Source organism: Atractosteus spatula, chromosome 10, assembly GCF_055471065.1.
Source record: "Atractosteus spatula isolate fAtrSpa1 chromosome 10, fAtrSpa1.hap1, whole genome shotgun sequence".
Lineage (NCBI taxonomy): Eukaryota > Metazoa > Chordata > Actinopteri > Semionotiformes > Lepisosteidae > Atractosteus > Atractosteus spatula.
In genome coordinates, this window is record NC_142715.1 from 22,200,433 (window position 1) to 22,430,950 (window position 230,518).

At 40.8% G+C, this 230,518-nt stretch overlaps 5 protein-coding genes and 2 non-coding genes across 9 annotated transcripts; 4 read left to right on the forward strand and 3 right to left on the reverse strand.

Annotated features, from left to right (window-relative positions):
- The first annotated feature begins 17,924 nt into the window (after nt 1-17,924).
- Nucleotides 17,925-19,831, forward strand: LOC148825841 (zona pellucida sperm-binding protein 3-like). The gene is made up of 7 exons (XM_088926274.1): nt 17,925-18,482; nt 18,584-18,699; nt 18,775-18,881; nt 18,965-19,139; nt 19,217-19,334; nt 19,512-19,612; nt 19,690-19,831. Exons 1-7 carry the CDS (start codon nt 17,925-17,927, stop codon nt 19,829-19,831), a joined length of 1,317 nt encoding a protein of 438 aa, XP_088782400.1.
- Nucleotides 19,832-27,251: 7,420 nt separating this feature from the next.
- On the forward strand, nt 27,252-27,362 carry trnal-caa (transfer RNA leucine (anticodon CAA)). Its single transcript has 2 exons — nt 27,252-27,289; nt 27,317-27,362. It is a non-coding gene; the product is annotated as a tRNA-Leu (tRNA).
- A 10,367-nt stretch (nt 27,363-37,729) lies between these two features.
- Nucleotides 37,730-37,811, reverse strand: trnas-gcu (transfer RNA serine (anticodon GCU)). Its single transcript has one exon. It is a non-coding gene; the product is annotated as a tRNA-Ser (tRNA).
- Nucleotides 37,812-48,551: 10,740 nt separating this feature from the next.
- Nucleotides 48,552-163,675, reverse strand: LOC148825844 (scavenger receptor cysteine-rich type 1 protein M130-like). The gene is given in 28 exon segments (XM_088926348.1): nt 48,552-48,685; nt 50,748-50,819; nt 50,994-51,080; nt 51,593-51,679; nt 52,001-52,072; nt 52,380-52,478; nt 52,861-53,004; nt 53,748-54,059; nt 54,260-54,328; nt 54,463-54,765; nt 56,198-56,506; nt 57,916-58,014; nt 58,239-58,418; nt 58,421-58,462; nt 60,673-60,987; nt 61,314-61,619; nt 64,508-64,822; nt 154,132-154,431; nt 154,606-154,659; nt 155,357-155,659; nt 156,710-156,890; nt 156,942-157,024; nt 157,842-157,940; nt 159,488-159,802; nt 160,217-160,531; nt 161,036-161,266; nt 162,600-162,974; nt 163,639-163,675. Coding segments are annotated over 28 exon segments (5,238 nt in total).
- LOC148825845 (uncharacterized) lies at nt 76,747-80,234 on the forward strand. Its single transcript, XM_088926285.1, has 6 exons — nt 76,747-76,788; nt 77,111-77,197; nt 77,437-77,499; nt 78,119-78,215; nt 79,233-79,600; nt 80,049-80,234. The coding sequence occupies exons 1-6, from the start codon at nt 76,747-76,749 to the stop codon at nt 80,232-80,234; spliced, it is 843 nt and encodes a 280-aa protein (XP_088782411.1).
- On the forward strand, nt 107,301-119,379 carry LOC148825846 (protein FAM78A-like). Its single transcript, XM_088926281.1, has 2 exons — nt 107,301-107,670; nt 118,851-119,379. Exons 1-2 carry the CDS (start codon nt 107,366-107,368, stop codon nt 119,374-119,376), a joined length of 831 nt encoding a protein of 276 aa, XP_088782407.1. The 5' UTR covers nt 107,301-107,365; the 3' UTR covers nt 119,377-119,379.
- A 37,094-nt stretch (nt 163,676-200,769) lies between the features above and the next one.
- LOC148825847 (E3 ubiquitin-protein ligase TRIM16-like) lies at nt 200,770-208,683 on the reverse strand. Of its 3 annotated transcripts, none has more exons than XM_088926267.1 (6): nt 208,069-208,683; nt 205,751-205,834; nt 204,617-204,850; nt 204,307-204,466; nt 203,852-203,911; nt 200,770-202,269 (listed from the first exon to the last, which is right to left on the reverse strand). In XM_088926267.1, the coding sequence occupies exons 1-6, from the start codon at nt 208,657-208,659 to the stop codon at nt 201,746-201,748; spliced, it is 1,653 nt and encodes a 550-aa protein (XP_088782393.1). In that variant the 5' UTR covers nt 208,660-208,683; the 3' UTR covers nt 200,770-201,745. The 3 variants fall into 3 exon arrangements, with proteins under 3 accessions (XP_088782393.1, XP_088782394.1, XP_088782392.1); XM_088926268.1 differs by having other exon boundaries at nt 204,695-204,850; nt 205,751-205,837; XM_088926266.1 differs by having other exon boundaries at nt 205,751-205,837.
- Nucleotides 208,684-230,518: the final 21,835 nt, after the last annotated feature.

Sequence of the window (230,518 nt, forward strand, 5' to 3'; positions counted from 1 at the left end):
AGGGGTTGAGCTTGTTATATAATAATAATAATAATAATAATAATAATAATAATAAATAACTTTATTTTATATAGCACCTTTAAATGTGGCTTCTCAAAGCGCTTTACATGATGACAACAACAATAAATAAGAAGAATACACAAGATAAAACACAATTAGAATATATAGAGGAGACAGTGGATGGTGGTACTAAGAAAAGCAGAGGGGTGAAGAATGGAACCAGTTAAGTAAAGGCTTTTCTGAAGAAGAGGGTTTTAAGTCTGGATTTGAAGGAGTTTAGAGAAGATGACTCACTGATATCCTTTGGGAGAGAGTTTCAGAGCTTGGGGACATAACAGGAGAAGGCCCTTTCACCCATACAATGTAGACGTGGTTGGGGGACAGTAAGGAGAGCAGAATTAGAAGAGCGAAGGTTGTGAGGTGGGAGTAGGGTGATAAATGTTCAGACAGGTACTAAGGTGCCAAGCCATGCAGAGCCTTATAGGTGAGCATGAGGATTTTAAAGTCTACACGGAATTTGACCGGTAGCCAGTGCAAGGACTCCAGGATAGGAGTAATGTGAACACTTGCACTAGACCTGGTCAGGACCACTCAGACATCCTGACAAGTGAAAACAAATGGTGTGCTGAATGCACCAGTAGTTCACGAAACTAAGTTTCTTCCCAGAACTGCTTTGCTTGTGAAGCGCCAAGCTGCCTTGAACGGATTGCAGAAATCAAATATATGGATGGATTCGGAGTGTGCTTTCCAACTTTTGTGCAACATTTTCCTTTGATAGGGCACAGTTGTCTTCACAATGTGGATTAAAGTGAAAGGAGTAACGTCAGTATAAAACAGCTTTCCTTCTCGATGCACCATGGTTGTTTTCCATATTTCTAATGATTTTGGTTTCAAGATCTCAATTTAGTGTGAAACATACAAGCCAGCTGGATAAATCTCTTACACATCATTTATAATGGCCTTTCAACTAATAGGCCGTGCAGGGATCAAACCCCAGCTGTTATTATGAGCTGCGTTACGCTCTGCAACATTCAGATGAGAAATTTACCTCTGCTTCTTCATTATATACATTATATACACAGTGAGCAATATTTGCAAACCTATTGCCCCCCGTGGACTCTGTATTTGATTGTGGTACAGGACCGGTCTTGGAGAAATGAAGTGAGGAGGGTGTGTTCATTAAAAGGCTCACAGAGTCCCTGGGAGGATTCAAACCACCACCCCTTCAGTTAACAGCTGAGCCACAAAGACTCAAGTAGAGCTTTACACTTCTCGGTCTCAGTGAAATTGATACACTCGATTAATTTCTGGAGATTCAAGGAAAAGAACCAAGAGTGGCTGAGATTTGCAGGTTTATTTCATTCCATTCTGTGATTTCCAAAGGGAACCCTGTGAAAACAAAAGTTTTGACAAGAAGGGATGGACATATAAGGTCCGCAGGCTTGGACAGTATGGTGAGGGCTGCAGGTTGCGGGTTCGACAGCAGCAGCATCAGAACCTGATCAGTATCACTTACCTCCGATGTCCTCCATACATCCATACACCAAACATTGAAAATGATAAACTTGGTGAATTTCCACCTATTTTCATCAAGTTGAAAAGAAGAACAAACAGAGTCCCTGGATCTGTTATCAAAAACACCACCTTAACTTCTTGGTTCATGCCATGTAAACTGACATAATCAATGGAGTCATGCCGAGGTTGTGAGTTTAAGCCTCACCTGGAGCAGCTTAGTTTTCTGTCTTGACAGGTAAACAGTGTTTTGTGTTATTTGCTTAATGGAGAGATGATTCTCTGTTAATTGTGCTCCTCCTGGAAGAGGTAAAGATGTGAATTTCATAAGGACATTAGTGGAGATGGTGTATCTACTCTCTGTGTGAGTGCTGTGCAGGAAGTGCAGTCTGTGGTCTGGGAAGAAGGGACTCTCTTTGGAAGAGCGGCACTATTCACAGGAGAGAATATACATTAAAAAAACTTTTTCCGGATGCTGATTTTTCTTCTTTGGGGAATTAAAAGGAGTGCAGTTTGTGACCTTGTGGTGCAACGGTACCACGTCTGACTCCCAGTCAGAAGGTTTTGTGTTCAAATCATGTCGAGGTCAGGCAATAATCTTTCAGTTAAATTAGTTAAAATCATGTGATAGATAACAAAGCTTAATAGTGAAACAGCCAGCACAAATGGTTGCGTTTGTGATTATGTCACTTCTCTACTACAGCAGTGTTGATAAAAGAAACTCTGAAACCACTAAAGCACTGCACAACTGAATTCGGGAGAATAATATTAGGGATTCTGAGCGATGTCTGCAAACAAGCAATCCAATACAGATGCTGAAGTCTTTAAATATTGACTCTCCCTGTTGTGCTGCCTTTTCCTTGAAGGAAAACTATTCAACTGGAAGAATGTTTATCGCAGGTTTAAAACTTGCCGTTGCTATTTGGAGAAATCACACAAACTCGTGTTTTTCATGTGTTTTAAAAGACAGCCATACCCACTGACAAAATAACGACACTGCTGCTGATTTTTTCCGGACCTGAATCACAGTTGACCTGTGAGCCAATTGATGAAGCCGACCCAGTGAATACTATAGCAGACGGTGGAAGAGCGTTCAACTTTATAACTACCGCAACCACAGGAACAACAGCAAGAAGCAGAATCAATTTCCCATTGAATGGTGTTGTTGTTTGAGGTATGCGTTGTGAACGCATGCAGAGAATCCCACAATTTCTTCTAAACTTGGACAAAGTATTTCTGATGGAGAGCTGTGTGCAAAGATTTCAGAAACTGTACTCCTGCTGACAATTCGGTGTGAAAAAGCAGAGCATTCAAGTTTCACTGACAAAAGCTGAATGCAAGCCAAAAGCAATATTAAATGGAATAGACAGCACACTACGATTCGCACTGACTGAAAAGTTATCTTGGCAGCTGTTGTTACCCGCATGAAGCTGAAAGGGTCAATGAGCATTTCTGTTGAGATGACAAATTTGTCACGCCCCACATTCTCTTACTCAGAAAAGCTGTTCTGTCCCTGTCACATTCCACACTCTCCCTCGCAAACGACGTTACATTCCCGGAACCTCAGCTTCCCAATCTCATCCCTGATTGAACCCAGCACATTCTCACATGCAGCAGATTCCTCAAATTCTCACTCCCTAACCAATCATCCAATCACACCGCTTTCCTTTCAGTATTTAAACCCCCTTCGCACACCTTCCCATGCTCACTATTGAGAAGCCTTTCATAGTATTCTCCAGTGTGCGTTTCCAAACCTTTCGACTGATCTCCCGTTACGAATCTTCTGCTTCCGCCTCTTGACCTCGCCTTCTGGATTTTGTCTTTTGAATTGTTTTTGAATATTACCGGACTCTCTGCCTCCCTTATCGACCCAGCCTTTGGATTTTGTCTTTTGGATTGTCCCTTTGCTACTCTGCGTCCTGTGGGATTCCGGTCACGCATAAGGATCCTCCTATTCCACGTATAGGTTCCGTGACAAAATTAAAGCTTTTTTCTGCCTTGATGTTGAGCTGACAAAGACTATCTTGAAAGATATCGCAATCTCTCGACAGACTGTCGAATAAATTCTTAAGTGATTAAATTCTCATCGGAAGCAAGGTCTTAACATAGAAGAACCTGGCAGCAGCGGAATTTGAACCCATGCCTCCGAAAAGACTGGAGCCTAAAATCCAGCATCTTAGACCACTCAGCCACAATACCTTCTGCAGCATGTTCCTTCCTCACATTACTCGATCAACGAACACTGGGCTTTAGCTCTTGTCCGACATGGAAACAACTGTACCTTCGTTTTATGAGATATTTCCTGTCACTTGGTGAAATCTCAACTTCTTTGGCAGCTCTGAATATAGTTCTTCTTTGGAGCAGACTTCAGACCTTTTATTTAATTTATAAAGGAGGGTGCATTCCGAAATGTGTAATTCCTGTTTTAGAAATGCTCTGGGCGGTGTGTCTTCTTTTAACGCACAAACAGTGTTCTAACTGTATACTGTAGATCAGTGCAGCTATCGTACTGGATTTAGCTGGGATTCTCACATTTTTCTTGAGAAGGTATTCAGGGTTGCTTGAAACTTGAATAAAAAAGTGATCTGAAACTACCTACTGTACCTTTCAATCTCTGATGTTGCTGTAACTAAACTCGGATGTGGTCTTTTGCAGATGTGCAGTGTGCCTTTACTCTTGTCGTATTAAACACTAGCTCTGTTGTTGGGCAGAGTTGAAGGGGAACAAACTGCACAGAAAATTACGGAACGATAAAATGTTTCTACACTTCAAAATGTCCCTTTAAAACCCTCCTCACACATGTCAGTGTGGGGAGTTTGCAGGTAGAGAGGTTTTACAGATGCTCATGATATTTCTCACGGGGTGTTACCTGTTGTAGTATCTCTCTCTGCACCTTTGGAAATAAAAGAGCAGCTGAAGTGTGAGGTAACGTTTTGAACAGCCTCTTTGTCTTACAAAACAAGACATGAAAATCAACTGGAAATTGAACAGTGCAGTAATCAGCGCAGTATACAGTAGGAAGCAATTAAACAAAATGATTAGCAAAAACTTAAGTTGAGTAGATTGGAGTAAGAAATTAATTCTATTTGTAAGCAAACAAGAGCCTGTTCTGTGCATGAGACACACCAATCTTTCAGCATTTCTGAAACGTTTGATTGAATTGACAAAGAAATCCTCTCCCGATCTTCATCTTTGAAAAGGTTAACCTTTTGAGCCAGCAGGTGTAACACTGCAAAGCTGCCTGTTTCTCATAGATGTTTGAAGCTGTAGATAACATTTTGCATGTTTGGTGCCATGGCTTAGCTGGTTAGTGTGCCTGACTAAAAAACAAGAGATCCTGGGTGTGAATCCCCGTGGTATCTATTCATAAACACCAGGCCAATCACTGCCAATATTTATGGAGCTCAATTTAAGGATGAAAGGATATGCATGTGTTACAGCTTTCTGCAGGTGTTTTATGTTTTAGCACAAGTGTTGGCTCTGTGGTGCAATGGAGGGCGTGTTGGACTTCTAGATGTTAATAGAATGAAGTCATTCAAAGGTTGTGGGTTGGAGTCCCCCCAGAGTCACATGTTATTTTGATTCAGCCTTTCGAAATCCTCTAGGGATTGGTGTTGATCAAGTCAAATAGAGGACTTCTTCTGAGTCGACAGTCGAAAATGAACCAGCGGCCACAAGGGAGAAATTAGCACTGGACCTGGTCGGTGATCGCATTATTCCTATCCTGTAGTCCTTGCACTGGTTTCCTGTCAAGTTTCATGTTGACTTCAAAATCCTCATGCTCACCTATGAGCCTCTCCATGGCTTGACACCTCAGTAACTGTCTGAGCTCTTATTGCCCTGCTCCCCTAATCGCAACCTTGGCTCTTCTAATTCTGGTCTCCTATCTGTCCCCCAAGCCCGTCTACACTCTACGGGTGACAGGGCCTTCTCCGGTTATTCCCCCAACCTCTGGATCTCTATCCCTAAGGATATCAGAGAGTCACCTTGTCTAAATTCCTTCAAATCCAGACTCAGAGCCTCCTTCTTTAGAAGAGCCTTTAATGAACTATTCTTTACCCCTTTGCTCCTACTGTATTTAGTACCACCATCTACTGTCTCCTTTAACTGTGTATTCTCATCCTGCTTATCTTGTGTATTTTTTCATTGTATTGTTCTCATTCTGCAAAGTGCTTTGAGAAGCCACCTTTAAAGGTGCTATATAAAGTAAAGTTTATTATTATTATTAATAATGAACAGTGCATTTAACACTGAGCACACTTGGTCCTTCTTTGAGAAGGATTGCAGGGGTAGGGAACAAGCTTTTCACTCATGTTGTTGGAGACCGTATTGTGGCTTTGTTGCAGGAAATGTCTAAATGCCATCATCGGAGCAAGGAGAGAATCATGGTTTTGGGGAAGTCTTTTTGATGCCTGAAACTGTCTGGTTCCTGGTTGTAACGGCTGGCACTCTACACCTAAACAACAGAGAACACCGTTGACATCGCTGAACTGCCTAGCGGACATTTTGTCGCCTTCTTCTGACCTGTATTTAAAGCAATTCTCTGAAAACGTGGCACATTATATCTGTGGTACCTTTATGGAGGGTGAGCGCACTCATAAGGATCATAGATTCGATCACAAGCATCTTAAAATGAGCGTGAGAAAATGACATCACGCTTGAATGGCACGAGTTCTCCTTTTCCCTCCGTAGAAAATGTGTGTTTTAAAGGAGGTGTCATGTTATTTTTTTGCCAGGCAAAGCAATGCCGTAAGAACAGTGTGGTTATTTAAATGTATTGGTATGAAATTGGTTTAAATCAAGGGATGTAACAACAAAAAATTAAGTGCTTCTTAACACAGAGATAGTTGGAGATATTTGGCAGTAGTGGGATTCCAACTTACGTCACCAAAGAGTCTGGAGCTTTAATCCAGCTCTTTAGAGTGCTCTTGACTGCCTCATACCTCACACTGGCTCAGAGAAAACTGGGTGGCTTGCAAAGACTGGTAGGAGAGGAAAGGAATAAATACTTATTTTCTATCTGCTAAAAGAAGAAAGGAAATATTTGATAATTGTCTAGCAGTTGTTTTGATCAAATGATTGTAATGCAGTGGCAGGTACAATTAAGGTATAATATGTACATGAACTTGTCACGGACGTCCAAAGGGACTAACCGTGGGGAGCAGGAGAGCGGAAAAAGACCCATATGCAAAGCGGCGAGACGGGAAAAAGGCCCGGGCTCATAGTGCAAAGAGTTCAGGAATGCCGTATAGAAACCTATGCCCTCAGGGAGCGGACGTGGGGCGCCCTGGTGCTAGGTGGGTCTCAGGACATCCGAACGTCAATGCTGAGCCAGGACAGAGTGCAAGACCCGGAAATATATAGCCCAAGGGAAAGAGAGGGACAGGAAGGACAGCAGACCGGAAACTAGGGACAGGACAGAGAAGGAGCGCCCTCTGGCTGCAGAGGGCGTGACAGTACCCCCCCCCCCCTTCATGGGCGGCTCCCGACGCCCATACAAATAAATGAGCTGCCCAGCACTGGGGGGAGGAAAAACCTCATTTAACTGAAAGGAAACCTCCGGGAATCCACGGCTGAGAGCTACCCCTTCCTCCGGGGTAAAAACCTTTATTGGGTGGAGGAAGGGGGGGTAGAGAAGAGCTCCGGAGACTAAAAACAAAAAAGAACACAAGCACAAACACAACAGACAAAAACCTGGGAAAGACCAGGGAGACAAACCACACAAAACAGATAGGAACCAAAAACAGGTAGGAACCAAAGTTCCGAGACACAGGGGGGAACAAAAAGGAGGGGAAACCAGGAAGAAGAAAAAAAAATCAAAACAAAAGGCAAAAAACAAGAAAAAACAGCAAAAAACCCCGGGGAAAAATACCGCAGACAAGGCAATAGGCACGTTCACATTCTAACGCTGATATCGGAGTGGACAACCTGAGGAAAGCCAGACCGAAGTCCGCTCACAGACACAGATGCCCGGAGTGATATCCAGCGAAAAGAATGGAGGAACGGCAGAAAGCTTACCATTCTATCACTGATATCGGAGAGAGCAAGACCAGGAAGAGCCAGGCACGAAAACCCGCTCCAGACACAGAAGCTCGGAGTGATATCCAGTAATAAGAATAGGAAAGCCAGCTCAACATTCAATCACTGATATCGGAGTGATCTACCCGAGGAAAGCCAGGTGCAGGACCCACTCACAGGCACGGAAGATCGGAGTGATATCCAGTGATTAGAATAGAGGAACTGAAAAAAAAAAAACAGCCCAGAGAACAAGAAAAAAAAAACTGCGGCAAGACAAAAAAAAAACGCCGCTCGCGGGGTCAGTAGGTGGCTCAGCATTCTGTCACGGACGTCCAAAGGGACTAACCGTGGGGAGCAGGAGAGCGGAAAAAGACCCATATGCGAAGCGGCGAGACGGGAAAAAGGCCCGTATAGAAACCTATGCCCTCAAGGAGCGGACGTGGGGCGCCCTGGTGCTAGGCGGGTCTCAGGACATCCGAACGTCAATGCTGAGCCAGGACAGAGTGCAAGACCCGGAAATATATAGCCCAAGGGAAAGAGAGGGACAGGAAGGACAGCAGACCGGAAACTAGGGACAGGACAGAGAAGGAGCGCCCTCTGGCTGCAGAGGGCGTGACAGAACTGAGTCTGAAACCTGAGTCGGTGATGGCAGCTGACTATCACTGGAGGACAGTTCATCATGAGTGGGTAAGCCTGCATAATGAGGGAGAAGAGATCGGCCTCTGTGACGCAGTGTCCAGTGACACTATCTGTCCTACTGTTCTCTGCTAACGTAGAGGGTGAATGTTGTTTAAGGTGAATCTAAGGTTTCTTTCTTGTAAAATATTTTCGAGCGCATTTTTGTTGCTGAAACTTTATCTTGTGCATTTGAATTAATTCCGATATTGTCACCTAATTCTATGCATTGTTTCACCAGACTAGAACATTTAGAGGAGCTAAATTGCATTAATGAATTACATAGTGATAGTATTTCTTGTCGTTTAAATATTTCAGTCAAAAATGTAGAGAAGGTGCTCCTGTTTTCACCATTATAAAAACTGTGTTTCACCAGTAATATTTACTCTCATAAAAGTATTGTAATTGTATTGTTCTGTTCTGTGACAGTCTTGAGTGACACAAACCTTCTCTTTTACTGCACTACACTTCTCCAGAGGCCAGTTCAGCACACAAGGATCCTCAGTCAAACAAACACTGCAATAGCCTGATAAAAGACACTTCTCATCCTTTCTCTTAGTGTTGGTGCTACTATTCTATGCAAAGGAGGCACCTTGACAATTAAAGGAGTCTTCATGAAGGTGTGCATGGCAAGCTCTCCACTGGCAATTGACCGGGCTTTTGAAGAAACCAATCTCATTCAACAGCCATACAAATTGCACAGCTTAAGGCACATGAAGCGAAATTCGTGAGCAGATAGACACAAAACAATGTCGCTTCACATTATTTGCAAAGCTGTTTTGCTTGTCTAACCACCTCTTCCTACTTTGCAGTGAGCACATATATTTCATTTTCTTCTCTTATATTTTCCTTGATATTTTACTATCCCTTTCCCCCATGTGGAGATGTATCCACATCCAAAACCCCATGTTTCACCCTGCATTTGTGCCAGTTTTACAATCTGTGTAAAAGCCTGCCTTGCACAGGTCTAGTGGTACAATCAGTCAGTCTGTGTTACTTATATAGCTGTGCACAGTGGAGTCATGCTGAGGTTATAAGTTCAAGCCTCCCCTGGAGCCATTAAGTCTTCTGAATGTTTTCCACTCATAAAAAGTTCATTCGCCATAGCAGTTTCACTGTGACTTTGCAGGTAAAATATTCTTAATGAGAATAATATTTTGTATGCGATAAATAACCGCACCAGAAAATATTGGAGAGAAATGGCTTGTCGCACTATTTGCAGTAGACACTCAGACACAGAAATGTCCTGTCATTAAAGAAAATTTATGAAGGAGAGGTGTGACATCATTGCAAAGGCGATATTTTCTGATGTCTGTCTTGGTTAATAATCATTTGCGTGGGAATTACTTCTGTCGTTATTACTAATACTGATAAAAACAGTGAACTCACAGCTCTCTGGATGTTGGTCATGACTCTAGAAAGTGTTTTTATTTGCAAGCGGCTCTGGAACTCAACACCTGTTGATGGGTCACTTCTGTCAGACACATCAGTGGAACCCAAGCCCACCTACACACACATTCACACACACTGATAGATATACTGTACACCTACACTCTCACACACATTTACAATCACAGACACATCACACACTTATACACACAATCAGACACTTACACACTCACATATATACACTCACACATGCTATCATCATTAATACTCACATAGACGCAGGCACTACACACACTAACAGACATACCAACACATACACTTACAAATATAAAACTACACACTGACAGACATCACACACTCACAGACACACACCATACACACACATTCACAGGCATGCATTCACAGAAACAGACACTACGCATACTCACAGACACACACTTATAGACACCAAACACTCAGAGACCTCACACGCTCACACACTAACAGCCCACACATGCACAGACACCACACACTTCCAGACATGCACCCACACACGCACAGATACCACAAACACACTTATCCACAGATACACAATAACTAACACAAATATAAATACTACTAATACTACAACAGTAACGCTATCACTAACACTGACACAAACTACTAATAATAACAGTAATGCTGTTACTAAAACTAACATTACTACTAGTGTTAATACTCTAACAGTAACACTATAATTATAATTAATATTAACATGAATATGAACATTAAAACTAAAACAATAAGTAGTGCCACTGTCATTAATACTCACATGAACACTAGCATTAAAACTACCAGTTGTACTCTCACTAATATTAACATGAAGACACTGATATTAGTATTAGTTGCTGCCCGTGATGTCACACAACTCTCTGTGACAAATGCGAGACACTTAAACGCGTGCAGTGACGGAGCGCCTGTCGCCTTGGTTACCATTCTTATGATTTATAAACACTGGAAAAATGCATTTAAACTGTTACATACATTTATGAACTTGAAATATCATTTTCTAGCTCTAGGATACAGTTACCTAAATAATAATATGAATAATCATTGTTTAATTTCGGATTGAACATTATTAACCCTATCTATCTATGAATTGGCTTCATTACTCTGCTCTCCTCCTCACTGATAGCTGATGTGTGGTGAGCGCTCTGGCGCACCATGGCTGCCGTTGCATCATCCAGGTGGATGCTGCACATTGGTGGTGGTGGAGGGGAGTCCCCATTACTGTAAAGCGCTTTGAGTGGAGTATCCAGAAAAGCGCTATATAAGTGTAAGCAATTATTATTATTATTAACCCTAAATGCACTATGGTAATTGGTCGATACAGTCATTATCATCCTGGCCAAATTTCCCATTGGCCCTTACCAATCATGGCCTCCTAATAATCCCACGTCTATGAACGGGCTACATTACTCTGCTCTCCTCCCCACTGATAGCTGATGTGTGGTGAGTGTTCTGGCGCACTATGGCTGCCATCGCATCATCCAGGTGGATGCTGCACATTGGTGGTGGTGGAGGGGAGTCCTCATTACCTGTAAAGCGCTTTGAGTGGAGTGTCCAGAAAAGCGCTATATAAGTGTAAGCAATTATTGTTATTATTATTATTATTATTATTATATATTATTATTAACTGTTTTTTAGATATTTAAACAGGATCAAGAAAAGAATCAGTACTCACCAATCGGTGAAGTTAATCGATTTTTCTACAGTTCTTCAGTTGAAATAATTGGTTGTCGATAGATAAGTGATCAATAACTCTTCTCTGTGCGCTCTGTGCGCCTCCCGCGCTCTTTCTCTCTCTGATCCTGGCTCTCTGGCTGGTGTCTGTGGTGTCACAGCGCTTATTCTGACAGAACATAGCGCGTCTCTGCTGCTTTTGTGTGTCTTTTTCAGGAATGCCAGAGGTACTCGAAATGTTGCAAAAAGAAAAGCGTCTTTTTCGTTTTGTAAAAAAGTGAGTGCTGATTTTTATTTTATACAGGAAATGCATGCATGTTGAAACACTAAATTCTATAAATAATTGAGAAATAATAAAGCCAGGAAAACATATATGTAAAAATACAATTTGATCACATAATTTACTTCATTACCTCTGGTGGTTAAATGTTTTTTTTCTGTTGTGTTTTTTTCTCTTGTACCTGTTTCTGATCCTCTGGTTGTAGTTATATTTGTAAATTCTATACGTTTAATTAAAAAAAAGAGCGCGTCTCTGCTGGAGGAGACTCCTGTCCGGAGCCCGGAGGGCTTTTCATACAAATATAACATCTCCCCCCAAAAAACGGGCTGTGAAGAGAGACGATTTATAACAGTTGGAGGAGGAGAGCGACAAACCGAGGAATTAAATTCATTAAACAGAAAAAAAAAAGTTTACTTCACAGATTAATGCGTTACAAAGCGTACCCATGTGGAGCAGTAGAGAACGAGCACGAGTCCCTGAAATAAGCGCTTTTAAGGGTTTTACATGAATCATCAGAGTATAGAAGCCAGGAGGATCAGACTCATGTTCCTGGAGGTTAAAATGTGTATCCTGGTTTCATTTCCACCCAGCTCTCAGCTCTATAGGTAGTCTGATGATTTAAATTAACTGTATAACTGTTACAAGACTTCATCTAATTGTACATTTATAAGACTGTCTGTGAGACACTTGTGAGAGCAGCTGAATCCCAGGGCTGGTGTAGAGTCACCAGAGCACTGCTCAGAGATACAGACTGGTCAACTGGTCACTATTGTAGTCATGACCATCGGCCCATTGGCTACTAATAATCAATATACTGATCAGAGTGTAAATACTGGTGTTTATTACATAAATACTAATATAATTCCACACTCACTTGTGTTATAAAACACTTAAAAAACATGTTTGGAGGCTGATATACAGTAAAGAAAGTAATACTGAAGGGCTGGAAGTCCTGGAAAGGGTTAATAGAAGCTTCTTGCTTCTGCCCTGGAACAGAGCCCACAGCTGCCAGATCAGTGACCCCTGAGCCCAGTTCACAGAGAGGAGAACCAGGAGCTCTTTTATGTCTCTAAGAGGACTGGGAGAAATGAGAAAAGGGGGAGATGTGACTTGAGTCCAGGCTGTTCTGTCTGATATTGTTCATGTAGCAGCACTGATTGTCTGAATATCTTCTGGTTCTGGATTGTGAGGATAGAGAGCAGTACGGAGTTGAGCTTCTGTCTGAGTGTGAGTCTAAGCTGTGAATCTGACTGAGAAGAGAATAATGTTTTTTTTTATTCTGCCTCAGACTTTTTCTTCTTTGCCAAGATTCAGATACTTCAGATACTCTGCACAGACTGCCAGAGAGAAGAGGAGAGAGAGATGGACAGATAAGAGCACACGCAGCGAGAGAGACATACGTCTTGATTTACTTTGAAGCAAGTGTTCATTTCTTTTCTGGAGCAAGTTGTTTCTGAACTTCAAGAAATTCAAACAACTTCTGAAAGATAAAATACAAGTCTTGCTTATCAGGACAGAAGAAATACCGCAGGAAAATGCCAGTGATTTTTCTCCTTTTAACGAAAAGTGGAGAAAAACAATGGCAGTGCATTTCCGTCGGCATGATTTAGCTTAATACAAGTATTCACTTCCTTTTCTGTAGATTACAGCCTGCGAAAGATGAAATAAAGTTATTGGTTATTCATGGTCAGTGCAGGAGAAATACTACTGGCTGGCAGGAAAATGTCAGTATTTTATTTTAACTACAAATGTATGAATGGCAAAAAAACAACGGGAGTGTGTTTCTGTGCAGCTGTTAAACAAAGGGCTGGTGGTTCAAACCCACTCAGGGATGCGCTTCAGATTGTTCCGCTATAACCATAATCTCTGTTTAAACTTGATGGGATTTCTTTGCAAACCCTCTTGATCTTTGCAGGAAATGTGCATTTTACTTGTGTGGAACTACATGTAAACAATTAAGTACCTAAGTCAATGTTCAAGAGAACCATTTTCACGTGTGGAATTTTATCTTCAACTGGCTATTTTAAAATTAGATCACAGATTTGTTGGAGAACTTGACAATCCTTGACAATCATTAAATGAGCATTATACAAATGTGCGTTGATATTTTTAATATGTACCTTAATTGTAATATATATATATACATAATTGCTTTGATATGGATGTTCATTTGAAGGAATTGAGGAAACTATGAAGGATCGCAGAACAACCAAAGATACATTTGGGCTTCTGCTATTGGTAAAGATGAAAGAGTACCTTAAGTGTGAAGCTTTCATACATACGAGAGAAAAAAACAGTTTTAATGCACTTCATTAAACTGATGGTATGCTTATCAATCGTGCATAAAGTGTACATAGCAGAGGATGGTTTCGACCCATCGACCTCTGGGTTATGGGCCCAGCACGCTTCCGCTGCGCCACTCTGCTGACAGCTGTCGTAATGTGATTCAACGCAACTGCTCTATCTTTGCTTTCTAAAAGTGCGCCCGAGATGAAAGTTTAAACGGTAAATGCAGACGTCACTTTGAGCACTTGGTCTTTTATAGTACAAATCATCACACGCTGCTCTACATGGGCGTGTCTTCAAGATCGTTGTGAACCAAAGCTTCTGCTTTCCGAGGCAACTGATTCTTTCGTCGTTAATTCCCAAATCTTCAATGAGAATCAGTGAAACGAAAACCAAACACATGTACACACTCGCGTCGTAGCGTGAAAGAAAAATTATGGAAGCATTTGAGAAATAACAAGAGTAGTCTTAACAGCTCCAACCTATCAATTGTTCTACAGTGATCGCTCCCTCTACACCCACTTTATAACACTGAAAATGATGCAGGAAGCACAGCAAAGTTCTAAAACCAGCGGTTGAAAAGCATCTAGATACATAAAATGACAATTTCTCAAAAGTAAAATCTTAATCTTTTAAATATTGTCATCCATATATTTTCGTTTTTCTCTTTTTTACATAACACGCTTTCGAGAAATAGACTGTCTTGTAATGAAAGCTGCATTAGAAAATGTGTATCTAAATTAAAATCGGGAATATGTATTTTGCGTTATTCAGCTTTCTTAGCGCTTGGGTCTCGATTCAGATATTGCAATGAAAGCAACAGGGGAGTACGTTTTCCTTTTCTAAATCAAAGGTGATCTGCTCACAAGGAAGTATAAAAACTTCAGCGTTTACTTTTTGAAGACCGCAAATGGTCGAAACACTGTTGCTTCATAAGCTAATAAGTAACGTTTCTGAGCACGCATTGTATTACTAATGCTATTATTAATTAAAAAAAGCTTAAATTCACATAATGGAATTTGGATGGCTCAAAGTAGTCTATTCCTTGTACAACTTTACTTGCCCGCTGAGTAGAGTTTTAACCAAGGGCAGCAGATGTAGCAGTAATAGCAACAGCGTGGAGTGTCACAATACACTCTGTGAAAGAATTGCGGCTTCAGATCGTTCTGTTCTGTTGAAGCTACCTACAGGCTCCGAATTGCTGACATTGGCTGTGATCTTTTTTCAGGTTTCATGAAATTCTTCACATATTTGAAATATTTCATTCGGGTTCGCCCAATACACGGTGCAAACCGTACCTGCAGCAGAATGCTGTGGCACATGAAGCCGTTTTGTTTATCGGTTGTAAGGATTGAGGAGCGTACTACAAATCGAGCAAGCGAAAATAAAATAAAACGGGAGTCACTTTTTGGATTGCTAATCCAGTGTGCTCTGCTCGTCTAGGTTCAAATCCCATCCTTGTCATGGTTAAGGCCTGAGACGTGTGTGTGTTTTCTAAACGGTGTTTGCATTTGTTTCCTCTTTTACTACTGTACTAGAGCAGTAATATTTCTAGCGGTGGAAGAACATGGTATCACAGGCTGACAGCAGGAACACGTGGCCACAAGCTGCAGTACATTGGTTTGGGAACAGCAATAACTTTCCTGTGGAGTCAGGTGCGCCGGTATTAATATAGCGCTTTCGAGCGGAAAGAGTTACAAGAACTGACTTAAACTTACCAGTTATGTTCAATAGCTAAAAACACAAAACCAACCTCTTCAGTGGTTGAATCTAAATAACAGAAGCCAATGCTGCCATCAAGGAAAAAAAAATCCTGAGTTATGTAGTTTTGAGACTAAATATCTGACTTTCAGTTTGAAGCGGTACAATGGATTCTAGGTCACATTCGTTATTGATTCAGGATATTGTAACGCTTACGGCCGACAGGTACTGTGTAAGAGCCGGCGTACCAGAGCAGGTGACGTCACCGCCCTTCCCTGTGATAGCAGGACTACAGCTACTGGGCTGTGGAGAGATCTCTCTTTAGCTCACGGTGCTGGGTCGCTGCAGAGAGACGCGGAAGTCCCGGGTTCGAGCCACCTATACTTTGGGCCGACCAGATGCGGCAAGGGCGCCCGCCTGAGCCCCCGTTGCGTTACAATATATATGAGTGTGCTAATGGTTAAAACTGTGTTTACATGAGCTACAAACGGTAACATTTTCATTGCGAGAAGAAAGTCAGTCCGTGCGCATTTCTCAGCATGCACATTGTCAGGAAAACTAAATCCACAGTGCCAGCAAACCTTTCGATAGCCTGTAGGTACTGCCATTACAAATGTAACAGGTTGTTAATACACACATATGATATCGTTGCTATCTCGTAATTAGGCGATAATTTGGTATTTATTAATTAAGATTTTTTTCCTGGGTGGCAACAATGCGCTTCCGTAATAAATCATAGACTCTGCTTTCAAAATAGCTGCACCAGGCACTTGGACACAGATAAACATAGGGATTTAAAACTCAGGAATATGAATGGTCAATTGCTTACAGTTGGGTTTTTACGTTTTCTTATTTAGCGATTTGTGTATCAATCTTTTAACAATTCATTAAAATGCTAACAATATGTAAAATAAAAACAACAGCACCGTTAAATGAAGGGGAGACAGGTAGTTTTTTTTTTTACAATCAGATTCCAATCTCTAATGCTGTGTGTGAGAGCTTAGGTAACTTTCCTTTTCTCACATTTTCTGACGACTATTCCAAAGGGGCACCCTGTCAACTCCTAATACTTTTCAAAAGTCTGCCTGCATGTTTGATTATTGTCGTTTTATGTAGACAAAGTTCAATATTGATCATAACTTAAGAAAATTATGATCACGAATAAAAAAAAAGGGGCTAAAGATGTGAGTTGCTCTTGAATCAGAGCTGGGTGACACGGGCTTCTGTTCTGATATGGTTGTACGAGAAGCAGGAGGAATCGCTTCACTCCTATGGAGCATGAGCTGAATCAAGAGGGAGACATTTCGTATGCTCGTGCATATGTTAACGCATGACCTACATCGTAAAACTAAATTAAAAACTAACATTAAGTTGTCAAAGACATTCATTTATATACAAACAAGAGACAGACATAGCAATGGTTCTACATTAACTTGTTCTACACTGATGAGACTAATTGAAATGTATGAAAGCCCGTTTCTGCCAGGGAGTTAAAAAAACGCGCTATGGTATCGCAGAATTCCGACTAAGTAACTCAAAATTGCGACTTGGTACTCAGAACTCCGACAATGAAATATGGGCTATTTCGAAGTCGCAAATGTGAGATCAAAAGTCAAAATTCTGAGTTTTTAGGTCGCAATTCTGAGATTCTAAGTCACAATTCTGAGATACCATAGTGCGTTTTTTTTTACTCCCTGGCGGAAACGGGCTTCCATTGGTTCTCAGTGCTGCGAAGCAAAAGCAATCTCTGGAAAATCAGACAAATTATTATCAGATCATGTCAAAAGCTGATCAGTATTTCTTTACTGGGAAGCAAAGAAATGCTTGTATTACACATTTTAATGTGACATGCAATTACACATGAAAAATAGTAAAATTATTTTCATTGCGGTACATGTTGATAGAATAGCCCCCTCGATAAAAGAAAGTGTGGACGGACGTGTCGCATGTTCCGAACTCTGTCTGACAGCGAGTTTAACACACTGTCCTTGGAAATTAGAAACTAATTGAACAATAAATTAATCTGAGCAAATTTTACACGTGTGGGTGATTTAATTCTGTCGAAATTGCGTGGAACTCCTCCGCTGAGCTCAGATACACACGGGAAAGTGTTCAGGCGGCTTCACGGAGTCCCGCCTCAGACTGGAAGCAGGTTCTAATTAGACGCTGAGAACAATCCGGGTCTCTGTATGTAATTGATTGTGTTGATTGAGCGGTAGTGTGACCATGTGTGTGGTAGCATAGTCCTGCTAGTATAAAAACCTAGTCACCGCGTTCACACTTTATGCTCTCTTGCTTTAACACAGTTTGGTGGTTTACTTGTCTTACTTCTGTAGCAGTTTAGCGGGACGTCGATTTGGCAATGCGCTCGTTTCTCTTTGTGCTGTGCCTGTGCGCAGGGGCCGGGCTCCCCGCACTGATCTCTGCCGGGCCGGCTGGCTGGGACTCTCGGGAATTAGCGCTCCAGGCCGACCTCCCGGCTCCTGAAGACGCAGCCCAGTCGGAGGACTTGAGCCTGGCAGATGCGCCCTCCGAAGACCTGTCTGCAAGTGAGAACGACTCGCAGTCCTTGGCTCCCGACTTTCGCCGCCTTCCCGTGTCCAGAGACGCGTACTCGCCCTACTTCGACAAGGAGAAGATGAAGCCCGAAGCCGGCAGCCGCCCCTTACCCGCCTACATCAAGAGCGTCCTGTTTCCTCCCCAGCGAGGGCGGCAGCCGGCTCGCCCGGCCATCGGGGGCACCCAAGGAGTGGCTGTGTGGTGCGACTCCAGCAGGATGTACGTGAGGGTCAGTCGGCTCCTGTTCGGCTTCAGCTGTCGGCCATCGGAGGTGACCTTGGGCAACTGCAGCGTCAGCCGAACCACACGCAGTTACTTCTACTTCATCTACGGGCTTCACGAGTGCGGCACCGAGCGATCGGTAAGCGGGTCTTCATCTACATGCAGTGTATCGATGTGAGCTGTAGGGCTAGTGTCGGGGTTGCCTTTCCTGGGAATATCCCTTCCTCTGTGACCCTGCAGGTTGTCCAGGGCCGCCTGGTGTACTCCAACACTCTCCGCTATGCCCCACCCTCCTCCAGTGCACCTGTGCATCGCTTCATTCCCTTCTCTGTGCCGGTCAAGTGCTCCTACAACAGGTAGGCAGGGCTCTGCTGCTGCTGAGAAGCTGCTGGGAAAGTGACCAGAAGCCCCTCATCCCCTCTGTCCTGCAGGTTCCACTACTCCTACAAGGTTGGCTATGTCCCCACGTGGGCCAGGAGAAGGACCTTCTTCAAGGACCTGAAGAACAAGCACAGCTTTGTGCTGCTTACCACCAACTGTAAGCTCCTTGAGTGAGTGGCTCCTCCTGCCTGCAGGGGGTGCTGTGTGCAGGTGTAATGCTGCCTCTCTCTCTCTCTCCAGCCCACTGGGTCCGGCTCTCTCCTAAGGATGAGTACTTCCTGGGTCAGCCCATGTACTTCCAGGCCACTGCCTACTTTGCCACAGTGGAGCAGAGGCTGTACATCCACTCATGTTACGTAACGGAGAAACCGGACCAGCACTCCCAGCCCCGTTTCCCTGTGATCGACAACTTGGGGTACGGCCCCTTCTGGGAGGAGAGGTGGGTAGGAGCCCCGAGAACCTGCAGGGGTTCATCCTTGTCCTTGTCCCCAGGTGCATGGTGGACAGCAAGGCAGATGGATGCCTGTCCAGGTTTGTCCCCTCCAAGCAGAAGGATGTGCTTCGCTTCACAATTGATGCCTTCCTCTTCCAGAAGAAGCTGTCCAGGAAGGTACTACTCTCAAAGGCTGCTCAGCCTTCTTGCTCTACTGATCCATGGTCTGCTTTCATGTCCATGATCTAGATGTGAACCAGACTGTGGCAGCTGTAGTGCCTAGAGCTGCCAGCTTGACTTCTCTGTCCCTCTATTGGCCTTGATCCCTTAATGCTGTGACTTTCCCTCTTGCAGCATGAAGTGACTGAGCTGTACATGCACTGTGTCATGGCTGTGGCTCCTGCTAAAGCAACACCAGGGACCAAGTCCTGCACCTACAACAGGGAGGCTAAGAGGTACTTCTGCAAGGAGCCTGCTGAGGGTGCTCTGGGACATGCCAGGTGGAGGCCTCACCTGTCCTCCTCTCCTCCAGGTGGGAGGAGCTGTATGGTGACCATGAGGTCTGTGCCTGCTGCGAGTCCCGGTGTGCTGGCAGCTGGAATGAAGGTGGGTCTGGTTCTCTATCCCTTGTGGATGCATCTCTGCCCAAGAGACAACCATGCTTGGACAACTGAGGAATGATCCCATGCTGGACAAAGGGACTGTTTAGATGAGTAGCATCACTGTGGGACTCTGGGTATAGCGGATCCCTCACTCCTGGGTGCTGCTTGTCCATAGGTACCAGGAGCCTGGTGACCAGCAGTCGGGTGGCTGTGGCACCAGTAGAAGCTCCTCTGGATGTGGGAGCTGACTGGACTGAGGATGAGGAGGGAGACCCTCAGAGCTCCAGTGAAGATGCTGAGAGCACCAGTGAGGATGTGGAGGGAGCAGAGGACTTTGGAGATGTTGGCCAGTGAACAGGTAGGGTCTGGCAGGAGGAGCTCCTGTAGGGGTGGGTGTCCTGCAGTTCAGCTGGATTGTTCTCCTTCTTCCTCCCCAGGTGCCTGAATGAAGGCTCCAGCCTGGCCCTTGTGACTCTCCTGCCTCCACTCGGCTTGTAATGGCAACATTTCAATAAAGCTGTGAAAGACCCTTCTGCCTGCCCTTGTTTCTTTATGGTTTATAGGTTTGAATGGGGTGGAGGATTGCAAGGGAAGTGAGACCCATTAATAAATGGAAGTATTTGTGGGGGTTCCCCTTTCAAGAATGCTTCCCGTATTGCTGCCAATGAGGACTGAAAATGGCTGGAGTAATAAAGCGTTGTACTGGGGGAAGATGGCCACACTATTCCTTGGGCAGGGCAGTGTGACTTTTTTTTACTGGGGGAGAGACAGAGGTGTTCAATATACTGGAAATCCTCCTGTTTCTGAGAGGGGTAGTGCTTATGGAGTGTGAGTTGCTATTGTAGTGCCCAGTAAGAGTGAGATCTGGTGTCCTATTCTAGGCTGCACAAACTTCCTAAAAGAAACACAAGGAAGGAATTGTCAAGAGGGGCTTAGTATAAAGTAGCCCTTCCCTTCCTTAGTAGAGGAACAATACTGGTGCACAAACATCAGTGAATAATGGTGCAGTTAGAATCTTGGAGGTCTTATCTTATGGGTGTTGGTTTCACAGTAGTGGTATTGGACAGTCATGGGAAGTATTAGGATTGAGACTGGAGATCCCAGTACTAGACTGGGAAGACAGGTGTTCACAACCACCTCTACCAGCAGCACAGACTGTGTAGGTTGGGACTGAACGCTTATTACACAAAGCCTCTCCCCTGTTTCAGTGTCCCATGTCATGAATTTCAAGTGAATCCTAGTCTTCTTTTGTGACTACCTATAATTTGCACAAATCCTGCTGGCCCACTAACACTGTTAATTCTTAGCCCTACTGCAACGCCCTATTAAAGCTTCAAGGATTTAGGATAAACTATTTTATATAATGGTTCTGAAGGTGGCTTCTCAAAGCACTTGACATAATTACAATAAGAATACACAGGATTAAACAATTCCAATAGACAGAGGAGACCATGGATGGCGGTACTAAGAAAAGTAGAAGCAGAGGGGTAAAGAATGGAACCAGTTCAGTAAAGGCTCTTCTCCAGAACAAGGTGTTGAGTCTGAATTTGAAGGAGTTTAGGGAAGGTGACTCTGGTATCCTTGGGGAGAGAGTTCCAGAGCTTGGGGGCGTAACAGCAGAAGGCCCTGTCCCCCATACAGTGTAGACGGGCTTGGGGGACAGTTAGGAGACCAGAATTAGAAGACTGAAGGTTATGAAGTGGGGAGTAGGGTGATAATAGATTAAACTGCAACTGAAATGTGAAGGCAGGTTCTACAGTTTATGCAAGAAAGGGTAATGTTAGGATTTTATGGGACTGGGAAAGTGGCAGCACTTTTGAGGACCGTTGGTACAACAGCAGTGCTCAAGGATTCATTTCTAAGATTGAGGACAATGGGTTATATACCCATCGTTCTTACCAAAGGATCAGAGACCTTTTGCTATATAAAAAGACTCCTTTCCACCACTAATTTATACAGGTTTGGTTCATTTGGGTTTTATCAGTTAAACATTTAATATTGTATGTCAGTTTGTTGATGCCTGTATATCACAGTGATCTGCACACACACCTTTGACTGAATATGGGCTGCCAAACCTCTCCACCAAACTTATGTATCACGGTAGGTACACAAGAAGTTTATTTTTAATAACAGGGTTGTTGGTGCCAGTAGTCAGATTGGGTCAATTGCAAGGTAAGAACAGCATCACATTAACTGGAGATGATCCAGAGATTAGCATGCAGCTCTGTACGCCAGATTAATACCGATTTGCAACTCGCTCGTCTGCTGACTTTAGTCCCCTGCTCAGTAATCACAATGTTCCCAATTGCAATGAGCCCAAGGAAACAGCTGCTGCTCTCTAGAGGACACTACAGGACAGGACTAAGTACAATTCCTGCAATAGACTAAGCAGTTTAGTGCCAAACTAATAGAACACTGAATCCTATGGGACAGTTCCGAATGTAGTAACATCTTAATACTGAAATAATATCGTAAACACCTCGTGATCTTAAGAATCTGTCGCTGTTAAAAAGTATTCTAATAATAAGCTAAAATTGTACTGGAGCCACAACACAGTGGACTTGCAGCTCCTGTCCTGATCATACAGAAAGATGTCATCACTATAACACCTGTTAACAAACATAGCTCCTGCAGTCTGTGAAAGAGAGCTCTGAGGTAAATATTCCTTGCAGGGAAGGGAACTGAAAAACAGGCAAATACATCACTCAGATGAAGAGCAACGACTGTCGCTAAAGAAAGTGAGCGAGGGTACACCTATAGTAGTTCATCCACAGAAATTCAAATATAAATTTGTGACGCACCAGAGTACCACAAAGCTAGAAGCGTGCCTTCAACTGGAGTATTGTAGTACGACTATTTATAAGTAATATTAACTTATTCCAGGCGTTCATCTGGTTTAAGAATACGAATCGATGCCTTCAGATAGACCTTTAACAGTCCTTTGATGTAGAATTAAGAAAATGGGGAATTATTTGATCCCATTCTCAATCCAGTAGTTTATGGACAGGCGCTCTCAGCAGACTGTGTGCAGGAGTGAGGGGTGATGTGGAATTCTATGGGCTCAGTGGGACTCTGGGAGTCAACTCAGGGCTCTGCTATAGATTCCTGTAGAACCGGTGTGAAATGATAATGTATCGTTGGCTGGTATTGTTAATGTAAAGTTTACTGGTACGTTTCGGCCAAAACATATTTTCTTTCTTCTTTTTTTCAGCATGGAATAAACCTATTACATGTTCCTTTGCAGCCTACGCATGCTGACGCAGCTACCCACCTGAACTAAAAATTGTATGTTGGCCGTTCCGTTACACTATATTGATGAATCGTACAAGATCATAGGATCAATAAGCCTGAAGACTTGTCATGTACAGTGCCCTGATAAAAATCAAATTAATTACACTAATTTTTATGGAATCCCATTTCCGGTAGTGAGGTTTCCATAGTACACAGATGGAATACTGGACGGTGGGCTTTTAATTTTTTTTTTATTTAAACACCAGAAATACAAAAACGAAGACAGAAGATGAAATAAGATACAGAAATAGACACTTCACATCCAGAAGAATTCACAATTATAAAAGCTGAAACTTATACTTTTTAAATATTTCCATTGTATGTCCTTTTTCACTTTAAAAAGAAACTCTCCTTTAGCTCAGCTGGCAAGGCCTGGGTTCGAGCCAATGCAGTGAGGCACGAACTAGGGTGGGAGCGGCGAGGTCACAAGCCCTGGAACCCGAATCCGTTACAATAACAAAAGGACAGACAATGAAATATGGGTTATTTCGAAGTCCCAAATGTGAGATATATAGTCGGAATTCTGAGTTTTTAAGTCGCAATTCTCAGTTACTAAGTTGGAATTCTGAGATACCATAGCGCGTTTTTATTTTTACTCCCTGGCGGAAACGGGCTTCCATAGAAATGGTCAGATTCAGAGCCATTGCAGTTCGTGCTAATTAGAACAACGCCAGTACTGAACCCTCAGCACTGTACTGACTACTGAGCACAAGTTCAGCTGCTCGCCAGCTTTGTTACGCACAGTTTTGCATTGCTATTGAGCTCAGACCAGGAGCTGATCTTCAGACAGTACCGTGTTAAAAAAGCAACATGAGCCAGGCAGGAGTCAAACCTACAATCTTCTGTTCCGAAGTCAGATGCGTTATACATTACGTCACTGGCCCTAATCTTACGGTGCTCAACTGCACCATAGTGACCTCAGCGCCACTACTAGTAATACATCGCCCCCGGCCAAAATTGCTTAGTAAAAAAAAAACGTTTTCTATACTTGTCTGTTTAAAAATATTATATCTTTAAAAAAGACAAAGGGTTTGTGTGTCGCGCTAAAGTTTCGATTCATTTCGAATGCAAAGAAAAAACATTTTATTCCAAGAAATCATAAATGTGTCTCATCCTCCATACTGTAATTCTCTCTTGTAGTAGTAAAGCATTTTGAGTCAAACCGAACAATATATTAAAGGAACAAGTAATAGGTTTATTCCATGCTGAAAAGAGAAGAGAGAAAACACAACGTTTCAGCTGTGAAACCTTCTTCAGGGTTGTTTTCTCTCTTCTCTTTTCAGCATGGAATAAACCTACAATATTACTTGTTCCTTTGCAGATACGCATGCTGACGTAGCTACCCACCTGAATATATTAAACGTTTCATCTATACGATTAACATAATGTTCTCCTGAATAACTACAGTAAATGACAAAGCCATAATAAAAAAAAATATATTTACGAATTTTAACTTTTTATACAGTAAAGTTTTGTTGTGAACATGAGCCCTGTTTATCGATATCACCAACACAGTTCTGGATTTTATTCTGCCTTCCTATGGACATATGAATTTTCTTTCACACAACAGCTTGCATGTGTGGTAGCTTATTAGCGCCAGGGAGAAAAAGAATATTGTTGGCTTTTAAATGAGAAACCATTTGCGTTTACACAAAATCACAATGCGTTGTCCCAGACATTGGGACATCCTCTGTTTAAACACCTGTCGTTTTCTCTAATATTGGCTCCTGTGCTTCGGTCCATTTGAGAGAGAAGACACTGAAAAAGTCGTGTGAAAGTGGATTTTGCACCTGCGCCAGTGCTGTAGTGGTATCATACAGACACCCATACAAATCCATCACACGTTGGAAGCTCTGGAAGGCAACGTAAAATATTGCTCTGTCCGTTGGTGGATTAGGTACTGTATGCATGCTACATTTCAACGTAAAATGCAATGTAAAAAGATCAAATTTGATTCAAAATCGATTAATGTAAAAACCGATAAAGCTCATATTTTTTATCTAGTTTTATCTATATCTATATCTAGTTTTTCAAAGGTCTTAAAAAAATGTTTATCGCGATTGTGAAAGTTAGAGAAGGTGTACCAGTGCGTGCCTTTATATCGCCAGCTTCAGTCTCGCCTGTAGCTGCGAGAAGGTTAAAAGCGTACAAGTGATCTGTCTTTCGTCAAAATAATTGCTGGAGCAGCAGGACGTAGAGTACAATCCAGCAGCTGTAGATGGTGCTCAGGTAAGAGCTAATTCTGTTTTCAGCACAGGGAGCAAGAATGAGCTCAGTCCGGCTCCCAGCAGAATCCATTCTGGTTTGGTTGCTGTCAGACTGTGCATCTGAGGCTTTTTGGATCGCAACGTGAAAAAAAAAAGAACAAAAAACAATTACTCACATCGTGTTACTTCTACCAGAGGAAGGGAAGATATCACTTAAAAAAAATCAGAACTGAATATTTGGATCCGGGGCCTCATACTTATCAAATTATTTAAATAATAATTATTTAACTATCAGATTGTGTTTCTGCAACATTTCGTGCACAGTATGCCGTATTCAACAATAAAACAACAGTCACAACGAGGCCTTTACACCCAGTCTGGGGTATTTTCCCCTTTTATATTTTTGCCACTTTATATCGAACCTGTTATACTCCCAGAAGTGCGCAGTAGCTTCTACTTAATACAAATATACAATTCACCGCTGGTATAAAGAGATGTGTGCCATGTCTGCCTTTGTAAGCATTTGTTTCAAAAATAAGTTCACAATATGTTAAAAACACCAAAAGCACAAACTTAATAATACAACGATACAAAATCAAAACCAAATCATAAAGCCAATTAAGTACCTATCCTTTGAAAACAGAACACCTTTATATCTACAATAAAAATGTGACATTTGTATCTACTTTTGAATTACTGTACAAAGCAGACAGAGTAGTCCCTGAATTCAAAGATCAGATCTTGGCCAAAACAAGACAATCAGACGTGAGCTGAATTCGGAACAAGAGCCTCTGCTTCGTCGTTTATTGAGCTTTTGATCAAAGTCTGAGTAAAAAAAGATCGGCTCTTTTAACTGTTTGAATGAAATACACAGAGGACACCTTCCTTCGAGCCGGAGTCAAACCAGCGACCTAAGAATTCCCTCTTGTTTCCGCTACAGTCCTCCGCTCTACCAACTGAGCTATCAACAGATGTCAGGTGCTGCTCTCTGGCACATACTGTCCAATGTAGTGAAATGTTCCGGATGATTTAAATCCCAGATCGACATCGTTTCCAACTTGTTTCCTTAGTCTTGTTTACCTTGAATTTAAGCCACAAACCAGGATTCTACTGTATAAACTTCCGGAGATATTACGAAATGTTTGATGGAGCATCAATCATTCCAGGCGGAAATTAACTCCTTTTCTTTCTCGAGGGATCATATTAAACATTTCATTTGGATCGAGAAGAGGATCACCATGAGACACAAAACAAACTGTTTCATTCTGTCTTTATTAGAATCTGTATCACAGCTAATGCATGTAAAGCCTTTAGTATGCGAGAGTGAGAGTTCAGTTATGCCAGGGAGTGTGAGAAAAGAGAACTGAAATTTAGTAAATTAATATTTAAATAGAGTGTAAATCTTCAAAGTGTCACTGCAAAATTATTACAGGGGTCTACCAGCTACCGGACGTACTTGTTTTGGGACTATTTCCAATAAGTACCGCATTAGTAGTTGTGTGTCCTTACTGGTATCTTTTAAACATTCGGTTATATACAAACGGGACAGAGACACAGTAATAATCCGATTTTAACGTGTCCTGCATTTTAACTTACTGAACAGATAAATTGAAATGTTCTGATTCAGAGCCCCTGCAGTTTGTGCTTAATTAGAACCACAACAATACTCCTGAGTCCTGAGCACCACACTGAGCAAAGGTTCAGCTGAACTCTGACTTTGTTCAGCAGGACTTGTTGTTGCAGTTGAGCTCAGAGCTGGAGATGATCTCCATATTCTACCACACTAACTAGTCCTAAACGTAGTACACAGTACACACTTTTTTAAAACAATTTAAAATATTACACAAAGGCTGTAAAGCACACTCTAAATCGATCCGAATATTTGATTTCCGCGATCCGTTTAGGCAACAACAGGCAACGTGGTGCTTCTCCAGCAAAGCATTTCTCAGTTTTGTGAACTACTGGTCCTTTTAGCACACCAACCTACCTACCTAGTCAGGATGGCCGAGTGGTCTAAGGCGCCAGACTCAAGGACTCCTGTCTTTCCATTGCTTGGGTGTTCTGGTCTCTGAATAGAGGCGTGGGTTCAAATCCCACTCCTGACAGCTTTTCCCTCTCTTGCATTTTTCCTGTCTTGTGATCGCTGACAACGACAGAAAGAAGAAAACGGAGAAACCGGCTTGCGGGCACATGATGGGCAGGGAAATGCTTCGTGAACACTTCAATGTGATTAGCAGAAAGTCAAATAGGCTTCGATTTCTCCCTTAAGAACTGTTTGGGGTGCCTGTAATCGAGTAAAGATTTACGGTCAAGGTATGCATTCAAAGGTGAAAGACCGAAATATAAATCCAGAAGAAGATGTATTAAAACATTTATTTCCTTGCGGTTTCTCCTGTATTTAATTAAATGTGGCATTGTGAACTCAGCCTGTAGCCCTACGGAATGCAGCCACTCTCCCGGTGACAGCGGCAGGAGCCAAGAGGATTAAATCAGAGCTCGAACAGAGAGTTAAAAAAAATATGGGCAACTAGAACATAGATCATAGAACATTTTTATTAAATTTTCCTATCTGCTCGGCCTTACTGAAGTATTTTAGCTGCATTTTAGCTTCTATTTATATACTTTACAGTAGATAGTGTTTAGTAAGAGAAGAGAGATACAAGCGCTTAACCCCCACAATAACCAAACCTTAACTAAAGCAGGAAGATCAGTTTCTGCTCGAGACAGCCGTTTTCTGAACTGTAAACCTTCAACACTGGCTGGAGACGCTGTGTGTCCGGACTCAGAGGTTGTATAAGAAAAGACTCGGAGAGCTGCATTCGCAGCTCATTGCTCTGCGCTCCCCGTGCGGAATGCGCGTGTCCTCCCTCCTTCATTACCTTCATACACTCATCTCAAACCACAGCAAACTCCTGGAATATTTCAGTGAACAGATACTGGGTCTTTCTTTCCGAGATCATAGGCAGAAACAATAAACACGGTGAAAACAGGAAGGTATTCTGATCGTATAGAGAAATGCGCAAAAATACATTTCCTAAAATCCAATAAAATCTAGTTACATTCTGATGCTATTCTGATGTATCTGAATAGTTTTGGCACAGTTGTTACAGCAAAGAGACAAATAAACTTTTTTTAAATTTCATTCGAGCTGTAGTTTTGAAAATGTTTTTTCAATTCTCTAAATAATACAAACACAAACACCCGTTGTAACCGTCTGACCATTGATATTCTTGAATTATAAGCCCGTACACACGCTGGCAGGCAGTTCAGCGAATATGATGCCCCTGCAGGGGCCGAATATTAGACAGACGTATACATACAGTCATTGTGTGGAGTTTATTCCTCCTCTACCGCAGTCTTTGCCTCTTGTCACATTTTCGCTTAATTGTCGATTTTTTGTATAGAACACCGAATATCTTGAGGAAGCCTGTCAAGCGAAGACTGATGGATTATTGAGGTGCAAACACTGGTTCAAAATCAACGCCCTCTGCTATTGCCGTTGTTTCTTTGATACTTTCTTCAAATTCCTCATCTGACCTTCAAAAATCGAGGGATATTAAGCATAATACCATACAAATTGTTACTTTCTTTTGATTGCCAGTTTTATTAAAATGCCATCCTCTTTTACTGTTATTTTAGATGGTTGGCAAGGCGTAATATCCCCCCTCTCACCCTCAGCTAAAATATTTTAAAAGTACAACAACATTACATTATATTGAACAGCACTTCGGTTAACATTTATATTCAAATTAAGGTAAATTTACGAAAATATTAAAATAGAACTCCGTCGATCTGTTGTTTTTGCTTGTCAAGTTCTCAAACAATTTTGCATTGTTTTTTTAAATTACTTTAGCTGAAGATGCAACGGGAGTAGAAGTGAATTCTCCCGCCACCCATTGGAACATAATTGAACATGGGTGAATACTATCTGCTTGGAAGTTGCCAATGTCGGGAATTATTGGAAGTTCCCGGTAATGTTGACTCTTTTCTCAATTGTTTACTACTGCAAATATCAAAATAGTTCAGGTTTTGCGGAAAAATAAAATTTTTGCGGTGATGATGTTTACTACAGGAAGAAGTGCGTCCCTGGGTGGGTTCAAAACACCCACCTTTGGGTTAATAGCCGAACACGCGAACCGATTGCACCACGAAAATGCTTGCACCTTGCTTTTTTTCATTTACATGCTTTTGGTGAACAAAAAATTCGCTTGCATTTCATCTTTCGTAAGCTATATGGTTAATAAAAAGCAAGATGGGTTTCGCAAAGGAAATTAATACACGCATTAAACCAAATCAAGACCTCTGTGAGTGTCCCAAATTACATGTTCTGTAAAACAAGACATGAAGAAAGGTACCACTGGAATTCGGATCCAGTATCTCCTCTTTATTAAACAGGTGTTTTAATCAACTTTGTCATGGCGCCGGCAGAGCGCTCTTCTTTTATAGCAGCTTGGACACACCGCCATGAGACATCTGCGGTCGGTGTGCGTTGAGCCTACTCACTGAGCAAGTTGCCTCCTTTAATGCACTAGCAGCCCCGATACTAAGAGACAGGATGAGAAATGGCTTTTATCTGGCACTTTTCATGTCCAAGGAGATCAATGTGCTTTCCGTGTACAACAGGGTGTCCTCTACACCCGCCACCGAAGCATAGCACAGGCTTGGTGGCTTGACATCTCCCAAGGAAAATAGTGAAATTACAGGTGGAAGAGGAAAATGACCCTCAAGAATGCAGAAAAATGGTCATCTTAAGGGCGCCAAATCATGTCTGAAGGGAATGGGTTTCTAGGTGAGGTGGCCAAGTGGTTAAGGTGATTGACTGATAATATATTGTGCTCTGCATGTGTGGGTTTGAATCCCATCCTCATCAGTGACAATAATTTTTTTTTCTTTAACGTAACCTTACATTTGCCCGTAAAGTTCATATATTTTTCTGTAGCTGCAAATCCCCAATATTTCTGCTGTCTCCTGAGAAACACAAGCGTGGAGTCAAATCATATTAAATAACACAACACATCTATTAATTTAACACCCAGATGTGACAGAACACATGAAAGACTTACACACAGCCTTTAATATGCGATAGTGAATTTGCAGGTATCCTGGGGATGGAAGATAACTGATATTAGGAAATACATATTTAAAGGGGGTGTAAGTCTTACATGTGTTCTGTCACATCTGGGTGTTAGCTGAATAGATTTATAGTATTATTTATTGTGTTTTGACTCTACACTTGTGTTTCTCAGGAGACAGCAGAAATATTGATGTTTACTTGAACTTGAACTTTATTGCCATATGTAACCGGTACATGTACTGGTACAATGGAATTCTTACTTACAGAAAGTCTCACGATTGTAAAACAAGTGTAAAAACACAGTGCAAACAGTGCTTAAAGACAATATACAGACAAACAGTAGATAATGTACACATAGACATGTAGACATTTATATCTACATTCCCGGTGATCTTGGCTTAGGTACTCAACTATTTACTTGTAGTTTGACTTGTGTCAAAAGTTTAAAATCTCTGCAAACATCAGGATGGCTAAGGATGTGTAAAGAAACTCAATCACATTTAGAGAAGGTCATGTTTAGATCGGTTTAATTCAAAGTGTGTTTCTGGGTGCATTTGATCTACCAACGTTGTGTTTAACTGAAGCACACCCTGACTGAGTGTGCCATAGAAACTGACACATGTTGTATTTTTTCTACATTCACAGATTTTTGACTAAAGCAAAAAAAAATGCATTGTCATTTTCTTGCCAGCTGACAGTAATTCTTCTGCACTGATAAGAAAGTTTAGCATTTTATCTTTCACAATGTGTGGATTTTTTTAAAAACAAGTTGTGCCAAAAACTAAATGAACACCTCCATTAAACTTAATGCAGAAGCATGTTGTCTGTAATGATAAATGGTGCAAAAAGACAGGAAGAAAGGCATCACTTGGATTTGATCCCAGGATGTCCTGTTTATTAGGCAAGTACTTTTACCAACTTAACCACAGCAAAGCACTACCCTTTTTTAAGTGGTTGTGTTTTCATTTCATTTTTCGCTCTTGTACTAGAGTAGTAATGTTTCTAGATGTGCATGAACGTGGTATAGTAGGCTGACAGCAGGAACACGTGGCCCACAAGCAGTGACGGTATTAGAGGTGCCTGCAGTATGTTGGTTTGTGAGAAGCGATAAAGTAACTTGCCGAGGAAGCAGGTGTGCCTGATTTAATAGAGGCCATCGAGCAGAAAAAGTAACAGAAGAACCAACATAAATTCAACAGCGATCTTCTGCAGCTGAAAACACAGGCGAGACTTCTCCAAGAAACTCACAACCTGGGCATGACTTCACTGCACACTGCTGTTGAGAACGATTGGTGCAGTGGTGCACTGGAGCTGTGCAAGTATTTCTCTCTACACTGACTGACACTGCAGAAATGCAGGGTTTTGGCTGTGGATCCATTTCCTCGTGGAAGAAAGAAACAGTAAAATAGCAAGGAAAATACAAGAGAAGAAACTGAAAGAATTGTGCCCACTGCAAAGTAGGAAGGACAGAGGTGGCCGGACACTTAAAACAGCTCAGCAGATAATTTGTGACAATCAGCAGATGGATTCAGGTTCTGTTGTGCAGTTTGAACGTTTGTTCTCTGAAATCTGGTTCGTTATATGAGATGAACTGATATTAAATAGGAATAATCATTGATATAATAATTGATGTCTGGCGAAGGCAAATAACCTTTGTTCATGATTTGGGATGTGACTGGTTACATTTCAACAGCTACAACCCCCTATATAAAGGGTTTGCACTCTTATGCAATCAAGGGATTGAAAGATTTTTATTATTATTATTGTTGTTCCAAAAATGTTCTATTTGTTATTTCTGATGGAGCTGTGTGCAAAGATTTAACAAGCTCAACTCCCGCCAACGATTCGCCGTGAAGAAGCAAAACATTGAAGTTTCACAGACAGAAGCAGTACGCCAGCACAACCAACATTAAAACACTACGATTTGCACTGACTCGAAAGTGATCTCAGCAGACGTTGTTCCCTGCATAACGCTAAAGGTGGCAAAGCGCATTTGGGTTGAGAGGACGCAGTAAAGCTTTTGTTTTCTGCCTTGATACAAAGTACAAAGTTGAGACAAAGTATCTCTAAAAACTTAGCTTAGGTTCTCAAGAGACTGTCAAAACACAATTCCACTGATTGCTTTCCAAGTCACTTTTTGCCAGCCGGTAATATTTCTTCTGCACTGATAACCAAGAATTGAATTTCATTTTTTTGCAAGCTGTGTGAATTTCTTGAAAAACAAGTTTTCCAGAAAGGAAATGAACACATGCATTTAACGAAATCAAGCCCTTTGTGATTGCCCGAAATGGTACGTTCTGTACCACAAGATAAGAAGAAAGACACAGCTGGGATTTGAATCTAAATTCTTTTGTTTAATAGACAGGTGCTTTAACTAAGTAAGGCACGGTGACAGGACAACCATCACCTTTTACAGCCACTTGGACACACCGCTCTGAGACATCTGCGTTCAGTAAGCACTGGACCTGCTCTCAGAGCAAACTGCCTCTTTTATATAGCAGCCCCGACACTGAGAAACGAAGAGAACTGGCTTTAATCTGGCATTTTTCATGTCCAATGCGTTTGACATCTCCCAAGGGCGACAGAGTTCTTTTGTGACACTATTTCTTCTTCTTTTTTCTGTCTGTGCGCTTTGATAAAAAAAAAAAACAAGAAATCGCGCAAGGGAAAAATATCATTTTTTTTCATAGAGAAAACATGCACCGGGAAATGTGTTGAGAAGAAATGATTTAACATGATACGTGACCTAACTTACCGGAGCAAATGCTCACCCGTCGAGGTCTGCTTTACTACAAGAGTGAAAGATTTGATCATTTCTCGGCATTGTGGAAGAAAACAGTCTTTTTTTAATTCTAAATCAGTCGGAATTTCAGCGCGACATAAACCCTTTGTCTGATTTAAAGAGATTATATTTTAAAACTCACAAAAATGTAGAAAACACCTGTTTCTCAATTTGAAATTTTAGACAGGGCGGTGTATTACTAGTAGCAGCGCTGAGCATACTATGGTGCAATTCAGGTTATGTGATATACCAGAGTTTTAATAAATAACGAGTCTGATTTCGAATCATAAGATTGTAGGTTCGACTTCTACCTGGCTCGTGTAAACTTTATTCAGGCTCCGCAGTAATAGATGTCTATTATGTAATAAACTGCACCTGAAAGCAAACGTTGGGTCTGTTTCCTTTTTTTTTCCAGCATGAAATAGCAAATCGTTACAAAAAGCCCCAGCTAATGCGCAATAGCGTTTTTTTTAAATTACATTTACTTCAGGCTTCAGACACTTTTTAATAAAACAAAAGTGTCCTGAAACTCCCTAGCAGGTTTGCTTGAACCTGTATTAAAAAAAGTTACCTGAAACTTCCAGGATTCCATTTCATTTTCTGATGTAGCTGTCTCTGAAGTTGGACGTGATGTTTAGCAGATGTGAACTGTGCCTTTTCTCTTTTGTTCAAGTGTATTCGCTGTGCGAGCTCTATTTTGTTTAGATTATCTATGTGGTGTACACACAGAGCTCAACTGCATGGTGTGAATTCCATGTTCAGGACCAGCAGAACCTGAAAAACTATGAGCTGACCCCAACGTGATTTGAACACACAGCCTTCTGATCGGGAGTCAGACATGCTACCGTTGCACCACAAGGTCACAGCTGTCTATGGACTTGAATTCCCCAAAGGAGAAAAATCAGTTTCACAAAAAAAGATTTTTTTTTCCTCCTGTGAGGAGCACCGCTCTTCTGAAGAGAGTCTCTTCTTCCCAGACCACATTTTATTTTTCCTGCGCAGCTCTTGTGCAGGTGTTGTTCTCGATAACAGATCCAGGAACACTGATTGTTTTTCTATTTTTTTAATTAAGTACCCCATGGTGCAACTGTAACACGTCTGACTCTAAATCCCGAAGTTAATTTTCAAAGTATATCGGAGTCAACTGATACTGATCAGGTTCTGATGCTGCTGAACCCACAGCTTTAATCATAAGGTCCAATTCCCCAAGCCTGCTGACCTTATATGTCCATCCCTTCTCGTCAAAACTCGTATTTTCACAGGGTACCCTTCAGAAATTGCAGCATAGAATGAAAAACTCCAGTAGATGTTGGTGATTTTCCTTTAAAAACAATTGAATCTCTGGAAATTTTACGGGGTGTATCACTTTTACTGAGACCGAGGAGTGTTAAGCTGTATATGAGTCTTTGTGGGTCGGTTGTTAACCCAAAGGGTGGTGGTTTGAGCCTTTCCAAGAACGCTATGAGCCTTTTAATGTACACACCCTTCTCACTTCTTTTCTCCATGGCCGGTCTTGTTCCGCAATCAAATACAGAGCCCGTAGGGAGCAGCAGGCTCGCAAATATAGCTCACTGTGTATATAATGAAGAAGCAGAGGTTAGTTTCTCATCTGCATGTTGCAGAGCCTTACGCAACTCGTACCAACAGCTGGGCTTTGAGCCCTGCACAGGCTATTAGTTGAAAGGCCATTGTAAATGACGTGTAACAGATTTATCCAGCTGGCTTCTATGTTTAACACTAAATTGCGATCTTGAAACCAAAATAATTAGAAATTTTTAACACAACCGTTGTTCTCCAAGAAGGAAAGCTGTTTTACACTGATGTCACTCCTTTTTATTTAACCCAGATTGTGAAGACAACTTTGCCCTATCAAAGGAAAATGTTACACAAAAGTTGGAAAGCACACTCTGAACCCATCTGTGTATTTGATTCCCGCAATCCATTCAAAGCTGCTTAATGCTTTGCAAGCAAATCATTTCAGGGAAGAAACTCAGTTTAGTGAACTACTTGTGTATTTTAACTCATTGAATTTGATCTCAAAATTACAGTTCAGATTTATTAGAAAACTTCACAAGCATTGTTAGGTTAGGACTGTAAAATTGTATTTTAATATCTTGGTATATTTACCTTCATTTTAATATAGATATAACCATGAATGTTGTTAAGCATATTGTACTTTTGTCGTACTTTTTAAAACATTTTAGCTGAGGACGCACTGGGACTATTATACCTTGTGATACATGCAAGACATCTGTAAAAAAAGATGTAATTACAATAAAATTGGCAATTAACAGAAAACCACAATTTGTATAATATTATTCCTCGATATCGATGATCAATTGAAGGATTTGAAGAAACTATCAAAGAAAAAGCAGCAATAGCAGATGATTTTGGTTTTGAACCCATCTTTACACCTCAATAATCCACTTGTCCTTGAAAAAAGAAAAGATGGGCATATTTTGAGTCTCATAATTATCCTAGATTATTCTAGATCCAAAAGAAACATATACATTTGATTGCTTCTGTAGTATTTTGTTTTTTCTTACAAAGATCTCACGAAGTATTGCCAGGATCTATATTTAGCGTTCGGTAGCGATAACACTGCTATTGATTGAGTAAAAATCTATGATGTATTGACAGCTTTATCTGAAGCGAGAAGTCCTCGAACCCCGCTTATGAAGTGTTGGGATTCATACCAAGAAATACTTTTTGTTTTCCCACCCAAAATGCTGCTATTGCATTACACATTATATGAACATTACCAGTTTTGGTAGCTTCTGGGTGCAATTTTCCAAAATTGAAACTAATTACAAAATTATTTAAGATGAACCATGTCCAAAAGTTGTAAATCATGACTAATATTAATATCAACTGAAATTACTACAGAAAAAAAAGATTTAACCGAAATATTCATAAGGCTATGCAAGCTAAAAAGTAGAACAATTAATTTCATATAACTTTTATTTTTTATTTTTTTAGAGATGGGCTCACACACCTGAAGACACTAACATTTCTCTCCGTTAGAGTGTGTGAATAACAGTTTAACCCAAACTGTTTGTAATTGTGTTAAAATGCAATAAATCGTCTATCAGCAGTAAGAAATTATTAAGAAAGTAAGAAATTGTTTTATTTCATAAACTATAAGACGTGAAGAGAGTTTACAGTTTGCATCCTTTGCTTTGTCTTTTAACTTAAGCATTAAAAAAACGCTTAATTTAAAACGCTTCGAGAAATCGAAGCCTATTTGACTTTCTGCTAATCACATTGAAGTGTTCACGAAGCATTTCCCTGCCCATCATGTGCCCTCCGTTTCTCCGGTTTCTCCGTTTTCCTCTTTCTGTCGTTGTCAGCGAGCACAAGAAGACCGGAAAAATGCAGGAAAGGGAAAAGGGAGCAGCTGTTAGAAGGGGGATTTGAAACCAAATCTCTATTCAGAGAGCAGAACACCCAAGCAATAGAAAGAGAGAAATCCTTGAATCTGGCACCTTAGACCACTCAGCCAACCTGATGATATACAAAGATTGCTGTGTTAAAAGCACCAGTAGTTCACAAAACTGAGAAATGCTTTGCTGGAGAAGCATCATGTTGCCTGTTGTTGCCTAAACGGATCGCGGAAATCAAATATTCGGATCGATTCAGAGTGTGCTTTACAGCCTTTGTGTAATATTTTTAATTGTTTTTAAAAAAGTGTGTACTGTGTACTACGTTTAGGACTAGTTAGTGTGGTAGAATATGGAGATCATCTCCAGCTCTGAGCTCAACTGCAACAAGACGTCGTGTTGAACAAAGTCAGAGCCCAGCTGAACGTGTGCACAGTGTGGTGCTCAGGACTCAGGAGTATTGTTGTGGTTCTAATTAGCACGAACTGCAGGGGCTCTGAATCAGAACATTTCAATTTATCTGTTCAGTAAGTTAAAATGCAGGACACATTAAAATAGGATTGTTACTTTGTCTCTGTCCCGTTTGTTTGTAACTGAACGTCCCTTACATTTTTAAGGACACAAACCTACTAATGCGATACTCATTGCGTATAGCCCAAAAACAAGCACGTCCGGCAGCTGCGGGGTTGAAGGTGAACATGTATCGTATTCTAATGGCTTCTGTTTCCATTGATGAATGAGACAGATTCACAAGGAGATCCTTCACACGATTAAGTGAACACATTTATTTAGAGCTACATTTAGTGCTAGCTAAAGATAACATTGCTAATATTGATGGAGTAGAAATGTAAAATGAATTTATGAGCTTAAAGTCCTAAAACGCCTCCTGTAACAGCTAAGGACTCATAGCAAGATTTTTTTCAAATCCAAACGTTGCTATTGCATTGCGCATTATGTAAACACGACCAGTTCCGGTTTCTGGTGTGTGCATTTTTTCCAAACTGAAATTAACAAGAACATTTTTCAAGATGCGCCATGTCCCAAAACCGTTCATCAGGACTACTATTAATATCAGTTGAAAGCAGTACAAAACATAAATATAACCTAAATATTAAGAGACTATTGTCTGTCAGCTACTGCTGTAAGCCATGTTCAGCCAACGCTAGAAATATTACTGCTCTACACAAATGTGCACAAACCCACCTTAGAAACAGATCACCAGTAAGAAGCTCAAGACGACAAGGATGGGATTCGAACCCACGCGTGCTGAGCACAATGGATTAGCAGTCCATCGCCTTAACCACTCGGCCACCTCGTCGAGAAAGACAGCCCCTTCAGACATGAGTTGGCGCGCTCAAAATCATCTTCATTCTTGATGGTCATTTTCCTCTTCCACCTGCCATTTCACTATTTTGTTTCAGTGATGTCAATCCACCAGGCGTGTCCTGTGCTTCAGTGGCGAGTATAGAGGACACCCTGTTGTACACGGAAAGCACATTGATCTCCTTGGATATGAAAAGTGCCAGATAAAAGCCATTTCTCATCCTGTCTCTTAGTATCGGGGCTGCTAGTGCATGAAAAGGAGGCAACTTGCTCGGCGAGCAGGCTCAGTGCATACTGAACGCAGATGTCTCAGAGCGGTGTGTCCAAGCGGTTGTAAGAATAGCGCTCTGCCGGCGCCGTGGTTTAGCTGGTTAAAGCACCTGTTAAATAAAGAGGAAATCCTGGGTTTAAATTTTAGCTGTACCTTTCTTCCTGTCTTGTTTTACAGAACAGATCATTTGGGACACTCACAGAGGGCTTGATTTGGTTTAATGCATGTATTCATTTCATTTGTGGAACTTTTTTAAATCATATATCTTATGAAAGATGAAATGTGAAATGTTTACCCAAAGAAAACATCATCACCGCAGAAATTTAATTTATCTGCAAAACCTTAACTATTTTGATATTTGCAGTAGTAAACAATTGAGTACCAGAGTCAACATTACCGGGAATTTCCAATAATTACCGACATCGGCAACTTCCAAGCAGATAGTTTTCACCCATGGAAATTTATGTTCTAATGGGTGGCGGGAGAATTCATTTATACTCCCGTTGCATCCTCAGCTAAAGTAATTTAAAATACAACGCAAAATTGTTTGAGAACTTGACAAGCAAAAACGACAGATCGCCGGAGTTGTATTTCAATATTTTCGGATATTTACCTTAATTTGAATATATATGTTAACCTAAGAGCTGTTCAATATAATGTAATTTTGTTGTACTTTTAAAATATTTTAGCTGAGGATGCGAGAGGGGCTATTACACCTTGCCAAACATCTAAAATAACTGTAAAAAAGGCTGGAATTTTAAGAAAACTGGCGATCTAAAGAAAGCTACAATTTGCATTGTACAGTATGCAAAGGAACGAGTAGGTTTATTCCATGCTGAAAAGAGAAGAAATAAGCACAACATTTCATGCATTGGGCCTTCTTCAAGGGTGGAGAAGGTGTTCTTAGCAGACCTGAAGGCTCCACGGCCGAAACTTTGTTTTCTTTTTGTAATAAATATATGACTCGTTCCCTTGCAGCTTACGCATGCTGACGCAGACCCACCTGAATTTGTATGGTTTTATGCTCAATATCCCTCAATATTGAAGGTCAGATCAGGAATTTGAAGAAACTATCAAAGGAGCAACGGCAATAGCAGAGGATGTTGATTTTGAACCAATGTTTGCACATCAATAATCCAGCAGTCTTCGCTTGCCAGACTTCCTCAAGACATTCGGTGTTTTATACAGAAAATCGAAAATACAGCGCAAATGTGCCAAGAGGGGTGGTCCGAGGCAAAGACTGCGGCAGAGGAGGAATAAACTCCGAACGATGACTCTGTCTAGTATCCGGCCCCTGAAAGGAATCATATTCGCTGAACTGCCCGCCAGCGTGTGACTCTTGCATGAATTTCACGACGCCTGTGTACTGGTTTACAATTCCGGAATAACAATGGTCAGACGCTTACAATGAGTGATAGTGTTCTGTATTATTTAGAGAATTAAAAAAAACAGTTTTAAAACTACAGCTTGAATGAAATAAAAAAAAAAGATTATTTGTTTCTTTGTTGTAACAACTGTGCCAAAGCTATTCAGATACAGTACATCAGAATCGTACCTAAACGTGACTGGACTTTATTGGATTTTAGGAAATATATTTTTGCCCATCTTCGCCTACGATTAAGAATAACTTTCTGTTTTCAGCGTGTTTATTGTTTCTGCCTGTGATCTCGGAAAGAAAGACCCAGTAGCTGTTCATCGAAATATTCCGGGAGTTTTCTGTGGTTTAAGAGGAGTGTACGAAGGTAATAAAGGAGGGAGGACACGCGCACTCAGTACGGGGAGCGCAGAGCAATGAGCCGCGCCCGCAGCTCTCTGAGTCTTTTCTTATATAACCTCTAAGCCCGGACACACAGCGTCTCCAGTCAGAAAACAGCTGACTCGAGCAGAAACTGATCTTCCTGCTTTAGTTAAGGTTATTGGAATCGGTGGTTAATATTAATTGTCTCAGCGGTTGCCTCGGTGAATGATGGATCTTCTCCCTTGCAGGGTGACGGCAAACTTCTTCAGAGAGGGAGTCTCCCAGGTACGATTTTCTTCATCAAGAGCCGAGACAACAGAAACAGACTTCAAACTGAAATTAATTACTTCATGAGCGTTTATGACCGTTTTTAAAAAACTGAGAGCAGGCGAAAACGTCATTGGAAATGATGAAATGTCTGCTGACAGTAAACAGAGCTCATGCTCAGCTGCGGAAGCTGTTGCGCGGAAGACCGGGGTACGTTTCTGTGACAGGGCACTGGTTTAATTTTTTTAACAACCAGACTTCACTTAAAACGTGTTTACTGTGTACTACGTTTCGGAGTAGTTATTGCGGTAGAATATGGAGATCATCTCCAGCTCTGAGCTCAACTGCAACAAGAAATCGTGCTGAACAAAGTCAGAGCCCAGCTGAACGTGTGCTCAAGACTCAGGAATATTGTTGTGGTTCTAATTAGCACGAACTGCAGGGGCTTTGAATCAGAAAATTTCGATTTATCTGATCAGTAAATTAAAATGCTGGACACGGTAAAATAGGATTATTACTGTGTCTCTGTCCGGTTTGTATATTACCGAATGCCCCGCACAGTTTAAAAGATACCAGTAAGGACACACAAATACTAATACGATACTTATTGCAAATAGTCCCAAAACAAGCACGTCCGGCAGATGCGGGGTTGAAGGTGAACATGTATCGTATTCTAATGGCTTCTATTTCCATTGATGAAGGAGACAGATTCACGAGGAGATCCTTCACACGATTAAGCGAAGACATCGCTATTTCGGCCTGATGTAGAGGCTACATTTGTGTCAGCAGTACTATGAATGTAAGTCTTGTACACTTTCAGGGGCTGCATCTGTAGCGCTTCATCTAAGAGGATTTTCTTTACTTTAGCGCACGGTTACATTCACCCACACAACTTATTCTCTGAATGCCCAATGGCTCAATAACCCTGTTTTCTTCTTGGATCTAGCAATGTACAGTCCCATCCCCTTCAAAAATATAAGAAATATATTCAGTAAACAAATATATTTAATGAACTGTGTAACACAGAGCTGGAAAGGTGAACCCAGGATGGCTGAGCAATTGATAAGTTGGAGTTGTCTTTTTATACGTGAATAATTACAAATGTCTGAATCCGATTCATATTCAAATGTTAAACAAGCGAAAAACGCATCACTATAGACCAGGATGACCAAGTGGTTAAGGCGTCCACGTGGGTTCACCCCCCCTCCTGTAAGAATTTTGAAGTGACAGAACACTTTGAAGATTTACATTCTATTTAAATATGAATTTACTAAATATCAGTTCTCTTCACTCTGGGATAACTGAACTCTCACTATTGCATACTGAAGGCTTTACATGCATTAGTTCAGGTGGGTAGTTGTGTCAGCATGCGTAGTCTGCAAAAGAACAAGTAATAGGTTTATTCCATGCTGAAAAGAGAAGAGAGAAAAGATAATGTTTCAGCTGTGAAGCCTTCTTCAGAAACGTTGTGTTTCTCTCTTCTCTATTCAGCATGGAATAAATCTATTACTTGTGCCTTCAATGCCACCTGTCTGATCAAGAAAGCACAACAGCACCTGTACTGCCTAAGACGGTTGAAGAAGGCTAAGATATGTCCCCAGATCCTTACTAACTTTTACAGATGCACCACAGAAACCACAGTGACAGGTTGCATCACAGTGTGGTATGGCAACTGCAGTATTGCTGACCACAAAGCCCTACAGTGGGTGGTGAAAACTGCCCAGTCCATCACTGGGGTTGCCCTCCCATCTATACAGGACATTTATGACAGACGGTGCTTGAGGAAAGCTCTAAGCATCATCAAAGACCCCACACAGCCCAGCTACAGACTGTATGACCCTCTACCATCTGGAAAACGGTACCAGAGCATTCGGGCCCGGACTACCAGACTCAGAGACAGTTTTTACCCCCGCACTATCAAACTGTTAAACTCCCAGCCTCTCTCACTCTCACCTCACCTCTCACCTATGATCTGAACCTCACAGTGCCTTCTTTCTTACCAAAAACTCAAACGCACATTGAAATCTACCTCTACCTCACATGTCAAAAGGCTCACTCCCCATAATTTCTATCCCTTTATTTCATTCTGTTGATGCATGTTTTTGCACATCTGATGTTGTTTTTGCACATTATCTGTTACCTTTTTGTTGTTTTGCACACTGCCTGTTGTCTCTGTCTTTCTTTTGTTATACAATTGTATTGTTGTTGTTTTATCTTTGTACTACTTATCGTCTGAGAGCATTTTGTTATACCATATAACTGTGTATGAGTATAATGACAATAAACTTGAACTTGAACATGCATTAGCTGTGATACATAATCTAATAAATCTGTATGTTAGAATGAAACTGTTTGTTATGTGTCTCATGGTGATCCTCTTCTCGATCCAAATGAAATGTTTAATATGATCCCTCAAGAAAAAAAAAGGAGTCAATTTCCTCCTGGAATGATTGATACCCCATCAAACATTTTGTAATATCCCCGGAAGTTTATACAGAAGAATCCTGGTTCGTGGCTTAATTTCAAGGTTAACAGGACTAAGGAAACGAGCTGGAATCTTGATGTCGAACTGGGTTTTAAATCATCCGGAACATTTCACTACATTCGGCAGTATGTGCCAGAGAGCAGCTCATGTCATCCCTTTGATAGCTCAGTTGGTAGTGCAGAGGACTGTAGTGAGAACAGTGGGGAATCCTTAGGTTGCTTGTTTGACTCAGGCTTGAAGGAAGGTGCTTTTTATGTACTTTAATCAAAGAGTTAAAATAGTGAATCTTTTTCACTCAGACGTTGATCAAAATCTCAGTAAACAACAAAGCAGAGGCTCTTGTTCCGAATTCAGTTCCCGTCTGATTTTCTTGTTTTGGCCAAGATCTGATCTTTGAATTCAGGGACTACTCTGTCTTCTTTGTAATTCAAAGTGTATACAAATGTCACGTTTTTTTTGTATATATAAAGGTGTTCTCTGTTTTCAAAGGATAGGTACTTAATTGGCTTTATGATCTGGTATTGATTTTGTATTGTTATATTTTTAAGTTTGTGCTTTCTGTGTTTTTATTGCATTGTGAAATTATTTTTGAAACAAATGCTTACAAAAGCAGACACGGCACACATCTGTTTAAACCAGCGGTGAATTATACATTTTTATTAATTACAATCTACTTCGCACTTTTAGGAGTATAACAGGTTCAATATAAAGTGGCAGAAATATAAAAGGGGAAAATACCCCAGACTGCGTGTAAAGCCCTTGCTGTGGCTGTTGTTTTATTGTTAGATAAAAATGGTGTACTGTGCACGAAATGTTGCAGAAACACAATCCTTATTTCTTCATTCCCATGAATTAACTCTGTAGTAAAGGAAACACAGGAGCGGGAATCTGCGGCCATTCTTCGATTGTGGTGGATTGCTTGTGTGCAGAGAGTTTCTGCACATCCCTAAGTCGGTTCCACAGTCATGCTTTGGCTTTTATCTGGCACTTTTTATGTCCAAGGAGCGCAATGTGCTTGACATCTCCCGAAGGGTGACAGACCTCTGGGTTATTTGCGAAACTGCTTTATTCCCCATTCTTTCTACACTTGTTGATAAGTAAACGAGAAATCCTGTAAGAGAAAAAAAAGTATTTTAGTTAATCGCGGAAACTAGCACCAGCAAATGTTGTGTTAAAAAGAACTGATTTAAAATGGTTCGTGATCTAATTTACTGGAACAAATGCTTTTTTTCTATTGGCATTGTAATGTCTTCTGAATGTGTGCGTAGATACTGTTACTGGTCTCAGCATACGACTATAAAACGTCTTCTTTCTATTATTCTTTATTTATTTGTGAAAAGACGATAAAGTTCTTAACAAATTCCATATCTTATATTTTCGCAATCCGTTTAGGCTTTAACAGACAACTGTGCACTTTCACAGAAAGAGTAACAAGAAGAGACGTTTCCATGTTACTTGCAGACCTTGATAAAGGTGAATGAAAAAGGGATGGGGTTCAGACCCACGATCTTTGGTTTACAAGGCCAACGCTTTGCCACTTGGACACCGTTCCTTCAGAGGGAAGGTGCTAGCCTACTATACTATGTTGAATCAACGCTACTAATATTGCCTATTTTGCACACACCTAACTATATATTTATTTTGTATTACTCTACGTATTTTCATTTTTCGTCTATTCTGTTTTTGCTTGTCTTGGGTTGGACTGCTATAACAACTCAATTTCCCGTCCATATCAATACAGTTGTATCTATTTCGAGCGCTTTACTGCAATTTTTTTTGATTGATCAACATTTTCCATGGGAGATGTGAAGCCATCGAGCCTGTACTGCGCTTCACATTGAATACGTTGAACATGAGACGTGCTAGATAATTTCTCAACCTTTCGCTTAGTGTCCGGGCTGCTATGCGTGTAAAGGAGGCGAATTGAAAATGAAACATGTAATCGACTTAAAGTGTTCACAAAGGCGTCAGTTAGCTCTCCATTATTGTCAGTTTTGTGGATTTTTTAAACGAAAATACAAACTGCAAAGTTTCGGACACGTGAAGAGAAATCCGTGTGCTGATTGACTCATAAATATCGTTACAAATTACAAATTTGTAGTGTAAATCCGCTGGGCTGATTTACTGTCTGACCACCTGAGCACTATTTTTTCATGTTCTTCCCTTGTAGTTTCCTTGCTCTTTTACTGTCCCTTTCTCCCACGCGGAGACGGAAATCATTCCGAAACCGTTTCACCCTGTGTTTGTGCAACGTCAGTGTGTGAAGGGAAAGCAAATTATGTAGCTCCAGTAGCGCAATCGGTCAGTACGCGGTACTTATACAGCAGTACACGACAGAGTTATGCCGAGGTTGTGAGTTCGAGCCTCACCTGGAGTAGTGTCTTTAGCTACTGAAATCAAAGTGACGAGTTAAGGTGCTCTTCGGTATTTGCAGGTCTAAATTAACATGAAAAAAACAAGAAGGCTCCACTGTCGAAACGTTGTTCAGCATGGAATAAACCTTCACTCGTTCCTTTGCATGCATGCTGACACAGCTACTTACTTACATTACCATCAGCTGTGGACCTCCAACTGATCTTCTTAGACGAGAGGAGCACGATGGAGTATCAAAAATTTGAAAAAGCTCTCGCAGTTAGATTCTGTTTTTTTACGTGTCTGACCACCTGAGCACTATTTTTTCATGTTCTTCCCTTGTAGTTTCCTTGCTCTGTTACTGTCCCTTCCCCCCCCCCAGGCGGAGACGGAAAACATGCCGAAACCCTGTTTCACCCTGTGTTTGTGCAACGTCAGTCTGCGCAGGTCTTTAGCTACTGAAAGCAACTGTCCAGTTTAGATGCTGCTACGTATAGGTCGTCCTAAACACCTTATCTAGTGGGATTGTAGTCTGTTAGGTATTTGCTGGAGTTCCGGTCTAAATAAACATCAAAGGAACAGGTAAAGGTTTATTCCACGTCACACCCGAAGAAGGGTCCACGTCGTGTTTCCTTCTCTTTTTAGCATGGAATAAACCTATACTTTTTCCTTTGCAGCTGACGCAGCTCCCTACTTAATTTCCCATCAGTTGTGGACCCCCTGCTGATCTGTACACAGATAGATGAGAGATGTCTTCTTAGACGAGAGGTCTACTGGGACTAAGGGAGCACGATGGGGTACCGAAGACTTGAGAAAGCTCTCGCATTAGATTCTGTGTTTTTGTTGTTCCCCAGATTTGTTTTTAATGTTCTTTTTGTTTTGAAGTTGTTCCGTTAAGTAATTTTTTAAAATTTTATTTTCTGTAGTAGTTAGACTACTACAGTGATTTACCTAGGTTCCCGGAAGACTTCTGGCTTTGTGGTTGTTGTGTTTTCGTGTTACAAGTATTTTTTTTCTGTTGATAGGACCCCACGCATTACTGTGGGACTAGTTAACTTAAGTTCTTACATTGTACCTTAAAATTACCACAAAAACTGCTACTCTGTTTTTCTTTTTTTTAAATAAAGGCACAAATTATGTTTTTTTTTTCTTGCGGCTGATTGGCAATGTCCCTACAACAGGTCATTGCAACGAACGTGGCTGCTGAAATTTGTCAGCAGCTCTGTACTAAACCTGTTCTCAATTGCAACAAACCTAAAATAACATCTGCTGCCTATTAGATGTTACTGATGTATGAGACTAACTTAAACCGCCTCTTCACAGGGTTTAAGTAGCTCAGTAGAGGAATAGTCGATCGCATTTGAACTGTTCTGAATGTAGTGGAAATAATATAGTCACCAAGTAACGAACATACAGACCATTCACTTGAAATATTTAGCTAAAACTGTTTTCTAGGTACCACAACTATTCACAATGAATTTTATCAATACATGTCTTATTAATAAAAGTGTAATGTATTAATAATTAAGATTAATGTATATCTTTATTAGTAGCTGTATTACAGGTAATGCATGTACAGACTTTAATATTAAAATAGTGAATTTTCAGGTATCCTGGGGAGGGAAGAAAACTGAAATGAAGGAAATACATATTTAAAGGGGGTCTTAAATGTGTTCAGTCACGTCTGGGTGTTAACTGAATAGATTGTATTACTTATTGTGATTTGACACATTTCTCAGGAGACAGCAGAAAAATGGTGGAATTTGCGCGTACAGAAAATAACTTGAACTGAACAGGCAAATGTAAGGTGTTGTTAAAGAAAAATAAAACTTTGTCACCTTTTTCAACGTGATTATTTGAGACAGTTTATCGGAACCGTATATCGTCTCGATTCTGTGGCTGTAGTCCAACAATATCGGCGGTGAAACAAGCAGAATGTGCGGAAAGAAATGGAGATGTAACGGGAGACTCATCCAGTCGATTGAAAGGTTGCGTAAACGACGCTGAGAAGTGTGGTTTAAAAACTTTACGAGCTAGGTACGAGTCGAACCTACAATCTTCCAATCCGAAATCAGACGCTTCATACATTGCGCCACTGGCCCTGATACCCTAACCCCACCACTGTGAGCTTTGTGCCGCTATTAGTAATTCTGTACATCGCTCCAGTCCAAATTTTCTCAGATTCACGTGTTTTCTACTTGTATTTAGCTACTAGGTCTTTCATTTGGTCTGTTTTAAAAATAGCATCTCTTTAAAACAGACAAACGGTTTTATGTGTCGCACTGAAACTCACACACGGGGGAAGTCACACGAAAGATAATCACAGATAAGATATCACGTTTAAAAAGAAAACCAGAGTGGCGATAGAAAACAAAGCCTTATACACGCGATGCAAGTGCTGGGACCTCTTTCAGAAAGAGTAGAGGCCAAAGTAGAGTATATTACTGAGGACTAACTGTCCCTCTGTTCTACATAGATGTGTCAAATTTCCCATTGGCCTTAACCAATCATGGCCTCCTAATAATCCCCATCTATGATTTGGCTTCATTACTCTGCTCTCCTTCTCACTGAGAGCTGGTGTGGGGTGAGCGTTCTTGTGCACTATGGCTGTGGTCCCATCTTCCAGGTGGGGCTCCACATTGGTGGTGGTGGATTGGAGTCCCCATTACCTGTAAAGTGCTTTGAGTGGAGTGTCCAGAAAAGTGCTATATAAGTACAAGCAATTATTAATTATATTTTTTTACCACAGTCCAAAAACATTCTGATATTATTTTAGCAAGTTAGTTTAAAAAGGCCTGACCCTTTATGATCATGAGTTTTCCAATGTACGTCATTCCTATTTATAGTTTTAACTTTCCTGTGTTCCAGTTATTTAAATCCAGATGCTTTTGTAACTCACTGTAGCTATACAATTTCTGTAGGTTTTGGATTAGTGATGCTGTACAGTGTCTTCTTGCAGGACCCATGATTTCTCTTGATTTGTAGGGAAATTTAAATAACATTTAGGTTGTATCATGTTGTGTCTATCTTTGTGTACTTTGTTTTTTTGTCCTTTGTGTGGATCTACTGATACTTATGATTTGAAACAAACAAGTAACTTTCTTCTTTCTTTTGATTTTATCATTGCGAGTGACCAAGGGCTCATTAATTTTTAATGATACCTTTAATGTCATAGATTAGAAATGAGCATATCAAAACCAAAGATTATTGCAAAGCAAAACTTTAATAAAACGTATTAAAAATATTCCCATCAAAAGTGGTACATTCAGAACTGTACATCAATCAACAATTTTATTTCCTATATCTGGAACATCAAAAGGTATTAAAAGAAAGGCTGAGCAGAAATGGAATGTTCACGTCTCAATTTTGCAAAACACAAGCTGCAGAACAGTGTGGAAACAGTGGAGTGAAGTGGACTCAGGTCACAGACAGTGTCAGTGTGGAAACATTGGAGTGAAGTAGACTCAGGTCACAAACAGTGTCAGTGTGGAAACAGTGGAGTGACGTGGACTCAGGTCACAGACAGTCTCAGTGCTCAGAGTTGTTCTAAGACTGTGTGACTCTGTTGGTGAAGCTCTTCTGTGTCTAGACCTACAGGAGGAGCTTCTCCCAGACAGCCCTGTCAGTCTCTTTCATCCTCTCCCTGAGACTCGTCCCCAACATCATCGTAGTCAGTCCTGTAAGGGGCAGGGGCTCCTTCTTCAGAGGGCAGTGTGGGCAGGACCCTGTCCAATCCAGGGCCAGCGTGGGGGACACCTGACAGAGAGACACAGACTCATATTTTTAAAAATGACTCAGTTATTAACATAATATTGATACAAATAAGTATTATGAAAATGGTGAATATCAGAAATGACTGAGTAGATAAATTAATAATGAAATCATAATTCATAATCATAAGCCTCCAACTTGTAAAGATTTTGCCAAATATATTCCCAATAGTTAAATATTTGTCATTAACGACACAACACACTCAAAATTACACACAACAAGCATACAGCACACAATTACAAATTTGCTGACAAGGAATTTCAGACACCTACATCCTAACCACCCAGAAAATCCTCAAACTGCTTGTTACGATCCCTGCCTCTCGGCAACGAAAGAGGCAGAAGAAGGCGTAGCCTTAATTCATCAGTCCACCTATCAGTGTACGCTTTCACCACCACACCTCCGTCTCATCTGGTATTTAAGCATTAGTCTTTCCCTACCCTCTCGCTCAGTATTGGTTTTCCTTTCGAGCTACTTAGTTGCGCTACGCCTTTTACCTCCTCGTACTGTTCTGGTTCCGACTTTGGTTTATCCCCTTTTACTACGTCTTTTGGATTACGGCTCGGCTTCGGTTGCTTCCTCCTAGTTTGGTTCTCTGGCTTCCCCTGGACTCTCGGCTCTCTCCTTCGGCTACGGTATTTGGATCACGACTTGTCTCTATCGGCTCCCGCAAGTGGGTTCACTACTTGGTTTCGGTTTAACTGGTCGAATCCGTAACACTGCTACCAAGTTTTTCAGCTTTTACAGATCACCTACATAAAAGAAAGAGAAACCAAACCTTCTAAACCAAAGACACTACAACCTACAGTTAAATCTGTTTGTGAACCCAATTGCTACAACATGAATGGGAGCCTATCTCCCTGTTCTAAAGATGCTCCCACTAGCCAGGAGAGGCACTTTTTTAACCAAGGGATTCTCTAAACAAGAAATTAAAGTTTCTAAAAACAACAGAAAGGCAAGCTCTCTTTATGAGGGTCAAAGACTAAACTCCAATCTGGTCTTTCCAGTTGATCTGGACAAGTAGTAGAAGCAAGAAATAGCTCTGTCATTCCTGGATGGTTGATTGACAATCATTTACCCAGAACTTAACTAAACTTTATGGTTGCTTTGATCACTGACTCTCACACCTCAACATCTCAGCAAACATATCCTTGCTTTGCAGCCCCTAGCCATGTAATGTAATTTGAATTGGAATTGGAAGTGATGACATTAGCCAGGTGTACCTAGATTTTTTAAAACACTTACGTAGTCACAATAGTTTAAGGGGATTTTAGTTTTCTGTAACAATCAGAAATTATAGCAGTATATTTTGAGAGTACCTGTAGACTTTTAGGAACTAATCAAACATCATAATCTATAGTCTCACACGTATTCTAACCAAACAATATACAATTTATTAATATAATCATAATTTGCATAACAAAAAATAAGCATAACAGAACATATCTGAGAAGTAATCTGCTTTGATATCAATTAGTGGACTAACAGTTATAGTATACAGAATAATGTTACAATATTGTAGTCAAAAGTGTTTAATAGGATTTTTTAAAAATTAAATGGTATCTTTTTGGAAGACTTGATGATTCAGTGTAGAATTCACTTATACTTATGAAGTATCAATGCTCTTAAACCACAGTGAGGAAGACCTAGTAATTTCTGAGCCTAGTAATTCTCTCTGCAGTCAGAGAACAGAATTCCTGGTCTTGGGGAATCTAAAGCTTTGTTCTGCCCAGACCTCATTCCCTCACAATTAATCAGCTGCTGATCAGTTTAAATCAATTTGGCTATCTGATTGGCTAGGTGTGTCAGGGTTTCAATGACACTCTGATCTTTGTGATCTAACTTTGTACAATTCAGGTCTCTCAGCCTTTATTAGCTGTTATTGATCCTTGTAGGACATGACAGAGTGAAGCTACCGCTACTACAAAATGCCTGATTCCCCCCTGTCTTGGATGACAGTGCAACAGAGATGGATTACTGGAGGTTATCTCTCTCATCCCTGAACTACCTAACCCACACTGAGCCCCCTGGCTGTAGCCCCCTTTACCTGAAGTGGGGTCTCCCTCACCGTCGCCCACATCACTGTATCCAGAGGGTGTCTCATCAGAGAGGAGTCTCCCTGTGAACAGAAGAGCAGGTCAGTAATGTCTCTGTCATTCTGACACAAACTGGCCTCTTCATTTCCAGTTAGTGTTTATTTGCAGATATGAAATTAGGTTGAGGTTTATTTCTGACAAAGGCTACTGTGGGCTGGTACAGGGGGTACTCCTTAGTCTTATTTAATTTAACTCACCTGACACAGTGTCTGGACTCTGGAGCACAGTGATGGCATCATCATAGTACTCAGGGGCCTCTTCTTTCACAGAGGACATCATCTCTCCTAAAGCACACAGAGCACAGCTTCACTGTCACTCATCAGAACACTGAATGACATCTAGAGCACAGGACTGCTGGAGCTCATCAGAACACATTGATTAACTCAACATCACACAGGAACTAAAACTCCAGGCTCTAAGTACAGGAGATCAGGGGGATCCTGATTTCCAGTCCTATTCACAACTGTAATAAATGTAAAACAATTCCTAGATTTTCAAATAAGATGTTGAAGGACAACAGGGCAGAGAAAGTTTGGCTGTATTTGGACAGAGAGGGTGGTGATGTGAACCCTATGAGATACTGAAGAGGAGCAGGACACTGGCAGCAGTGACCCAGACTGAGTGTGCATGGCTGAGATCACAGAGAAAGAGTCAGATTCATGTAACTGGTGCAGAATAGTACAGACTCCGTATTCAGAGGCTGAGAGAGAAAAGTGAGAGAAGAGAGAGTAGAGAGATTCAGACTCAGTGGGATTGGTGCGGAGATTCCCCATGTGACTGGACTGAAATAACCCACCTGACAAGGCATCTGGACTCTGAGGTACAGTTACTGCATCATCATAGTACTCTGGGATCTCTTCTTTCACAGAGGCTATTGAGTCTCCTGAACCACACAGAGAGACAGAGAATGTACACTTCAGGACTCAGACTTAGTTTGACCATAGAGCTGCAAAGTAATTGTAAAGTGTGATCTTAAATGTTTTGTGGTGTATAGTTAAACAAAAACTCTAGGGTCGCTGATTAATCTGATCTGAAAGGCAGTTTTTACAGCATGCTCTTCCGCAGTCTCCTTTTCTATCAAAACCAATTCAAGAAGCACCCTGTTTACCACCCCAGTATTGACCAGATCTAGTTTTGCTCAACATCTGTGATTTGCTGAGATAAGGCTAGTGTGAGGCAACACTGAAGAGCAGACTCCCCTCACCTGGTATTGGGTCTCCCTCACTGTCCTCCACATCATCGTATCCAGAGGGCAGCTCGTCAGAGAGGAATCTCCCTGTGAACAGGAGGACAGATCAGTCATACCCACAGTCAGACAGCAGCCTCACTGTCCTCTACTAGAAGAGAAGCCAGGGTGTGAGTTTGTGGTTATAAGGCAGATCCAGAATCGTGCTGTGTTGATTTTCTTCACTTAGTTTGACACCAGTTGAGAAAGAAAACTCTACTGGTTTAAAACTAAAAAATACTTTTTTTATAAGGTAGCCCAGGGACAGTGATGTGATCGTTTTCTTTACCTACCTTAACACACCTCTTGAGAAAGAAAATTTCTTTCAGAAACTAGTATGGTGAGATTCTCCACTCACCTCTCCTGGGGGCGCTGTAGGTTCCCTCTCTGGCCAGTTTGTACACTATTTCCTCATAGACAGCATCATGATAGGGGGCGAGTGCTCCCTTAGATAGGGCTGTGTGAGGAAACAGACACTCAGGGTTAACATGCAGGGAGAGGAGTACAAGATAAAAAATTCACTGCTAAACCTACTTTGGACATTTGAGCACATAAATGTTATGATTCTGGATTTGCAAATTTCCTGATATCTCCATCTGTAATTGTTGCTAATCTTTTTCAAATAATCTTTCTTAAACTTCAAATGGATTTCTCTACCCTATTAAAATTGCTCAAATCCAGCACACCTTTAAATTAGACAGGTTTTACCTCAATTGTTTTACCTCAGGCAATTGTGATTTTAAAGCAGGTATATTCCTCATGTTAATTATAGGAATATTAGTTCCATGTGAGTGACATTATGTAGAGGTCATTATGTGGATGGTGAGTTCCCTCCCTACCTTTCCTCAGATTCCTGTTCTGGATCAGCTGCCCCACTAACAGGGCTAGCACCACGAAGAGCAGAGCCCCCAGCAGCAGGAGGACCAGGGGCGAGGCGGACAGGCCTCCCAGCGGCTGCGTCTGGGGTGTTGTCCTGGTTCTGCCTGAGAGAGGGGGAGACAATGGATGAACAGGGATCAGGAGAGGTGCTCTTCGACACATGTCCTGTTCTCCTCCTGTTCCCATATGTTGCTCTCATGGCTTCAGGGTGAAGATCAACGCAGAATAGTTAAGGATTCCCAAACTAACCTATCAGGACTGTCAGTAAATCAATGAGGAAAGAGAGTACACTAGCACTAGATCTACACTGGGAAACTGAAAACACTGATCTTCACCCTGAGGGAGGAGAGGAGACACTACAGCAACACTGGGAATCTAAAGAGACATTGATCTTCACAATGAGGGAGGAGAGGAGAAGCTACAGTTACACTGGGAATCTGAAGAGACAGAAAGACAGGAGTTATCAATGACAAGGAGGATTTCTGTTCACCTGTAGCTGTTGCTGGACTGGCTGTTGTCTTTGACAAACCTGTAAAAGAGATAGGAGAACTGTTATTATTTTGCCTTTGGTTTTATAGCAAGTTGAATCCAGAGTGGTCTTAATAAAAAGAAAATCTTTACATTTGTTCCTTGAGGTCAAATGTAGGATTGCAAGATGAAAGGTGTCTTGTTCTGAATTAAAGACTTGTGTTGTTCACATACACAGGGCTACAAAACATCCCAATCTTGTGACTGATGATCTTAGCTGGTTCAGTTAGATATTAAGCACTGATAAAATATGTGTAACAGTGTATCTTCTCCATTGATCTGCTACCTTGTTTATCTACAGTTCTAAGACTCTCCTCACCTGTACAGGTAACCCCTGCATCCTCCTTGTGTCGACAGTCACTCTGATTCAGTCCAGAGTGACAGCAGTCCCACAGGTGAAGCTCACTGCCTGTGCAGTTCACCTCGTCCAGCCAGATGGCGCCATTTCCTGGTCCGAATGAGGCCTCTATCTCTGCTCTCACTGCGTCTCCAAAGCCCAGCTGTCTGCAGACCACCTGGGCATCCTGCAGATCCCAGGAGTCGTCACAGACTGTCCCCCAGGAGCCCTCATACCGCAGCTCCACCCGGCCAGAGCAGTTAGTGCCTCCAACCAGGCGCAGAGCCAGTGGGACTGAAAGACAACAGAAAGGTTACCGAGTGTCATTAGATCTGTGACTGTAGACGAGAGCAGAGAGGTTACTGAGTGTCTTCAGCTCAGTGACTGTAGTAGAGGTTAGTGAGGTATTGAGTGGCTCTAGAAGAGAGCTGTATGGTTAGTGTTCCTCAGCTCACGACAGCAGTGTCTCTGACTGTTTTACACACTGAACTCACCTGGGCAGTACAGCTGAGGCTGCTCTTCCTGAGGGGCTGGAGTGCTTCTGTCAGCTTCTTTCCTAGGACCTTCAAAGATTAATAATAATTATTTCATTTTATACATGTTTGGATATAAATTAATAAGAATTCAGTTTAAAGCTTTTGTCTGTTCTAAATATGGCAAAACACTAATTCACAGAGCATTACTCTTCCCTCTGTACCTGAGCAGGTGATCTCAGCCACTTCCCGATCTGTGCAGTCATTCTGACCCCAGGGGGAGGAGGGACACTGCCACAGGGTGGAGTCGTGTTTGCGACAGGAGACAAAGTCCAGCCATTTGGGATCAGGGCTCAGCCTGGAGTTTGTCTCTCTGACGGTGCCCTTGTCTCCACAGCCCAGCTGTTTACAGATCACTGCAACTGTGATGTCTGTCATGCTGTTGGCACAGATGCTGCCCCAGGTGCCATTGTAGTAAACCTCTGCCTGTCCTGAACAGCCTGCAGACAGTCTCAGGAGAGTGTGATCTGTCAAGACAGCAGGGAAAGTCAAAGGCAACAAACCCTGACAAGACAGCCCAACGTTTCATTCTGAACTGATAAGAAAAAAAACAACAAACAATGAAAACAGCAATCAGTCTCATTTCCTGTACTCATCCAGTTATAACTGACTCACATAATGAAACAAGGACAGCTGTACAATAACACAGCTGACATGAAGGTGACAGAAGTGTGTGGTTCTGTTCATTCAGAATCTGGACAGTGCATCACACAGAGCTTTAAAATCCCATTAGAAGATCAGGTTCTGATCCAAAACGTCATTCTGATCAGCTTGGCTATTCAGCAGCAGCACAACTAAGGAACTGAGTATGAAAGTAGAACGCGTGGCTCAGGGTGAGTGGTGCTGCGCTGTGAGAGGAGAATGTGCTGCTTGGGGTGACATTTAACACCGTGTGGTTCATCAGGATCTGGCCAGAAGCCATTCTTGGAAGAAATCAAAATGAAACATTTGAGGCAGAAAATCACTTAAGGCAATTGATGTGAGAAGTTTGAAGATTGGATTCTAGATCTTGCTGGAGCACTGAGATGAATATATCCCCATTCACTAGTGGAGGGGAATTCACGTTCAGTGCCAGAGTTTCTTTCTTTGTTTATTTTTATTTTTGCTGGGATGTGAATATGTGCATTCCCAGCTGTATCATAACTATATCTTAGTCTCTTTTTACAAAGCTTTGCGGGATCTTGGCCCAAAACATTTGAGTGATCTTTTAGTCCCTTATAATCCCTCTCGTACACTTCGATCACAAGGAGCAGGTTACCTAGTTGTTCCTGGAATTAAAAAAGTCACAGCTGGCAACAGAGCATTTTCTTATAGAGCTCCCCAATGATGGAATAGCCTCCCCGTAGATGTGTGGAATTAAGACGCACTCCCAGTGTTCAAATCTGGGTTAAAAACATATTTGTTCAGTCTAGCCTTTGGATAAATATTTAGGAAAAGCAAGCCACGCAACCTACCAATTTCTGTTTTCGTTGTCATTCACTAATACTTTATTTCTTGTCTATTCTGAGGTGGACTGTTAGGAAGCCCAGGCCCAGAATCCAGCTCCTTCTACCTGTCGAACTCAACTTCCCAGAGAAATTTCAACCAAAGGAAACTACTGAACATTCCAGACACTGCTGGACCTCACTACACATTACTGAAATAAAAATACTATCTTTTTCACCATGTCTGTTCATTTTAATTAACAGAGGAGGATAGGCTCTCCCTTTCGAGCCTTGGTTCAGGCCTGGAAATCTGTAAAGCTGCTTTGTGACAATGTCCATTGAAAAAATACAACTAAAACTAAATTGTATTGAATTGAATTTTCCTCAATAGGATATATTTAAGCACTCCAAATGCAAACCATATCCACGTTGTGGAATTCGAGAATATGGATGATTTTTTTTTTCGTTCGCTTACCTGAACACAGGATTCTCACATCCTCCTTGTGTCCACAGTCATACTGTCCCCACCCTGCTGAAGGACACTCCCACAGAGACGACTCGTTCCCCAGACAGTCCACCTCGTCCAGCCAGATGGGTCCCTGGCTGAAGGAGGCTGGTACTGGGGCACTGAGGGCCGTCCCACACTGGAGCTGCCTGCACACCACCTGAGAGTCTGCCAGGTCCCAGGAGTCATCGCAGACTGTCCCCCAGGAGCCATTGTGATAAACCTCCAGCCTCCCAGCACAGTCACTACCTGCCCCAACCAGCCTGAGGGAGCGCTGGGCTAGGAGAGACAATACCCAGTGATATAGAGACATATATCATTATAGGTGGTGTGGTAATTCTCTGGTTAGCCTGTTTACGCATCATAGAGGATTTCAGATTATAGAGTTATAAGGGAAAAAAGTTTTATATAACAAGGGGTAAACTATGGATTTTTAGCCTGTCTTCAAACTAACTGTCTGTAGAAAATCCGAATAGAAATAGCTGTTAGTCAGTGAATTCTGACCATTCGGAGGCTTAGAGAGATATCATTGCTGCTTGGGGCAATGCTGAGCAAAAACCAAGTTTTTGTTTAATCTTCATTGTCTGCATGTCAATTTCATCAGATTCTTATTTGCTAGCAATCAGTTAGTAAGACATCTTCTTTTTTACTGCTTAAATCCTATATATAGCCTCTTTAGCACTGCCTAGTTCAGTGCTTTTGATATTTTTTTATTTATTGGTGAAGATGAAAAAACATTCCATATTTCTTTTGAGTGAGTGCACACAGTAAGACATACGAGAAATTTGATGATTCAGGTTGAATATCCAAGGATTTAGCTTCAATTCAAGCCCTGGTCCAGGCCTCTTCTGTCTATACTTCACAAGATATTGCACCCCAAAATGTTTAAGGGCACATCCTTCCAGGCGGAAATTTCCCCTGGATTCTGTGACAACCTGAGACTCCATCTCCAATGGATTTGTTAAGATTCTGAATGTTTTAATGTTTATTTTCTTGTTATATCAATGGAAATCCAGCTCATTCATTATAAAACATATATATCATATATATATATAATTATATATCATATTACATATCATTATATATTATATATAATTAATACAACTAAAAAGATTATTTTTATGGACCTAATAAGCCAGTACTTTCAATGCTTATGATGTAGTAAGTGCATCTACATCCATACTTTCCGGTAATGCCCACCAATCATTCTTTTCAAAAAAGAAATAGATAAAATGTTTCTTTCCTTAGGCTGTAGGCTTTCATCGTTCCCAGCTGTCTTAATTAATCTATTGACTTATCATGCAAATATTCTCATTTTTTTATCTCTGTTGCTTACAACTGCAACAAAGGAGATCTTCATTAATTAGAAGCACAGGCCTCACATCTGTGATCTGCAGTGGATTAACCTGATGACTAAACACTGCATCTCTACAGAATGGGATGACTGGATTGAACAATATATGGAATCTCTTCTACAATCATACTCAAATTTCAAACATTTATCCCTGGTTTATTGCCAGTCCATATTAATGGACTTAAAATAAAAACAAATATCACTTCACACAATATATTAACTGCTGCTGACAGATCCAGTTGTTATATTTTGTGACAAATATTTTTGGGTTTGTGTTTTATGTCCTACATATCAATGTGCATATAAATAAAAAAATACTTTGAATGGCTCCTACCTGAGCAGAGCAGGGCAGCATCCTGTCCAGTGTTGCAGCTAACTGTCTGTGGAGAACTGCAGTTCACCAGGTGAGACTCATCCCCGGAGCACTGAATACCTGTCAGACACACAGCACTGTCACTGTCCCATACAGAGAGGAGTTATAGACTTGTACTGCAGAGCACTGAATACCTGTCAGACACACAGCACTGTCGCCTGTCTCATACACAGAGGAGTTATAGACTTGTACTGCAGAGCCCTGAATACCTGTCAGACACACAGCACTGTCGCCTGTCTCATACACAGAGGAGTTATAGACTTGTACTGCAGAGCCCTGAATACCTGTCAGACACACAGCACTGTCGCCTGTCTCATACACAGAGGAGTTGGATATTTGCACTAGAGATCCACAGCCCAGCTGTCTGCAGACCACAGAGGCCTCTCTGTAGCCCCAGGAGTGCTGGAGGAGTCTCCCCCAGGTGCTGTTGTAGTGAACCTCTACTTGGCCATCACAGTGACTCCTCCTGACAGCCGGACTCCACCGTCTAGAGCTGACAGGGAGGAACCTGTAAAAATCAATAATCATCAGGTTTCATCATCACACATCAACTCTGTAATCCAAGCTCACAGAGGCATTGCCTCCTGACCTGCATTTAGAATGGGAGGCTTCATCCTCTCCAGGTTACAGTAACATCTGACTGATTTCACTTGTTTTATTTGTCTGTCAAATGCACAATCACAACCTTTGGGTAAATTTAACATGAACTGTCCCTGTTTTCTCTATCAGAAACTATTGTTTTTAAATATCCATTATCTCATGTACAACCAAATGTTGTTGGTACATCATGTTATTATTTAGGTGTGTGTTTATTACATTGATTGACTACTGTTACGTCCCAGTGTGTGTTCTGTGTGTGTTTTTTTCTGTTATGTCCACACTGCTGACCCTTGATTGTTCTCCCTTCCCCATTGGCCCACCATGACACCACAATTTCCGTATGATGTCATGATGATGAATTAGCTCTCAGCCAATCAGAACTCATTTTATTCACTATATAACATGGAGGCTTTCAGGAAGAAAAGGCCTTTCGTTTGACTTCGGTCCTGTTTGGTTTTGATTATCGCTTCGTTTCGCTTCGCTTCTGGTTATTGCTTCGGCTTCGTTTGTTGGTTTGTTTTGCTTTGTGTGTGTGTGTATTTTCAAATAGCTTCGGCTTTGTTGTTTTGTTGGTTTTACGTTAGTTTCTTTGTACTTTCGTTTGTTTGTGTGTTCATCCTTGTTTTGCCATTACCTTGCCCCAGTGTTACATGTTCAACTTTTGTGTTCTTTTGTACCCTGCTCCTGTTGATTACTCTTGTTTTCCCTTATTTGTATTCCTGGTTCACTTGTGTTTTTGTGTGAACTTTTGTATATAAGGTTAGTTTAGGTTGTTGGGTACACTTACACACTTAGTTGATTTTGTATTAGTACACTAGTTAGTACGGGTGAGTGCCATTTGTCTTGTATGGTTTTGGGTAGTCAGTGGAGGTTAGCTAGGGTGTTGAAGACACCGAAGACCGTGTGTTTCGGGTTTTCTTTTGTAGTCAGATTAGCTTTCCCTCACTGTCCTAGCCAGCTCCATTTTGTTTGTTATTTTCTTTCCTTTGGCACCACTCTAGTTCCTTACCCTTGTTATCACGCTTCCTAGTCCCTCACCAAACCCACCTGCTTCCAAAAGAATTATCCTAAATGCTACACCCCTTTACCCCTAGACACTTGGGGTCGTAACAACTACCTTCATGGAAAACTGTGTGTTACCCATCATCACAGACTCGTTTTCAATGATAGTCCTGCACACTTGAACATCATGGGTCAACTGAAGGAAAAATGGATACAGCTAGTTACTCCAATCAATGTATTTTACTCATGAAAAGTCTGGGTGAAGCCAGCGAATAAGACCAGTCAACCATGTGTGAATGGTTTTAAACATTTTTTTTATAACCCCTTCCAAATTTCATTTAATTCAAAAATACAAATTCATAATTTGAAGGATTTCCCTTCAACCAGCAGATATATTGCCCTGCAACTCACAACTGGTAACCCATTACAGCTAGCAGGTGTGAGCCTGGTCAGTACCTGGATGGGAGACCTCCTGGGAAAAACTAAGCTTGCTGCTGGAAGAGGTGTTAGAGGTGCCAGCAGGGGATGCACACCCTTCGGCCTGTATGGGTTCTTATGTGCCAGTATAGCAATGGGGACACGATACTGTAAAACGGCGCTGTCGTTCGGATGAGATATAAAACTGAGGTCCTGACTCTCTGGGGTCATTAAATATCCCAGGGTGTTTCTTGAAAAGAGTAGAGGTGTCACCCTAGTGTCCTGGCCAAATTTCCCTCCCTGGCCAATCATGGCCTCCGAATAATCCCCATCTATGAATTGTTCTCCTCTCCACTGAGAGCTTTTGTATGGTGAGTGATTTGGGGCACTCTAGCTGCCGTCACATCATCCAAGTGGAGCTGCACATTGGTGGAAGTGGAAGGGAGTCACCACTACCTGTAAAGCACTTTCAGATGAGTGTCCAGAAAAGTGCTATATAAGTGTAAGAAGTTAATTCATGAGTTAGGAGACAACCGACTGACTCAAGGTGATTGCACATAAAACATCTAAAGTGTGTCAAGATTGTCTCTCATTTTGCACGTAATGAAGGCATGCAAAACTATCTCATGTCTGCCAATCATTGCTTCATCATAATTACAATGTTTAATATTCAAGATGTAAATGTGTGTTGGTTCTCACCAGAGCAGATGACTCCTGCGTCCTGTCCATGAGAGCACCCTGCTCTGCCCCATGAAGAGACAGTGCAGTGTGAGAGACGGCTCTCATTGCCCCGGCACTCAAACACATCAGCCCATACTGGTCCACTGCCCCGTCCAAACCAGGCCTGTCCTGGCACTGCTACAGCCTCCCCGCAGCCCAGCTGCTGGCAGAGAACACTGGCATCTCTCGGGTCCCAGTACTGGTCACATACTGTCCCCCATTTACTGTCGTACTGCAGCTCCACTCGTCCAGAGCAGGAGTCCGAGCCGTTCGCCAGCCTGAACCCTGTGTATCCTGCACACAGGACAGGGATTATAGTTAGGAATTGTGCAGTACTTACACACACTCTTCACACTTACACAAACCAATACTGTCCTACAAGTACCTGAACGTGTTACTGTTCAGTCCAATTGAATTTGAATGCTTTATTCATCAGCAAAGGTGGCAATTTAAAGTTTATTTAATTTACTGTTAATAAGAAGATTTGTGTAGTGAATCTTCATGGTTAAACACCAATCCCCAGTGCTGACACAGTTATTGTAGCAATCATCAGTTTCTCTTTTAAACTTCAGTTTTGAGCTCCATTAAAGAAAAAATGAAATGAATTATCCCCCTCTTACCAAAACACTCCAGTCCCACATCGTTCTCATGGGTGCAGCTCTGTGTCTTTGTGGAGGACTTTGGACAGAAGAACAGGTGGGATTCACTTCCCTGGCACTGGAGCTCCTCTGTCCAGACCTGTCCCTCCCCCTTCCCGAAATGAGCCCCCTTCAGCACCTGTGAGGGAACCCCACAGTCCAGCTCTCGACAGACAACTTCTGCATCCTGCCAGTCAAAGTCAGAGTCACACACTGAGCCCCAGGTCTCTCCGTGCTGCACTTCCAGTCTCCCAGAGCAGAGATCACTGCCTCCAACCACTCTGACCCCTCGATGAGCTGGAATTTCAGAACAATAACAGAGATCACTGTCCCTGACCTTTCTGACAACTCGATGAGGTGGAATATCAGAATAATAACAGAGATGATTGCCCCTGACCAGTCTGACCCTTTGATGAGCTGGAATATCAGAACAATAACAGAGATCACTGTCCCAGACCACTCGATATGCTTGAATATAAGAAAAGATAGGAAGAGAGAGCAGTAATAGAGAGTGAGTATTCATTATTTGAACAAAATTGTGAGGAATTCTAAAGAATACTAAAACTATACACTGTTTTGGAATTTTGGGAAATTGCTCAGCCAAAAATTAATCTGTAAATTATCAAGCACACATTCACTGCAGATCAAGTCACTGTCACAGAAACACTGAGAGATCAATGAAAAATAATTAAAATGACCAGAACCTCTGGACACCCCACTGTGTCATAGGAGCTGACATCCTAGAACTCTGGGCTTCAAAGTGGGAATCTGGTTGTGAAACACAAGTAATTGACCTGCAGATATCTGAAACCCTGAACCAAGATGAAGAACACATTCTACCCCAAAGCTTCCTGATAAACCTGGAGAAAACCTGGGAACTAAACAATGTCCTTCAATATAAAGCAGAAATGAACACTTACATATAAAAAATAAAGGGAATTGGATTCAAAAATTGTAAATTATTTTTAATAAAGTTGTTTTAGACATCACGTCCAAAGTGGTGCAGAGGTTATAGAAAACCAAGCCTAACATACCCAGTCCAGCTACTGTTGCAGCTGGACTGCCTGACCTGCCCCCTGACAAAAACTGTGAACAGGACTGTCACAGCCTGGCACTGCTGGAGCAGGACTGTCTGACCTGGGCACTGACACACACACTGGACAAGACCAGGACTGTCACAGTCTGGCACTGCTGGAGCAGGACTGTCTGACCAGGGCACTGACACACACTCTGGACAAGACCAGGACTGTCACAGCCTGGCACTGCAGGAGCAGGTCTGTCTGACCTGGGCACTGACAGATACTCTGAACAATATGACAGCGCACACCAGCTGAGGGTAAGACACAGTAAAGAGAAACAGACCCTGAGGAAGTATAGGCTCAATTACCGAAGCTCACTTCTATTAAGATTAATAGAAACAGTATTATTCTTCATGTATTTACAGCATATATTGGCTATGGAGGTGTGCATATGTAAACTTATTTCAGGTACAGTGCCTATCTATTATTTTCTAATTTGTAAAGGGATGAGCATGTGGAGACAAGACAAGATTGTGATTTCTGTCAAACCCATGAAGATTGATCTGCCATCCTCAGTCACCTGTAAGCTGACATTTAAAAGCAGGAAGCAGTTCACCCTGATGAGATGGGAGCAGAAGGAAGGGACTGATCACTTTTGAGAAAGATATTAAAGAGCTGGTAAGCAGCTTAACTGCCTGTTGTATTCCTTCATGTGAAGATGCTCATTCAAATGTTTAGCTTTAGTTTTTTGTTCTTGGGTTGTTTTTATTGTTCTGTAAATAATGAAACACTACTTTGGAAATGAAGGCTTTATTTGTGTTCATCCAAATAGCTGCCTGTATACAGCAGCTGGCTTCTGGGTTTGACACTAACTTACAAAGCGTTTTTATTTTCTGAAACCTCAACCCTGGAAAACATAAAACAGAGGGAGAGGGACATTTTTCCCTAGAGAAACAGAGATGTTATATCAGATTGTTTAGTTATTTTTTAAGAATGTGAATGTATTCATGATGTATTTAAAACATTCCATACTGTATGTACACTGAGAACTGAGGGCAACTTTGCTAAAGGATTGTAGGAATATGGAACAGGTTACCAGATATCCCAGCTTTCTTGAAGAAACAGTGGATGAGATCCTTGGATCAATACTGACTACCAAATGGACCAGGAAGCTGAGAGATCTCCTCTACTTTGTAATAGATTAAATTTTGAGAATACATATCAGTCATATTGTTTTTATTCTATAGTTTTTATTTCTATAGTTTTTAGATATTGTTGTAACTAATTTGTTTCACTCAATCTCACAGAATGAGGTCGTTGTTGTAATGTTTGTAAATATGTCAGAGAAATGCAACTGATGTTCAATGTCATTGCTGTAATTCTTTGATCAATACAGCTCTTTGAATCTGAATTAAATAGAGAAAAGGGAGAAAAAAGAGAGACACAGCAGAACTGTAAGTGAAAATGATGCTGGTGAATTACAAGGAGGACAAACAGTAGTTTTCAAATCAAGACCAAGAATAAATTTGTTTATACGGATCTATCGGTCACATACTGTAAATTTATTTGTAGATTTACAGCCTTATGATCAAACACTGTCCTTTGGCTTCTTTATAGGTCAATTGTAAAACCTAACAGGAATCATACAGGTGGGGTTGGGGGTTTCAGACAGTTTTCAATATCTTTTCTACACACTGCAGGAAATACAATCCTGAAGGAGAAAAGACACACAGTGACAGGGAGGAGTGCTGTCACAGCTCTCAGCAGGACAGGAGCAGCAGCAATGGGAGGATGGACAAATGATGAAGGACTCTAGATTGGTGCAGGAGTTTTAATTCTCCTCAGTGCTGGAGACTGGAGACTGAAAAATTCAATTTGTTCAACTCAGATCCATTGGTGACATAGTTATATTACCTTATATATTAATGTATATTATACATAACTGGAAGGTCGAGTGTAAAACTGACAGACAGCAGACAGGAGGGGTTTGTCCTGCAGTTGCTCTCAGACAGTGTCTCCTGTCTGTGTTTCTACCTCTGGTCTCCACACAGTTAGAAAGACATAGTGACAGTAAGGAGTGTTGACGGGGCTCTCGATCAATGGAGGAGTTTCAATTCTCCTCAGTGCTGGAGACTGGAGAGAGTCTGTTTCTCTTACCTGAACACCTCACTCCAGCATCAGAGTCATGAGGAATGCTATACTGTTTTACTTCAGTTTCACCACAGTCCCTCAGCGCAGACTCTGAACCTCTGCAGGAGACCAAGCCCAGCAGGACTGATCCAGACCCTGGTCCGAAGTGAGCTCCTCCTGGAGCTGAAACAGCAGATCCACAGCCCAGCTGTCTGCACACCACTGCAGCATCATCCAGATCCCAGCCATCTTGAATTACTGTCCCCCACTCTCCACCATGATATACCTCCACTGTCCCCTCACAGGGACTGGCTCCATTCACCAGCCTCACATCAGCACTGCCTACAGAGAGAGAGAAACAATACCTATCACCACGTCTACAGGATATTTTTATATTAAGATTTTAGAAATAAACCTGGAATTTTTATTTGGTTTTACCTGTTTGATTGGATTGCTAGTCTCTCCCATGGGGAACAAGAGACAGTGGAGTGACAGAAAGTCCACCAGCAGCCATCTTACCTCTCCCTCCACACACCTGTGTCCAGATCCTGTTATATATCTCTCTGTCCATATCACTGTGTGACTGCAGAGGGCTGTTCTGCTGTGGTTACTACAGTGGACAGTGGCTGTAAAGACTGTGCTCATGTGTTTCTAAAAGCTGTGGTCAGTATAGTGGACAGTGGCTATAATGACTGTGCTCCTGTGTTTCTGGGAGCTGTGGTCAGTATAGTGGACAGTGGCTATAATGACTGTGCTCCTGTGTTTCTGGGAGCTGTGGTCAGTATAGTGGACAGTGGCTATAATGACTGTGCTCATGTGTTTCTAAAAGCTGTGGTTAGTACAGTGGTCAGTGGCTGTAAAGACTATGTTCCTCAGTTTCTGGAAGCTGTGGTCAGTAAAGTGGTCAGTGGGTGTAATGACTGTGCTCCTGTGTTTCTGGAAGCTGTGGTCAGTATAGTGGTCAGTGGCTGTAATGACTGTGTTCCTGTGTTTCTGGGAGCTGTGGTCAGTACAGTGGTCAGTGGCTGTAATAACGGTCTTCCTGAATTTCTAGAAGCTGTGGTCAGGACAGTGGACAGTGCCTGTAATGAGTGTGTTCCTGTGTTTCTAGAAGCTGTGGTCAGTACAGTGGACAGTGGCTGTAATGACTGCATTCCTGTGTTTCTGGAAGCTGTGGTCAGTACAGTGGCTGTAATGATTGTGCTCCTGTGTTTCTGGAAGTGGTCAGTTGGCTGTAATGATGGTCTTCCTGTGTTTCAGGAAGCTGTGGTCAGTAGAGTGGACAATGGCTGTAAAGACTATGTTCCTCAGTTTCTAGAAGCTGTGGTCAGTATAGTGGTCAGTAGCTGTAATGACTGTGCTCCTGTGTTTCTAGAAGCTGTGGTCAGTATATTGGTCAGTTGCTGTAATGACTGTGTTCCTGTGTTTCTGGGAGCTGTGGTCAGTACAGTGGTCAGTGGCTGTAATAACGGTCTTCCTGAATTTCTAGAAGCTGTGGTCAGTACAGTGGACAGGGGGTGTAATGAGTGTGTGCCTGTGTTTCTGGGAGCTGTGTTCAGTAAAGTGGTCAGTGACTGTAATGACGGTGTTCTGGGTTTCTGGAAGCTGTGGTCAGTACAGTGGTCAGTGGCTGTAATGACTGTGTTCCTGTGTTTCTGGAAGCTGTGGTCAGTATAGTGGTCAGTAGCTGTAATGACTGTGTTCCTGGGTTTCTAGAAGCTGTGGTCAGTACAGTGGACAGTGGCTGTAATGACGGTGTTCTGGGTTTCTGGAAGCTGTGGTCAGTAAAGTGGTCAGTGGGTGTAATGACTGTGCTCATACATGGATGCTTCACAACTTGTGCTGAAATATGTGAAGTGTAATGCTGCAGAAAGATGGAAAATCTGCAGCAGGAGATATAATTGAAACCCAGGCGCAGGACTTTGAGCTCTTTCAGAGTTTGAATGATCAGGGAGTAACAGATTGAATGCAGGCTGCTGGGCTGAATGAAAAAGGTGAGCAGAAAGAAAAAATAAAGAGGGACACCCGTCTCCCAGCTGAAATAAAGAAAAGAAAGGCTGGAGAGTCAGCGAGGAAAAGGAAAGAATTAAAACAGAGAAAATATTTCAGGATCGAAGAGCAGGAGAAATTAAAATAACTTGACTATGAGAGGAATGCGATCGCTAGGTTCACAAGGTTTAGCTCTAATGATGGAGATTCGGTGCTCTGAACAATTTCAAATAAAGAGGTGATTAGTGTGACTGGGAGCCTGAATGAAAGACTGAAGGTTTAATTGAAAGACGTCCTGACCCAGTCTGAATGACAGGGTGAGCGCTCGAGGGAATGTTGCTGTTGATGCGAGTCAGTCCCAGCCCAGACTGTACGTGAAGTGTGTATACTTACTGTCCAGGGCACATTTACAGTAACTAGATTTGTTCTTTTTGATTAAATTTTCAATCACCTTCAGTTTGGAGTGTGAATTTTTTTTTTCCATTACACACTATATGCTACAATTCATTTAAGTACTACTTTTTATTCATATATTTTTTTGCTATGCTTACATGATAAATATGTGAACAATGTGTTTTAGCTTTTACCTCTCAAGATCTTAGTACATAATTCACAGATTGAATTATAGTTGCACTTAATAATATATTCTAGAATCACAGTGCACAGGTTGTTTTTATTACTCTTTTTTTTAAATTCCATAATGTAAGAAAAATTATCCCTATCATTAGTTATCTAAGACTTACAAACAACAATTCATTTAGCTGTGAAGTATCAGTCAAATGCAGAATAAACATGGAAAAATAATTAAACCTTTCTCTCTTCAAAATGAAGGACTTCCGGGTCAAATACACATTTCTTCCAACATAATAGACACATTTCTCAAATAAAACTCCAGTCTGAACAGATCCCAAACTTTTGTTTAAAGTTGAAAAAACTACAAGATTTGCCTCAGGACTCCTGTGTTGTTACTGAAACTGGACACTGTTGTCTAAAAGCACCCAGTATGGATTCAGGTCAGAAAACTACTACACACTGCAATACAAATACCTATCACCTGAATGTGACTGTTATAACAAATAAACACAACTATATGTCTTGTCCTCAATAGTGTTACAATGTTAGATCCTTCTGTAATATAATTACCATAGTATCTAAAACTACTGTAATCATTCTCAAAAATAACCATGGATCAAAAATATTTTAATACATTTACCTTCAGTACTCTTATTTGTATTAGCACATTCACCTGCAATAGTTACTAATATTATTTGTTAATCGGAAACGTGCCTTAAATATACTTTTATCTCTGATCACCTGTCTGTAATAGTTCTTTGAACTAAAATTGTCACCTTCTCTCAAAATACTCTATTTTTTAATAACATTTCCATAATGTTATAATGTTATCATTATTAATGTTACTTTAATAATACAGTAAATACAAAATGTGTCAATAGTAATAATACTGGAGTCTCAATAATATTCTAGTATTTAATAACACACTTATCTCAGTTAAAATATTAGTCTAAAAATACTCCAGTGTTTAATAACACATCAGTTAATTACTTTAATAAAACATATTAATTCATCAGTGTGTAAAATAAAATATCAGTCCGATCAATACAACAGTGTTTAAAAACACACTGATCTCTGTTAATACACTAGTCTGTTTTTATACCTGTTAGAGAGGGCAGAATTGAGCACAATGAAATAAACAACCCCTGGTAAATATTTTGAAGACGTTGTATTATTGTTAAAACATTTGTATTCCTTTTTGTTTGCAAATGGGAACATTTCCACAAGTCCTAGCACATGACCCAAATTACAGCCCAAATTTTGCATTTTATTATTATGGTAATAGATAAGGGATTGTCAAGTTGTACAACATTTTTGATAAGGTTGCTAAATATCTACAATATTAATAGTTATAATAATTATATGTTAGTACTTAAAAAACATTATCCTTAGACTGTGTTGTGTGTAATAGTGTATAACTGCATATAAAACTATTAATACAGCATTAATAGAAAATAGTTTAAAAAACATATAAGCTGAATTAATATTATGATTAATTGTCGAGGTGAAATTCTTGTTAATACTGCAAAATGTTTATTATTTTTCCTTATTTATAGCACTAGCATAAAATCAATTATAATTTTAAGGAATATCCATAAAGCTGAGTTTTAAATTAAACAGAAAAGCACTTCTGCATGCTGTGGTCACTACGGTGGGCAGTGGCTGTAATGACTGTAGAGCCTCAGATGGCTGGTCCTGGGTTCCAGGATGCTGTGGTCACTATACTGGACACTGTACTAACTCTGTGGCTTCCAAGTCCTGGGACCAGTGTTTCTGTGTTACTGGGACCTGTGGTCACTACAGTGGTCAGAGGCTGACAGGTGCTTCACATGTTGTGCTGAAATGTGTGTGAGGTGTATATTCCCATTGTCTGTATGTGAATTGTTGACAATGATTTTCTAGCCTTTACCTGCCAACATCTAACCTTAACACATGATCATCAGATTAAATTATATTAAAGAACAACATTTTTCAAAAATACCAGACAGGTTTAACATATAGGCACAGATACATTTATTGTGATGCTGTCCTGAGCAACTGCTCAAAAATCTAAACTTGAGTCCTGTGATTACGAATTAATTTTTAAATATTGCATTTGTATGATAACATGTAATTAAATATTTAATTTGTATTACTCATACTTATATAATTGCATTTGATAATAATTTCAGATTTCTAATGTAGTCAAAAACACAATTTACAAAAAAAAACCTGTCATTAGATAACTAACCTAAAAACACAAATTAAATTATGTAGCTGTTAAATAATAGACAAATCCTGTATAAACACAAAACACAACTACCATTTTTTAATTCCTCCTGTAATGCCACAATGTCTTGTAGTTGTTAAATTATTAATGTTACACCTCAGTTTCTGATGAGACCCCAGTTAATAATAATACACCTACAATACTAAGAATTTCCACAATTTTGTTAATATTTTTCATTTTATAGCTTATAAACCAATAATTAATGTCACTTTTATCAGCCTGTGCTTTTCAATGTGAAAACAAGCAAACCTGGGCTTTATGAACCAGGTAAACATATATCAGTTTTATTTTAATACTATAAAAATACAAGAGCTAATTGTCCTATGACTGAAAAGGTTTTACATTTTCCAAATGTAATTGTAAGTCTTTAAAATGAAGAATTCACACTCATAACTTCCTATCATATTGGAACACATATTCTTATAACATCTAGAGGAACTACTTGTTTTCACAGCAACTGAATATCACACAGCCTAACGATAGAAACCTGGACTGTCTGAATACACCAAAGATATAATGGCAGCATTAAAACTCCAGTCTTAATTCTCTAGCATAAACACTTTAGGTGGTGACAACACATTTACTGTATATCTATTAATACATCAGTCTGTAATAATTTAATATCAGTCTCAATAATAATCCAGTATTTAAAAACATGTGTATCTCTATTAATGCACCAGTCTGTCATAATACAATACTGAGGAGTCAGAATTGAACACAATAAAACAATAAACAACCCAGAGTATTTCTGAATCATCCTGTATAATATGATATTATTCTAGAAACATTTTTTATTGCTCACACTTTTTTTGTTTTCGAGTAAATGAAGACTTTTTCACATGTCACAGCATATCACTCAAATTATCACTTATATATAAAGTTGATTATTACAGTAACGAGTAAGTTAAATAACTTTTTAAAGATTTTATACACTCCATGTTTTCACAAATTATCAATAGAGGGTGATAATGGCCAGCTTCTGCTGTATCCATCTATAACATTATTATTATATAATGTTTAGAAATCTTAAGAATATTTTAATAAAATCCAATAAAAATTAAAAGCAACTAATTATATTTAGACACAGCTAATTATATTTCCTTACTTACAGACCAAGATAAAATACAGTTATAATATTTTTGATGAATACCCACAAAGCTGAATGTAAAATAAACATTTAAAAAATGTTCAACCCACTTATTGCTCCATTTACATCAAAACTTTACTTAATTTAATTCCAGTTGTTGTCTGTCTGTCTGGACAGAAGAAGACTGGTCACTTACTGTCTGAGCTGTGCAGCACCAGGACAGTGAGAGAGAAGATGGACAGGCAGCTTTTCATTGCCATCAGGACAGAGCACAGCTGAGACCCCTGTCTTCACCCCTGAGCCCACAGGGCAACTGAGCTGCTGCTCCGCACCCAGGACCCCCAGTAACAACACAGCCCCCCGCCCCGCCAATCACACACAGCACTGCCTTTTCAGACTGACAGCAGGAACCTCTCACACAGGCGGGACGGCCAATCACACAGGGCCCTTTCAGTCTTCTCCATATATATCAGAGACACATCACTGTTTCCTCTCCCTGAAGACACTCCCAGCAGTGCGGAGGAGAGGAGAGACAGGAGCAGCTCTGTGTCTCACTGGAGGAAACACAGATACAGATACAGACAGCAGGGCTGCAGGTGCTGCAGGGGCAGGAAGAGATCAGATATTAAATTTAAAAAATTGTAGACAAGTATTATATTTTTAAATCAGTATCAAGATATTAATTATGTATATACGGTCTTGTAATTCTTGCTGTCTGTATCAGGAAGTGTCTAGTGACTGGTGTCCAGAATGTGGTCCTGTCCTGCTGTCTGTGTCAGGCAGTCTCCAGTGACTGGTGTCCTGAATATGGTCCTGTGTGCTGTGAGAAAACCGGCTCAGGGACGCCAAATATGTAATCATAGTGGCTCTCTTAAGGCACCAGTTCTGTAGGGTTTGGGCATTTACTGAGACAATTATTAATTGTAGCTGTAAATCACAAAGTTGATTCTTTTGATGGCTTTAGAATCCAACCATGTGACATTACTCAAACAACGCACACACACAGGTACTAATACACGAGGATACATTTATTAATACATAGAATATGCATATTAACCTAACAGATCTTATCGAGAGGGTTATCAGAATACAAAAGGTATATATTCAATCAGTTACAAAGTGTTACACATATCAAGAGGACATACGTTCAGTATATCATTCATTAAGACCGTTTCGTAAAGTGAACTTGGTTACAACTTCTACATTAGATACTCAAAACAAGTACATAACTCTTAGGAATTAAATTGATATCAACTGGTTTGGATAACAATTGAATTCTCGAGCTGTAATCCATTGAAGTTGAATACTCATCCAATTTCTGGGGATTCAGATCTCCTGCGGGCACAAAGAAACAGTTGCAGGCTGTTGCTGTCCAATCCGCGCTCTCTGGCTCCGTGCCAGGCTGTGCTGTGCGGCTTGCGACGGTGCGCTGTTGATGCTCACTGTTGGCTTTAACTAGCAAAGTTTGTGCACAGGAGAAAAGATGACTGTGGGTCCCAGCAAGTCAGGAAGAGGACCGGTTCGTTCCTGATGAAGAGCTAGTTCTGAATAGTGATTCAGCTTTCCACAGTTCCGACCTGTTCACGAGGCCTGCTGCTGGTGCTAACCTCGGGTGGATCCTCTGGTTATTCTCTGGCAACCTCCGCTCTAGACTCTTAGAACAAAGGAAAGTTCTGGCACTCGGACACACTGGCCGTTCCGTGGTTGTCCGGGCTGAGTCTCAGGATGGTCAGGAGGCGCGCTGCGAGAATGTCCTGCCCTTGGGAGCCTTCTGCTCCTGGGCTGTCCTGCCCTGGAATTCTCCTTTAGAATTCCCTTCGAAAAAGTTCACAGAATTCTCCTGAGTCCCTTCTGAATTTCACTGAATCTTGTTGAATCTCCCCTTCTGAATCTCTCAGAATCTCTCAGGCTCTCTTTGTTGCCTGTTTTTACCTGGAGGAACTTCAGCTCGTCAATTGGCTGAAAGTTCCATGGGCATCAGAGTCCCACGTGGGTTACTCGGCCCTACCAGTCCCTGATTGGTTGATCAAGGTGAGATATGAGTCACTTACTCCTGACACTTAGGAATGCAGTCCAGATGTCCATCTGCCACTCCCTAGACAGATAGGCGCCAATGGATGACCATTGATCATGATAGCCAGGCTTAGCTAAGTGCATCCCCCTTTGGGAGCTGTCCCTTATCAAAAGAAAACATCTTTAAATCAGCCTGCATGAATAGCTTCTCTGTGGCTGCACCACAGAGATGAACAGAGAAATGGGGCCTCATTTGGGAAAGCTCAGAAACACTTAATTCTTTCTTATTAATAAGCATTGCCGCTACAGTGCCATGCTGTCTGTGTTAGGCAGTGTCCAGTGACTAGTGTCCTGCAGTGAGTCACAGAGTTATTGTGTCTCCAGACAGTAATGTCTTCTGGTCATGGTCAAGGGCAGTGTGAGGAGAGCCTGTGATCAAGGTGGCAGTGAGGTCATTCAGGTCAGCACAGGAATACCGAGACAAGGTGGACTGACTAAGAACTGGCTGTCCTGTGACTGTGATCAATAATTTAAATGAAAAAAAAAGCCCAGCAGTGATTGTCCCCTCTGTACTGAGCCTGGTGGATAGCAGCTCTTCCAGTTGAGTCCCTCAGACCCTGAGTCTGTCCTTGTGCATCTCCAGTCCACACAGATGTTCCAGCCACTCCAGCTGTGGCCCCAGTGTTTCTCTGTGTGGAGCTGACTGTGAGACTGAGACTCTCTAACAGCACAGTGGAGCTGAACTGATACTGATACACCCCCAGGCTGAACAGAGTGAGGACTCAGGTCACTTCCTCCTCCTTATTCTTATAGGTAGTAGAAGCAGTAGCAGTAGGAGGAGCAGTAAAATATTAATAGTAGGTATTAATAGTAATAGTGGATAGCAGCAGTATCAGTGGCAGCACTAGTAGTAGCTGTAGTAACAGTAGTAGAAGCATTAGCAGTAGTAACAGTAGTAGTATTGGTAGTTATGCTATATTTTAACTCTTTAGTTCAACAATATAGCGTATGTGTTGCAGCTTCAGCAGAAGAGTAGGAGACAGTTTCAAAGTTGGAAAAACAGCTAAATGAAAAATCAGTCCTTGTTACAACACCCAGCGAGAACACAGCCCACCTCCTCCTTATTAATAGTAGTAGAAGTAGCAGTGGCAGCAGTAGTAACAGTAACAGTAGTACCTGCAGCAGTAGTAACAGTAGTACTAGTAGCTTTAGTAGCATTAGTAGTAGCAGTAAAATATTACTAGTTGCAGTTGTATCAGTAGCAGCGATAGTAGGAGCTGTGATTTAAGGCACCAATTAAAACAATTCCTACAATGATATGACAACATATTTTTACAGAGGGACATATTATCTTCAGTAAAACTGCACTATCTCTTCACTTCCCTGTCTTTAGGAAATGGGCCTGTTTCGTCAGAGCTTTACCGGAACTGCAGGTCAGACTCTGCAGAGAGTCTGTGGTTTGTGCTGTGATGTGCAGTGCAGTGTGATGAGGGAGCTGAGAGCTGAGCTGTACAGAGAGACACACAGGGAGCCCAGTATTCAGAGCTCCAGTGCTGCACAGGGAGACACAGGAGAGCCCAGTGTTCAGAGCTCCAGTGCTGCACAGGGAGACACAGGAGAGTGTAGTGTTCAGAGCTCTACAGGGTGACAGGTCCTCTCCCCACACAGCTCTCTCAGTGTGTCTCTCAGGGCTGAACAGGAGGGGCTGTTCCTGTCAGAATGGAGGCTGACTCTCAGAGCTCCAGTGCCAATATGAGGAGAAGCTCTCAGACCTGACTGCTGCCAGAGCCTCTGAGCCTGAGTGGCCATGAGCACTGAGCTCCTCAGCAGCTGAGAAAAGCCTCCTGTCTCCTGTGCTCACAGTGTGGTTGAACACCTGCACTGTCTTTCTGCTCCTTCTCCCTCTCTCCACCTTCCTGTCTCTCTCGCAGTGTGTGCTCTTATCTGTCCATCTCTCTTTCTCCTCTTCTCTCACTCTGACAATCTGTGCAGAGTATCTGAAGGGGATGTAACATCACTTGGCAAAAGAAAAAAAATTCTCAGAAGCAGAATAAAAAAAAACTCTTCACAGTCAGATTCACAGCTCAGACTCACACACAGAGCTCTGGGTCCCTCAGTACTTTACCCAAACTCCTACCTCCTGAACAGACAGAAGCTCATCTTCATACTTTTCTGTCCTGACAATCCAGATCAGTGCTGCTACATGAACAATATCAGACAGAACAGCCTGGACTCAGGTCACATCTCCCCCTTTTCTCCTTCCTCCCAGCCCTCTTAGAGACAGAGAAGAGCTCCTGGTTCTCCTCTCTGTGAACTGGGTTCAGGGGTCACTGATCTGGCAGCTGTGGGCTCTGTTCCAGGTCAGAAGCAAGAAGCTCCCATTAACCCTTTCCAGGACCTCCAGTATTACTGTCCTGATTCACTGTCTTTACTGTAAGTCAGCCTCCAATCCTCTGTCAGAAGTGTTTGACTGACAATTGAGCAATATGTGATTATCTTTTACTATTATTTTTACTGATTTAATGAACAGCAGTATTGCCACTGTTATAAGTGTATTATGATTCTCAGCAGCAGCAGACTGATGGTCAAGTCTACAATAGTGACTAGTTGACCAGTCTGTAGCTCTGAGCAGTGGGACTCAGATCACACAGAAGACCTGTCTGTGTGTGATTCCACACCAGCCCTGGGATACAGCGTCTCCCACACGTCTCTCAGGGAGAGTCTTATAAATACACAGTTAAACAGAGTCTGATAACAGTTATATAGTTAATTCAATCATCAAACCGCCTGAGGAGCTGAGAGCTCGAATGGAAATAAAACCAGGAGATGCTCTTGAACTTCCAGGATCTGATCTTCTAGGATTATATTCTGTGGAGATTCGTGTAAAACGCTTAAAAGCGCTGATTACAGGTACTTGTGCTATTTCTCGTCTGCTCTACGGGACTACTCTATACAACGTATTAGTCTGTAAAGTAAACTATATATTTTTTTATGTTAAATGAATTTAATTCCTCGGTTTGTCGCTCTCCTTCTCCAACTGTTATACAGTAAATCACTTCTCTTCACAGCCTGGCGTTTTTTCTTTTGGAGATGTTACAGTATATCTGTAAGAAAAGCCCCCCGGGCTCCGGACAGGAGTCTCCTCCAGCGGAGACGCGCTCTGCTGTCAGAAAGAGCGCTGTGACGTCACAGACACCAGCCAGAGCGCCGGGATCAGAGAGCGAGACTGAGGGAGGCGCGCTGAGCGCTCGGAGGAGAGATATTGATCACTTATCTATCGACAACCAATTAATTCAACTAAAAAACCTTAGAATCATCGATTAACTTCACCGATTGGTGAGTACTGATTCTTTTCTTTCTTTAAATTCTTTAAATATCTAGAAAACAGTCAATACAGCCTGTATCAATCAAATACCATTGTGCGTTTAGTGTTCATAATGTTCAATCCCAAATTAAAGAATGATTATTCAAATGATTGTTTAGAAATTGTATTCTACATCTTGAAAATTATATTCCAAGTTGATAAATTTGTGTAGGTAACAGTTTAAATGCATTTTTCCACTGTTTACAAATTATAAGTATGGTAACCACGGCGACACGTGCCACGTCACTGTGCCCAGCTAGGTGTCTCGCCTTCATCACAAAGAGTGGTTTGACGTCACGGACTAATACTAATGCGAGTGTATTCATATTTAATATTAGTGAGAGTACAATCGGTAGCTTTAATATTAATGCTAGTGTTCATGTCAGTATTAATGGTGATTGTGCTTCTGATAGTTTTGATGCCAGTATTCATGTTAATATTAGTTATAATTATAGAGTTACTGTTAGAGTATTTACACTAGTAGTCATGTTAGTTTTAGTGATAGCATTACTGTTATTATTAGCATTAGTAGTGTAGTAGTAGTTTGTGTCAGTGATAATGATAGTGTAATTCTTAGAGATAGTGTTACTGTGTTACTGTTAGTGGCATTTGTGTTAGTGTTAGTTATACTGTATTTGTAGTTATGTGTGTGTGTGTATTTGTCTGTGTGTGTGTGTTGGTGTGTGTCTATAAGTATTTGTAGTCTATGTGTGTCTGTGAATGTGTGTCTGTAAGTGTGTGTAGTGTATGTGTGTGTGTCTGTCAGTGTAAGAATGTGTGTCTGTGAGTGTGTGTGAGTGTCTGTGTGTGAATATGTGTGGGTGGGTGTCTGTCAGTGTGTGATAATGTGTGTTATTGTGTGGGTGTATATCTGTCAGTGTGTGTGAGTGTGTGTGTAGGTGGGCTTGGGCTCCACTCGTGTGTTTGACAGAAGTGACCCATCAACAGGTGAGGTCCAGAGTCGCCTGAGAATGGAACCACTTTCTAGATTCCAGACCCACGTCCAGAGAGCTGTGAGTGCTCTGTTTTTATCACTATTACTAGTAATGACAGCAGTAGTAGTATTAATATCAGAATTAGTATTAGAATTTGTAGTCATGGTCATAGTAGTAGCAGCAGAAGTAACAACAGTGGTAGTTGGATTATCCAAGCACTTACTCCAGGAACTACAGTATTACACATTTATACTCTATTTTCCAGGTATGTTTTGTAAAGTGCTTTGATGTTCTGGATTAAAAGGCAAAATATAAGAAAAAAAATGATTGATTGATTGATTGACTATGAGAGTGAAGTCTGGTCGAACTTGTTTGTCTAACTGAACTGTCCTGTCCACAGATGTCAACAGAGGTGAACAGAGAAGATGTCCAAACCCACCAGAGACTGGAGACAAGTTTGAGAGTCAGGCCCCAGACCCAGAGAGCTGTTATTCCACTGCTGGTCTTCTTCATATTGTGATTCTTCCTCTTTTTCCTCCTCCTGAAATTAAAGCTCATCGCAGTAGCAGGGCTCTGTTGTCTTCTCTTGAGGAGGAGAAAGACTCTACCTGACAGTGTGTGCATCTGCGTGTGTGTAAGTGTGTGGGAGTGTGTGTCTGTGGGTGTGTGTGCTTGTGAGTCTAGTCCAGCCCGTGTCTGTAACAGAACTATGTCTGACATCCCCAGATCAGGAAGGAGGTAATAGGAGACTCAGCCAACACAGGAGCCAGACCCAAGACCCCAAGAAAAGCAAGTCTGCATTATCATTATTATTATTATTATTATTATTAGTAGTAGTAGTAGTAGTAGTGAGAGGGTGAGTGTGTGTGAGGTTGTGTGTGAGAGAGGGTGAGCATGTCTCAAACTCCATTCCTAGAGGGTCTGGTGCATCATCTGGTTTCCTGCCCAGAGGTCTTGGTTACAAAGTTGATCTAATTTTATAATTAAACAAAAAAATTTCTAATACTGTACCTGTATCCAGACCTTCAATATCCAACTGTGCCTTGAATATTTTGAGTCTTCAATAGTGAGAGACATCAAAATATATTATTAAACACAATATTTCCACATCTTCTTATGAAAATAATTAGATTAATTGTTTAATTGGCTAGCCCCGTTTGGAAAGAAAACCTGGAGATGCACCTGGCTTTCCAGGGATTGTGATTGGGCTTGAGACCCCTGGTCTAGCAGAACTGGCCCCTCAACAGGTCTTGACAGGGATGTTGGGGATCATGAAGCTGGATAGCTGAGGGCTGGACATTGCTTCTGGATCGAGGACGACAGGCCACTGTCATGTAGGGTCATCTTGGCCCATGATGATGATGTGTGTTTGTGTGACTGGCTTGTAACTCTGTTTTCTCCTCCCCAGCACCACCTGGAGAAACTCGCTCAAGTCGAGAGAGGAATGGCCGAGCAGAGAGAAGGGTGTCACAATGAGACCTGGGGCAGATCCCACAGGAACGTGAGTATTGGCTTCAACAACATGGTTGGATAGCTTGTTCCACACACCCACCACCCTCTACGTACAGTAGTGCCTCCTGTCCTGACTGTAGGGTCTCATCCAGCTCTCTCTTAAGATAAGCCACCCTATTGGCTTCAACAACATGGCTAGACAGCTTGTTCCACACCCCCACCCTCCTCTATGTAAAGAATACTGTATTAATACTGTCAGACTAAGAATAAACCTGTACTGAGACACAAACTTGGTCGGCTTCTACTGGTGAGACTAAAGCAGTCAATTTGCCGACAGGTCTCGACAGAGGTGGACGTGACCCTGAAAGGCCGGAGAGGGGCAACCGATACTGAGGCTCTGAGCAAAGACTCTTCCAGTGTAAGACAACCAATGTGTTCTGCTCAGGATGATGATGGTGATGCAGATGGTAGTGTAGATAATGAAGGTGGTTATGATGATGATGTTGATGGAAAGGTGTTGATGATGATGATGATGGTGGACATGATGATTGTCATGATGAAGAAGGATATGGTGATGAAGATGGTGGAGATAATTTATTAGAAATGTGATGAAGATGATGGTGACGAAGATAGTGGAGATTGTGATGGTGGAGGTGATGATGATGATGATGAAGATCGTAGGGGTTGTGATGGTGGAAGTGATGATGATGGTAATGGAAAATAGTGGAGATTGTGATGGTGGAGGTGGTGATGATGGTGACACAGTCATGCCTGTGTGTGGCTGTGTGTGAAAGGGAAGGTGGGGTTGGATCAGGTCTGCCGCTGTAATCTGATAGGACTGTCAGAGGAAGAGGGAGCAGACTCCCCCTGCGTCTCACCCCGGGCAGCCGAGAGCTGCAAGTCTGTGAGCCTGATATGTCTGTGACGTCTATCGAAAGTTTGGTTTCAGCTGCAATGATGGTGACTGTGATTGCTGGGAGACCAGGGGCAGGGCTTGGTCCTCCTGGAGAAGACCCTCTCAGTTTTCTCTCTGTCCTCCTCATGCCCTCTCTGTGCCCCTGTCCCCTCAGGCCAGCCAGCCAATCACAGGCAGGAGACCGAGACCCAGCTGTGGAACTACCCTAAGGGCCCGGAGAGGGATCTGCAGAAGGACAGGGCATGGACCTCCTCCTTGGCAGCCCACATACCCCATTGCTCGCCCCCTCACACACCCCCTCACCCACCTCCAGATACACCCGCTCACCCGGGCCTGACCCCAGCGGCCCTGTGGCAGCTCAGGGAGGGCCTGCAGGTCGAGCTGGAGGGGCTGCTCCAGGAGGAGGAGATACGGGTGTGGACCTGGGCTCAGAACATGATATCATCTATCCAGATGGACTGCCTGGTGCTGTACAATGAAGTCCTGCCTGACTTTGAATCGGAGGGTGCATACGCAGGATTGGTAAGTCCCTTAAACCCCTCCCCCTTGCTTCAATCACACTGAGGTATGCAGGGGCTGGGGCTGGGACTCACCTCTCCAAGACACCTGCGTCATCCCACTCCCATTTCACCTCAACATGGTTCTGAGAAAATCTCCCGTCCCCAAGGGGAGAAAGACAGGAGCCGTGCTGGGCCTCCAGCCCTCTGTTTATTCAAGATTATTGCCTCAGGAGGTGGGTGAGGTGGAAGACACACTGTCTACAGATCACCACTAGGGACAGCGTAAAGCAGGGGGTGAGACTCTTGATCATGGATAAGGATAACAGTGGGATGACTCCCCCTCTCTTGACTCACTGCCTACTGATGATGTTATGTCACTCCAGCTCCTCCTCATGGTGGTGTCTGCAGTCAGACAATTTGGAGAATCGTTGAGGGATGATGATGAATATTCACCTTTCATGTTCTCCCAGGGCACAGGAATCATGAAGCAGGACAGCTATGAGGAGGTGAAAGAGGCGCTGAAATCCTACTTCGAAAATACAATGGCCAGGTGTGACTTATCTGAGGTGGACAAGTGCTTCCGCCAGGCTGCAGCCGAGCTTGACCTTATCCTGCAGAAGTACCTGGGAGATGTTGTGGCCAAGGTCTGTGAATAGCAGGTTTATTTTGATAAAAGACATTTCTCATCCCCTTCTATTGTTGGTGTCTATTTCATGTAAAGGATTTGACTTGAAAATGAAACGTTTAATCAACTTACAGGGAGTCTTCTTTAAGATGTGTATCGGATAGCTCTCCACTGTCACTTTACTGGACTTTTGAAGTAACCAATCTACAATGAAAATATATACTGCACATCTTAAGGAACATGAAGAGAAATCCGTGTGCTGATTGTCACCAAAAATGTCACAAATTAACCGCCAAACTGTTTAACATGTCCAACCACCTCTTCCTATTTTGCAGTGATTACAATTCTTTCAGTTTCCTCTCTTGTATTTTCCTTACTGTTTCACTGTCCCCTTCCCCCATGTGGAGATGGATCCACAGACGAAACCCTGTTTCACCATTTGTTTGTTCAAAGTCTTTGGACTGACTTACGACTTGCGAAGCCCCAGTGGCACAATCAGTCAGTGTGCACAGCAGAGTCATGGTGATGTTGTGTGTTCACGCTTCACCTGGAGCAATGGCACCTACAGATCCAGCCATTCAAAATGTGCAGAGTACGTGGCGGTAAAACACGGTGGGCATGGCGAATCATACCACATTTGAATTGAAATACTATATGATAATAGTATCTGGAAGCACCTTGTAAAATCACCAGGTGGAGCTAATAAAGCTTAACCTCTCATGTACAGCATTTGAGCTGTCACCAGAAAACGCCTGGTTTCGAATCCCAGTCACTGCTGAGGGACAGTCTTTTTACAATTAAGAATTTAAGTTGCATACTCTTTAGATTTTTAATAATTTGAAACTCTGCATTACAGAATGTCAATCATTAAACATTAAAAAGTAGGTATATTTTATAAAAGAAAGATTGCTCTTGTGGACAAAAGTACACAACCTTCCACCTTCATCATAAATATTTTAATTATGCATAAATATTTTATACATCAAAGTCTTTAACTTGGTAACTAACATGGGTTCTGGTTTTAACATGCTTGTTCTAACATTATTAAGCTTATATTATGTAATTCATAAAAAGATATAACGTTTTATCCTTTTCTAAGAATACGTAGTAAGAACACCACTGGCTGTTATTGTAAAAAAACAAATGTTGTAGTGATTTAACATCACTTGATAGTTATATTAATATGGGATCGTGTAACTAAGCAGCTAAAGTATCACAAGTGGACGTTTTGGAAACATTTTGATATTTGTTTCTTTAAAAAAAAACTTCTATTGTCATTGTAGTGGTAATGAGCACTGTAATTGTCACGAAAGCTTTCTTTCTGGACCCTATGCGGACGACACAATCCGGGGTTGAGTGAGGAAACACAGGGAAAAAGTCATGCAGGATACGGGAATAAAAACAGGGGGGCGTGTCCATGGAGTGCTGGTGGTCGGGGAAGGTGTAGCGAGGCAAACAATCCGGGGACGAGTCCAAAGAGAAGTCCAAAAACAAGGCAAAAGTCCATGGCCAGGAGATCCATCCAAGACAGGAGATTAAAAACCAGAACCGGGTCGGGACCGGCAAGGGGAACAGGAACAGAAACTTAAAACCATGACGGAGCCAGACACATCCAGGACCCGGGCTCGCATGATACAGAAACCAATGCAGAGCCCAGATTGGCGTCTGCGTCTGGCTTATAAGGGGGAACTGAAAAGGGGCTGGAACAAGGGACAGGTGTGGGGAATAAGGGCTGGAGCGCCCTTCAGAAGAGGGGTTTGCGATCATGACAGTAATGTACCTAGGCGCACCTAGGCGCGATCAGAGCCGAATGCATAAAGATAGTCCTTTATTATTATAGTCTGCTACTACTATTATAGTCCACTATAGCTTATTGTGAACATGATATGTCTTTTTCAGGTTTACACTCGAATTGAGAAAATCTATATTTTGTCTTCATCCAAATGTCATCAGCCAACAATTTAACTTGGAATTAAAACCAAAAATTAACTGTACTATATAGTAAACCACCTGGGATTGAACCCAGTCTGTCACGTCATTCAACAGGAAACCAGCTGGCTGTGCTAAATGAGATCTCAGCCCAAGTGCCTGATTTGCTCTGGGATGTTGTGTCTGGCAAAATTGGCTCCTGCGTGTGAATTTGGATTAATTATTATACGTAATGGTTTTGTTTTTAAGCATTTCTTAATGGAAATCTTTAAGTTAATCAAGGGAGGGTGGAATGGTTATTTTGTTTTACAATTGCCAGTAATTGGAGAACAGCCTATCAACCAGATGGCCAAACGATTTAATTTTTTAAAAATTAAATTAAAAATAAGATACAATGACGTGTCCCTGCCTAACATCGCATGACTTTAAAATCTGTAAAAAACTGGTTTAGTTAAAAACCACTTTTTATGCGCAAAAAATGGGTGATTTTTCATCTTCGTGATCAGCTTTGAACCTTTGTGTTAGCTGTAAGATTTTTACTTTTTAATTAAATGTTTAAAATACTCAAATTTCATAAACGTAACACACGTTTCATACAGAAAAAAAATCACATTCTCTTCTCTTCCTGTTATGTAGGACACATCAGCTGGTCTTTTTTTCCCAGTCAGAGGCTGTGAAAATACTGCGCCCCATCAAAGACGGGGGAGAAGCAGCACAGCCTGAGCTTTCGCAGTGCAAATGGCACCAATCGCGTCTGCATTTATTATTTAGTTTTTAAAATTAAACAATGTAAATCATTATCTTTGTCTTCTAAGTTCCTGAATTAACTTTAAGCATAGCTTTCTCACCATTTAGATTTATTTTTCATACCATCGTTAAACAAAGCAAGAGCCTATTGTACTTCCTAATGGCATCACACGTGGAAAGATTAGATTGTAATCTGTTGTCATAACAATCAGAAATAAAATAGTATGTGATATTTGTGTAGATGAAATGTTTCAAAAATGTATTTTTTAATTAAAAATGATTAAAATGTATAATCTTTCCATGTGCAATGTCATTAGAAAGTACAATAAGCCCCTGTTTTGTTTAACGATCATTTCAAAAATAAAACAAACTGGTGAGAAAGCTATATTTAATAATAAAATATTTCAAGTTAAAATAAATTATTTACACTCTATTATTAAGTTTTAAAGGCAGGCGCACTCAGAGCCATAAACACTGCGCTGCAGAATGGTGTCCTTACGGCGCCCTCCTTTTCTCTGACTGAGCTCAGTGGGTGCACCGTTTTCTCAATCTCCTGCTAATTCATTTCACACCACGGGAAAACAGGAGATTGTGATTGTTCTGTATCTGTGAGAAATTTGTGTTGCGTTTACAATATTAAAGTCTTTAAAATGTTTAATTAAAAAGTTTAAAAAATGTACAGCTTGCACAAAGATTCTAAGCTGATCACACAAAAGGAAATTGTTTTTTTTTCGTATTTTTAACTAAACCCATTTTTATGGGTTTTAAAACCATGCAATGCCTATTTGAGACACACACTTTATTGTTTCCTATTTTTGATTTTCTTTCAAATTAAAAGAATCGGTTGCCCATCGTGCCACACAATATTACAATGTTACATTTTTACGGTTTTGAGAGACTTCAGCATGCTTCATGCTTCATAAAAAATTTACCATAATGTCTTCTTGCGTTATCACTTGCACCTGGGATCCGCTTTATTCAAACTAGGATTTCTAAAACTGCAACCAGGTACTAGATATTGTTTAAATTAAATCTGTGAAATGTTTTTCAAATCACGATCTTTAAAACTGTAGGTTGCAGGCTCTGTCATTTGTTCACAAAATCATCGACATCTGAAACATTGTGTCTCCTAAACAGGTATTTTAGTAAGCGAAGCTTATGAAAACCGAAGAAAAAAATGACTCTGAAAAAGATACAAGAAGCTTGAAAATATTATTATTATTAAATTAATACTGTTAATAATGACCAGACACATTATTTTAGTTTCAGTGGTATTTTTAATTTGTTATTCTCGATTCTAATTACAATACATACAACTTCGTTTTAAGGCTTGAGGCGTCTGTTAAACTGCCCAACTGAATAAAGTGTTTTGAATCAAATCGGTTGAACAGTTGACAGTATTCCCGTTTGATAATTCACGTTTTTATTTCATTATTAATATAAATTAACATTGAATATGTTATGATGAATATATATATATATGTTAATATAGTGTACATAATACTTACTATTTTATTTTTTAAGTATTTGTTAGAAGAAAAACTTGTCCCGTAAGCAGGTATTGAACTTGGATTGTCAAGGGCTGCTCGAAAACACAGCTGAGACAAACAGTTTTAAAATGTTTTGAAAGTAATCATGCGCGATTGAGTCAAATTAAAAATAAACCATGTTTACAAAGAATGTTGATTACAGTAAATTAATATCATTATAAATTTCTTTAGATAAGCGATTCCATCTTTTATTTTTTTTTGCGATAATGAGTGTAAGTTTTCGTAGAAAAGGTTAATCACTTAACTCAGTTAACTTTGAATGTGTTTTGATATTTAGAAATACCAACAAATTCAATATAGTGTCAATAATATATTTACTTTTGTAGTTTTTCAAAGAAATTTTTATTTGTTAAAAGAAAACTCATGGCAAGAGCTGGGTTCAATCCCCCAACTTCCAGCGTGCAAGTTAGATGCCTAAGCCATTATACCACCACACCGCTTGATAGTTTAAGCTATAACTGAACGAGGGGTTTCCAAGGGGATGAATGAGTCAAATTGATGAAGATCTTTACAAAGAAAGTCTACTACTGTAATAATTTGAGCTATATGAATATAATTATATCATTATTAATTTATTTAGATACATGATTCCAGATTATATTCCCTATTAATCAAATTATAAAAAGTATGTGGTTTTTAACTGTGATAACGAGAGCAATTATTCATAGAAAAGGTTAAAAAACTTATGAAGTATATAAACTTAATACAGTCAGAAATACGTAAAAACTTCTCCAAAATAACCACAGTATGTAACGGAATGAAAGATTTTGATGCTTAAAATTTTTGTGAAGAAAGTGGAATACTGGTTTCACAGAATCATTTCACTAACAACCAATGCATCACGAGTGCTGCCTGTTGGTCATTTTGGCTAGCCAATCACTTACTGCGGTACAACGCTGTGATCTGTAGATACTTTCACGCAGTACGGGGTTGTACTGTACATTTTAAATGCATGTATCTGTATATATAAAAATAATAAAAGCCAACCACTTTTATCATAATATTCTCACTGAGAGGAAGGAATTAGTGTAAATAGTTGAAACGCTATTACAAATGATAATAAGAGCAGCTTTATGATAACCCTAAGAAAATACTATTATATTGGTAGTTGGGGGAATGTAATTGCATATATCTAGAATACAAAATTAAGGAAAAGTAAAAGTATCACTTAAAAGAAAAAATGAGAAAATCATTGGTTAATGAACTATTAGAATACAATATATATAATATTTCTGAGTACATGATCATGTAAAGTTAAAAACTACTTATTATGTTGAAAGAACTGCAAAAACACAATAATATGCATACAATGCATGGGATAGTAAAAAAATAAAACTTTTCTGATTTTTACTTTTTCTGACCTTTGGAATTTAAATTATACAACAACTAAAAATTAGAGGTATATTTACTATAGCTGGAACAAACTTTATATCGTAAAGATAAGAGACAGGTGAGTTTATAAAGAAGAACATGAAAGTGAAGCTCCCAGGATTCATAGGAAGGCATACAGCAACTTAAACCCTTTATCAAACTAGGTAAAGTCTACACAAAGAAGAACCAAAACCATGAAATAAGACTTTTGTCATGGTCTAACACAACGTAAGAATAAATTTAGACTAAATATTTACTATTTTACAGGATAATTATACTGTAATACTATTTCTTAAGAAACCTAGAGAGAATTCACGTGCAGTATCATTTTGCTTAAAGTTGAACTGAGTAAAAACAATACAGTTGCATTGTAAACTTGCATGTAGAATACACTATTTCAAGTCTGAACTATAGTACAACTCACTGCTCTGTGACTCCTTGCATCTCTACACTATAACTTCCATCGAAGATATATTTTATCAGCACTATGCAGTTGATACTTACAACATTTTGTTTAATACTGTAATGGGGATGTAAGAACTACATTTAGCGATAACACTGCTGATATTGATGGAGTTGAAATGCATGATATATTTATTGACAGCTATATCTGAGCCGATAATGAATAAAATACCTCCTGTAAAGTGTTAGGATTCATAGCAAGCCATATTTCTCCCCCCTAAACGTTGTTAATGCATTGCACATTATATGAGCATTACCAGTTTCAGTAGCTCCTGGTGTACGTGGTTTTTCAAAACCCAAAGTAATAATAAAATTACTTGTACATAGCAGTGTGTCTGTGGAACTGACCTAGGACACGCTGAAGTTCTCTGCACACAAGCAATCCAACATAAACGAAAAATGCCTGCAGTCTGCTGCTTATGCGATTTCTTTACTACAGAGTATAATAATAATAAACTTTATTTTATATAACGCCTTTAAAGGTGGCTTCTCAAAGTGCTTTACAGGATGACAATAACAATAAATAAGAAGAATACAACAATAAATAAGATTTACAATTACAACAATAACAATAGAGGAGACCATGGAAGGTGGTACTAACAGCAGAAGGGTGAAGAATGGAACCAGTTAAGTAAAGGCTTTTCTGAAGAAGAGGGTTTGGAGTCTGGATCTGAAGGAGTTTAGAGAAGGTGACTCTCTGATATCCTTGGGCAGAGAGTTCCAGAGCTTGGGGGCAGAACAGAAGAAGGCCCTGTCACCCAAAGAGTGTAGAGGGGCTTGGGGGACAGTAAGGAGGGCAGAATTAGCAGAGCGAAGGTTGTGAGGTGGAGAGTAGGGCGATAATAGTTCAGACAGGTATTGAGGTGCCAAGCCATGTAGAGCCTTATAGGTGAGCATGAGGATTTTAAAGTCTACATGGAATTTGACCAGAAGCCAGTGCAAGGACTCCAGGATAGGAGTAATATGAACACTTGCACTAGACCTGGTCAGGATTCTGGCTGCTGAATTTTGGACATACAGATGCAGCCATTCAAAACGCGTGTGGTATTTCGCGGTACACCACGGTGGGCGAGTCGCATGAAAACACAGTATCACGCGGTATATCGCGTCATTTGACGTCATGCCGGAAAGTATCCGGAATCACCTTGTAAAACTGCCAGGAGGAGCCAATAAAGCTTAACCTCTCATGTACAGCATTTGAGCTTTTAAATTTAAACTGTGTATTACAGCATGTTAATCATCAGTCATTAAAAAGTTGGTATATTTTATGAAAGCAAGATTGCTTCCTGCTTCTATTGTGTGTGTGTGGAGGGGGATCCTTTTAGATCTCCCTTCAGATTTAAAAGGTTATTAATCATATCTTCGGTGTCGCATCTAACCAGTGCAGTGGAGGCTGTACAGTATGCATTACAATATAAACATTTATATTGATTTAAATCGAGTTTTGATTTAAATCGCAAACGCGTGTTTAATTATATTTGTTTTTTGTAATCAGACAAATCAGACAAATGCAACATAAATTGATACAGTATCTTTGTCTTCTAAGTATCTTAATAAACTTTCAGCATAGCTTTCTCCCCGTTCAGATTTATTTTTCTTGGGATTTTGGGATCAAACATGGAAAGATTAGATTGTAATCGTTTTTTTTATTTTTTAAATACGTTTTAGAAAAGTGTAATCTATACTAAAAAGCTGTACACCACCTGCTATAAAGATACATATTGTAATACTTTCAGGTTTGGATAGGACGGACACAAGATCTCAGACTTGCGGAGTTAAAGGAAGTGAAAGCCTTTATTTTTCTTCTCCGTCACCACCTGCTAGCCCGGCTCTCCCGCGCCCCTGCCCGCCAACAACGCAAGCCAACACACCGCCCGCATGCCCAAGAGAGAGAGAAAAGAGAGAGAGAGTAAGACTACAGAATATGTCAATATTTTATAATATGTCTTTGTTGTAAATGTCTGTAATATGTCTGTAGATTTTATTTTACTTTTATTTTTTGTTTTGTTTAATGTAAATATAATTACTTTCATTTGCTTTGGCAACACTGATTGTACCCATCGGTCATGCTAATAAAGCACCTTGAATAGAATTGAATTGAGAGAGGAGGTGGGCAAGTGAGAGAGTTTTGTCCTCTGTCAAAAAAAAACAAATCACACCTTGCTAATACATTTGCGGTCTTTTCAAAGTATGTGCTGTCCCTTGACAAAACAAGGCTTGCCAGATAATGTGAATCGAAACCTGTTTTTCTAGCTTTTAAAGTCATGCGATGTGTAAGCAGGAACACATCATTATATCTTACATATAAAAAAATACATATATGTATATATGTATATAATATAGCTCTCAAACAAACAAACGCAAATGTGTTTTTAATAAAATGCTTTTATTCACTCATAATCTGACACTTTCAGGAAGACTAAGGAAGGACTAAGGAAATTGTCATCTGTTGTTGAAGCACTGTGAGCTCGGTGACTTTGAGACCACTTGTTATCCCAAGTTGTTTGAATCGCAACAATTCAAATAGAGAAAAGAGAGCTGACTGACAAGATTTAAAATGTGGCTGTCAATGTTGGATTAAAAAAAAACACGTTGCCTGAAGTTAGTTGCATTGCTTGAAAAATAATTTTATTTCGAGAGACTGGATAAGTAATTCAAGTGTTTTTTTAACTTCCTGAAAAACAAGTAATAATTTAACAATATGTGCAAAAGTTTTATGATATGTCGCTGTTGTGAATGTCTGTGGAGTGTATCTTATTTGCCTGTCCTGGCTGTGCTCTCTCGCTCGCCCTCCCCCTCTCAATTCAATTCAATTCAAGGTGCTTGACAGATGGGTACAATCAGTGTTGGGTATTTACTTTGTAATCTGTGGTCCTTTTAACTGTTTTTACATCTACTGTATTGCTTTGAGATACCACTTTTAAAGGTGATATATAAAATCAAAGCTTTAACTTGCTTTAACTCCGCAAGTCTGAGTTCTTGTATCCGACCTATCCGAACCCGAAAGTATTACAATATGTATCTTTATAGCAGGTAGTGTACAGCTTTTTAGTATAGATTACACTTTTCTAAAATGTATTTAAAAAATAAAAACGATTACAATCTAATCTTTCCACGTTTGATCCCAAGAAAAATAAATCTAAACGGGGAGAAAGCAATGCTGAAAGTTTATTAAGATACTTAGAAGACAAAGATATCAATTTATGTTGCATTTGTCTGATTCTGAATCAAAAAACGCATATATTTAAACACGCGTTTGCGATTTAAATCAATATAAATGTTTATATTGTAACGCATAGGTGACTATTCATTGTTAAAATGACTTAAATTCGATCATGTTGTGATATTCAGAAATATAAATTTGTTTGGTGCGAGTGAGGTTTTATTTAATCTCTGACCCAGGGAAAAGTTTTTTCAAAGAAATGTTTGTTTAAAAAAAAAAAGTCATGGATCCAGCTGGATTCAAACACCCAACATGTGATATGTGAGTCAGGAAGCTAACCCACAGCACCACTGGCAAGCTCATATAAGGAGTGTTGAAAAAGCCCTACAGAAACACTGTCAACAGACAATGTACAGCGTGTACTATTCTTGTGCTGCGGTACATGAATATAATTATATCGTTATTAATTTCTTTAGATACGCGTTTCCATATTATATTCCCTTTTAATAAAATTCTAAAAGTATGCTTGTTGACTCCGGTATCACGTTAGTTAAAGACTTCGATGCTTAAAATGTTTAGGGAGAAATGGAATACTGGTGTGTATTTTTTCTTTAAAGTACCGAGACCAGCCATATACTGTTTATGTTTCAAAATTAATATCGTTTATGGCCTTCACAAGCGTTACAGTATGCTCCTATTCTTTTTATGCTCAGGTACTAAGATTTCCCTTTAGTGGTAAAATTCCAAATGAATATTAAATGCTAAAACGGGCACAGTAAAGACATTTACTGTAAATCTTTCCATGACCGACCAACGGACCACGAGTGCCCCTGTCGGTCAACCAATCACGTACCGCGGTATTTTGCGTCATCACGCGTCACGATGCGCGAAGCCGTAGCCAATTACCTGCGGTACGTGTCTGTACCGCGCACTTTGAATGGTTGCATCTGTACACCTACACACTCACACACATTTACAGACACAACACACATTATACACACAATCAGACACTCATACACTCACAGATACACAAATAAACACTATATACACACATAGACACCGCATACACTCTTAGGTACAGATACACTATAACTAACACTAATGCAATAGTGCTAATATTACAACAGCAACACTAACACAGTAACGCAATAACACCAAAACTTACACTATCATTGTTACTAACACTAACACTGACAAAAACTACTACTAGACCAATAATACTTATAATAACAGTAATAATGTCATGAAAACGAACATGATGATGAGTGTTAATACTCTGAAACTAACAGCATAATTATCACGAATACTAACATGAATACTAGCATTAAAACTAAAATTAAAAGTATCTATCATCACAAATTCTCAGATGTATAGTTGTATTATTAGTAAAACTACCAGATATACTCTCACTAATATTAACACGAATACTAGCATTAATACTAAAACTATCAGTAATGCTATCATCATTAATACTCACATAGACACATAGACACTACACACACTGACAGACATACCCACACATACACTTACAAATATAAAACTACATACTGACAGACACCACACATTCACAGACACACACCATACAAACACATTCACAGGCATGCATTCACACACACAGATACCACAAACACACTTATCTACAGATTCAAGATGACTAACACAAATAGAAAAACTACTAATATTACAACAGTAAGACTATCACTAACACTGACACAAACTACTAATAATAACAGTAATGCTATTACTAAAACTAACATTACTACTAGTGTTAATACTCTAACATTAACTCTATAATTATAATTAATATTAATATGAACATTAAAACTAAAACAATCAGTAGTGCCACTGTCATTAATACTCACATGAACACTAGCATTAAAACTACCAGTTGTAATCTCACTAATATTAACATGAAGACACTGGTATTAGTATTAGTGGCTGCTCGTGACGTCACACCGTTCTCTGTGACAAATGCGAGACACTTAAACGCGAGCAGTGACGGGGCGCCTGTTGCCGTGGTTACCATTCTTATGATTTATAAATACTGGAAAAATGCATTTAAACTGTTACTTACATACATTTATGAACTTGAAATATCATTTTCTAGCTCTAGGATACAGTTACCTAAATAATAATATGAATAATCATTGTTTAATTTTGGATTAACCATTATTAACATATAACGCACAATGGTAATTGATCGATACAGTCTTAATTGACTGTTTTCTAGATATTTAAACAGGGTCAAGAAAAGAATCAGTACTCACCAATGGGTGAAGTTAATCAATTATTCTACGGTTCTTCAGTTTAATTAATTGGTTGTGGATAGATAAGTGATCAATAACTCTCCTTCGTGCGCTCTGCGCTCCTCCCTCAGTCTCTCTCTCTGTGATCCCGGCGCTCTGGCTGGTGTCTGTGACGTCCCAGCGCTCTTTCTGACAGAGCAGAGCGCGTCTCCGCTGGAGGAGACTCCTGTCCGGAGCTCGGCGGCTTTTCTTACAGATATAACATCTCCCCCCAAAAAAGAACACACCGGGCTGTGAAGAGAATTGATTTATTACAGTTGGAGGAGGAGAGTGACATACCAAGGAATGAAATTCATTAAACAGGAAAAAAAATAGTTTACTTCGCAGATTAATGTGTTACAAAGCGTACCCGTGTGGAGCAGTAGAGAACGAGCACAAGTCCCTGTAATAAGCGCTTTTAAATGTTTTAAACGAATCATCAGAGTACAGGAACCAGGAGGAACAGACTCCTGATCCTGGAGGTTAAAATGGGTATCCTGGTTTTATTTCCAGCCAGCTCTCAATTTCATAGGTAGTCTGATGATTTAAATTAACTGTATAACTGTTACAATAATTCATCTAATTGTAAATTTATAAGACTGTTAGACACTTGTGAGAGCAGCTGAATCCCAGGGCTGGTGTGGAATCTTCTGTGTTATCTGAGTTCCACTGCTCAGAGCTACAGACTGGTCAACTAGTCACTATTGTAGACATGACCATCGGATCATCAACTACTAATAATCAATATACTGATCAAAGTGTCAATACTGGTGTTTATTACATAAATACTAAGATAATTCCACACTCATGTGTGTTATAAAACATTTATAAAACATGTTTGTAGGCTGACATATGCGAAAAGACAAATTCCTAATGCAAGAAATTGTACAGGGCTAATAAAGAAACATTACATTACAGTAAAGAAAGTACAGTAATATTGAATGGCTGGAGGTCCTGGAAAGGGTTAATAGAAGCTTCTTGCTTCTGACCTGGAACAGAGCCCACAGCTGCCAGATCAGTGACCCCTGAGCCCAGTTCACAGAGAGGAGAACCAGGAGCTCTGCTCTGTCTCTAAGAGGCTGTGAGGAAGGAGAAAAGGGGGAGATGTGACTTGAGTCCAGGCTGTTCTGTCTGATATTGTTCATGTAGCAGCACTGATTGTCTGAATATACTCTTGTTCTGGGTTGTCAGGATAGAGAACAGTATGGAGATGAGCTTCTGTCCGAGTGTGAGTCTGAGCTGTGAATCTGACTGAGAAGAGAATAATGATTTTTTATTCTGCGTCTTTCTTCTTTGCCAAGTGGTGTTACATCCCCTTCAGATACTCTGCACAGACTGCCAGAGTAAGAGAAGAGGAGATAGAGATGGACAGATAAGAGCACACGCAGAGAGAGATATACATCTTGATTTACTTTGAAACAAGTCTTCATTTCCTTTCTGGAACAAGCGGTTTCTTAATTTCAAGAAAGTCATACAACTTCTGAAAAATAAAGTACAAATCTTGCTTATCAGGACAAAAGAAATACTGCAAGAAAATGCCAGTGATTTTTTTTCTCCTTTTAACGAAAAGTGGAGAAAAACAACTGCAGTGCATCTCCGTCGGCTTGATTTAGCTTAATACAAGTATTCACTTCCTTTTCTGGAAATTACAACCTATGAAAGATGAAATAAAGTTCTTGGTTATTCTTGGTCAGTGCAGAAGAAATACTGCTGGCTGGCAGGAAAATGCCAGTATTTTATTTTCTTTAACTACAAACGTGTGAATGGTGAAAAGCAACAGGAGTGTGTCTCTGTGCAGCTGTTAAACAAAGGGCTGGTGGTTCAAGCCCACTCAGGGATGCGCTTCAGATTGTTCCCATGTGAACATAGTCTCCGCTAAAAGTTAATTGGATTTCTTCAAAAAACCTTAACGCTCTTGAAATTTGCAGGAAGTATGCGTGTTTTACTCGTGTGGAAGTGAAACAAGTTAACAATAAAGGACCTAAGTCAATATCGCAATAGGCAATATCCAAAGAAACCATTTTCACGTGTGGAATTGTATTTTCATCTGGCTGTTGGGAGAATTCATTTATACACCCGTTGTATCCTTTACAAAAATATTTTAAAATTAGAACACAGATTTGTTGGAGAACTTGACAATTCTTGACAATCATAATTAAATGAGCATTATACAAATGTGCGTTGATAGTTTATATATGTGTGACCTAGTGGTGAATAGCTGCCTGTTATGCCAAATCCACTAGATGGCGCTACCTGTTAGATCGTGGTGTATCTGAGGCTGATACCGAGCCTTCTAGGGCTGAGCCTACTACCAGCTTCTCTTCTAGTGACCGTGTATTAAATGTATCTACTCCTGTTCCACGCAGAAGTCATAGAGCCAATGCTGGGGTGCACACTAATCCTTTTCATGAACCCAAGTCTGTCTGTAATGCGATCTCCTTAACTCTAGAAGTCTTTTCCCAGATGAGAACAAACTTAAGTGCTGTCCTTTTTAGGGAGGCAGTCAAGGGGGTGAAAGGTTGATAGTCACCGGGAAGTTGACTATGCAGCAGGGGACATTGTGACCTAGTGGTGAAAAGTATCAAAAGTATTAACAAGTATAAAGGGGTATTTCATAGGATTGAGACAAGATTAGCAAGATGGATATTAGATTTTAACTGAGTGCACTGAGGCCGTAGCCAGTTTCAAGACATCTACTCGGGTTAGGAATATCTGTTTACTGATTTGTAAGTAATGTGTTTCACAGGTTCCTTGTATTTTATGTTCCTTTATTCTTTACAGAGACTTATGTTTAGCTGTGAAATGGGTGTAGCACCGTTTGTTAAGTGTATGCAATTGTAAGTATTATACTAATTATCGTTGTAATGTAGTTCTCAGTGAGGGTAGAGCTGTGAGCGATCTATTTCTGCACGCGCTGCGTGGTGAGTTGTTTAAACTTCAACTGTAATGTAATTTATATTTTGTTCAGTTTAGATGCGATTTTGTAACGGTCAGATGGAATGTTGAAACCATAAAACTAAAATGTGTTTTTTATGTTTTCCTTCATGGTAGGAAGAGTCACTACTGTATTTCGTGTGGGTAAAAATATCGTTATATGTAATTTCTTTTGTTTTTTTTATTATTTTCCAAACTAACAAAACAGATCAGACACCATACTCACCTGGAAATAAAGAACCCCAAAAATATATCTGTGTCCTTTGCTGGTTATTCTTTGCCAGGCTACATAAATATTGATTTATTAATACCTCATATTGTATTTCGGTATCACAGGAGTAATTTGAGCCTGGTGTTTTCAACCACGCCTGTTTTAAATAAGTTCATGGAGGCAGGTAGTTTGCTCTAAGTGTAACCCTGTCTGAACACTTCACCATAGCTGGCAGTAGATACTAGTTACGAAATACAATTCCAATAAATCCCCTGGGAGACTTCTTGGGGGCGTCTGCACTGCGAGTCCCACACAGCCTGGCCGTAATGATGTCACGCAGGTCCCTTCCTGTGCTGGCTGCAGTTAGAGACGCACGCCGAGAATAGTCACACAAGATCATGTTTTTTAAAGGATTATTTTCTAAAGTTAGTTCAAATATAGGGGTGTTTCCACAGGTTCTTGCATTACAGGGGTAACTGCAGCTGGTATCGCGGATCTTCCTCTCAGCCTTGTACATCTTTACACTCATTATAGGTGATGTTACACTGTCCTGTTTAAAAACTGTCACACTCTGTAACACACACAGGACTGAACAGGACAATTCCCCCACACTGCAACTACACTTCACTGAACTCACAATACTGTTAAACACAAGTGTGTTTTTCTGTTATCACTCCACGCTTCTGAAAGCTTCTTCAATTAACCCTTTATATACTTCATAAATACAAGTATGAATAATTTTGCACAGAAACAGGGGAACTGGCTCCATTACTGGAGACTTTGAAACCAAACAAACTCTGTCTGACCGCTGGACGGTTTCTCACTTGTGACCCCAAACAGCTGGCGAAGGTTGCGAGGTGGGGAGCAGGTCAATAGTAGCTCAGACAGGTACTGAGGTGCCAAGCCCTGCTTGTATGTAAGAATGAGGATTTAGAAGTTGACAAGAAACGTGACAGGAAGCCAGTGCAGGGACAGTAATGTGATCACTTGCACTAGGCCTGGTCAGGATTCTGGCTGCCAAATTCTGGTCATACTGAAGTTCGTTCAGTGTGGATTTAAATACCCCAGCATTACTGCAATCAATATGAGAGAACAAAGCAACAAAGGCAAAATAAAACATAGTGTGGTGGTATATCTGAGATGGAAGAACAATGTTTTTACAATATTCTGCACCTGAGAGCCAAAAATCAAGCAAGGATTGGATATAACCCTAATGGTTCCAGAACTGTACAATCAGCAGGGTTACTGCATTGGCTCCACAGAGTTCATGGGCCTTGTCTTGTGGCATTTTGTAAAGGAAATTGTAAGTCATGAAGGTTTTTATATCAGAAATGCAGTTTAAGAGTGCAGAGACAGCTACTTTAGTGTCAGGTTTAGCGTGGGCATACTGTAGGTTTAAGTATCATAGAAATGGTAATTCAGTCCATGGGAATTTAATGTTCTCTGTGGTTCCTCTCTCTGTTATAAAGTGGTTAATTTCAATGAGGTGATTGTTAAACTGAACTGCAACAGCACACTCTCAGATTTTCACAAAGAGGCAAGTTAGATATAATTCAATTCAATTCAATTTATTTTTATATAGTGCCTTTCACAACAAGGTTGCCCCAAGGCGCTTAACAATACAATTGACGATACATTTTGTCAATACAGAACAGAAGACAATGGAGGAGAGGAACCAAAAACTCCTTAGTAAGGAGAGAAAAAACCTCAAGTGGTCCAAGGCCAACTAGTTGCCCTATCCCTTTGGGCACGCTAATATTATATTAGAATGATTTGAATACTGAGATTGACTCTGCATCCCAAATATGCGGTGGGAGACTATTCCATAAGCTAGGGGCCCTGTAACTAAAGGCTTTACTGCCAACTGTTTTTTATTAATGGAATACGTAGAAGACCTGCATTCTGTGATCTAAGCGGGCGACTTGGATGGTATACATTAATAAGTTCCATTAGATAGACAGGTGCCTGATCTCTGAGAGCCTTGTAAGTAAGTAGAAGGATTTTGAAGTCCACCCTGTACCTGACAGGAAGCCAATTGAAGAGAGCTAAGTATGGGGGTTATATGGTCTACTCCTAGTAACAATTCTAGCTTCTGCATTCTGAGTTCACAGTAAGGTGTTGAAAGAGTGGTGGGTGCTCCCTGTTAGTAGGCCATTGCAGTTATCTAACATGCTGTATACCAGTGCATGTATTCTCTGTGTCTTGAGTGGAGAAAAACTGCCTTAGTTTTGCAATATTTCTTGTAGGAAGCATGTTTTAGATACTGTTTTAACATGAGAGTTAAATGAGAGCCTTTTGTCTAATATGACACCTAGGTTACGTGCTGAGTCTCTGAGGCAAAGTTTTAAATCCTCTGAGTTAAGTGCTGAAGTTATAGCAGTCCTATCAGTATTGTTTCCTCCAAACAACAAAACCTCAGTTTTATCAGAGTTAAGTAACAAAAAGGTTTCACACATTCAAGTCTTTACTTCATTAATGCAATTAAATAAAGTGATAATAGAGTTGTCATTAAGTGTAAAAGAAATGTACCTTTGAGTGTCATCAGCATATGAATGAAAGTTAATATTATGTTTTCGGATTATCCTACCTAGCACCAACATGTAGAGAGAGAAAAATATTGGTCCCAGCATTGATCCCTGTGGTACCCCAAATTGAACATGTAACAGTAATAGTGTCATCCTTTTGGAACTTTAATCTATTTGGGATAACCAATGTCAAAAATCACCATAATGCTGGAAACGAATAGACTCAACAGTGCAATCTTCCACTTTTGTGGTGCTATTTCAAGCTAGCTTTGTACTTTTAAATCTTAGAACAAAGGTTAGAACAAAGGTTAGATTACAGCACTCACCCACAGTCTCATGACACATCACACAGTGACACACCACAGCTCATGACACATAGAGCTACTTTTGACATTTCTAAAGGAGGAAATGTATTTTGTTCAGACTTTACTATGTTCCCCATCCTTTTACTAAACTCTTCCTCAAACTCTTAAACAGTAAATTTTGTACATAGACACACAGTACCCTGGCTCCAAACCAGTATCATCTCTAGACTTTATGAAAATTTGAAAATGGGGTCCTTCTATGGGTGACCGGTGAAGTCACAATATGTAATGTCATAGTGTCCACATACTTGAACTGCACCAGTACAGTTGGCTCAAAACCAGTATAAGCTTCACACCAATACACTTGGCTCCACACTAGAATGAGCAGCACACCATTCAATATACTCTCAATATCTGTTGCTCAACTGCAAAATCATCTTCTGTTACCCACTGAAATGCCACTTTAAACCTCCTCCTTGATATTGCAGACACCAAGATTGCTTGTCTTTCACCCCAATGACCAGCAGATCCTTCAATCTGTAAGTGTAGGACACTCCGTTCAATCTAAAGAGACACAGTTCCTCCAGCCTGGCAGTGTAGTTCATTTCCTTCCGCTCAGTTTGCTCTTCTCCACACTAATTCCAATATAATTTCTATAACATCTATAACATGGTGATCACTTCTGTACACAATAATTTAAATGAGGCCTCACTAGTGCATTGTACAGTTTTAATACCACTTCCCATAATTTTAATTATTCAATTTTCACTACAAATAAACATTTTGTTTTCCTTTTTAACTGCTTCCACATAGCGTCCAGAAAATGTGAGCAGAATGTTTCAGTCCTGGATTCAAAATAAAAAAAAAACAAACACATAGTGGTCCCGGCTTAATTCAACACATTCTCCATGTGTTAGTAGGACAGAGTGCCTCATTCTTGCAATTTCCCAATACCCCCTGTGCCCTTGAGATGCGTCACAAACCAGTCTTAGCTGACAGAAACAGGGGAACAGGTCGTTTCTGTACTGTGTTTTAAGTATGTGGACACAATGACACGATGTGTTGTGACACAGCAGAGTACATTTTTTTTTCTGAAACTCCACCAGTCACCCATAGAAGGAACCGATTTTCTTCCTCCACAAATCTTCTTCCTCCATAAAAAGGCATGTGGCACCTGGATCAGTGGTTAAAACTGATCCTATTTCCAGATCAGTGATAAATGTTCCTCATATGGTTGCATGGTGTTCAATCCAAATATCACTCTCTCAACCACCCTCTAAAAATACTCTCATTATTACAGTGTACACTATGTGAATGAGTCTCCATAAACACTCTATGGACACAGTGTATGATCACAGTATAGAAACTCTCTGGAGAGGAAAGTGCAGTTCTCTAATCCACAAGGTCACTAAGATATTTGACAATATGAATAAAACATACTGTAGGCTAATGTTTTTTTTAAGATGTGTTCTATTGTGTGTGCAGATACGCTACATTTTTCATACATTATATATATTGTGTATTATCCATTAGCCATTCAAAAGTATCAGTGTCAGATGATCTGCTATACAATGTCAGATGGTGCACTCTGCCTGCAACCATCATTTGTAGCCAGGAAAGTGACTCACTGATTCCAGGTAAAAGATGTACTCTGCAGAGAGCTGTCTGAGTTCTGTTCTCAGACTGACTCTTCCAGCTGGGAAGTGTTACACTTTGGCAAAGTGGAAGAAATCCTAAAGCCTATTGAGTAATGAGAGAATTCATACATGAGATAAAGACTAGTTTATTGAAAAGAGGCATTAACACGAGCAAAGAGTTGATGTACCTGAAAGGATGAGGTCTCATGGAAACATCTGAAGCCAAGGCAAGCAATGATGGAAGATTCCGAGTAGGATCTGCAATAATGGACAGGAGCAGTGGGAGCGGTCCAGGCAGGTGACGGTGCAGCACAGCAGGACTGGACAGGATAATCAGGAACAAGACTGGAAATGACCAAAAGTGCACAGACCACCAGGTAAGCAGGAACTGGACCAGGAACAGAAGAAGAAGTGTGCAGGATCGCCAGAAAGCAAGATGAGACTAAAACATGGAAAATAACAGATCAAGACAGAGTGCAGAAACAACATTCAATAAAGAAAGTTATATATTTTTGGCTAAAATCAACATACTAATTATTATAGAAAATGCGAGTTCATTCCTGACCTTTATACCATGTTAAGAGAAACATTATCCAGTTTCAAACTGGAAATCAGTTAAAAGCAGATTCATATCAGCAGGGTAACAATCCATACCCTGAGTGAACACTCCTGGACATTGGTATCACTCTACTTGCTCCAAGAGGAAATACCGTAGAAGGACTGGACTGCTGAATTTCGTAGGCCTCTTTATGGGAAGTAGTTTCAAGGGTGTTTCTTAATAGTGCAGTTATAAAAGAAAGGAAGCTTGTAGTGTTTGAGCAGCACAACATTGATTTTATCTTTGGCTTTGACAGTACTGAAGCTCTAATAGGCCACATACATTTTAATTTTAAAAGAATCTTCAAAAGTTCAGTCAACGATCTATAATCTAGAATCTGTCATCCCAGCCATCCTACTATTTCAGATCTGTCATCAAGTCTCTGACCGCCTGAGTCGGTGTGAACAGGCCCCTCAACAGATATTTTGCTTTGCCAGTTGTAGTTAATAAGACCACGATTCCAGGAAGTGCAAATATATTTCTATTGTTGCAGACTTCGCTAGGTTCATTTTTAGAATGCCACTCATTGAAAATATGATATGCTTTGTTTGATGACCTGCTTAAAAAACTCTTATCTTATCTCCACAGAGCCATGATATCAATAAATATATACAGCCTCATTTTGAAAGTGAAAGGGTAGCTGTATCTGAGTTTGGGGGCATTGTGAAGTTGAAATTTCATTGTAACACGAGGTTTTTGAGTGGTGAGAGCAAAACTGCTATTCCCATACTTTCTGTTTTTCTACACAGTGCTTGTTGTGAAGAGCTCATGTTCATTCTCTTAATGGCTAAGGTCATGGGCTGTGAAAGCCAAGTCGGCCCAGCAAACAGTAACGAGAAGAGATGAGCCATTGCTGATTGCTTCTTTATTACCCCCTCTCACACTATGAAAACCGGTACAAACAAAATAGTAGCATCACTATGACAGGTTAGAACACAAACAAAACATTGCTCTCTATCAAAGTCACCTGGAGATCTCCTCTCTTGTATTCATCTAAAACTCAAATATCACCAAATGTCAGAGTCATTTTTTTACATTTATGTATAATGAATGAACAGTGCCTGCACACATGCTTTAAAAAACTGAAAATCAGGTTTTGACATATATCATCATATGTTGAAAATGGGTGTTGAGCATCCTTTTTTTGTCTGAACACTGAAGAGGCAGGAGAAGGACATGAAGTAGTAAGAAAAGAAACACACACAGACAGTGCTAAAAATATCAGAGTTGAATTTCCTCTTTCTCTTTCTTGAGGCGATCCTTGACACGAACAATTTTGCTCAGAGCACTTGAGCTCACAGGAGTCGGTTCTCTAGGACAAGTGGAAAGGAACAACCTTCAATAAAGAAAGTAATTCATGAGTCAAGGGGAAGAGTTTTATATTTTGTGCTGATATCAACATGCTAAATAACGTATAAAACGTGAGTTCATTCCTGAACTTTATACCATGTTAAGAGGGGAATGATCCGGTTTCAAAACTGAAATCAGATAAAAGAAGGATGATCGTTTTTTGGGGAAACCTGCATTTCCATTAATCAAGGTAATAAATACTGATGGGTTCAAGAGCTGTCAAGCAACAGTCCAGATATCTGAAACAGAAGTGTACATTTGAACATAGACACTAAGTACAGAGCAACAATATTTACACTTTTATGTCTGCCTTTGCTCAGTCTCAAAAGAGAAAAGCTCCTCAAGCAAGCGTTCAGTAGTTCTAGGGCTTTCCTTAAACACCTGCTTACTGTTTAGCTTTACTAAACACTGGAACAGAGTTTAGACTGGAACAGACAAGAAGGGGGGATCTTACAGTACCATCTAACATGCAAATTCCATGGGCTCTTGAGCGTAGCTTGAGCCTTGCTCCTTGGGAATAAGCTACCTGGTGCTGATTATGAGGCCAACAGCCAGCAGATTCATATCAGCAGGGTAACAATCCATACCCTGAGTGAACACTCCTGGACATTGGTTATTATCACTCTACTTGCTCCAAGAGGAAATACCGAAGAAGGACTGGAGTGCTGAATTTCTTAAGCCTCTTTATAGGCAGTTAGTTTCACAGGCATTTCTTATAAGTGCAGTTGTAATAGATAGGAAGCTTGTAGTGTTTGACAGCAGAACGTTGATTTTATCTTTGGCTTTGACAGTACTGAAGCTCTAATAGGCCACATACATTTTAATTAAAAAAAAAGTGACTTCAAAAGTTCAGTCAACGATCTATAATCTAGAATCTGGCATCACAGCCATCCTTCTATTCCAGATCTGTCATCAAGTCTCTGACCGCCTGAGCTTGTGTGAACAGACCCCTCAACAGATATTTTGCTTTGCCAGTTGTAGTTAATAAGACCACGATCCCAGGAAGTTCAAATATATTTCTATTGTTGCAGATTTCGTTAGGTTCATTTTCAGAGTGCCTCTCATTGAAGATATGATATGCTTTGTTTGATGACCTGCTTAAAAAAACTCTTATCTTATCTCCACAGAGCCATGATATCAATAAATACATACAGCCTCATTTTGAAAGTGAAAGAGTAGCTGTATCTGAGCTTGGGGGCATTTTGAAGTTGAAACTTCATTGTAACACGAGGTTCCTGGGTGGTGAGAGCAAAACTACTGTTCTCAAACTGTCTGTTTTTCTACACAGTGCTTGTTGTGAAGAAGTCAAGCTCATTCTCTTAATGACTAAGGTCATGGACTGTGACAGCCACGTTGGCCCAGAAAACAGTAACAAGAAGAGATGAGCCAGGGCTGATTGCTTCTTTATTACCCCCTCTCAGACTATGAAAACTAGTACAAACAAAATAGTAGCATCACTATGACAGGTTAGAACACAAACACAGCATTGTTCTCTATCAAAGTTACCTGGAGTTCTCTTCTCTTGTATTCATCTCAAATGTCACCAAACGTCAGAGTCATTTTTTTACGTTTATGTATAATGAATGAACAGTGCCTGCACACATGCTTTAAAGAACTGAAAATCAGGTTTTGACATATATCATCATATGTTGAAAATGGGTGTTGAGCATCCTTTTTTTGTCTGAACACTGAAGAGGCAGGAGAAGGACATGAAGTAGTAAGAAAAGAAACACACACAGACAGTGCTAAAAATATCAGGGTTGATTTTCCTCTTTCTCTTTCTTGAGGCGATCCTTGACACGAACGATTTTGCTCAGAGCACTTGAGCACACAGGATTCGGTTCTCTAGGACAGGTGGAAAGGAACAACCTTCAATAAAGAAAGTAATTCATGAGTCAAGGGGAAGAGTTTTATATTTTGTGCTGATATCAACATGCTAAATAACGTAGAAAACGTGAGTTCATTCCTGAACTTTATACCATGTTAAGAGGGGAAAGATCCAGTTTCAAAACTGAAGTCAGATAAAAGAAGGATGATAGTTTTTTTGGGGGAAACCTGCATTTCCATTAATCAAGGTAATAAATACTGATGGGTTCAAGAGCTGTCAAGCGACCGTCCAAATATCTGAAACAGAAGAGTAAATTTGAACATACACACTAAGTACAGAGACACAATATTTACACTTCTATGTCTGCCTGTGCTCAGTCTAACCAGAGAAAAGCTCCTCAAGCAAGTGTTCAGTAGTTCTGGGGCTGTCCTTAAACACCTGCTTACTGTTTAGCTTTATTAAACACCGGAACAGAGTTTCTGTTAATTTCTGTTTCATTCAGAGAATCTTTTTTAAAAAATTGCTGGTGATCTTAGTTTTACATCGGTTTTGGGTCTGTAGTAGAAGTAGTTTTACAAGAGTTAACATAATCATGTTCGAGACGGATCTGTTCCCCGCCCCACCAACTCCCACCAGCCCAAGTCTAGGCAGCCACCTTCCTTCCAACCAGTCCCCCAGGATTCAGTCATCATGAATTTGGAGGAGATAAAAGGGGGCTGCCCCAAACTTTACATTCACAGTCAGTCAGCACCCCCTTGCCGAGGACCTCTGCGCACTGTCCCATCACTGTCCTCAGGCGCAGGCTGATAGTCTCCCATCCTGAGGGTCCGGCTGTCTTGATGCCCAGCCCTCAGTGAGGCAGGAAAGGAACAAACCCCACAATGGCAGGCGGGGTCTAGCACTCCTCCGGGTTTTCCTGCCCCCTTTAGGCTGCTCTTCTCCTGTTTCCCGACAGCTTCTGGCTCCGGTGCCCAACACCTCCTGGGCGATGTCCACAGTGGTAAGTAGGTGACCTGTCTTCGCTGCTCTACTGGTGTAACACCAGTGGCCATCTCCTACTCCCCACCTGATTCCTCTGATGCAGCCCCTGTTGCCCAGCAGGGAGCACCCTTCTGGATGTGCCCACCGGTCTCCTCAAACACAGCATTGGCCTGCTGCACCAGAGCCAAAAAGCCTGCTCCAAGGAGACCAGCATGGCCAGCATCACATGGCGCTGCAACTATGTCGCCTGGGGTGCTATCTCTCATTGCGCCTCTTACGGAAGGGTGGTGTCATCCTGGTGGGCGAAGTAGACCATGTCTGCTGTGACTGATCCCAGGGGCTCGCCTGGTAGGTGCCATCGTTGGGCCAGCTTTGCCCACAGCAATCTGGGCGACTTCCCTCCTCCACTGAAACGCCTCCGGATGGCCAACGCCATGTAGCTGTATTGCTGGTCAGCAAAGCCTGTCAGGCCTTCCCCTCCCGGGCCATGGCAAGGTGGCCTGCCATCTCCCCCTGGGACCAGCCGTTCTCCCAGGACGCCCACTGAAACTGATACTGAAACTGATACGGGAAATAGTCCCCTCTCTGTTCGGCACAAGCCAACTGTACATATCATGTACAGATCCTATGCATCTGCGTCTGCATAGGATCCTTACACTGATACTTTTATTCCATATTCTCAAAGGACATTGATCACCAGTGGAGACACTGATCCACTGAAACCCAGTGGATTTCTTTAGTATGAACAGTGGAAACTACATGGATTTAAAACTAAAAACTGGAGGCACTACTTTACTCATAGGGTGGTGGAAAGGTGGAACAAGCTACCCAGCCATGTTGTTAAAACTGATACCCTGCTTCCTTTCAAGACACAGCTGGATGAGATCTTCTGATGCATTAATTACTACCAAATGGGCTAGATGGGTCTCTAACTCTTCTTTTGTTCTTATGACCAACCACTGGGAGAATTTGCAGAGATGGTTTTGGATAGATTTTATGTTGAAATCCGTTTAGAGAGCAGGGAGTGGGAGTGATGGAGATTCTGGTTTTATTACAGCAAGCAGAAGAATAAGAGGAGCCTGGTCTAGATTATTTAGGTCTTCCTCGGGTCAGAACAGGAACCAAATGTGCTCACTCAGTCCACCTAGATTTAATTTCTAACAGTGGCTGCACCGGTGGAGCCATTCTAGCTCTTGGCACTTAAGGGTGGGACACCTGCTGGGGGAACTGGCGCATCTCTGAGTCCAACAGGTGCTGTAGGTCTCTGTCCATCCATCCCACCCTAACACCAATGTAACGATTTTGGGTTCTCGGGCTTGTGCCTCCGCCGCTCCCATTTTCTCTCTCTAACACATGGGCGCAAACCATCACTCAACAGGGGTCTTGCCGTCTTCCTCAGCCCGGGCAGCCAACATCCGTGTTATGCTTAGGGGCATATTTATTACAGTATCTTTTATTTATAAGCGCCTGCGAATTAAGGTTTTCTAAACAGGGAAAGCAGGGAAAATATATATATTTTTTCCTGTTATGAAATTTGAATGTAAACGATGCAGGACGGAACCATTAGATTGAGGATTACATTATTGTATAACAAATTCAGGCAATCCAAAAACCACAAACTGTCCTAGCCTGATTATTTTAACACTGCTGAAAATCCAAACTTTCTGTTAAATACATATTTCAGGCAAAGAGCGGGTATAATGTAATGTAACAGGGTTCAGGCAGGCGCCCTTGCTTGAATCCAGGACTCGGCCGTCACTCAACAGGGACCCAGCCCGGTGACCTAAAGAGAGATCTCTCCCTATCTTAGCAGCTGTGGTCCAGCTATTACAGGGAAGGGCGGTGACGTCACCGCTCTGGTAAGCCGGCTCTTACACAGTGCCTGTCGGCCGTATGCGTTACAGTAATTTATTTTTTGAGAATGCAATCTTCGATTAAACGACTTATACAATATGTAAGAGGTTGTCATCTATTTAATATTATTTTCACAGCTATGTATAAAAGTTTTTTAAGCAACAGTACATTAACCCTTGCAACGCTAAGTCTATTAGTCTTACCCTGAAGGCATGAGATGAGTCTGAATGTGACATTATGAAGAAATCAAAATATTAATTCCGATCTCTTTCACAACTAGAAACATGCAAACGTAGCTTAAATCGCTCTCACATCCTCTCCTCCGTCTTTTAAGGAAACTATAACAAAAGTAAGAAAAAAAAACGACTGATCGTATAAGGGTACTAAAACTTGAGGTAGGAACTTCAAGCGCTCGACGGAAAGATCGTTTATCAGGCATTGCTGTTGCAGATGTCGATATTATTTTATGCATCAGAGCATGTAGATCAGTCTAGTTCTGTCAATCACTACTTTGTTTTAAATGGCTAGTTTATTTTAAACCGCCGGTAGTTTAAAGGAAAGCGTGGCTGCAGCTCTTGGTGTAACTGTTGATCGCGAACTTGAACTCACCTGGGACATGCCTGCAGGTCTGTACAGAATCCACTGATGTCCGCTCTTCTTCTCTGCGGCAATGGACTATGCTATGGCTATAAGAAACGGAAACCTGCTTCAGAGAAGTAAAGTAAGCTGTTTGTATATTTATAAAAAAAATGCTATTGATAACTAGAATATTATTAATATTATTATTATTATTATTATTATTATTACAAATGCTGGACCTCCTTAGCTTTCCAGTATAGAAATACTGATTTGGCATAAAACGTGCAGTAAGTTTCTTATACAGAACATGTGCCGGGAGTGGATATTTTTCAAGACTAGTAAAAAATTTGAAACTGCAACAGAATATCTAACCATCGCGATAACGCTAGGCTATGTGCCATGAAGACCTTCGGTTAAGACCCAGACGTCCCGATCAAAACGTAGGCGGAGACATCGATAACCACCTAACCTACCGCTTTGCTCTCTTGCCGACACACCCGCTCCTCTCAATGCATTTAAGCGCCGCTCATCCTCCTCGCTTAGTATTGCGTTTGACTTTTGATCTCCCCTTACTGTTGGCTGTTCATTTAGAGTGTCTTCTTGTTTTCGGACCCCTTTTAGTATTTTTATTTCGTTTCTCGGATTGCGGCTTTGTGTAACATTCGAACTTGTCTGTTTTTTCCGTTTTTGAGCAAATCTTTCGGATTGCGAAATCACTACCGAGGAAGTTCCTGGTTATTGTTCTGTCTACTGAACCCACATAGGATCCATCCTTCGGTTTAGGAAGACTGACCGTAACACCTTCTTTAAAAAAATATATATATTTCCTTGAGTGGAGACAAAATCAGTGACTATGTTTTTCATGCGTCTGTTGCCGTTCTTGGGAGTTCTAGTGATATTCAATGCAATAGGCTCTAGCCAGAGTTTTCCCAAACGTTTCCGTGAAAGCATTGCCGTTCTTGAAGTGAATTCTATCATAGACTCAAATCCCACCAGCATCTACGAATCCTTCTCTGCTCTGCGGTACACAACCCCGTATTTCCGAGCTTCGGCCCGGGTACTGGTGCCGCCCATCGCTGCTAAGGAGACCTGGACCGTGGGCTGGATTCAAGCGTGCAACCACATGCAGTTTTACAATGAATACGGGGATGAAGGAACGTAAGTACCGCGTTAGCAAGCGAACTGATGTTCACATTATATATACTGTATATACAATGGCTTATTGGGGCTATCTACTAGACTTCAGTAAGAAATATGTATAGCCCTATAAAAACACGTTTCTGTGTAACCTCTAAGAAATGCTTTAACGCATAAAAACACAAAACTGAAAATGCTCAGCACAACCTGCTACAATATACAGTATCTACAAAAACGTTTCAGAATCTTTTGACTTCCTACAGCCTGTATAAATTGGTGAACAGACGCAAGTCTGATAACATTATTCTATAGTTCAGGTGGGTAGCTGCGTCAGCATGCATAAGGTGCAAAGGGACAAGTAATACTTTTATTCCATGCTGAAAAAATAAATTAAACGCAACGTTTCGGCTTTACAAAACGAAGAAACCAAACTGGTTGAACACAGCAAACCCAATCTGTTTTCACAAGTTGCTTGCACTTCTTGCCGCGGGCGAAATAAAAGCTGCTGAGCTAAATAAGGAAAGCTGTAACTATTACGACTGCTCACTGTTCCTCGGGCTGTGACAGGAGATCACACACTGTATTATTATTACTGAGAGACAGGCTCACTGTCTGTTCGTCAGGCTGGGACAGGAGATCACACACTGGATTATTATTATTGAGAGACAGGCTCACTGTCTGTTCCTCAGGCTGGGACAGGAGATCACACACTGGATTATTATTATTGAGAGACAGGCTCACTGTTCCTCAGGCTGGGACAGGAGATTCACAGCCGAAACGTTGTGTTTTCCGTCTTTTCCATTATTCTTTTCAGCATGTAATAAATGTATTACTTGTTCCTTAACATTAGTCTGTGCCTTATGTTGATTGAATGTAGACAGTAAGGGGTGAATTAAACAGGCAGTTATGCTTTACCTTACTTCAAACCCCTCTTACCCACTTTTGAAACTCCATGTGGGTCCTAATGCCCCAGTATAGTGACGGGGACACTGTACTGTAAACAGGTGCCGTCCTTCGGATGAGATGTAAAACTGAGGTCCTGACTCTCTGTGGTCATTAAAAATCCCAGGGTGCTTCTTGAAAAGAGTAGGGGTGTTACCCCGGTGTCCTGGTCAAATTTCCCATTTGCCCTTACCAATCATGGCCTCCTAATAATCCCCACCCATGAATTGGCTTCATTACTGTGCTCTCCTCCTCACTGATTGCTGATGTGTGGTGAGCGTTCTGGCCCACTATGGCTGCCGTCGCATCACCCAGGTGGATGCGGTACATTGGTGGTTGCAGAGGGGAGTCCCCATTACCTGTAAAGCGCTTTGAGTGGAGTGTCCAGAAAAGCATTATATAAGTGTAAGCAATTATTATATTTATTATTATTATTCAACTTATAAGAAATACAACAAAAGACATTATTCTTTTTTCCTTCTTGTAATTTGCCTGTGCAGGCAGAAATTTTCAAACAAGGCCTATGTACAAAAAATTACACCCAAGTATTTGGTCATCCAAGAGCTGCTTTCCTCCTTTGAGGTAGATCATTAATTGGTGGCTGTGTGGGAGAAAAAGAGTATAATGTACATGAAGGTTCTGTTAAGTAGCAAGGGAAAAGTAACCAGGCACCACATTTAGAATGTTTACAATTGTAATATAAATTGTACACAGAAATAAAGCAGAATGATCAAATCCAGGGCAGCATGGTGGACTCCAGGGTCTAAGGTTCAGTTCCTGGGGTGCTGTCTGCGTGGAGTTTGTATGTTCTCCCCATGTTCACATGGGTTTACTCCCACAGTCCAAAGTCATGCTGGTTGATAAATTGGCCTCTGGGAAATTGGCCCTGGTGTGTCTGTCTGTCTGTGCTGTGATGGATTGGCGTCCTGTCTGGGGTGTGTCCTGCCTTGCACTCTCTGCACTGTGTCCCCCACTTCCCTGAATTCTACGTCTAGTGGATAGTATTTGCAGCCCTGTATTTAGTCTTAACTGTGAGGTTAATGTTAACATGGCTCAGTATGGAAGAGCCCAGCTTCACTGTTTGTATAACCTTCTTCCAAACTTCCAGCACGGCACAGCACAGCGCCCCTAGAACCCCAAGCTGGCAGTGCTACTTGAGTTATTGCAGTGTTCTTGTGTTATTGGCTAATTTACAAGTGGTGCACATTTCTTTTGCTGAGTCCTAAATTAAAAAGTTTCATGTGTCAAGACAGCAAACTTTTTGGTTTCACTTTTAGATTTAGTGTAACTATCAGTATGATCAGCTTAAATAAAAGTGAGGTTAATTAGCATTTAGCATGTTCATACTATGCAATATTTATACATACAGTATATATAATAGAAGTATAGAGTTGCATTCTAATATATTTTTACACATCTTAAGAAATAAAATGGCTGGATTTATTTGTATCTGTTTTTATTTTTGAAAGCTTTCCTAAGTAACTTCCAGTACCTCTTGCTTTGCTGAAGAGTATGAGATTATCAGGTATTTTATATCCTCAGTGAACTGTCTAAGGGATCACTAACAGGTAGTATATTAATCTTACGTGTGCTGTTATTTTCATAACTGCTGTTATGAAATGGTGCTGTTCTTTCACCATTCATAGTTGCCTGTGAATGTTTGCCTTTATTTCAATCATGATCTTTAGCCAGGAACTACTGTAGCTACATGGCTGGAACATGTTCTGGTTGTATTTGAAGGTAAAATAACTGAACTCTAATGACTGTGAAGTGGACCTATCAAAACATGTTCAAAACTGGTATTATTTAGGGGGGGAAAAATTAATGTATCATTTGATGTTTAGTTTCTTAATCAAAACTAATTGCATTCGTCCTACGCCATGGTCAGCTAGATTGAGATGTTTGCAAACTGCTCTAATGAGCTCAGCAATGGTTTCTGGATTAGTACCAAATGAAGGTTAGAGAATTGCTGTGGAGAAAGTGACAAGGTCTATATTAAAACGCCTGAAACAGTGGCACAAGTCAAGATGTGAATATTCTCAGAAATTTCACATTTCCCAGCAGAGTACTTGTTAACACGGTTCTTAATAGATTCAGCACCAGTAGCCTGGACTCAAATTTCCCTCTGGAGAAACCCTTTTGTGTCTCTGAAATGAAGAGTGACAGGGAAGGGATTGAGAGAAATGAGAAAGAAGAAGACGCAAATACAAAGAGACACATATTTAATCTTTTGTATTTATGTACCTGTAATAAAAAAGGAAATGCTGCTACAGTACATATTCAATCAGTGCTTACTGTAAAGATGTACACAAATGTGTTCTGCCGTACAGTAATCTTTTTATTAAGGTTGCAGCTTAACCTTCTCTAAATAGTCATATGCAATGTCACTACTACTAGTGACACTGTGCACACTACACGTTGCATTTATAGGATTTGCTGACACTCTAATCTTGGTATACTGTATAAGGAGCTTCTTGTATTCAATGTCCAAGTCCAGGGAACAAATTATTGTCAAAACAGCACTTACCCAGTCCTGCAGTGTTTTGATGCCAGTTAAGATAGGACGGTTTGTCCAAGAGCATGGACAGTGTTAGTTTCAGTGTGGGTGAGCCACTTATCTGACTGACCAGGACAAAGACACTTGTCCAGTTGTCTGTGGTTGTTTGTTTGTTGAGTTTCAAATCAGTGTATTTTCAGCTCAGTGCTCAGCAGTGACCCTGTGACTTGTCTGTAAACATCCAGTATCTCAATCAACGTTTCTCAAATGCACAACAGTACAGTGTGCAGCAGTACGTGCCGGCAATGCAATTCCTTTTCTACGAGGGGGGGGGGGGTCATAAAAATGACTAAATTAAGTAACATAGAATATGAATAAGATGAACTCCAACAAAACTCAATATAAATAGAGCTGTTATGTGTCCAGGGTGTATGCAATACATTATGTCCAAGTAGTGCAGTACACCAAATACAAAGAAATACAATGAAAACTGTACAGTATGTCCATGCAGCCATTACAGTGATTTGCTGAAGCTGCAGGTTGGCTATTTAGCAGTCTTGAATGCTTCGATACTAGGATGACTGGGGTCTTGAGAATGGATCTGGACTTCTTAAGACATCTAGCTGAGAAGATATCATGGATGTCTGGTACCTTACAGCCGGTAATGAGCTGCGCTGACTTCACCACCCTCTGTGGTACTTGGTGCAGTGCGATTTCAGGTGGAGCAGTTTCCATACCAGGCAGTGATGCAGCCAATCAGGATACTCTCAATAGTGCACCTGCAGAAGCTGGCCTGGATATGTGATGGCATTCTGAACATCTTTAGCCTTCGGACAAAGAACAGGCGCTGCCGTGCTGTTTTGACCACGATGTTGGTGTGGTGGGTCCAGGTAAAGTCCTCTGAGATGTTAACTCCCAGGAACTTAAAACTGCTGACCCTCTCCACTGCAGTCCCATTGATATAAATAGGTATGTGATCTCCCTATTGGTTCCTATAATCCACAATAATTTCCTTAGTCTTACTGATGTTCAGAGAGAGGTTGTTCTCCTGGCACCATGCTGCCAGGGTTTCAACCTCCTCCCTGTACGCAGACCCTTCACCATCTGTGATCAGGCCGATGGCTGTTGTATCATCCGCAAACTTGATGATGGAGTTGAGTTACGCCTGACGACACAATCATGAGTAAATAAGGAGTAGAGGAGAGGGCTAAGCACACAGCCATGGGGGGGCTCCAGTTTTTAGAGTCTGGGTAGAGCATAGAAAGTTTGTGAACCCTTTAGAATTTTCTGAATTTCTACATACATTTGTAAATTTATGTAAAGCATAAGTTCACATACTTTTTCTGACAGACATTTCATGTTGGATCATTTTGATCAATAAATGAATGAAAAAGTATATCCTTTTGTGTGTTATTTGTTTTATTGGGTTCTCTTTGTATATTTCTATGACTTAGATGAAGATCTCATCACATTTTAGGTCAGAATTATGCAGAAATTCAGAAAATTCTAAAGGGTTCACAAACTTTCTAGCACCACTGTATGTTGGTGCCCACCCTCACCACCTGCGGACATCAAGAAGTCCAGGATCCAGTTACAGAGGGAGATGTTCAGTCCCAGGTCCTGGACCTTGATGACGAGCTTTGAGGGCACTATGGTATTGAATGCTGAGCTGTAATCAACAAACAGCATTCTCACATATGTTCCTTTCTTATCCCCTTGTGAGAGGGCAGTATGGAGGGCAGTGGCTATAGCATCCTCTGTTGACCTGTTCTGGCGATACGCAAATACTAATGGGTCAAGTGTATCAGGCAGTGAGGAGGTGATGAATGCTTTGACCAACCACTCGAAGCACTTGATAATTGATGTAAGTGCAACGGGGCAGTAGTCATTTAGGCACCTGACTCCGTTTCTTAGGAACGGGGACAATGGTGCCTTTTTTTAAAGCAGGAAGGAACTATGTACTGAGCTAGAGAAAGATTGAGTATGTCTGAGAAGACATCTGCCAACTTGTCTGCACATGACTTCAGAACATGGCCAGGGCCAGGAGCCTTGTGTGGATTGGTCTTTTTATAAACTTTTTATAAACTCTATAGTTGTATTTAGCTCTTTTGATGGCTTTCCTGAGGTCGTATCTGGATTTTTTTTGTATTTACCCAATTTGCTAGATTTGAAAGTGGCTGTCCTAGCTTTAAGTTTGGCATGTATCTTTCCATTTACCCATGGTTTTTGATTTGGGTATGTGTGAACAATAATCCTGGGAACCATGTCTTCAATGCATTTATTGATCTAGCCAGTAACATAGTCTGCATACAGATTGATACAGTGCCTTGCGAAAGTATTCGGCCCCCTTGAACTTTTCAACCTTTTGCCACATTTCAGGCTTCAAACATAAAGATATAAATTTTTTATTTTATGTGAAGAATCACCAACAAGTGGGACACAATTGTGAAGTGGAACGAAATCTATTGGATTTTTGAAACTTTTTTAACTAATAAAAAAATGAAAAGTGGGGCGTGCAAAATTATTCGGCCCCCTTGCGTTAATACTTTGTAGAGCCACCTTTTGCTGCGATTACAGCTGCAAGTCGCTTGGGGTATGTCTCTATCAGTTTTGCACATCGAGAGACTGAAATTCTTGCCCATTCTTCCTTGCAAAACAGCTCGAGCTCAGTGAGGTTGGATGGAGAGCGTTTGTGAACAGCAGTTTTCAGCTCTTTCCACAGATTCTCGATTGGATTCAGGTCTGACTTGGCCATTCAAACACCTGGATACGTTTATTTGTGAACCATTCCTTTGTAGATTTTGCTGTATGTTTGGGATCATTGTCTTGTTGGAAGATAAATCTCCGTCCCAGTCTCAGGTCTTTTGCAGACTCCAACAGGTTTTCATCCAGAATGGTCCTGTATTTGGCTGCATCCATCTTCCCCTCAATTGTAACCATCTTCCCTGTCCCTGCTGAAGAAAAGCAGGCCCAAACCATGATGCTGCCACCACCATGTTTGACAGTGGGGATGGTGTGTTGAGGGTGATGAGCTGTGTTGCTTTTACGCCAAACATATCGTTTTGCATTGTGGCCAAAAAGTTTGATTTTGGTTTCATCTGACCAGAGCACCTTCTTCCACATGTTTGGGGTGTCTCCCAGGTGGCTTGTGGCAAACTTTAGACGAGACTTTTTATGGATATCTTTGAGAAATGGCTTTCTTCTTGCCACTCTTCCATAAAGGCCAGATTTGTGCAGTGTAAGACTGATTGTTGTCCTATGGACAGACTCTCCCACCTCAGCTGCAGTTCTCTGCAGTTCATCCAGAGTGATCATGGGCCTCTTGGCTGCATCTCTGATCAGTCTTCTCCTTGTCTGAGCTGAAAGTTTAGAGGGACAGCCAGGTCTTGGTAGATTTGCAGTGGTCTGATACTCCTTCCATTTCAAGATGATCGCTTGCACAGTGCTCCTTGGGATGTTTGAAGCTTGGGAAATCTTTTTGTATCCAAATCCGGCTTTAAACTTCTCCACAACAGTATTACGGACCTGCCTGGTGTGTTCCTTGGTCTTCATGATGCTCTCTGCGCTTTCAACAGAACTTTGAGACTATCACAGAGCAGGTGCATTTATACAGAGACTTGATTACACACAGGTGGATTCTATTTATCACCATCAGTCATTTAGGACAACATTGGATCATTCAGAGATCCTCGCTGAACTTCTGGAGTGAGTTTGCTGCACTGAAAGTAAAGGGGCCGAATAATTTTGCACGCCCCACTTTTCATTTTTTTATTAGTTAAAAAAGTTTCAAAAATCCAATAGATTTCGTTCCACTTCACAATTGTGTCCCACTTGTTGGTGATTCTTCACATAAAATAAAAAATTTATATCTTTATGTTTGAAGCCTGAAATGTGGCAAAAGGTTGAAAAGTTCAAGGGGGCCGAATACTTTCGCAAGGCACTGTATTTCTGGCAGTTCTGTGGAAGATCTGCCAGTCAGTCGTAAGGATAGCAGAGTCCGGAACAGATGGGTCAGGCCAAGTTTCAGTAAGAGCCAGCACGTTGCAGTTCTTGATGTCCAATTGGAAAGAAAGCCTTGCTTTCAGTTCATCCAGCTTATTGTGACTGAACATTAGCAAGAAGTATACTCGGGAGCTGGGCACGATTGCTCCGCTGCCTCAGTATTACCAGAATGCCTGCCCGTTTACCCCTCTTCCTACGACGCCGTCTTCTTCCCAGTACAGGTGAGACACCACAGTCCATAGTCGGCAGTAATTATTGGTGTAGATTTAACTTTGTCAGTATTCGATCTTATGTCCATAAGTGTTTGTTGGTCATATCTAATCACCGAGCAAACAGTACGTGCAGTTAGCAGTACAAAAAACAACAAAACGAAATAAACAAGGACGAATGGATGCTCGCAGGACACTTGCAGGACGCCAGCCTTCACTGTCGGCGCCATCTTACTCGCCATTTTACATCTTACTTGTCAGATGCACTAATTTATGTCGTAATGAGCCATATCCATTGGCTAGGTCCAGCCATAGTACTGTTAGTTCCCTATTCCTTTTTTTGCCTCCTTTCTGCACTAATATATCCATGTACTTGTTAAGCAGCATGTAGTCAGTAAGTCATCTTGCCACAATTGCCAGAAAGATCTTTCCGTCCACATTCAGCAAAGATATAGTTCTAAACTGTCCTATGGCCTGGGCATTCTCCCGCTTTGGTATGAAACATACCTCCACTACATGCCAATCTGCCTCTTCTCAATACAACCCTTAAAAGCCTCCATAGCACTCTTGTTACTTTTAGACAGTATTTGCACACTTGACCCAGGTACTGAGGATGATCTTGCTTTCCTGATGATGCTGGTCATTTCCTTCAGTCTCCTGCATATCAAAAACATCCATTGGATCATCAGATTTCAATCTGTCAGCAGCTGTGAGAGCCGTGTCAGTCCCCCAGGCAGTGGTGACTCCATTGGTATCTGTGGGGCCTGTGAAGTGAAAAATAGCAGATAACTCTGACAAGCACAGGTTCCTGCAAGGTTGCTGGGTTATATCTTTCCTGTGCTGGTTTTAGGAGCTGCTGTAAACGCAGGCCTGTTAAACTATGGAGAATCTAAATTGGACGAGAGGGGGATTTAAAAGAAAATAATTGACAATTTTTATTGTTGGGGGGGGGGGGGGGGGATTACAGAATGTGCAACAACTTCTAAGTGGCACAGTGGTTAGCTGGTTAGCATTACACCATCTCTGAGTTCAATTCTTAGGGTGTATATAGAGTTGTATCTTCTAATGAATATAGGGAGGGTTTTTTCCCCAAAGTCCAAAGACATACTGGTGGATTAGTTGCCTTCTGGGGAAAATTGGCCCTCGTGTGTGTGTGTGTGTGTGTGTGTGTGTGTGTGTGTGTGTGTGTGTGTGTGTGTGTGTGTGGGACTGGTGTCCCATCTAAGATGTATCCTGCCTTGTGCATTAGGCTCCCCTGCTATTCTGAATTGGATGAAGCAGTTATAATATGTGTGGATAGATGATGGATTTACTTTTCAAAAAAGTTCATGGGCATATCTGAACAAATCTTGCCACATCTGAATCACTGGTACTGCAGAGTTTTCCAAAGAGGATGCAGGACTTGTGTGATACCAGTGCGATCCTCTGTTTATTTTTAACAAAAACAGATGCATGGGATATTAAGAATGAGTATGACTTCTGTCAGTTAAAGCCAATACAGGTCAAACAGGTGTATATACAGTGGTGTGAAAAAGTGTTTGCCCCCTTCCTGATTTCTTATTTTTTTGCATGTTTGTCACACTGAAATGTTTCAGATCATCAAACAAATTGAAATATTAGACAAAGATAACACAAGTAAACACAAAATGCAGTTTTTAAATGAAGGTTTTTATTATTAAGGGAAAAAAAAATCCAAACCTACATGGCCCTGTGTGAAAAAGTGATTGCCCCCCCTGTTAAAACATATATCAACTGTGGTTTATCACATCTTTGGAAAGCTGAGTTCAATTTCTCTAGCCACACCCAGGCCTGATTACTGCCACACCTGTTCTCAATCAAGAAATCACTTAAATAGGACCTGCCTGACAAAGTGAAGTAGACCAAAAGATCATCAAAAGCTAGACATCATGCTGCGATCCAAACAAATTCAGGAACAAATGAGAAACAGAGTAATTGAGATTTATCAGTCTGGAAAAGGTTATAAAGCCATTTCTAAAGCTTTGCGACTCCAGCGAACCACAGTGAGAGCCATTATCCACAAATGGTGAAAACATGGAATAGTGGTGAACCTTCCCAGGAGTGGCCGGCCATCCAAAATTACCCCAAGAACGCAGTGACGACTCATCCAAGAGGTCACAAAAAACCCCACAACAACATCCAAAGAACTGCAGGCTTCACTTGCCTCAGTTAAGGTCAGTGTTCATGACTCCACCATAAGAAAGAGACTCGGCAAAAATGTTCCAAGACGAAAAGAACATAAAGGATCGTCTCAGTTTTGCCAGAAAACATCTTGATGATCCCCAAGACTTTTGGGAAAATACTCTGTGGACTGACGAGACAAAAGTTGAACATTTTGGAAGGTGTGTGTCCCATTACATCTGGCGTAAAAGTAACACAGCATTTCAGAAAAGGAACATCATACCAACAGTAAAATATGGTGGTGGTAGTGTGATGGTCTGGGGCTGTTTTGCTGCTTCAGGACCTGGAAGACTTGCTGTGGTAAATGGAACCATGAATTCTGCTGTCTACCAAAAAATCCTGAAAAAAAAAAAAGTCCGGCCATCTGTTCATGACCTCAAGCTGAAGCGCACTTGGGTTCTGCAGCAGGACAATGATCCAAAACACACCAGCAAGTCCACCTCTGAATGGCTTAAGAAAAACAAAATGAAGACTTTGGAGTGGCCTAGTCAAAGTCCTGACCTGAATCCGATTGAGATGTTGGGGCATGACCTTAAAAAAGCGGTTAAGGCTCGAAAACCCTCCAATGTGGCTGAATTACAATAATTCTGCAAAGATGAGTGGGCCAAAATTCCTCCACAGCGCTGTAAAAGACTCATTGCCAGTTATCGCAAACGCTTGATTGCAGTTGTTGCTGTTAAGGGTGGCCCAACCAGTTATTAGGTTTAGGGGGCAATCACGTTTTCACACAGGGCCATGTAGGTTTGGATTTTTTTTTTTCCTTAATAATAAAAACCTTCATTTAAAAACTGCATTTTGCGTTTACTTGTGTTATCTTTGTCTAATATTTCAATTTGTTTGATGATCTGAAACATTTCAGTGTGACAAACATGCAAAAAAAAATAAGAAATCAGGAAGGGGGCAAACACTTTTTCACACCACTGTATATATATATATTTTCTTGTTAGATGGGAACACATTTTCCTGCTGGAAAATTCTTCCTTAGTTCTAATTATGTGCATTGCTGTGCAAAAGCCTTGGATATTTTAGGCAAATTCAGGAAGTACCATATGTTATGAGCATCATCAATTGGTCCAAGCCACCATTAATGTTTTCAACTACTCTAATCATTTTGACTATTTTTCCTACAGTTCAGTTTGTGTGAGTTTTTGATCCATAAGTGATCAGAATCTTCAACAATATGATCTCAGGAACTCAAAGTAATGATGACCCAATTAGAAACATTATAGTAGCTAATCAATCCAGCCACCATAGACTTGTGTGTTACTATAAAGGGGGAAAGTGTCAAACTTGCACTGTTGCTGTGTTACATGTTGATGTGCTGATCTATTAATTGGTGTGTTTTGTTTTAGGTCTAGCTGGGAGATCCCTGATTTAAGGGATGGTAAAATTCAAGCAATAAGTGACTCTGATGGGGTGAACTACCCCTGGTATGGCAATAAGAAAGAGATCTACATTTTCACCGGCCCCACCACGAAGGACACAGAGTTCAACGTCAGCATGGACGACAATTTCAACCCCAGTGTGTCCTGGGGCGTGCCCGTGAGCAACAGCAACCAGCCCCAGCTGACCAATATCCGCAGGGACCAGAGCTTCATCACCTGGCTGGTGGCCATCAACCAGGCCAGCAGGGAGCACTTCATCCTGAAGACCATCAAGTGGAGGATGCAGCTGCAGATCGAGATCGACCCCGGCAAACCCCTGGGCCAGCGTGCCAAGCTGCTGGAGCCCACCGCCCAGGAGCAGCCCCAGATCCTGGCCAGGAAGGAGCCCATCCCGCCCAACGCCATGGTGAAGCCCAATGCCAACGACGCGCAGGTCCTGATGTGGAGGCCAGAAACCGGGAAGCCTGTGGTTGTTATACCACCAAAACTATAGGGTAGTATATTGAAGAAAGGAACCCCCCCCCGACCTTTTTTTTTACATCAGAAACATGAATTAAAAAATATAACAAGATGCCCCAAGTGGCAAAGCTATGAACGTCTCCTGGACTTAACAACTGCAACCATTCTACCTTTAGCACAGTGATACCCGGCCCAGTTTAAATTAAATCGTTGCAAAAATGGCTAGTATTATTTTTTGCAAGGCATTTTTTTAACATTATATGACAATATATACAGTAGGTGTGTGTGTATCTACAAATTTGCACATCTTGTTTTCTGGGATAGGAAGGGTGGGAGAATTGTTTTTTCAAACAGGAAAAAAATAATAAAGAAGGTAGTCCCCTAATTGAGTAGTCACATTAGAAGCTCAAAAAAAAACTATGATCTGAGTATTTATACTATGCAGTAATTTTGTACCTAAAAGAACCTGAAACTCCAACTGTACTGTTGTAGAGAAAAGAGGCACAGTGCAGTTCAGTGAAGGATTGAAAGAGGTTTATTAATAATGAAGAGGCCTCCCCAAGATCAGACTGTCAGAGTAATCCTATCTGATTTGCTTGCCATTGTTCAAAAGCACCCTTTTATACCGTTATAATCATCTCCTCTATGTACCTAACATGGTATTGGAGAAGCACATATTTTATGATCAATATGTTAAGGACTAACCGCTGATCCATGCTACAGACTTTCATATATGCAACACAACAGTCTGCTTGTTCAGCGTATGTGTCAGATTCTTTTTTTGCAACAACAGGTGTTTGTACACTGTGTCCTTCACACAAGCATCTGTTAACTGTATGCAGAAGTGTGCTTTTCCGGTCACAATAAATCCCCATATATATAGGTTTCTCTGTCAGACATGATATACCATTGACAGCAGTGACACCTGAAGAATGCTCCACAGCTGAAACTTGCTTCCTTTCTTCTCTTTTCAGCATGGAATAAACCTATTACTTGTGTTACACCATTGCGTGGCTGACATTTGTATTGCTTGTGAGGTTCCCAACAGGGATGCAATTCTAGAAATAAATTTAGAATTGTTATATAAAGGCTGTAAAGTATTACAACTGCATATAATATAACGGTGATTTTCAGTACAGCAATCAGTTGTAGTAAGCAGAGTCATGCTTTCTGTTTACTATTGATCTTCTCTTACCACGAGTCATTACTTGATCTTTATATGGAATCTAATATGGAATATATCTTTATATGGAATCGCGCAAACTCTCAAAATGCCTTACTTTCTTGTATCTATGCTTATGTGATACTTGTGGAAACACTAAGAAAAATTGAACTGTAGTAGTGTCACCTCATGTAGTGGGTTTTGTTGTAATTCTGTCAAGTTAATTCATTTTTTTCAGTGAACCATTGTAAGCCTAATTTTTTTAAGCATTTCCAATAGTGTATTTAGGTACTACTCCTAATCTGATATCCAATAATTCACTTTTGACTGCATTTAATAGATCTCTAGCAAAATTTTCACATGAATAATTGTATTTTTCACTATACCTTGACCTAACGTATTCACTATTTCTACTAAAGCTTTACAGCATGCAAAAAATAATTTTCTCCATTATCTGCTAAACCCAGACCTTGCAATGCCTGCTGAGCATATGCCTAGTTAGCACATGCTTCTGTATTTGCAATTTTCCAAGAAATTAGAGCCAAATTTGAACTTCCAAAGAGACCTCCAATATCTCCAAACAAACTTTTTTTTTCCCCCGAGCACTTCTTGGTGCAATTTAAGTTTGATATAATTGGGTCATCTATAATTAGTGTGGATATTGCTACACTTTGTTTAAACGAAAGACGAAAGATGGACCGTATGCGGGAGATGAGAAAACAAGAAGCCGAAAACCAGGATGCCATAATCCGTAGTCAAAAAGTATCAAGTTAAAAAAACCAGGAAGTCAATCCAAAAGACCAATCTGAAAACAAGATCCAAAACCGAAGTCGAGTCAGCAAACCAGAAGTCTAGAATAACCAAGAAGCAATCAAGATAGCAAAAGGCTCTGAATTGTATCACGAGAAGTTCAAGCAAATACTGAGCAGGGAGATGAGAGTGAGGCAGGTTAAAGTACCCAGGAGTAGGGGTGTGTCTGATTACTGATTTCGCACTGTAATGCGGAGAGGTTTGTGTCAGGTCCTCATTGGGCAAGTTGTAACAGATATGCTTTGTTGCAGCCATTGTAAAGTACTGGTTTTGTTTCTACAATTGATTACATTTTTTATATTGCAATACAACATTAGCTAAAACATAAGTTACCTCTAAAGTAATGATTTTAACATGCAACATTGCTTCCCTAAGAAGTCCATCTGTTGGTGGTGTCATCAATGTTGGACATATTGTTAGTATTTTATAGCCACAGGCTGTTGGATTGAAACGTTGTTTATATTCACAGTGTTTCCTCTGGATAACATTGATACATTTAATTGAATAATATTGTCCATCGAGTCCATTTGTCCATAAAAAAGTTTTCAAATTAGTCCATCTGGATGTAATTAAAATCAGTACTAATTCATACTCTGGGTCCTGGGATGCTCCTAGTATATGTTGTGATGCACATAATGAGTCCAGTTTCATTTCTATAAAGAGCGGTTATTAGCCAACTGTCATAAGTTCCATTGTGTATTCTGAGTTTGGATAAATTGGATGATAATCTTTTCAGATATGGTCAGATATTATCACCATGTTATACATTGTCGTACTTTACTTGGATTCAGACTGGATTTAACTTGTATGGCATTCCTGGTTTTTCCAGCTTCACCTGAATCATATTTTTACCTGGTGAACAGACCTTCTCCATTCACCATCTGCCCTCCCTATTAAGTGTATATATTGGCCATTGTTAATGTACTAACTCTTCGAGGTCTGTCCCATGGTAATCTGTAAAATCTAAGTATGTTATATCCTGGATCCTGGTATATTGGAACACCATTTCCTGTCCTGTGAATAGAAATAAAAGAAAAATGATTAGTATTCATTGTTTAGTATTATCTTTGTCTTGATTTCCATTCAGAAAAGGTTTCACTTGCATCCAATAGAACCATTGTGCATTACCTTTTCCTGAAACTGATACACTTGTATCTCTTTTTCTTGTGGTTTTATTGAATGTGGCACTGCTGCAAGTAAGTGTTTTACACACTAAGCAGGCATTCTGACCTTTCCAAGCCTTACTTTGGGTTTCGTGAAGGAGGTTTCGTGAAAATGCTACAGGCGTGCCAAAATCATTTTCGAACTTGAAGCTAACTTTACCCCGGTATGAAAATCGTCCTATGTTATATGTGTATCTGTTACTGTGTGAAAGAATAAAGTGCTTTTGATTTCAACCATTAATTTCAATGGCTACTGACATTTGCTCTGCATTGAATAATCAACACACCACACCGCGATAGGCACTGGACTCCTGGTCACCACATAATTATAAGCCTGCTACCTCTTCAAATTGACGACAGCAGGTTTATTTGGCATCTGTGCCCGACTTGCTTAGTCAGTAAAGCATGAGACTCTTAATCTGAGGGTCGTAGGTTCAAGCCCAATGTTGGGTGCAGTGTATGTCATTATCTTACAGAAGGTCTCTAATTACCTTAATGGTACCTAGCACTAAATGGGAATGCATATATTTGGTCCAGTTAAAGATTATCAAGAAGCAAATTTCTTTCCTTGCTTGAGTAAATGAATCAAGGACTTTGCTTTCAATGTATTTTCATTGGACACTAGGACACAGATAAACGCAGTGAATATCATGCCACATTATAGTCTGAAACTGCATGATCAAAACACTGCTCATTATTGCAACCATTATTGGTATCTTAGCTCCTCTCTATTTTTTATACAGTAGAGTTTCTTTAAAAAACACATGCCTGCCAGAAGGCCAAGAAATTGCATGGCGAATAAGAAGATTTACTAGTATTCTAATAAAATAAATATTGTGAAACCTTTGCTTTCATACAAAAATTCATGTGTAAAAGTGTCACTTTGACTTTACAGGTAACACGTTCAATATGAAAACCAGCAGCCATATGAATGTTACAAAGACAAAGGAACTGGTGGTAGATTTCAGGAGGAAAAAGGTCAAACCTACTCCTGTCTACATCCATGGGAGTGGCGTGGAGATGGTGGACTCGTACAAGTACCTGGGAGTGCACATCGACGATAGACTGGAATGGTCTAAGAACATCGAGGCCATCTATAAGAAGGGACAGAGCCGACTTTACTTCTTGAGGAGGCTCAGGTCCTTCAATGTGTGTAGTAAGATGCTACACATGTTCTATCAGTCGGTGGTAGTGAGTGCCATTTTCTACGCAGTGGTGTGCTGGGGCTCTGGGATTAGAGCAGTAGATTCCAAAAGGCTGAACAAGCTCATCAGGAGAGCAAGCTCTGTCATTGGGTCTGACCTGGACTCCTTGGAGGTAGTGGCTGAGAGGAGAATGATGTCCAAACTAGAGGCCATCATGGACAACTTCTCCCATCCCCTCTATGACAGGCTTGCAGGAATGAAGAGCACGTTCAGCAATAGACTGATTCATCCACGGTGCGACAGGGAGCGCTACAGGAGGTCATTCTTGCCGTCTGCCATAAGACTGTACAACACATCCACCTTGAGTCTTGGCAGAGGCAATATCGACAGTGACCTATTTCTGGACTAAACACATCTACACATCTACTGCTACATCTGTTCTCTTTCTTTTCTTTTTCCCGTTTACAACCACTTTTTGTGCAATATACGCCAGGGACCTGTGCAATACATTTATATTTATATTTATATCTATAGCTACATCTATATTTATATTCATTTGTGTGATACGATTTTCTGTGTACTGTTCTGTTCTAGTTTGTTCTTGTGTGTCCGGACTGTGAGTAACTCTTGTATTGTATTGTATGTATTGTACTATTATTATATAATTCGTTACACTGTGGCTGTGTTGTGTGTGTTAAGCTGCTGTTGCACTGCAATTTCCCTCACGGGATCAATAAAGTATCTATCTATTTCTCATATCACCCTGCAACTCACAACTGGCAAACCACTGAAGCTAAGCAGGTGTGAGCCTGGTCAGTACCTGGATGGGAGACCTCCTGGGAAGAACTATTGTTTGAGGTGTTAGTGGGGCCAGCAGGGGGCTCTCACCCTGCGGTCCATGTGGGTCCTAATACCCCAGTATAGTGACGGGGACACTGTACTGTAAACAGGCACTGTCCTTCGGATGAGATATAAAAGTGAGATCCTGACTCTCTGCATTCAGTAAAAATCCCAGTGTGCTTCCTGAAAAGAGTAGGGGTGTAAATTTCCCATTGGCCTTTACCAATTATGGCCTCCTAATAATCCCCCTTTATCAATTGGCTATATTGCTCTGCTTTCCTCCCCACTGAGAGCTGGTGTGTGTGGTGAGAGTTCTGGTGCACTATGGCTTCTGTCACATCATCCAGGTGGATGCTGCACAGTGGTGGTGGAGGGGAGTGTCCAGAAAAGCACTATAATATAAGTGTAAGCAATTAATTAAAACAATGATAAATAACCGCACTGGAAAATATCGGAAAACAATGGTTTATCTCACTATTCGCACCAGGCGCTCGGGCACAGACATGGCCGTTCACTAAGTAAATTAATGAAGAAGAGGAGTGATATCACTGCTGCTGGCTGTTTAGTTTAATAATTATTCACGAGGACAACATGGGTCCGTGCAATAACTCCACAAGCAGTTTGAAAGAGCGAAAACAGGGACGTTTCGCGTGTGAGGTGAACGTGATAACCACCGCGCTACGGCAACGACAGTACACCCTACCCCCAGAGCAGGATAGGAGACTCCACATTCTACAGCTCTCTAGCATTAGAGGAGTTCCGACTAGAGAAATGGGGACAATCTTCTCTTCAGGATGTGGAAATATTTTCCCGAGAGTCCTTTTTTCGAAGATCAACACTCTTTGCCAGTCACACCTCCCCACCACGCGCAATGTATCTCTCTTAACACTTTAAAACGATCGTTATTATACTTGTTTTTGCACTCCGCATGCTGCTCTTCGGGGCTTTTATCTGTACTGAGCCGCTCATTTGAGATCCAGAAGGCAACACAGACGCGCTCCTATACTAAGCGTCGAACCCGGACCGCCTGGGTGAAAACCAGGAGACCTAAGCACTAAACCGTACTGACAGCTTTTGAAAAGGAGCTCTGTAATATTCACAAATACTAAGACAAGGTATAAATACTTCATAGGTTTAAAATTCAGGAATATGAATGGTCAATTGTTTACAATAGGAGTTTTTATGTTTCGTATGATTTAGCGACTTTTTTACAATACGTAAAAAACAGCACACCTAAATGACAAAGCCTTAGAGCCACAGAGAAAAACAAATTGCGTTTAAAGTCATTTTAAAGGCTCGAGATGACATTGCACTATAAACGCAAATGTTTGTCTTCTTTGTGGCTTACTTTTTGTTGCTTTAGCGAATTTCATGCAGTTTATTTCTGACACAAGACATAACAAGCTTGTGTATTTATGACAAAAAAGCAGGGCAACAATTTTCATCGACCTTGGAATCGAAATTGTTAAAAAAAGAAATTAAATGCACATATAGTAAATATATTTTCTCATATAATGGTGTTTTTTTTGTCTAAAAAATCCTTCATGAATGGTTTAACAGACACTTTGCATAATTAAAAAATATATATTTACGAATTTTAATGTTTTATACAAATACGTTTTATTGAGAACATGAGCCCTGTTTATCGATATCACCAATACAGTTCTGGATTTTATTCTGCCTTCCTATGCACATATGAATTTTCTTTTCTTTTCTCCATGTGTGGTAGCTTATTAGCGCCAGGGAGAAAAAGTAATGTTGTTGGCTTTTAAATGAGGTAGCATTGCGCTTAAATGAGAAACCATTTGCGTTTATACAAAATCACAATGCGTTGTCCCAGACATTGGGACACCCTCTGTTTAAACACCTGTCGTTTTCGCCGTTTCTGTGAAAAGAAGGAATACGGCTTTCCAAGCTCATGTTGCTCTACGTGTCAAACTGCAGAAAATGCAGAAGAACTTTTCTTGCTTTCCTGAACATGACGTGAAATTAGTCAAAATCATTTGAATGTTAACAAAGCTTAATGCATTAGAAAAGGGGTGCCCAACCAATCGTTCGCGGAGTGCTTGCTAGTCGATCGTTTGTAAGAATGGCAAAAAACAAATGGGCTATTTGAGTATTTACTTTTTTTTCAACAGCCTAAACATTCATTCAGATCTGTGCATGTGATGTCATACATTTTACTGCCCTTGTGTGTTTAACCCTTGTCTAACGGGTTGTAAAAGTCTCTTCCCTGAGTGCTGGCTCACAGAAAAAAAGGCTACAGGAGCTCTGTAAATATGTTGTTGTTGTGTGTGCTGCCCAAGAACTTTCTCTTGGTTATTGCCGCACGAACCCCACGTTCGCTACAGCGCATCGTGGAGCAAAACAGATTGGCTGTGATAAATTAGCCAACAGTTTGATACGTTTGCCTATTTGATAGTTGTAGTGTTTGAGCGAAAAGGATTAAGCAAAGAGACCGAAAACTTACCGTTATCACAAGAAATGGGAGCATGACTTTTTTGTACTTTCGCATTCAAATCTGCAATGCTAGCGCCTACGCGAAAAAGGAAAATATAGAACCACATTTATAAATTGCACAAAAAACGTATGATGTGGACTTTCCTGCTAAAAGTCAGTGACAGAAAAGAAAAGTTGAAATAAATTAAATTACAAATTCAACTAGCAGCAGTCGGGTTTCACGAGGTCTAGTACAAGAGGTAAAGCAAGCAATCATCGCGTCGTTCCGTGTGAGCCGCGTCCTGGCTAAACAGAAAAACTCATTCAGCCAGGAAGAAATTTAAAAAGTGTTTATCGAGGCTGTTGACTGGGTGTTTGGAGATTTCAAAAACAAACATTTTTGGAGAGGTTCAGACAGCTGTTACCTGAAATCAAGGAAATCCTCAAGTCGTCCAAACATGGTGAATATGCCCAATTATAGGATGACCAGTGGCTTCTGGAATTAGTATTCCTCACAGACTTGACTGAACTGCTGAATGAGCTGAATGTCGAGCTGCAGAGACAAACTAAAAATGGCATCGACATGATTAGCAGTGTCAACACGTTCAAAAAAATATTACAAGTGTTCTCAAGTAAGCTTCTCGGTGCCAATGTCAACATTAAGGTAGGATATTCTTTTTTCTAAAATGGGGAAAATTAATTGCTCACTGTAGCATGAGTCACTTGCTTTTATTTGCTGTCATTTTAGTGATGGGTATCGTTATTGTACCGATGTGCCCACAGTCTGTTTTTCCTATATTAGAGCTTCAGATTCACACTGGTACAGTAGATCGCGCTGGACTGGCAATGAAAAAGTAGATTAAAAAAGGTTGGGCACCCCTGCATTAAAAGACACGTTAAAACAGCACAGCAACATTATAGCACTTCAAAAGTATCGGGATTTAACTATATAAACTGGGCTATGAAAACAAGCGAAGAGTTCTCACTCGACAGGATATAAAGCACCTAAACATACCGGGGATTGAACCCGGGATCTCTTACATGCGCTCTAGCACTGAGCAAAGTTGCACTTCTGCGGAGCTATTTAAGCAGTCAACAGCCTCGTTCGAATTTTAGTTCACTGCAATTTACCCAACGTGTTTTCTAGAGCTTTCAGCTGCAGTTCATTAATATACAGAAATGTAAATGGTTTAAACACGAGCCAAGCCCAGTCGAAACTACACTCTTCTGACCTGAAGTCAGACGCGTTATCCATTACGTCACTGGCCCGGGTCTGACAGTGCTCAATTGCACCATAGTGACCTCAGCGCCACTACTAGTGATACATCGCCCTGGTCCAAAATTTCTAGGTGAAAAAACAACAACACGTTTTCTATATTTGTCATTTAAAAAAAATAACTTCTTTAAAAAAAACAAAGGGTTTATGTGTCGTGCTAGTTTCGATTCATTTCGAACGGAAAGAAAAGCCGTTTTCTTCCAAGAAATCATAAATTTGCCGCATCCTCCATACTATACTTCTCTCTTGTAGTAGTAAAGCATTTTGATTTAAACCGAACAATATATTAAATGTTTTATCTATACACTTACGAGTAACATAATGCTCACCTGAATAACTACTCGGAAGAAGCCGCAGCTTAGGTGTCACAAAGATCTGAACTCGGATCGGTGAATTAGAGTCCAGATTGCGAACCGACAGCTGACATAGGTCTTTTATAGAACCGTTTTGATTTTCTCCTTGTTCAACCTGCCTGCGTGTGACTACGTTATCCCCGTGACGTCATTGCCCTGTTCACGCTGCAGTGCAGCCGAGCCCGGCACACGGTACCGTCCGATTTTAGCCTCACAGACACGTCCGAACCCCCACTGAACGATCACCAATCAATAACCTTCGAACTTTCTAATATTGGCTCCTGTGCTTCGGTCCATTTGTGAGAGGAGGAGACACTGAAATAGTCGTGTGAAAGTGGATTTTGCACCTGCGCCAGTGCTGTAGTGGTATCATACAGACGCCCATACAAATCCATCACATGTTGGAAGCTCTGGAAGGCAACGTAACATATTGCTCTGTCCGTTGGTGGATTAGATATGTACGCTTTTTTCAATGTAAAATGCAATGTACAAAGATCAAATTTGATTCAAAATCGATTAATGTAAAAACCGATAAAGATAATGTTTTTTATCTAGTATTATCTATATCTAGTTTTTCAAAGGTCTTAAAAAATGTTTATCGCGATTGTAAAAGTTAGAGAAGGTGTACCAGCGCGTGCCTTCATATCGCCAGCTTCAGTCTCGCCTGTAGCTGCGAGAAGGTTAAAAGCGCACAAGTGATCTGTCTTTCGTCAAAATAATTGCTGGAGCAGTAGGAGGCAGAGCACTATCCAGCAGCTGTAGACGGTGCTCGGGGAAGAGCTAATTCTGTTTTCAGCACAGGAAGCATGAATGAGCTCAGTCCGGCTTCCAGCAGACTCCATTCTTGTTTGGATACTGTCAGACTGGGGGTCTGAGGCTCTTTGGATCGCAACGTAAAAAAAAAGAACAAAAAACAATTGCTCACATCGTGTGACTTCCACGAGAGGAAGGGAAGATATCACTTTAAAAAAATCAGAACTGAATATTTGGATCCGGGGCCTCATACTTATAAAATTATTAAAATAATAATTATTAAAATATCAGATTGTGTTTCTGCAACATTTCGTGCACAGTACGCCGTATTTAACAATAAAACAACAGTCACAACGAGGCCTTTACACGCAGTCCGGGGTATTTTCCCCTTTTATATTTTTGTCACTTTGTATCGAACCTGTTATACTCCCAAAAGTGAACAGTAGCTTGTACTTAAAAAATGTACAATTCACCGCTGGTATAAACAGATGTGTGCCGTGTTTGCCTTTGTAAGCATTTGTTTAAAAAATAAGTCCACAATACGTAAAAAACACAAAAAACACAAACTTTATAATATAACGATACAAAATCAATACCAAATCATAAAGCCAATTAAGTACTTATCCTTTGAAAACAGAGAACACCTTTATATCTACAAAAAAAACGTGACATTTGTATGTATTTTTGAATTACAAAGCAGACAGAGTAGTCCCTGAATTCAAAGATCAGATCTTGGCCAAAACAAGACAATCAGACGGGAGTTGAATTCGGAACAAGAGCCTCTGCTTCGTGGTTTATTGAGCTTTTGATCAACGTCTGAGTGAAAAAGATTCGCTATTTTAACTCTTTCGTTAAAGTACACAAAAAGCACCTTCCTTCAAGCCGAATACGAATCAGCGACATAAGGAATCTCATCTATTCCTACTACAGTCCTTCACCACCTGAGTTATTAGGCGCTTCTCTCTGGCAAATACTGCCGAATATAGTGAAATGTTTCGGGTGATTTAAAGCACAGTTCGACATTCAACAAGTTTTTAACTCGTTTCCATAGTCTTGTTTACCTTGAATTTAAGCCACGAATCAGGTTTCTACAGTATGAACTTCCGGGGAAATTACAAAATGTTTGATGGGGCATCAATCGTTTCAGGCGGATATTGGCACATTTTTTTTTCTCGAGGGATCATATTAAACATTTCATTAGTATCGAGAGGAGGATCACCATGAGACACATAAAAGTTTAATTCTGTCTTTATTAGAAAGTAGTGTTTGTGCTACATTTTCGTGGAAATATAGAAGTTGTGATTTTTAAAACTTATATTTGAATCGAAATGTGGTTTTGAGTTAAATATTAGCGTGTTAATGTAATTAGTTTGTGTTTGTCATTACTATATATATATTCCCATGTTACTATAATTTGTAGCTGAAGTTTACTAGTTGTGTTTTTTATGATATATTGTAATAAACAATATTGTAATAAACATTATCATGTTTATTAAAATATTGTATAAAATGCATAATTTGAACTACATATTTTTCAGGTGTGAATAATTGTATATTTTCAGAATAAATTTCTAAACCAAATCATTGGCTTGATTTACTCGTTTCTACACCTATAAAATATTTATTTGATGTATAATAGACCTTTAACTATATAGGTATAATAGTCCTCTAAATGTATCCGTATAATAGAACTCCAACCATTTATGTATAATGGACATACTGTATAATCAGAGATGTCTAATTGACTTATGATGATATACGTATATTAGAATTTCATTCTAGTCCCATTAAGGGGCATTTTGAGCCGTAGAAACATTTTATCATTCCGTACTTTCCTGTGCAGTCAGGCCAGTTCCACTTCAACTGCGCCCGACAGCGGAGGTCGTTTTGAAAACAACGAGAGTAAGGGGACACTGCATGTCTGCAGAACATCACGTACGAGTTTCAGGACAGTAACATCAGACATTGGAAGCTAGGGAGTTTCAGGTCTGTTTTTTATTATAGGTTCATGAAAGTCTAAATACCTTTGCAAGAAGTATTTCAGAATCCCAGTCAAATCCAGTACAATTGCTGCACAGATCTGCATTCTACAATTAGAAAACTGTCCGTTTAATCATACACGCCTCAAAAAGCATTTTTAAAACAGGAATGCGTCTTTCTATAAAAATAAAATGACTTGAAGGGTGCTATAAGCTAAGGTGTGAAAGCCTGCTCTACAGAAGAAGTATATCCAGAGGTGCCAAAGAAGTCGAGGTTTCACCTCGTGAGAGAAAGCATCTCAGAAAACGAAGTTGCAGTCGCGTCCACGCGTCATAACACCGCTAGGTCAGACAACAAGAGCTGAAGAGCCGCTGTCGAGAGTAACGCGGCCGAACGCTTTAAAGAGCTGGATTAAAGCTCCAGTCTTTTCGGGGACATCTGTTGGAATCACACCGCTGCAGCGTATCTCCTTGTTAAGAATCTCTTTTTTTTTGTTGTTGCTGCCTTCAAATGTAAACCAGATTCAGAAAATAATAATTTGAACAACATTATTTGGCTGTCTGCTCAAAGGCGCGGTGGCCGAGTAGTAAGGTGTCGGTCCCGTAAACCGAAGATCCTGGGTTCCCACCCGTGCCTGTTTCATTTATCACTACTTTCCTTGAGTTTCAGAGTCTTTAAAACACTCGCAATGTAGGAGTCCCTATAGTAAGAAAAACACAACTGTCGCCAGTGATTAGTGTTCGTGCATATCCTGCCCCGCTTTTTTCAATGTACAAAGCCAGTCTCTCTTCACACCCGTCTTCCGAATGATCGCCTCAGCATTGGGAAGGAATATGCGCTTGGTACAGCCCCCCACTCCATGGTCTGATCACGAACAGATTGGGTGAGCTGTCAGTCTAGGTTGGAAGTACCGTTCGAAAGCACTCAAAATCTGACTTAGGAACGAGAAGACCGAATTTTTTTAAACGAGTAAACGATAAAATAATATAAGTAATGGGACAAAACATTGCCTGCCTGCTAGACTATGTCATGCTAAACGCCACAAATTGTGTTCGTCAAGTCGTGTCAATCGTCCTAAAGTTATGGAAAATCGGATGCAACTGGTGCTTTCAGCATGCGTTTCTTCAGGATAGTCGAGTGGTTTAAAAGAGCGAATTTATAGATTCGTGTATTTTTAAGCTTTGTGCTCCGCTATCCAAATAGAGGCGCGGGATCAAATCCCACTCCCGACAGTCAGGCGTTTTACCCTGTCTTTTTTACCTGCCTTTACACTGTTTCAGTCTTGTTGTGCTCGCTGACAATCACAGTACGAGGAAAACGGAGAAACTGCTTAGCAAAAACATAACGGACAGAAAAAAAAGCTTTGTAAACACGTGAGTGTGATTAGCAGCAGTAAGGTATGCATTCAAATGTTTAAGGCTGATTTAAAAAAGCAGCAGAAGAAAGGTGCAGCACAATGCATTTTGTGAGAATTCGCGGGTTTTTATGCTGCTTGGACTTCTTTCAAGCCTATGAAGTGACCCCCGTTTTATTTTCATTTTCAAACTTCAGAACCGAATAACAAAAAGGTTTAATGTGTGACTGCATTCCGTTGCAAATACCGTTTCCACAATGTATTCAGCGACAGGAATGAAATATTTTAGTGCTGGCTCAAATGCGAGGAATTTCAGAAAAACCTGGAAAAGCAACGCTTGCAGTAAATGACAAATTTAAAGCGTGTAGTCAGCATGAACAGAACAACGCAATGCTCTGTAAAAACGATCTGAAGCCGCAATTACTCTTTTATCTCGGGCAGTTCATTCCGATACGATGTTTCTGCAGAATAAATGAAATGCCGAACTCCAAACATGTTGTTGCCATTATTGTTACTCCTGCTGCTGTAGTTTTAAACTCTAATCAGTGGGTATGTAATGCTGTATAGGGACTGCTGGACTACTTTGTTCCGTCAAAATTCAACTATGTGAATTTATGCTTTTTTAATATAAGCATTAACAATACAATGCCTGCTCAAAAACCGTTACTTATTAGCTTAAGAAGCGGCAGTGTTTTGACAAAGTGTGGTATTAGAACAGAAAATGCTGAAGTGTTTAATACTTGCTTGTGAGCAGATCTCCCTCGATTTAGACAAACTCTTGTACGGCCGATGATTTCAGATCAAAATCTGAATCAAGTGGAAAGAAAGCTGAATTACGCAAAGGTCATATAAGGCACGGGGTATCACTGTTACGCCATCGGGTCATGCTAGGAGGATTGGGGGGGTCAAATTGACACAGAGGGACCCAATGTGGGAGCTGAACCCAGAGTTCTGAGATTAAGAGATTCTTGCTCTATCGACTGCGCCTATATAACTCTTGTGCTACAGCAGTAATGTTTCTGGGTGTGGATGAACATGACATAATAGGCTGACAGTAGGAACATGTGGCCCACAAGCAGTGACAGTATCGCTATCACATTTGGCTGCAGTATATTGTGTTGGGAGCAGCAATAACTTTCCTGCAGAGATGGGAGTGCCTTTAATACAGCTCTTTCAATCGGACAGAGTAACAGGAACCGACCTAAAGTTTCGGCTGTGGATCCATCTCCACATGGGGGAAAGAGACAGTAAAATAGCGATGAAGAAACAGAAAGATTTGTGCTCGCTGCAAAGTAGGAAAGAGGTGGTCAGACACATAAAACAGCTTGGTGATAATTTGCAGCGACAGTTTTATGTTATTTAGTACACGGATTTCTCTTCATGTTCCTTAAGATGTGTAATTTGTATGTTGGTTGTATGAGAACAGTTTCTTCTCAAGTCCTGTCAATTGACAGTGGAGAGCTAGCTGGTGCACATCTTCAAGAAGACTCTCTTTGAGGCGATTACAAGTTTCTCGAACAAATCTGTGTCATATATTTTTTAAATAGTTTAGCTAATGAGCAACGAGAGTATAAATGAATTTTCCCAGCCTCCATTCGAAGATAAAACTCCATGTGCGAGTCTAAGTTTCCTTGAAGCTACTGATGTTCGTCATTATTGGACATTCCCGGTGATATTGACTAAGGAGCTCAATTTTGACGTGTCGTAGTTCAACATGTGCAAAACACTCGTATCCCCTGCAAATATCGGCAAGGTCAGTGATATTCTCAACAATTTGTGCCATTACAATTCGTGCAATTCGTGCCATACTTTTTCGAAATGTATTCTGACATGCCAGGATCAGAGGGTCATATTTAAAAAACTGGTGCATTAAAATTTCTTGTACTTCAGGATTTTGATAGTCTGTTACATTGTCTTTCACACGTCGGTGTCAGAACTGTGAGACATTTTCATAATCGGGGGAAGGCCGTAGCAATAGGCAGAAAGTGCAATCACCTTTTCCCAGTGTAAATCCGTGTTATGGTGAGTTTTTAAAATTGGTTTGCGATTTTCTGAAATATATTCCATACAAAAATATAATTTGGACAGCCGCTATTTATTTGGATATTCCCTTTCATTGAAGATGTCTACAGTATTCCAGCCGGATTAGTACTCATCGAAGAGAGCCATCTACAGGCAAAAGACGACATAACATCACAGCAGCAGCATTTAAGGTGGAACAAAAAACGCGAATAAGAAGCCAACTTCAGCCTCGTAGCAGACCCTGGGAGGCACGCTCAAAATAATCATCTTTCCCAGTACTTCAGAGTCATATTTACAGATGCAGCCATTCAAAGTGTGCGTCACAGACACGTACCGCAGGTGACGTCGCTCAGTATGACGCAAGATGACGCGTGGCACCGCAGTAAGTGATTGGTTGACCGACAGGGGCACTCGTGGTCCGTTGGTCTGTCGTAGAAAGACTTACAGTAAAAACGTCTTTGCTGTGCCCGTTGTAGATATTGAATTTACCAATGAAGGGAAATCTTAGTAGCTGAGCATAAAAAGAATAGGAGCATACTGTAACGCGTGTGAAGGCCATAAACGATATTAATTTTGGAACATAAACATACAGTATATAGCTGGTCTTGGTACTTTAAAGAAAAAAATACACACCAGTATTCCATTTCTCCCTAAACATTTTAAGCTTTGAAGTCTTTAACTAACGTGATACCGGAGTCAACAAGCATACTTTTAGAATTTGATTAAAAGGGAATATAATATGGAATCGCGTATCTAAGGAATTTAATAATGGTATTCGTGTGCTGCGACAGGGCTGTGTAGGGCTGTTTCGCCTGCCTGTTCATGCGAGCTGTGTTGTAGCCGACTGGTCTAGGTGCGTGCCTAGCAACTGGTAGGTTGTGTGTTCAAATCCAGCTGGTACCGGACTTTTCTTTTAACAAACATTTCTTCGAAAAAATAGAATAGCGATATTATGGACAATCAATTGACTTTTATATTTCAAAATATCGCAACATGATCGATATTTGCGATATTTTGAACATATCTTCCCTTCTGACAGCGGTTCCTCCTTCTATTGTGTGTGTGTGTGCAACAGAGTAAATTTTTATAGAGAAATGGAGGCTGGACAGTATGCGTTACAATATAAACATTTATATTGATTTAAATCGTGTTCTGATTTAAATCGCAAACGCGTGTTTAATTATGTGTTTTTTAATCATAATCAGGCTAATGCATTTCTACATTTTCTGTATGAACCAGCTTAGAGGTTCATACAGAAAGACAGCTTGTGTTTAAATTGAGTGTAAGGTAATTTATGCTTCTAAAGTCATGGTCAGCATTTATTATCGTACTGTGCTGTAAACTTTTTCTGTGCCTAGTCACATTATTTTATAGCGTTTTTATTGCGTTATTAAATCTGGTGGCGCTGTGTGTTACAGTAGTTTCGTGACTCCCATGTCACATGGTCTGTGATTGAATCCCATAGAACTATGACTTAATTTTTTAACAAACATTTCTTTGAAAAAATGAAACGTTTCCCTTGGTCAGAGATTAAATAAAACCTCACTCGCACCAAACAAATTTATATTTCTAAATATCACAAGATATGTTCATTGTCTTCCAATCGAGTCGAGTTGACATTGGAAGCCTGCCACACCCGGACTCTTAAACCAACGCATTAGCACGTCAAAGCCCATCGAGGGTATTGAGCCAGTATTGGCTTTAGTATTCCCCCCCTCTCCCCTCAATTCAATTCAATTCAAGGTGTTTTATTTGCATGACAGATGGGTACAAGCAGTGTTGGGTATGTATATTGTAACGCTTACGGCAGACAGGCACTGTGTAAGAGCCGGCGCACCAGAGCAGCACACCGAGGGAGCGTCTGCATTTCTAACTTAGTTTTTAAAATTAGTCAAGCAATATGAAGCATCCCCTTTTACTTTGTGCCTGAGCATAAAAAGAATAGGAGCATACTGCAACGCGTGTGAAGTCCATAAACGATATTAATTTTGGAACTTAAACATACAGTATATGGCTGGTATCGGTACTTTAAAGAAAACATACACACCAGTATTCCATTTCTCCCTAAACATTTTAAGCATCGAAGTCTTTAACTACCGCGATACCGGAGTCAACAAGCATACTTTTAGAATTTGATTAAAAGGGAATATAATATGGAATCGCGTATCTCAAGAAATTAATAACAATATAATTATATTCATGTTGCAAAAGAACTGCAACGGACATAAAAACTCCCTTGCTTTTAATAGAGCGCTCCATAATTTCTAACTACGAAAATGCCAGGTGAAAGGATTTGTAAACATATTTTGTTAAAGCAAGTCAGGTTTTTCCGCAACACATAAAAGACATTTTTCCAAGAAAGTTTAGCCTTTGTCACTAATGAAACCACTAAATAAAGACATAAATATAGAAATCTTAAGATTTGTTTTATTTAATGTTGGTAGCAGGATGAACTGTCAGAGTGTATATTTTGTCGCAGAGTTGCTGCAAGATGTTAACAGTGAAAAAGGTATTTAGAAATGAGTTATTTCAAGATGAAAATTTTCAGAATAATTGCAAATCTAGCAGGATAGAGAAAGCACAGAAAACTGGCAGTTAGATTGATCAGATTAGTATGAAAAGTCATTTAGCAAAGGGAATTAGAAGAGTGACAAACTAGTATACTTTAGATCTTTTTTTTCTGAACCAGGGACAATCTGATCATGTTTCCCTATAACAATAATAAAAAACTTTATTTGATATATCACCATTAAAGGTGGCATCTCAAAGCAATACAGTAGATGTAAAAACAGATAAAAGGACCACAGATTACAAAGTAAATGCATATAAGAAAGACAAGCAGGTAGAGGTGCTACCAAAATTAGAAAATGAAGCAGATACAGACACTAAGTCTTCTGAAAAGAAAGGTTCTGAGGTTAGATTTAAAGTGGCCCTGGTGTGTGTGTGTTTGTGTCTGTCCTGTGATGGACTGGCGCTATGTCCAGGGTGTATTCTGCCTTGTGTCCGTCGCTTCATTCATGTGCATCCAACACACAGTTCAACGCTAGCAACTACACAAAATCTAAAATATGAGCTCTACTTGCCACTTACAGTACCAACAGTACCAGCTAACTTTAGTAGTGACATTTTCATGGATCTTTTTAACAATAAAATTTACAACATCAGACTTCAGACACAATTAAACAGGCCTCAAAAAAGTCTGGTACAAACATTTTCAGCATGGAATAAACTGTTACTTTAATGGTATAAACCTTAAATGGATTCATATTCTCAATAAGATTTGGTGCTCAGTAACATGACTTAGAAAATGACAGAAGACATGCGTATCATGCTTATCCTTCTATTTTTCATAATCGTAAACTCCTTAAGGCAGTTACATTTTCTCTGTTCTGACCTGGAGTTACAGAGAAATTTAAATTCTAATAAGAGATTTGTAATGAGGAAAGTCATACCAATCACTCATACAGTACCAGGATTTGCAATTACAATACAAATACTTTCTTTCTGTATGTGTTTATTTTGCAGTTTGAGTCTATGGCATTCCTTTGGGGGTCTATACTCCAAGGCATGACTTTTTTATGTATAAACATCAGTATTTACTGCTATTAATTACTGTACGATTTATAGTTGAAATCTGAGCCTAGATATAAAGTTAGATATAAAGTTAAAATCTTGACAAAGCAATGTAGGAAATACAGAGAAAATAAATTCTTTCTGACATCTAAAATCAGTTTCGATCAAGGTCTCTAAAACGAACAAGAAAAAGAAGATTTTCGGAGGGCAATTACGCTGTGTTTATATAGAATAAGTGATTTATGAGCAATCTAATTTCTTGTTCATTTAAAACAGTGAAATGTCAGCTGTAAAAGATCGCACCAGAAACAGCACTCTCTCTGCCTGTCATAGACGTTCAGGAAAGGCTGAATGAAGTCATGTCAAGTACAATAATTCGGAGATCAATAATACCAGTTGTAGGACAGTATATAAGGAGGATAAGGATTTTGAAGTTGACTCGAAATCTGATAGGTAACCAGTGCAAGGACTTGAAAACAGGTGTAATGCATCCCTGATAGGATTCTTGCTGTCATATTCTGAACATATTGAAGATTGCTCAGTGTGGATTTAATTTCCCCAGTGAACAGGATGTGCATTTATTAATTCTAGAAAAAAAGCCTTTCTTGATTTCTCTAGTTCTTAGTTTCTCTAGTTCCCTTTAAAATAAACTATTATTCCACAATGCAGAGTATTACATGGCCAGTATTTACACATGATATTTGTGATTTAAAGAAATTAACACAAGCAGCTTTTGGAGATTTAAGTGTTGGCTGAGTTATTGCAGGATAAAAGACTAGAGATGTTGGCAAGAAGAAGATAGTTTGGGGAAAGCTGAGGAATACACTTATAACAAGAACACTTCCTAATGGGGTTAGGCATACTTTTGATGAAGATGATGAAGTTAACAGACTATATGTTTACATAGATACTGAAATAAGGATTGTATTTTAGATTATGTGTAGTTGCTGGCATTGAACTGTGTGTTGGATGCACATGAATTGAAGGAATGGGCAAACATAGCTGATGCGGATCCACAGAGCCAGCATATTAAGATGTTTATAATTAGAGGCAATTTGTTTAAATAACTAGGTATGGATACTGATGTGCAAGAGAGGTGGAAAGGCTGTTTCCTTAAGCCAGCAGTAAAAAATATTTTATTCTCAGTGAGATGCTGCCATTTCATAGTGGGTTTCTAACACTGTGTATAGTTCCATCCACACAGTGCCTTTACTTCCATTTCTAATCTCTTTATCCAGTACAGAGGATTTGGAGCCTATCCCAGTAAGCAACGGACACAAGGCAGAATACACCCTGGACATAGCGCCAGTCCATCACAGGACAGACAGACACAAACACACACAGACCAGGGCCAGGTTTCCCATAAACTAATTAACTTACCAGTATGTTTTGGAGTGCGAGAGGGAGTCATATCACACATATGGAGAAAAACCATGTAACCCAGAGAGAACATGTAAACCCCACACACACAGGATGGCAGGAATTGAACCTAGGACCCCAGTGCTGCAAGATAGCAATGCTAACCACTTTGCCACCATTATAAATGGATGGATATCTTAGTTATCTTTCTAGTTCACAGGTTTGCATGCATAATTTAATTTTGAAAGCCACTGAGACATCAGGTACTACTGTTGTATTTATGAAAAAGAAACAAAACAAAAAACATACTAACAACTGTGCCATCCTACTCCTTAGCTAATACATTTTATTATTCATAAACAGTTAACATTGTTAGCAAAATATTTTGAATTATATTTAACCCTATTTTTTCTTTAGTTTTGTATTTAACTTATTATATGATAGTCAGACTTAATGTATATTTGAACAATGAAAATATATTTTTACAAGATTTTACATTAAGCACTTAAAATTAATATGGTTAATAATAGTAAACTGTAACATGCTGTAACAAGATCGGTTAAACAGCGAAGAAAATGCTTTCAGAGAAAATGTTTCAGGTGTGAAGAACATAGATCTCCAATGCAATTTCAACCAAACCTGTTCCCACACACCCTGCCCCCACTACCATTAGAATATACACAAAGCACTCAAATCTTTCGAGCTAATGATCAGGTGACCCGAGAGAGAGCGAGAGAAACACCAAGGGGTGCGGAACCAGGGAACTATTTACATGGAAAACGGGCGATCTCCCCAGACTGTCCGCCCGTTTCACTGTTACCTGGATACCTCTTTATTTAGAACTCACTAACACTGATTTTTAGTTTAGAAGGATTCAAGTAGGGTTTTAGATGAAAGGCAGCGACCTTAATCAAGCCCAAATCACAATTGAACCCATTCAGAGCCTACATTACATTTTAGCGTTTCATTCTGAGCAGATGACCCTCACACCTGAAGAAGGGGGAGGTGTTTTTCGCTGGAAATCTCGCCTGCTTCTACTTTACAACCGGAGTGCTGGCTGTGACGAATTAAACCGGTATTACAGGTTCCAATCACAGACCATGTGACATGGGAGTCAGGAAACTAACACCGCGCCACCGGATTTGATAACGCTATAAAAACGCTATAAAATAATGTGACTTGGCACAGAACAAGTTTACAGCACAGTACAAAAATGCTGACCATGACTTTAGAAGCATAAATTGCCTTACACTCAATTTAAACACAAGCTGTCTTTAGCCCTCTAAGCTGGTTCATACACAAATGTAGAGATCCAGGCTCAGAACACACAGCTTCATTAGCGAATACATATGCAGGACAACTAGAGAAGACGTTTTACAGAGGATGGATTTTTAGAAACATCCCATCAGTGACATCACTGAAGTCAACTCCTAGGTACTGTAACTGTCGTGTGGATAGTTTCACAAGAATCAGACAAAGGTTTAAGCATCGCTTGTTCTAGATAAAACTGCAAAAAAAAAACAACCACCCATAATGTACTTCTTTGCGGCTCTGTTTGCCCAAATCATATATTCATAACGTGAAATCTAGAACATAATATTACGTAACCAAAATCCGCAATATGGAAACAGAACCTGTGTAATTGTTGATAGATGATGTACTCGTAACATTTTTTCAAGACGAACTACAACATTTAAAAAATGACTTGTATGTACTTGATATCTCTAATCAATCCACGGGTCCCAGCACGAAACGAAACTAAAACGCATACCGTTTCGCGCTTCTTATTAGTTGCTCAAAAGTAATTTGACCGTATGAAATGCATAATATAAACCTAGAAACATATACGTGAGTAGTACTTAAGCACTGTAGTATCTGTGTTAAGACATCAGGATGTCTTCTATCTTCTTCAGGATGAATAAAGTGGGCCTATTTATCTATCAATCATATTTAAATAACTAGTGTTCTGTACCGTGGTACCCCTAAAAGTACCACACTTGTACCATACAACAGTAGTACCTGATGCCTCAGTGGCTTTCAAAATTAAATTATGCAATAAATAACCACATGTAAGACTCTGATGCTTAAAATGTTTAGGGAGAAAGTGGAATACTGGTGTGTATTTTTTCTTTAAACTACCAATACCAGCCATATACAGTCTGTAACGTAGGGATTTCTATACGTCTTTATTTAGTGTTTACATTAGTGACAAAGGCTAAACGTTTAGCTTCAGTAACGTGTACATATCTCCCCTTTTTATAAAACGACATGGTTGAAAACTGTTCCAGAGCCACTGTTGTTTCATCAGTGAAAAGTACATCATGAAATGCCTCTCCCTGTTCAATCCACTGGAAAAAAGAAAAGGAGCATAAAGCTTCTGATGGTCATAAACGATATTCATTTAGGAGCAGCATCAGAGGTATGTTTTTAACTGCACTGCATTGGAGAGAATACCATAGTGTGTTTTTTTTTACTCCCTGGCGAAAACTGGCTTCCAGAAGAATCAGTATGGCTCAGAGATTAAATAAAACTTCACTCGCACCAAACAAATGTATATTTCTAAATATCACAACATGATCGAATTTAAGTCATTTTAATAACAATGAATAGTCACCTATGCGTTACAATATAAACATTTATATTGATTTAAATCGCGTTTAAATCACCTTTATTTAAAACCCATAAATAAAGCTGATACTGTTTAGACTTCCAATTATTTAAAACTGTATTAAAGCAGCACGATACACAATGCAACGTAAATCGCTATCTTTGTCTTCTGTGTAATAATGTTCACCTCTCTGTCCAGCAAATTTACAGGTTAAAAACAATACTGTTAGGCTGGGAAAACAATTTTTCTCCCCCCCCCCCCTCAAAAACCCAGTAAGTACAGTACTTACTAGTTAAAGGCTAGGCTCCCGACTACGGCGAAAGGAACCCTTCTTTCATTAGAATACAATGAACATATTTTAGCCCTGAATGAATAAATAGCAAACATGGTTTACATAAAAGACATTTTTCCAAGAAAGTTTAGCCTTTGTCACTAATGAAACCACTAAATAAAGACATAAATATAAAAATCTTAAGATTTTTAAAATGCATGACTTTGCTAAAATTTATTTGAAAATAAAAACAATTACAACCGCCAGGGGAGAGAGAGAACAGGGGAGGGATGTTGGTTTTGCATAAGGGGCGGGGCTATGGAAATTAGGTCTGTTTGGGAATGTGTAGTTACATGTTCTGGCTGTTTGTGAATTATCGTTGTTGAGTATGGAGTGTTGAGGTATTGATTTTGTGTAATGTTTTATGTTGAAAATTGAGGTGGATTTTGTTTATGATAAACAGGATAAACTGGAATGGGAGGAAGGTTTGGTTTTGCATAAGGGGCGGGATTATGATAATTGGAGGACTTTGCGAGAGTAAAATGGTTTGATATATTTGATTTTGTATTGTGGTTGTTATCTATGTTTTTGGTTGGTATTATGTTTATATGGTTGTTTTTGTTGGTTGGTTGTTATTATGGTTATTAATAATACGATCTATAGTTGAAATCTGAGCCTAAATAAAAAGAAAAAGCAAGTGATTAGGTTTATGAGCAATCTAATTACTTATTCGTTTAAAACGCTATATAAAATAAAGTTTATTATTAATTTGCTGCACAGAGCGGTGAATATTATTATGCATAAGACAAAGATAACGATCCTGATCAGTTTAGAAATCTGTGTACGCTGTAAGGTTTTTACTTCTTAAACTTTTAAAATACACGTTTTGAATAGAAAGAAATCCTCTTCCTGTTACAGTATGTATAGCAAACTAGCACGTCTTTTTTCTCCAATCAGAGGGGTGTCAGATGGTGTCAGCCAATCACCATTCTGCGTTGGGTAGCAACGGGTGACTGTTCTCAGGCGGAAGATGTAAACAGCTTAATGTTCGTGTTAAATAATTTTTTAAAATTCAATTAAACGGGCACAGTTAAGACATTAAATATACATATACATACTGTATACAGTACAGTTTGCATACGGTAATATGTTACGCGATTAAAAAATAAATAAATAAAACTGGAAGGTTCAGCACCAGCTGGATTCGAGCACACAACCTGCCCGTTGGCAGGCACGCACCTAGACCAGTCGGCTACAGTCAGCTCGCATGAGCAGGCAGCTGAAACAGCCCTACACAGCCCTGCCGCAGTACACGGATATAATCATACCGTTATTAAATTCTTGAGATACGCGATTCCATATTATATTCCCTTTTAATCAAATTCTAAAAGTATGCTTGTTGACTCCGGTATCACGTTAGATAAAGACTTCGAAGCTTACAATGTTTAGGGAGAAATGGAATACCGGTGTGTATTTTTCCTTGTGATATTTTAAGCTCTAGTTGAATGATAGGTGTCGCATTTTAAATCATTTTCGTAGTTAGAAATTATGAAACGCCCTGTTAAAAGCAAGGAAGTTTTTATGCCCGTTGAAGTAAAACAAAATGCCTGACAAAGTATGGCTTGGACAGATTCCAAGTGCTTGTACAAATGTGCTAAAGAAATTATACTTTGAGTATACAGCTTGTCCAAAGTCATCCATTATTAATACTATTAGTAATATCTTCGGTAAAGGCTTTGATGCATAAATATTTCTGATAAAGGTAGGTTGTGTACTTTTGTCCAACTGAGCAATCTTGCTTTCATAAAATATACCAACATTTTAATGACTGAAGATTAACATGCTGTAATACACTGTTCAAAATTAAAGGCTCAAATGCTGTACATGAGAGGTTAAGCTCCCCCTGGCGGTTTTACAAGGTGACGCCGGATAGTTTCCGGCAGAGCGTCAAATGACGCGCGATTAACCACGTCACACTGCGTGACACTGCGTGATGCCGCGACACGCCCACCGGGGTATGCCGCAAAATAACGCACGCATTTTGAATGGCTGCATCTGTATAGCGCTTTACTTTAATTTTATGTGATTGATGGGAGATGTGAAGCCATCGAGCCTGTACTGCGCTTTCACATTGAAATTGAAGCCATTCTTCCCAGTTCGAAATCAAATCTCATTCTCATAGTCCTGTTTAGTTTGAATTTAAGCAGTTAACCAGGCTTCTACTGTACACACTTCCAGAGATATTACAAAACGTTTGAAGGGACATCATTAGAGATAGAAATTGACTCTTTTTCTAGTGGGATCACATTAAACCTTTCTTTTAGATTGAGAACAGGATCATCGTGAGATTCAAAACACATCTGCCTTTGCTTCTTTCGAGGACGAATGGATTATTGAGGTGCAAACATCTGTTCAAATCAAAACAAAATTGTACTATACAGTACTTCTGTTTCGGCTCCCAAAATGTAGCCTTAGTTGAAAAATTCCATATTAATATTCAATATTAAGTGGATTTAAACGTGCACAGTAGAGAAACAGATTAAATGAAGTAATCATTTCACTAACATCTAAGTGCAACCTATTGATTGTCTTTGGCCAGTGAATTGCATAAGGCACCGCAACACTTCTTACTGGGAGAAATACTGTGTATTCTGAGTGGCTGCATCTGTATATAATGGTATTCAGATAAGTTTAGGTGGTGGTCAAATTCTAATCTCGCACTTCTGCTTCCCTGCTGTTAACAGCTCCCTGGCTGCAGAGGGCACTGCACACCTCTTTTCTATCCCCTCCCTCCACTGCAACACCACTGCTGCAGGATTTTCTCCCTGGAGAGGGGATGTGACGACACTGATCTCTGACCAGTACCTTCTCTTCCTCATCCAGGGGAGTTAAACACAAAGCACTGAGCACTCAATACCTTGATATTCATCATCTGGCTACAGTATTAATATACTTCTTTACCAAACCACTGGATCTGTGAAGTTCTATCTCAAATAATTTGAATAATTACTATGTACTCCCTGGTCAAAAGCTTGCAGCTGTACTACTCTGATATGTCATTCTAAATCAATGGTATAAAAAACAAAAATCTCAACTTCATATATTGTGGTGAAGGAAAGTTCTTAACCCTACTATCACTTTCGATATTCTATTACTAACCAGGAAAAAAATTTTCACCAGGTCTGTGAAAAGTAAAGCTTTATTTAAAAACTTAACTAAAAGTGATACATTCAATTTACAGTACATAAAGCATATTACCAACATATTAAAAATGACTTATGTGAGTATAAAATGCTAGACTATATCAAAGCCAAAAAAGCCACTGAGCAGGAATGAGACTTCCATTCTCTGTGTTCAGATGCCTGTGGCAACACTCATCCAGATATATTTATTTTGCAAATAAAGTCATCCTGGAGTACTTCAAAACAAAAATTATTATTCTGCTAAAAGCATTTAGGTTACATTCAGTCTTCCAAAAGCTCATTAGAAAAGATGACTCATCAGTTCTGATTGAAGAGTCTACAGTTTGAGCCTTGCTGCAGTTGCCTGGGATAGATGGTGGTAAGAATTATTTTCTTCATTTTTTTCTGTGTGAGATTTTATCATTTTATCATTTGAACAATTCTGCTGTTTGTTCTGTTTGCTTTTATCTATCTCGGTATTTCCCCTGATGTATACACATTGTTTTTGTTGTTCAGGGCTCTGTGAAGGCAGTATTTCTGGAAATTGCTAGATGAAATCAGGCCCACTTGATTGATCACTATCTACATGTGCTGGAAATGAGACACATCTGTCTGTCAGCAGCAGAAAAAAGGTAACCACAATCACAATGTTCAGTGCTGATCTCAGAATTGCCGGACATGTAGACCTTCTGTGGCAATGCAGTGTCTCTCAATGTAAAGGTATAAGTGTGTAGGTCAATCCCACAGCCTGGCAGACACAGCAGGAGACACCTTAACATGGTCTCACTTGACCAGTGACTTTGTAGTTACTGTACACTGTCCTAACCTTATAATTCTGTGGATATTCATATTCATCATAAGCTATAGAACTGAAAACATTAAGGGAGAGAAAAAAAAGTATTTTAACAGTGGCAGTGCAGGAACAAAAGGTGCATTGTAATGGTTTTACTCAATCCCAAGCTATAATTTGACTTGAAGGTGGAATCTTTCCCAGAAACACAGTTATGCTCACACAGCTGCTTAGACTCTGACATCATCATAGTCAGTGCTGTCGACAGAGGAAGTTTCTTCTTCTGAGGGCTCTGTGGCCAAGAGACTCCGCACTCCAGGGGCAATAGGAGAGATACCTACAAGAGAAACACAGTCAACACAAGAGGAAGACAGGCCCCAGCAAATAGATTCAGCTTGACAAGAGGAAATGGGATCTTTACTGACAGAAAAAAATAGATAAAAAACACAAGGCAATGTAATGAACAGCTAGGAGCTATGGGAGCTATTTCTAACTGTTAAATCAATGTTTTCCATAGCCCGATCCGTTTGAAACATAATAGGTCCTTCGGCAGCCATTTCTTTTTTTGTTCACTATATTTGGCATATTTCATATATATTTTGGGAAATATTTGCTTTTGTGATGTTTTTTTTGAGAATTGCGAATTATGGATGGAGTTTGGAGCTTCTCTTAACTGAAACTCTACATAAATATACCTATAAAAAGATTAATTTGCTTTAATATTTGGTACCTGGTTATGAAACACACTGTTGAAAAGCTTGGCTTGCCTTGTGTCTTGTGACATGTAGTCTGTGCTGCTGTTCTTGTTTTTCCTATTAGAAATATTAGTTTATTTTGCTATTTAGAAATAGCAGTTTCTGTCTGAAGTGCTGTCAGCATTATACTATTGTTTTGTTTTGTTTATTACACAATAGTTTTGCTACAGTGAAAACAAACTTAATGGTGGTGTTTAGAGAATATTGGAGATAAATATGTGATATATTTAAAGAAAAGTGTTTTTAGTAATGAAAAGTGTAGTGTTGAAAGCACATATATGTGTTTAGTCACTTAGGCCTACAATGGCTGAAAAGTTAGTCAAAGAAACAAGCTTGTAGAAAAGATATAAATTAACCGAAGCATCTGTCAAGATACATGTGGCGATCAATGCTGAGAAGTTTACAATTGGCATTCTTCCCACAATTTGAAAATGTGAAATGTTAATGTTAAATAAGTTAATGTCAGAATATAATACCTATTAATTGTTTAATGGAAGGATATATAGAAAATGGTAGCTGTTTTCACCTTTGTTTATAGCATATACAACCATACAAAGGTTATTTTCAAGAAAATCAGTAGTAACTAGTAGTTCCCAGTAACTAATTGATCCAGGATATTAACCAGGTAGTTCTTGAAAAAAAGCCAGGGTATCATCTTCAACAATGGCTCTATATAAAAAGTTCCACAAATCTGACAAAGTTCCACAAAAAAGACACTGTAAAAAACTTTAAAATTACAAAATATGCATTTTGTAAACAGATATTCATATCCCCAATAAAATAGAAACAAGAAACATCAAAAACAGATTAATTCGATAATGTGTCTTCCTTAAAAATTCTAAAAATGTTATATTGTTTGTATTATTTGCAACAGTGTGGGAGTGGGAGGAGCCACGGCGACCACCTTTAAGTTCGACGCCCCATCTGATGGGGCAGAGGCATCGGTGTGAGGATAGCGAAAACCAAAAAAAAGGCTGGACTATCCCTCTTAGCAGGGGTCCACCCTGGGGGAAAAGAAAGACCGCTTGGGACAGTGGCATCCAGACTGGACTATTCCTATTTAGTGGGATCCAGTATGGAAGAAAAGAAGAGCGAGTCCAAAACAAAAAAGAACTCAACCTGTCCCAGTAGGAGATACATGGCGGGACAGGCGAAAAGAAAAAAGAAAGTAAAACAAAGGAAAAACGTGGCCTCAAATGCTGTGGTCCTTAAGCAGCCACACAGCTGTGGTTGCTAGGGCAACGCGTCACCCTTTATCCAGGGCTCCGCCTCCACACTGAACACGCCCCCAAGTAATGCCACATACCATACATACATTACTGTAAATGTATAGCCTGTCCCAACATCCTTTTTGCTTTCAATTTAAATATAGGAGAACAGTAAATGGGATTGGGATCTAACCTTTCTTCCAATTTAAAATCTGTAGAAAACAGAATATATTAATAGAATATACTAATAGACTAATAGATGTGTTTTTCAGCCAGGACTTCATGTAACGTTTCTGAGTAGGGATTCCAGCTGGCACTCCAGGGATTGAGTAAAACCCACTCTATGTAACCTGCTTAACCTCCCACCCCCAATGTGAGCTCCGCTGACTTCCACAGCCCTCACCTGAGATGGGCTCATTCTCATTGTTCTCAACATCATCGTATTCAGACTGCAGCTCATCACAGAGGAGTTTTCCTGGGAACAAGAGATCAATTAAATACAGTATGTGTTTCACCTAGTAAATTAATTTCAACAAACACACTGCCATTTTCTTCTGCTGCTTCTTATTACTTGTGAATTTGTCTAGATTTTCTATTCTAATTTCTTTAATTACTCCTAACAACTTCAAAGTAATAAGTTGTAATAGCAAATCAAGAAAATACTGTTGTAGATAAAGAACACAGGGAATTTTGGAGGACAGTGTATATTGGCCACAGGACTGATGTGGACACATATCCCTGTAAGACAAGATAACAGTCTGATGATTTAAGACTTAAAAAATTAACTCAAGATCGGAGTGGGCATTAACATGTCCAACATCATCATAATACCAAATAGCATGTTAAAAATAAGTCAATGAGCTTCTTACATTTTTCCTACAAACACGGGCTAATTGATTTACTGAGGTTTGCAAAACAACAAAATTGAGTTTATCCAAATCTTGATAGAGTACACATGTGTAAGTGGGCAATGTTTACCTGGGACAGGGTGCTCCTTACTATCCTCCAGATTGTCATATTCAGAAGTCAGCTCATCAGAGAGGAATCTCCCTGTGAACAGGAGGACAGACCAGTAATACCTGCAGTCAGACAGCAGCCTCCCTGTCCTCTACTGGCTGTTCCCACTAGGAGAGAAGCCAGGATGTGAACAGTAACACAGAGTTTGTGTTTCTAAGAAGAGACCAGGTGAATACTGCATTGAATTCTTTCTATTTAGCTAAACAATTGTCACGGATGTCAGATGGGCCAAGTGTCATGGATGTTAGAAGGGACGAACCGTGGAATGGCAGGAGATAAAGACCCAATGCATAGCGGCTGAGTGAAGGTGAATGAGAGACCCGGAAATATATAGCCCCAGAGAGAGAGAGACACCGGAAGGACAGCAAAGCACAGGAAACTAGGGACAGGAAAGGGTAGGAGTGCCCTCTGGCTGCAGAGGGCATGACAGTACCCCCCCCTCCCTTTATGGGTGGCTCCTAACGCCCATACAAATAAATGACTCCCAATGAATAAATGAGCTGCACAGCACTGGGGGGAGGAAAAACCTAATTTAACTGAAAGGAAACCTCCGGGAGTCCACGGCTGAGAGCTGCCCCCTCCTCCAGGGTATAAACCTTTATTGGGTAGAGGAAGGGGGGGTCAGGTAGAGCTCCGGAAACTTAAAACAAAGTACACAAGCACAAACCACAACAAAGATAAACATGGGAGACTAGGGAAACAAACCACAAAAAACAGATAGGAACCAAAAGTTCCGAGACACATGGGAAAGGGGCACCAGAGAGAAGGGGAAAACAGGAAGTGAAAAAATCAAAACACCAAGTAAAAACTAAAAATCAAAACACAAAAATCCCAGAAAAATACGACTGCACAATAGGCACGTTCACATTCTATCACTGATATCAGAGTGGACAACCCGAGGAAAGCCAGGCCGCAGCCCTCTTACAGGCACGGATGTCTGGAGTGATATCCAGCAATAAGAATAGAAGAACGGCAAAAAGGCTCACCAATCTATCGCTGATATCGGCGGAAGACAACCCGAGGAAAGCCAGGCACTAGACCGGCTCACAGGCACGCATGTCAGGAAGGTGATATCCAGCAATGAGAATGGGAGAGATAAAAAGTCTCACCACCCTATCGCTGATATCGGAGTGGACAACCCGAGGAAAGCCAGGCACACGGCCCGCTCACAGGCACGGACGACCGGAGTGATATCCAGCAATGAGGATAGGAGGGCCAGCTCAACATTCAATCACAGATGCCGGAATGACAACCCGAAGAAAGCCAGGCCGCAGCCCGCTCACAGTCGGAAAGAGCATCCCATGATTAGAATAGGAGAGCTGAGAGAAAAAAAAGCCCAGGGAGAAAAAAAAAACCTGCGGGAAAAACAAAAATGCGCCACTCGCAGGGTCCATAGGAGGCTCAGCATTCTGTCACGGATGTCGGAAGGGACAAACTGTGGAATGGCAGGAGAGCAGACAAGATCTTATTCGTAGCGGCGGAATGGGAGATTAGCCCGGCTCAGCAGTTCTGGAGTCGTATAGAAACCAATGCCCTCAGGCAGCAGACTTGGGGAGACCTGGTGCTAGGCGGGTCTCAGGCCATCTGAATGTCAATGCTGAGTGAAGGTGAATGAGAGACCTGGAAATATATAGCCCCAGAGATAGAGACACCAGAAGGAAAGCAAAGCACAGGAAACTAGGGACAGGAAAGGGTAGGAACGCCCTCTGGCTGCAGAGGGCGTGACAACAATGATAAGTCTTTATCTTTCCCCAGGTACAGTTTTCCTAAGAGTAACTTCACTATTGCTCTGAGATGTGAAATTGAAATGTTTTGTGTAGAAGATTGCTGTGCATCCATTGCTCGCTGAGAAAGCACATCCAGTTGGTTCACAGAGTCGGTAATGACAACCTGTGAACACATTCTGTGTCAGTGTGTTTGTTCACTTGTTGAGACTTAAGTATTGAGTGGTCAACAGTGTGCTCTCCTGTCTCCTGTTCAAGAGGGGGTGCTGTCAGTGCCAGTGTGTGTGTCCACTCACCTCTCCTGGGGGTGCGGTGGGCCCCCTCTACAGTCTGTTTGAATGGAATTTCTTGGTAGACATTCATGGGTTCGATCTCTGCTTCAGCTAAAGCTTTGGAAAGAACAGACAAGGGGACACACAGCTAATGTATATCTTAAAAATATTTGATTTTTTGTTATATTTTCTTATGGGTGTTTTTAACAGAGGGAAGACAAAACCACGTGTCACTGCATAACTGCACAATGTTGCAACCAAACCGACAGCAGCTCAGAAACTACTGCTATCCCGGGACACCATAGCATTCCCATGAATGATCACATTTCTCCTGAGGCTCCTATTCAAATACACTCTGGCCATGTATAAATAAGTCTGTCATCCTATCAATCAGCCACTCTGTCTTCCCATTGATCAAACATGGCATTTTGTATAAAATCCACTGGAAAGGTGCTCTGTAATTGAGATAACTGAGCTGCTACTAGAGACATGCTAGCAGTGAACCCCGAAACCTGAGGTCCAAGACCTGAGACTAAACTGCCCAGCACTGTTGCAGTGGCTGCTTTCCCTGCCTGTTTCTGTCTTCTATAGTTCCTTTTCACCTTCCTTAGTTCCTTCAGCCTCTGGAAAATACAGAACTCCTGTGAGACACAGCTTTCAGCAACATCAGGCCTCATCATAACACAAATTCAATGTGATGAACTGAAAACAAATATTTGTGAGGTTAAGTTCCTTCTTATTGTATCTTATTGAAATTAAGATACAATAAATTCTTACTTATGTATCATGCACTTTACACATTGTATATAGGGCAGAAGAGAATATTCTCAAGTATCACGATGTGAATACAAGAAAGCAGTCTAATCCATAGCCAAGCAATTAAGTAGCCATTTCAGAAACAAAGGGAAAAGAGGACACCATCAGTTGTCCTAATTTGGTAAGGTGAAGAACTTTTCAATGTGTACATAGTGAGCACACATAGAAGGCTCTGACCAATAAATGGGACCTAACATAACACTTCAGCAAATGAACACACAAGAACACCCAAGAGCAACACAGTAGAGCAGAACAGAATGAAGTGAACTGTAGAAGAACCACACACTGTAACAAAACCCAAAGTCCCGGAACCTTGGCCTGTCATCTCCCCAAACTGAAATCCCACCAAGAATCCCTGGATCATAATTTATTGTCAGGTAAAAGCTTTGTGAAAGACAGCACACATCCCAAAGCTTGACTAAATGTCTTTTGTGAAAGTCTGAACAGATCAATGTAAACCTGTTGCTGCTGCACAGGTGTGTACACCTAGTTTGGAGTCTATGACCTGGTAAGATTCTCTCAACTTGTTAGGGTGATATTTAGTTTGAAATGAAATGTGAATAGATTCTTTCTCATTGAGGTTGAGTATCCTTTGATTATTAAGATATACAGTTGAACATAAACTTGCATATACAGTGTAAGGAACAGTTCTTTCCGGACCCTATGCGGACGACACAATCCGAAGAAGTGGGGAAACACTAGGAAAAAGTCATGCAGGAATACGGGGCTGAAAACAGGGGGGGCGTGTCCAAAGTGCGCTGGTGCATGGGGAAGGTGTGGCCAAGGCAAACAATCCAAAAGTAATCCATAGAGGGAATCCAAAAACGCAAGAAAGTCCATAGCCAGGTGATCCATCCAAACAAGGAATTAAAAACAAGAACCGGGTCGGAACTGGCGGACAAGGAACAGGAACAGAGGTTAAAACCTTAACGGGACCAGGCGCTTCCAGGTCCCGGACTCGCACGGTATGGAAACCAGATGCAGAGCCAGGCTGAACGTCAGCGCCTGGCTTTTAAGGTGGGCTGGGAAAAGGGGTCAGGTGCACAGAATTAAGTCTGAAGTGAAAGGGCTCGAGCACCCTTAAGGAAGAGGGACTATAATCGTGACATACAGTTACTTTTACATGTGTAATAAACACAAACACCATCTCAGGTTTTCACAGTTGGACTCACTCCTTACCTTTACGCAGTTTCCTGTTCTGCAGCAGCAGCACAAAGACCAGAGCTCCCAACGGGAAGAAGACCACAGCCGGGACAGTCCAGCCTCCTGCCTCCGGCTTTGGCTGTCTGGGTGATTTAGTGACCCCTGGTAAAGCCAGGAAAGGAGAGGAACTCAGAAGGGGAGATGTAGTGTTGGTTGAATATAAACCCTCGAAGCTTAGATCAGATGAACCCAACAGAAGGTCAACCCACCCCCTCCACCAGACCAGTAAAACTGTTAGTGTTATGCCAAGAAGAGAGAGAAAAGGTTTCTGCACTGCATATGTGAAGAAGCAGATGTTTGGAGAATAAGGATGATTTGGAACAGGAAAGCCTTGTAATTTACTTGTTATTGCTGCTGGATTAGCTGCTGTAACTGTTGTAGTTGTCAAACCTGGGAAAGAGAAAAGAAAAGCTTGTTTTAGAGAAATCAGGCATGTTGTCTAGCTGTCTGTCCAGATTTAAATCTCTTTACATTTGTGAGAGAAGTCAAGAGAATTCACAAATGGAGATCAGAGCAGAAGAACCTAGATAGGCCTGGGCTTGAATTACTTCCTGCAACTAAATTAATTGGCTTAACAAGAGCTGAATGTTGCCCCTGCTTAGAATGATCATGAAATAAAGGAAATGACATGGCAGAACACGAAACTCCTGCAGAGATAAGAATCCCTGTTTGTAATGTATTGAAAATCCTCCATCCCTCCAATCTTACCCGTACAAGTAACCCCTGCATCCTCCTTGTGCCGACAGTCACTCTGATTCAGTCCAGAGTGACAGCAGTCCCACAGGAGAAGCTCACTGCCCCTGCAGTTCACTTCGTCCAGCCAGATGGCGCCACTCCCTGGTCCGAATGAGGCCTCTATTGCTGCACTCACTGCGTCCCCACAGCCCAGCTGTCTGCAGACCACCTGGGCATCCTGCAGGTCCCAGGAGTCGTCACAGACTGTCCCCCAGGAGCCCTCGTACCGCAACTCCACCCGGCCAGAGCAGGTAGTGCCTCCAGCCAGGCGCAGAGCCTCTGATGATGAAAAACCAGAACAATGTAAGAACCTCAGAGATCTGATTGGATGCAGACTTTAAAGGAGCGGTGCCTGTTGGATAATCATGGGGAGTGTTTGCTTTGCAACGTTTGATTGAATCATCCCATGCTGAAATGATTCCGCTTCTGGGGTCACAGCGGCTGTAAACTAACCTGTGCAGTGCTGCTGAGTGGGGTCCTCAGAACAGGACCTGTGGTTGCTGGAGGCTGAAAAACAATAACATAACACTTCAGTTATTACTGCTGTACTACATTACATTACGATACATTACAATAGCAACATGTACAAGAATGAATGAGGGTTAAAATGCTGCTGACTGAAAGTTTTGCTACAGCTATAGGTGACTAGGAAGTGTCTCTTTTTTAGATAGACTTTGTGATATCTGGCAGAGTTAACATTTCTAGCTGAGATGTGGAGGATCCCCTGATCAATAATAATTTCAAATTTTAACTTGGTATACCTATGTAATTAAGTCACGGGTTAATGATTGTCAATAAGCAGTACAAAACACACCATATAAGATCACATGAAGACCACAGGGAGACAACATATTACTATTCAATATGACATATGACTTCTATGTGGTTAATTCTTCTTTGTGGTTAATTTTTTCATCATGGTTGCTTGACCCTGGATAGGCTACAGCTCCCATGTGACTATAAATTGGAAGAAGTGATTAGAAAATGGATGGATGGAGAGATGATTTATTGAAATCTGCTTTTGATGAATTGTTAAAGCAGAAGGCAAAACTGTTTATTAAATTCTTAACATGTTCTTTGAATTGCAAAGCCTTTATTTCACTCCCTCATTAGCCTCTCATTCCACACAGTTCATATACGTTCTAGCATGGTAGAATCAATATAGACTTCTTTTATGACAAAGAAAAGCATGAGATCTTTTTACCTGAGCAGGTGATCTCAGCCACTTCCCGGTCTTCACACTCATTCTGACCCCAGGGGGAGGAGGGACACTGCCACAGGGTGGAGTCGTGTTTGCGACAGGAGACAAAGTCCAGCCATTTGGGATCTGGGCTCAGCCTGGAGTTTGTCTCTCTGATGGTGCCCTTGTCTCCACAGCCCAGCTGTTTACAGATCACTGCAGCTGTGGTGTCTGTCATCCCATTGGCACAGATGCTGCCCCAGGTGCCATTGTAGTAAACCTCTGCCTGTCCTGAACAACCTGCAGACAGCCTCAGCTGCTTGTGCTCTGGGAAGAAAGTGAGAAACCGAGAAAGAAATCACTCTTACATAAACAGCTTAACCTTATTTTAATACAACAGTTAAAATTCTCAAAAACAATATTGCTCTACAATATATTTCATATTTAGGTCTGATCTGAAGCATTTTTTTTCACTTTTATGGATCAACATTTTCACACCTGTGAAAATAATGGCAAATATAAAAATATAATATTTTAATAACATTTTAAGTTCTCATAGTCTACATGTCGGTGATTTATTTCATCAAGTGGCACAATCAATTGTTGATATCCAATCCATATATACATATATGTCACTTAGCACTGACACCAAATATAAATGATCTCCAGAGTGAGTCTGTGCCAAGATTGCCTCCATCATCTGATATTCTTTGTCTCCCCACTCACTCCTGTCAGCACTGTAGGCTCCATATTGACCATGAGTCCACTTTCACACATTACTCTCCACCTCCTCAGCCCCAGAAGCTTCAGTCTGTTTTTCTGAGGCCCAAATGAAATTTAAATTTTTGCTCCAGTTTTAAATCTTAAGCTTTTTTTCAGTTTTCCTCTAGTATTTGTTTGTACTTGGCTCTGTCCATTTTTCCTATGGTCTTAATGATTTCCTAGTCCCTGCTGAAGAGAAGCAACACTGCCATGCTTGACTGGTTGGTAGTGTTTACTGGGGTATGTTGGATCTGTGCTTTGTATTTAGACCAAATATCCACATTTAGTGTTATCTAACCTCCACACATTGTGCTACATTTTTTTGCATGCTCAATCATTTTTTTTGGAAATCTCTTATGGTATTTGAGATGGGTTTTTGAATTCTATCCAAACTCCCTATGTTGAGGAACAGGGATATTTTCTAACTCATAGACATTTCCTCCCATCACAGCCTATTAAACTTCAGTTCTTTTAACTTTGATCCCTAAAAGGGATATGTATATTTTTTAAAGACTAAAAACATGTAATAACAATTTATTCTTTTACACAATTTTATTTTTTTATTTATTACTTCTTTGCACAGATTTCAAAACATAAAAAATATAGCCCTCTTACCTGAACACAGGATTCTCACATCCTCCTTGTGTCCACAGTCATGCCATCCCCACCCTGCTGAGGGACACTCCCACAGAGACGACTCGTTCCCCAGACAGCCCACCTCATCCAGCCAGATGGGTCCAGTTCCCTGGCTGAAGGAGGCCGGCACTGGGGCACTGAGGGCCGTCCCACACTGGAGCTGCCTGCACACCACCTGAGAGTCTGCCAGGTCCCAGGAGTCATCGCAGACTGTCCCCCAGGAGCCATTGTGATAAACCTCCAGCCACCCAGCACAGTCACCTCCTTCTCCAACAAGCCTGAGGGACAGCTGGTCTAGGAGCAGAGAGTCAGAGGTCAGGGGTCAGAGGTCTGCCTACTACTAAGATGTGAATATGACCTCTAGAGGGACACAATTTGCTAAGAGTTATGGTCTAAGAGGAACAGACAGTATTAGCAATAATACCTTTCTTTCTAGTATTAGAGTTAATAATAATAAAATTAAAATTGCATGAAAACGGTAAATTACAAATATAATTTCTATCTACTTGGGAAGGAATGATGGTTTTTTATACTGCCGGGTGTGTATTTGGGTGAAATATTAACATCTGTGAAAAACATACCTTTAATAAAAAAAAATAGAATGTAACAAAGGCTAGAAGTTATGAAACAGTTGCATCACTGAGTGGAAAGAAAACTGAATTTATTCAATAAACACAAAAAAGGGACAGTAAAAATTAAATCTCATTCGTTATTAATTGGTTTAATAATTTATCAACTTTTTATTTCCATCACCTTGAAGAAACTGATGATTTGTAAAGGAGGGATTTTACACACAAAGCCTCATGTGCACTGATGTGTATACTGTAAATGCTAAACAACTGAGATCCAGTCCAGTACTACAGTCTAATTAGGAAAATAATTTGATGAAAACGGTGACCCTGAATATTAGTGCATGACACAGCTTCTAGAAAACAATTTGCCTCTTCCTCTCAATACTGCAAGTTCATAAGTAATGTTTATTAAATGGGATATCAGATATTTGGATGATTTAAACCAACATTCACATTCTCAAGCCATTTCAAAGTGTATTGATTAAACTGTTCTCACCTACAGCTCTAAATTGCTAATGAACAAGAAGCTTAGCACTCACTAGAGCAGAGCAGGGCCACTTCCTGTCCAGGGCTGCAGCTGACTGTCTGTGGAGAACTGCAGTTCACCAGGTGAGACTCATCCCCAGAGCACTGAATACCTGTCAGACACACAGCACTGTCACTGTCCCATACAGAGAGGAGTTATAGACTTATACTACAGAGCACTGAATAGCTGTCAGACACAGAGCACTGTCGCCTGTCCCATACAGAGAGGAGTTATAGACTTGCACTACAGAGCCACAGCCCAGCTGTCTGCATACTACAGAAGCCTCTTTGTAGCCCCAAGAGTCCATGAGAATGGTCTTCCAAGTCCTGTTGTATTGAATCTCCACCCTGCCTTCACAGTGACTCCTTCCTCCAGTTAACCGGACATCCTGGGCTGCAAGTACAGGCCCTGAGATAAAAATGTCCAGAAAAAGTATTTATTCTCTTAATTCTTACACTTTTGCAGAAATTATCTTGTGGTAGCACACATCACAACATGTGGGAGAAAACACAATATTTCCTTTTTCTGGAAAACCCATGTTAGATATTTCCCAAGTTGTAGTATATATTTTGCTTCTATTTTTTCTGACAATTAATTCAGTTGTGTAGAGTGAGGACTATATATTCAAGAATTTATCAGAATAAATACAAGTCCTCTTTAAAAAAATAAAAGCTAAGCTTATTGTCATGATCCAAATTGTGATTTTAAAGATCTTTTTGATACAAAGTATTTGAGATATTTTAGTATATTGAATGACACAGTGGAAGGAATCCTCCCCTGTTCACCACTAGAGGGGCCCTAACACCACTAAGGCAGGCCTCTAAATTATTTCTCTCTCCCTGATTGTCACTATCATCAGCATCCTCATCTATCATCAGCACCACCTGAGCTTCTAATTGAGACCCCTACATTACATTCTTATGTGAACTAATTTGTCCTAGAACCACGCTGTTACAGGTATACAGGTCAGGCATTCTTTTTATGTATAAAACATGTAGAGAATTTTTTCTAAAGTTTTCTCTTGATCATTACCACACCCCCTATTTAACCTTAGTGAAGAACCCTAATTTTTGAGCGACTACACATTGGCTCTCTACCTCCTCTCAAGGTGTTGACCCCCTAGCCTGTGAAAAGGCAGTTACTCCTGTGATGCCACAAGGGGTGTAATCCTTGAAGGATGGTACTTTACCCAAAGCATCATCCATTTTACACAGGCATTTGCATTTGGCATACCAAGATGGCAAAGAGTGAATACCAGCACACAAAAATATTGTTAGCCAGCAGGGATCAGCTGCTATCAACTATCAAGCATGAACATGGCCAATAGAAAAGGTCTGCTTTCTTCATAATAACAGTGTCACAAAGTACAGAAAAGACAATTAAACACACCAATAAGCTTGGCTTTTTGAGTTGAGTTGAGGGAAAACACAAAGACAGTTAGGAGCTTGAACAAGAACTAGGTTTATTTTTATTTATTTTCTGGTGATAAACAAACCAGACTGAATATCAGTTTTAGGGTGTGTCTGTGTATTTTTATCTGTCTATTTTTCGTGACCAGTGATGACTACGCCCCCACAGCATCACAATCTACCTTTATAAACCCTGGGACTAGCCACCTTTATAAATGCATCTGTTTTTGCCACCTTCCTCCAAACTCACCAGAGCAAACAAGCCCTGCATCATTCCTGTGAGAGCACATAGCCCCCCCCAGGGCAAATGTTGCACACAGAGATAAGTGAGCCTCGCTGCCATCACAGAGGAAATGATCTTTCCACACTGAGCCCTCTCTCTCTCCAAACCAGGCCTGTCCTGGAGCGGCTACAGCCACCCCACAGCCCAGCTGCTGGCAGAGAACACTGGCGTCTCTCAGGTCCCAGTACTGGTCACACACTGTCCCCCACTCGCCGTCATACTGCAACTCCACTCGGCCAGAGCAGGTGTCTGAGCCATTCATCAGCCTGAACCCTGTGTATCCTGCACAGGAGAAACAACAGGAGGAGGATTGAGACTCCTTGTGAGGGAAAGGAGTTGGTAAATTAGCCTGCCTTCTCCTGTGCTGACCACACTCTTATTTCCAAACTGGAAATTTCAAAAACTCAAACAATGACTGTACAAATCAGTGTTCCTATAGTGTAAGTTGGAATTTGGAGAGACTGGTTTTACCTTTTCAAAAACAGGTCATGTGTTAAGCCTCACCACTACTCATGTGCTCTAATTCTAGGGTTTCTCCACTGATCTCCAAGCAAAATTAATCAGAAACACTGGGACCAAATTATAATTTTTAATAGGGAAAACTCCAGCTAGCACAAAACCTTGCAGTCACAAAACTCCTATTGGCCCCACAAAATATTTTTATTTTTTTGCGAAAGTGTGAACTGATGCTCTCACCTGAACAAACAACGCTCACATCATTTTTGTGGGTGCAGTTCTGGTGCTGTCTGGTGGAGGTTTGACAGAAGGTCAGGTGGGTTTCATTGCCCTGGCATTGGATCTTTTCTGACCAGACAGGACCCTGCCCCTCTCCAAAGTAAGCTCCGCCCAAGACAGCTTTGGGAATCCCACAATTCTCTTGTCTACAGGTGACCTCTGCGCCTTGCCAGTCAAAGTCATTCTCACACACTGTGCCCCAGGTCAGATCAGGCATAACCTCAATGCGCCCTGAGCAGGGATCACTGCCATCCACCAGCCTCACTCTGTAAAGATCTGTATTTACAAGCAGAAACAGAACTATAATGAACACTTTACAACTGAAGGAGTATTAAACAAGATAGAGTAACTATTGAGATATAAAGCTGTGACAGATCAGGTGAGCTTTTAGATCTATGGGTTGTGAAAATTAGTTAAAATTCCTATGTAAGGAAGTGTAGTGTGTTGGTGTGTGAGGAGGGGAAGTGTTGGTTGGTGATGAAGGGAGGTGTGTTGTTAAGTGATGAGAAGAGGTGTTTTGGAGAGTGCAGAGCTGAGGAGTGTTGGTGACTCAGGAGCTGTGTGATGAGATGACTGATATGTTATGAGATTAATTTGTTATTGTGTTATCAGGTGAACTGAATCTATTTGAGAGTCTCAGCAGAAGTGTGTTCAACTCACCATCATAGCATATGAATGCAGCTCGGACACTGCAAAAAATATCATCCCATTTTCCCCTTTTACTGTCCTGTAGGTACACAGCAGCACAATTTTGAGTTCCTCTTCCATTGTTGGGTTCACCTGTGTCCCAGTTCTGGAATGAAAAGCTTCCCTCATCTGACCATTTCCAGTTCCCCCTGTAGAGGCCAATCCACACCTCATTGCCCCTCGCTGTATCTTTGATCTTCTCATTCTCCCTCTGGCTCCTCACACTGACCAGGTCTGTGTGCCTCTCTCTACAGAATCTCTGAGCCTGCGGCCAGCTTCTTAGTTCCCGGATCAGAATGTATGTCACTGCATCAACTGTTTTATCTGAATATACAAAGGGAATATGTAAATATTATGTTTTTTTAATTATATGTAGTATTTTTGTTTAAAAATATAGTTGCAAAAATAATTTCTTATTTTGTTTCTTAGATGATTTTTTTTCAGTACCCTTAAACTTTATTTCTTAAATCCTTACAAAAGTAGAGGTTTATGCAGATGCTGTCATGGTTAACTCTTCATCTGTCAAGTTATTGTCCCACTGTAATGAAGCCAATTATTTCAAGTGTAACCAGGTGACAAAAAGTGTGTGGTGCATGAGTTGGATATATTAGTATTGTCAAGCAGGTTGGTAGATAGTTCCCAAGTACAAGTTGCTGTCTTTCTGTCCCGAGCATCATTTGGAAACTCTGTGACAATAGCTGAAACGAGCACATCCCTAATTCCAACATGGCCAGCCTGTCACCCTGTCAGGGAAGACCATGTGGTAATCTTTCTCCTTCGTTGTTATTCACTTGATTCTAGTCACACAAGCCAACAACTCTTCACTTTCTGTCTTCATTAGTCATCAGGCACTAGAATAGTCAACCCCATTAACTTTGTGTTGAGAAATACTTGATCTACACTTTACTAATCACTACTCACAGCCAGGTTTTCAATTGACTCTCCAATTAGACTAGTCCATGCCACCAAGTCCCAGTCTTCACATGAACTCAGCTCTAGAGCTCTTACTCTGCATCAAGCACCATTTTTTTCACTAAGAAATTAGTAACTTTGCCTATCCTTATTTCTCTCTGCTCATCGTGTTTGGCTGACAGCTCAATAATCAGGTGATTTGTTGTTTTCTCTCTCACACACTCTGTGATCTCTCAGCTGGCTGCTGATGTCAAGACAGAGAGAGTTTTTAGGACTCAACTGGTGTCAACTAGACTCCTCTCTCTTCTCTGTGGGAGGAAAATGCACTGTCACACTAACATGCAATGCACACTCCTTGAGGTCCAGTTCCAGGACCATTTTTTGTCAGGCCTCACTCGCTTTGTCCTTCAGGTCTATAACCCAGCCCAATCCATTCATGATAAAAACTCACTCTTCCTCCTTCCAGCCTGGAGTCTAGACACAGACTCCCTCCTACCTGGTCTTCTAACAGCTCCTGTTAACAAGCTCCTGTTTCTCACATGGACCAACACTGGTAATGGGAAAGTGTGATTTGTCAGCCAGGAAACTCTCAGCTCTCTGTGACAGGTAACCTGGATTGAATTTGAATGTGTAATTAAATAAGGAAATATTTTGTGACAGAGGACGAGTCAACCATGACTACAGCTGTGTGAAACATTAATCATTTTTAAGGTGTTAGTAATTAAAAAGAGACAGGGGTGTTTACCTTGATAGCAGATGAAGTATTTGGTGTAACTGCAGGGCCTATCACTCCATGTACCTTGACTATCCATCACTGCACAATCTTCATTCTTTGACTGGTGATTGTTTGGTTCCCCACTACGCCAGTTGCGGAACCTAGCCTCACCCTCACTGTAGAAATCATTGCCTGTCAGGGACCACTGCCATTCTACATATAGTCCTATCCAGGCCTGGAATACTGTGTCTGCATTGCTGAGAAGCCTGTCTAGCTTTTCCCTGCTTTGGATGGAGGCCAGGTCAATATACTTGTTTCTGCAATAACGCTGAGCATCGGTCCAATTCAGAGGTGTGCTCACAAAGTGATACTGACGTGTGCGACACAAGGAGAATTTAAGGAGCCCTGGAAACACACAACACACAGAGAGATTCAGATAAGCATTGCAGCCACACAAAAGTCAGGATGACATCAGTGGATAAGGTTGGTGCATGGCAGAAATCAGCTTTTCCACTTGTCTAATACTGATTGTTTTCTTTCTAATACTGTGTTTTATTTCTTCTCTTGTCAGCGTGGAATAAACCTATTACTTGTTACTTTGCAGCCTACGCATGCTGACGCAGCTACACACCTGAACTAATACTGAGTCATGTCAATGGGCTTTATATTTGCCTTCCACAGAAAGAAATTTGATATCTGATATCTGTTTAATGTGTTCTTCACAAACACATTGTTTGGTGTATTGTCATAATCTTTTCCAGCTGCAGATGGCTGTCCATTAATGGCGTTAGTGCTTTTTCATTGCCTAGTAATTCTAATCTTCCTGCTTTTAACCTTCGTGTTGGCTGTTGTTTGTATCTCTTTATTATCTAACAATATTATATATATTGTATGAAGGGAAAGATATTTTTAAGTAAGTAATAATTAATTTTAAGAAATATATTCTGTATTTATATAATTTAATTATATACTTATTATGTATTTAAATAAATAATCATTATTTTTAAACTATTATTTAAAGTTAATAAACAAATAACGGAGATCAAGATATGCAGCAGAAAACACTGACCTGAGAACAGCAGGATGAGAAACACACTCTTCTCCATGCTTCTGGATTTCCAGTCTGGAAATGTATAGAGCAATAAAGATATCGGGAACATAGAATGAGGGAAAAAAACAATAACATTTTGACTTCAGAATCTAAACCAAATTCCCTACAGGATTACCAGGGTTAACTGTGTTTGTATCCCAACAATACAGGAGATGATGCTGATACCAATAGGCACTGGTATCACTCCAGAGCTGCTAGCCTCCTGCTGTCATGAACACTTGAAGGCAACGTGAGACATTTATAGTGTTATAAAGTAAAAGGAGGTTTAGTAAATTCATTTAGCAGGAAAAATATGCATGGTTTGTAAAGATACTGTAACAAAGGACTGGTTGGATAAAGGTTGTACAACTACATTGAAACAATGAATATACAGATGTAGCCATTCAGAATGCACGGTAAAACCCTGTGATGTGGGAGTGGGGGAGCAGGTTGCCGCAGCACGTGATTCGCTGTTAAAGTTGATCAACAGGTGGCACTAATGGTGCATTAGTTGTAAGTGAAACGATTGCTTTATTTAATCTCTCTACTGTGCATGTTTAAATGTGCTTAATATGGAATATTAATATGGAATTTTACAACTAAAGAAAACTTTTGGTTGCTGAGCATAAAAACAACATGAGCATAATGTCCCTGAATATCAAAAACTATATTAATTTAGGAATATAAATATATTATACAAACTGTATATGGCTAGTAGTGGTACCTAAAAAAAATACACAACAGTATTCCACCTTCTTCATAAACATGCATTTATGCATCAAAGTCTTTAACTCAATCACTTACTGTATTTATTTTGAAAAAGATTTTATATGTGCTCGTTCTAACTATATTACGTTGATATACAGATGTGGCCATTCAAAACGAGTGGGGTACGCTGCGGTAAAACATGGTGGGCATTTCGCATCACAACGCATCATATCGCGTCAAACCATACAATACCACAGTTATGATAATAGTATCAGGAATAACCATGAGGTTGTGCTAATAAAGCTTAACCTCTCATGTACAGCAGTTGAGCTGTTGCCAGAAAACACATAGTTTCAAATCCCGGTCACTGCTTAAGGACAGTCTTTTTCCAATTAAGGATTTAAGTTGTATGCTCTTTAGACTTTTAATAATTTTAAACTGTGTATTACAGCATGTTAATCATTAAACATTAAAAAGTCGGTATATTTTATAAAAGCAAGATTGCTCAGTTGGACAAAAGTACACAACCTACCACCTTTCTCATAAATATTTTAATTATGCAGAAATATTTTATGCATCAAAGTCTTTAAGGAAGATATTACTAATAGGTTTAATAATGAATGACCTTGGACATGCTGTAAGCTCAAAGTATTACAGTGGCCCACTTTCTTTGTAACTGTCTTTGTAAACGAAAATACTTTATTTTTTCATTGACAAAAAGTAACACCACTTTAAACCACCATAAACAATATTAATTTAGGAACATAAAAATATAATGTAAACTGTATATGGCTGGTATTGGTAGTTTAAAGAAAAAATATTCGGAAATGTTTTTATGTGCTCCTTCTGAGCATATTAAGTTTATATACTTTTTGAAAAGTCATAATGTTTTAACCTTTTCTGTGAATACGCTCATTATCAGAGAAAACAAAAGCATACTTTTAGAATTTGATTAATAGGGAATATAATATGTAATTGCATATCTAAAGAAATTAATAACGATATAATTATATTCATGTACTGTAGCTCGAATAGTAGTATAATACACTTTCTATGGATATGTGTGCTTCTACGGAACGCAGAAACACAGCCACAAGTAACATTAGCTAGCCAATATGATAAATATAATGGAAACGGAAAAAAGACCTGCTGATCTTTTCTACATACCAGGAAGAGAACAGAATATTATTTTTTGTGTTCGAAATGTGTGTTGTCTTTATGAAATTCATATATTTTAAATGTTTAATTAAGAAGAAAAAAAACGTACAGCATACACAAAGATTCTAAGCTGATCACGAGGAAGAAAGATCACCCGTTTTACGCGCATAAAAAGTGGTTATTAAATGGGTGAGCTGTTAATAACTGGAGTGAACTGGGTGAAAACTCCACCTGAATCCCCAAATTTAAATCCAATAGAGATGGTATGGCATTCCCTGAAATGGCATTCGGAAAACGGCTAAACCCAGCACAAAGCAAGAACTGATCAATCCAATTTACAATTCTGGGAGGAAGAACTGACAGAACAAAGTTGCAACAATTTTATTAACAGGCTGTTTCGTGTTCTTCCTAAGATTGTTGATGAACGGAGGGGGGACATTCAGGAATGTGAGTTCTGTCGTGCATTGTCTGATTGTGAATAAATAAAAGCATTTTATGAAACACACGTTTGTGATTTTAATCAAGATGGGGTAAATGGGGACTTTCTATTATACTCTCTTTTATAAAATTAATAAGAAACAAAACAAAAAAATAAAAATAAGATACAATCTACAGACATATCACAGATATTTACAACAAAGACATATCATAAAACATTTACATATACTGTTAATTTATTACTTTAAATATATACTTTAAATTACTGTAAATATATGACAAATATATTACTTTATTTTGTATAGCACCTTTAAAAGTAGCATTTCAAAGCAAAACAGGATTCTGGCTGTCAAATTCTGAACATATTGGAGATTACCAATTGATTACCAATTTTGTGGAGTGGTGTCATCTTAACCATCTCCAGCTTAATACCAGCAAGACCAAAGAAATTATCTTGGACTTTCGAAAGAATAAGTCTCAGCTGAACCCTGTTTCCATCCAGGGTGAGGACATAGAGGGCGTATATTCCTACAAGTACTTAGGGGTACACTTGGATGATAAGCGGGAGTGGTCTGGTAACACTGACGCCCTGTACAAGAAAGGTCAGAGCCAACTCTATTTTCTTAGGAGACTCAGGTCCTTAAGTGTGTGTGGAACACTGCTACACATTTTTTATGAATCAGTGGTGGCGGCTGCCATCTTCTACGCTGTTGTGTGCTGGGGCGGCAGCATCATGACAAAAGATGCAAATAGGCTCAATAAACTTATCAAGAAGGCTGGCACTGTGTTGGGGATGAGCCTTGACCCTATGGAGGTGGTGGCTGAGAGGAGAATGCTGACCAAGCTCACAGTCATCATGAACAACACCTCTCATCTGCTTCATGGGACTGTTACTGGGCAGCGGAGCACTTTTAGCAACAGACTGCTCCAGCTATGGTGTTCAAGGGAATGTTTCCGCAGGTCTTTCCTCCCGGCGGCTGTCAGGGTGTATAACGCTGCCCTAGACTAGGACTGTTAGCCCTTCATTTGCTCGTCTATGGAGAACATGTTTGCTCCATTGTACTTTTTGGACAATCAGTCTGTATAAACCTATGCGCATTTTGCACATGTTTTATTGTTTTTACAGTGACTATGGTCATCACATTTTGCATACACCTATGTATTTATTTTTTATTTTTTATTTCGTTGTCTTTTGTTTTATAACTATTCTGATATCTGTTTTTGCTTGTCTTCGGCTGGACTGCTGTAACACATCAATTTCCCTACGGGATTAATAAAGTATTATCTATCTATCTTACAATTCATTGTAATACTACTTTTTATTCATATATGATTTTTACTATGATAACATGATATATACTGTATGTCAACAATGTCTTTTAGCTTTTACCTCTCAAGATCTTAATCCATAATTGACAGATTGATTTATAGTTACATTTAATAATATATTCTAAAAGCACAGTGCACAGGTTGTTTTTATTAATCAATCTTTTTTAAAATTCCATGATGTTAGAAAAATGATCCCTATCATTAGTTATCTAAGACTTACAAACAACAATTCATTTAGCTGTGAAATATCAGTCAAATGCAGAATAAACATGGAACAATAATTAAACCTTTATCTCTTTAAAATGAAGGACTTCCAGGTCAAATACATATTTCTTTCAACATAATAGATCCATTTCTCAAATAAAACTTTAGTCTGAACTGATCCCAAACTTTTGTTTAAAGTTGAAAAAACTACAAGATTTGCCTCAGGACTCCTGTGTTGTTACTGAAACTGGACACTGTTGTCTAAAAGCATCCAGTATGGATTCAGGTCAGCAAACTACAACACACTGCAATAAAAATACTTACTACCTGAACTTGACTGTTATAACAAATAAACACAACTATATGTCTTGTCCTCAATCATGTTACTATGTTAGATTATTCTGTAATATAATTACCATAATAACCATGGATCAACCATATTTTAATACATTTACCTTCAATACTCCCATTTGTATTAGCACATTCACCTGCAATAGGGCCCGAGTTACTAATATTATTTGTTAATCGGAAACGGGCCTTAAATATACTTTTATCTCTGATTACGTCTGTAATATTTCTTTGCACTAAAATTGTCACCTTCTCTCAAAACACTCTATTTTTTAATAATATTTCCATAATGTTATAATGTTATTATTATTAATGTTACTTTAATAATACAGTAAATATAAAATGTGTCAATAGTAATAATACTGGAGTCTCAATAATACTCTAGTATTTAATAACACACTTATCTCAGTTAAAATATTAGTCTAAAAATACTCCAGTGTTTAATAACACATCAGTTAATTACTTTAATAAAACATATTAATTCATCAGTGTGTAAAATAAAATATCAGTCCGATCAATACAACAGTGTTTAAAAACACACTGATCTCTGTTAATACACTAGTCTGTTATTATACCTGTTAGAGAAGGCAGAATTGAGCACAATGAAATAAACAACCCCTGGTAAATATTTTGAAGATGTTGTATTATTGTTAAAACATTTGTATTCCTTTTTGTTAGCAAATGGGAAAATTTCCACAAGTCCTAGCACATGACCCAAATTACAACCAAAATGTTGTATTTTATTATTATGGTAATAGATAAGGGATTGTCAAATTGTACAACATTTGTGATAAGGTTGCTAAATATCTACAATATTAATAGTTATAATAATTATATGTTAGTACTTAAAAAAACATTATCCTTAGTCTGTGTTGTGTGTAATAGTGTATAACTGCATATAAAACTATTAATACAACATTAATAGAAAATAGTTTAAAAAACATATAAGCTGAATTAATATTATGATTAATTGTCAAGGTGAAATTCTTGTTAATACTGCAAATTGTTTATTATTTTTCCTTATTTATAGCACCAGAATAAAATCAATTATAATTTTAAGGAATATCCATAAAGCTGAGTTTTAAATTAAACAGAAAAGCACTTCTGCAAACTGCGGTCACTACGGTGGGCAGTGGCTGTAATGACTGTAGAACCTCAGATGGCTGGTCCTGGGTTCCAGGAGACTGTGGTCACTATACTGGACATTGGCTGTACTAACTCTGTGGCTTCCAAGTCCTGGGACCAGTGTTTCTGTGTTACTGGGACCTGTGGTCACAACAGTGGTCAGAGGCTGACAGGTACTTCACATGTTGTGCTGAAATGTGTGTGAGGTGTATATTCCCATTATCTGTATGTGAATTGTTGACAATGATTTTCTAGCCTTTACCTAAACTTAACACATGATCATCAGATTAAATTATATTAAAGAACAACTTTTTTCAAAAATACCAGACAGGTTTAACATACAGATGCAGCCATTCAAAATGCGCGGGCGATACCGCATTATTTTCCGGTATGCTGTACGCAGTCTACCGCAAGTTACCGGTAAATACCGCTAGCAAAATAATAGTATCCGGAATTTCCGCAAGGTGGAGCTAATAAAGCTCAACCTCTCATGTTTGAGCTGTAGCCATCAAAGTCTTTAACGAAGATATTAATAATAGTATTAATAATAAATGACCTTGGACAAGCTGTAAACTCAAAGTATTCCCCTGGTCCACATTCTTTTTTTCATTGACCGTCTTTGTAAAAGTAACACCACAGCATTTCGCAATCACGCATTTTTTTCCAATCATGCAAAGTACAGTAATTTTTGAGAATCGATTCACCATGCCTTACACATGCTCATAAAAGAGATTGATTTAGGAACATAAACATATTACCGTATGCAAACTGTACTGTATACAGTATGTATATGTATATTTAATGTCTTAACTGTGCCCGTTTAGGTATTGAATATTCATATCTAATTTTACCACTAAAGGGAAATCTTAGTAGCTGAGCATAAAAAGAATAGGAGCATACTGCAACGCGTGTGAAGGCCATAAACGATATTAATTTTGGAACATAAACATACAGTATATGGCTGGTCTCGGTACTTTAAAGAAAACATACACGAAACATGGTTTCATTATGACCAGAATCTGTCTTGAGATATTTTTAACTTGATTTACAGTATTTGAGAGGTATGTCTTAACACCGATACTACAGTGCTTAAGTACTACTCACGTATATGTTTCTAGGTTTATATTATGCATTTCATATGGTCAAATTACTTTTGAGCAACTAATAAGAAGCGCGAAACGGTATGCGTTTTAGTTTCGTTTCGTGCTGGGACCCGTGGATTGATTAGAGATATCAAGTACATACAAGTCATTTTTTAAATGTTGTAGTTTGTCTTGAAAAAATGTTTCGAGTACATCATCTATCAACAATTACACAGGTTCTGTTTCCATATTGCGGATTTTGGTTACGTAATATTATTTTCTAGATTTCACGTTGTGAATATATGATTTGGGCAAACAGAGCCGCAAAGAAGTACATTATGGGTTGTTTTTTTTTTGCAGTTTTATCTAGAACAAGCGATGCTTAAACCTTTGTCTGATTCTTGTGAAACTATCCACACAACAGTTACAGTACCTAGGAGTTGACTTCAGTGATGTCACTGATGGGGTGTTTCTAAAAATCCATCCTCTGTAAAACATCTTCTCTAGTTGTCCTGCATATGTATTCGCTAATGAAGCTGTGTGTTCTGAGCCTGGATCTCTACATTTGTGTTGGATGCACATGAATTGAAGGAATGGGCAAACATAGCTGATGCGGATCCACAGAGCCAGCATATTAAGATGTTTATAATTAGAGGCAATTTGTTTAAATAACTAGGTATGGATACTGATGTGCAAGAGAGGTGGAAAGGCTGTTTCCTTAAGCCAGCAGTATAAAATGTTTTATTCTCAGTGAGATGCTGCCATTTCATAGTGGGTTTCTAACACTGTGTATAGTTCCATCCACACAGTGCCTTTACTTCCATCCATTTCTAATCTCTTTATCCAGTACAGAGGATTTGGAGCCTATCCCAGTAAGCGACGGACACAAGGCAGAATACACCTTGGACATAGCGCCAGTCCATCACAGGACAGACAGACACAAACACACACACGCCAGTTTAAATCTAACCTCAGAACCTTTCTTTTCAGAAGACTTAGTGTCTGTATCTGCTTCATTTTCTAATTTTGGTAGCACCTCTAACTGCTTGTCTTTCTTATATGCATTTACTTTGTAATCTGTGGTCCTTTTATCTGTTTTTACATCTACTGTATTGCTTTGAGATGCCACCTTTAATGGTGATATATCAAATAAAGTTTTTTATTATTGTTATAGGGAAACATGATCAGATTGTCCCTGGTTCAGAAAAAAAGATCTAAAGTATACTAGTTTGTCACTCTTCTAATTCCCTTTGCTAAATGACTTTTCATACTAATCTGATCAATCTAACTGCCAGTTTTCTGTGCTTTCTCTATCCTGCTAGATTTGCAATTATTCTGAAAATTTTCATCTTGAAATAACTCATTTCTAAATACCTTTTTCACTGTTAACATCTTGCAGCAACTCTGCGACAAAATATACACTCTGACAGTTCATCCTGCTACCAACATTAAATAAAACAAATCTTAAGATTTCTATATTTATGTCTTTATTTAGTGGTTTCATTAGTGACAAAGGCTAAACTTTCTTGGAAAAATGTCTTTTATGTGTTGCGGAAAAACCTGACTTGCTTTAACAAAATATGTTTACAAATCCTTTCACCTGGCATTTTCGTAGTTAGAAATTATGAAACGCTCTGTTAAAAGCAAGGGAGTTTTTATGTCCGTTGCAGTTCTTTTGCAACATGAATATAATTATATCGTTATTAATTTCTTGAGATACGCGATTCCATATTATATTCCCTTTTAATCAAATTCTAAAAGTATGCTTGTTGACTCCGGTATCGCGTTAGTTAAAGACTTCGATGCTTAAAATGTTTAGGGAGAAATGGAATACTGGTGTGTATGTTTTCTTTAAAGTACCGAGACCAGCCATATACTGTATGTTTAAGTTCCAAAATTAATATCGTTTATGGACTTCACACGCGTTGCAGCATGCTCCTATTCTTTTTATGCTCAGGCACTAAGTAAAAGGAGATGCTTCATATTGCTTGACTAATTTTAAAAACTAAGTTAGAAATGCAGATGCTCCCTCGGTGCGCTGCTCTGGTGCGCCGGCTCTTACACAGTGCCTGTCTGCCGTAAGCGTTACAATATACATACCCAACACTGCTTGTACCCATCTGTCATGCAAATAAAACACCTTGAATTGAATTGAATTGAGGGGAGAGGGGGGGAATACTAAAGCCAATACTGGCTCAATACCCTCGATGGGCTTTGACGTGCTAATGCGTTGGTTTAACAGTCCGGGTGTGGCAGGCTTCCAATGTCAACTCGACTCGATTGGAAGACAATGAACGTATTTTGTGATATTTAGAAATATAAATTTGTTTGGTGCGAGTGAGGTTTTATTTAATCTCTGACCAAGGGAAACGTTTCATTTTTTCAAAGAAATGTTTGTTAAAAAATAAAGTCATAGTTCTATGGGATTCAATCACAGACCATGTGACATGGGAGTCAGGAAACTACTGTAACACACAGCGCCACCGGATTTAATAACGCAATAAAAACGCTATAAAATAATGTGACTAGGCACAGAAAAAGTTTACAGCACAGTACGATAATAAATGCTGACCATGACTTTAGAAGCATAAATTACCTTACACTCAATTTAAACACAAGCTGTCTTTCTGTATGAACCTCTAAGCTGGTTCATACAGAAAATGTAGAAATGCATTAGCCTGATTATGATTAAAAAACACATAATTAAACACGCGTTTGCGATTTAAATCAGAACACGATTTAAATCAATATAAATGTTTATATTGTAACGCATACTGTCCAGCCTCCATTTCTCTATAAAAATTTACTCTGTTGCACACACACACACAATAGAAGGAGGAACCGCTGTCAGAAGGGAAGATATGTTCAAAATATCGCAAATATCGATCATGTTGCGATATTTTGAAATATAAAAGTCAATTGATTGTCCATAATATCGCTATTCTATTTTTTCGAAGAAATGTTTGTTAAAAGAAAAGTCCGGCACCAGCTGGATTCAAACACACAACCTACCAGTTGGTAATCACGCACCTAGACCAGTTGGCTACAAGACAGCTCGCATAAACAGGCAGGCGAAACAGCCCTACACAGCCCTGTCGCAGCACACGAATACCGTTATTAAATTCTTTAGATACGCGATTCCATATTATATTCCCTTTTAATCAAATTCTAAAAGTATGCTTGTTGACTCCGGTATCACGTTAGTTAAAGACTTCAAAGCTTAAAATGTTTAGGGAGAAATGGAATACTGGTGTGTATTTTTTTCTTTAAAGTACCAAGACCAGCTATATACTGTATGTTTATGTTCCAAAATTAATACCGTTTATGGCCTTCACACGCGTTACAGTATGCTCCTATTCTTTTTATGCTCAGCTACTAAGATTTCCCTTCAGTGGTAAAATTCAATATCTACAACGGGCACAGCAAAGACGTTTACTGTAAGTCTTTCTACGACAGACCAACGGACCACGAGTGCCCCTGTTGGTCAACCAATCATGTACTGCGGTGCCACGCATCATCTTGCGTCATACTGAGCGACGTCACCTGCAGTACGTGTCTGTGACGCGCACTTTGAATGGCTGCATCTGTATAGACTGTATAGACAGTATAGTCCTGTGATTACGAATACATTTTTACATATTGCATTTGTATGATAACGTAATTAAATATTTAATTTGTATTACTCATATTTATATAATTGCATTTGATAATAATTTCAGATTTCTAATGTAGTCAAAAACAATAAAGAATTCTTATTAAAACTTCACAATTTACAAAAAAACCCTGTCATTAGATAACTAACCTAAAAACACAAATTAAATTATTTAGCTGTTAAATAATAGACAAATCCTGTATAAACACAAAACACAACTACCATTTTTTAATTCCTCCTGTAATGCCACAATGTCTTGTAGCTGCTAAATTATTAATGTTACACCTCAGTTTCTGATGAGACCCCAGTTAATAATAATACACCTACAATACTAAGAATTTCCACAATTTTGTTAATATTTTTCATTTTGTAGCTTATAAACCAATAATGAATGTAACTTTTATCAGCCTGTGCTTTTCAATGTGAAAACAAGCAAACCTGGGCTTTATGAACCAAGTAATACATATATCGATTTTATTTTCACAGTATAAAAATACAAGAGCTAATTGTCCTATGACTAAAAATGCTTTACATTTTCAAAATGTAATTTTATGCCTTTAAAATGAAGAATTCACACTCATGAATTCCTATCATTTTTTACTTGTTTTCACAGCAACTAAATATACAGCCTAACGATAGAAACCTGGACTGTCTGAATACACCAAAGATACAGTATAACGACAGCATTAAAACTCCAGTCTTAATTCTCTATCATACACACTTTAGGTGGTGACAACACTGGTGTATATCTATTAATACATCAGTCTGTAATAATTTAATATCAGTCTCAATAATAATTCACTATTTAAAAACACGTGTATCTCTATTAATGCACCAGTCTGTAATAATACAATACTGAGGAGTCAGAATTGAACACAATAAAACAATAAACAACCCAGGGTATTTCTGAATCATCCTGTATAATATGATATTATTCTAGAAACATTTTTTATTGCTCACACTTTTTTTGTTTTCGAGTAAATGAAGACTTTTTCACGTCACAGCATATCACTCAAATTATCACTTATATATAAAGTTTATTATTACAGCAACGAGTAAGTTAAATAACTTTTTAAAGATTTTATACACTCCATGTTTTCACAAATTATAAATAGAGGGTGATAATGGCCAGCTTCTGCTCTGTCCATCTATGACATTATTATTATATAATGTTTAGAAATCTTAAGAATATTTTTAAAAAATCCAATAAAAATTAAAAGCAACTAATTATATTTAGACACAACTAATTATATTTCCTTACTTACAGAACAAGATAAAATACAGTTATAATATTTTTGATGAATACCCACAAAGCTGAATGTTAAATAAAAATTCAAAAATTGTTCAACCCACTTATTGCTCCATTTACATAAAAAATCTAATTAATTTAATTCCAATTGTTGTCTGTCTGTCTGGACAGGAGAAGACTGGACACTTACTGGCTGAGCTGTGCAGCACCAGGACAGCGAGAGAGAAGATAGACAGGCAGCTCTCCATTGTCATCAGGACAGAGCGCAGCTGAGACCCCTGTCTTCACCCCTGAGCCCACAGGGCAACTGAGCTGCTGCTCCGCACCCCAGACCCCCAGTAACAACACAGCCCCCCGCCCCGCCAATCACACACAGCACTGCCTTTTCAGACTGACAGCAGGAACCTCTCACACAGGTGGGATGGCCAATCACACAGGGCCCTTTCAGTCTTCTCCATATATATCAGAGACACATCACTGTTTCCTCTCCTGAAGACACTCCCAGCAGTGCGGAGGAGAGGAGAGACAGGAGCAGCTCTGTGTCTCACTGGAGGAAACACAGATACAGATACAGACAGCAGGGCTGCAGGTGCTGCAGGGGCAGGAAGAGATCAGATATTAAACTAAAAAAAATTGTAGACAAGTATTATATTTTTAAATCAGTATCAAGATAATCAATTTTGTATATATGGTCCTGTAATTCTTGCAGTCTGTATCAGGAAGTGTCTAGAACGAGGTCCTGTCTTTCTGTCTGTGTAAGGCAGTGTCCAGTGACTGGTGTCCTGCAGTGAGTCACAGAGTTTTGTCTCCAGACAGTAATGTCTTCTGGTCCTGGTCAAGGGCAGTGTGAGGAGAGCCTGTGCTCAAGGTGGCAGTGAGGTCATTCAGGTCAGCACAGGAATCCGGAGTCAAGGTGGACTGAATAAGAACTGGCTGTCCTGTGACTGTGATCAATAATTTAAATGAAAAAGAAAGAAAAGCTCAGCAGTGTTTGTCCCCTATGTACTGAGCCTGCTGGACAGCAGCTCTTCCAGTTGAGTCCCTCAGACCCTGAGTCTGTCTCTGTTCAGCTACAATCCAAACAGATGGTTCAGCCCCTCCAGTTGTGACCCCAGTGTGTGGAGCCGACTGCATGACTGAGACTCTCTAACAGCACAGTGAAGCTGAACTGATACTGATACACTGATACACCACCAGTCTGAACAGTGTTAGGGCACAGCTCACATCCTCTTCCTTATCATTATGGGTAGTAGGAGCAGCAGTAGGAGCAGCAGTAAAATATTAGTAGTAGCAGTAGTATCAGTGGCAGCAGCAGTTGTGGTAGCAGTAGTAGTATTAGCAGTTATGCTGTATTTAAACTTTCCTGTTCAATATAGCAGAGTTCTTGTGTTACAACTTCACCATAATAGCTGCAGCAGCAGGAGTCAGTTTCAAATTAGAAAAAGCAACAAAATAATAAAAAAAGTTCAGTACTTGTTAATACAACGGTGATTTAAGGCAGAGCTTCACTGGAGCTACTGGTCAGGCTCTGCAGTGAGTCTGTGGTTTGTGCTCCTCCGAGCTCCTCCAGCACAGGAAGCCAGGCTGTACTGTGAGGCTGTGGGTGTCAGTGTGATGAGGCAGCTGAGAGCTGAGCTGTACAGGGAGACACACAGGGAGCCCAGTATTCAGAGCTCCAGTGCTGCACTGGGAGACACAGGAGAGCCCAGTGTTCAGAGCTCTAGTGCTGCACAGGGAGACACAGGAGAGTCCAGTGTTCAGAGCTCTACAGGGTGACAGGTCCTCTCCCCACACAGCTCTCTCATGGTGTCTCTCAGGGCTGAACAGGAGGGGCTGTTCCTGTCAGAATGGAGGCTGACTCTCAGAGCTCCAGTGTCAGTATGAGGAGAAGCTCTCAGACCTGACTGCTGCCAGAGCCTCTGAGCCTGAGTGGCCATGAGCACTGAGCTCCTCAGCAGCTGAGAAAAGCCTCCTGTCTCCTGTGGTCACAGTGTGGTTGAACACCTGCACTGTCTTCCTGCTCCTTCTCCTCTCTCTCCCCCTTCCTGTCTCTCTCGCAGTGTGTGCTCTTATCTGTCCATCTCTCTCTCCTCTCTGCTTACTCTGACAGTCTGTGCAGAGTATCTGAAGGGGATGGAACATTGCTTGGCAAAGGAAAAGACTTCTCAGAGGCAGAATAAAAAAAGTATCTCCTCTCAGTCAGATTCACAGCTCAGACTCACACACAGAGCTCTGAGTCCCTCAGTACTTTACCCAAACTCCTACCTCCTGAACAGACAGAAGCTCATCTCCATCCTTCTCTTTATCCTGACAATTCAGAACCAGAGGACATTCAGACAATCAGTGCTGCTACATGAATAATATTACACAGAACAGCCTGGACTCAGGTCACATTTCCCCCTTTTCTCCTTCCTCACAGCCTCTTAGAGACAGAGCAGTGCTCCTGGTTCTCCTCTTTGTGAACTGGGCTCAGGGCTCACTGATCTGGCAGCTGTGGGCTCTGTTCCAGGTTAGAAGCAAGAAGTTTCTGTTAACCCTTTCCAGGACCCTCAGCCCCTCAGTATTACTGCCCTGATTCATTGTCTTTACTGTAAGTCACTCCTCCAACCCTCTGTCAGAAGTGTTTTACTGAAAATTGAGCAATATGTGTTTATCTCTTATTGTTATTTTTACTGATTTAATGAACATCAGTATTGCTACTCTTATAAGTGTAATATGATTATCAGCAGCAGCAGACCAATGGTTGTGTCTACAATAGTGATCAGTTGACCAGTCTGTAGCTCGGAGCAGTGGGACTCAGATCACACAGAAGACCTGTCTGTGTGTTATTCCACACCAGCCCTGGGATACAGCGTCTCCCACACGTCTCTCACGGAGTCTTATAAATATACAGTTAAACAGAGTCTGATAACAGTTATACAGTTAATTAAATCACCAAACTGGCTGAGGAACTGAGAGCTCGAGTGGAAATAAAACCAGGAGATGCTCTTCAACCTTAAAAGCGCTTATTACAGGGACTTGTGCCCTTTCTCTTCTGCTCTACGGGAGTATGCTTTACAACGCATTAGTCTGTGAAGTAAACTATTTTTTTTGTTTAATAAATTGTATTCCTCGGTTTGTCGGTCTCCATCTCCAGCTGTTATGAATCGCCTCTCTTCACAGCCTGGTGTTTTTTCTTTTGGAGATGTTACAGTATATCTGTAAGAAAAGCCCCCCGGGCTCCGGACAGGAGTCTCCTCCAGCGGAGACGCGCTCTGCTCTGTCAGGAAGAGCGCTGTGACGTCACAGACACCAGCCAGAGCGCCGGGATCAGAGAGCGAGACTGAGGGAGGAGCGCTGAGCGCATGGAGGAGAGATATTGATCACTTACTGTATCTATCGACAACCAATTAATTCAACTAAAAAACCTTAGAATCATCAATTAACTTCACCGATTGGTGAGTACTGATTCTTTTCTTTCTTTAAATTCTTTAAATATCTAGAAAAGAGTCAATACAGCCTGTATCGATCAAATACCATAGTGCGTTTAGTGTTCATAATGTTCAATCCCAAATTAAAGAATGATTATTCAAATGATTGTTTAGAAATTGTATTCTACATCTTGAAAATTATATTCCAAGTTGATAAATTTGTGTAGGTAACAGTTTAAATGCATTTTTCCACTGTTTACAAATTATAGGTATGGTAACCACGGCGACACGTGCCACATCACTGTGCCCAGCTAGGTGTCTCGCCTTCGTCACAAAGTGTGGTTTGACGTCACGGACTAATACTATGCGAGTGTTTTCATATTTAATATTAATGAGAGTACAATCGGTAGGTTTAATATTAATGCTAGTGTTCATGTCAGTATTAATGGTGATTGTGTTTCTGATAGTTTTGATGCCAGTATTCATGTTAATATTAGTGATAATTATAGAGTTACTGTTAGAGTATTTACACTAGTAGTCATGTTAGTTTTAGTGATAGCATTACTGTTATTATTAGTATTAGTAGTGTATTAGTAGTTTGTGTCAGTGATAATGATAGTGTAATTCTTAGTGATAGTGTTACTGTTTTAATGTTAGTGGCATTTGTATTAGTGTTAGTTATACTGCATTTGTAGTTATGAGTGTGTGTGATTTTGTCTGTGTGTGTGTGTTGGTGTGTGTCTGTAAGTATTTGTAGTCTATGTGTGTGTCTGTAAATGTGTATTTGTGAGTGTGTGAATATGTGTGGGTGGGAGTCTGTCAGTGTGTGATAATGTGTGTGAGTGTGTGGGTGTATATCTGTCAGTGTGTGTGAGTATGTGTGTAGGTGGGCTTGGGCTCCACTCGTGTGTCTGACAGAAGTGACCCATCAACAGGTGTTGAGGTCCAGAGCCGCCTGAGAATGGAACCACTTTCTAGATTCCAGACCAATGTCCAGAGAGCTGTGAGTGCTCTGTTTTTATCACTATTACTAGTAATGACAGCAGTAGTAGTATTAATATCAGAATTAGTATTAGAATTTGTAGTCATGGTCATAGTAGTAGCAGCAGAAGTAACAACAGTGGTAGTTGGATTATCCAAGCACTTACTCCAGGAACTACAGTATTGCACATTTATACTCTATTTTCCAGGCATGTTTCGTAAAGTGCTTTGATGTTCTGGATTAAAAGGCAAAATATAAGAAAAAAATTGATTGATTGATTGATTGACTATGAGAGTGAAGTCTGGTCGAATTTGTTTGTCTAACTGAACTATCCTGTCCACAGATGTCAACAGAGGTGAACAGAGAAGATGTCCAAACCCACCAGAGAGGAGAAAAGTTTGAGAGTCAGGCCCCAGACCCAGAGAGCTGTGAGTCCACTACTGGTCTTCTTCATGTTGTGATTCTTCCTCTTCTTCCTCCTCCTGAAATTAAAGCTCATCGCAGTAGCAGGGCTCTGTTGTCTTCTCTTGAGGAGTAGAAAGACTCTACCTGACAGTGTGTGCATCTGCGTGTGTGTTAGTGTGTGGGAGTGTGTGTCTGTGGGTGTGTGTGCTTGTGAGTCTAGTCCAGCCCGTGTCTGTAACAGAACTGTATCAGAACCTCCTCATATCAGGAAGGAGGTAACAAGATACTCAGCCAACACAGGTTGTGGAGCCAGACCCAAGACCCCAAGAACAGCAAGTCTGCATTATTATTATTATTAGTAGTAGTAGTAGTAGTATTAGTAGTAGTAGTAGTAGTGAGAGGGTGAATGTGTGTGAGAGAGGGTGAGCATGTCTCAAACTCCATTCCTAGAGGGTCTGATGAATCATCTGGTTTCCTGCCCAGAGGTCTTGGTTACAAAGTTGATCTAATTTTTTAATTAAACAAAAAATATTCTTATACTATACCTTTATCCAGACCTTAAATATCCAACTGTGCCTTGAATATTTTGAGTCTTCAACAGTGAGAGACATCAAAATATATTATTAAACACATTATTTCCACATCTTCTTATGAAAATAATTAGATTAATTGTTTAATTGGCTAGCCCCGTTTGGAAAGAAAACCTGGAGATGCACCTGGCTCTCCAGGGATTGTGATTGGGCTTGAGACCCCTGGTCTAGCAGAACTGGCCCCTCAACAGGTCTTGACAGGGATGTTGGGGATCATGAAGTTGGATAGCTGAGGGCTGGACACTGCTTCTGGATTGAGGACGACAGGCCACTGTCATGTAGGGTCATCTTGGCCCATGATGATGATGTGTGTTTGTGTGACTGGCTGGTAACTCTGTTTTCTCCTCCCCAGCACCGCCTGTAGAAACTCGCTCAAGTCGAGAGAGGAATGGCCGAGCAGAGAGAAGGGTGTCACACCTAGACCTGGGGCAGATCCCACAGGAACGTGAGTATTGGCTGCAACAACATGGTTGGATAGCTTGTTCCACACCCCCACCACCCTCTACATACAGTAGTGCCTCCTGTCCTGACTGTAGGGTCTCATCCAGCTCTCTCTTAAGATAAGCCACCCTATCGGCTTCAACAACATGGCTAGACAGCTTGTTCCACACCCCCACCCTCCTCTATGTAAAGAATACTGTATTAATACTGTTAGACTAAGAATAAACCTGTACTGAGACACAAACTTGGTTGGCTTCTGCTGGTGAGACTAAAGCAGTCAACTTGCTGACAGGTCTTGACAGAGGTGGACGTGACCCTGAAAGGCCGGAGAGGGGCAACCGATACTGAGGCTCTGAGCAAAGATTCGTCCAGTGTAAGACAACCAATGTGTTCTGCTCAGGATGATGATGGTGATGCAGATGGTAGTGTAGATAATGAAGGTGGTTATTATGATGATGTTGATGGAAAGGTGTTGGTGATGATGATGGTGGACATGATGATTGTCATTATGAAGAAGGATATGGTGATGAAGATGGTGGAGATCATTTATTAGAAATGTGATGAAGATGATGGTGACGACGATAGTGGAGATTATAATGGTGGAAGTGTTGATGATGGTGACACAGTCATGCCTGTGTGTGGCTGTGTGTGAAAGGGAAGGTGGGGTTTGATCAGGTCTGCCGCTGTCATCTGATAGGACTGTCAGAGGAAGAGGGAGCAGACTCCCCCTGCGTCTCACCCCAGGCAGCCGAGAGCTGCAAGTCCGTGAGCCTGATATGTCTGTGACGTCTGTCGAAAGTTTGGTTTCAGCTGCAATGATGGTGACTGTGATTGCTGGGAGACCAGGGGCAGGGCTTGGTCCTCCTGGAGAAGACCCTCTCAGTTTTCTCTCTGTCCTCCTCATGCCCTCTCTGTGCCCCTGTCCCCCCAGGCCAGCAAGCCAATCACCAGGCAGGAGACCGAGACCCAGCTGTGGAACTACCCTAAGGGCCCGGAGAGGGATCTGCAGAAGGACAGGGCATGGACCTCCTCCTTGGCAGCCCACATACCCCATTGCTTGCCCCCTCACACACCCCCTTACCCACCCCCTGGTACACCCGCTCACCCGGGCATGACCCCGGCGGCCCTGTGGCGGCTCAGGGAGGGCCTGCAGGTCAAGCTGGAGGGGCTGCTCCAGGAGGAGGAGAGCCGGGTGCGGACCTGGGCTCAGAACATGATATCATCTATCCAGCAGGACTGCCTGGCGCTGTACAATGAAGTCCTGCCTGACTTTGAATCAGAGGGTGCATACGCGGGATTGGTAAGTCCCTTAAACCCCTCCCCCTTGCTTGAATCACATTGAGGTACGCAGGGGCTGGGGCGACTCACCTCTCCAAGACACCTGGGTCATCCCACTCCCATTTCACCTCAACATGGTTCTGAGAAAATCTCCCGTCCCCAAGGGGAGAGAGACAGGAGCCGGGCTGGGCCTCCAGCCCTCTGTTTATTCAAGATTATTGCCTCAGGAGGTGGGTGAGGTGGAAGACACACTGTCTACAAATCACCACTAGGGACAGCGTAAAGCAGGGGGTGAGACTCTTGATCATGGATAAGGATAACAGTGGGATGACTCCCCCTCTCTTGACTCACTGCCTACTGATGATGTTATGTCACTCCAGCTCCTTCTCATGGTGGTGTCTGCAGTCAGGCAATTTGGAGAATCGTTGAGGGATGATGATGAATATTCACCTTTCTTGTTCTCCCAGGGCACAGGAATCATGAAGCAGGACAGCTATGAGGAGGTGAAAGAGGCGCTGAAATCCTACTTCGAAAATACAATGGTCAGGTGTGACTTATCTGAGGTGGACAAGTGCTTCCGCCAGGCTGCAGCCGAGCTTGACCTTATCCTGCAGAAGTACCTGGGAGATGTTGTGGCCAAGGTCTGTGAATAGCAGGTTTATTTTGATAAAAGACATTTCTCATCCCCTTCTATTGTTGGTGTCTATTTCATGTAAAGGATTTGACTTGAAAATGAAACGTTTAATCGACTTACAGGGAGTCTTCTTTAAGATGTGTATCGGATAGCTCTCCACTGTCACTTTACTGGACTTTTGAAGTAACCAATCTACAATGAAAATATATACTGCACATCTTAAGGAACATGAAGAGAAATCCGTGAGCTGATTGTCACCAAAAATGTCACAAATTAACCGCCAAACTGTTTAACATGTCCAACCACCTCTTCCTATTTTGCAGTGATTACAATTCTTTCAGTTTCCTCTCTTGTATTTTCCTTACTGTTTCACTGTCCCCTTCCCCCATGTGGAGATGGATCCACAGTCGAAACCCTGTTTCACCATTTGTTTGTTCAAAGTCTTTGGACTGACTTGCGACTTGCGAAGCCCCAGTGGCACAATCAGTCAGCGTGCACAGCAGAGTCATGGCGATGTTGTGTGTTCACGCCTCACCTGGAGCAATGGCACCTACAGATCCAGCCATTCAAAATGTGCGGAGTACGTGGCGGTAAAACGCGGTGGGCATGGCGAATCATACCACATTTGAATTGAAATATGATAATAGTATCTGGAAGCACCTTATAAAATCACCAGGTGGAGCTAATAAAGCTTAACCTCTCATGTACAGCATTTGAGCTGTCACCAGAAAACGCCTGGTCTTTGAATCCTGGTCACTGCTGAGGGACAGTCTTTTTACAATTAAGAATTTAAGTCGCATACTCTTTAGATTTTTAATCATTTGAAACTGTGTATTACAAAATGTCAATCATTAAACATTAAAAAGTAGGTATAATTTATAAAAACAAGATTTCTCATGTGGACAAAAGTACACAACCTTCCACCTTCATCATAAATATTTTTATTATGCAGAAATATTTTACGCAAAGTCAATTACAATTGCCAGTAATCGGAGAACAGCCTATCAACCAGATGGGCAAACGATTTTTAAAATTTTTTAAAAAATTAATAAAAAATTAGATACAATGACATGTCCATGCCTAAAATTGTATGACTTTAAAAGCTGTTAAAAATGGTTTATTTAAAAAACACTTTTTATACACAAAAAACAGGTGATTTTTCATCCTCGTGATCAGCTTAGAATCTTTGTGTTTGCTGTAAGATATTTACTTTTTAATTAAAGTTTAAAATACTTTAATTTCATAAACGTAACACACGTTTCATACAGAAAAAAATCACATTCTCTTCTCTTCCTGATATGTAGGACAGATCAGCTGGTCTTTTTTTCCCAGTCAGAGACGGGGGAAAGCAGCACAGCCTGAGCTTTCTCAGTGCAAATGGCACCAATCTCGTCTGCATTTAACACTTAGTTTTTAAAATTAAACAACTCGCAAATGCGTGTTTAATTAAATGTCTTTATTGATTCACAATCTGACAAATGCAACATAAATCGTTCTTTGTCTTCTAAGTTTGTTAATTAACTTTAAGCATAGCTTTATCATCCTTTAGATTTATTTTTCATACCATCGTTAAACAAAGTAAGAGCCTATTGTACTTCCAAATGGCGTCACACGTGGAAAGATTAGATTGTAATCGTTTTTGTGACATAACAATCAGAAATAAAATAGTCTGTGATATTTGTGTAGATGAAATGTTTCTAAAATTAATTTTTTTTAATTAAAAATGATTAAAATGTATAATCTTTCCATGTGTAATGTCATTAGAAAGTACAATAAGCCCCTGCTTTGTTTAACGATCGTTTCAAATATAAAACTAACTGGTGAGAAAGTTATGTTTAATGATAATTAAAAGATTTCAATTTAAAATAAATTATTTACATTCCATTATTAAGTTTTGAAGGCAGGCGCACTCAGTACCATAAACACTGCGCTGCAGAATGGTGTCCTTTCGGCACCCTCCTTTTCTCTGACTGAGCTCAGTGGGTGCTACATTTTCTCAATCTCCTGCTAATTCATTTCACACCACGGGAAAACGGTAGAATGTGATTGTTCTGTATCTGTACAAAATGCGTGTTGCGTTTACAAAATTAAAGTGTTTAAAATGTTTTAGTAAAAAGTTCAAAGAAATGTACAGCTTACACACAGATTCTAATCTGATCACACGGAAGAAAATCATCCATTTTGAATATTTTTAACTAAACCCGTTTTTATGGGTTTTAAAATGCAGTGTCTATTTTAAACACATACTTTATTGTTTCCTATTATTGATTTTCTTTAAAATGAAAAGAATCGGTTGTCCATTGTGCCACACAATATTATGTTACATTTTTATATTTTTGATAGACTTCAGAAGGCTTCAACTGATGCATAAAAAATATAGCATAATGCCTTCTCGCGTTATCACTTTCTGGGATCCGCTTTATTCAGACTAAGGTTTCTACAACTGCAACAAGGTACTTGATATTGTTTAAATTAATGCTGTGAAATTTTTCACAAATCGCGATCTTTAAACCTGTACTGTAGGTTGCAGGCTCTGTGTCATTTGTTCACAAAGTTATCGACATCTGAAACATTGTGTCTCAAAACTAGATATTTTAAAAAGTGAAGCTTATGAAAACCGAAAAAAAAGAAGACTGAAAAACATACAAGAGCTTGAAATTATTATTTTTAAATTAATACTGTTAATAATGACCAGACACATTATTTTAGTTTCAGTGGTATTTTTAATACCGCTTTGTTATTCTCGATTCTAATTACAATATATACAACTTTGTTTTAAGGCTTGCGGCATCTGTTAAACTGCCCCACTGAATAAGTGTTTTGAATAAAATAAGTTGAACAGTTGACAGTATTCCCGTTTGCTAATTCATGTTTTTTATTTTATTATTAATATAACTTAACATTGAATATGTTATAATAAATATATATATAAAACATGTTAATATAGTGTACGTAATACTTACTATTTTATTTTTTTAAAGTATGTTAGAAGAAAAACTTGTGCCGTAAGCAGGTATTGAACCTGGATTGTCAAGGGCTGCTCAAAAACACAGCTGAGACGAACCCGTTAGCCTGGATCATGGTCACCGGTGACCACGCCTGTCTCCCCAGATTACACTTTTTTAAAGATAAACGCAAGATAAACAACGGTTTTTTCAAACCGCTCCACAAATTTTCTCACATGCACGTATTCTCCAATATCATCACAACAAAACCATAAAGTTTGTTTCCACAGACATGACACTATTATGCAATAAACCAATAAATTAATGAACTAGCAGAATCCCAATAAAAACACATGGCAACCCGGTAAGCACAGCATGTCAATATCATACATTTTTACCAACAAAACCGCAAAAGCAAAAACCAGCAAAATATATATACAGTGGTGTGAAAAAGTGTTTGCCTCCTTCCTGATTTCTTATTTTTTTGCATGTTTGTCACACTGAAATGTTTCAGATCATCAAACAAATTGAAATATTAGACAAAGATAATACAAGTAAACACAAAATGCAGTTTTTAAATGAAGGTTTTTCTTATTAAGGGAAAAAAAAATCCAAGCCTATATGGCCCTGTGTGAAAAAGTGATTGCCCCCCCTGTTAAAACATAAATCAACTGTGGTTTATCACATCTTTGGAAAGTTGAGTTCAATTTCTCTAGCCACACCCAGGCCTGATTACTGCCACACCTGTTCTCAATCAAGAAATCACTTAAATAGGACCTGCCTGACAAAGTGAAGTAGACCAAAAGATCCTCAAAAGCTAGACATCATGCTGCGATCCAAACAAATTCAGGAACAAAAGAGAAACAGAGTAATTTAGATTTATCAGTCTGGAAAAGGTTATAAAGTCATTTCTAAAGCTTTGGGACTCCAGCGAACCACAGTGAGAGCCATTATCCACAAATGGCGAAAACATGGAACAGTGGTAAACCTTCCCAGGAGTGGCCGGCCAACCAAAATTACCCCAAGAGCGCAGCGACGACTCATCCAAGAGGTCACAAAAAACCCCACAACAACATCCAAAGAACTGCAGGCTTCTCTTGCTTCAGTTAAGGTCAGTGTTCATGACTCCACCATAAGAAAGAGACTGGGCAAAAATGGCCTGCATGGCAGAGTTCCAAGACGAAAACCACTGCTGAGCAAAAAGAACACAAAGGCTCGTCTCAGTTTTGCCAGAAAACATCTTAATGATCCCCAAGATTTTGAGAAAATACTCTGTGGACTGACGAGACAAAAGTTGAACTTTTTGGAAGGTGTGTGTCCCATTACATCTGGCGTAAAAGTAACACAGCATTTCAGAAAAGGAACATCATACCAACAGTAAAATATGGTGGTGGTAGTGTGATGGTGTGGGGCTGTTTTGCTGCTTCAGGACCTGGAAAACTTGCTGTGGTAAATGGAACCATGAATTCTGCTGTCTACCAAAAAATCCTGAAGGAGAATGTCCGGCCATCTGTTCGTGACCTCAAGCTGAAGCGCACTTGGGTTCTGCAGCAGGACAATGATCCAAAACATACCAGCAAGTCCACCTCTGAATGGCTTAAGAAAAACAAAATGAAGACTTTGGAGTGGCCTAGTCAAAGTCCTGACCTGAATCCGATTGAGATGTTGTGGCATGACCTTAAAAAAGCGGTTAAGGCTCGAAAACCCTCCAATGTGGCTGAATTACAACAATTCTGCAAAGATGAGTGGGCCAAAATTCCTCCACAGTGCTGTAAAAGACTCATTGCCAGTCATCGCAAACGCTTGATTGCAGTTGTTGCTGCTAAGGGTGGCCCAACCAGTTATTAGGTTTAGGGGGCAATCACTTTTTCACATAGGGCCATGTAGGTTTGGATTTTTTTTCCCTTAATAATAAAAACCTTCATTTAAACACTGCATTTTGTGTTTACTTGTGTTATCTTTGTCTAATATTTCAATTTGTTTGATGATCTGAAACATTTCACCACTGTATATATCCCATGTTTTTACCTTATTCTGAAGCATGATATATATCCAAAATAGAATAGACCAGACTAGCTTATCTCCAGACCTGGAGACTATTGAACGTTATTGACTTTGCAGTAAATGTTTGAAGAACGCTGCGAGAAATAAGGCGATCTGATTGGTAAAAAGCGCTGTCATTCATTGTATTTTCAGCCATTCAGAGCCCTTAGGGGGTAAGACTTCCTCTAAAAGTCTCGAGCTGCATTCCGCCTGCCTTTTAGCTGTCAATCATTGACTCAGAAGGGGTAATCAATCAGTTTTTTATCAGTTTCTTATCAGTGCTCCTTTTTTTTCACACCAGAAGGCAACTCTGAGGTTTTTTTTTCATTGCACTACAGCAGATAAAGGCTCTCTAGAAGTGTCTAAAGGTTTTTACAGCAATTGCAATGGTTTTTATTCTTATTATTTTCAATATTTTTATGATTTTTTATTATAGGCGTGAAAATTCATTCCAGGTCCAGTCTTCACAAAACATGATGTAGAATTTTTTCTAATTAATCAATTTGTCCCAGATTTTTATCCAAGCTAGTAGTCACCTAGAACAAGGTTTTCAAATCATTCCCAGGCCCTTGACATGCATATAGTTGAAAAATCTGACTTCTGAAGACCAAAAAAACATTTTCGCCTGCTGTTTTTTGGTTTTTTTTTCATATGTTTGTCTGCTGAGTGGACACATTAAGAAATATAAGAAATTTGACTGTTCACACTCAAAGACAAGGGGGTTAGCTTCAATTTAAGACCTGAACCAGGCTCTTGCTATGTTCTGCTACAGAGATATAACAAATGTTTAAGAGGAGGAAATTCCAGGCAGAAATTGGCTAAATGTGTCAATGGTGAGAACAGGTTAAAAATGTTTCAAAAGTAATCATGCGCGATTGAGTCAAATAAAAAATAAACCAAGTTTACAAAGAAAGTGTATTACAGTTAATTAATATCATTATTAATTTCTTAACATAAGCGATTCCATCTTATATTTCCTATTTTGAGGATTCTAAAAAGTATGAGGTTTTTTACTGCGATAACGAGCCCAAGTTTTCATAGAAAAGGTTAATTACTTAACTCAGTTAACTTTGAATGTGTTGTGATATTTAGAAATACCAACAAATTCAATATAGTGTCAATAATATTTACTATTGTAGTCAAACTGATGCAGATGTTTACAAAGAAAGTCTACTACTTTAATAATTTAAGCTATATGAATATAATTACTGTATATCATTATTAATTTATTTAGATACGCTATTCCATGTTACAGTATATTCCCTATTACTCAAATTATAAAAAGTAAGTGCAATTATTCATAGAAAAGGTTAAAAAATACTTTTTATGAAGTACAGTATATAAACTTAATACAATCAGAAGTATGTAAAAACATTTCCAAAATAACCACAGTACGTAACTGAATGAAAGACTTTGATACTTAAAATGTTTATGAAGACAGTGGAATACTGGTGTGTATTTTTTATTTAAACTACCAATACCAGCCATATACATTTTACATAGTGTGCTTATGTTCCTAAATTAATATCGTTTAGGACCTTCAGATACGTTATGCTCCTCTTCTTTTGTGCTCAGCTACTAAAATTTCCCTTTAGTTGTAAAACTCCATATTAATATTCAATATTAAGCAGATTTAAACATGCACAGTAAAGAGATCAAATGAAGCAATCATTTCACTAACAACCAATACATCACGAGTGCCGCCTGTCGGTCATTTTGACCAGCCAATCACTTACTGCGGTACAACTCGGTGAACTGTAGAAAATTTCCACAGTATGGAGTTGTACTGTGCATTTTCAATGCCTGTATCTGTATATATAAAAATTATAAAAACCAACCACTTTTATCATAATATTCTCGCTGACAATATATAACAACAGACAACAGACACACCGGCCATCACTGATCCCACACCCAATGACTCCTGACCAACAACAACACCAGACACACTGACCATCACCACTCCCACAGACACTGACTACTGACCAACAACAACAACAGACACACTGGCCATCACTGATCACACAGCCACTGACTACTGACAAACAACAACAACAGACACAACGGCCATCACCACTCCCACAGCCACTGACTACTGACCAACAACAACACCAGATACACTGGCCATCACCAATCCCACACAATACTGAACAACAACAACAGACACACTGACCATCACCGCTCCCACAGCCACTGACTACTGACCAACAACAACAGACACAATGACCATCACTGCTCCCACAGCCACGACTACTGACCACCAACAACAGACACACTGACCATCACTGCTCCCACAGCCACTGACTACTGACCAACAACAACAGACGCAATGACTATCACTGCTCCCACAGCCACTAACTACTGATCAACAACAACAGACACACTGACCATCACCGCATCCACAGCCACTGACTACTGACCAACAACAACAGACACACTGGCCATCACCGCTCCCACAGCCACTGACTACTGACCAACAACAACAAAAGACACACTGACCATCACTGCTCCCTCGGCCACTGACTACTGACCAACAATAACAGACACACTGGCCATCACTGCTCCCACAGCCACGACTACTGACCAACAACATCAGACACACTGGCCATCACCACTTCCACAGACACTGACTACTGACCAACAACAACAGACACAATGACTATCACTGCTCCCACAGCCACGACTACTGACCAACAACAACAGACACACTGACCATCACTGCTCCCACAGCCACCACTACTGACCAACAGCAACAGACACAATGGCCATCACCACTCCCACAGACACTGACTACTGACCAACAACAACAACAGACAACCTGACCATCACTGCTCCCACAGCCATGACTACTGACCAACAACAACAGACACACTAACCATCACTGATCACACAGCCACTGACTACTGACAAACAACAACAGACACACTGGCCATCACTTCTCCCACAGCCACTGACTACTGACCAACAACAACAGACACACTGACCATCACTGCTCCCACAGCAGCTGACTACTGACCAACAACAACAGACACACTGACCATCACTGCTCCCACAGCCACTGACTACTGACCAACAACAACAGACACACTGACCATCACCGCTCCCACAGCCACTGACTACTGACCAACAACAACAGACACAATGACCATCACTGCTCCCACAGCCACGACTACTGACCACCAACAACAGACACACTGACCATCACTGCTCCCACAGCCACTGACTACTGACCAACAACAACAGACAGACTGACCATCACTGATCCCACAGCCACTGACTACTGACCAACAACAACAGACACACTGACCATCACTGCTCCCACAGCCACGACTACTGACCAACAGCAACAGACACAATGGCCATCACCACTCCCACAGACACTGACTACTGACCAACAACAACAACAGACAACCTGACCATCACTGCTCCCACAGCCATGACTACTGACCAACAACAACAGACACACTAACCATCACTGATCACAAAGCCACTGACTACTGACAAACAACAACAGACACACTGGCCATCACTTCTCCCACAGCCACGACTACTGACCAACAACAACAGACACACTGGCCATCACCGCTCCCACAGCCACTGACTACTGACCAACAACAACAGACACACTGACCATCACTGCTCCCACAGCCACGACTACTGACCAACAACAACAGACACACTGACCATCACTGCTCCCACAGCCACTGACTACTGACCAACAACAACAGACAGACTGACCATCACTGATCCCACAGCCACTGACTACTGACCAACAACAACAGACACAATGACCATCACTGCTCCCATAGCCACGACTACTGACCAACAACAACAGACACACTAGCCATCACCGCTCCCACAGCCACTGACTACTGACCAACAACAACAGACACACTGGCCATCACTGCTCCCACAGCCACTGACTACTGACCAACAACAACACACACACTGGTCATCACCGCTTCCACAGCCACGACTACTGACCAACAGCAACAGACACAATGGCCATCACCACTCCCAAAGACACTGACTACTGACCAACAACAACAACAGACAACCTGACCATCACTGCTCCCACAGCCACAACTACTGACCAACAACAACAGACACACTGACCATCACTGCTCCCACAGCCATGACTACTGACCAACAACAACAGACACACTAACCATCACTGATCACACAGCCACTGACTACTGACAAACAACAACAGACACACTGGCCATCACTTCTCCCACAGCCACGACTACTGACCAACAACAACAGACACACTGGCCATCACCGCTCCCACAGCCACTGACTACTGACCAACAACAACAGACACACTGACCATCACCACTCCCACAGCCACGACTACTGACCAACAACAACAGACACACTGACCATCACTGCTCCCACAGCCACTGACTACTGACCAACAACAACAGACAGACTGACCATCACTGATCCCACAGCCACTGACTACTGACCAACAACAACAGACACAATGACCATCACTGCTCCCACAGCCACGACTACTGACCAACAGCAACAGACACAATGGCCATCACCACTCCCACAGACACTGACTACTGACCAACAACAACAACAGACAACCTGACCATCACTGCTCCCACAGCCATGACTACTGACCAACAACAACAGACACACTGACCATCACTGATCACACAGTCACTGACTACTGACAAACAACAACAGACACACTGGCCATCACTTCTCCCACAGCCACGACTACTGACCAACAACAACAGACACACTGGCCATCACCGCTCCCACAGCCACTGACTACTGACCAACAACAACAGACACACTGACCATCACCACTCCCACAGCCACGACTACTGACCAACAACAACAGACACACTGACCATCACTGCTCCCACAGCCACTGACTACTGACCAACAACAACAGACAGACTGACCATCACTGATCCCACAGCCACTGACTACTGACCAACAACAACAGACACAATGACCATCACTGCTCCCACAGCCACGACTACTGACCAACAGCAACAGACACAATGGCCATCACCACTCCCACAGACACTGACTACTGACCAACAACAACAACAGACAACCTGACCATCACTGCTCCCACAGCCATGACTACTGACCAACAACAACAGACACACTAACCATCACTGATCACACAGCCACTGACTACTGACAAACAACAACAGACACACTGGCCATCACTTCTCCCACAGCCACGACTACTGACCAACAACAACAGACACACTGGCCATCACCGCTCCCAAAGCCACTGACTACTGACCAACAACAACAGACACACTGACCATCACCACTCCCACAGCCACGACTACTGACCAACAACAACAGACACACTGACCATCACTGCTCCCACAGCCACTGACTACTGACCAACAACAACAGACAGACTGACCATCACTGATCCCACAGCCACTGACTACTGACCAACAACAACAGACACACTGGTCATCACCGCTTCCACAGCCACGACTACTGACCAACAACAACAGACACACTGACCATCACTGCTCCCACAGCCAATACTACTGACCAACAACAACAGACACACTGACCATCACCGCTCCCACAGCCACTGACTACTGACCAACAACAACAGACACACTGGCCATCACTGCTCCCACAGCCACTGACTACTGACCAACAACAACAGACACACTGACCATCACTGCTCCCAAAGCCATGACTACTGACCAACAACAACAGACACACTGACCATCACTGCTCCCAAAGCCACGACTACTGACCAACAACAACAGACACACTGACCATCACTGCTCCCAAAGCCACGACTACTGACCAACAACAACAGACACACTGACCATCACCGATCTCACAGACACTGACTACTGACCAACAACAACAGACACAATGACCATCACTGCTCCCACAGCCACGACTACTGACCAACAACAACAGACACACTGGCCATCACTGCTCCCACAGCCACTGACTACTGACCAAGAACAACAAACACACTGGCCATCACTGCTCCCACAGCCACTGACTACTGATCAACAACAACAGACACACTGGCCATCACCACTCCCACAGCCACTGACTACTGACCAACAACAACACCAGACACACTGACCATCACCACTCCCACAGACACTGACTACTGGCCAGTCTCATGCCTGCTGAGCTTCAGTGGGTTGTTAGTTGTGAGTTGCAGGGTTATATGGCTGCTGGCACATTTATGCACACCTAAGTCCTGGCCCATATTTTTTCACAATTTCCTTTCACACACTCACCTGAGTCATGTCCCCTGACCTTCAGGTAGCTGTCCATGAGCTCGGGACAGATGTATTTCAGATAATCTCTGTTCTCTCTGTTGTAGTCTATGTTGCGGTCCATGTGCATCTTGAGAGACTGGTGGATGGGAGAGAGACCCTCCCACTGGGTGTTGAAGCTGTCGAACTCGACCATCGTACCCGATCCAGTCGAATGATTCCACCCTCCCTTTCTCATCCTTTGAGCAGCCCACAAACCTCTGCAGGACATGAACCCCTGAGAGACGGACAAGAATGAGCTTCACTGTTACCTCTCTTTAACATCTGAGAGACCACCAGAGAAATAACATACACAATTCACAAGCAAATCAACATTATGTGTCAACAAAGAGTTCTATACATGTGAGGACAAAATATCACATATTTGTGACAAAATATTAGGTTTTTCCTTTCACCACCAGTTACGTTTTTTAGCTCTTTCATCATTTCATAGAAGAAAAGCTCCTCCAGAATGCATTGGTTTGCAGAATCTACTGCGACCTGCTTCAGCCAGTCCTGCGTGAACACGACACACTTCATGTGTCACACTGCTGTACTCCATCAAGGGCTCCCCATCCAGAGTGACTAAGCCATGGAATTTCCCATTGCACCGAACCAAGTTCAACCATATATGAGTCTACCAAAATATGTCTCTCTGGAAAAAAAAAGAAATGGTATGTTAATACTTACTGCACAGTATGTACACTCCAGTACATTAACACTGCACCGACAGAGACGGGTTCATACAGACACACTGACTGGACACTCCAGTACATTAACACTGCACTGAGAGAGAGAGGGGTTCATACAGACACACTGACTGGACACTCCAGTACACGAACACTGCACCGAGAGAGAGGGGTTCATACAGACACACTGACTGGACATTACACTGCATTAAGAGAGTTTAATACAGACACACTCAACATTATATTATATTAACAGTGGTCCTGGAGAGATGGTTTGTTTGCATTTTTATTTCATTCCAAATCAGCTGATTTAACATAAATCAGTTCATGTGTATAAATACAGCCTTTTTGTCACTGCCTCTCCCAGCTTTTCAGGTCCGTCAATTTTCAGCGCTGTAGACACTTTTGCTCCAAATACGAGCACACTTTCCTTGGACCTTTATGAAATTACCCAGCTAGGTGAGTCTGGCGAGACACAAATTGCTAGAAATCACTCAGTCATGACAACAGGCCTGTTTGTACGTTAAATCTATGGAACTTAGACGTGAAGAGGAAATTATGTTTTTGTTGTTGTTCACGGAAAGCGTATCATAATTATCATAATTAATGACCCCCAAGGCTGTAAACGAAATGGACAGATGCAAACAAAGTGACGACAATAAAATATTGATTAAAGTATAGCTTTAGACGTACATAAACATAAAAAAACAGCGAGCCCTTATCACGAGTTTACTACTCGTGCATCCGGAAAAGCACCAGCAGGACTCATCTCCAGCGACCCAGCCTGGAAGACCCAAACCCACCAGAACCGCGAACAGCATCATCATACCCCTGCTCTGTTTGATTCGAGCTCTTAAAAAAGAAAAAGAAAAAGAAAAAGAGCCCTTAAAACACCAAAGCGAAGGTGATTGTGCAGGTGAGGACGCCAGTGTTTCATAACACTCAAGTACTTTCGGTTTCGGTAACCTGTCAGGCTCGTTTTACACGCGGGCGGTGCTCAGAAAGCCCGTGTATTTGCTTGTGTGTGTCGCAGATACTGTTTTTACTGGTAAAAAATCCGACATAGGGAAATTCTATACAAACTGATGTCATGAGAGGCCCCAGGAAAGATACTGTATAAAATAAAAGTTATTACAGTTTGTTGATAAAGCACTGATACTCCTTGGCAGGGTTATTTCAGACTTGTGCGCGGGGGACAGACAGCTCTGAGTGACAGCAGGCGACACACCTGGGCGCAGGTTCACACAGACGCACCTGTCGCCTGTGAAACAGACAGCTTGAACCATCAGTATGGGACAGAGCTCACCTAGAGCCAGGTGACCCAGGGACCAGGACTGGGAACCCCGAACTCACTGTGTTTTAGTGAGTGAATGTAATTTACCCGAGTAGGGTAAACACGGTCTCGCGTCGGTTTTAGCCTTTTACGTTACGTTACGTGTTCTGTGATCAGCATGTTTTACTTATCACGGTTTGTCCTGTCAGTGGCTTTTCCTAATTTTAATTGTGTATTTGTTTGCGTATTTGTATTCAGAAAAGGGTGGGAAGTGTCTAAAATAACTTTATCAAACGCGAGAGCGCGGTGTCACTGCAAACACGATTCACTGGCTCCGCGGCTGCTGGACTCCTGTCGTCATGGCAACCGGGGGAAACACATTGAACAAGCTGACGTACAGAAATCCCGGAGCACCGACTCGTTTACAGCATGTTGATCCCGCAAAGGAACGGGAGAGAAAGAGAAACAACATTTCGGCTGTTCAGACATTTTCATGGTCGACACTGCATTGTTTTTATAGCGTTGTTAGTCGAACATTCATCTGATACCGAAGAGCTTTACTGTGTCAATGGATATAATAGTCTCTGGACAGACTCAGTCTTCACAATAGCAAACCACTGCTCTGTTAAAATAGACAAAGACTCTCTGCCTGAATTCCTGTATATTATCATGTCCCAGGTCTGGCAGCCAATTACCAGTCTGTATAGAGCTATTACCATAACAGGTTCTTCTTGACTGCTAACATATCAACTCCGACATCCTACATCATATATCTAGTATAAATGTTCCATTACTGGAGCAACATTACCAGAAAGAAACAGAAAGATACATCTGGTTTTGTGAGTAAGATATCTAGTACAGGAAAGTGCTTGTTCCACCAAGACCACAACCATCACAGAGTCCTAATCTGGATAGGACAGAGACAATCCACACTGCCCCACACACTCATCTTCCACCTCATGTTTTTCCTTTTTGGCGCCTGTAACTTAAACAATGCTGCTACTCACAACTGGCAACCCACTGAAGCTAAGCAGTTGTGAGCCTGGTCAGTACCTGGATGAGAGACCTCCTGGGAAAAGGTTGGGGAAAGGTTGCTGCTGGAAGAGGTGTTAGTGGGGCCAACAGGGGGTGCTCACCCTGCAGTCCATGTGAGTCCTAATGCACCAGTATAGTGACGGTGAGACGTAAAACCGAGGTCCTGACTATCTGTGGTAATTAAAAATCCCAGGGCATTTCTCAAAAAGACTAAGGGTGTAACCCTGACATTCTGGCCAAATTTTCCATTGGCCCTTACCAATCATGGCCTCCTAATAATCCCCATCTATGAATTGGCTTCATTACTCTGCTCTCCTCCTCACTGATAGCTGATGTGTGCTGAGTGTACTGGCGCACTATGGCTGCCATCGCTTCATCCAGGTGGATTCTGCACATTAGTGGTGGTGGAGGGGAGTCCCCATTACCTGTAAAGCGCTTTGAGTGGAGTGTGCAGAAAAGCGCTATATAAGTGTCAGCTATTATTATGCAAAGGAACAAGTAATAGGTTTATTCCATGCTGAAAAAGAAGAAAGAGAACACAACATTTCAGCCGTGAGGCCTTCTTCAGGTGTCACACCTGGTTTTAGACTTTGGCTTTTTTCTTGACTTTGTTATTGGTTTGTGTTCAATTGTTCTCTTCCTGGATTACTTTCTGGTTCTGGACTTTTTATTTGTTTCTAGGAGTCGGTTGCAGATTGTTTTAGAGAATGTTTTTTTCTCCTCATTTACATTTCTTTGATAGCTGGAACCTGGATGTGATCCATTTCTTGAATATCTGAGCTGTTGGGCACCCTTTCTAGCAAATAGAATAAAGATGTGTTAAAGTCCCAAAATTAGCTCTTTTGGGCTGTTCCATGTCAGCACAATTGGAACTCATTCGCCACTGCCCACTGTAAAATCTCTACTAGGACCGTAGGCCTTTTCAAGACTCCAAGAGAGGCTGCTGAGCATGATTTCCCCACAACTCCGGCTGAATTTATGATTCTTTTTCACTGCTCACGTGTCAACACTTAGGTCCTGGACTTCCACCAAATTCGCTCTGCAGTCTTGGGACCAATCAGGCTTACAGGAGCGAGACAGGCAGGGTGCCTGACATCGGTCTAGAGAATCACCCTCAGACCTTGATGCAACTGGAATGCCTTTTGTTTGCTCTGCAGGAAGACAATGACGATCGCATATAATGGTATATATTGGTACACACTGACTGACACACTCAGTGACTGACACACTGACTGACACTGACTGACACACTGACTGGCAGAACTACTGACTGACACACTCCCTGACACACTGACCGGAAGAACTACAGAAACTACAGAGTGACACATTGATTGACACACTGACATTCCTTCGGTGGCTACTGGGCTTTTTTGTTTACTTTTTGGCCTGAATAATTAATTTTCAAACTTTGGCAAATCATTTAATTTTCAGCCCCAAAAACCATTTTCCCACATGGCTTTGGAATTAATTTGAATCCTTTAAAAGTGTCCTGAATTTGAATTCTTTTCCGAGTGGTCATCTTCCCCTTCTGGCCAGTTGTGCAGTGTCTGGGATATTGTTGCATGCACACTGGCTCTGGCTGGGCTATAAAAGTCTAAATCGCTTTCCAAGTTGCTATTGGCCTCTTGGTGTGGTCTCATTCTGGCTCCTTCATTGTGGAGGGTCCGTCTGATGGAGGCAAACTAAGGCAGAGTGTATGACCATTACCACTCTACATGCCTTGATCATCTTCACCATGTCTTCCTGTAAGTGATCAAGGTCTTTGGAAATAAAATATCCCCATCTACTGAGCCGAGTTTTTTCCCCAAGCTTTTGAAAGCTCCTTGGTACTCCTGGATGAATCTCTACCCAGAAGAGAAAGCCAACAGAGGCCACAGTCAACAACTGTAGAACAAACATTCGAGCAACATAAACAAGACCCAAGCCTCCTTCCTCGAGCTCACTCCAAAATCCACAGCTCATTCACTCTGGTTCACACCCCTGCCTCTGCAATCTGCTGCCCCCTCCTGGTCCATCTGTGTCACTGGCCCCGGCTCCGTCTCCGTCCAGCTTTGCGATTTTCAGCCATTGTTTTAAGTTAATTTGTTAAAAGACAATTTTAGGAATTATAAAGTCCGGCCTAAACCTTTTTCATACGTAGTTTCTGTAAAATCGACCTTTCCTATTCTCTATTAATAACTACAAATAAGTTTGGATTTTGCAGTTCATAAGAGCTAGCCTCAGTGATCTGGCTACATAACCCTTTAATCTTGTACAAGTTGGCTTACATCACGAACCTGGTGAAAAAATTGCTCACTTCCAGCCCCGATTTGATTTGCAGTGGGACTTGCAGTGTGTAACCAATGGGTGCGCTCCACATCAGGGGTGAGTAACGATGAGTATTGCTGTAGGTGAATGTAAGCAATTATCATATGGAATTATTACACTTTATTGAAAAAAAAATTCACATCCCTGGGTGGGCTCAAACCACAACCTTTCAGTTAACGGCCGAGCGCGGGCTAACCTATTGCGCCGCAGACAGATTTTTTTTTTGCTAGCCGAAATTATCGTCTTCAAGGTGTATTAATTAGATTTCCATTTTTTAAAATCAAAATGTGCATTTTGGTCTGATTTTTACACATACGGGGATGTTAGCACAGTATTCGAGAAGGTGAAGAAATAAATGTTTGACTGCTGGCTCCACACCAAGAGAACAATAAAATCGATACCGGAAACTACAAGTTAGAATTTAGCTGGTTTGATAGAAGCTGTATTATGGCGATTTGCATCGTTCTCTCAAAAGCATAACTGTATAATCAGAATCTTGACAAATACTACTGGCCTGGAATGTCTTGCGATTTTGAGAAATTGGCAGGTTTTATAATTTATTGAAATTGATTTTGTCTCATGTTTAATTGAAATTGTCTTCATGAAATATATTTGTTAAAAATGCTCTGATGTATATTTGCAGGTTTCGCAATGCCCCAAATTTCAGTCAAGGAAGATCCCTATAAAGCAAGATACAACATGCTCTCTAATAGAGGCCTCTTGACTTCATTCATTAATTCATACTGTATGTACTCTATTTACATTCTCACTACTGTCAGTCACTACTTTCTGTACAAATACTTGCTAACATTTCCTTTTCAGTTGTTTGCCAATTTTGGGAGCAAATCATATCAGCATGGATTCCAACAATTACTGCTGAATTTGTGTGCAGAGTGAAAGCAATAGGATGGTGACACAAATGACATAACACTGGAAATGTAGATTTAATTTTGACTTTAGGTCAAAGCAGGATTAACAGATCTGTAATCCAATTATTGAAAGACTCAAGGTGAAGGTTGAAATGTGCTGCCAATGAGTCCTGGAGTTTGTGAATGAGGTATTTGTTTTGTTATTTTCCAAATACTAAATTGAAATAATTGTGGCATTTTGAAATGTAATTTGAGTTTTACATATTTTACTCCACTTTTTTTAAGCATTGTGAATATGCTGAACGTGAGTATCTTTGTGTTCTTTAACATGTAAAGATTAACACAGTTCTCTCCAGTTTGCTAGACATTAAAAGTCTGCTCCATTTCATCCACAGACCAGATGAATGAGAGAATGAATGGCACAATTCAGTTACATTAAAACAGTCCTTGATTACACACGAATCAGTTAATAATATATTAATATTATGTTTTTTATGTGTGATGTTAATGAACAATGAACCAGTGACCTTTGCACTATAAGCTTATAATACAACACAGCCCTGGCTGGACCAGCAGTCCCTATACTGTAGGATTACAAACTTACACCATCCAGATAGGACCAGTGATCTCTGGACTGTAGGGTTACGATATAACACAGCCCAGACTGGAGCAGTGGTTTCTGGACTGTAGGGTTACAATTCGATTGAGCCCTAAAGCTCAATAAATCTCAATCCACCATGTCAGTTACAATCAATTAATCAATTCATTTGTCACCCATACCAACATTTATAGATAAGTTTACAACACAATGTTCTCCTCGCAGGTCTTACTGACTGGGCAGGATGTGAAAATAAGACTGGACGCTGAGTCTGCAGCTCAGGACTGATGCTGCAGTGGTGGTGGAACTGACTCCCAGGTCCGGGACTCCTGATGGAGCTGATGTTCAGGAGGCACTGTCCCAGTGTTGCAGCATCATAGGAGCTTCTTCTCCATACAGACACCCAGAAAGTCATTCCTGTCAGGTCCGGGCACCGATACTGTCATGTCCTGCACTCGCCCTTGCCCTCGCAAACCTCATTACATTCCCAAACCCACTGTTTCACACTCTCATTCCTAACTGAACCCATCACATTCCCAGGCACCAGATTCCACAGATTCTCACTCCTGAACCAATTATCCAACCCATTCCTTTCCTTTCAGTATTTAAAGTTCCCTCACGCACCAAACCCTGCTCACTATTGAAAAGCCTGAAAAGTTGAAAAGTTTTCTAGTGCGTGTTATTTTCTTGTTGGTTTTCTCGGTTTTTGGACTTAACTTTTCCCTTTTGATCTCGCCTTCCGGATTTCTTCTCGGTTTTTCTCAGCCCTTTCTGGTTAACTGATCTCTAGCTTCGCCTATCGACTTTGCTTCTGGTTTACGCTTTTGGATTGTTTGCCTCTGCATCCCATAGAGTTAACGGCTACGTTAACGGAGTTAACGGAGTTACGGAGAACTACCTGCCAGATCCCTGAGAGATACAGCAGATATACAGCAGGATACAGCAGGATAAGATTTATTGTTAATTGACCAGACAGCATTTCAGAGCTCCGGCTGACATTAGGACAGGGTCTATTCCAGCTGACAAAGGGTCACAGAGCTAGTCACCACAAACCCAGGATAGAGGGGTTCAGAGAATGAGGTCTGGACTCTGTGCAGGAGGGTCACTGTGTCTCCAGAGACGCTATAAAATGACAGAGTTCCTGCCCTGTGATTCACATACACTCCTATTCTGGAGGAGAGAGGGTCAGTTACTGCGGTTCTCACATTGTTGTGCCAGAAAGAGCAACTGGAGCCAGAGCAGCACAAACTCCAAGACTGGTCATTGCGCCCAAGAATACAGTCAACGCCCCCTTTTCTCCCAATTCCTTTGTAGGTGACGCCTATAAAAGCCCCTGTCCCTCTCCACTCCACCTCCCAGTAACAACGAGTCCCAAACAGCCCTTCTCTACACAGCACTTGTCTCCAGCTGTCAAATCTCTCGGGGTGATCAGGATATTTCTGGCCCTTGTCACTCCAGGTCACCTTCCTGCTCCCATCAGACAGATAGAGATGTGTATTGACTGTGTTGGGATCCAGTGTGAGCTGGGAGAAATCTGATTGGACAGAAGAGGAGAGTCAGAGGAGACACAGGCAGAAGAGAATCCCTGAGCAGATCTCATCTAAAGTCCAGCCCCCACAGCCCAGTAAGATACACCCTGAGGTTTTTGATTGGAAAGAAGAAGACGGTCAGAGGACAGACAGGCAGAATAGACATACATCTCCTGACACTCATGAGTAAATGCTAACTTCCTGAACCCTGTGACTGTTTTGGGTTGTTTTTCACAAGCTTTTTCTCTCACACTTGGAAAATAATAGTACCACACAGAATTCCAGCAAGCCGCACTGTCTCAAATAAGATGTGTGTCAATGTGTCAGTTTGTATCAATGTGTGAGTCATACTATGTGTCGGAGTGTATGTGAGAGTGTGCATCAGTGTCTGTTAAAATGTGTATCAGTGTGTTTATCAACGTGTGTGTATCATTGTGTGTATCAGTCTGTCAGAGTGTGTATCCGTGTGTGTATTGTTACAATGTTAGGTGACTGAGAAGTGTATCTTAGATTTTAGATAAAGTTTGTGACACTTGGAACAGTAAACACTTCTAACTTCAAAGCAGAGAGGATGTTTGCTGAGGTCTGGAGTAGAAACAATTTTAAAATTGACCTTAATTACCTAGGTAAAGTGTGGATTAACGATTGTCAAGGAGCAGTACAGAAACACACAATATAAGATGACATTAAGAGCACAGAAAAAAGGGGGGGAGAAACAAGGAGAAGGTAAAGGAGTCCGCAGGAGTTGGGACTTGAAACTTGCGCCAGGCGAGAGCCCCTACTTCATGATCATCCAAACCAAATCTGACTAGAGCTGAGTATTTGAACCTTGTTCAAAGAGCATGCTATTCTGTGTTTTTAGGGAACTTGGGTTTCCTGGGTAAAGGATACTTCAGTTAGAAATGTCTTTTTGCTTACGGTGCATGTTTATGGATAGGGATATAGGCACCCATTAATTTTGTGGCTTCCAGGGTGCAATGAGAGAGAGATTTAACTGCAGGTTGCTTTGTATTTAGTTAGAAGGCAACTCATCTCTTATGTGGCCTCTGTAGGCATATTAAGAGTTTAATGTTTAGTAGCAGTCTGGGGCTTTCTGGGTGATGAGAATGTTAGGCCTCTGAAACGCTTTTTTTTCTAAATACTGTACGTACAGCAGCGTGTGTGCTGTATGTTTTGTTGTGTGTAGTGTAGTTTGTGTCTTGTGTCATTGTAATAAATATTTGTTTTAACCATGTGTGCCTGGATTATTACTCCTCTCATCAAAGCTGTGTCAGAGGACAAAGAATACACATGCCTCTAATTATACCAGCCACTTGGATGTATTGCTAGAAATCACTTACAAGTTGAATAATTATTTCATTTTTTGACTAAACTGCTCAGTCAAATCCTGATTTTCACCATTTCCTTACTCCCCATATGGAACAGTATCAATGTGTGTGTAGTTTAGCGTGTATTAGTCTTTCTAGGTGTGCATCAGTGTGTGAGTGTAAGAGTGTATATTAGTCACAGAGTGTTTTGGTGTATCTCTGCTGTGTGTCAGAGCTCCAGATATCTGTCACTAGGAGATCTCAGTGACAACAGACTCACAGTGTAAAAGCTCTGCTCTGCTCCGGGGTTCTGGAGTCTGCAGACTATAGACATCACTCACTGGGGAGACACAGATAGACATTTCTCATCAGGGCAGATCTGTTGTAGAATTAAACCAGCTGGTTCTTTCATCTGTATTGGAGTGTTGATTTTACTTTTATCAGTCATGGATATGTTTTCCATCTCTTTCAGTGTCTAGAGCTTTGATTCCAGAATACATACTGTAGTTGAGAATTCATGGAGATTTGAGTCCTCTAGTACTTCATTGGGTCCTTTTTTAGTACTGGGTCAGTGGCTCCTAATGTATCTGAATTGTTCTACTGTACTCTGACTGTAACTCCTATTGTAACTGGACTGTTCTACTGGGACTGTAGCTATTATAACCTATCGTAACAGAAATGTTCTACAGTACTGGGACTATAGCTCCTATTATTAGATTATGTTTCATCACTAACCTGTTCTGGAGATCTTGACTAATTCCTTTTTGCAGATGTCTTCCAGTTGCTCTTTCAGTCCTAAGACAGCTCTCCTCACAGCCTCAGTACAGAAGTGTGGACTGACAGGAATGATGGGGGAGTCTCCAGCTCCAGGAGAGACACAGAGAGACTGGACAGCCTACAGCAGGGAAGATAGGGAGGAGTTTCCAGGCAAACCCCAATACGCTATGACACACATTCCTGAGGAGAAGCCAAAAGCAGCTCCATTGGAGAGCTCTGTGCCAAAGACATCTTTCTTTACTGCAGAGTCCCAGAGCAATGATGTTACCTGGAGAAAAAGGATGTGATCCTCTGTATGTGAGAGCTGGTTCAGCTCAGCGTCTCTTGTCCTCAGCTCAGCGATTACCTGCTCCAGTTGCTCTCGGAGTCGTTCAGCCTGACTCACTGCAGCCCTCTCCTGAGCTCTGATCAGCTGTGTGACCTCAGAGCGAGTTCTTTCAATGGAGCGGATCAGCTCAGTGAAGATCCTGTCAGTGTCCAGCACTGCTGTGTGTGCAGAGCTCTGAATAAGGAGACACAGGAATTGTTAGCATTATTACAGAGGAAAACACTCCAACTGAGGACAGAAAAGATGTCCCTCTATCCCTGATCACAGGAAGAATTTAAACTTCTCATGTCACACTCACAGTCCTGATAGTCATTGAGGTAAGATACTGATGCAGTGTCAGAGTTTCAGGCAGAATGGAGAACATCAGTATGTCCTCACATTTAGGTATCAGTGTGAATTAGGCTCCTCAGAACTAAAACTTGTTCCAGTCGCTGGTTGACTGGATTACATCTCTACATGACCTCTATACTGGATGTTCTAAATTAGATTTGTTGGGTGTATTAAGAGATATAATATTATCACATGTCGCCAGTAGCTATATCACCCTGCAGCTCTCAACTGGCAGCCCACTGAAGCTCAGCAGGGCTGAGCTGGGTCAGTACCTGGATTGGAAACCTCCTGGGAAGCTATGGTTGCCAACGGGGGGTGCCCACACTGCGGTCTGCGGGGACACTATACTGTAGTGAGCGCCGTCTTTTAGATGAGACTCTAAATCAAGGTCCTGACTCTCAGTGGTCATTAAAGATCCCGAGCATTTCTCGATAAGACTAGGGTGTTATCCTGGTGTCCGGGCCAAATTTCCCCCTCTCGGCCTTTACCGTGGCCTCCAAATTGTCCCCATGTGTGATTGGCTTCCACTCGCCCTGAGATGGACTGGCACCCTGTCCAGGGTGTATCCTGCCTTGCACTTATTTCTTGCTGGGTAGGCTCTGGCTTCCCACGACACCGTAGGGTATAAAGAGGTTTGGCAAATGACATGACAATATTGTCACATGATGCCACTGTGTTTCCCAGGAGTACTGGTTTGTCCAGTGGCCAGCTATGGAAATGAGCTTCAATCTTGTCAATACCCACTCTGAGTGACTCCACTGCATGGTTCAGCTCCTGCAGCTCCCTCTCTCTCTCCTGGAGACTCTGCTGGGTTTGTTTCAGTAGCTGCTTCTGTGGAGAAATGCAGACTCTCAGGACATTTCTTTCCCCACCCTCAGCACAGATACATTGTCTACAAGACACTGAACAGTGTAATGAGTAAAATACAACTGCACAGTACTGAGATATTGCTACCGTAGTACATAAATTTTCATGCCGGATCAATGAACATGATTGATAAATCATGATTATTTCGATCACAATCTATATTCTTCTTACTTTTTTTTTCCTAAACACATATTGATTTAATGTACCTTCATATATTACAGTTCTCAAAACACAAGCTAGAAGATGGATTTACCCTGAAACAATTAAAGCAAACAGTCCATTAAACACAAGATTGACTGGAATGTCCTTAAGATTATTGATGCATGCCTATCCTGTTGATCCGTCCTTTTAGCATTTGGAAAAGAGAGGAAATGATTCTTGGAGCTGACATTTCCAGATGCACCCTAATGAATAACTCCATCTCTCGCAGCTCCTGTGCCGAATTTCTAAGGACAGTGAGTCTGTCTTTCTTCAAAGTTCTGCAAGCCTGTTGTTTCCCTGCTATTGTGAGATGAGGAGCTCTTTGACCCCAGCTGAAGCTCATGAAGGTGGTTGAGGATTTTGTTCTTAATTGTGAATCCAGCTCCATCAGTCTGATGTTCTGCCTCTGATTCAGCATTCCTGAAGCGGCTTATCTCAAGCTTGTAGTGTTACTCTCAGAGTGGTGATATTGATGTCCTATATCCTGTCCTCTATTCTATGGTCACAAATGCAGTTTACTGTTATGGGTTGTCACTGTATGGACAGCTCATGAGGGTCCTGATGTTCCAGGTCTCACATTCCGATTGATACTTCTGTGTTTTTTGTTCACAGTAAGATCTTACTGGGCTCTTTTTTCCTTCCTCAACAGTGGTGAGCAATGTTAAACATTGTTAAATATAAAAAATACACTCTGTCTCTGCCCAGATACCTGACAACCCAGAAACCTGACCAGGACCAGGAGCTTCCAGACATCACTGTTCTGATCCCTGAAGGATGTGCTGGGGGTTGAAGAGGTCTGTGTGACATCTTCTGTGGTAGAGAGACCAGCTTCCTCACCTGTTTATGTAACGACACCATGATCAAGTGGCATGGAGACCAGTAGACTGGAGGTCTCTTTCAGCTACAGCCTTTGCCCATCAGAACAGCAGCTGAGACATTCCAGGTGGTTCATCTTCCTCTGTCTGTTCTGCTATTTTTAGGATGTGGCTATCAGAGCCCAGTTTTTGGCAGATGAAGGCAACAGGAATCCTAGCAGGACAGAACAGTTTGTCCTCACACCAAACTGTGGATACTAACCCCAGATCACTCACTGTCCAGGTTCCACAGAGAGGAGGATGAAATTTGCCTTCCATTAATCTCTTCAGTAACACAATAATTTGAATAACTTGCAGAGCACTGATCTGCTAATCTGTGACTTCAGACCATAAGGAATTCATGAAGAGCTGCACCAGTTGTTCCAGTCAGAGGTTATTGTGATGAGTCTGTCTGTGTAAGAATTTCAGCTCTCTGTGGACATGGATTGAGCTAAGAAACACCTGGATACCTTTGGACAAAACAAAACGATATGACCTAGTTGAGAGTTGTACAGACATTCCCTAATTGTTAAACAGTATCTGGAAATACAGTATATATTAACCTTCTAGTCATCTCTGTTACTAATGTAGATAATTAATGATAAAAACAACATGTAAATGAATAAGAATGTTGATTCTACATCGTGTGATGATGTGTCTTCATCCATTTGTGTCACTTAATTTCTAGTGCATTTATAGGAGTGAAAGGTGAGTACAGAGCTCTCAGTTACTGCTGTGTTAACTGGACAGTTCAGTAAATGAATGGGAGTTAGGGGTGAGTACAGAGCTGTCAGTCACTGCTGTGTTCACTGTTCAGTCTAGTGAATGAACAGGAGTTCACAGGAGTACAGAGCTAAACCAGGTGTGTTGCATTCCATTCATTCCAAAAGAATAATGAGAAGGTGAGGCGTGTCTACAAAGCAGTCAGTCACTGCTGTACTGCTAGTATTCTATGGACTCTGAAACTGAGAAATACTTCCTTGTCCCTCTATGAACTATTACAGTGAAAACCTGTTTTTGTTAATCTCCAGAACACATGGTGTGTAAAGATCAACTCACACACACCTTATCATCACACACTCCTAACACCCCTGTTTCCCCTGTACCTGAAAGCCCTCAGTAAAAAAAAAAAGTCCTCACCTGTTTCTCAGTCCTTCCTGCTGCAGGAGAGACACTATCATGACCTCTGTGTTCATCCATTGTACACAAATAACAGACACATTTTTGATCAGTACGACAATAGAACTCCAGGGGTTTGTCGTGATTCAGGCATACAAGTTCATCCAGATGTCCAGTAGCATCAACCAGGGTGTGTCTCTTCAAACGGGCAACTTCATGGTGAGGTTGGAGGTGAGTCTGGCAGTAAGAGGCCAGACACATCAGGCAGGATTTCACAGCTCTCGCTTGACTCCCAGTGCAGACAGCACACAGCACATCTCCAGGGCCAGCAGGACTGTGAGCAGGAGGAGGAGCGCTGAGCCCTGTCTGCTTCAGTTTCTCCATCAGTTCAGCCAGCATGGTGTTCCTTCGCAGAACAGGTCTTGGAGTGAAGGTCTCTCTGCACTGGGGGCATCTGTAGACGCCAGTGTGATCATCCAGATCCCAGTGTGCCTTAATACAGCCCATACAGTAGCTGTGCCCACAGGGAAGAGCCACTGGATCCTTCAGCAAATCCAGACACACAGAGCAGTTGAACTGGTCTTGATCCAGGAAAATACCTGCTGTTGCCATTTTGTCATTCAGCACAAATACCACAAGGAACTAGAGAGCTGTTTCAGCAGAGGTGAAACTGAACTTTTTGTCTGAGCTCTCTTCCTGGAGATGCAGGGGGTGTGTCCTTTGTAAAGGATGTGGCTTAAAAAGGGGTGTGGTTTTGAAACCAGCACCCAGCACTCCACTATGTTGATCGCATTTAGATCCATGAAGAGAAAGTGCTTCTGTCCCTGCCTGGCTCTCCCTGTGGTCAGATTGTACTTGCAGATGGGCTGAGAGTCTCAGTGCCCTGCAGAGGATGACTACAGGATCAGCCAGCTGCCTGCTGGCTGGTTTCTGTCTTCTCACAGGTCATTCTCAACTACACCCCAGTGTTCTCGCCAGTTTGGCATTAAGCGGTGGCACGTTCTGTGTGAAGGCAGAGCCCTTGTCTAAGGGTGATGGGTTACCTTGACTACCACAGCTGGGGCAGTTAGTTTTGGATGAGCCACAGCTGTGGGAGCTCTTTAGTCACACACTGAACACTTCCCCAGAGGGACCAGGTTAGTTGCCTGGGTTAGTTGCAGCTGAGAGAAGACGAATTCAAGGCTTCAACTAACAGACTCCCTCAAGGGGAGACAAGGACCGCTGCCGTGGTAGAATTCTGGCCATTACAGAGGACAGTCACCACCCCGGGCATGAGCTCTTCACCCCACTGCCCTCAGGCAAGACATACAAGAGCATACAGACACTTACCACTAGATTCTTCAATAGCTTCTGCCCACAAGCAATGCGATTGGCGAACACATTTGGCCATGCCCCTTGGACCACACCTACACCATCTACCTCATTATAATTTCTTATTTATTACAAATCTACAGTCATTGTTTACATCTGCATTGTTTGCATTCGAACTGTTTACTTGTTTACTTGTACATTGTCTGCTGTTTGTTTGTATATTGTTTTGATGCACTGCCTGCACTTTGTGTTTTACACTTTTTTTAACAATCGAGAGACTTCCTGTCAGTAAAAATTCCATTGTACCAGTACATGTACCGGTTACATATGGCAATAAAGTTCCAGTTCATTACAGTGACAGTGTATCCTCACCAGGACAGGTTGAGTTTTTAGGCCTCGCTCTCCTTTTTCTCCAGTCATGGCACTGCAGAATAGGGACAGTCCAGGCTGGATGCCGCTGCTCCAAGCAGTGCACTTTTTTCTTTCTTTTTTTCCCATTTACACTGCTGCCTCAGCCCCCTCAAGCAGGGCATTGACTTTTGACCTTTTACTGCTGTGGCTCCTCCCCAGAACCTGCACTGTTACACCAGAAATCCACATCTTCATGGAGATTTTAAATGTGTGATACAGCAGAGTCCAACAGCCTGTGACTGACAAAATAGCACTTGCTGGCTTCAAAACTGCAATATTTAAACATCCCTCTTTATTATTAATGAAGGATCATGAATAATTAATTTCTGATTCATTAACTTGGTTAATTCGTTGATTCATTAACAGGTCATTGCTGATTCCTGCAGACAATCCTGGTTTGCTGTGTAAAGGTTTAAAACCCATTTGAGTCTTTCTGGCTTTGTCTTTTCCTTCTGTCTGGGGACAGAGAAAATATCCTCTGTCAGAAAATGAGAGTGAGAAACAGAGAAAATATCGATTTTGTTTGTGTGAAAAGGTTTTTGTGTGTTGGTTATTTTCTCTCATGTTGTGAATAAAACTCCACTGAGTCTCTCTTACAGCTGCTTTGTGTGACTCTCACTTGTGCCTGTAAACACTCTTATTCCTGACACCTCTATCTAGAGAGTATCACACCCCTGTCTCTGTGATTCTCTTTGGCTTTGACAAGGATTTCAGCACAGAAATACAATGCAACTGCTAGAGCACTGATGAAGCAGTCAGACCTCCTGTCTGGAGCCCTGGAACAGTGGGACCCAGGACTGGGAATCAGGATTTGGTGCTGTGTGTGAAAGTCAGCGTCGTATTAATCCAGCACACCGGTGAGACAGGGTGGCTCTGATTGAGCTGTGCTGGCAGTGTCACTGTTACGGTTTCCAAATTATTAGAAACCACTAAAGAACTTAAACAGACCCTGCGCAGCACAGCGGAAGCCTTTAAAGGGCAAGAACCAAAACAACAGTCTGAACATACATTTGAATACAAAGTTTTTATAACAAACCCATGGGAAATTACAATATAACATTGTCTATAACACAGTATAAGGTCATGGATATCAGGCGAACAGGATATCAGGATTTACAAGTTGAAATACAGGCATAAGACAAAACACTGGGTCCCTCCAAACCAGACTTGTGCGATTACGATGTAATCCAAATACAGAGTCCCAAATTCCAAGCTTCTCCATACGAAGGCACCTGTCACCAGGAACCGGATACAAGGCCATTCACACTGGGAAAACCAGGACCCAGAAAACCAAGAACTTCGCAACCCAGGAACATGGAATAGGATTCATGAAGACATCTGAACCAGGAAAATCCAGGAGTCTATGCCGAAGATCCAGAACCAAGAAACCGAAAGCTTAAGTACTGGAGCAGGTCCGGCTGTACAAGCTGACACTGGAGATCTGACAATGCTGAGCCCCGAAAACAGGGTTAATCAACCTTATATACAAGGAAGCAACCAGTAAACCGATTCTGACTGGCCACCGCATAATCAGCACCACTCAGAGTGTTCTGACAATTAGCGCTTCTTGACAGTCACAGCCCCTGTTTCACCCTGATTCACTCCTGCTTCTCTCTTGAGCTCCACTCCTTCTCCACATTCCTAACAGCCTGTGATGAGATCTCAACATTTGCCTCTTGTAGTTGGTCTGGCTGCCTCTGTGTGGAGAGAGATCTCTTCCCTCTTTCCCTCTGAAGAGCTGTTTTTTTACCATCTTGTGTTTCTGTCTCAAACTCCTGAGTCTGTCTCTCCTTCATCTTGACAGATCTCTCTGACAGCTGATGGCAAAAACTGTGTGTTTTAGAAGCTCCAGACAGACATGAAGCTGTCATGTTAATCAGATCAGACAGGGTTGGTGATGACAAGCGTGGGTCATCCCAGAGATGCGCTGTCTAGAAAAGACTGAAACACTGAAAGATTTTATTTGAATTCAGGTCAGGGTGTAAATTAACAAGGGACTCAGTGAATGAGGTCTGGACTGTGCAGGAAGGTCACTGTGTATCCAGAGATGCTACAAAACAACAGGTTTCCAGCCCTGTGATTCACATTTACTCCTTTTCTGGGGGATCGAAGGACAATTACTACAGTTTACTTATTATTGTGACAGAAGGAGCAGCTGGAACCAGAGCACCACAAACTTGGGATGCAGTGATTCAGTGTGAGCTGACAGCAATCTGATTGGTGAGAAAAGGACACACAGGCAGAACAGACTAATCCCTGAGCAGACCTCCACTACAGTCCCATCCCCACAGCCCAGTAAGATACACCCTGGTACTTATGATTGAAGATAAGAGGACAGTCAGACAGGCAGTGTGAAAACAGTCATTAAGGAGGGGGTCTCCTTTTATACCCCAGTTGTGCCCAGATGAGGGAATTTACAATTATTATCATCACCGCCGTCTACATCCCCCAATGTAGAGGTACTGTACTGCAATAAACAAATAGGAATCTGCAAATCCTGACGTTGTCACGATCATCATCCTTCCTCTAGAGGGTGCTCCTACCATTTTTTGTTGTGTTCCCAGCTTTATTTGCCCCAGCTATGTCCTTCCCCTTTTCCCTATTGAGCCTGGCATCTCCATAGTTCTAGGCTCAGCTTTGGAAGACCCTACCACCAGGCACAGAAGTGGCCCAAGGGCAAAGGCTTCACCACGGCCCCCTAACCTACTGAGTCCGTAGCTCTGAGCGCTTTATCCCATCAAACTTTTAATTATCGGTGTTCCTAGTTCCCTGTTCCACAGTTCATCTTGGATGGATCTCCTGGCACCTGGACCTTGGACTGCGCCCTGATTTTCCCTATTGGACTTCCTCTGGACTCGTTCGTCTGCGCTCCCCCCATGCAGCAGTTCACTGCTGTCATTACCCCCAGTGTTTCTACCCGACCCGATCCTGCTGTGTCTTCCCTGATGTCCTCCTCCAGTCACTACCGGATTATACTATCTCGTATAGGGTCTTTAAACAACGCATTTTCACGGGAGTCAGAACCGGCTTCCCTGACAGACACAGCCTTTATCATCGTGGGTGACTTTAATCATACAAATCTCAACTCCGGTCTCCCGAAATACCATGTCTCCTTCCTAACGAGAGGAGAAAATACCCTGGACCACGTTTACAATACGATTCAGAATGCTTACAAGGCCGTACCCCTCCCCCACTGTGGAAACTCAGACCACATCACTCTGTTTCTCCTCCCGGCATACAGACAGCTTCACAGGCGAGTGAAACTAGCCGTCAGGATGGTGAGTCTGGCATGAAGGATCTAGATCAGTCCTGTAGGACTGTTTTTAATGCACTGACTGTGATGTGTTTAAAGTGACAGTCAGCCAGGATCAATCTAAAGAAGAGTATTGCAAAAAACACACTCAAACGGGAATTAGAGGGACACTTCACCACTAATGACCCACGGTGCATGTGGCAAGATATACAGGCCCTCACAAACTACAAAAGGAAGAACATCTGTGCACCTGCGCATGATGCCTCCCTGCCTAACAAGCTCAACACCTTTCATGCTCGGTTTCAAGCCAGCAACACAGAACCAGTCAACAGAGCTGCAACCTCCGCAGCTGATCAGGTGCTCTCGCTGTCTGCAGATGAGGTGAGGAGATCTCTGCTAAAAGTGAACACATGCAAGGCTGCAGGATCTGACAGCATACCCAGTCACGTCCTCAGAGCCAGCACCAATCAACTGGCAGGTGTATTCACAAACATTTTCAACATGTCCCTGGCCCAAGCTGTAGTCGTCACTTGCTTCAAGACAACCACCATCATCTACTGCCCAGTGGCACTAACCCCCGTTATCATGAAGTGCTCTTAGAGGCTAGTCATGGGGCACATTGAGGATACAATTCCAGATACCGTGGACCTATTCCAATTTGCCTACCAGCCCAACAGATCCACAGATGATGCAATGTCCATTGCCATACACACTGCTGATAAAAAGAACACATACGCAAAACTACTATTCATCGACTTCAGCTCAGCTTTTAACACTATCATTCCAGAGAAACTAGTCAAGAAACTCAGTGCACTGGGTCTTGACACCACCCTCTGCAACTGGATTCTGGAGACTGCAGGCTGTCAGGCTTGGAAACCACACCTCCGGCACACTAACTCCAAACACTGGGGTCCCCCAGGGGTGTGTGCTTAGTCCATTACTCTACTCCCTCTACACCCACGACTGTAAGGCCAAACACAACAACAACTCCAACATCAAGTTTGACAATGACACCACAGTTGTAGGTCAGATCACAGGGGATGAGGGCCTACTGGGAGGAGGTCAATGTCCTTAAGGCTCCACGGTCGAAATGTTGTTTTCTTTCTTCTCTTTTCAACATGGAATAAACCTATTACTTGCTCCTTAACACGTGTTGTGAGCACAACAACCTCATCCTCAACATCAGCAAAAGAAAGGATCGTTCTGATCGTTGATTTCAGAAAACTGCAAAAGGGTCATGACTCTAGCCACATCAACAGGACTGAAGTGGAAAGGGTCAGTAACTTCAAATTCCTTGGCACCCATATCACAGAGGACCTCACATGGTCTCTGTCACGATTATAGTCCCCCCTCCTTAAGGGTGCTCCAGCCCTTTCACTAAGACTTTATTCTCTGCACCTGTTCCCTATTCCCAGCCCACCTTAAAAGCCAGGGGCTGACGCTCATCCGGGCTCTGCATCTGATTTCCATATCGTGCGAGTCCGGGACCAGGAGGCGCCTGGTCCCGTTAAGGTTTTAACCTCGGTTCCCGTTCCTGTTCCCTGTACGCCGGTTCCGGCCCGGCCTTCGTGTTTTAATTCCGCGTTTTGATGGATCTCCTGGTTTTGGACTTACCTTTCGGTTTTGGATTTTCCCTAAGGACTACTCTCGGATTGTTCGCCTCGGCCACACCTCCCCCGTGCACCAGCGCACCTTGGACACGCCCCCCTGTCTTCAGCCCCGTTTTCCTGCATGACGTTTCCCCAGTGTTTCCCCACTCCGTCGGACTGTGTCGTCCGCATAGGGTCCGGAAAGAACTGTTCGTTACAGAATGCAGAGCCAACACCTGGACCCCGCGGACGGCACCCTGGCAGCCTGGATTCCATCAGTTTTTTTTTTCTCCCCTTTTTTTTCTTAGGGCTTCGGAGCCGCCCTGAAAAGGAGGGGCGTACTGTCACGATTATAGTCCCCCCTCCTTAAGGGTGCTCCAGCCCTTTCACTAAGACTTTATTCTCTGCACCTGTTCCCTATTCCCAGCTTACCTTAAAAGCCAGGCGCTGACGCTCATCCGGGTTCTGCATCTGATTTCCATATCGTGCGAGTCCGGGACCAGGAGGCGCCTGGTCCCGTTAAGGTTTTAACCTCGGTTCCCGTTCCTGTTCCCTGTACGCCGGTTCTGGCCCGGCCTTCGTGTTTTAATTCCGCGTTTTGATGGATCTCCTGGTTTTGGACTTACCTTTCTGTTTTGGATACTCTCTAAGGACTACTCTTTTGGATTGTTTGCCTCGGCCGCACCTCCCCCGTGCACCAGCGCACCTTGGACACGCCCCCCTGTCTTCAGCCCCGTTTTCCTGCATGACGTTTCCCCAGTGTTCCCCCACTCCGTCGGACTGTGTCGTCCGCATAGGGTCCGGAAAGAACTGTTCGTTACAGTCTCTCAACATCACTTGTCTGATTAAGAAAGCGCAACAGCACCTGTACTTCCTAAGACGGTTGAATAAGGCTAAGGTATCTCCCCAGATCCTCACTAAATTTTACAGATGCACTACAGAAAGCACACTGACAGGTTGCATCACAGTGTGGTATGGCAACTGCAGTACTGCTGACTGCAAAGCCCTACAGCGGGTGGTGAAAATTGCCCAGTCCATCACAGGGGTTGCTCTCCCATCCATCCAGGACATTTATGACAGACGGTGCTTGAGGAAAGCTCTAAGCACCATCAAAGACCCCACACACCCCAGCTACAGACCATTTAACCCACTTCTGGAAAACGTTATCGGAGCATTTGGGCCTGGACTACCAGACTCAGAGACAGTTTTTACACCAACACTATCAAGCTATTAAACTCCCAGCCTCTCTCACCTGTGATCTTAACTCTTATGGTACCTTCTCTCTTTATCAAAACTCAAATGCACACTGAAATCTACCTCTACTTCAAGATGTTTACTCTATATAATTTGTATCCTTTATTTCATTCTGTTGATGTACGATTTTGCACAACTCTTGTTGTTTTGCATATTATGTGTTGTTGTTTTGCACATTGCCTGTTGTTGTTTTACACATTACCCATTTTCTCTTTCTTTTCTTACACAATTGTATTGTTGTTTGCACTACTTACCATCTGAGAGCTAGCTAAATAGTATTTCGTTATGTCATATACCTGTGTATGAGTATAATGACAATAAACTTGAACTGAAGAGCATTTAAAACTGAAGGGCAGGAGGCACTGTTTTACACGAAGGAGGGTGGGGGTGTGGAAGAAGCTGCCTAGCCATGTCGTTGAAGCCGATAACCTGGCTTCTCTCAATATACAACTGGATGAGATCCTCCAGTCAGGACAGGAGGCACTACTGTACATAGAGGGTGGTGGGGGTATGAACCAAGCTACCCAACCATGTTGTTGAAGCCAATACTCACGTTCCTGTGGGATCTGCCCCAGGTCTCGGTGTAACACCCTTCTCTCTGCTCAAGCATTCCTCTCTCACCTTGAGCAAGTTTCTCTCAGCGGCGCTGGGGAGGAGGAAACACAGTTACCAGCCAGTCACACAAACACACCTTCATCATCATCATGGGCCAAGATGACCTTCCATCAGAGTGGCTTCTCGTCTTCGATCCAGAAGCAGTGTCCAGCCCTCGGCTATCTGTCTTCATGATCCCCAACATCCCTGCCAAGACCTGCCAAGGTCAGGTCTGCTAGACCAGGAGTCTCAAGCCCAGTTCCAGTCCAGGGAGGGCCGAGTGCATCTTCAGGATTTCTTTCGAACTGGGGCTAGCCAATTAACCAATTAAGCTAATTATTTTCTTATTAAGAGGTGGAAATAATGTGTTCAATAATATATTTTAATGTCTCTCACTGTTAAAGACTCAAAACATTCAAGGCACAGTTTAATATTTAGGCCTGGATAAAGGTATTAGAATTATTTTTGTTTAATGAAACAATTAGATCAACTTTGTAACCAAGAGCTCTGGACATAAAACCAAGAGAAACACCAGACCCTCAGGAATGGAGTTTGAGACCCCTTGTCTCACACACTCAATCTCTCTCTCACACACACCCTCACTTCTAATAATATTAATAAGAAGAAGAAGAATAATGCAGACTCACTGCTCTTGGGGTCTTGGGTCCGGCTCCACAACCTCTGTTGGCTGGGTCTCCTGTTACCTCTTTCCTGAAGTGGGGACAACAGACACAGTTCTGTTACAGACACGGACTGCACCAGATTCAAAAGCACACAGACTCGCAGACACACACTCCTACACACTAACACACATGCAGATGCACACAGATACAGTCTTCTCTTCCCCAAGAAAGGACGGCAGAGCCCTGCTACCGCGATGGGTTTTTATTTCAGGGGGAGGAGGAAGTGGACTCACGCTCTCTGGGCCTGGGGCCTGAGTGTCAAACCTGTCTCAGGTCTCTGTTATGTCTGGACACCTTCTCTGTTCACCTCTGTTGACATCTGTGGACACTACAGTTCTGATAGACAAATGAGCTCTACCAGATGTCACTCCCACAGTCAATCAATTGATCATCGATTTTTTTCTTATATTGTGCCATTTAATCCAGATCATCAAAGCACTTTACAAAACAAACCTAGAAAAATAGAGTTTAAATGTGTAATACTGTAGTTTCTAAAGTAACTGCTTGGATAATCCAACTTCCACTGCTGTTACTGCTGCTACTGCTGCTATTACTACTACGACCACGACTTCAGATTCTAATACTAATTCTGATACTAATACTCCTGCTACTACAACTGCTGTCATTACTACTAATAGTGATAAAAACAGTGCACTCACAGCTCTCTGGACGTTGGTCTGGACTCTAGAAAATATTTAACAGCTCTGGACCTCAACAACTGTTGATGGGTCACTTCTGTCAGACACAACATTGGAGCCCATGTCCACTTACACACACATTCACAAACACTGACAGATATACACCCACACACTTACACACATCCACTCACAGATACACTACACACACTCACGGACATCACACACATTTATACACACAATCAGACACTCACACGCACACCCACACACTTACAGACACACACATAGACACTATACATACTGACAACCACACACTGACGGACACCACATAAACTCTTACCTACAGTTACACTATAACTAACCCTAACATAAAAACTGCTAATATTACAACAGTAACACTATTACTTAAACTATCATTATTTCTAAAAATAACACAAACTTCTACACAAATAATACTAATAATAACAGTAATGCTATCACAAAAACTAACATTAATATTCTGACACTAACTATAATTATCACTAATATTGACATGAATACTAGCATTAAAATTAAAATTAAAAGTAGCTCTATCATCACTAATTCTCTTAGTACATGAATACTAGTATTATTAGTAAAACTACTAGATATACTCTCATTAATATTAACATGAATACTAGCATTAAAACTAAAACTATCAGTAGTGTTATCGTCATTAATACTCACATAGACACACAGACACTATGCATACTCACAGACACACACCCATACACTAACAAATACCACATACTCACAGACACACACACCCACACACTGACAGGCACCACATACTGTACATTCTTACCTACAGATACACTATAACTAACACTAACAGAAATACCATTAATATTACAACAGTAGCACTATCAGTACGACTTACACTATCATTAACACTGACACAAACTACTACTACACTAATAATACTAATAATAACAGTAATGCTATTACTAAAATTAACATGACTACTAATGTACTCTAACAGTAACTATAATTATCACTAATATTAAGATGAATACTAGCATTAAAACTCAGTAGAGCTATCACCATTAATACTCACATGAACACTAGCATTAATATTAAAACTACTGATTGTACTCTCACTAATATTAACATGAAGACACTAGTATTAGTATTAGTATTTGTTGCTGCCCATGACATCACACCACTCATTGTGACGAAGGCAAGACACCTAGACGCGCGCAGTTACTGTACGTGGCACGTGTTGCTGTGGTTACCATACTTATAATTTGTAAACAGCGGACACGTGCATTAAAACTTATTTACATACATGTATCAACTAGGAATATAATTTTATAGCTCTAGGATACAATTACCTAAATAATAATTTGAATAATCATTATTTAATTTCGGATTTAACATTATTAACACTAAACGCACTATGGTAATTGATCGATACAGGCTGTTTTCTAGATATTTAAAATAGGGTCATAAACGGGAAAAGATTCAGTACTTACCAATCGGCAAAGTTAATCGTTTATTCTAAGGTTCTTCAGTTGAATTAATTGAGTGTCGATAGATAAGTGATCAATAACTCTCCTCCGTGCGCTCCTCGCGCCTCCCGCGGTCTCGCTTTCTGATCCCGGCGCTCTGGCTGGTGTCTGTGACGTCACAGCGCTCTTTCTGACAGAGCAGAGCGCGTCTCCGCTGGAGGAGACTCCTGTCCGGAGCCCGGGGGGCTTTTCTTACAAATAAAACATCTAAAAAAATAACATACCGGGCTGTGAAGAGAGGTGATTCATAACAGCTGGAGAAGGACAGTGACAAACCGAGGAATCAAATTGATTAAACAGAAAAACATAGTTTACTACAGACTAACGCGTTATAAAGCATACTCCTGTAAAAGACAAAGAGCACAAGTCCCGTATCCCCTGTGTGTCTCCCTGTGCAGCACTAGAGCTCTGAACACTGGACTCCCCTGTGTGTCTCCCAGTGCAGCACTAGAGCTCTGAACACTGGAATCACCTGTGTGTCTCCCTGTACAGATCAGCTCTCAGCTGCCTCATCACACTGACACCCACAGCCTCACAGAACAGCCTGGCTTCCTGTGCTGGAAGTATAGTAAATATATTTTCTCAGATAATGGTGTGTTTTTTTGTCTAAAAATCGTTCATGAATGGTCTAACAGACACTTTGCATAATTAAAAAATTATATTTATGAATTTTAACGTTTTATACAATAAAGTTTTATTGTGAACATGAGCCCTGTTTATCGATATCACCAATACAGTTCTGGATTTTATTCTGCCTTCCTACGCACATATGAATTTTCTTTCACACAACAGTTCGCATGTGTGGTAGCTTATTAGCGCCAGGGAGAAAAAGAATGTTGTTGGCTTTTAAATGAGAAACCATTTGCGTTTATACAAAATCACAATGCGTTGTCCCAGACATTGGGACATCCTCTGTTTAAACACGTGTTGTTTTCTCTAATATTGGCTCCTGTCCTTCGGTCCATTTGTGAGAGGAGAAGACACTGAAAAAGTCGTGTGAAAGTGGATTTTGCACCTGTGCCAGTGCTGTAGTGGTATCATACAGACGCCCATACAAATCCATCACATGCTGGAAGCTCTGGAAAGTAACGTAAAATATTGCTCTGTCCGTTGGTGGATTAGGTATGCATGTTTTTTTCAATGTAAAATGCAATGTACAAAGATCAAATTTGATTCAAAATCGTTTAATGTAAACACCGTTTTATTTATGTCTACATCTAGATTTTCAAAGTTCTTTAAAAAAAATGTTTATCGCGATTGTGAAAGTTAGACGTGTACCAGCGCGTGCCTTCATATCACCAGCTTCAGTCTCGCCTGTAGCTGCGAGAAGGTTAAAAGGTTAAAAAATCTGAACTGAATATTTGGATCCGGGGCATCATACTTATCAAATTATTAAAATAATAATTATTAAAATATCAGATTGCGTTTCTGCAACATTTCATGCACAGTACGCCGTATTTAACAATAAAACAACAGTCATAACGAGGCCTTTACACGCAGTCCGGGGTATTTTCCCCTTTTATATTTTTGTCACTTTGTATCGAACCTGTTATACTCCCAAAAGTGAACAGTAGCTTGTACTTAAAAAATGTACAATTCACCGCTGGTATAAACAGATGTGTGCCGTGTTTGCCTTTGTAAGCATTTGTTTCAAAAATAAGTCCACAATACGTTAAAAACACAAAAAACACAAACTTAATAATATAACGATACAAAATCAATACCAAATCATAAAGCCAATTAAGTACCTATCCTTTGAAAACAGAGAACACCTTTATATCTACAAAAAAAAACTTGACATTTGTATATACTTTTGAATTACAAAGCAGACAGAGTAGTCCATGAATTCAAAGATCAGATTTTGGCCAAAACAAGACAATCAGACGTGAGTTGAATTCGGAACAAGAGCCTCTGCTTCATGATTTATCGAGCTTTTGATCAACGTCTGAGTGAAAAAGATTCACTATTTTAACTTAGATTAAAGTACACAAAAAGCACATTCCTTGGAGCTGGAGTCAAACCAGTGACCTAAGGATGCCCCACTATTTCCACTACAGTTCTCCACTCTACCAACTGAGCTATCGAAGGGATAGCGGGAGTTGCTTTCTGGCACATACTGCCCAATGTTGTGCAATGTTTTGGTGATTTAAATCATCAAGTTTGACATCAAGTTTTCAGCTTGTTTACCTTGAATTTAAGCCATGAATCAGGTATCTACAGTATGAACTTCCTGGAATATTACAAAATGTTTGATGGGGCATCAATCATTCCAGGTGGAAATTGACACCTTTTTTTCTCGGGGGATCATGTTAAACATTTCATTAGGATCGAGAAGAGGATCACCATGAGACACAGAACAGTTTAATTCTGTCTTTATTAGAAAGTAGTGTTTGTGCTACATTAATAATATTTTCGTGGAAATATAGAAGTTGTAATTTTTAAAACTCATATTTGAATCGAAATTTGGTTTTGAGTTAAATATTAGCATGTTCATGTAATTAGTTTGTGTTTGTCATTACTATATATATATATTGCCATGTTACCAGAATATGTAGCTGAAGTTTAATACTTGTGTTTTTTATGATGATTAGCCATTTGTTTATTACAATATTGTATAAAATGCATAATTTGAACTATATATTTTTCAGATGTGAATAATTGTATATTTTCAGAATAAATTTCTAAACCAAATCATTGGCTTGATTTACTAGTTTCTACACCTATAAAATATTTATTTGATGTATAATAGACCTTTAACTATATACAGATGCAGCCATTCAAAGTGCAGACACGTACCGGAGGTAATTGGCTACGGCATCGCTCATTGTGACGCAAGATGACGCGCAGTACCACGGTGCGTGATTGGTTGATCGACAGGGGCACTCGTGGTCCGTTGGTCTGTCGTAGAAACATTTAAGGTAAACGTCTTTACTGTGCCTGTTGTAGTATTGAATATTTATATGGAATTTTACCACTGAAGGGAAATCTTAGTGCCTGAGCATAAAAAGAATAGGAGCATACTGCAACGCGTGTGAAGGCCATAAACAATATTAATTTTGGAACTTAAACATACAGTATATGGCTGGTCTCGGTACTTTAAAGAAAACATACACACCAGTATTCCATTTCTCCCTAAACATTTTAAGCATCGAAGTCTTTAACTAACGTGATACCGGAGTCAACAAGCATACTTTTAGAATTTGATTAAAAGGGAATATAATATGGAATCGCGTATCTAAAGAAATCAATAACGGTATGATTATGTTCGTGTACTGCGACAGGGCTGTGTAGGGCTGTTTCGCTTCTCTCGTCATGCGACTTTCCTTGTAGCCCACTGGTCTACGTGCCTGATTACCAACTCACAGGTTGTGTGTTCAAATGTAGCTGGCGCTGTTACTTTTCTTTTAACAAACATTTCTTTGAAAAAATAGAATAGCGATATTATGGAAAATCAATTGACTTTTATATTTCAAAATATCACAACATGATTGATTCTAAGTCATTTTTGATAGCAATGAGTAGTCGCCTTCTTCCCTTCTGACAAAGGTCCCTGCGTCTGCTTCTGCTTCTATTGTGTGTGTGTGTGTGGGGGGATCCCTTCAGATCTCCCTTCAGATTTAAAAGGTTATTAATCATATCTTCGGTGTCGCATCTTACCAGTGCAGCTGATCTTTTGCTGCCTGGGTGGGTCAACTATCACAAAGCTTTAGAGAACCTAACATTTCTATTATCAACAAATTGTAAATTTGTAATAGAGTAAATTTTTATAGAGAAATGGAGGCTGGACAGTATGCGTTACAATATAAACATTTATATTGATTTAAATCGTGTTTTGATTTAAATCGCAAACGCGTGTTTAATTATATGTGTTTTTTTTAATCATAATCAGGCTAATGCAACATAAATGGATACAGTATCTTTGTCTTCTAAGTATCTTAATAAACTTTCAGCATAGCTTTCTACCTGTTTAGATTTATTTTTCTTGGGATTTTGGGATCAAACGTGGAAGGATTAGATTGTAATTGTTTTTATTTTTTAAATACGTTTTAGAAAAGTGTAATCTATACCTGCCCAGACTGTACGCCTTCCTAAACCCCGCCCTGACCACTTTCACTCCTGTCCTGCTCTTCCCCGCGCACCCCAGCTGGGCGCTCTTCGGCCTCTGCCCGGGGACGAATGTATATTTAGATATTTACACCCAGAGGGAGCGTCTGCATTTATAACTTAGTTTTTAAAATTAGTCAAGCATTATGAAGCATCTCCTTTTACTTTTAAGTCCCTTAAATACATTGAGCACAGCTTTCTCACCACTTAGATTACTTTTTGATACCATCCTTACACAAAGCAGAAACTTCTTGTATTTTCCGATGACATACAGTACAAGTGGAAAGATTACAGATTTTAATCGTCTTTAATTTTGTTACGTTATACGTTTTAGGAACGTTTCATCTAAACAAACACCACAAAACTATTCTCGACTGTATTTCTGAATGTTATGTTACACCTACAGTAGTTCACTGCTTTAAATACATTAAATTAAGAAAGTTAGGTGTAGCACTTTAGATCTTTTTTTCTGAACCAGGGAAAATCTGATCATGTTTCTCTATAACAATAATAAAAAACTTTATTTTACATATCCCCTTTAAAAGTGGCATCTCAAAGCAATACAGTAGATCGAAAAACAGTTAAAAGGGATCAAAGTAAATACCAGACAAACCAGTTTTTAATAAAATGCTTTTATTCATTCAGCAGAGAGAGAGGGAGACATTCAGCAGAGAGAGACACACTCACAGGTTTTCATTGACAAAAAGTAATTGTTTTTTTTACATTCTTCTTGTCTAACAGGAATGTTTTGTTTGTGGACAGACTGTCCACAAATGTGAGACTGTCTTTCTCAGACTCACATTCCCGAATGTCCCCCGCCCCGGTCAACAATCCTAGGAAGAACACGAAACAGCCTGTTAATAAAATTGTTACAATTTTGTTCGTTCAGTTCTTTCTCCCAGAATTTATAGATTGCATCGATCAGTTCCTTCTTTGTGACGGGCTTAGCAGTTTTCCGAACGTAGTCTTTCAACGAATGCCAAACCATCTCTATCGGATTTAGATCTGGGGATTCGGCTGGAGTTTTCACCCAGTTCACTCCTTCTGCTACAAGCTTCACCCTTGCTGCTGTGTGTTTCGTATCATTGTCTTGAAAGAGACGGTGACTTGATCCAAACTGCTCCCTGATATATGGGGCGGCATGCTGTGTGACCATGACTTCCTTGAAGAATTCACAGTCCATAATTCCATCGAAAATAAGAAGTGGTCCCGGGCCTCTTCTAGATATACCCCCCCAGACTCGAACCTTCAGTGGATATTTGGGCTTTGGCTTGTCCACATATCTCCCCCTTTTGCAAAATGCCATTGTTGAAAACTGTTCCAGAGCCACTGTTGTTTCATCGGTGAAAAGTACATCCTGAAATGCCTCCCCCTGTTCAATCCATTGGAGCGCTTGTTTGAGTCTTTCCTCTGAAGTTGGCGTCTCAGTTAGGAAAATTACATTTCACAAGAATTCTGCATACGGTGTCTTAGAAATCTCAGTTCACCCCGGTAGTAGCATTGTTACTGAGCACACTCTGACAGTCAGGCAGTCAACAAAAATGTCCAACTGTTTTTATTTCATTAATCAAGCACATTTTCCAATTGGTTCACGAGACAAGTTTCCCTTGTGCAGAAACCAAAAATCTTGTGCAGGATTCTGTTTCCATATGGACCCACTCTCTCTCAGCCTGGCTTCCTGAACGGAAGTTTCATTTTCTGAATCAGATACTGGTTGTAGACAAATGGATGACTGTGTTTTCAGATTCTAAGTTTGGCTGAGAGAGAGCTGCTCCTTTTAAACCTGGACATCACGGTGAGGTCATCTCTTTCTCCATCTTGCTGGTTCCGCATTGGTTGGCTGTCTTTTGAATGATTGACCCCTGACCTCTGCCGCAGGGTCTTAGTCAAGATTGTCGTCTTCAGTCCAGATTAGGAGACGATGATGAAGAGCTTTTATCTTTACCACCAGGGACTCCCTTTACAATGTCCTGCTTTGTATTAAACACTCGGGATGCTGCTTGCGATCAAACAGGCCCCTTTCATCTGGATTCCTATTAACTTCACACAACGTTTTAATTAAGTAATGTATAATAAAGTATAAAAAGTTTAACTCAGTAATTCTTCGTGTAATAATACTCCTTGCTGCTACATCTGTGAGAAACCAACAGCAGAGGTTTTTTTTTTTTTAGCAGAAAGAATTCTAGCATTTAAGTGCAAATTGGAAATAATGCAAATAATGCATAAAAACTGCATACAAAGGAAACATCTTAACACAGCTGTTAAAACATACAGCTTTTCACTATATCTTTGCAAAGAATGTGGGCACATACATTCTTTACAGTACAGAGACAACATCACTATTTTCGACAAGTCAAAATTTTAGTACGCAAAATTGATTAACTGAGTATTTTGTTAAACACTCCTCTTGTATTTTAAGTTACTTCCTAGTTTTTTGGCAGTATGTGAATTAAAGCAGAAACAATTTTTAAAGCACAATGAAAAACCCACACAATTCCAATGCAGGTTTCACAGCGGGATTAAGGCGAACAGAAATAAGCTTGTTGAAAAGGTCGTGATTTTTTTACACTGAATTTTCCAAGAGGGATGTGTTGCTTTTGCTTCGGCTCTGCTCTTGCTCTTCTGCACCTTGAAAAGCCAAAGGAAACACATTCAGTAAAATGAACATTATAAATTAAACTGCTGTACCTCAGTGCTCAGCCATGGTTACAACTTTCAGCTCAGCTTTTTTATTACAGAAATTCCTCACTGGCTGGAGCAGAACTGGTCCAACTTGGCACATCCACACCATTCCCTTCATTGCTGTAGCTAATCTGTAATTCATGAGGTATAACCCCCTCAGTTGCAGGCCAACTCCTACTAATCCACTTTGGGGAGAGCCAACCCACTGGCAATAAGATGAGCAGGCAAGTTCCCCCAAAAAGAACAAAGAAGAACCCCAAATCACCCAAACAGAATCAGTAGGAGAAGATGTGGATCTGGAGATAAGCAAGTAGAGGTTCACAGAGACTGATGTAGGATTGTATTTTGAACATATCACACATGCAGTGCATACAGAAAGTTCACCCCTCTTGAATATTTTTATTTTAATAGTTCAATCAAATACGAATAAAAGGAGCCAATGGAAAAAAAAGTTATATCATAGAGCATGTTAACTCACCTGGCAAAAGAAATAACACATTCCCCCAAAACGATTCTAAAAAAAGTGATGCTGATTTTAAACCCTGAGAAAAGGGTAAATCAGTTCATCTGCGGTTTTGCAGGAACCAATCATGGAATAAATGGGGAAACATTGACAGATGTTTGATCAGATAGATGTGATCAGGCTGTGTTTTGAAATAACACTCATGGTGAATGAAAAGGACATATGATGCAGGTGACAGGATGCAAGTCAGCCAACAGCACGCAACACTATCAGAAGTGGCTAGCTTGAAACTGGTCCTCTGGGGTGGACAGTGGAAGACACTGCTGCAACCTGGAAGAGTAGCTTGATGAGGAAATAGGAACAGAGCTATTGCTTGGTAATATTTGCTCAAAAGAGAGATGAGAATATACAGTATTTCAAATTAAATCACAGAAAGAAGAAGAAATATCAACTACACTCATAGATGGAAGCTGTAGAAGGGGGATAAGTAATGCGCCAACACAGCACCAGTTTGACACCAACCACTGGAGGCTGCAAAGTGTGCAGACCCAGAGCCAGGCAAGAGAGAGGAAAGCAGAATGAGTAAACCAGTCTAAAAACTGAAAGAAAGGCCATCATGTTCATGAGGGAAACTGATCGGGGAGGTGGAGCAGTTCAGAAGCTAGTTTGGGAATATCAGTTGGGGTGGAGAGATGAAGCAGCAGTCATTTCTGGGCACGTGATGCAGGGTTTGTAGCGAACGTTTGGAGGAGGCACATAGAGCAGGTCACAGCTTCACCACAGAAATCAGAAATACAAAGGAAATGGCAAAAAAGCAGAATGAAGAGAGAAATCCTTGGTGAAAGGAGCTTTAAAAGAAGTTTTAGAGGGAGTGACTTGGGAAATTCCTAACTGTGTCAAGGAGACTAGAGTAGAGAGATCTGGAAAGTTGTGAGAAAAGGTGGGGTAGCTAGTAGGCGTATGGTAGGTTGGATAAATGGGAATCTAAAAGCAGAACAGATGAGGAAGGTGGTGTGTGGGAAATGAGGACTCCTACCAAGCTACATTGGACACCAGTGGGACAGGAATGAGAGAAGATACCTGCTGACTGTGGCATCAGGGACATCTAGGACCAAAAACTGGATTATGGTCAGGATGGCACTGAATGCATTTGAACTGAGCCAGATGGGATGCTGGGGACAGGTATATAAGAATAACTGGAAGACAGTGGAGAAGGTATGGGATCTAGACCTGGGGCTTGAATATGGTGGAAGTTGATGATTTTGAGCAGAAAATAAAGATTTACTGGTTTTGGGATACATGGAGGAGGCCATCAAGGCTAGATGGACACATGAAATTAGAGAAGAGAGGTTCATAGTGCATCTATAGATTCAGAATATAGCAGCATAGTTCATGATGTCATATGGATGTCCTGGAGGACCAGGGGTGGTTTATCGTGGGTTTTGTTTCAGTTGGAGTTTGGCTGAAGTCCAGTTGTTGATATCAGGAAAAGTAATGGAGCATAGAGCAGAAGCACTACAGGTGCTACAGTATATCTGTAATCGACCAGAGCCAGGATCTGCAGCAGAAAGCGATAGAGATAGTTCAGGATTGTTTTATTGCATTGTAGAAGAAGAAACAACAGCAGATCTTTGATATGACAGGGATGTTTGAGAAGATGGATCTGGTGAGAAAGGTGGCTTGAACTGAGAAGCATGTCATGGGGGCTGTGAAATGTCAGAGGGAAAACATGCAGAAACAGTCTGGTTGTGAGGAACTGGAGGTCATCATCTGGGCATAAGATGGTCCATGGAAAAAGTGAAAATGTTTTAAATTTTGGAAATGATGTCAAAATAATTCTAAGCTAGGGCAGCTGTAATCCCTCCTGAATCTTCGTTGTGAACTCAATTCACCAAAGTGAAGCACTTGGGTTAGTTCAGCAATTAAGTATTAATTCAGGACTGGAATGTGAGTTTTAGAGGAATGGAAGTTCCATGCCAAGGATGATTACTCCTGGAAAATTAGAACAAGGTCTGAAACTGTTTTATACTAAGCTTGAACAGGAAATAAAACTGACTTCTTGAGTGATTTGAGAAACTGTAGCTATTTCCTAAGGGGTTACAGCTGCTCCCTGCTGGCCTTGCTCAACATGGAAGATCTATATTTCAGCCAGCGTAACTCAGGGGAACTTTGTACCTAAGGATCCTGGAGGTTCCTGCTTCTATTTTTAAAATAGAACAAAACTCTAACCTTCTCCAGGCAAAGGGGAGTGAAACCGCACTGTTTCCGCACAAGTGTGCAATCTAGAAATTCCAGCGTCACCTTTTTTCTTGGATTTCATTCTTGCAAAAGTGACTGCAAAGATCATCCCGCTCAGACCACACACCATGAGGTTAATAAGGTTGCTGGAGGTACAAGATGCTGTCTGGGTGACAGCATCATGCTCCAATGATCAGCTTGAGTTCTTCCTGCACCATTTCACCAACTTCCACCCGTCCCTCAAATATACGATTAACATATCTTCCACTACTCTTCCGTTTCTAGACATCCACTTGTCTATCAACTACCCCCGACTGTCCACTTCAGTTTATTACAAACCCACGGATTCACACAGCTACCTCCTGTACAGCTCATTTCACCCCAACCACACTAAAAACTCTCTTCCTTTTTCACAGTTCCTTAGGTTACGACGATTATGCAGTGACGACATCGACTTCGAGAACCAAGCCCTCGAAATGTACTCATTTTTCATCAACAGAGGATACCCCAGCAGTGTGATTGACAGGGCCCTTGCCTGAGCCAAAAACACCCCCCGGACCATCAACCCGATCAGGAGCTCCCGCCGTAACAACCGCATTCCTTTGGTGCTTCCTTACCACCCTAACACACTTCCTATCCCCAGGACCATTAACCACAACTTTTCCATCCTACAGGATGATCCCTCCATTGGGGCCCTCTTTTCTGATCGCCCTATCATCTCATATCGCCGACCACCTAATCTGCGTAACCTCCTTGTTCACAGCTCCCTTGACCGTCCCCAACAACCATTCACACCAGGCACTTTCCCTTGCAACAGAGCTCGCTGTATCACCTGCAAATACACAGCCACCACCACACTCATTGAAGGCCCCTCAGGACAATTCCGGATCACCCAGACAGCATCTTGTACCTCCAGCAACCTTATTTACTGTATCTCTTGCAGTAAATGCCCAGCCATCTACATTGGAGAAACAGGAAGGAGACTCGGAGACCGTTTCAGAGAACACGTCAGGGCTGTAAAGATTAAAGATCTCTCCAAGCCCATTGTTTCTCATTTCACCTCTGACGGCCACGACCACTCTAATCTCTACGTCTGTGTTCTCAAAGACGGTTTTCCGAACTCATACATCAGAAAGACCACCGAAACTAAAATTATTCTGCAGCTAGGATCACACCTTCTCCCTTCCCTTAACGACAGACTACTGTTCTTTTAAATTTTCTCCATTCATTGGAAGTTTCATTTCACACCTCTCTGCACCCATTCTGACTTCACACCTCTTGATTGGCCTCTCTTTCTGTCCCCTGCTCCCGCCTCTCACTCCTCCTCCCTCCCAACCTTTGTTCTCCCGCTACTTTACCTTTGCCTACTGCCCTGTCTCTCTCACACCTGAAGAAGGCTCCACGGCCGAAACGTTGTGTTCTCTTTCTTCTTTTTTTCAGCATGGAATAAACCTATTACTAGTGAGGCAAGAAAGAGTTACTTCGAAGAGGCTGGGAACCAGGAAACTCACAGATGGTCACCGAAACAGATACAGAACTTTGGTTTTATTTAGGATTATACTTAATATGAGAATTCTTACAAAGAGTACTGGAATTTGTTAAACAAAGGGATATATTTGTGAATGTTTGGACATATCACTTGTTTGATTTGACTTAATTGAAAGAGCAGTGCAAAAACATATCAAAAACATCCTATATTTAAAATCTTTTTTTTTTCATTCTTGA

What these genes read in the sequence shown, in the direction of transcription:
- LOC148825845 (XM_088926285.1), top strand. Translation starts at nt 76,747, where the DNA reads ATGGAACCACTTTCTAGATTCCAGACCCACGTCCAGAGAGCT. An exon ending in GACCCAAGACCCCAAGAAAA is followed by an intron (nt 77,500 to 78,118) that starts GCAAGTCTGCAT and finishes TCTCCTCCCCAG; the next exon opens with CACCACCTGGAGAAACTCGC. An exon ending in CAGATCCCACAGGAACGTGA is followed by an intron (nt 78,216 to 79,232) that starts GTATTGGCTTCA and finishes CTGTCCCCTCAG; the next exon opens with GCCAGCCAGCCAATCACAGG.
- LOC148825841 (XM_088926274.1), top strand. Translation starts at nt 17,925, where the DNA reads ATGCGCTCGTTTCTCTTTGTGCTGTGCCTGTGCGCAGGGGCCGGGCTC. An exon ending in AGAAGAAGCTGTCCAGGAAG is followed by an intron (nt 19,335 to 19,511) that starts GTACTACTCTCA and finishes TCCCTCTTGCAG; the next exon opens with CATGAAGTGACTGAGCTGTA. An exon ending in TACAACAGGGAGGCTAAGAG is followed by an intron (nt 19,613 to 19,689) that starts GTACTTCTGCAA and finishes CCTCTCCTCCAG; the next exon opens with GTGGGAGGAGCTGTATGGTG.
- LOC148825846 (XM_088926281.1), top strand. Translation starts at nt 107,366, where the DNA reads ATGTTTTTCATGCGTCTGTTGCCGTTCTTGGGAGTTCTAGTGATATTC. An exon ending in GAATACGGGGATGAAGGAAC is followed by an intron (nt 107,671 to 118,850) that starts GTAAGTACCGCG and finishes GTTTTGTTTTAG; the next exon opens with GTCTAGCTGGGAGATCCCTG.
- LOC148825847 (XM_088926266.1), bottom strand. Translation starts at nt 208,659, where the DNA reads ATGGCAACAGCAGGTATTTTCCTGGATCAAGACCAGTTCAACTGCTCT. An exon ending in ATCACATCCTTTTTCTCCAG is followed by an intron (nt 204,467 to 204,616) that starts GTAACATCATTG and finishes TCCCTGCTGTAG; the next exon opens with GCTGTCCAGTCTCTCTGTGT. An exon ending in AGTCAAGATCTCCAGAACAG is followed by an intron (nt 203,912 to 204,306) that starts GTTAGTGATGAA and finishes GTGTCTCCCCAG; the next exon opens with TGAGTGATGTCTATAGTCTG.